Here is a 213,902-nt window from a genome sequence, read left to right on the forward strand (position 1 = left end):
TCTGGTCCCTGGGGTCCTCCAGGCCCCTCTGAGTGTGTGGGCGGCTTTCTCCTACCCTGCTTCTATGACTCAACCTTTACAACAAAGCGTTTTCACTGACATGTTGGGGAACTGGTCAGCCTCCAGAACAGCAAGAACAGTAGATAGAAGAAACCACTTACTGAGCACTTACTCTGTGCCAGGCACAGTGCCCATACCTGGATTATTAATCTCACAGCCAGCTGTCAAGGTAGCAACTATAAGTGTTCCCATTTTACAAATGAGGAAACCAAGGCACAGAGGTTGAGACACTTACCCCTCCCCCACACCCACCGCTATCAAGCATGGGGCAGATCAGAACCCAGCCCCTGGGCTCTAGGGTCTGCTTCTCACCCTTCTGGTCAGCCTTGGAGGGAAGGGTTGCTGCAGCTGCTCCTTAACCTCCCCAGGCACCCCCAGCCTGTGCAGGAGGGGGACTGCCAGAACCACCAGGGCTCCTCCTGCTTCAGGAGCAGGTTCCCTCCCCTGCATCCCACTGTCCTCCTTCAACATGCAGACCTCATTCTCTGGCCTGAGAGAGAAGACAGGCCCAGGCTAGATCCCATCCACATCCCCACCTCCACAAACAACCTCTTCCCTTTCACTGAAAAGATGGGCAGACAGAGATGGGACATTTCCATGGAAAACTGCAGCTGTGGCCCCCAAACCTGTGTTCTTGGGCTGGGGTCTGGGTTGGGTCCCAGTCCTCCCCCCAGTTCACCCAACAGGTTATCTTGGACAAGTCAGTTCTCCCCGTGCCCCAGTGTTCTTGTTGGTAAAGTGAACTCAATTACAGTCCCACCTTTTGAAGCTGTTTGGAGGTCAAAATAAGATATTCCATATAGGGTTGCTATGAGTCCGAATCGACTCAACGGTACTGGGTTTGGTTTTGTTTGGTATGATGATCTGAAACAAAATCCCTGGTGTGTGGAACCTAGAAAGTGCCCCATGACTGGCGTGGTTGCTAGAGGGAGGGAGGACCCAATTATTTTGAGGGTTAGATCCATCCCGGGCTGTGACACAGGAAGGAATGGGTAGGGCCCTGTCCTCTGGGAGCAGGTTGTTTAGGCAGGCACAGGGAGGAAGACTCTGGGGGATTACTCAGAAGAGTGCCTTTTAAGTGGGGTCTTAAAGGATTAAAAGGAGCCTGCCAGGTTGAGAATGAAGAGGACGTTTGTTCAAGGCATATGAGATACAGAGATGGAGAAGATCACAGGTTGTGGGTTAGGCAAAAAAGAAAAAAAAAAAAAAAGACCACCTGGAGTAGTCTGAGGGTTGGGGGAGCATGACCAGAGAGGAGGCTGGAGGTGGTCAGGGCCTTAACCTTCCCCCACCAGGGCTATGAGTGTGAGGAAGGGCTGGATCTTTATCTTGGAGGCCTTGGGGAACCACTATCCACCTCAGCCAGGGTATGATATGGTCAGGCTTGTGGTTTCGGAGCATCTATTTGGCTGCAGCTGAGAAATGGGTTGGTGGGGAGAAGCTAGGGGTGGGAGAGGACAGGAAGGGGTGTGGGGCAGATTTGAGAGCTGTGTTAGGACAGCCACAGTCCTCAGGAAAGGAGACACTGAGGGCCTCGCAGAGCAGCTCTCCTGCTTTACCCCACAGGTGCTGGACAGGCCCTCTTCCTTCTCCTGCGGGGAGCTGGGGCATAGTGTGTTTCCTTTGTCACTGCCGCCCCACCCTTGGAGGAGGGAGGGAGGAGGCAGAGCCGAGAGGGGGAGCAGGAAAGCCCTCACCAGAGTCTCCAGAGGGGTTCCAGATTAAGGCCCACTCAGCGAGGACACTCCAGAATCCCTCGCCCCTCACCCCCCGGAGCAGCCTGGGCTCCCTCTTCCCTCTCTATCCCTCTCTGCGCCTTCGGGGAGCACAACAAGTGCCTCGGGGGTGGGGCCACCGTGGAGTTAGTTATAGCTGGCCCAACTGGGTGCGAACACCTGCCTCTAGCCTCCGGTGTTCTGGATTAGGAAGGGTCTGATTCCGCCCGCACCCAGACGCAGCGGAGCCAGCTCCAGGACCGCCTGGCTGGGCGGCCACGGACGTTGGGGCTGGCCGCTGTTCGCGTTGCTGTTGCTATTGCTGGATGCGCTCACCGGCGCCTGGTACAAGCACGTGGCGAGTCCTCGCTACCACACGGTGGGCCGCGCTGCCGGCCTGCTGTTGGGGCTGCGCCGCTCACCGTACCTGTGGGGCCCCGCGCCTGGGACACCCTCATCTCGGGGGCCACGGGCCTGGGGGCGCCCCCCCAGGGGCCTTCTGCCGGGGACGCTCTCCTGCGGCTGACCTCGGGGGAGCAGGAGGTGCAGGAGGCACGCGGGATGGCCGGGTCAGGGCTTCCCGTCCGTGAGCCTCGGAGTCGCCGCGCCCCAGAACCGGAGCCGCGGCGGGGCCCTCACTCCTGGACCTCAGCGGCACTTGCTTAGGTACATAGAGGAGAGGGAGGGGCTGGGGCCCGGGACGTCAGCGGGCGAGGGGTCTCGGTGGTCTGAACCTGGAGCGCACGTCCGCGCGCCCGCGGAGCCCCCTCAACCTTTCCAGCGCCGACACGGAGAAAATGCAACCCGGCGCATTTCTACCCTTCCACCCTGGGGGCGAGGCAGCAGAGGGTGCTCAGCCCCCTCCCCAGGGCCCTCCGCTGTTCTTTCTAGAGCCTTCGGAGAGACGCCCCTCGCCCAGCCACTGTCGGGGCAGCGAGCGGCCTTCGCTGGTCCCCGCCTAGTCCCGGGGCCACCCTGAAAGCAGCTCCTGCCCGCAGCGCTCCCACGCCTAACCCCGGAGGAGTCGATGCGGCTGCTAGAGCGCGCAGCTGTGCCCAGCGCAGTCGTCTCGTCAATAAACCCCGCCTGGTTTCCGCGCCCCTGCGTGTGACCATTTTTCTCCGCGCTGTGAACTTTGTCATCTAGGTCTGGGGCAGAAGCAGCCGCTCCCACGCCCTGGCAAATGTCAGAAGCCCCTTCTCTGGCTGCAGGAAGCCCCAACCACCCAGCGGCCGAGATCCACATATCCTGAGGGGGGGCAAGGGAGGGGCAGGGACGAGGCCGGAAACTGGGCTCCTTCTTCTGCCAGTGCTGCTTCCTGTTCAGGGGTTGGGGTCCCCAGGCCAGGTGCCAGGGTATCCGGGGGAGAGGTGGCCCCACGTGGAGAGGAGCAAGACAGACCCTGGGCCCTACTGCCATCCACTGAGGTGTACCGGAGGAGAAGGTGGGAACTCATACCGCTGAGCCGGACCCCCTCACCCACAGCTCCCAGCTGCCTTACAGCTCCGACCTCAAGCCCAGGCAGCCCAACCAGACTTTCCTGCTCTCTCCTGCGTTCATTTCATAGCTGGCTCTCTATGCCTCCCCTCCACTCCCCGCGACCCGCTCTCCTCATTCACTATGGTTTCCTCCTTCGCGACCCCTCCCCCCCGGTTCTTATATCCTCCTGAATTGTCTCCTCCCCCCACAGGGTTTCAGCTCCAGCCTGCCTCAAGCGTCTGGGCCCCTCCCCCCCTCCCTCTTTAACCGTCTTAAATCTGGCTTCTGACTCCACCCAACTGTCCTGGACCTCGAACTGCCCGGGTCACGGTGCCCAGATTTCAGGGGGCATTGAGGTACTCCAGCCTAGAGAGGTTGGTGCCAGGTGCAGGGGGGGCAGAGCGGATTAGGGGCCAGGCAGAGGTCCCTTTGTGCCCCATGACACCCCATATGGCCCTGAAGCCCAACTAGTCTTAGGGAGCCGGTCTCACCCCAATTTCCAGCCCTAGGACGGGACCCAGGACAGCCCTTGGACGGTGCAATCCCGCCCAGAGCCGAAAGGTGGCGCTGCGCGGTTGCTGTTCCCGGAGACGGCGGTGGGAGGGGCTAGGGGCGGGGCCAGAGCGGGTGGGCGAGGCAGGGCTACCCAGGCCACCTTGGCCGCTGGTCCCCTCTACCCTAGCGCCGCTTCTGCCTCTTTTCTGACCCTCCTCTCTGTTTGGTCCTTGCTGCATCTCCCTTTCTCTCTCTCGTCTCTGTTAATACCATCGCGTTGGCCCCGCCTGCTCCAATTTCGGGCTCTAAAAAGTGCCCCAGGGCCCGGGGTAGTCTGATGAAGGAGGCCCTAAACAAGGCTTGGTTATTCTACTGGGGCCATTAGTTCCCATCGGGGCGGCAGCGCCCTTGGGGAAGCTCTGGGGCATTTATTGGGGCGTCAAACTAATGGCTCCGCTCTCCAGCCAGGGCCCCCAACCCTCTTCAGGCAGTGACCAGGCCTCTGCCCACCCCGCAGCCACACCCGAGTCCCCACCCGGGCCTCAGGCTCCGCTCCATTGCTGGGCGGGCAGTTGCAAAAGGGATGTAGGTTCAATGCTCAGAGGAAAGTTCCCTGCCCCAGGATTGGAGGGCCTACGGTCCAGCACTGGGGCAGACTTCACTGCAGGTGGATCCTCCCAAAGCCCAGAGGAGGGAAGGGACAGAAACATGTGACAGCTTGGGCATGCAGGTGGCAGGGTGGTGTGGGTGGATGGCCAACAACAAGGTCTCTGACCGCCTCTCACCTGACCGTCTTTCTGCCTGCTGCTGGCCTGGGGGGCTAGGCCACACTCTCTCACAGCCAGCAAAGTAGAGCCCACTTTCTGCAGGATCCCTGCCCTATGGCCAGATGGCGCTGACCCAGGGTCTCCCAGCCCTCTCCCTTGCCCCATGCCCTGCAACCCCAAAGAGCTGCGGCCCCTCAGCACCTGAGTTCATACCGTTCCCTTTGTTGCCACCACAGTGGACCACTGTGCCTAGGGACAGCCCCGGAGCAAGGCTGGGGGGGCAGCCTGGGGAGGGGTGGCCCACGAGAGCCACTGGGCCACCTTTCCTCATCTTTGCTACTGGGGAACCTCCCAGCTTACTCATCTCTCCTGCACTTATTCCTGCTTAAAAAAAAACAAAAACGAAAAACATTGCCATCGAATCAATTCCGACTCATAGGTTTCCAAGGCTGTAAATCTTTATGGAAGCAGACTGCCACTTCTTTCTCCTGAGGAGCAGCTGGTGGGTTCGGGCACTGACCTTTTGGATAGCAGCTGAGCGCTTAACCACTGCACCACCAGGGCTCCTCTTATTCATGCTAAAAAAAAAAAACAAAAACAAACCTGTTGCTGTGGAGTCTACACCCCTTGAAATTCTTACCCTGGTTCCTCTCTTGCTGGAGGAGCCCACCACCTTTGTTCTCCACTGCCTTTGTTACTCTGATGTTGCATTTGTTACTCCCATTTGTTACTGGGTTACTTTCCTGAGTACTTTCGCAGCTTCTTTTTTCTTTGGAGCCACCTTTGCTAAGCTAGGACTTCAGTGTTCCTTTGATACTTCCTGGGTTCCTAGCCCTCTGCTGTGACCACATGCTCCTAGTTACTGTTGTGTCCAAACTCTCCTCGCTGTTCCATCCTCTGTCTTGGCGGGTGTGTGTGTAGGGTGTGGGGGGGGGTGGGGAACAGCTGAGTACTGGGCTGCAGAAGGCCAGGGAGGGCCTCAAGTCTGGGCTATGAGAGTGTGCTCCACAGAGGGGGGTTCCCCAAGCCCCCAACCCAGTGGATTAGGTGCCCCTATCTTCCCCAGCCCCTGGCTTGGGGTCCCCCAACCATCCACCTCCCCTGCCACCACTGTGGCTCTGCAGCTACAACCTGGCAAGTCCTGGGGGTCCTGGTTGCACAGGTATGGCATATGGCAGGCCTGCACCCAGCTGCACAGCCTCCCAGGGAAGCAGTGCCAGTGAGGCTGGGCACAGAGAGGATGAGTCACAGGCAAGGTGAGGAGACACAGCCTCTGGAGAGGCAGACAGTGGCCAGCCAGGTCTGAGCCTCTAGTAGCATTAGCTGGAACTGCAGAGGAGGCGTGAGGGAGCAACTATGCAGCCTAAGTGGCTTTTAGGGGCAACAGCTGGGGTGTGGGCACCCAGGGGGTCTTGGCCCAGGATGCTGCTCAGGGGTAGGCCCTGTGCTCAGGCAGGGCCTGGAGAGCCAAGGCCGAGGGCACTGGAAGGAGGCGAGGGAGTTGCTAGGATCAGGCTGAGTCTACTACGGCTGCCCCCATGGGGAACTGGCTGGGCTGGATGTGCCTGACCCCCAGGAACCAGGTATGTGCAGGGGTCAGCAGGGATGGGGAGAGACAGGCCCGGGGGGCAGAGGGTCAGCCTGGGACTCAGCTGTCTTCCTGCCTTGGAGGCTGCAAAAGGGCCCCACAGTAGAGTGTGAACTCTGGAACATCACAACCCTAGACCCAAGCTGGTCTGGGTTTCCTGACCAGTAAAATGGCCCAGCTCCTAGGGTTGTTACAGGTAAGATGCACACAGCATCTGGTCCCCAGAGAGGCAGAACAGAAGCATAAGTGATTCTCTATAATGTTTATTGTCTGTCTGGGGGAAGTGGGGCTGGGAGGGAGGCCCGCAGGGGCCAGTTCAATGTGGAACAGCCCCTGTGCACACTGACCGCAGCTGTGTCTGAAGCACAGTGCATCCCAGGCAGGAAGAGGGTGGCACAAGACCTCTCCATGGTGTTACCCCCCCCCCCCACCTTTTCCTAGCCAGCAACTGCAAAGACATGGTCCAGGCCTGGGGCCCCTGAGATGACACCAGTGAGGGACCCCAGCAGAGGGAGGGGTCAGGGAAGGGGGTTGTTTAATTGACACACAGCACAGATAGTACACTTCCTGGGAGGGTCAGGAGTGCCCCATCCCCTGACTAGTAGGTGTGGGGAGGGCCACAGCCATGCAGCTTTTTGAGCCCCTCTGTTGGCCTCCTGGCCCACCCTGGGCTGCAGGGGGAGCAGCTCTGGGTGAGAGAAAGGTTCAGAGACAGGAGGAGCAGGCAGCAGGGCAAGTGCTGGGGGAGAGGGTGGTGGAGACGGGAAAGCCCTTGTTTTTACCCATCGGCCCCTGTGTGGGGTCCCTGGGCCTGGGGACCGACCCTCTCTATACCCACTTCACCCACTGGAGAGCCTGCTTTGGTGCCATGCGTGCAGTACCCATTGCCATCGAGTCGATTCCAACTCAAAGCAACCCTATAGGACAGAGTAGAACTACCTCATAGAGTTTCCAAGGAGCCTGGTGCAGTTGAACTGCTGACCTTTTGGTTAGCAAGCATAGCGCTCAACCACTATGCCACAGTAGGTACTCAATAAATGATCCAGGAATAGGAGGCACTGGCGCCGAGGAGGCTGCCCAGATTGAGGCTGAGACAGTGGGAGCCTCCGAGGTCTCCCGACCCGGCAGCCCTGCCTCTCGGTCAGCGGGGACTTCGGTCGGGGGGCGGGGGCCGACGGCAGAGGGGCGGGGACGGGGCGGGCGAGGGGCGGTACCGCAGCCTGAGTCCGAGCCGGAGTCCGAGGCAACTGGAGCGAAGCAGGGCCGCCGCCGAGATCGCCGGTCCCCGCAGCCGCCTCCTCCGCGCCGCCCCCCGCGTCCCGCATTGTGGGCGGCGGGCAGTGAGCCGAGCCCCGCGTCCCAGCGCCCTCCGCCATGGCTGGGCCCGCGCCGCTGCGGCCGCGCTTGTGCCGCCTAGTGCGCGGCGAGCTGGGCTACGGCTTCCACCTGCACGGCGAGAAGGGCCGCCGCGGGCAGTTCGTGCGGCGCGTGGAGCCCGGCTCTCCAGCCGAGGCGGCCGCGCTGCGCGCCGGGGACCGCCTGATCGAGGTCAACGGCGTCAACGTGGAAGGCGAGACGCACCACCAGGTGGGTTTCCCCTGCCGGGCCCCCTTCCCGGCGCGCCCCTGCCCCGCAAGGCCGGGGCTTGGGGCCCGGAGGGGGTCGCGCAGGCCTGCAGGGCCCGGTGGTGGTGGGGGGGAGATATGGGGACGCGCCACGGAGGCAGCGCCCGCCTCCTTCCCAGCCACCCACCGAGGAAGCTTGTCCTGCACCGTGGGGTTGGGGGGGGGCATCCTGGCAGGCAGGGGCCCGCACTGCGGCTCCAGCTGCTCTGGAGGCTCATTTTGGCCTCAGCGCCCACGATGCAGGGATGGTGCACCTTGGGGGGGTTTGTGAGTGCCCGAAAGTAGAGACCCTGGGTGTTCTTCTATGAATGTGTGTACATACGGTTGGGTGTGTGTGTGACTGTGCAGGGCCCTGTGGGGTCACCCGTGTGTGCACACATCTGCCTGTGTGTGTACCTGGTGGGGGGGGGTCACGGTAAGGGCTAGTGGGTATATGAATACACCTGTGTGTGCCTGTATCGTTGTGTATATCTATGTGCATGTGTGTGTACCCAGCTCTGTGTATGTGTGTGTACATTCTGCACATTTGGGTGTGTGTGTGACCTGGGCTTTGAGTGTATGAACTGGTCTGAATATGCGTGTGTGTGTGTATAAGTATGTATGTGTGTGCACTCGGTTGTGTCTGTATGTGTGTTCAAGTCTACATCTGGGTGTATGTGAGCTGGGCTGTGTGTGTCTGTGCGCATACAAGTCTGTATCTGGGGGTGTGTCTGAGCTGGGCTGTGGGTGTGAGCTGGGCTGAGTGTGTCTGTGTACATACAAGTTTACTTCTGGGTGTTTGTGAGCTGGCCAGCCCCTGGGCCCAGAGACAAACAAGTGGGTTCTTGGCTGGGCCAGGAGCTGAACTGCTTCTACCTCAGGGCCCTTTTCTGTCCATCTGTCTGCTGTCCTGACTTCCAGCCAGAGTGTCAAATGGATAAGGCTGTTTGCTGAAGGAGGGTGGGCATCAGAGGCTGGAGGGTTTGGCCTGACAAGCTGGAGGGCAGGGTAGCTAGCAGAGCTGGTGGCTGGCCTCTGTTTACCAGCTGCCACCACCCTCACCCCAAGACTGCCAGCTTATCGCAGGCCTTCCAGGGTGCTAATCTCTAAGAACACCCCCCACAGAACGAGGGACCCTTCCAACTGCCCTCCGAGGCGCAGGAGTGGGGGAGGTGCTGTGATGGTTCCCCTTTTACAGATGAAGAGACTGATGCTTGCAGGTGTGGGTGTCTCGTCCAGGTCACACAGGGAGCAGCAGGGTCTTGGGGTACCAGCAGCTCTCTAGATCATGGGGAGAAAGGAGGGAGAAGATGGGCCTGGGCCAGACCCTCCTATCTGTTGACAACATTGCCCAGCAGCTGAGGGAGAGGCCCTCCACCCTCCCCAGGACATGTGGCCTGGGTGGGGTTGTGGCCCCATTTTGTAGTGGACACTGGGCCTTCCCCCTGTGGCCACACCCTGGCGTACACACCCCATGCTGCCCACATGCCCCAGGCTCGTACACAGGCATGCACACAGGCCCACACTCAGCCGCAACACCACACCTGGCCCACAGGTGGATCTGCCTCTCCCTGCATCCACCTGCCGGGGCTGATCTCTGACCAGACACCATGTGTGCGGTGTCTGAGCCTCGCCCAGGTGGGAGTGGGGACCTTGTCACCTCTCTGCAGCCTTCAAGAACAGATCCAAGTTCTTGGTTTGGAGGTGAACAGAGACCTAGAGGCAGGCAGAGACTTAGATGCCCACTTTCCACAGCCAAGAAAGACAGAAATGGGCACAGATGCACCCAGACAGGGGCCCAGGAGACACCTTTTCCTCTCTCCTATCCAAACTGTGAGACAGACCCCAAGACAGATGATCGCACGCATGTGAACACACACACATGCACGTGTACATGCACACATATACAGATGTGCACCAGCTCTCACCCCCAGACTGACTCATGCAGCTGGCTGCCCCCTGCAGCCTCCTCCTGCTAGGACCCTGCGGCCCTTGCAGCCTGGGCCAAGGTGCTGGGAGTCCTGGAAGAAGAAGGGAGGGCACTGCTAGAGCTGGGGGTGGGGGGTGGGGCCACGGGCCTCTAGGTCCAGCCACCCACCCCCTCTGGCCCAGCCAGCCCTGGGTGGTCTTGCCGTCCATGTGTGGCCCCAGGGTGTTGACTGCTGACCTAGTCCCACCATCCACCTGTCCCAGGTGGTACAGAGGATCAAGGCCGTGGAGGGGCAGACGCAGCTGCTGGTGGTGGACAAGGAGACGGATGAGGAGCTGCGCCGGCGGCAGCTTACCTGCACGGAGGAGATGGCCCAGCAGGGGCTGCCACCCACCCACGACCCCTGGGAGCCGAAGCAAGACTGGGTGGCCGCAGGCAATCTGGGCTCCGAGGCTGGCGGGAAGGTATGGTGGGCTCTGCCCACAGGATTTGCCTTGGCCTCTTGTCTGCACCTCTGCTTCTGGTCACGCCTGAGGCCTCCTCCTGGGGCTTTTCAGCCTCTCAGGGCCCCTGGCTTCTTCTCCTGGTGATCTCCGTGTTGGCCACTCAGGCCCACTCTTCCTGCCCTCTGCCTGTGTTCTAAACTGGGTGAGGTCGGGGCAGCATGGCCCCTGTGTCACTGTCCCCCTGTATCACTGTCCCTTGTCTCCCTGTGTTTGCTTACTCAGAACCACCTGGCCCAGGGAGGGGTCACAATGACACCCCCCCCAGCCTGTGGCTGGGAACCCTGGGAAGAGTAGCTGGGACCTTCCGGGACTGAGTGTGCTCAGTTCTGTGTCTGTAACGAGTGCCTGTCTCTCTGTCTATGGCTCTGTCTGTGGAGTCTGCATGTGCTGTGAAGGCCTTGGAGGGGCCTGGACCCCTCCCCGCCCCAGAGCAGTGCTGTGGCTGGGGGTAGCTGAGGAGACGTTCCAAGCTGGGGGCTCAGTGTGGGGACCTGCAGAGGCTGGGGTCAGGGGTTGGAGTCAAGTCAGCTGCATGTGCGCTGGCTCCCTCTGTCCTGTACAGTCTTGCTGCCGCCCATGCTGCCAGGGCTTGGTGGGGCCTGGCAGGAAACTTCTAAGGTGAGCCCACCCCTGCCTCCTAAATAAAAGGTCAGGGGCTGGACTGGTTGGGAGGGCCCAGGGCCCCCAACTGTTGTTTCTTGGGTCCCCTGCAGGGTAGCATTCCCCTTCTCCCTGTTCCCCCCTAGGCCAGGAGCCCTGGAAAAGAATGGGGGGGTATTCAAAGCCTGGGAGGCCCCACCTGGCCATGCACCCACCTGGGCATGCACCTGGTGGCCAGGAGGAAGCACTGAGGCTGTCCTTCTGCCTACCTGGAAGCTCAGATATCATCATTTCTCACGCCTCCCTTTTTAAACAGAACCCTTTAGGGGATTCAGGCACGGGGGTTTCCCAGATACCGCTTTGAGAACCACTGGTCTGGGGGCGGTGGAGGTGTCCCATCTGAAGCTCCAGGGGATCTGGAGTTGGCCGGATGCACAGGGGACCTCGATGTCCCATCTTTCCTGTAATGTCTCATATACACAGTAACAGGTGGTAGGGGAGGCCTTTAATGTGCAGTGCCTTTGAGCGGGCCCTGGGGGGCCTGGCTCAGAGGGAAACGGCATTCCTGTGTGAGGCTGGCCTGGGCATGGAGCACTTGGGATGAGATTTGGAGCTGGAGGGTAGGAGGGTGGTCAGGGCCCGGTGTCAGCCCAGGAGCCCAGACTTCGTCATGAGCGGGGATGTTAGGATCAGATTTGGGATTTCAGAAGGAGCCCTGAGGCAGTGGGGCTGGGATCATAGGAAGCAGGCTGGTCCTGGTGTCCTTCCTCCCAGCTGAGGGTTGGAGCCTCCCTTTCCCCCAGGAGGAAGCTCCCCCTTCAAGACATTTGTCCATTGATTTAGAGAAATGACTGGGTTCACCTTCCTGTGGAAAAATTCTCTCTTAGGCCTAATCTGCAGGGTGGAGTGGCCCAGCACCTCTTCCTTGGGTGGAGCTTTCCCCTCCCCGCTATTTCAGGCTCTGGGGGCTGCAGGAAGTGCAGGAGGGGGCTTCCTCTGGGTGTATTTTTAGAGGAACAAAGGGAGGTGCTACTGGCAGGTGGAGGGTGCCTTTGTTGATGGGGCTCCCTGGGAGCAGAGACCCAGGCACCTGCTCCTATCCCTGCCCCGCCGGATTTGAGCACACAGCACTGTCGGGCTCATTTCACTCCTGCAATTGCAGTCGGGTTCATGTGCCTGGCTGGTGCAGCCCTAGCTGCCAAGGAGCCTAGGGGGCAGTGCTCCTGAGGCACATGTGCTGAGGGGCATCAGTGGCAGGAGAGCAAGAGAGCTCTGTGTGTGGCTTAGGTGAGTGACAGAGGGGGCCGTCCTTGGGTGCTCTGTGGGCCTCTCTCACCCTCCGAGAGACTCAGTTTCCTTCTGTCACTGGACTGCGGGAGGTGGGGCCTGGGAGGACATGGCTGAGGCAGGCCGCTCCCCCCAGGGGCCGTGAGAGCCTTGTTATTGGTGACTCAGCTGGCTGTGGGTGGCTGGAGCTGCATTGCAGCTGATGCTGACAGTGATGACAAGGGACAGCCCCCGAACAGAGATGGGGCTGCTAGTGGTGTCAGGGGCATGCGTGGGTGGCACCTGACCCTGGGCTCCCCCCAACCCCAGCCCATCTCCCCATCTGAGTTCTGGAGGCCCTGGGGGCTGAGAGTCAGTGTGGGGTGACAGTCATGTGGGACATGCATAGTACAGGGTCCTTGGAGTTCCCTCCCCCTGCCCTGGTTGGCCCAGGATGAGCTGGCGACCAGGGTCCTCGCTGCACCACCCCACCTGACCCACTTGGGCCCCCTAGAGTGCAGAATGTGGGGCTCCCCAAGGCCAAAGCAGACTGTCTTCTGTCCGGGTAGGGGTCCCCTCCCTGGCCTCCCTGTTCCCCAGTCCTGGGTCCTGGGAGTAGGGCTGGGCCTCCAGTGGCTTCCTTCCTTCCTTTCTTGGGACGGAAACCAGCTGGGCGGGGGTTGCGAGACTGGAGCCTGAGCGGGGCGGGGGGCTCTGTTACCACCCTGCTTCCCAAGGTGACTCAGCCCCAGGCCCCCACCCATCCCCAGGGACCCTGGGACACAGGTAGATAAGGGGGTGGCAGCCTGGGGTAGCCGGAGACACCTGCTGTCACTCCTGTCTCACAGCCATGGCCCTCTCCAGGGTTACCATGCTGCCTGCCCCGGCCCCAGGAGCCCCTCCGTGGAGCCTGCCTCAGGGGCTCATGCAGGTCAGGAGGGGTCAGGGTGGAATGGGACAGACCCAGCAGCCTGCTCAGCCGTGCCCCCAGGGTAGGGAGAGGGGACTCCATGCACCCTGGTGCAAGCCAGCTGAACCATGAGAAACAATGGGCCTTTTTTCTGCCAGGCTGGTGTGTTTCCTCTGAGGGGGCCCAGCCTGGTTCCTAGGCACCCCCATCCCAGCCTCTTTGTCCGGTTACAGGCATGGCTGGGAGGCCAGGCTTGCCTAGCTCTGGGGCCAGTAGCTGGTAGCCGTGGGAGCTGAGGGCCTGGCTGCAAGCAGCAGGAAGTGAGCTGAGCCAGGGCCCAGTGAGGAATGTCAGCAATGCACCCAGTACGCTTCGGCCCCCTCCTGCCTGCCCGCCCGCCACCGCTCACTGGGCCTACCCTGCCCTTCCTGGCAGGCCACCACACAGCCAGCCCTCCCACCCACCACTGCAGCCCTCCACTTGAGGGTCTAGGGCCAAGTTTGGAGCCCCTTGAATGTACTCCTAATGGGAGGAATTTTAGCCAGACTTTAGGAGAAATTTCCTGGCTTGTATGCAGGTGGGTTTAGTTTTTTTTTTTAATGGAGAGAGGGGTTGAGGGAGGGGGATGGCCAGGATGGCCTTGAGATCCTGGATGTGACCCTAGCATGACCAGGTGGCCCCAGGGACCCTGGAATCTACTGGGGGACTTGAGGCAGCACTGATGGGCAGTGGCCTTATGGCTCTAGATGACCCCCCCAAATCCTGTTTCCTGTTTGGGGGCCTCAGCACTGGAGGCCAGGGCCAAGGGCATGGGAAGAGGCTGGGGGCACATGGGTGGGGTGCATGAGTGTCTGTATAGTGTGTTTGTGCGCTGTGTTCTGATGTCTGTGTCACTGGCTATGAGACGTGCTTCTGCAACCCCAGCCTGTGTCCACATGCTGGGCACTGTCTCTCCACGTTTCCACATGGAGACTCCTGACTCCTGTCTGTCCTTTCTGTCTCCCTTGAGGACAGCTCTCCCCAGCCACCCTTATTTGCACTGCTCCCATGGTGTGTACTCGAGAGGCATCTCCATGGGGTGGTATCTGTCCCCACCTCAAAGCTGCAACCTATACCTCGTGGTGTATCTGGGAGTGGAGCTAAATCAGTGCATCAGGGTCCAGATATCTTGGGGATCTTGTGCCCCCCAATTTAGCCCATGTTTCCCAGCCGAGCTCCCTGGGGGGCCAAAAGCAGTGGCCTGGTCCCTGCGCCCTGGAGTTCCTGCTGTTGTGGGGCTGGATGGGTGGTCATGCAGGGGTGCTCAGGGTTAGCAGGAAACTTCCAGAGGAGGGGTTTGGCTAGATTTGGGGGTCAGGGAAGGGGTCCTGGAGGTGGGGCCCATGTTGGACAGGAAGAGCATCTTCCAGATGGATGGGAAGGAGGGCCCAGAGTGCAGGCCCCTTTGTCCCAAGCTGGGCACCTCCCACTGGCGGGAGGCTCCAGGGGTCTCAGCAGGTGCAGGGTTTGGAAAGAGTCCGCAGTCCTGGTGATGGTCAGGAAAGGGGTGGCCTGGGCTCCAGGGGCGCTGGTGTCTGAGGCCTAGAGACCTTCCCTGAGGCTTGAGGGGCCCCAGTGTGACCCTCAGCCCCAGCCAGGCCTGCGGCCCCCCAGCAACACTCAGGGAGGCTCCCTGGTGGGGTGAGGGTGGAAGGAAGGGAGGGTCCCCATAAGCACGCCCTGCCCGGCATGCTCTCACCTCCACATACCTCAAGGCCCCAGTGCTCCCAGGAAACTCGAGCTGTCTGCTGCCTGCCAGCCCCAGCTGCCGGCCATGTTTAATTGAGCACGGTGGCGGCTGGCCACTCAGCACAGCGGTCACTGCTGTGGCCTGGCTGGTGGGGGTCCTCAGGCTTGGCCCTGCCTGCATGGTCCCCTGCCCCAGAGCCCTACTGCAGGATGCCAGAGGTAAATCGAGTGAGGCCGAAAGGGCAGACCCAGGTCTGTGGCCCCACTCTGGTCCAGGTCCCCCTACCTGTTCATCCCTTTCTTTCCTGGCACTGGTAGGGGTGGGGTTGGCTCTAGCTGCTGTTGGAATGTGAAAGCAAACACAGCCCCACGGAGGCCCTGGGGAGAGAAAACACAACTTCTGGGCCTAGGAACCACCCAGCTGGGAGCTCATGTGAGGACACAGGCTGCTGGCCTAGGCGGACAGCTATCAGGGACCTGGAGTGGCCGCTTACCTGGCTTGGATTCTCCCCACGACTGAGCTTGGCCCTGTCCTTGAACATGTGTGAGGGGAACAGTCCTATTCTATGGCATTTCTGGACTTAGGAACTGAGGCTGTGCCCAAAACCAACAGCCTCAAGGGCCTGGGTGGGGGCAATGTCTTGTCACTGAGAGCTGGGCCCATAGTTTGGGTTGGGGCAGCAGCTTCCTGGGGGTGAGTATGGGGGGCTGGAGCTAGAGACCAGGGGGCCCATGCTGACCCTGGGTCTCATGGCGACCGCAGGATGTGAACAGTCCCCTTAGGGAGCTGCGCCCGCGGCTCTGCCACCTGAGGAAGGGCCCCCAGGGCTATGGGTTCAACCTGCATAGTGACAAGTCCCGGCCCGGCCAGTACATCCGCTCTGTGGACCCAGGCTCGCCGGCCGCCCACTCTGGCCTCTGCGCCCAGGACCGGCTCATCGAGGTACTCTGTCTCCTGTGGCTTCAGGGGACTTGTTGCCCCCATGTCTGTGCCCCATATGTGTCTTTACCTGCATGTGCCCATATGTGTCAGTGTCAAGGCCCTCATGTCTGTTGGGTATCAAGATCCCTGATGTGTGTCCATGCCTGTGTGTCCCCATCTGTGTTCATGTCCCTGTGTGTGTCTGTGCCTGTGTTTCTTCAGTATCAAAGCTCTATGTGTCGGTGTCAAGGCCCCTCATATGCGCGTCTCCGTCTGTGTCCATGTCCCTGTGTGTTTCCTTGTGTCAGTGTCACGATCCACCATGCATGTCCAGGCCTGGATCCTTGTGAGGAGGGAGTGCAGGGGAACATGAGCTGGTGACAGCTTTGGTGAATATTTTATGCCACAGCTGGCCGGGCAGCATGGGGGGCTGCGGGGCTGCCCTGGGCAGTGCTGATGCTGTGCTGGTGGCAGGTGAATGGGCAGAATGTAGAGCAGCTGCGTCATGCGGAGGTCGTGGCCAGCATCAAGGCACATAAGGATGAGGCCTGGCTTCTCGTGGTGGACCTCGAGACTGACAAGCACTTCAAGCGACTGCGGGTCACGCCTACCGAGGAGCATGTGCAAGGTGGGCATGGCAGGGGGGCTGGGACATGGCTGGGGGGGCCGAGTGGCACTAACACATTGTCCCCTGCAGGTCTGCTGCCATCCTCCATCTCCAACGGGACTAGCCCTGCCCAGGTGAGAGGACAGGCCCCAGCAGGTCCCAGGGACACCCTGGGGACCCCAGACCTGACGAGGCCCCCTGGAGAGCCCTGCCCAGGGGGCGGGCACGACTGAGTAGGTGTGGGTGTGAGGTGCCAAATCTGGCCTGTCAATCCTTGCTTTGATGCCCTCGGGACCACAGCCTGGGCCAGTGCCCACACCCAGCCACACTGGGCCCCACAGCCACAGCCAAGCTGTCCCTACTGCCAGATACTAGGAGTCACCCTCAGGTTGCCCTTCTGGGGAAGCCTGCCAGACTTGTCCACCACTGATGCTGGGGTGCTGCCCCTGCCGGGCACTGAGAGGAGTGGAGTTTCCAGGCTCCACCACCTGGAGGAATGAATGCAGCTCCTGTATGTATGTGTGCACGCGTGTTTGTGTGTGCACCAGCAGCTCCCTGGTGGGGCTCCTGAAGCCTCCGCTTGCCCTTGGTTTCCCAGTTCAATGGTGGCTCAGTGTGCTCCTCTCGAAGTGACCTGCCAGGCTTGGACAAGGATGTGGAGGTAAGTGGGTCCTGCCCACCCCCACTGCTGTCCTCACACACTGAGCCAGAGGCCGTGGGGATGGATGTCTGTGCTGATGCCAGCCTGGGCAGGGGGGCCACCACCTCCAGGAAGCCCTCCTGGGCTCTCAGCCCCACCAATGGGGGAGGTGAGATGGCCCTGACTTTTCGTGCAGGGCTCACCCTGCCCCCCTGCCTACACTGCCCTCAGGATGGCAGCACCTGGAAGCGAGACCCCTTCCAGGAGAGTGGCCTCCACCTGAGCCCCACAGCAGCTGAGGCCAAGGAGAAGGCACGGGCCATGCGGGTCAATAAGCAGGCGCCGCAGATGGACTGGAACCGGAAGCGGGAGATCTTCAGCAACTTTTAAGTCCTGCCCGTGCACTGGCCCAGCCTCCTCCCCGCACGGACCTTGGGGCTTCCAGGCCAGCCCTGCAGTCCCTGAATCTCAGTTGAGTGGAGGGGCACCCCTACCCCAGATGCCATGGTGGTTCTACCACCACTGAGAAACCAGCCAGTGAGTCCCTGTCCCACCCGCCTGCCTGGGTGCTGGGGCTGTTGTTGCAGCAAGATGGAGAGAGACCCAGAGAGACAGGGAGGGGGAGGGGGGAGGACAAGGAGTGAGAAGAAGAGAGACACAGCCAAAGGGACCGGTGGCAGCTGGTGCCATGCGGCCAGGGCCTTGCTGCTTTGCCCCAGGCCTGCTGATTTAAAGGAATTTGTTTTTGCTTTTCTTCCAAAAAAGATCTCCAGCTCTACACATGTTTCCACTTAATACCAGAGGCCCCTCCCCATCCCCTCTGGGACTCTCTCTCTCTAAATAGTCACAATAAAACAAGGCTTTCTCTGTAAACCGTTTCCTCCCCAGCCCCTCTTCAGCAGCAGGAGAGTCACAGGCACTTCTGAGGGCAGAGGATGGTCCTCAAACCATGTCTTCCTCTGGTAGGCTCTGGGGAGGCCGCTGGGGCTGTGGGTCCGAGGATGGAGGCCCTGTGCCCCATGGAGAGTAGCTTCTGGACAGGCCCCTTGCCCTGTGCGTGGCCCCTGGCCTGGGAGTCTGGCCCAGAAAGGCCCCTGTGCCTGCCCAGTGCCCGTCGTGGCAGGGCACTGCGGCACCTTTGTCTTTTCCTGCTATGCTCCCCACCAGTGACCAACCCACGACCAATATTGCTGTCTGCCTCATAAGCCATAGTGCATGTGCACAGCAGGGGAATAAACAGGCCTTGCCTTGAACCCACCCCTTGTCTTTTCTGAGCCCTTGGTTGGGGGCAGGGGTGGGAGCAGCCAGGTTGCTCCAGGGGCCCCGAGGTGGGGGCTGTGGTCAGGGCGGGCAGCCCTCTCCTTTTGCGTCCACCTGGTTGGTCTAAGGCCGGTTCCCATTCCCACTCCCCACTCCTCCTGTCCAGTTGGAAGCTAACCACACCTGGGCCCTGCACCACTCTGCCCCATCTGGCTCACTCTAGTGTCCTTGCTTCCCCTGGGGAGCCTCTGGGCCACTGGAACCCCTAGGGGCTACCCCTGCCCCCTGTGGCCTGCCACCTCCTGCAGGGACACGTAGGCCAGGCCTTGTGCTGGCAGTGCCTAGCTGGTGTCCTTTTGCCACCAGGCTAGGTGGATGTGTAAACATAAGGTGGGGCTCCTGGCAGAGGCAGGCTCCAGTGCACAAGTTCAGGAGTGGGTGGTGTCTGGGCTTGCAGCCTCTGGGGGCCCACAGAATGAGGGGGTGGGGTGAGTGTCAGTGTCCCAGCCAGCCTGTGAGGCAGCGCCAGGGAAGGCTTCCCAGCAGCTGGCTGCAGCTGCTTTTACAACTTCCTCCTTCCTCCCCCAGTGCACAGCTGAGGTTGTCACATCCCGATCCAGTCTCCTGGGCAACCCATTCCAGACACACAGGAGCACAGCACACGTGTATTTGTGACACACACTTCTGTGCATGCGTGGCTCACACATGGTACACCAACACATGTAAGTGCATACACAGCTCATACATGCATACAGGTACACGCACAGGCATGCATACACAGCTCACACCCGTGTACACAGCTTGCTCACACGCACCCAAATCCATACACAGACATGCATGCACAATTCACATACACACATATGCATACACAGCTCACGTATACAGATGCCTGCAGATACACGTACATAGATGCACACACAGCTCATATATACATACACAGATGCACACAGCTTAGACACGCGTACACAGACTCATGCAAACACAGATGCATGCACAGTTCACACATGCACAGACACACTCTCAGACACATGTACAGACACGTACTGCCAGCTGCCCCACCCCTCGCCCCCCAGGGTAGAAACCAGCCAGACCCTAGCAAATACTCCAAGACTTTATTAAACAGACTCCTGCTCTCAAGCAAAGGCATGTAACACACACACATGGCCAGAGGTGGCATTCCCGCCCACCTGGCCAAGTCCCCCGCACTTCAGAGGCCCCGGGCAGCAGGGCACAGCACCTGATTGAGGCAGTTCTGGCAGCGTGGGTGGAGGGGCAGGCAGATCTGCTGGCCGAAGCCCACCAGCAGTGTGTTGATCTCGCCCCATAGCTCCCTGTGGGGTCAGAGTTGGGGTCAGCATCAAGTGGGGCAGGCCCTGACCTCTGCCCCCTGCCCTGGCCCACAGTGACACACCTGGGCAGCCACTCCTCCAGGGCGGCGCGGGTCTGCTCCGGGGCCTTTGTCTGCTTCTTGGTCCACCTGAGCCGGTTGGCAATTCTATGTACGTGTGTGTCCACAGCTGTGTGGAGATGGGCAGGGCAGGCAAGCAAGGGCCAGCTCCACCCACCACACCTGTCTTGCCCCATGAGGGGCTGAACCCTCTGCCCCCTCAGCCCCTACTGTCCTCTCTGCGCCCTCGGCCTGTGCCATCCCTTCTGTCCATGCTGTCCTCTGCCCCCTCAGCCTGTGCCGTCCCATCTATGCTGTCCCCTCTGCCCAGGCCACTCCTTCCTTCAGGTCGTGGCGTAAGCACTCCCCACGGACGTTGCCTGTTCTCCGTGGACGCCCCAGCCAGTGTTTCCTTACAGCCCCAGTTCTCTCCTGGCCACTGATCACTGCCAGGGACATGTAGCAGATGGGGACCTGTTTCCTGAGCATCTGGGGCCTGCAGTGCGTACCCAGGTTATCTGCTGTAGAGGGGTGTCTGGGTCCCCACTTGGCCTGGGGAGGGGAGGTGTTCTCCGGATGGCAACAAAGCCGCACTCCCAAGGGGCCACGCAGGGAGCAGGGCTGTATAGGCCTGGCAGCAGCCATGTGGTCTGCCCGGCCTCCTCCCCTGAGGAACTGCTGACCTACCGCTGCCAGGCAGGGTCAGAGCCAGAACCACCCTACCCTGTGTTTGGGTCCAGCCATTATCCCAAGGAACCTGGAGGTCTCGACTCTTACCGACCTGTGCCCACGAGGCTGGTGCCAACTGGGGGGGGGGGGGCGTGTTCCTGCTCTGGACTCCCCTCAACCAGCAGGAACAGCTAACTAGGGTCATGTACTCACTGGGTGCCAGACCCCATGCTGGAGCCTTACTGCCTCATGAAGTGTCCATGCAGTGTTTATAGACGTGGATGCTGAGGCCCAGCATCACTGCTGGGAAGTGGGGGGTCTGACTCCTGCACCTGGCCTCAGCTCCCTGGAACAAGTCCTGGCCCGGGACAGCCTTGCCTGCTGCACTCTACCCCATCTCCTGAGGCCCCACCAGGGCCAGGCACTGGCCATGGGAACCAGGCCCAGGTGACAGCGGCTCAGCCCACTGGTCCACGATGAGGTCACTGCCCACCAGCCAGCACCTGCCACTGAAGCTGTCAGGGACAGTGTAGGCAGTGTGGCCACCTCGGCTGTTGCCCCTCCTCCTGTTGCTGGCCATGCCAGTCCAGCTTGGGTGCCCACTCACTAAGGTCCTTCTCCATGGCCTTGGCTACCCCAGCTAGCTGAAATCCTGGCCCCCGCCACCCCTGCCTCCTTGTTTAAAACGCTAAGGAAAAAGTGAGCCTCTCACACCAGCTCCCTTCCCCTGCTGCAAATAGCCCAGAAAAGGTGCTGCCCTCCCCACACAGAGGGGGCCCCCGGGGTATGGACGAGCATGCAGGCTAAGGGTCGAGCATGCAGGCTAAGGGTCGTGTCCCTGGGCCACAGGCAGTTCTCTGCTCTGTGACGTGAAGGTGACAACTCTGCCAGGAGGCCTAGGCAGGGGCCCCCTCACGTCCTGTGAGCTGCATTGCTTGAGCTTGGTGGGCCGGCTGGAGGGGAAGCTCCCCACATCAGTGTAGTCGATGAGGGTAACTTTCACGTGTCGCCCCTTGGCCCAAGTGCAGTGGAGTCCAGTGTCCTGCTCAAGGCCACCCAGTTGGGAAGGGGCAGAGTTAGGATTGGCTCTGGGACGCCAGGGCTTTGGTCTCCTTATGAGGGCTCCTTTCGGGGAACCCCTAGGGTCTCCCTGCGGGAGGCTGGCCCACAGACCCAGCCAGAGAGGGTGGAATTTAAACACTCCTGACTGCCATGCCCTCGCCCACTACCGGCAAGGACCCCTGCCTGTACAGACCTTCTGACCACAAAGCAAACAAGGATAGTGCCCAGATAAGCTCAAGTGCCTGCTGAGAGGCCGGTAGGTGGGTACAGAGGGGTACAGGGAGAACTCTATCCACCTCCCGCTGGGCTCCAGTATACAGGGGTGCTGCCCCCCAACCACCCGTGTCACTGGGCAGCCAACAGACTACAACTAAAGCCCTTGGCTCCTGGCTGCCCGCCCCCTGACAGACAGGGCAAAGGAGGGGCTAAGGCAATGCTGCCTCGGCCTCCAAGGCTTGCTGAGCCACAGAATAATTGGGGGCTCCCACCCCCTTGGCCAGGGTCCCACAGAAGTATGAGGGTGGCTGGCTGGGCCCTGCTCCTGGGTGGGCAAAGGTCTGCCTTCACCAGAGGTCATGGGGCCTCTGCTGCCAGGAAGTTTCCCCCCAGGCCCAGGTAAAGAATTCCAGGGAGGGCCAGTGGGGCTCCTTCAGCATGCCCTGGCCCCCTCCTCTGTCCAGCCTGCACCCCCACGCCACTCAGTCTGCCCTCACCTTTTGCTCCCGGCCCTCCCTCCTGCCTCATGGCTTTGCAAACGCTGTTCCTCTTGCCTGGGATGCATTTCCTTCTCATGCATGGTCAACTCCTCACCCTGCAGCTTGCAGCCGCCCTGTCCTCTCCTCAAGAAGGGCCTCCCAGGTCAGGCCTGCCAGTGCCCACATACCCCCCGCTGCTCTCCCCACCTACAGCACAGATCCTGAGTCTGTCCCTGGGGGCTCCCTCTGAGACCAGCACACAGTAGGTGCTCAGCAGACGTGAACTCTGGCTGTTAGAATGATGTTTGGATGATGGAGGCCTAGCTCAGCACTGGGAGCCCGTTTTTGGCCCTTTGAGCTGAGTCATGGGTCTCAAGAACATGGGACTCCAAGAGTAGTCAGCAGGCCAGGAGCAGCTCCTACCTCCCTCCCTGGGGGTGTATGCCACTCACCAATGCCTGACACAGTGCCCCAGGCCGTGGCCATAGCCAAGTGTGCCATTTTGGGCCCAACACCTGGCAGGGCCACCAGCTCTGCCACAGAAGAGGGGATGTCTCCGCCATAGCGCTGCTGCAGAATGGCACTAGTCTGCTTGATGAACTTCACCTTGCTCTGCAAGATGAGGACGTCAGTCATGGAGTGGGAAGTGTAGCCCAACATGGTGGACGAAGCTACCTATCACCTGTCTAGGGCACCTGTGGGAACACACCAAGGGCAGCAAGGAGGCTGCCCAGGGTGGGCCTGAATCCCTGCCTCCTACCCACCTGGGCCATCCTGCCCACCATTCTGCCCAGTGGCCAGGCCAGCAGCCCCAGGGGCCTATCTCCACAGCACATGGGCCTACAGGAAGAAGGTTGGACCTGGGGCTCCCCCACTAACTGCCAGGCCCGCTGGGCAGTTCCCATCCTGTACCAAGCCTTACGTCTATTTAAAACCCATCTAATAAGTGGCAGCCCATGCCAGTGCCAAAGGGAAGCAGCTCCACCTGCTAAGCTGCCTTCAGCCGACCCACCCACCCACCATCCCATGCCCTGCTGGGTGTTGGGAGAAGCCATGCTGGGGCTCCTAGAGGGTGCACGGCTTCCGGGGGGGAGGGGGGGTGACACACTCCAGGGAGCCTTGGAGTAAACAAAGGGAAAATGGGGCGGGCAGCCAGTGCAGAAGGGTAAGGGCTGGGCAGGGTGGAGGAGGAAGGAAGGGGGTGCAAACAGGAAAGGCCAAGGAGCTCCCAGCCAGTCCCCGCAATCTGGTCAGCACAGTGGGGGTGGGGGCTGTAGCAGGAGAGATGCCCGACCCCAGCCTCTTGTATCCCTAGCTGCAGCCAGGCTGTGCCCCCTGCTGTTGCCCCAGGCTGGGCTCACCCTCCAGAAGCCTACGGGGTGGATGAGTGTGCCCAGCATGCTGTCGTCTGTCCGCAGGATGCTGTCCACCGTCAGGCCCCACACCCGTAGCCGCTGCATGGCTCCTGCTGTCACTTGGTCCTTGGTCTGGCTGGATAGCATCAGCGAGACCAGCACTTGGTACCTCTGCACCTGCTTGTAGAGAGCCAGGGTCAGGGGGTCGGCAGGCCCTGCCTAGTCCTTCACCCACCTGTACTTGTTACGCTGGGTAGGGTACGGGGCATCTGCCTCCTGCCCACTGGGGCCTGGCTAGGGCCTGTTTTGACGCCTGTAAATATGGGGACGCTAACAGTATCTGCCTCACAGAATCACTGTGTGACTTAAGCGAGTTATCAGGGTGCTTAGAATCGTACCTGACATACCACCAGCACTTCATGGCCACTGGCTGCTATCGTTAACACCACTGCTTTGGGAAAGATCATCACACTCGTTTCACAGACAAGCAAACTGAAGTTTGTCCCTAATATGCCCAAGTCACCCACCAGCAGAGCTGGGATTAGAACCTAGGTTCATGTGAGGACCCCAGGCTCCGGGCCAGTGCAGCTCAGCAAGCATTCAAGAGTGCCCTGATGTGCCGGCCCTGTGCCTGGCCAAAAGGAGAGCAGGAGGTTCTGAACCACAGACACCCCAACCTGCTGGGTGGCTTCAAATGAAGCAGGTGATCCTGCCCAGTGCTCTAGGTGTGCCTGCAGGTAGGGTGCCACCAAGAGCTGCTGCGTCTCAGGCTGGGCCCTGCCAGAGGCCTGACAGGTAGCATGCCTCTGGTTGGGAGAAGGGTCACTGAGCAGGCGGGGCCCCTGCCCACCTTTGGGGGTGCGCTGGGGTCATAACAGTGTTCAGCACCCAGCTGGTCCACAGGCGCGTCCCTCCTGCTCCTCATGGTTCGGATGTTCGCCAGCTGCTGCCGCCAATCCTGAGGCTCCCAGCACTGTGCCTGGAGTGGATCGGCCTCCTTGCCTTCCTCACCATTCCCATCCGCAGCCTCGTAGGCCACACACAGTCTCTGTGCCTTTCGCTGGCGCTTCATGGGACGGTGGCTTTGACTTCCTTCTGAAAAAAGCGCTCCATGGTCTCTTCAGCCAGGGCCACAGATGGGCACGGGGTGTGGTGCTGCCCTACCTGCTGTCTCTCCTTCCCTCATTTATTCACTCACTGCTGCTACCCACTACGCACAGAGAACACCTCATCCTTGGGCTTGCCAGCCTTCCTTATGGTGCTGCCCACCAGACCAAATCCACACAGCATGTGAGGACCCTAGTAACAGCCTCCATCATGGTGGCCCCGATCTGCTAGACTGCATCATACGGGACTTTCTAAGACCCAGACAGGACTATGTTGCTGCCCTGTTGAAAACTCCTTATGGGCTTCGTTATGTACTCTGTATGATGAAGTCCACACGCCATCCTGGTCCAAGCTCTGGCCAACCTTGCTGTCATTACCTGCTGTCCCCTCTGCCCCAGTTCCTCCTACCATGCTTCTGTCCCAGTAGATCTCTTTACTTCCACTACCACTGGGAAATCCCATTGAGGCCAATCATACCCAAGTCCTAGCTCAACAAGTGCACAGTTTCCATTGCCTAGAATCACTCTTGGGATACTTAGTGCCAGTACTAACTTCTATCAAATTGATTCTGACTCATGGTGACCTCATGTGTGTTGGAGTATAGCTGTGCTCCATAAGGTTTTCGGTGGCTGATTTTTTTCCCCTTTAGAAGTAGACCACCAGGTCTTTCTTCCAAAGTGCTTCCGGGTGTACTGGAACCTCCAATCTTTTGGTTAGCAACCTATCCCTAACTTTTAATTGCTTGTATGCTGTGGCACCGCCCCCTTTCCTGTTTTGTTTCTAGCTGGAAGGACTTCGGAAATCCTGGTGGTGTAGTGGTTAAGTGCTAGGCTGGTAACCAAAATGTCGGCAGTGCGAATCTACCAGGTACCCCTTGGAAACCCTACGGGCAGTTCTACTCCGTCCTATAGGGTCCCTATGAGTCGGAATCGACTCGACCGCAACAGGTTTTTTTTTTTTTTTTTTCTGGGAAGGGCTTCTGGGGTGTTGTCAGCAATGGCCTCTGAGAAGGAAGTAGCACAAGGTGGGGCTGCCCCACAGACAGCCTGGCTCAGGTCAGCCTATCTCAGGGCACGTTGGTGAGACAGAGAACTTTCTTGCTCAGGGCAAGGGTCGGGGAAGCGGGGCGCCCAGAACCCAGTACCTGCGCACCCCTTCCTTGTGTCCTCGGAACATGGCGCACGGCGGGCCGCAGGGCCACTCTTGGGCCTGCGAGCTCGCTCGCTGCTGCCGGGCACCGGCCCACGTGGCTCGGAGCTCTTGGCGGCGGCCTGGGACCCCAGCCTGCAGCCCCCAAATCCTGCACGCCCCTTCCTCCGCCTCTTTTCCCGTGCCCTGGCCCGGGTGCCGCGCTACCTGCAGCCGCCTCTCCCTTCCGGAGCGGCGTGGCCTCCTCCTTGTCGCCGCGCGGCCCGGCGCCCTGAACGCAGCGGGGCCTGCGGGTCACCATCCTCAAGTCCACCGCCTTCATGTCGGCCTCCTGCGGACTACACATCCCGGCGGCCCCCGCGGCCTGCCACGTGACCCAGCACGCGCCCAGCCTTTTCTCCAGAGGGGTGTTCGTAACTACGACTCTCAGCAAGGACTGCGGCTGCCCTCGGCGCAGCATTGTTACCGGAAGTGCTGGCCGCGCTTCCGGCGGCGACTCCGGATCGGGGGTGTGAGCGCTTGTCACGGCTTGCGGGCGCGGCGCGGGGTGAGTGGCTCGGGGCGCCCTGACCGCTGACGTCGCCCTGGACGGTGGGGTGGTCTGGCCCCAACGGGGAGCCTGGGAGCCGGCCGCGCCCGGCCTGCTCAGCGCCGAGGCGGCGGGGGCAGCCGGGGGAGGCGGACCCCGGCGTATTCGGCGCCGTGCCCGCCTCAGCCAGACTCCGGAGCTGCAAGTGCTCCTTGGTTTTAACGCATGGCGGGTACGAGGGGGGTCCCCGCTGCAGGTGTCCCCTCGACAGCTCTTCCTTCATCTAGGGGTGAAGAGATGACAAATGTTAGGGCTCTCTGGACCCCACGGTGGCCGCCCCCCCCCACACCACTCTGTGACTCTATGCACATAGCCGGGGGTGCGGCTCCGAGCTGCTCGCTAGCCAGGCCTGGCATTTCCACCGCTAATTTCTGGTCGTGGTTGGGTCCCCCCAGTCCCCATGGGAGGGTAGGTCATGCCTACCTGAGACCTGCGGTTCTGGCGACTGGGCTCAGTGGGGCGGGTGGCCGAACAGGTTCTCACATCTCTGCCTGTTTTCCTGCACAGAGGCCCCCCCCCGCCGCGCTTCCCTGCCCACCATGGCCAAGCCCACAAGCAAAGATTCAGGCTTGAAGGAGAAGTTCAAGATTCTCCTGGGCCTGGGAACACCAAGGCCACATCCCAGGTCTGCAGAGGGCAGACAGACGGAGTTTATCATCACAGCAGAAATCCTGAGAGTGAGTTTATTGCCTGCGCCTTCTCTCTTAGCCTAATAGCGGGTGCACGGAAGGCTGTTTTTGGTCTGTCACCAGGTACTGTATGAGGTGGGTAGCTGGTGACCCTCTGTACAGGGCTGTGGTCCCCAGCACTGTGGATACTTAAACACCCTTCCTTTGGAGACTCAAGGAAGTCAGGATCTTGGTGACTTGGTCCAGCACGCTAGATTAGTATTCAGATGTTGAGGTAAAGATACCCATTTGACTGGACAAGGCCCGAATGGCATTGTTTGCCCAGGTGGTTAAGGAGGTTCTGTTTTTTTTGTGTGTTTGGCATCTCTCTCATGTGCCTGTCACCATGCTTTGCCCATAAATATATGTTGAACTTTTGTATTTCTAAAGTTTTCCATTTCCCAATGCACATCCACTGGTGAGTGAATATACAAAATGGGGTATGTATGTATGTGCAATGGAGTATTACTCAGCCATAAAGAAAGATGAAGTCCTGATGTGTGCTACAACACACATGAACCTTAAAAACATGATGCTGAGTGAAAGAAGCCAGACACAAAATATCATGTATTGTGTGATTCCACTTATACAAGATGCCTGAAATGGATAAATCCATAGGAGTAGGGAGTAGGTTAACAGTTGCCAAGGGCTGGGGGGCGGGGTGTAGGGAGTGACTGCTTGATGGGTAAGGGGTTTCTTTTTGGGGTGATGAAAATATTTTGGAATTAGATGGCGGTGATGGGTGCAGAACCTTGTGAATATAATCAGTGCCATTGAGTCATATGCTTTAAAATGATTAATGTGGCGAGTTTTATGTCATGTGAATTTTATCTCCAAAAAATTTGCACCTTAAACTGAACCTATTCCTTGAGCTCACCTTTTAGCTAAAGGAGGGATTGACTCATAAAATAAAGACTGTCACCTGTGGGGAATGAACATCTTTAAAATATCACCTGTGTGAGACCAAATGGTCAATATTTACTGTAAAGCAAAGGTGGGAAGATAAGGGGGCAGGGAAACTAGAGTACTGGAAATGGTACAGCCAGAACAAAATGAATGAGACTGATGACACGTAAGCAATGTCACTGAATAATTTGTGTACAAGTTATTACACGTAAGCCTAATTTGCTGTGTAAATTTTCACATTAAACACAATAAAAAGCTAAAAAAAAGAAAAACAAATTGCCCATTTTCACTCCCCCAAGGTTAAGTAGTAAGCTCTTTGGTGACCCCTGATTTCAGAAAGATGTGCTGTGTGTCTCCAGTCTTGGAAAATACAGTGGGGTTTTTAAGGTGGTTTGTGATAAGCAGTTAAGGAGATCTGTTGCCTGAGTGCAGGCGTATTTTCTTCTCTCATCCCTCTGTAGGAACTGAGTGTCGAGTGTGGTCTGAACAATCGCATCCGGGTCATAGGGCAGATCTGTGAAGTAGCAAAAACTAAGAAGTTTGAGGAGGTAGGTTTGTCCCAGTTGGGCTACTTGAGAGAATGCATGAGGGCTGTTTAAAAGCCTGAGCTTGTTCTTCCTGGCATGACTGTTGACACTGTTAACTTTGCTAATGATAGGTACTGTTTTCAAGAAATTCAGCCTTCATCTTAGTGATGGGGAAGCTTCTGGGAATGTCTTGAGCACTACTGGTCATTTGTGGTGGCAGAAAGCCAAGGGATTTAGGATTCTCTAGCAGATCCCAGAAAGGGCTTGTAGCAGCTTACAAAAAAGAACACTTACTTGTTATCCTGTATCACAAATTGGAGCAGGGGAAAATAAGGGAACATCGGGAAAGAGAATGGTTTCAGAGAGAATGATTCAGGGCACACCAGCTTTGTTGCTTTTTTGGGAGTGATTACTGGTTGGTGGTATCGAGCAGTCTCATAGATGTAGCCATGTTTATTTCAGCCAGATAGTTCCACGCTATCCTGATGTCCAGCGAATAGAGGTGTGAAGCTGTCATTTTGGGAGTACAGTAGTTGCTGAGAAGTCCCTGGGTGATGCAGACAGTTAATGTGCTCAGCTGCTGATCAAAAGGTTGGTGGTTTCAATCCACCCTGAGGCACCTTGGAAGAAAGACCTGGTGATCTATTTCTGGAAAATCAGCCATCGAGAACCCAGTGGAGCACAGTTCTACTCTGATACCTACAGGATCACCATGGTGTTGACTCGATGGCAGCTGGTTTTTGAGAACTGCTATCAGAGCACTTTGGGGCTCTGCCTGAGCCCTGCCCAGCATTTCCGTGAGAGACTTGGGAAGAGGCGTGGATGTCTCACCTAGCAGATTCAGGTGGCATAAAGCTAAGGGCAAGAGCAACCACTGCGTTGTAGCAGTTCAAATGAAACAGGCAGTCTGTGCCTCACCAAGGATAAATGTAAAAAATCAGCATTTCCTTACAGAAAGTTACCTGCACAGGCGTATAAAAGGGGAGCTGTGGCCTAGTTCCCGTCCTGTGAAAACACTGCAGGCCTAGGAGGCTGGTGTTGTCCTCAGTTGTCGTGTCTGTTGCAGCTGCAAAAGGCCAGTGTAGGCTTAGGCAGCACTGCTAGGAGTTCTGTGAACAGGACAAGGAGGGTGAGGGTGCCAGTGTATCCTGAGCTGGTCAGACACATCCAGACAGCCACGGCCTCTTTAGTTCTGGTAAGAGGATCAAGCCCACAAAAGGGTGAGTGGTCCAGAAACCCTGGTTGTAGGAAGTGGGGGTGGTTAACTTGGAGAAGGGAAGGTGACACTAGTGTGAGTGTAAATTCTTGTAGGACTAGACTGATCCTGGGTAGCTTTAGGGAGCAGGACCGGGCACCCCCATGGTCTGGGTGTGCGTGAGCCGGAAGGAGGCAGATTCCAGAATCACCCGCGGAGTTGTTCCTTAGCAGGTAGAGGTGGGGCAGGTGTGTGATGCCGCTTGGCCTGTGACTGGTGTGTTGAAGCCAAGCCAAGCCACGTAATAGGGTTTCTGGGCCAGGCTGCAGGCCAGGGAACCCCTGAGGCTTTTCTGGTTCTGAGATGCCACCCAGAGCCCTTCTCTACCAGCATCTGAGCAAGCTCTCAGTGGGGACTCCCTGCCTGTCTCTGGGGAACACCAGAAGGCAGCTTCCATGGCATCCTCCTTCCCCAGCCCGTGGTTTGGTGAGGGTTCACGAGACCCACTTGGAGCTGTTCCTCTCGTCAGGCCTCGTGTCATAATGGCTTTAGGAGACCCACTCGATGTGGGCTTTAGAGGGATTGAGTTCTAAGTCAGAAGGCCCCGTCATGCTGTCTTTTGCTGATTGTCTCTTCCCCTAATTCCCATCCTATTTTCGCTGGTGGTAGCATGCCGTGGAAGCACTGTGGAAAGCTGTCGCGGACTTGCTGCAGCCAGACCGGCCACCAGAGGCACGACATGCAGTGCTGGCCCTGCTCAAGGCCATCGTGCAGGGCCAGGTAAGGGAGAGGTCTCCTGGGCCCAGATCAGGATGGGGTAGTGGGTGGTGTCAGGCTGCCTGGTGACTGCTTCTGCTGTACCGCGTGTGGGCTCTGGGCTTTGGGAGGGCCAAGGGATGGGACTGAAATGTTACAAGGGGTTCAACTGAGGGATGGGACTGAGGGGCTAGAGGGGGATCTGGAGCTGGACCACCTCACTGGGCATCTGTGGGGCCCTGGGCAAGTCTTTGCAGCCCTCTAGGCCCTCACCTGGAAGATGGGGATGGGAGTCATATCTTTTGTCTCTGGGATGTTTTGAGGGTTAAAAGAGGCAGTTCACAGAACCCTTAGGATGGTGATTGGCTTGGTGAGCCGTCATGATGACCTGGCTCTCCTCGTCCCCTTTACTCCCTGTGCTCCCACCACACCAGTCCCTGCCATTTCCTGAGTACTGAGAGTTCCCTCCCACTTGCCTGTCTGGGAGCCTCCCTCCCTTCTTGGGCAATTCTCTCTCCTCCTCCCTGTCTCAGCTACTAATCAAGGCCCCATCCCCTCTCACTGCGCCTGCCATGGGGCTTCGGCTTGGTTAGACCTTGTCAGTAGTATTTGAGCAAAACGTGTCTGTCCCTGGTTGTGGGCCTTGGGAGGGCAGGCACTGCACTGCCGGTTGCTACAAGCCCACCATTATGCCCAGACCCAGAGCCACTGTAGATGCTGCATACATGTTTGCTGACTGCTGACCAGTGCAATGGGTCCCAGGCTCAGCCCCCCCATTCTGACTCCTCACCCACAGCAAGTTCCATGCGTGGCAGGAGGGCCCCAAGTTGGAGTCTTGGCACCCATGGCACACTTTGTACTTCTTAGCAGCCTCTTGGGAAGCCCAGGGTCTATGAGATCCCGGCAGGGCTCTGCTGACCCTATGGTTTTATCTTCAGGGTGACCGCCTGGGTGTGCTCCGTGCCCTCTTCTTCAAGGTCATAAAGGATTACCCTTCGAACAAAGACTTGCACGAAAGGCTGGAAGTGTTCAAGGCCCTGACGGACAATGGGAGACACATAACCTACTTGGAAGAAGAGCTGGGTGGGTGCCATGCTGGGTGTGAGGTTTCCTTGGCCACTGTGATCTTATTTAATCTGGGATGCTGCCTGGGAAGGAGGCTGAGCACTGGGCAGGGTACTGCAGTTCAAGCATAAGTGCAGAGGACACCGCACCACGTGGCTCTGCTCGCAGGCTCACCTAGGTTGGGCTGTAACGGGAATCGAATCTCCTGGGGGCTTGTTAAAAATGTAGACACCTGGGCCTCGCTCCAGGCCCACGGACTTGAAATCCCTGGGGAGGGCACCTAGGAATGTACATAGTAAGCAGGCAGGAGAGCTAAGCGCTGTGGTTGGGAGAGGCTGCTGCTGGCCTGGTTGTCAAGGTCAGATGTCCTGCCCAGAGGGCCCCCAGGATGTGTGTTCCTCATCCCTCCTTGCCCCATGCTTGTTTTCATTGCCATTCTTCCACTTCCCAACTCACCTCAGCCTACCTTCCTCCCTGTCACACTGATGGTGTCAGGTCTCGGTTAGTTCTGAGATTTAACGCCATCTTGGGGAGAAGAGGAGGGAGGAAGAAGTCAGTCTGCCTTGGGCTTTGCTGCTCTGTTGCCCAGAAATGGCCTCTAGCTTGGCCCACCTCCAGGCAGGTCCAGGCATGGAGCACTCTCAGGTGTCCTGGCGAAGGCTGTTGGCTGGGAGCCAAGTGTGCACTTGCATCTCCTTCTAGAAACTCTCAGGGTGGGGTCCAGGGATCTGCCTTCTAGACATGTGCCCTGGGTGACTGTCATGCCCACCTACGTCGGGGTCATAGCTCCTCTGTAGAGCACACAGTGCTGCTACCATCCTGGCTCAGGGTCTCCTCCATGCGGTCCCCAGCCCAGGTCTCTCGGGCCTGGTTTGTGGTCTTCCCAGGTGCCTGATGGGTGGGACTCCCAAGGTTATCAGAATTAGGACATGCTTTGTTGGGCAGGAAGGTGAGGAGGAGGGCAGGTCCCGCTACCATGCCGACCACTGTCCTCCTCTTCTCTCCCAGCTGAGTTTGTCCTGCAGTGGATGGATGTGGGCTTATCCTCAGAATTCCTGCTGGTGCTTGTGAACCTGGTCAAGTTCAACAGCTGTTACCTTGATGAATACATCGCATCCATGGTTCAGTAAGATACAGACCTAAATGCTGCAGCTGTGATAGTAGTCGGTCCCACTGTCTTGGGTCTTAGGTTCCGCTTTACAGGTGAACAAAGTTGTTGAATCATCAAATAAGTGGACAAGCTGGAAGTGGAGATAGCCACCCTTATTTAAGTTGATGCTTTGAGGCTTGACCTTGTGGTGTTTCTTTTTTTAAAACAAACTTATTATTATTTGCTTTTTTGTTGTAGCTGTTGTCATTTTTTAAAAAAAACTGAGTGTAATTCCTGAAGGTTAGGGCTTTGTCTTGTTCATGCTAAACACCCAGTGCTGAAAATGGGCTGGTACAGCAGTGCTGGCTTCCAGATACTTGCAGGGTGAGGGGACCCTAAGGAAGAGCGAGCCCCTCATGTGATTGATTTTATAGCATAACCAAGAGTAAAACAGGGTAACCCTGCCTCCTGGGTATGCCCTCTGAGGTCACCTTGTTATTTCCTTCCACAGCATGATCTGTCTGTTGTGCATCCGGACCTCGTCCTCCGTGGACATAGAGGTCAGTAGCTACCTCTTCAGGGGATGGTTCCTTTCAGTCTCATTCTGGGGAGGCCAGGTCCTGTCGCAGTTGAGAACTGGGGCTCTGAGGTCCCGCCCTGCCTGGCCACGCACTGCCATGTGACCTGGGTGAGCCTCAGAAGCCTCACCTGGAAGTAAGGATGCTGGGGTAATCTCCATCGTGGGGTCACGATCAAGAGCAGTGACATTTAGGGGCCACCAAGTTCTCTTTCAGAGTGTTGGAAAAACTTAGAAGTAGATGCTTTTGATGGTTGTACAACATGGTGAATGTAGTAATAAACGTTGCTGAATTGTACACGTAAAAAGTGTCGAATCGGTTGATGTTTTGTTATACTTTTACTACAACTGAAAAAGAAAAAGATGTATGATGTAGTGTTTGCTGCCCACAGGGCCTGGGGTGTAGTCAGTGACCCCAGGTGCTCACCCGTGGGGTTCCAAGGGAGGCTGCTGTGGCAGTGGGGATGGGTGACAGTCACAGACTAGGTAGGGGAGGTGGGCAGGAGGCCTGGGGTGCTGCCTCCCTTTGGGCAGCAGCACTGACTTCTCCTGTCTGTCAGGTGTCCCTGCAGGTGCTGGATGCCGTGGTCTGCTACAACTGCCTGCCTGCCGCGAGCCTGCCCCTATTCATTGTCACATTGTGCCGCACCGTCAACGTCAAGGAGCTCTGCGAGCCCTGCTGGAAGGTGGGACTTTGCGAAGCTGTTGTCCTGGAAAGTTCTTCCCCAGGATGAGGTTATAGGCCTGGCACACAGACGGGACAAGGGCTGTCTTGTCTTCAGTGAATGGCTGTCTGATTCTCGGGATGGCCAAACAACGGCTTATTGAAGGGAAACTGGTGGCATTTTCCCAGTCAGTTGAGCCGAGGTCAGGATTTTGGTGGCTCTTGGGAGCTCTGCTGCCTCTGTGTTTGGGAGGAGCGTGGCAGCTGGAGTCAGTGGCGTGCGAGGCTGGTGGAGGGGCTGGAGTTTGGGGCCTTGTGGTGCATATCTGCCAATCCCAGTGATGGTGCATTCTGTGTCCCAGCTGATGCGTAACCTCCTGGGAACCCACCTGGGCCACAGTGCCATCTACAACATGTGCCGCATCATGGAGGACAGGTGAGAGTGGGCGGGGGCTCGGCTAGCTGCCCTGGAACGTTCCAGAGGAAGCATGATTATGCTGGCTTCTCCTTACCATGTACTGACCTGGGGGTTTCCTGTTCCTTTTGGGGGGCTATTCTAGAAGCTCTCACTAGAAGGAGAGTATTTCTATCTTTTGCTCATGATTTCCTCTTATCTCCTCTGCTTGTCGGTCAGAGTGGAGCCCCAAAACTGAACTGCCTCAGCCCTCATTCTGTTACATAGACCAGACTGAGGTTTTAGGTTCAACATCCCCTTGTCCTCACCCCCTACAGCCAAACCATCACCAGTCCCATTGGTCTGTCTCTGAGAGACTGCTCAGATGTGCCCGCTCCAGGCTCTCCACCCACACCCTGTGTCTCGCTGGTCTCCTGCGCCCCCTCCTGGCCTCCTGAAGTCCATTCCTCCATGTGGCAGCTGAGCCAGCTTGCCGAAGCACAAGCCCAACTGTGTCATCCTTTGCTTAAAAACACAGCAACTCTCAGCGCCCCAGGATAAAAACGAGGAACAAGGCCCTGGTGGTGTGTCCTGACCTCAATTACCAGTTCTGCGGCGCTCCACTCTCCCCTGGGTCCCCTCATCCTTTGGCACGTATCGTTTTCTTCTTGCAGGAGAGTTCCTCCTCCCCACTGGTGCTGAGTTACTCTTACCTCTGTGTGCCCTGAGTTCTCAGCGTGGTCAGCTGTTCCCTGACCTACCCCAGGAGGTTTGCTCTTGGATCCTGCGGCTCTCTTTCTTGGCCATAAGTAATTTCTTTCCTTTTTATAACAGCTCTTTTGAGATAAAATCTACATACCATACACTTCACCGATTTAAAACATGCAGCTCAGTGGCTGTTAGTGCATTCACAGTGTGCAGCCATCTCACAATCAGTCTTAGAGCATTTTCATCACCTTGGAAGAAACCCCAGACTCTTTATCAGTCAGGCTCCATTTCCCAAAACCCCCCAGCTCTAGGCAACCAATAATCTGCTTTTTGTCTGTATGGATTTGCCTGTTCTGGACATTTCAGATGAATGGAATCGTACAGCATATGGACCTTTGTGTCACCTTATTTCACTCAGCATTATTTTTTCAAGGTTTGTTCACATCATAGTATGTATCGGGACTTCGTTCCTTTTTATGGCTGAGAAATATTCCATGGTATGGATGGACCACGTTTTGTTTATTCATTCATCCGTTGATGAACTCCTGGGTTGTTTGTTACCATGTATCTTAATTTCATTATTTTTCTAAAATTCGTACATTGTTACAATTATTGCTTTATACTTTACACCTATATTTTTTTGCTGGCGGCAAATGGTTTTTGTTAGAAGTTTTTTTTTATCTCGTTCTTATTTAAATTTTGGTTTTTTTTAATTTATTTTTTAATTTTTATTGTGGTTTAAGTGAAAGTTACAAATCAAGTCAGTTTCTCATACAAAAACTCATGTACACCTTGCTATATACTCCTAGTTGCTCTCCCCCTAATGAGACAGCACACTCCTTCCCTCCACTCTTTTTTTGTGTCCATTTGGTCAGCTTCTGACCCCCTCTGCCCTCTCATCTCCCCTCCAGACAAGAGCTGCCCACATAGTCTCAAGTGTCTACTTGATCCAAGAAGCTACCTCCTCTTACCAGTATCGTTTTCTGTTCCTTATTTAATTTTTTTTTTTTAACTTCGATTTTGTAGAGCAGTTTTAGAGTATAGAAAAATTGAGGAAGAAATATAAAGAGCTCCCTCCCATGTACCCCTTCCTTCTCTGTAGTTTCTCCTTTTATTACAACATCTTGGGAGTTACTGGTGATGCAGATGGTTAGTGTGCTTGGCTGCTAACCAAGTCCATCCAGGGGCAGCTCAGAAGAAAGGCCTGGTGATGTAGTTCTCAAGAATTACCCACAGAAAAAACCCTAAGGAGCATGGGTCTACCCTGACATGTCTGGTACTGGTATTGCGTTGGTGTGGTACGTTTGCTACAACTGATGAACCAGTACCACCAGTACGTTATTTATTAACTGAAGTGTGTAGTTCGCTCAGAGTTTGTTCTTTGTGTTGTGCAGTCCTCTGGGCTCTGACAAATGCACAATGTCATGTGTCCCACATTACGTTATCCTGCAGAACAGTTTCACTGCCCTAAAGATGCACTGTGCACCACCTGTTCATCCTGAGCCCTTGGCAACCACTGATCTTTCACTGTCTCTGTTTTTTTTCCTTTCCCAGAATGTTCTATAGTTGGAGTCACATAGTGTGTAGCTTTTTCAGACTGGCTTCTTTCACCTAACAGTGTGCATCTAAGGTTCCTCCGTGGCTTGATGGCTCACTTCTTGTAATGGCCGAATAATCCTCCATTGTGTAGGTGGACCACAGTTCATTTAAATTTTCACCTGACCAAGGACATCCTGGTTGCCTCCAACTTTTGGCAGTTCTGAATAGAGTTGCCGTAAACATTTGTGTGCAGGACTTACCTGCAATTTGATATGCTGTCGAATTCTGTTGGCTAGAATTTTGTTGAGAGTTTTTGCATCTGTATTTATGAGGGATATTGGTCTGTAGTTTTCTTGTGGTGTCTTTGCCTGTGTTTGGTATCAGGGTTATGCTGGCTCCATAGAATGAATTTGGCAGTATTCTTTCCTTTTCTCCTTACTGGAATGGTTTGAATAGAATTGGTGTCAACTCTTCTCTGAATGTTTCGTAGAACTTACCTATAATTTGAGGTAGAAGTTTTATGTTTACTCATGTGATTCTTTGACTTGGTCTGGAAGGTAAGTTTCCTGAGGTCAGGGCCCTTCTCTTTTCTCCACCTCGTAGAGTGTCTCCTGTGGCCTGTGGCACAGGATGTGGCCAAGGAGGATCAGTCGTTGAGTGAACAGACGAGTCACCTAGTTGCCACTTGTGTTGCAGGGGTTCATCTTTCCTGCCCAGTCCCCTTCCACAGCTCTGCTCATAATGAGCTCTGCTCACAATATGAGCTCTGTTCATAAATGTAAGGACACCAGGGGGGCTGCCAGGTGCCCCTCAGCCCCTTCTCATGCTGCTCACTTCCTGTCTCGCCTGGGGTGCTTTCAGAGCCTATATGGAGGATGCCCCGCTGCTGAGAGGAGCTGTGTTCTTTGTCGGCATGGCGCTGTGGGGGGCCCACCGACTCTACTCCCTCAAGAACTCCCCTACATCTGTGCTGCCGTCGTTTTATGAGGTAACATGGTTTCTGTGATGCCAGTGCCGGTGAGAACGAGCTCACCGTCATTGCCCCACATGCCCGGAGGAGACCGATCAGGCAGCTGTACTTCAGGATTCTCCACTGGCTGTGAGATTTAGTGCTGTCAGAGGCTTTATTCTCAAACAAGCATCCATATTTTATAACTTTCATCTCCTGCAAATTAGCATTAGAATTCTCCAAATTCCCTCTGGGGGAGTGATCATCTCATTTTCTCCCTCAATGCTGGTAAAAAGCTCCAGCTCCCTTATGTTCTGTGGTTCTCAGAACACCTTCGAATGTCCTTGATTATGGTGGCACCCTTAGAGCATTTTACAGTGAAGAGAGCTGCTGGAACATGTTGTCTTAATTGGGGAGGGGGCTAGACCCTCCTGACTGCTGCTGGGATCTCACTTCGTGGGGTAGTGGAGAGCGTGGTCCCAGTGCATTGCTTGTCTTGGAACTTTGGGTTCCCTTCTGCCAGTGTGTTGGGACTAAGATGTTAAAGGTGATGGGTGTGGCTGAGTCAGGCCCTGTGGGGCAGGCAGGCTTCAGGCCCTTTCTGGACCCTGACACTACTAGGATAGCATAGAAAATGCCTTTCTGGCTCCTCAGATAACTCTGTGAGCCCTGAAATGTGCATGCTGAGAGTACCCTTTTGAACCCCAGGGTGACTTGTGGAGGGTTCCCTGGGGGTGAGTGTGTGGTGGCTGATCCCTGTGTGCTCTGGGGCTTGTGTTCCAGGCCATGACCTGCCCCAATGAGGTGGTGTCCTACGAAATCGTCCTCTCTATCACCAGACTCATCAAGAAGTACAGGAAGGAGCTGCAGGCTGTGACGTGGGACATCCTGCTGAGCATCATCGAACGTCTGCTCCAGCAGCTCCTGGTGAGCAGGCAGGGAGGCTGGGCCAGATGTACAGCAGGCCTGGTGAGCAGGCAGGGAAGCTGGGCCAGGATGGATCTCACATACAGGAGGCCCAGTGAGCGGGCAGGGAAGCTGGGCTGGGGTGGATCTCATGTACAGCAGGCCTGGTAAGTGGGCAGGGAGGCCAGACCAGGGCGGAGCTCACATACAGCAGGCTCAGATGACTCTTCTCTGGGGTTATATGGGGGTGAGGGGTGTGCTGTCCCAGCCATGTGCAGTGGGAACCACCCAGGGAACTGCCACCAGCACCTACCTGGATCTGGGATGTTCTGTGGTGTCAGCTGCTTGTCCACTGAAGACAGCGGAGCTTCCCAAGCCTGGTTTGTTACTTGGGACCCATGTAAGAGCATGTCAGGGAGCTGGGAGCTGGGCTTGTGGCTGCCCTACCTCCAATTGCTCGGTGGAGATTGACGGAGCTCTGGGTTATCCAGGCTTATGAACAGGCCCTGGAGTTGGTTCCCAGGTTATTCAGAGTGCCAGCCATGGTTTTGCCTTTACTGAGGACAGTGCCAAGTCTGTTGGCCACAGAATGAGGAGGATGACTGTCTGCATGCATGTGCCATGCAGGGCTGTGGAGTGCCAAGGCGGCATTTGCCTGGGCTCTGCCTTGGGCCTTCCCCTAAAGGAGTGGGGAGGGCAGTGTGCAGGTGGCCAGGCCAATGAAAGGAAGGACTGGACCTCAGCAGGGCCTGAGCTCTAGTCCCTTGGGCGGGTACTAGGCTAGACCACGTCACTAACTGTGTGCACTGGCCGGCTGGCCTGGTGGTGCTGAGGCCTGGAGGGGCAGGGGTCTGAAGGCCACGCTAAGGGCTTCAAGAAGATGCCTGAGCAGGAAGCATGAGAGTACTTGTGGTGTGGCAGCTTCAGCCCCCACCTGTGCTCCCTTTTGGGCCCGGTGGCTTGAGCACAGCCAGGATCCTGGGGGCAGGGGTGGGCAGGGACGGCTTGGCTGTCTGTGTGCCCCAGTGTGGCAGAGTACATGCCCCTGCCCAGCAGAGGATCTGAGGGGATATGTGTGTGTGTGTGTGTGTGTGGATGCAGCACCCTTCCAGCCAAGGTCTCAGGGCAGGGTTCTTGAAGGGAATCAGTGTCATTCATGGCTCACTCCCCCTGTATGGCAGACCCTCGAGAGTCAGGAGCTCAGAGCCATCGTGCATGACCTGCTGACGACGGTGGAGGAGCTGTGTGACCAGAATGAGTTCCACGGCTCACAGGAGAGATACTTTGAGCTCATTGAGCGATGCGCCGACCAGAGACCTGTGAGAGCCGTCCTGGGGCGGGGGCCTTCAGTGGTAATGGCCTAACTAGCTGGGGGAGCCCTGCCCATGCAGGTCTGAAAAAGCGTGTAGAGCGTTTGATATCAAAGGTGTAGGCTTTGCGTTGTGGTGGGGTTGTCTGCCTGGGAGCCAGCGGGCAGCGTGTGCATGGGCTTGCGAAGAACTTGGCACCAGCCTCACCATCTGCTTCCTCCCACTTGTGTGGAGGCAGGTGCCAGCGGACCATGTGGGCTTTGCTGTTGCGGGGACTTGTTGCTCAGTACATCTGCACCCCAGGCCCTGGCAGGCCTTTTGCCAGAACCTCTCTGCCTGCTACCAGGGTTTCTGTGTGGTCTTTGATGATTTTCCTTGCTGTAGTAGAGCCTTCGTTGTCATGTGCAGACTCCCCACCTGAGCCATGGGAGGCTGCTGTCACTCAGCAAGCGCTGTCCCTGAGTTGGTGGTGTGGGGGCACGTGCATGAGAAACCTTTAGATAGGTGGAGCATGCCATCACACTGGGCTTTTCTTCTCCAATAGGAGTCCTCCCTCTTGAACCTGATATCCTACAGGGCACAGTCCATCCACCCAGCCAAGGATGACTGGATCCACAACCTGCAGCAGTTAATGGAGAGGTTCTTCAGGTAGTGGTGCGGCACTACCCACCCGGCTCTGGGTCCTGCCCCGAGGCCTGGCTCTCACCACGCCATCACCTGGGGCTCTCCTTTTTGACTCTGGGAAGTGCCAGTTCTCCTGGGGCAGGAAAGGCTCATTTGCCAGCAGGACGGCGTCCTCCAGTGAGGCGATGGGGTGTGCCTCTCCCTGTGTGGGTTGTCTGGGAAGATGGGGTGGGTCTGCAGGCCAGTGAGTTGGGCCTGTGTGCCTGGGTCATGCAGGGAATCCCCTCCCGTGGAAGCTGGGCCTGATGGAGGCTGTGGGTGGGGCACTGCCCATTAGGTCTGTCCTCGCCCCAGGAACGAGTCCCGCAGTGCTGTGCGCATCAAGGTGCTGGACATCCTGTCCTTTGTGCTGCTTATCAACCGGCAGTTCTATGAGGTATGTGCCAGAGGAGCCTGGCGCTCCGGGTGCTGAGGGCGGGTGCCTCAAGGCCTTAAAGACGGCACGGAAACTGCCTGCCCCAGGAAGATGGCTCACCTCACTCTGCCTTGTGCCACAGGAGGAGCTGATCAACTCAGTGGTCATCTCCCAACTCTCCCACATTCCAGAAGACAGAGACCCACAGGTCCGCAAGCTGGCCACCCAGTTGCTGGTGGACCTGGCGGAAGGCTGCCACACCCACCACTTCAATAATCTTCTGGACATCATTGAGAAAGTGAGAGCCGCTTGGACTGGGGTGGCTGGGTGCTGAGGGACCCCCTCCCGTGGCACGGACACTCTCTGTGTCCCAAGAGATAGGCAGGCTGTAGCGTGCGCTCTGCAGACTGACCTGTGGCCACCTCCAACCTGCTCCCTTCCACCAGAGTTGGGTGTGGGAGACTAACAGGGGCTGCTGCTGCTCAGCCCAGCATGCTGGCCAGGGCCCTTGGAAGCTGGTGTCGAGGCCGCTGCTCAGAAGCTGGGCTTGAGCCCTGGGGCGGGGGCCATTGTCCTCAGTGCACAGCAAGTTCCTGCTTTAGTTTTGAAACACCTTGCAGCTTCTGATGGCCCCTCAGGTACACAGAGTGCACCTCTCCTTTTGAGAAACACAAAGTAGTCTGGGTGATGGCCTGCCAGCTACTGTTGCAGGAGCTGGGGCCAAAAACCAGATCTTCTCTTCAAAGGTGATTGCTCGCTCCCTGTTCCCTCCTCCTGAGCTAGAAGAAAGAGATGTGCCTGCGTACTCGGCCTCCTTGGAGGATGTGAAGACTGCGGTCCTGGGGCTCCTGGTCATCCTTCAGGTGGGCTCTGCTGGGAGGGATGGCAGCTGGCTGCTATCTGCATCTTGTTAGAGTTGTGTGTCCTGGAAGACCCAGGCTGTCCCCAAGGGCTTGAAGGGCGTGGTGGTTACAAGCAGGGGTCTCGGTGTGACCCTGACTCCCTAGTCATGGAATGACCACGTGAGTCCCCGCACAGACTGGCTCAGTACATGCCTACTGCCGTGGGGACTGGGGAATGTGACCTGGGCACTAGAGTCTGTCTTCTGGGCGGGCCTGGCCTGCCTCGCCATGACTGTGTGCATGCTTTCTCTGCAGACCAAGCTCTACACTTTGCCTGCCAGCCATGCAGCACGGGTATACGAGATGCTTGTCCACCACATCCAGCTGCACTACAAGCACATGTACACCTTGCCCATTGCCAGCAGCATCCGGCTTCAGGTGAGGTTGTGCTGTGGACGCCAAGTGGTCCTGGTAGAGCCAGGCCTGGCCACTGGTCGAGACTCCCTGGGAGACCCTCAAGGCTGAGGAGGGTGACAGGTGGCCCTTGTGAGGCCTGCAGCAGACCATACCTAATCAGAGCCAACGCAGCCCTGCCTCCCCAGAACCCTCGCCTGTGGCCTATACACTGCCACTGCCCATCAGTGGGCATTCTGCAAGGCCTGGGATGGAGCAGAGAAGAAGAACACCCACTGAGAGATGGCACAAGGGCCCTGGTGCCCATGGCACTGTAGCTTTGGTCACTCTTGGCAGTCAGGGTGTGGGCATGGACGTGGGAGGGACCAGCTGGTACAAGTCCCTCAGCCGCCCTTGCCTGCCCAGCCTCCAGTGCTTATGCTCCTCGGTGTGGTCGTGGTCCTTGGGGATGGATGCGCAGTCACTCCCAGACAGTCTTGCTCTAGGGCCGAGTGAGTGACCATCTCAGTGGAGGAAGTGACCGTGCCCAAGCAGAGCTCAGCTCTCGCCTTTGGCAGTGTGGGGAGTGCAGGCTTTTCGTGATGTGGGCGGACCAGGACCTGTGCTCCAGGAGGAGCACCTCAGCTTTCTGTGGGCTCTGAGGGAGAGGGTGCCGAGGGGGTCTGCAGCCAGGCCTGAGCTTGGGCTCAGGCCTCCCTGCTCACCTCCCAGGACAAAGCCTGGCAGTGGGGTGGAGGAGGTTGGTGACTGGATTGCAGGAGGCGGGAGCAGCTTTTCCCGAGGGCAGCTGGCGTGTGAACACCCAGGCCGAGGGATCAAAGATGCCCTTCGCCCCCAGGGCTATGCATCCTGCTTTGTCGAGATTTTGCCCCTCTGCTCTCTACAGGCCTTTGACTTCCTGCTGCTGCTCCGGGCAGATGCACTACACCGCCTGGGCCTGCCTAACAAGGATGGTGCTGTACGGTTCAGCTCCTACTGCCTCTGTGACCACATGTGAGTGTGGTGGGCCATGCCTTCGTGCCAGCATGGCTCCTGTTTCTCCAACTTGAGGGGCACAGGTGGCCCTTGAGCATGCAGGGGGAGTTGAGGCTCTCGCCCTGGGCGGGCATGTCTAAGAGGGGGCCCCAGGAGGGATCCTGGTGGGTGCCTGCCTGTGCCAATCTTATTGGGAGGTGTGGATGGCCGTCAAGAGCTGGGAGAGATGGTGTCTGTTCTTGCCTGGCAGAGCAGGTGCTTTAGCCTCTGCTGTTTCTCTCACCTGCTTCCACAGGGAGCCAGAGCACGGCTTGGAGAAGAAGGCCAGTGGCCCCGTCTCGCCTCCCACGGGGCCTACCGTCCCAGCACCTGCAGGCCCCACTGTGCGGCTTGGCTATCTGCCCTACTCCTTGCTCTTCCAAGTCCTGCTGCAGTGTCTGAAGCAGGTGAGACAAGCTGGTCTCCCTGCGCTCTCGTGAGCCCAGAGCCCTGTTAGGTCAGTCTGAGCAGTGGTGGATATGCCCGGTTCTTGGCCCAGACCTGCTCCTAGCAGTCGTATGTACCATTGCCTTGAGGAGGCCCCACAGTCCCGCGCAGCTCTGATTGAGCATTGAGCACCTGGTGTATGCAGGGCACCATGCCTGCTACGTCCTGGTGTGGAACTGAGAAGCTGTTCCTGCTTCCATGAGATGGTTCTGGTACCAAAAACAAGGCGTATAGACAGATAACTGTGATTCTAGATTAAGTTGGCCCGTGAGGAGGGCACAGGTAGTTGCGTTGGCTGAAAAGTGGCTGTGGCCTCATATGGCTGGGCTCCTGGAAAGGTTTTTTGAGGGACAGGTAAGGCCATCTTGCAAGGCAGGGAAGGTTCCGGAGGCAGGTGTGAGCAAAGCCTGGATGTGGGCTAGGTACGGTACCATAAAACTGGCAGTATCACTGGGGCTGAGTTGTGGAGCCTGAGAATTGAGACCTGTTCCCCAGGGGGGTGAGCAGGAAGAAGCAGTTGGACCTACTCTAGGGCAGGGCTGGGCCACCTGGGTACAAGGTGGGTGGAGAGGGTGTGCAGTGCGTGGTGCAATGGGTGGTGCAATGGATGGAGGCACGGCTGAAGGGCCCTTTCTGCAGCCCCAGGGTGGGCCAAGCATGAGGATGCAGGGTGGGCAGGAGGTGGGGCCACCAGGAGTAGGTGGGCATTGGTCCTGGGGGCTGTAGGCAACAGCCGTGAGTGTCTAGGGCCTTGTGTCCCTGGAGGTCTGAGGACATGCCACTGACTTCGCTTACAGGTAGAGTTTGGGTCTAGAGGCTTACTGGCGACGTTTGGGTTGGTGCTGTGATCTGTGGCCGTAGGGCAGCTCTGGTCCCTAGCAGCATCTGGGATCGTGATGGCTGAGGGATTACATGCTGCTTTCCGACTTCGTCGTGGCTTTTTTCTGTACGTTTTCATTGTTACAGAAAACATTGATCTGGTGCTTTGTGCAGGCATCTGTCGGGGGAGACAGTGAGGGGACTGCCTTTCTCTGGTGGGACCCCTCGAACATAGCCCTGTGGGAACGTGGCCCTGGGTCATCACTGTGAGAATGGAGGGAGGGAGCGAGGAGCGTGGAAGCTCCCTGTCAGGGCAGGAAGGGGAGGTGGCAGCCCCTCTTGGGCCTCTTGCTCAGCCTGGCATCCGGAGAGCAACTGCCCATTCTCTAGGAGCAGCACCCAATGCTGCAGGGACAGAGGGCTGAGGTGCTACCAGTCCCTCGTGCTGAGAACAGGACGAGGGTCCTGAGGCCTCTCAAGTCAACTCTGAAATGCTGTGCCTGCTGTCTCTAGGGTCCCAGAGACCCTGCCCACCCCACCAGCCCCTCCCCCCAACTGACCTGGGTTCAGAAGGCCCTGCCCTCCCACCCCTACCCCCAAGCAACCTGCATTCAGAGCCCTTTACCACTGACCCTCTAGGAGACGGACTGGAAGGTGCTGAAGCTGGTACTCAGCAAGCTGCCGGAGTCCCTGCGCTACAAGGTCCTCATCTTCACATCCCCCTGCAGCGTCGACCAGCTGTCCTCTGCCCTCTGCTCCATGGTAGTGCGGCTGCCTCAGTCTGGGCCCACCTTCTCGTCACTCACGTCAAGGGCTGGGGTGGGGCCCACAACTCAGCATCTGTTTCTCCACAAGACAGCCAGTCCTTGGGAGGATCTGTTGAACGGGCCCAGGCTGTGTGTCTTTTTCAGGGACAAAACCCTTGTCTGGATTGGTCTTGTATTGGGTCTGGGCAGCTGCCAATGGGTCAAAAATGCACCAGGTGCCATCCACCCACCCCAGCTCATGGGCAGGTCACAGAGTGTCAAGTCCAGGATTCAAGTTTGGTTGCTGAGTGTGACTGTTTCTTGTCACCTCTCTTTGTACCTGGGACTTCTGTGATCCCTCCTCACACCTGGTGGGAGACACTCCCCTTTGTCCGCAAAGGCAGGAAGGGACCTATGGCCAATAGAGGAACTCCAGACCCTCAACTCCTTCTCTTGTGGGCCCCCCCCCGGCACCCTTGGGCCAGGCCTTCTGACATCTGGGGCTCTGCGTTTAGCTTTCAGGTCCCAAGACCCTGGAACGACTCCGAGGCACACCAGAGGGCTTCTCTAGAACCGACTTACACTTGGCAGTGGTTCCAGTGTTGACAGCACTGATCTCTTACCATAACTACCTGGACAAAACCAAACAGGTATGAAATGGGAGCAGAGAGGTGAGTTTTATGGAACCTGGAATTTGGGAGTTTGATCCCCTGGACACTGGCTTGAGCCAAATGGGCTTGGCATTTTCTTTGTAAACTGGGTTGCCGCTAGGCTGGGTTGATGGTGAGCTGGCTTCGCTTTCCAACATGGCCACTGGGCTTTGCTGGCCAGCCTGGCCCTAGACTGCAGCAGCTGAATCTGCTTGGAGCTCTTGAGAAGATTCTCTTCAGGGGGTCTGGGCTTTCATGAGGTGCTTGAATGTCTCCACCACCCCCACCCCAACTAGTGGGGCATCTCTTTTCTTTCTGAGACCCTTGCCCAGCTTGTTCCTACCACAGTGTTAGGACAGATGGTTGTGCTAGTCAGCAGACCTAGGTCTGTTTGGAGACGCAAGGTGGGTGAGTGGGGTGGCTCTGGACCCTACCTGGCTCTCCTGCCTCTGCTGGCTGCTGCAGGTATCCTTCTTGTGATGCTGGGTGCAGGGTACTGCTCTGAGCGGAAATGGAACTTGTAGCAAGGTTGAGTAGCCAGTGCCAGGCCACGCCCCAGCACGTAGCAGAGCTTAGGCTCAGCCTCGGTCTGTCTGACTGTCTGGAAGGTACACTACCCCTTGTTCAAGTTCAGCTCCAGCTAGAGTCCCCAGCCCCCCCAGTTTGTATGTGCCCCAGCTCTTCTTGGGTGACTGTTGGGTTCAGGAAGTTGCCTGTTTCTCACTGGCCATGACCCAGAGGAGAGCTGGCTGTGCTGGGCTGAAGGCTCCCTGGGGCTCTTGAGGCCCCAGGTGTTTGTGGGGGACCCACTGCAGGAAAGGGGAGGAAAGAGAGAGAGTTTTTTCCTGGGCCGTGGCCCGAACTGTCTCTTATCTACTGTTGGGGCCCAGTGTGCCTATCATCACAGGAGGATACTGCCCAGGGTTGGCGTGTGGCTCTGTTGCCTCATTACCTCCAGGTGCAGTAGGAGTGAGGCACAGACAAGGCCCACGGGGGAGGCACCTGGCACAGCAGGATGGCTGTGCCTGCAGGGGCTGTGCTTTTCCCCAAATGGGCAGGGCCAGGGTGCAGGGGCCTGCATGGCAGGCGGGACCTGAGGTGCCTGTCCTCCTCCAGCGCGAGATGGTGTACTGCTTGGAGCAAGGCCTCATCTACCGCTGTGCCAGCCAATGTGTGGTGGCCCTGGCTGTGTGCAGTGTGGAGATGCCTGACGTCATCATCAAGGCACTGCCCGTACTGATTGTAAAGCTCACGCACATCTCGGCCACAGCCAGCATGGCCATCCCGCTGCTCGAGTTCCTGTCGAGTAAGTGTGTGTGTGCGAGCAAGCATGTGAATGTATATGGGTGTGTATGTGCATGTGTACGCATACATGCATATACATGCTTGTGTGCGTGAGTGCTTTTGAATGCAGATGCATGTATGCACACCTGTGAGTGCATGTGTGTGTGGATGTGTGTGCATGTGCACAAGTATGTACATATGTGGTAGACTCTTAAGTGTGGGGCTGGGCTAGCTGCTCACATCAGGGCGCTGCCCCCAACTAAGCTGTGCTGACTTCTTGACCATGTGTGGCGACCACTGTCTGGCTGTACACAGGTGGAGGTCCTGGGACACACTGCCCCACCATCTCAGGGCCTTTGCACCTCCACTGGCCTTGCCTGGGGTGCGCCTCTCGTCTTCCTTCCTCTCAGCACCCCTTGCTCTCGCCCCACCACACTCTGTTCTGTCTCCTCCATGGCTGTAAGGGCTCTGCTGATGCACCTGTTTTTGTCTAACCCCCTCAGATGTGACCAGCTGCTCAGGGAGTCTGTTCACCCCTCATTCCTAGCCCCTAGTGCAAGGTCCACGACTCACAGGCCCATAGCTATTGCACAACGGGAGGGGCAGACAGCACTGGAGACCTTGTAAAAGTTCAGAGAGGGAACGGCTGCAGTTTTGCAGGCCTCGTACGGTGTTTGCCCCATGTTCTTCTGTGTTTTGTTTACAAGCATTTAAAGGTGGCTACACCCAATCTTAGCTCCTGGGCTCCACAGACACAGGCCATGAGCCACATTCAGCCCAGCGCTGTTGTTTGGAACAGAGCCAAGGTCAAGGGTTGTGAGCTCCATTCAGGTGGGCTCGCAGCCTTTACTCCTTCGCAGCATCCACCCTCCTGGGTTGGAGCAGCTTTGGGGGTGCCGGCGGCCATGGTGCCTCCTTCTGGGCTGCCTGGTTACCCCTGATTGCTGTCTCTGCTGGTGCTTAGCTCTGGCCCGGCTGCCGCATCTCTACAGGAACTTTGCTGCCGAGCAGTACGCCAGCGTTTTCGCCATTTCACTGCCCTACACCAACCCATCCAAGTGAGTGCTGCCTGTGTCCCTGAGGGTCCGCCCCCAGGCTCCACCCCCTGCCCCAGGCTCCACCTCTCTCTGCCAAGCCCAGCCCTCATGGGTGCTCACCGGGGCCTCTGGTTCTGACAGCCTGCGGTGAGCTCCTCTGGCTTGTGTCCTGGGCTCTTGACAGGTGTTTTCCCAGGGGACAGGGTGGATGTCCATAATTTCTCCTTCTGTCTCCTCTCAGATTCAATCAGTATATTGTGTGCCTGGCCCACCACGTGATAGCCATGTGGTTCATTCGGTGCCGCCTGCCCTTCCGGAAAGATTTTGTTCCGTATATCACTAAGGTAGGCCAACGCTCCTCTTGGGGCCAAGGACCAGGGAGGTTTGCATCCTTCCTGAGGGCAGGACCTGCATGGCTGCAACTGTCAGCAGCTGGAACAGGGTGATGGCAGGGGGAGAGGTAGGGCATCGTGTGGGGTCTGCTTGTGGAGCAGGGGGTACAGAACACACCTGGGCAGGGCTGCCAGGTAGAGAGAAAGGAGCACGCAGGTACCTCAAGGCCAGTTCAGGTCTGTGTCACCCCGCCAGGGCCTTCGCTCCAATGTCCTCCTGTCTTTTGATGACACCCCCGAGAAGGACAGCTTCAGGGCACGGAGCACCAGTCTCAACGAGAGGCCCAAAAGGTTCGGGGCCTGCCTCGGGTGTGCCAGTGTTGGGTGGGTTGGGCAGGACTGCACTGTGAGCCAGGGAGGGGTGCACTTGGGCAGGTGAGCTGGTCACCTCTCCAGGCCAGCGTGTGGGACTGGTGTGTGTGGTACAAGGGCCGCCTTCTCTAAGCAGATGTGGGCTGAGGTGGGCTGTTCCAGATGCTGAGACACCTGGGGTTTTGTAAGGCAGGACAGGGGCACCACAGGCATTTGAGCTCACCACTGCCTCTTGCCACACTGGCCCAGTGGGGCTGTGGCACTATGGAGCCTGAGCCCTTGGGGCTGCTGCAGACCTAGCCCCTTGTGCCTGGGTGTGGATACTGGGGGTTGGGGTTGGAGCTAGGGTTTGGATCCAACTGCAGTGAGCAAGCTCGGGCTGCATCATGGCAGCTGGGGCTTCTGAGAAGCCAAATGCCTCTGCTTGGATGAGGGCCCACAGAACCCCCTGACCCTTGGTCTCTGTAGTTAGCTCACCCCTGGCCAGGGTGGCCCTCTTCTTTCAGAGCCTGCCCCACCAGCTCCACCAGAGTCCGCTCTCCTTCACCTTCCTGGTTGCTTTTGCCATGTCTGAGAGAGTTGTGCTGGGCCTGTGTGTTCCTGTGTGTGTTCCATTGAGCAGCTGCCCCCTCCCATGCCCTCTCTTCCACCCAAGCTTCTTTGGCTCTCCATAGATTGGAATGAGGCATTTTTCAGAAGGACCCGGTTAGCAGGGCCTAAACTCAAAAGCTGTTTCCCCAAGCCCCTGGCAGCTGAGGCCAGGGGCATCAGGCTTGGTAGCTACTGGCTAGAGCCTTGTACCTGGGTTTCTTGGGCCTCAGGCCCAGAACTGGCTCTTCTCCCAACAACTGTCAGCCCTGCTGGCTGGGGACCTGAGGGCCTGTGCACGGAGGCCCAGAGCTAGGCCTGGTTACGCAGCCTGGAACCTGCTGTGTGGGTGACCTCCCAGGTGTAACTGGCACCAATGTCTTTGTTTTGGCATCATACCTGAAGCCTCACTATTCATGTGACGTATTTCATGCGTTTTATTTTCTGTTTCTTTCCCTGCGCTCTGTCCCTCTGGCGTGGTATTTTGTTGCTCCCACCCATGGGACCTTTTCATCCGACCCTGTGGCCTGTGACCTTCCCTCCTCACTCCTTCAATGGCTTGCCCTCCCCTCCCTGGGAGTGGGCTCTCTGGGGCGTGGTGCTTCCTTTCTCATTGGTAGTTTAAAGATAGCCAGGCCCCCCAAACAAGACTTGAGTAATTCTCCACTCGTGAAAGAATGCAAGGAGAGCTGTGCATCCGAGGCCTTCCAGTGCCACAGCATCAGTGTGTCTGAACAGGTGGTCTGCAGGTAGTGGTGCTCAGGCAGGCGGGGGGCACGGACCACAGCTTGGCCCCATGATGTGCGGCCCGGCAGGCACACCCAGGTGGTGATGCATGGGGCTGCTTGCATGACTTCCATCGCCTGCCCATGCCTCCCCTGGCCAGAGCTAGAGGGTGGCCTGAGTCAGCCCCTGGGCTGCTCCTGCTGGGCCCTACCCCCAGCCAAGGGAGCTTGGCAGCAAGGGGTGAAAAGGTTGCATTCTGTCCCCAAACCTGGTAAGAACACAGGTGGCTACGCAGCCTGCCTGCCTGCTTCCTTGAGCGCCAGGACGGGGGATGGCTGCTCTGGGGAAGCCGGGCCTACCCTGAAGGCAGGAGCTTCTGCAGAGCAGCACAAGGCTGCACAGAGCATGGGCACACTTTACTGGGTTTAGGCCTTCAAGTGTTCTCTAGGGTGGACTTCCTTCCTGAGCTTCTTTCTAGAAATGCTTGCTTTCTGTTGTACTAGAAAGGAAACAAAGGTCTTAGGTATGGGGCAGTGGACATGGGGCCAGCCTGTGAGCCCATCCCCCTCGAGAGGGTGGGCCTGCTCGTGTCTGAGCAGGTGTGGGCTGTGAGCACCATGTTGTGTGCTGACCAGGAACAGAGCTCTGGAGCTGCCTGCCTGGAGGTGTCTCAGCTGGCCCAGGTGCACCAAGCAGGGACCTGCCCTTCATCTGGAAGCCTGTGATCTTGATCCCCTCACCAGCACGTGGCTTGGGCTCCAGCCCCATGCTGGCCTCTGCTGAGTGGACTTGGCAGTTCATGGGGAGTGGGGGTGGTCAGTGAGGCCCCCTTCTCAGCTGTTTTTCAGCAAATTCTTTATCACGAGCAAAACCTGGTAAAGGACTATAAAATTTGTGTGAGTTGGGCCTGCTGGTTTCCTCCTGGCCACCAGGATGGGTGTCAGATAGGCTGGCCGCAGGTAGAGCTCACAGATGAGTTTGGAGTGCATCCCACATGTGAAGCCCAAACCTGGCGCGCCCCTCCCAGGGAGGTGGCGCCTCTCCCGATGGGTGGCATCATGGCCCCAGCTCTGAGGGCAGAATGCAGTCTTGGTTGGTGTCTCCGGGTCTCACTGTCTGCGTGACTGAACCTCTCTACCATGAAGGTGTGCCTGACTCTGCCCATGTGCTTCTCTGTGGGCCACCCCCAACTCTCCTGACTCCTAAGCCTTTCCTCTCATGGCAAGTAGCCTGGGTCCCTCCCAGGAGGTGCCCCTTGGGGACAGTGTGGTTCACGCCATGGGCAGAGCCTTGGCCACTGTGCCCTGTGGCCAGGTGTGGGCATGGCCCAGCCCCTGGACACATGCATGTGTTGAGCTTTAGCCCCAGGTGATAGGCGGTGAGGCCTAGCCCTTGGGGCTCTGACCCTGGCCCGTGGCCTCCTTCTTAGTAGGATCCAGACCTCCTTCACCAGTGCCAGCTTGGGTTCTGCAGACGAAAACTCGATGGCCCAGGCAGACGACAACCTGAAAAATCTCCACCTGGAGCTCACCGAGACGTGCCTGGACATGATGGCCAGATACGTGTTCTCCAACTTCACAGCTGTCCCCAAGAGGTGCAAGCCTGTGCTTGGGCTGGGGCGGGAGGTGTTGGCAGCATGGCACTCCTGGCTTACTATTCTTGGCCTGCACTTTGCCATGCAGCTGCGGGTCCTTCCCCTTGCACGTCAGGCCTCCACTTCTGAGGCTTGGCTCTGTTCAGGGTGTGGCCATGTGGCCTGTTGTCACCAGCCTTCAGGAGCCACTCCTTATGCTTGCAGGTCTCCCGTGGGAGAATTCCTCCTGGCTGGAGGCAGGACCAAAACCTGGCTGGTGGGGAACAAGCTGGTTACCGTAACGACGAGTGTGGGAACTGGCACACGGTCGCTGCTGGGCCTAGACCCAGGCGAGCTGCAGGGTGGCTCAGAGCTTAGGTGACTGTGACCCCCACCCCCTCGGCCTCTGCCGTGGCTGGCCCAAAGACCACAGGGGGGACCTCATTTACCTGTGGGGCACTTCTATCCTCAGCTCCAGCCCTGGTGTACACGTGAGGCAGACGAAAGAGGCGCCAGCCAAGCTGGAGTCCCAGGCTGGGGTACAGGTGTGCCGCAGGGCCCGGGACCGGGTCCGCTCCATGTCAGGTAGGCCCTCTGCGCCCTGCTGGCCCTGCTTGTGCCATCCCCGTGCTCTGCAAGGCCCCTTGGAGCCGTGGTCTGGGAGGGACAGCATCAGGCTGGACCCACATCCTGACATACCCACCCCAGGGGCTGCTGTAGGGCAGGCGGGGCCCTTCCTGTGGCCCTGAGTGCACCTGAGGCCCACGTGGTCAGAGGCCCTACTGCCTGCCTTGGCTGTCTGGGAGGCTGCCCTCAGGGCCCTGGGAGGAACAGCTGGCTCTGCGTGGTGGCTTCCATGGTGCGGGTGGTTACCAGCTCTTTGGCCTTTCCCTCTCCAGGTGGCCATGGCCTGCGCGTGGGAGCCCTGGACACTCTAGCCTCCTACTTCCCTGGAGGCCCTATTTGTCCAGGGCCGCAGACCATGCCGGTCGTGAAGCCTCAGAAAGCCTCAGCGAGCACCCAGATGCCAGTGCCAAAGGAAAAGACAAACCTGGCTGCCTACGTGCCCCTCCTGACCCAGGGCTGGGCTGAGATCCTGGTCCGGAGGCCCACAGGTATGGAGGGTGGGCCTCACCCTGGGCCCAGTGAGACGGGGCACTTGGGAGGCGATGAATCCGTCCCCACAGACGTGAGGTCAGGGAGAACCTGGTGCAAAGTGAGCAGAAGGAAAGACCCTGAGGCCTAGACCTGTGCTGCCTTGGGGAGAGTGTGGATGGAGCCGTGAGAGGAGGGGGAGGGGTGCTGGCCTTGTAGACACCTCAGTGTCCACAGCTGTGGGGGGCTGGAGGGGTGGCCAGGAGGGGATCTGCACCCACGTTTCAGCTCAGGACGCTGTTCCTGCGGGGAGTGGGCAGGAGGGAGGCAGGAGACCTGATGAGAAGGCCTGGGGGCAGGAGGAGGAGAGCAAGGTCAGGTTGGTGCATTCTGGATGCTGGGGGTACAGGGAGGGCCACCAAGTTGTGGCTGCCAGCTGTGCCTGCCTTCCCCTTTGGGGAGGAGTCTGGTCTCACCTGGCCTTGCTGGGGAGCAGACCTGGGGCGGTAGGGCCACTGTGAACCAGGCCTCAGTGCTCATCGCTGAGAAGGGGTGATGCTGAGAGGTGCCGCTGGGCCTTGGCCAGGTCCTGGGGTACTTCGAGGTGGGGTGTACCTGGTCCTGGTCCTGGCTTCCCCCGCCCTGCTCTTTGTGGTTTCTGTGGTTGAAGCCGAGCAGCCCAGGCTGCCACCAGACAAGGGCTGTTCTGGGAGCTGCTTGCTGAGGGGAGGGATGCTGGTTAGAAGCACTGCTGTCCGGCTGCTGGGCCCCAAGCCTGAGGGGTGCTGCCCACCCTCCCTGCAGGGAACACCAGTTGGTTGATGAGCCTGGAGAATCCACTAAGCCCTTTCTCTTCGGACATCAACAATATGCCACTGCAGGAGTTGTCCAATGCTCTCATGGCCGCTGAGCGCTTCAAGGAGCACCGTGACACGGCCCTGTACAAGTCATTGTCGGTGCCAGTGGCCAGCGCCTCCAAGCCCTCCCTCCTGCCCCGCTCCAACACAGGTGAGCACGGCTGGCCAGTACTCTGCCCAGTGGCTGGCGTTGCCTGCTGGCTGGCAGCTCGTCCCCTCGACTGTGGGGCTACACCCAGATCTCCACATGACCTTAGGGTCCTTATGCCCCTCTCGGCACTGCCAGCCTCAGGCACTGGAGGCTGCTGGAGCATGCAGCCTGGGCCTGCTCGCCTCCTGCTCCCGTGGCCACAGATGCAGACAGAACTGAGGGGTGGCAGACTCAACTGACGTGTGCTAGGCCTTTCAGAAGGAAGGCTAGGCCCTGTGTGCGTCATGTTCAGCCCCCAGGCCTGGCGCTGCTGGCCTCCCTCTCTCCTCTGCAGGGCTTGGGCCTCTGCAGGGCTAGTGGTGGCTGTCCTCTTTGCTCGACCTGCGCTAGTCTGTCTTTCCTATGATGTGGCAGCTCATGTGGTTTCCCTTGCAGTGGCCTCTTTCTCCTCCCTGAGCCAGTCCAGTTGCCAAGGAAAGCTGCACAGGAGCGTTTCCTGGGCAGGTACTTGCGCAGCTCAGGGGAGTGGTGTTGGCTGCAGAGGCCCTCTGCCCCTAGATGCTGTTTTCATCGCCCCCCACCTAGTCACCCTCCATGGGCCCCACGGAGCTACCCTTGCCACCCACCCTCAAGGAGCAGAGCCCTGACTCGCATGAGGACGTCTGTGTAGACACTACCTGCTTTGCCGGCAGGACCCTGGCCTCGTGCCTGAGCTGTGCTTCCAAGCTGTGCATGCCCCTCCTGCCTTTCTCCAGGCTGAGGCACAGGGGCCGCGAGTGTCCCTGGTGACATCAGCCACTGAGCCGCAGAGGCCAGCTGGCAGCAGCTGTTTGGGGTTCTCTGACCCTGGGGCTCTGCTGGCCTGACCTCACTTTGCGTGGTCTGATTGGCTTTGTAGACTAGCAGATGGGGCTGTGTCTTCTTCCCTGCCATGTGGCCTAGGGCCCTGTAGATTGGCCTCTGCCCGCTGCCCCCAGGTATGGCAGAGCAGTGTGCAGACGGGTCCTAGGGGCAGCTAGCGGACTGCGTGTGCACGTGAGGGTGCACAGGGCTGTGCCAGCTCTCTGCTGCTTTTTGTGCTCACCAGCACCCTGACACTGGCATAGGAGGTGCTGCCCCGGCTTCCGCGCCCTCTCCAGTGTGGCTGGCCATGGGTTTGGCTTGGATTTGGAGCAAGCCTCGCTTACGTAGTGTGCCTTTGTGTGCAAGGATGGCTCAGGTGTCAGCCTTTTCCTTAGGGCTGAGGTTGGGGAAGCAGCCTGGGCCTGTTTCCTGGGCCTGCTTCGGATAGGGCTGCACCGGTGGGGGAAGGCCACCCTGCCTGCCCTGCAGGAGGAGCAGAGGATACTGGAGGGACACAGTCAGCACTTGGCTGCCTAGACGGTGGGCCTTGGGAGGTGCCCTATGTCCAGGCTCACGCTGCAGCCCCCGTGAGGAGTCCTTTCCCTTTGGCTTCACGGGTGGGACAGCTTAGACACAGGACAGGGGAGGCTCTGGGTAGGCCCTGCAGGGGCCACATCCCCACTGGTAGGGAAAAGGCTGGTGCCTGAGACCAAGTGCGCTTGCTGCAGGCCGTCGGCACCCATAGCCACCTGTCCTCCTAGACTCCCCGGGGGTTCTGGAGGAAGGATGTGCAGGTGAGATGAACTTGTCCACTGAGCTTCCTGAGCTTGAGGACTTCAAGGCAGCCTCAGGTTCAGACAGGCGCTCCCAGCGTACCGATGCTTACAGTAGGGTGAGTGTGGTGGCACCTTGGGGACTGAGTCTGAGGCTCAGTGCTGGGTGGCTGTGCAGCCCTGGGCTGGGGAACAGGTGGGCTCAAGGGTGTGTTCTGACCAGGATTCTCTCTGGTCGGCCCCTCTGCAGTCATCTTCGATCTCCAGCCAAGAGGAGAAGCAGCTGTGTGCAGAGGAGCTGGCTGCCAGGGGAATCCCCATTGAGCAGGTGGTGTCCTCCAGGGGTGGCCAGCCCTGTGTGGACCTCTCCTTTCAGCCCTCGCAGCCTCTAAGCAAATCCAGCTCCTCACCCGAACTGCAGACCTTGCAGGACATCTTTGGGGACGCTGGGGACAAGGCCGATGGAGGCTGGCTGAGCCCTGAGGCCAAGGCCCGGTGGCAGTCGGGGACCCTGGATGGGGAGTGTGCTGCCTGGCTGGCTCCAGGTGAGGAGGGCCGGGCCCATGCCCCAGCCCAGCACGAGGGCTCACTGCCCTGCAGCTCCCCACGCTCCCCACACGGCCTGCGGCCCCGAGGCTACACCATTTCCGACCCAGTCCAGTTGCGCAGGGGCAAGACAGTGGAGAGAGACACCTCCAACAGCCGAGCTGCTGCCTCCAACGCGGAGAAGGTGCCAGGCATCAACCCCAGGTGGGCTAGGGCTCCTGGACACCCTCCCTGAGAGGCCTGTGGCCTCTTGCCCTTCGGCTGCCCATTTGTGGGTGGGGTAGGGGGTGAGGGCCTCGTGCCCTGCAATAGACTCCTTCTTTGGACATAGTGTTGGGCCGTCGTCCTGAGCCCAGTGTCACATCTCTCCCCCTGGCAGCTTTGTGTTCCTGCAGCTCTACCACTCGCCCTTCTTTGGGGACGAGTCCAACAAGCCAATTCTGTTACCCAACGAGGTGGGTGCCCACTCCAGTCCCTTAGACCCTGTGGGGCTGGGGGCACCTGGTAGATGGGGCGTGTTGGGGGCAAGGGCACCCGTCTCTGGGCTCATGCGGGGCTTTGTGTGGCTACAGTCCTTCGAGCGCTCGGTGCAGCTCCTTGACCAGATCCCTTCGTATGACACACACAAGATCGCTGTTTTGTACGTGGGAGAGGGCCAGGTGAGGCTTCAGCAGGCAGGGGTCAGCTGCTGGCTTCCCTGCCAGGGGAGGGTGGTCTGGGCCCTGCACTTTCCAGAGAGCTGAGCATTGGTTCCCTGACAGATGCTTATTGGGCACTGCGCTAGGCACTGTTCCAAGGACACAGAAGTGGGTGGCTGTACCCCTGTGGGACCTGGTAGAGAAGGCTGAGGCCTATGGGGGAGAAGGTACCAGGCGGAGGAGACTGGAGTGCTGGGTGGGAGGGTGCTAGTTGCCTAGGGGACCTGAGTCAGGTGACATTGGAGTAGAGGTGTGCAGGAAGTGAGGCAGGTGAGCAGTGTCCCTATGAATGGCCAGCACAAAGGCCCTGGGGTGCTTAAGGGCAGCCATGGGGCTGAGCTTGGGGTGGGGTTGACAGTAGGCAGCCTTGCTGGGCACTGCATGCTGAGGGCAGGAGGCCTGGGGTGGCTCAGAGCTGCAGCTGTGGTATGGAGAATGGAGAAAGGACTACTGGGTGGGGCCTGTGGAGGGCCTGTGACTACCTAGACCTGGAGCAGCTCCATGGTGCAAGGCAGAGTTGGAGCTGACAGGATTTGCCTACTGACTGTGTCTGGAGAGTGGGAGAAAGGGCAAGTTGGGATGATACCGCATATTTGGCAGGGGAGTTGCTATGCACTGAGTCAGAAGATGGCCAAGGCAGAGTGCTCCTATGTCACCCCCAATGATGACAGGCCCTCCAGCCCCTAGAACTGTCCTGGGGTGGGAGGCTGCTGGTCAGAGGCCCGACCCTGGGTGCCACCATTCTTCTCCCATCTCCTCACAGAGCAACAGTGAGCTCGCCATCCTCTCCAACGAGCACGGCTCCTACAGGTATACAGAATTCCTGACGGGCCTGGGCAAGCTCATTGAGCTCAAGGACTGCCAGCCTGACAAGGTGTACCTGGGTGGCTTGGATGTGGGCGGCGAGGACGGCCAGTTCACCTACTGCTGGCATGATGACATCATGCAAGGTGGGGACTGTGGCGCCCCCTTCCAGGAGGCTCCTAGGAGTGCCGGGCCCGGGCTGCCAGACTGGGTGGTGAGCTTGTGGTGGGCTGGTGTCTCTGCCTTTGCAAGCCTCCGGAAGGGGAGCTGCGCCACTGGCTGGGCAACAAACCCTGGCTTCCCTGGGACTGCTTGGGTGGGCACCCCTCAAGGATCCTCCTCCAGCCTGCCTCGTTCCTGTAGCAGTCTTTCACATCGCCACCCTGATGCCCACCAAGGATGGGGACAAGCACCGCTGTGACAAGAAGCGCCACCTGGGCAATGACTTTGTGTCCATTGTCTACAACGACTCTGGCGAGGACTTCAGGCTGGGCACCATCAAGGTACAGGACATGGGGCTCCACCAGGTTACCACAGGGCTGGCAGGGCTCCAACTCTAGTGAGAGACCCAGGCGGGGCCCCTCTAAGATAGGGGCAGTGACAGCCCTGTCTCTGGGAGAGTTCCTCAGCCAAGCAGGGTGACAGGGACACAAGTCCCAGAGCTGCCAAGGGCTGACCTCACGGAGAGAAGGGAGTACTGGATTAGCACAGGGTCAAATGAACTTGGATGGATGCTGGGGGTCGTCAGCGTGTGAAGGGCCACTGGTGGGGGCTGAAGTCCTGTAAACCAAGCGGAGAGGTGACAGCCTCCAGCACCTGCTGACCCAGCACCTTCCTGAGCCAAGTGGGGCTGTGGCACCTTACGGGCCTGGCTAAGCTCCCTCCCGCCAGCAGGGCCAGTTCAACTTCGTGCATGTGATTATCACTCCTCTGGACTATGAGTGCAACCTGGTCTCACTCCAGTGCCGGAAAGGTGAGCTTGGCCAGGCTGGGCGGGCAGGGGGGCCCCCGGGCTGAGTGCTGACCAAGTTCTGTGTCTTCCCAGACATGGAGGGCCTGGTGGACACCAGTATGGCCAAGATCGTGTCTGACTGTAACCTGCCCTTCGTGGCCCGCCAGATGGCCTTGCATGCCAACGTGAGTTATGTGCCACTCCTGGGGTCCCACACCATGGTGGTGGGCAGGTGGGCTCAGTGGCCTTTCTGCTTCTGCCCACTTAGATGGCCTCCCAGGTCCACCACAGCCGCTCTAACCCCACTGACATCTACCCTTCCAAGTGGATTGCCCGGCTCCGCCACATCAAGCGGCTACGTCACCGGGTAGGGGGAGGGCATGTGGGGTGGGGCAGGGGTGCGGCAGGGGTGCAGGGGAGGGTGTGTGGGGCCTTTGAGCCCGTGGCCTGCTGGTTTTCTGGAGCAGGTGGTACCTACCTGGTCAGCGCTGTTAACAGCGTCCCAGGCCGCAGGTGCCCGTGCCATCTGGGCTTCTGTCAACTCTCCTGTCCCCAGATCCGGGAGGAAGCCAATTACCTGAACCCTAGCCTGCCTCTGGTGCAGATGCATCCTCCGGCCAACACCAAGGCCCCTGCAGAGGCCACACCCACCTATGAAACCGGCCAGAGAAAGCGCCTCATCTCCTCAGTAGACGACTTCACAGAATTTGTGTGATGCTAGGTTGTGGGTGGATGCCTGGTCCTGTCAGGGCTGATGAGATACCTCCCTCCCGTCCCACCCTGGGCACCTTGTGGCCACTTCAGCCTCCCACCCCCTACATGGCCCAGTTTCTTCTCCTGGGCAAATGAAATAAAGGGGCCATGCAGCCCACGGCTGTCACTGTGCCCAGACACACAGGTAGCAGTCAGCCAACTTATTTATTTGACTTTGTCTGTTTTGTTGGGGGACGGGGGTCAAGGCTGTAGCTGCAGCCGTGCCCACAGAGGTGGCACGAGGTTCTGGCACAGGCGTAGCAGCTCCGAGGAGGGGCCCCACACGTGTTTTCATGTGCACTGTCAGGTTTACTCCCCGGAAGCCAGCCCGGGGCGGCCCTTTCCCTCTCACAGACCCTCCCACCACAGCTTCGTCCTCCTTTGGGCCACACTAAAGCCAGCAGGCCTGGGTTGCGACCTTCCTTGTGTACTCGTACCAGTGAGGGGACAAGGTCGCTGTGATGGAGCAGCTGTCCCCCTCCAGCCAACGTCCCAGCATCTGGCCAGACTCGGATCCTAGAAACAGCGTCGCGTCCCTGGTGCCCGGCTACACCTGTCGAGGTCAGCCCTGCATGGGCAGGTACCGAGGAGGGAGACAGCGCTGCGATCGGCTCCCACTGCAACGTGGGCAACCATGGGCCTCAGCCCGAGTGAGATACCGACATACAAAAATACACATTTACCCCGTATAAATTACTGACGGCAGACAGGGAGGTGGGGGCAAGCGCGCAGCGGGGTAGGAGGGCAATAACTTAGGGGAGGAGAATGGGGTGCAGGGGAGCCATCGCTGGGCATAGCCCGCTGCACCTGTACCTGAGGACTGGGAGTAAGTTAGCGCCCAGAGGCTGAGCACTCACTCGGTCCAATACTGCTATGTCCTCCCGCAGTGTGGGGAGGGGACCCTGGTCCTGGCTGGCTATGCAGCCACGTTAAAGTGCTGACACCCACAGACAGACGGGCTCTAGCATCTCTGTGTGGGACCTGCATGCAGAGGTTTTTGTCTGGCCTGGAGCCTCGAAGCAGAAGTTAATACTGAGCGGTGTCCTCCATGGCCCTCGGCAGGCTGGCCCCGCTAAGTGCTGCTGGGTCGCACCTTGTTCTTGGCCCGCAGGGACGCTCTGCTGGGGCCTGTGGCCAAGCCAATGCCCCGGCTGGCCCGGGCAAGGCGGCTAGGCAGAGCTGGCTGGGGACCAGGGGGAGGTGGGGTGGGGGGCATGTTGCCCCTACAGCCATGTAGGCCCTGCAGCCGCCGCTCCAGCTGGTACACTTCCTCAGTGGCCTGATTGAGTCGGTCAAACTGGGCCAGAAGGGCCTCGAAGACCACGTGCAGGCGGGAGGGCTCAGGCTCCCCCCGCAGCCCTGGCCGGACCAGGCCTATGTCCAGCTGGCTGGAGGAGGTGGAGGGGCGTGAGGCGTCTGAGCCCGTGCTGGGTGGGGGTGCATCGGGGGATGACTTGGAGTCCCTGGATGAGCGCGAGGGCAGCGGCTCCATGCCCTCGAAACGGACTTTGTGGCGGAACTGGGGGCGGCACAGGGGCTCGGTCAGTCCGGCTGCACCCTGGGCTCCCTGGGGCCCAGGGTGCGTCCCTCTCCCCCCCCCTGGGCCGTACCCACCTCCTTGACCTTGCTGAAGCCCAACCAGAGGCGCAGGCGGCGCAGGAACAGCTCCACCATCTCGTAGTCCTGCGGCTCCCAAGCTGGCCGGTAGAGCTCACCATGCAGGGCGTGGTAGTGCCAGCGCAGGAGAATGGCACCCAGCCGCAGGGCGCCCCACAGACGCAGCATCCAGAGCCCTGTGCACAGCAGCAGGGACAGGCGCCAAGGCTCGGCTGGGCACAGGGCGACGCCTCCCATGTTGGGACACAGCACCAGGAGGGCCCGGGTAGCGCTGCGCAGTGAGTCCACACCAGAGGAGACCAGCTGCAAGGAAGGTGCAAGTGAAGGCTGGTCTGCTACACCACCTGCCACCCCCCAGGCAGCACCTAGCACCCACCAGGACAGCCAGCTGGGTGTAGGCCATGGCGAGCACCACCAGGGTCACGGCTGTACCCACGAGCTCTGGCAGGGCCCGACACAGCGTCTTGCCAAAAACCGACCACTGGCGCACGAAGCGCAGCTGCTGTGCAGCCTGCAGGCAGGTAGACAGTCAGTCTGTGGTGTGGGTGGGCAAGCGCTGCCCCCATTCCCACCCATCTCACCTTGACCAGGAGCATGAAGAGCAGCAACGCGGCAAGGCCACGGGCCACGGTGCTCAGCTGTGCCACCTGCTCGAAGCTGATAAAGTGGCGCAAGCGGCCACCCACAAAGCGGGCCCACTGGCGGTCAGCAGCACCCAGTTGGGCCAGGCGTACGAGTGCTGCGGCTGCCGCCAGCACAGCCAGCAACCCTCGCACCCAGGCCCCGGGCCTCGCCACACGCCCACACCCTTCTCTCTTCCAGGCCCAGGTCTCAGCCGCCAGGAAGTGCAGTGCAAACAGCAGGAGGCTCACCTGCAGGTGGACAGATGTGGGCTCAGCATGGCCACAGAGAGACCGGGGCGGGGAGGGGAAGGGTCTTTCCTGAGGGTCAGGGCCTCCAGGACAGGGCAGGGCTCACCGAGGTGAGCAGCTGCAGGGATAGGCCAGTGCTGAGGCGCTGCAGGGTGAAGGGACGGATGCTGAGGGCAGCCACCGCCTGTCCAGTCACAGGGAACTCAAGGCGCAGTGTGACAGCGGCGTGCAGCCCCACCGCTGGGCTGTAGCGTGTGAGCTCCACAAACACAGCGCGGCTCCTGCAGGAGGGATAGGAGAGGGGGCTCACAAGAGAGGAGACCCTGGACAGAGGCTGCATTCCCATGAGTGGGTGAACTGGTGGTGCAGAGGTGGGGGGAGAGGGACCTGGTGGTGGGCAGGGAGCTAATCCTGGAGGTGAAGGGGAGGATGGAGGACACGGGTGGACCTGGGGCACAGTGGACAAGAGATGGATGGATTTGAGTCTGTAGGGGTGGGGATGGGGGCCATGATCCCAAGTATGTGTGAGTGGAGAGGCCTGTGTGAGTGCTGGAGACAGCCCCACCTGTTGTCCACCCAGCGGTGCTGCTGCAGGAAATTCAGCTGTGCACGGCTTTCCTCCAGGCTTAGCCCCAGCTCCTGCACGTAGCCCCCGCTGTCATACACGGCGCAGGCACCCCAGTGCCAGACTCTGGTGGGCAGGGTCAGTGTTGGAATCATACTCCTGGGGCACTCCTCCCCCTCGAAGGGACGGGGCCTCACTGCACTGCTTACCCCAACAGATCAGGCGCTGAGTAGGCCCATGTTGCGGAGCTGTTGCGGGCAGCATGCTCCCAGCCAACGCTGTAGTCACTGGTGCTGAAGCCTCCTGTGGCTGAGCGGGAGTAGGCACATGGACAGGGTTCACCAGATGCCTGGGCGGCGCCCTGCTCACCCACAAGCTCCCATAACCTATCTGGCAGCCAATCAGGTGATATCATTCTCTCGACCTTATAGGCAAGGAAACTGTGGCCGAGGGCGGGCCAAGGTCACAGGCTAGGTAGGGGGCAAAGCTGAGTTAAAGCCCAGAAAATGTCCTCTGTGGGTGGGTGCTGGGTGCCCACCCTGCTCACCTTCCTGTAGGCGCACCTGCCGCAGCCGCGGGGGCCCCAGCTCTGGGCTGGACTGATTCCCGTGGACGTAGGGGAGCAGCACGCGGGACATCCACAGCCAGAACTCGTCTGACCTGCCAGGACCAAACAGACAGCGCTCTGACCCGCAGCTCCCAGGCCCAGCCAGGTTCAGAGGTCTCATGCGCAGAAGGTGGGTGCCACTGCTGGAGGGGATGAGGTCCACTGGCTCCTCCCTTGGCCCTGACAGATGGGCCAGATTGGTCTCTGGGGGGCTGCATCCTGGGCCTCCACCACTCAGTGCAAGCAGCCACCACCCCGTCCTGACAACCAGAAATGTCTCCAGACACTCCCCAGTGTCCCCTGGGGCAGAGCTGCTGGGCTGAGAGCTTGGGACCACTCTGAGGCAGGCTGAGGTGGGCAGGGCCTTGTACCGAGTGATGGCCAGGAAGGCCCGGCTGTCCAGCTCCTGCTTGATGGCACTCTGCAGGCGGTAGGCGTGGCCATGGCACGAGGCGTCCCCATAGGTGGCCAGCAGCGTCACCAGAAGAAAAAGCATGTACACCAGGAGGTTCTGGGGAGACAGAGGCCCATCTTCTGCCCACAGGGACCTGTGGTGCCCCCAGACCCACCCAGCCACTCCACTGTAACAGGGAAGGTCCTCCTGGGATGCCTGGCAGCAGACTGCCCACGGCCAGGGTCCTGGTGCTAAGGAGGACAACACTGACACCCAGTGCCTCCATCTGGGGGCAGATGTGCCCAAGGGCTGGCAAGCTCAGTGGGGCACAAGCAGGGGCTGGGCAGTGTGATGGGGGGACCTGGTGTAGCCAGGACCCCAGACACCCACTGAAGAGCCCTCCATGGTCAGAAAAGGGGAACATGGAGTTTCCAAGAAAGGGGACCAACAGGTGGCTGTGGACATGGGGTAGTCGCTGGCAGGGAGGCAGGGGTGGGGGAGACGTGGGGGGGCGCCAGCGGGGAGGCAGGGGGTGGGTGGCAGCAGCCAGCTCACCCGCAGCACCCTGTGCAGCCTCTTGACCTTGCGGGCCTCCTCCTTGGCCAGGAAGAGTGCGAAGCCGTGTGGGGGCCGGACACGGGGCACACGCTCGCTCACGGGCGTCACGGCTGGGCTCTCCACCAGTGTGTCGTCCTCATCGGGGTGCAGCCGCTTGGCCACCAGTGAGAAGTACAGGGCCTCCAACAGGACCTGGGGGGGCTGGCATCAGGGGGAGGCCGGCGCAGGGGGGCATCGGAAGGTCGGTGGGGGGAGACTTTGCGGGGGGACCAGTGCAGGCGGTACGTAGGAGGCTCAGTGCGGGGGTACATGGCGGGGAGCACTGGAGGGCTGGTGTAGGGGGAACTCAGGAGGGGCCAGTGAGGGGTGTCAGAGGGCTGGCATGGGGGGCCGAGGCCCCCAGCCCCCTCACCTTGAGTGGTTCCCAGCCCAGGAACGAGGCAAGGAGACTGGAGCTGCTGGACAGCAGCCACATGACGCTGATGCTGGAGGGGAAGCCAGTGCCGACCCAACCCGAAAGGCCCACAGACAGTGCCACCAGGAGCAGGCTGAGCCCATGGGCCAGGCGGGAGCACCAGGCTGGCAGCAGGCGCTTCCGCGGACCCTCCACCAGCCCTGGGAGGGAGAGACAACCTGTGACTAGTGGCCAGAGCCAGGGGCTGTGCAGGGGCATCGTGACCCAAGGGCATACCTGTGTGGCAGAGCTTCGCTGAGGAGGGCTCATCCCAGCCCAGGCCCAGGGTGGGTGGCCCTTTCTCCCCGAGCCTGTGTAGCATCAGTGCCTCAGTCCTCTCCCCAGGAGTGCTGGACCTGAGCACAGGGGGCCGTGACTGCTACGCCCTTGGTGGGGGGGGGGGGACCGTCACCACCACCCACTCCCTCCTGGGACCCAGGGAGGGCAGGCTTTACCCCAGACCAGGGGGGATGTTGGGCTGGGAGTGCAGGACATGCAGCCACCTGGTGGCTTCAAGAAAGCCATGTCCATTTCTGCTTCTCTCCCTGCTCACTTCCTGCTTGTGCCAGCTGCTACGTCCTGCATCTGTGACTCGCTCACGCCCTTCTCCTGCCTGGCCACCCCTTGGGCCCTTGTCCCAGTAGATGGGCAGCCACTGCCTCTCACTGCCCAGCTGCAGTGCCCCGCCTACACCCCCAGCAGCCAGGGCACCGTCCACATGCTATGTCTAGAACCTTCCATGCCTCACCCCTTGCCCTGCCCCCACATACACACATTCTCTACAAGTGCATCGTGCTCCATGCAGTTCTGTACTGAGATTAAAGTAACTTTTGTGCATCTCTCAGACTCCAACAGTATGCAGGGTTCTGGGGGACTCAGAGAGCTGCTCAGGACCAGCTGTCATGGGGCCAGGGCATCTTTGCAACCCTTTGTGCTACCCTGACCATCCCGATTCCAGAGCTGCTACACTGGAGAGGAGGAGGAACTGCAGGAGTGAGAGGAAATGAGGGTGAGAAAGGAGGAAAAGAATTGACAACAGGAGAGGAAGGGGAAGGGGAAACACAGGACCACGACATGCCACGGAGGAAGTTCTTGCAGGGCATCACTGCCAGCGCCTGGAGAGAGCAGCCCAAGCCCATCCACGTGCCCACCTGGGCTGAGTGTCTCCTGGTCAGTAAGAGGTTCTACACTGAGACAGGAGCAGAGAGAGAGAGTACGAGATGCATGTGAGGGACTCACGGTGTTCTCTTGAAATGGACTTTCCTATTATAAAAGTAATGGACTTAATTTATTATAAAATTAGTAAATATTATTTACCGGGGAGTGATGGTTCAAGTGTAGAATTCTTGCCTTCCCTGCAGGAGACCCAGGTTCGATTCCCAGCCAGTGGACCTCATGTGTAACCACCCCCATCGTTTGTCAGTGGAGGCCTTCATGTTGCTAGGATGCTGAACAGGTTTCAGCACAGCTTCCAGAGTAAGACTAGGGGGAATGGCCTGGTGATCTAAAAATCAGCCAGTGAAAACCGTACAGATCATAATGGTCTGGTCTGCAACCTATCCTGGGATGGACTGAGCAGCATTTCATTCCATTGTGCATGGAGCCGCCATGAGTTGGGAGCCAACTTGACACCACAGTTGCCAAGAGGATGCTGCAGAAGTGAGGCTGGGTCATAAAAGGCCATGCGGCGTCTCCCTTGTTCTCTTGGGTCACTCAGTCTAGGGAACACCGGGCACCATGTTGTAAGGACACTGAAGCAGCACTGTGGAGAGGCCACATGGGGAGGAACTAAGGGCTCCCACCATCTGATTGTTGAATTTGGGGGTGCTCTGTTATGCAGCAATAGATAACCAGAGTCCTGGTGGGCAGCAACATGATCTTACATCAGGGAACAGGCTCTCTCTGGTGTAGGCAGAGAATATAGAGGAGGAACAGAGCTGAGAGAACCCAAGGGCCCTGAAATAATCTAGGCCAGGGATGATTTGTGGTTGGAAGGTACACAAGTGCAGGAGGACTGAGTAGTTTTAGAAGGAGTGAACGGATTTGTGGGGTGCTTGCATGAGGAATGATACAAAAAGAGAAGAGTCAAGAAGGAACCGAAGTACCCTCATCCACTGCTGGTGGGTACAGTCATGGTGGAAAAACAAAAACAGTTTGGTGGTTCCTCAAAAACTTGAACAGAGAACTACCCAGTGACCCAGCAATCCCAATCCTAGGTATATACCCAGAAGAAGAGAAGGCAGAAATGCAAACAGAAACCATACACCAATGTTCACTGCAACGCTTTTCACAAGAGCCAAAAGGTGGGAACAACTAAAATATCCATTGGCAGATGATGGATGAAAAACATGTAGTCTACGCATGCACGTGACAGAATACTACTCAGCCATAAAGATAAAGAGAAGGGGTGTCCTGAAGCATGCCACAGCATGGAAAGACCTTATAAGATTCTAGCCACGCGCCCCATGGGCCCACTGCTCCCTGAAGGGCAGAAGTCCGTGGGGACAGTCCCCAGGACACCCATGAGGCCGGTGCTCCCCTTCCCCAGATGAGGGGCCAGAGGATGAGAGAGGCCATGACCCGGCCTGGCTACCACACAAGACAGAATGGGGAGAGCCAGGCCGAAGCAGGGCTTGCTGCGCATGATGACACCAGGAGCCCCCACCCTCCTTCCCCTACCCCCGGCCTCCGGGGGCCAGGCACTCACATGCTGGTGAGCAGATCCGTGTCCACCCGGGTGTCCTGGGTGGGGACCAGGCTGCTGGCCCCTTCAGCCAGAATCTGGCGGATCAAGTCTTCATCTGGAGGGGCAGTCAGGGTGGGTCGGCCTCAGAGGGGAGCCCACCAGTGCAACCCCACCCCACCTCCTCCACCCCACTCACCTGAAGCCGAGAAGTATTTGGCGGGTGAGGAGGGGCTGACCAGGGAAAGGCCGTCCTCCTCCAGGCCCAACGTGCGCCCTGGCAGTCCCCGAGCTAGCCGCTGCAGGGTGCTGCCCATGATTGATGGGTCACTGAGCAGGTCTGGCCAGCTGAATGAGCCCTCACTGGATGGCCAGCACACCAGGCTACAGGGGAAATGCATCAGTGAGGGGGCCCAGGGCATAGGCCTGCATGCGCACAGACCCAGGTCCATCATGGACAGATGTGCATTCTGGGACCGTGTGTGATGAGACCCAAGACCCAGCCACCACTGGACAGGTCCACGCGGCCCAGACCCTGCAGCCTACAGCAAGGCACATGTTTTCACTGGGGGCCCACCTTTTAGAATCATCCAGAAATAAGTCATTTCTCATTTGTTCAGCAAAGACCTATTGAGAAATACAGAGAGGGCCTCAGACTCTGGCTGCGCAGAGGCAGCAGGACCCGCCCAGCCTGGGGCTCCCTGGGCCCCAGTCAAGCCATCACCTCAGCACGGAGCCCAGAAAAGGTGAGGAAGGAGCTGTCCAACACAGACGAGTCTAGGTAGCTGTTGATGTCCAACACCTGCTGCCCAGCAGGGGTGGGGCTCGGGCCACTGGCCACCTGCAGGGAAAGGAGGTAGGTCTGGGAGGCCGGAGAAGTAACCAAACGAATTTTCTGGAAGGATAGGCATGCTCTTTATTTGCACTGCCCAATACAGTAGCCACTAGCCACATGTGGATACTGAACATTCAAAATGTAGCTAGTGCAACCAAAAACCAAACCCATTGCCGTAGAATCGATTCTGACTCATAGCGATGCTATAGGACAGAGTAGAACTGCCCTATAGGGTTTCTAAGGAGTGGCTGGTGGATTCGAACTGCCAACTTTTGGTTAGCAGCCAAGCTCTTAACCACTGTGCCACCAGGGCTCCTGTGCAACCAAGGAACTGAATTTTTCATTCTACTTAATTTAACACAAATAGCCACATGTGCACTCCAGTATGTGCTGTGATGCCTGCCTGGGGTTAACCCACTTGGTTGTGGTGTATGAGCCTTCCTATATGTTGCTGGATTTGGATGCTAGTTTTTGTTAAGGATTTTTGCGTCTGTATTTTTTTTTTTATTCATAAGCGGCATTGGTCTGTAGTTTCCCTTTTCTTGTGATACCTTTGTCTGGTTTTGGTATCAGGGTAATGCTGGCCTCGTAGAGTGAGTTAGGAAGTGTTCCCTCCTCTTCCATTTTAGGGAAAAATTTGTGAAGGTCTGGTGTTAACTTTTCTTTAAATGTTTGGTAGAATTAAGCGGTGAAGCCACCTCAGCCTGGGTTTACTTGTGGGGTGCTGAATTACTGGTGCAATCTCCATACTTGTTACAGTACTGCTCAGGTGATCTATTTCTTCTGAGTCAGTTCTGTTATGTATCTTTCCAGGAACTTGTCCATTTCTCCTTAGTTTTCTAATTTGTTGGCATACAGTTGCTCACCGTAATCCCTTACAATCTTTTTTGTTTCTATAAGGCTAGTAGCGATGCCTCTTTCGTTGCCAGTTTTAGGAACTTGCTTCTTCCCTGTTTTTCTCTTTGTCTGTCTAGCTAAAGGTTTGTCGCTTTTGTCGCTCTTTTCAAAGAAAGAGCTTTTGGCTCCCTGACTGTGTGGCTCTGTCCTAGATGGTACAGCCCTGACACCACTCCGTCCATGACTCACAGCCCCAGCTCACCTGGCTCCGGGACATCCGGAAGAGAAACAGGATGACCAGGTAGACAGGGTAGACAACCACACTGGACACCAGGCCAATGGCAACCGTGTCAACACTCAGTGGTATCAGACTGGACATGAATTGCGTGCTGGGGGAGGCGAGAGGGGAGAGGAGAGAGTGGGCACCATGTGAGGCGGGGGCGGGGGAGGCAAGAGGAGAGAGGAGAGAATGGGCACTGTGTGAGGCAGGGGGCAGGAGAGAGCCGGGCAGGGGAAGCCTTGCCCACCCTGGAGGCACCCACCTGTGGGCAGCATCTCCCATGACCCTGTACCACACTGTGTTGGCACCCAGGAAGAGGCAGAGCAGGAGGATGCAGCAGGTGGCCCGCTGAACACGAGTGAAACGGCTGCGTGGTGGCCGGTCCCACAGTGAGAGCCAGATGTGCTTGTCGAAGAAGCCGCGCTGTAGCTCGGCCACAAGGAGGCGCCGGAACCGCTGCAGGGCCGCATCGCCTGGGGGCAGGAAGGGCTGCAGGAGGCCATGCAGAGCGCCCACCCCCACCCAGCCTGGGCAGGCAGGAGGGGGAGCCCTACTTGCCGCCAGCACCTCCTTCTCCACCAGGCCCCCATTGGCCTCCGTCTCCACCGACAGCCAGTCATTGACCAGGAAGAAGGTGCTGCGGGCACTCTGCAGATCCCTGACGATGACATGCTGTAGGAACCAGGCAGGGCTAAGCCCTGCGGGGGTAGGCAGGGGTAGTTAGGGCTGGGGCTCAGCCCTGTGGGCGGGGAGGTGGGGACAGGGGGACCAGGGTGCAGGGTGGTGGGGCCAAGCGGCATAGTGCCCCAACCTTTGTTGTCATGCCACACACGGATCTTCCACAGGCTGCCCAGGCTGTGTGGTGTGGCAATCTGGAAGATGTCCAAGCTGTTGCGGTGGAAGGCCCCATCCCCATCCAGGTGCCGGTGGCCGCTGTGGCTGTCTGCCCCGAACAGCATGATGCCCACGTGTGCTGTGGTGCCTGGATGGTGGGCAGGAGGGGACAGGCTCTGGGCTTGCTGCCCCCACACAGGGGACCCAAGGCACATTGCTTCATCTATCAAACTTCAGTCAGTCAACAAGCACAGGCAGCTCTTGCTCTCATGGCTCCGATACACACGCTAGTTATGCAAATGCCAGCCCAATAACACGACTGAAATCCCAGCACCACAGTTTGCTAACTGTAACTGTGCAGAGTACAAACTTGGCTGTCCACTCTTCAGTCTACTAATCGCAATGCAAGTAACAGACAAGTACCGTGGTCAGTGACCAAACACCTTACTCCTTTGAGAGTCTGTTGTGATTGGTCACCATGCACTCCCCTCCTCCTCATGCAGAGACAGCCTCCTCGTCTCCCCAGACAAACCCACTGGGCATCTCAGACAGGTCATCATGAGAGGAACTGACTAATGGGGATGAAAGTGCAGCAAAAAATGAGAAGTAGCAATGCAGAAGAGCAACCCAGATGAAACATGAGTGGAGCTTAGAGAAGAAATCGCTGCCCTCAGGGACTCTGCTGCTATCCGAGACCCTAGATATGCAGCCAGAGGAACCTAGCAAAGGGGGCTCACCCACATGAAATGGAAAGTGGCATGACAGAAAGGATGGATGTCCCAGGGAAAACGACACTGGCAAAGAACTTCCTTCACCTTAAAGAACTCTCCGAGACATTTTGCAGCACAGCAAGTGCAACAGATATAAACTTAGGAAAGAACATGATGGTTCACCAGGCCCAGAAGAGAGGCTGCTCCTTGTCAGGAGTCACACGAGGAGAAGACAGCAAGCTCTGTTCAAACTTTTCTCACACTCCACAAAATGCTTCCAGCATTCAAAGTTAGCATACTAAATAAACATTTGTACCTGAACTGTCTTCACTAGTAATAGACTAAGAGTTCTGAATGCTTTGAAAGTAATTTTTAAAGGTCACAGGTCACCCTAATTCCCTGTTGGTTAGCAGGCTTACTCTGCTTGATTTTGCCCTTTAAAGTCAGTCTCTTGGCCCTGCCAGCTGCAGACAGTGAGGCACCTGCAGTCACCGAGGCCACCTCTGAGCTCGGCGCCGTCTGTTCCCAGGAGCAGCAACAGCATGTACATTGTGAGGGCTTATGCTGTAACGTTGTTATAAGGACTAACACGCTAATAGTTATCACAAGTGTTTGGCATGTTTCACATCACATCTCATCTTCATCAATGTCACCGTCATCGTCATCATTGGGACAACAGGTGACAACCGCCCCTCACCTGAGCCTCGGCCCCAGCCGGTCTTGACCAGGATCTCATACTTGAAACGGCCACCCTTCCCGCAGAACGGGATAACACGGACCCGGTGCATGTCCAGCTGGTCCAGCTTCCGCAGGACCGCAACCATGACAGCGTAGGTCACTAGACACACGGCACACGTCAGCAAGACAACATAGTTCATGCCCGCAGCCGGCTCCTGAGGGGGGTGTAGAGCATCAGGCCAGACTCGCCCAGGCCCCCCACCCTGTGCAGGAGCCTGGGAGCACAGTGGGTGCCACTCACGGGGAAGACGAAGTTGACACGGCTGGGGGGCACAAGGAGGCTGGCACCAAAGGCGGTGAGGTGGCGGGTTAGGCAGACAGCCTGGCTGGGCGAGGTCTCCTCCAGAGCGACAATGCCCTCCGTACGCCACGCCATATCCTCCTCGCTGAAGTACTGGCACAGCGACGTGTATAGGCCCACAGATACCTCCAGTGCCGACCAGCGGAAGTGGCTGGTCAGGTTCAGGTGGAAACTCCCGCCTGGCTCTCTGGTCCTGGGAGGGTGGGAAGTGTCATGGCTGGATCCTGCCGGGCCCACTCACAGCACCACTCACAGCCCTCTAACAGCAGCATGCGCCCCGCGCCCATCTCCATGTCATGCCCACGGGCAGCCACACATCCCAGATCCTGGCTCACCCTGGGGCGATGAAGAAGGTGTAGGGCCTGTGGTCCTCGCCTGCTAGTGCTTGCAGATTGATCCGTCGGCTGGCCGAGCAGTTGTACTCGTTGGGCCAGGCCACCATGTGCAGATACACAGCCAGGTAGGGTTCGGGCTCCTCCAACAGGTAGCTCTCTAGGGGTGGACAATGGCGTTGGAGGCCCACCTGGAAACTGCCTGGGGGTTCCTGAGCCGTTCCCGCCACGCAGCTCCAGGTCTGGGCAGAGGCTGCAGGAGCCCACCTGCCTCTGACTGTCCCTACTTCCTAGGGGGCCCCCACCCCACTCTCCTGGCCCTCACTGCATGCCTCACCCTACACTCACCGTCAAGCACTGTGAACGTGAGCTGCAGGTGCAGCCCAGCCGCAGGGTTGCTGCTCTCCAGGGCAACCTCAGCACGGACTGAGGACTGAGGTGAGACAATGGCAGTGGCAGCGGCGGGCACGCTGTGGCCTGGGCCAGCTGGGCTGGTGTTGCTGGGCACCATGACAGTGATGGCACGCTCAGAGGCCAGCTGCTCAATGGGGATCTGGGCACCGGCCTGCGTCTGGAAGGCCATGGAGGCCACCTTGGTGGACACGGTATAGTTGCTGATGTAGCCAAAGGGGAAGGGGTTGGAGTCGACGAGGAATATGAGCTGTACCACATCACTGCGGCCGGCCAGCACCCCACTGAAGGCGGCGGGGATAAAGAAGTGGCAGCCAGGGCCTGCGGTGTGGCCTGTGCACAGCAGACTCAGCGGGTCCGAACGCTTGCCCTGGGCCACAATCTCTTCACCAGCTAGTGTCAGGGGCTCCTCGTTGAGCACGCGGGAGCGCATGAGGATACACATGAGCGCTGAGGACAGGTTGTAAGCCCGGGAGGCCACCAGCAGTGAGGGCCGTGCTGCCCCCAGTGCACCTGGCTCCCCTGGTGCTGGGCTCTGCACGTCCACACTGGCCAGGTGGATGAGGTCACCTGCAGAGACCCCGTGGAGATGGGGACGTAAAGAGGGAACTGAGAAGGGAGGGAGGCAGGGGGAAAGGCTGCGGGATAAATGGGTAGAGGGGAGGCTCGGGCAGGCCTTGGGGTCCCTGGAGGGCACTGGGGCAGGAGATGGGGTGTGCACCTGTGATGTTGAGGATGCTGTCAGCGATGGCAGTGGGTGTCTCGGTGCCCTCAGTGGTCTCGGCCTGCAGGACATGCATCATGGCCTCCAACTTGTGCAGCGTCTTCTTCAAGCAGGGCTGGCACACCAGCTCCCTGCTGGACACCTGTCGGGAGGCAGCGCTCATACCCTGTACCCTCGCTTCCCTCCCGGCCACCCTGGCTGTGGAGAGGTCACCCGAGGTGTGCCCTGGGCAGTCTCGCTCTGCTGGGTGCCCCCCAGGGCTCCCACCACCGTAGTTAACGACAGGCTCTTCCAGGGCCAGAAGACTGTGCCCTGCCCTCGCCCACCCTGGTCTGTCAAAGGACTAGGAGTAGGCTGGACACCGAGGCGGAGGCTCTGATGGAATCTGAACTTGGCCCCTGGGCCTGGCTGGGGCACTCCTCGCTCCTCTCACCCCAAGGATTTTGTTCAGCCTCACAGCCTGTGCTGACCCCCAGGGACAGTACCCCACTCCAATACCACCTAGGGCCTGGGCTGCCTGCTGAGCGTTGTGACAGGTGCACCTGTGGGTCCTGGTCGGCCCCTCAGGCCTGCTAAAGACAGCAAGAGAGCTGGGCTGGGGCCGGACAGGGGACATGGGGGTACCGTGCACTGGGCCAATGCAGCTGCAATCTGCTGGATGTCATCCACAGTGTCAATTCGAAGAGACACCAAGGTCTCTGTGATGTTCCTGCGCACCTGAGCACGCAACTGCCGCTCGTGGGTGGGCTCTGCCGCAGCCTCCGGGGTCTGTTCGTACTGCGGGATTAGAGGCGGGTGGAGAAGAGCTGTCAGCATGTACTCGGCCACTCTGAGTCACCTTCCCTACCTGGAGGACCAGGGCTATTTCTTCAAAAGCAAATCGGATGCCTCTGGTGCCCTTTGCCAGTGTCACGGGGAGCCCACTGCGGGGGTCACCCTGCATGTGTTGGCTGCCAACAGCAGAACTGTGATCCCAGTGACAACACTGGGGTTCCCCTCTGCCAGGAGCCAGGGGGCAGCTCTGTGGCAGGCTCTCCTATCAGGAGGCCCCCCGCCCTGTTCCCTCTGTTCAGTGAAGACCTGGCCTGCCGCGCTGACCTCGTTGAGCACGGTGACGAGGGCAAGTGAGTACTCAATGACGTGCTGGGGGTCAGCTTGCCGCAGCAGCCCATGCAGCTTGCTCTCCGTCAGGCTGTGCAGCCAGCGTGTGAGGCTCATGGGGCTGCCCGGGGGCTCGGGGGGCATGATGGCCAGGGACCTGCGTGGAGGTTGTGGTCAGCATGGGGGCGCCAGTCCCTGCCGCACTGCTGGCCACAAGAGCTCACCTGTTGAGGGCGACTACGGCAGCGCCCAGCTGGTCCTGCACAAGCACAGCCAGGCCCACGGTGAAGCGTGGCGGGAAGCCAGGCGGCAGCACCGCCCCATAGGCTGGCAGGCTACCCTTGTAGACACAGAACTCTTCGCAGTGGCCTTGGCGACAGCGTCGTAGCCACAGAGCGTACAACAGAGGGGCACCTGCATCCTCTGCGTCATGCCAACCTGTAGGCCACAGTGTCACCAGGGGGCCCCTGTGGCATCCCTGAAACATTGCCGATCCCCCCGCCCGCCCCCGCACTCACCCACACACTCGAACTGCACCTTGGTGGTAAGCGCGTGCACACCATCCAGTGGGAAGAGGTGGCAAGAGCCACCCAGCGGCGGCCGGTTGGGGGACAGGCGGATGGAGGCACAGCCCTCCTCCTCGCCTGAGCGGCCCAGCACAGTAAGTGTGAAGGTGTAGCCTTCCCCGTCGCGCAGCACACCACGCCGCACCACTAGTCGCATGCCTGCACTGCCCGTTGATGTGGTGGTCTCATCCAGTACCAGCGTCTGGTTGCTGAAGGTGCGTGCCGCCCAGCGCTGGGGAAGGGGCCAGAGGAGGGGTGGTCAGCATGGTGATGAGACAGGGCAGTGAGGGGAACAGGGACATCACGAAGGACAGGGCATTGTCAGCACAGGGATGGGGCAGGGGCACAGTGAATGGATGGCCGCTCACCCCCTGCTTGGAGCCATGGCTGCAGTTGAGGCAGCGGCCCTCCAGGTACAGGTGGGAGCTGCGGCTCACTTCGTACACAGCCTGTGCCTTGCAGGACACACACTCCAGGGACACAATGGGTACCCGCCCACTCCGGATCAGCACCTGGGAGGGACAGTGAGGACACCGATACCACCCCTGGTCCTGGAAGCGGCCCTGTCAGGTGGGTGGTCCTGAGCCCATGAAGGGCAGGCCTCTGCCTGGAACATGCTGCATCCCTGCCAGGAATACCCAGCCCCTTGACTCTGCTCAGACTCCACGCTCCTCAGGGCCTTGTTGACGCCCTGAGCATCCCGTCAGCCCCAGCCAAGGGCTCCTGGTTTGTATCTCCACGTCTAGACGGTGGCGAAGTCTAAGGGGACTCCGTAGGAGCAGAGCCCCAGCAGGCTCATTTTCTGCAGCCTCTGGTGCCACCAACAGGGTATACGCCTTCTCTCAAGGGCAGACAAATGCCTGTGGTCACCTGTCCAAGGCCCTGATCCTCCTGGTCTGTGGGCCATCGGGAGAGGGGAGGGGAGGGTACCAACATGAAGGGGAGCTGGTCTCTGGCCCCACTTAGGGACCAGGAAAGCTGCATTCTGGGGACAGTGGCTGCTTCAGGGCTGGGTGGGATGAGACTCTTTGCACTGCCAGGGCACATGGTGGGATTTTCACGACCCCCGGGTGATACAGCTCCTGTGTGACCTGGTGCAGGACTGTGTCCTGCTCTGAGAATGCACCACTGCCAGCAGGAAAGTCTTTTGACAAAGTCATGTTAACAGCAGCCATCATTTAAGAGGCCCGAGCCTCCAAAAGTCTAAATATGGAAGGCCCTTAAAAGGGGTAGGCTTCAGACAAGCGACCCACTGTCACCCCTGGGCCCGACCTCCGAGAGCGCCACACCCTCCATATCCAGCCAGCACCCACCGTTTGGTTGGTCACTTCCTCCTTCCGGCCAGCCTTCCACACAGTCAGGTCGAAGGTGTACTCCACACCGGCCTCCAGCCGCTCGTGGGGGATGGTGACCACCGGGCTCCCGCGGGGTCCAAAGTTCAGCACACAGCCACCAGCCTCACTCTGCAGCCCAGAAAACACGAGGGAGGGAGTGAGAATCCTGACTACCTGCTCCAGGAACAGCCTGGGGACCCTCCCACCTCCTGCTGGGGCTGGGACCCCGGGCCGGCCCCCAGGGACCTGGGGGGCGGCAGCACAAGCCCAGTGGAAGTTGAGCTGCGTCTGGTCACCGTCCTCCAGGTTGGGATCATAGGATTGGCTCCCGTCCAGCACCAGGTCCCGCGTGTCTGACCACACGCGGTATGAGCCGCCCTCGATGATGGGCACCAGGCGCTCAGGGACCACTGTAACGTTAGCCTGGATGCTGCGTGCAAGTGGCGTATCCCCAAATGACACCATGAACACAAAACAGTAGTGGCCCACAGGCAGCGCCAGCCGGGGCACCACCAGCTGCGGCCGGCTCACATCTACACCAGGCAGTGCCAGGCGGGTGGCGTGCCCAGGCCGCCGGCAGCTGGTGGCACGGTACACCTCCCAGCGGTACTCAGTCTGGTAGGTGACACAGCCACGCAGGTCGACGTGAGCCTCCAGGTAATTGCGCTGGGAGCGGCGCATCAACACCTGTGGGGGCAGGGCCACGTCCACTTCAGGTTCCTCGCAGGCCAGCACATGCACTGTCACCGCAGCCTGTGCCACAAAGAAGCTGACCAGGTTGGACGCGTTCACCTGTACACGGTAGTCCCCGGGCTGCAGGTAGATGTGGGTAGCCCAGGGCTCTGCTGTTGCCTGCACTGGGGCCCCATCCCCGAAGTCCCAGTGGAAGACCACACGCCGTGGGCTGGGACTGGTGGAGGCTTCAAAGCGGGCTGAGCGGTTGCTGAAGCAGTGGCCACTGCGCAGGACCACGTGCTGGATGACATCCTGCACCTCGAGCCACCGTGTGAGGTTGATGCCGCCCAGCTCATTGAAGGCACGCACCTGGACCTCAAGCAGCCCTGCAGCCACAGGTGTGTAGGTGACGTCGCGGCCTGACAGAATAACCAGTGAGTCGCCTTGCACCTTCTGCAGTGAGAAGTACCAGGCATACTGGACGCGGGAGCCACGCTGCACACGGGCTGTGAAGTTCTGCTCGGCACCAGTGAGTACACCTGGTGCGCAACAGTGAGGCATCCACAGCCCACCCACAGCCTCCAGCACGGCCACGTGCACCTGCGCCTGCACCCGGCTCACATGGTTCTCAGCCTGCACACTCACCACGTAGTCCCCAGCGTGTGGGAAGCTGCGTGAGAAGTGTGGTCCGGTAAGCAGCTCAGGGTCAGCCCCACCCACCTGCAGTCGCAGTACTACACCCAAGCCAGCAGCCAGCAGCACCTGGAAGTCCACTGACTGCCCGGGCTCCACCACCTTGCTGCTGGCCCACAGCACCAGGCCCGCCACTGGCTCCTCCACTGTGAGGTTGTGCGTGGCCACTGCCCAGCTGACCGCATTGGAGGCATTGAGTTGGACAGAGAAGGTGCCAGCCTCAGGGAAGACCACGGCCACGTGCTGGCCCTGCAGCCTGTGTCCCCCTGGCACTGCCCAACTCCAGCTCACGTTGGTGCCAGCAGCCAGCTGGCCGCAGAAAGGTACACTGGAGCCAGCCACCACAAAACTGCAGTCTGGCTCACCAGCCCGGATGCCGAGGCCTGCAACAGGCACCTGCACTGCCACCCTGACGGTGGCAATGACTGCACCCAGCGCGTTCTCAGCCACGACTCTGACCAGGTGCAGACCAGGGCTGGTGAAGGCGTGGGTAGTGGCCGGCCCCAAGGTCACCCAGCGCAGCCCCCCCTCCAGGCCCCAGGTGAACGTGACACCACTGCCACCTGTGAGTTCGGCAGCCAGGGTGATGCTCTCATTGATGGCAGCCGGGTTGGGGATGGCAGCCACAGTCAGCACCCCCACAGGATTCACAAAGTGCAGGGTGCAGTTGGCCATGGCACTGCCCAGCATGTTGGTGGCCCGCAGCTGGACATGGTAGGTGCCAGGCTCAAGCACAGTCAGTGAAAAGACCCTGCCAGTGGCAGCCAGTATGGGGCCCCCGTCCCGCTGGGCGGTCCAGCTGTAGGAGATATTGGTGCCATCCCGGACCGTGGCCTGGAGCTGCAATGTGTGGTTGGTGGGGAAGCAGCCAGCACCACCCACCACCTGCAGCCCTTCAATGTGCTGCAGCACATAGACGAAGATGCTGTCCTGCACAGCACCCACCGCATTCTCGGCCGTGACGATGATGTTGAAGGTGCCCACCGAGCGGAAGGTGTAGGAGATGGTGGAGCCCCCAGGGATGGGGGTGCAGCGGTCACAAAGTACCCAGGAGTAGCGCGCATCACTGCCCGCTTCCAACGTGGTGCTGAAGCTGACGCTGCCATTGAGGGGCACCACTGTACGGCTGGCATTGACACGGAGCCCCTGCACCCTCTGCACCACCGTCACATTCAGCCAGGCCTCGCCAAGGCTTACCTCATTCCAGCCAGCCACCCTAACGGTGAAGGTGCCCGCACAGTTGTAGGCATGGGTGACAGCGGAGCCCTCGAGTTGCCCACCATCCCCCAGCTCCCAGAGGTATCTAGCAGGGCTGCCACGGCCTGCGACACCAAATAGGTAGGGCTGCTGTGCCTCCAGCACGTGTGAGCCATTGACCCTGATGCCTGTGAGCACCACAGGCTCCTGCACCTCCACCACTGCCGAGTCGTTGCCAGCTGAGACGTTGTTGGACACCGTGACTGTCGCCAGGTAGGAGCCAGCCTCCTGGTAAGTATGGGCAGCCTCGGGGCCCCCAAGGCGGGTGGCAGCATCCTCAGTGCCCCAGTCCCAGACATAACGGTAGGGGAAGGAGGGCCAGGTGTGCGCCTCCAGCCGGGCCACATCCCCGAGCTGCACGAACTGCCTCTCAGGCCACAGCGTGACGTTGCCAAGCTCGGGCTCCACACAAATGCTCGTGAAGTAGTGCGCCTTGTTGGTGCGGCTTGACAGCACCAGGGCCAGCGGAAAGGTGCCAGTGCCTGTGAAATTGTGTGTAACCACCGGGCTCCCATAGACGGTGGCATTTGGTGAGCCGTCCCCGAAAGTCCATTCAAAGACATAGTGGGTGGGGTCCCCGGTGACATGGGCTGCCAGCAGGGCATCAGGCTGTGCAGGGATGCAGCCCACGGGTTCAATGTGCAGCACCTCCAGGAGGAAGACATGCATAGGCAGGCTTTGTGCCAGGCGGCCAGCAGGGCTGGCTGCTGTCACGGTCACGGTGCAGTTCTGCGCCTGCAGGTACACGTGCTCCACGGTGGACTTGGGCCCTGACAGGACCGTGCCGTCGCCCATGTCAAAGATCCAGGTGATGTTGTCGCCTGCCTCCAGCACGGCACTGACCTGCATGAGCGCGCCCTGCTCCACAGCCGGGCCAAGGCGCACACTCAGGCCACGGGGCTCCTCGAGGACGTGGATGTTGGCCTGCGCTGCCACGTGGCTCACTGCATTGTCAGCCTCCAGGCGGACACGGTACACGCCCCTCGCAGCATACGTGTGGTTGATGGCTGGTTCCCTCTGTGGTCCGATGGGGTAGCTGTCCCCAAAGTCCCATGTGTACAGGACGCCCCCAGGCAAGGGCGAGGGCAGCGGGAAGAAGGTGACGGGCCGGCCGACCACCAGGACACAGGTGCTCATCCCCACAGCCAGGGTGGGCAGGGCAGTGCGCACATGGATGGGCATCTGCTGTGTCAGGTTCTCAAAGGCATTGGACACAAGCAGGGTTAAGTTGTAATCACCTGTAGGGACAGCCCATGGGGCGGTGGTGAGGGGCCGCCTCCCCTACCTGCTGGGAGGACAGCCTGTGGGGTGGTGGTAAGGGGCTGCCTCCCCCACCGACCATACAGCAGGGAGTGGGGGCAGCCCCGGTTGGGGGACAGCAGCCCCACCCTCACCTGGGGTGGCGTAGGTGTGCGTGGCATTGTGCTCCACCAGCACCTGGGCCACCGTGGGCTCCAGGACCGGGAAGGACTCATTGTATGGAGGCTTGAACTGGCCGAGCGCCTGCTCTCCATCCCCGAAGGTCCACCTGGCAGAGCGCAGGTGGTGGTCGGCAGGTGGAGGCCACTGGACCTCAGCCACAGCCTGTCCCAGCTCACCCTCCTCAGCGCCTCCATGGCCTCCCTGGCCCTGCCCACTTACAGGAAGGCCACCTCGACAGCTGAGTCTACCAGCACGCCAGCTGTCAGCGCCAACGTGGCATTCTGGGGCAGCACAGCTGGCACCGCTGACACTCGAAGCCCCCGCATCCGGTTCATGCGGTCCACGGTGACGTTGTAGTTGACGGTGACGTTGCTCACGTGGTTGGAGGCTGTCAGCTGCAGGGACAGGCATCATTGAGTGCCAACCCTCAGCGGCAGAGAGGACAGCTAGGGCGCCTAGCTGCACCCCCACACACTGCCCCCCAGCCACCACGGGGTCCCCAGGAGCAGAGCTGAAGCAGAACTGGAGGCAGACACAAGGCCCCCAATGACCACACACCCCCACCCACCGAAAGCTTGAATATGGCAGCGCTCTGGTAGATGACGTTAAAGACAACATTGTGGAAGGTCAGCGACTGCTTGTCATCGATAGTCCACCGGAAAACCACGTCTGAGCCGGCCTCCACCGAGGGGCTATACCTCTGCAGGCAGAGCACCGGAGGGCCAGGTCAGAGGACCAAGCCGGAGTCTGCACAAGATCAACGCCCACCCAGCCCACACCGCCACCCAGACACCATGATGACACGAAGAAGGGAGGCCACAGGCTGGGCCTTATCTTGAGCCTTAGCTTGCAGCCTCCAGCAGCAGCCTTAGTGACGCCCCTGACCTCTCTGTGCCTCGGTTTCCCCACCTGTAAAATAGGCTTAGAACCAGTGAGTCAACCTGTCAGATTCTTTCCAGACCTCCTGCTGTCGTTTGGGAAGTGAGGGCCTCACACAACTAGTGTGGATGCCCACATGGGTCACCTAGTGGGCTGGACGTGATCACACAGGGCAAGTTCCAGGGGGCTCGGGGTAGGCCCTGGGAGTGGGTCAGGGGAGGTTCCAGGGGCTTGGGGGAGGCCCTGTGTGGGGGTCAGGGAGGTCCGGGGCCCTGCACCCCGACTTACCACCAGAACACCCTGCAGCACACGGGACTCGGGGCTGGGTGTGGCGCGGAGGCCACGCACAGGCTCTTCAGCCATCACACGCAGGCTGAGGCGGGCTTGGCTAACACTGTTTTCGGCTACGACCTCCACAATATGCTCGCCTTCACAAAGCCCAGGTAGCACCAGCACCGAGAACAGCATGCTGTTGGCCTCATGGGGGCACCCAGGTGCCAGGGCATCCAGCACAGCGGGGCAGGCAGGCTCGAAGGATGCGCTAGCATTGCCCCCACGCCAGTGGGCCATGGCTGTGGTGTTGGCACCAGCGTCCACCGCAAGTACCAAGGCTGAGCGGTTGGTGGGCACGTAGAGGCGGCCATCAAGGGCGGCAGGGTGGACAACGCGCAGCCCAGCCACAGGGGAGGCCACAGAGAAGCTGCAGGACAGGTTGTGTGTGGACACACCGTTGCTCACTGTGGCCTGGACCTTGTAGTGCCCAGGATGTCGAAGCCCAGGTTTGGGGCTCAGACCCAGCAGGGGGGTAAGACGCTCTGTGGCCCCAAGCAGCCGCAGTGCACAGGCAGGGCCAACTGGGGCCTCCTCCAGCTGGGTGGGCAGGTGGGTCAGCCATTCTGAGGCATTGGCCAAGAGGTAGGGGGCCTCGGGGGCAGGGGGGCCTTGGGCAGGGGGACAGTGCAGGAAGGTGCCTGGGCCAGCGTCATGCTGCAGGGCCAAGAGGTCACCGGGGAGCAGGGGCGTGTCCTGGTCTTGGAAGGCGATCTGTGGAGAGAAGGCGGGGCTGCAGTGTGTCCTCACTGGGCTGCTGGGTGGGCGGGGCCGTGGAGGGAACACCAGCTGAGGGGTGCCAATCTTGGGTTTCAGCACTTGATAGTCACCCCTACACTCAAACACACATCACGGGGCCCCTCCTGTGTGACCAGGTGTTCTGCACCGTGTGTGGACAGAATGGCCACAAACAGACATGCACAAGCTCTGAGAGGAGCCACAGGGGAGATGCGCGGAGAGAGGACGTGGGTCAGATAGGTGCTTCCCTGGGTAGGAAGGGCCCTCCAAGGGACACTCCGGCCAAGACTTGAAGGGAGAAGCCAGAACACAGAGAGGGGAAGAGGGTCCCCTGAGGTGGCCAAGCACATGCAAAGGCCGTGGGGCAGCACTTTTGTGCTGGGGACATGCAAGGTAGCTGGCACCTTGCGGGTACTGCCAAGGCCAGGGGTACACAGCATGGACACGGGGCCCAGTGGGCTGAGAGGGAGATGGGGGCTGATGGAGGGAAGTGACGGGGACAACGGGAGGGGGATGACTGGGGAGATGGGGCCAAGGGGGAAGATAGGGGCTGAGGAGAAAGGCATGGATTTTATCTGCTTGGTGGGGAGACCCTGGGCCTGGGGAGCTGAGGGGAGGTAGGGGTATGCAGGCTGGGACACACACCAAGTACCACAGCGGGCGGGGACACACACCAAGTACCGCAGGAGAACACACACTGAATACCACGGGGGTACACACACCAAGTACTGCGGGGGGGGGGACACACTGAATACCACAGGGGACACACACACACTGAGTACTGCAGGGGGGATACACACCAAATACTGCAGGGGACACATACGCTGAGTACCATGGGGACACAGACACTGAATACAGTGAGGGGGGGGAACGACCAAGTACCAAGTACTGCAGGGAGAGGACACCGAGTACCACTGGGGAGACACAGACTGAGCACCCCGAGTATCATGCGGGGGGACACACACCCAGTACTGTGTGGGAGGCCCTGCAGGCACAGACAGGAGAAACTCCTTCCACAGCACATAGGCAGCCCCAGAGAGCCTGAGCCCTGGCCAGGACCCACTGACGCAGGCCCGAGGGTGCCTGGGCGTGTCCAGCGGTATGCAGATGTTGGCCACAGGGCACCAGCTTCCCTCTGGCATGCACGAGGGAGCTGGCACAGTGCCGTTGTCCAGGGACCTGCTCTTGGGCTCGCTGCTATTTTCGGGAGCCCCTACAAGAAGGAAGGGGGTGCCAGGGCCCCAGCTCACTAACAGGCCACAGTCTAGAGTGCCAAGTACATCCCAACAAGCCTAGCCCTCATGACACCAGCACACCATGAGTGCCTCCTTGTGATAGCTGCCCGACTCCCTCACCTGTCCTGCCCACCCCCACACCGACCCCAACCCTGTGCCCACCACCCGCTGGATACCAGTTAGGGGCTAAGGGAAGACATGAGAGGAGCACCCCAGGCCCACGGTTTCCACCTGTGCTGCCTGCGGGCCGGAACACCTGCAGCCGCAGCTGGGCAGGCCGCTCGAGCGCCTGGGTCCCAAACTCAGCTGCAGTCAGAAAGGCCTCATGCCTCAGGCTGAGACCAGGGAACACCATTACCTGTGGGCGGGGGGGGGGGGTACACTCAGCTTAAAGACCCTGGTACCTATCTACCCCACCCAGACCCCAGGGCCTGCTGCTGCGAGGGAAGGAAAGTGACCCTGAGGAAGGACAGGGCAGTAGAGCCGGCTGTGCTCTGCCTTCCAAACCCTCTGGACTCCCCAGAGTGTCCACACTGGGCTTGTTTGGCTTCAGTTAGGCCCCGAGAGAACAGCCCGGGGGTTGGCCTACCTCCACAGGCTCCTGAGGGGCTGCGAGGGCCTCCTGCTGCACCAGGGGACTCAAGGGTCCCTGCAGGTCCCCAATAGGCGCTCCCATGAGGACATTCTCCGCATCCCACACGGGGCCTGGGGGTGGAGTGTGCAGTGAAGGTAGGTGTCCAGGCAAGGCAGCGTGGGCCTTGCCCGTGCTGGATCTGTACCACCCGCAATGGCCGTCATGGGCTCAGTGAGCGTCTAGGAGTGAGGGCAGGATGGGGTTGGGGCAGTGGGATGGTGGGGCAGAATCGCGGCTGGGATCAGGGTCAGCAGAGCGGGGTGGGGTGGCTGTCTAGGCCCTGGGGTAGCCCCAGCACCCCCTCATGCATACCCCCGGGCTGCAGCTCGCAGACGTAGCTGTGTGGTGCCGAGCACAGGTCTGTGTTGCACTGGCCAGCGGGCCCGAGCCGCACACAGTGCTCAGCTGTGGCGGGGTGCGGCTCCCCAGGCAGCCAGTTCTGGCAGCTCTCCAGGCTGAAGGCCTCACCACGTGGGGCACTGCCCGCCTCCACCTCAGCCCCCTCCATGGCCGAGAAGCCAATCCACACATCCAGGCTCCTGTGGGCAGATGGGCGGTAGGCAGGGGCACCCAGGTCCATGATGGTGCCCCCTGTCCTCCTGCCCTTTGGTTGCATGCATCCACAGGAGGCCTGGCAGGTGCACCCCGTCACCATCCCCCATTCCAGATGGGGACCTGGAGAGCAACTGGAGAGCAAAACCTGCAAACCCAACTCAACCACCACGCCCATGAGGCCAGGAGGCCAAGCCAAGGGCTCCTCGTGGGAGTTCACGTCAGAGCAGACCACAGGCCCCAAACCAGGGGTCCCCAGACCCACCACTCACCCTGCGGGGGCTCCTGGGTCCAACCTTGGGGACCAAGACAGCCTCACATCAGCCCCTGAGTAGGCTGCCCACCACAGTTCTGCCAGCTTGGAAGCCCCTCCAAGAGGCCAAGCTTGAGGACAAGTGCAGGGGCAGGTGCAGGTGTAGGTGTAGGTGAAGGTGTGACCACAGGTGTAGATGTAGACTATAGACACAGATGCAAGTGCATGGGCAGGGGTAGGGGCAGCGGGTGTACACACTGAGTGTGGGGTGGTGGTCAGAGCCAGCTTGGGGGAGGAAACACCCAGCTCCAGCGCAAGGACAGCACCTGGTCACGTGGGAGATGAGGAAGCGCTGGACGGCAGGGCTGTCCACCATGGCGAGGGCAGCCCCAGCCCAGGCCCGGCACTGCTCCTGTGCCTGCACCCAGGCCGCCTTCTCTGCCACAAGGCGGTAGCAGTGCCCGTTGCCAGGGAAGATCTCCGTGTCCGAGGGGCAGAGGGGGTGAACCACTGGGGTCACAAGCAGAGAACGGGACATAAGCATGTGGCACTGGCTGGGGAGCCCTCACCTGGGGTGAGGAGACTGCCTGATCTCCCGGCAAAGTGGGGGTTACACGGGGTTCTGGAGGGCCTGGCGGAGGGAGAGACAGCAGGAGAGGAAGGGGTTCCCAGGGTCTGAGCTGGGAGGGTCCTGGGGGTCCAGGAGGGGAAAGAGACTGGGTATGCCCTAAGGTCCAGTGTGTAGGGGAGGCAGGGGTTCTGGAGGCCCAGCGGGTTGTGGGGGTGCCCACACCTCGGGCTGGCTCCTCATCCAGGGCTATGATGCTGTAGGTGGCTGCAAGGCTTGTACCGCCCCGATTTCGGACGCTGAGTTGGAGGCTCTGGTTGCTGCGCACGGGGGATGGGCACAGGAGCTGCAGGGCAGCAGGGGCTGCCTCCACCCACACCTCAGTGGCCAGCTGGGCTGAGGCGGCCCCAAGGGCCAACCGGGCAGTCACCCAATAGCGCCCAGGCAGCAGATAGCGGTGCGTGGCGGCTGCCCCAGTGATATCCACCTTGGGGGAGCCATCGCCGAAGTCCCAGCAAGTGGAGTCAATGGGCAGGGGGGCAGTGACACGGAAGGCTGCTTGGTGACCAGTGGCCAGGGCCCCAAGGGGCCCCTCCAGAGCGGCCCCTGGGGTGGCAGGAAAGACATGGGGGAGCACGGTGGGGCCCCCACAAGTGAGGGGCAGCAGGGCGCCAGAACAGAGGGGCAGGCAGGCTGCAGAGGCGTTGGAGGGCTGGGCCGCCCCGCACAGACACAGGCCCTGCTCAGAGAGCCCTGCAAGGGCCTGGCCCGCTGTGAAGCAGAAGGCACCACAGGCCTCAGGAGCCAGCGGGCCTTCATGGGCCACCGAGAAGACCACCAGAGCCACAGTACCCGAGCTGTTGTCAGGGAGGCAGGCAACATACTCCTCACCTGGAGGGGTAGGCAGGGCCGGGGACTGGGCTTGTGACACCCCAAACCACAACCCCCACCACCTCCTGCCCATGCTGCAACCTCTGCTGCCTCTGAGCCAGGCCTGCCAGTCCTGGATCCCAGATCAGACCCTTCCCGGCAGGGCTGTTTCAGGCCGGGGCATGGCGGGGACTTCTCTCACTTCAGCACCCCAACCCAGATCTCCCCTGACGCACTCCTGTCACTTTCACAACCCCCACCCCCAGTTTATTCTCCATCTGTAACTCTACCACACACATCTGTCCCTGGGTCCATACCTGCAAACCCAAACCGGGACCTTGAGGGGCACACTGCACCTGTCTAGTCACTGCCTGGCCCCAGGTCCTGCCTCAGCTGCCCACTCACACTCACCACAGCTGCTGTCCAGGAAGGGGACACTGAGCAGGGGCCGACCAGTGAGGGGGCCTGGCCCGGCACACATGGGCCCCTCAAGCTGCCCCAGGCGCACCCCCTGTGCCTCTGCCCAGCGCGGCAGCCAGGCCAGGCCACAGTCACACTCGAGCGGATTCCCGCTCAGGTCTCTGCAGAGGGGGGCAGTGCTGCACTCAGGGACGCTGGGGGCTGCACCAGGCCTGGGAACCCCCTGGCAGGATGCTGCCTCCCCTCACCCACAGTCCTGGAGGAGGATCCCAGCAGGCAGGCCCCCACCCAGGGTCCAGTCTCAAATTTGGTGGGGGGGTACGGAGACTGAGCAGGTGGGTGGGGGAGAACCAAGCACATCGACAACCACCACCTAACCCCAGACTCACACATCACTTAGGTTAAGTAAATTAGCAAATGTTCCTTCTTCTAACGTAGAAATCTTGTTGTTGCTTATGTCCCTGGAAGGAAGGGGGGATCAAGCAGGTCAGATGGAAGCCCCCAGAACCACGATGGGGCTGGAGCCACCCCTGCTCACCCCCATCTGTGGTCCCATCACCACCGGGGGTACTCACAGCTCCGTCAGTGCTGAGAGGTTCGCCAGGAGCCCCGTGTCCAGCGCCCGGAGGAGGTTGTGGGAGACGTCTCTGGGGAGCAAGGTAGCCGTGGTCAGCACTGGGGCAGAGCTATTCTGGGCCTCCCCAAGAACACTGTGCCCCGAGCTGCAGCCCCCACCCTGAGCTCCCCAACCTGGGGCCAGGAGGGGCCCATCCTGAGGGAGGACCCAAATGATGGCTCATCTGGGGAAACCGAGGCAGGAGAGGGCTGGGACCCCTCAGCATTCTGCACCCCATCGCACAGATAGCCACATGGGAGACTCGTCAGCTCCTTGGCACCTGGATGGGCATGGCCCCAGTCCAGCAGGGTAGTCCCACCAGGACTCTCCCCATGGAGCCCTGATGGTTCCGAGGGCACCAGGCAGCCTGAGGTCTCTGGGGCCGGGGGCCATACGTGCAGGAAGCCTGCCAGGCCCCACAGTGGCCAGGGCCTGGCATACACAGCCGTCCACACACAGGCCCACCCAGCCCTCACTGTTCCTGAGATGCAGGAGCAAAAGGAATAAACAGGAGGGCCCCGCTGGATAAACCTAGCATGGCAGTGGTGGGGTCCCATGTTAAACCCCAGTTAGATCAACAAGATAATTTGGAGGTTCATCTGGAAGCTTAAGGGAGCAAAAATGGACCAGAAACGTTTCTAAAGGAATTTACAGTATTTTAAACTGAGCTACAAGTGTTGGGGAGGTGGACTGACCAGTAGAAGAGAAGGACCCTCCAGAAACACACTCTGACCCCACAGGAGCCGCATAACGTGGACAGGACAGGTGTGTGATGGCGCATAGCTCCAGGCCCCAGAGTTAGTCAGACATCAATAAACGTTTAAGACCAGAGATGACAATAAAACCAAAAAGCACTAAAAATATAAGAGAATTTATACTTGCACACGTTCCTATCCCCGAGATGGGGAGGGTTACAATACAATAGTGTCTAACTAAGAGCAGAAACAAAGTATCAAAGACTAATAGTCCTACAGATTCAACTCCTTGAAAACCTGTAACTTCTACCCAAAATACCAAAAATAAAATGAGAAACTACAAATTGCAAAAAGTACTAGCAACTGAGAAACAGATTAAGGGTCAACAATATCCTACACACTGCTCCAAAACGAAAAGACCATGCTTATTTAAAAAAAAAAAAAAAAAGGCTAGCAACAAAAACGAGCAATTAACAGAAGAAATATGGTCATGGTCAAACACACACACACATACATAGAAATATAAAAATATAAATAGTCAATCGAAGACATAAGTACCAGTAAAAACAGCACCGGGACAGCACTTGTTAGCTGCCAAAGCTGCGAAGGTTTTAAAAGCCTTAACACTGGTGAGCCGGTGTTACTGCTGCTCTTACAATCTGGCACCAGTATTGAAACCCTTTCAAATGTGCACATTCCACCCCCAGAAGATTTATTCCGAAAGAAAAAATTGTGTGAATAAACATGTATATACTAGGATGCCCATCCCAAAACCATAAAAGGAAAAAACACAAAAACGCACGTCAAAAAACCTGGCTGTTCTACTGACTTGGCTGTTCCTCCTCCATGCAGACGTGGAAAACGCAGCTTACGCAGCCCAGTGCAGGGAAACAGAAACAAGGAGCTGTACTCCTGCCCTTAAGTAACACTTGTTTCCTCTACTTTCTGATTTTTCTGGGATTAGCACACATTTTGACTAAAGAGGGCAGGCAGGTGGTAGAGCTGTCCCCGCACTGGTTCCTCGTGGCCCCGCACTCTGCTGCTGCCCTCTTTCCTTTCCCTCCGGCCTCTAAGCACCCAGAAAACACTGGTGTTCAAGGTCACCCACTCTAGGGCATCTCAGCCCCATGTATTCCTGAGCCCCAGCGGGGACACACGGACCCGTGGACATCCACCCCCCTCGCCCCTCAAACTCCACACTAGACTCTTGGGCAGGCTCAGGGAGCCCATGCCCAGAGCACTGGCTCCAGGAACTCCGGGAGCAAGCAGATCTTTGGGGTCTCCTGGAAGGGTTACTCCTGCACCCCATCCCAGCTGAACCTGCCGGGGTGCACAGATGTCCAGCTCCTCCACCCCTTCCCCATACACTGAGACAAAGATACACAGTCTCCCCAGCAGGACCCTTCCCCTCTGCGCCCAACGACAGGTAGACCCCCAGCCGAGCAGATGCGTCCACACTATCCCCGGAGGGCAGCATTTCCCCAGCACCCAGCCTGATTTCCCACCTTTGGTCAATCAGAATGCCCTGTAGTACAACGCTATGAAAAACTTCAGTCAGGCCCAAGTAGGGGTTTCCCAGTGACTAAAACAATGGAGCCCTGGTGGCGCAGTGGTTAAGAGCTTGGCTGCTAACCAAAAGGTCAGCAGTTCAAATCCACCAGCCACTCCTTGGAAACCCTATAGGGGCAGTTCTACTCTGTCCTATAGGATCCTTATTGAGTCGGAATTGACTTGATGGCAACGGATTTGGTTTTTTTGTTTAAAGTGACAATGACCGTGGAAACTGCCTTTGAGGAAAAACGAGGCTTCGGGGCCTGGAAGAAGAATCAGGCTGCAGAGAAGCCAGTTGCCTTGGTGGGTCAGCCATAGGAGTTCCAGGTCCAGAGGAGGGGTAAGAGACAAGAGACAGGAGGACAGCCAGGTACAGGGTCCACCTGGCAACACCCCCCCCCACACCCTGCACCTGCTCTGTGTGGGCACAGGAGCACCAGGTGCCAGGGCAGAGGTCCCCAGCACAGGCTCTGAGAGACCAAGAGAGAAGAAAAAAACCTCTCTAAGATGCTTTCCACATTCCATTTTCTGGAAAACTCATCACGAGCAACAGCCACTGAGCGTCTACAGGTACCTGTGAACCAGGACTGGGTCCTGGTCACGCCTCAGTGCACTGGCCGCTGGCCGGAGCCCACACCAGTTTGTCAGGCCTCTCTGACCCCAGGGCTCCAGGCCACCCCCGACCGGATGGTTTCACCCTAAAGTCTAGCCCCACTGTGAGGCCTGGCAGCCCCCACCAAGGCACTTCCCTGACACACCCAGAGGCCTGACCACAGCCCTGGCACAGAAACAGCCACAGAGTGCCTGGGGCCTGCCATCCTAGCATTCACAGGCTGAGCAGTGGACCAGGACCGCAGGATGGACGTAGAGGCTGCACCACGTGCCAGAGCTCAGCCTGAGACTCCAGCCTGCCCCAGGGGTGGGGACATCTACACGGGACAGGCCAGGGGTAATGGCGTCCACTGGGGGACAAGAGGAAGGTGCCTGGGAGAACACAAGAGACAGGGAATGCTGGAGGGGGCCACAGCGGTCAGCTGCAGGGAGACACTGGGGGGTTCTCGCCAATCCCATAGCCTACAGCTCCCAGGCCCACAGTGCCCCTTTCCCCATCTCCATCTGCTTCTGCCATTGCTGCTCTGGGGAGTGCCAAGACCTGGCCAGGAGGCCATGGGCCAGCCATCCTCCAGGTGACATCATCAAAGCCTGCTGTCCCGCTCCCACAGGTAGGAGGCCCCATGTCCTGCAGAGCCCAGGACAGGGGCACAGCCATCCCTGAAGTGCCTGGGCCAAGCAAGGCCATCCTCTGGACCAGTGACAAGTCTACCAGCTGAACCCTCTGAGGCCTCTCCAAGGCCTGAGCCAGTAACTTTCAGGGACCCCACAGCCTGAGCTGGAGGGGAAGCAGGCCAGCTCAGGGTGGGGGTAACCTGTGGATGCACTTGCTAGAGAATAGGCATCTGGTGACAGCTGGACACACACTGCCATACCCGGCCACCCCCACCCCACCCTGGGCACTCCTGCCCGTCCCAGGCACCCCTACCTCTCCCTGTGAACCTCTGCCTCACATGTCCCCCCACCCCTCCCCAGGCACCCCCACCCATCCCCGGGCATCCCCCCCAACCTATGTACCCTCACCCCACCCCAGGAACCCCTGCTCCACCTGTACCCCCACCCCACCTCAGGAACCCCCACTCCTCCCCAGGTACCCCCGCCCCACCTGAGCACCCCTTTTACCTGGGCACCACACAAGCAGGGTACTGCCTGCCATGCCCAGGTATTAATCTCATGCTCCAAGGGCACCCATGGGGAGCACCCAAGGGCAGGGCATGCCACACAGGGCTCATGCTGGCTCTGCCCCCTGCTCTTCATCTTCCTTCCCAAATCCCTTTCCGCCACTGGTCCAAGACAGGGACAACACAGTGCCCCACTAGTCACCAGGGAGCCCAGTCTGCTCCTCTCTGGGGGCCCCAACTTCCCCTGCCTTCCAGATTGATGTTCCCATGGGGAAAAGACATCTCAAGTCCCTGAGCCCACCACCACCAGGCTACGGCACCCTTCTCCCCAAGGAGGTGTAACCAGGGCTCATGTCCCTCGTGTGCACCCCCCATTCACTGACCTCAATCTTCCCACTCCAAGCAGGAAGGAGGGGAGGGCCCCCAAGCCTACCCCATCAGGTGGGCAACGGCTCTTCCTGCAAGCCCACACAGGGCGCTGGCCTGTGTCCCAACAGCCACTCAAACCCTAGGTCGGGCAGAGTGGCACGAGAGAAGCGAGGCCCCCAAGGGTAGTCTCGGGGTATTGGCTTTTGCCCCCAGCTGGCTCTACTTGGCAGGGGGTGATGGGACAGTGGCTGATGGGAGCCTGGGGCATGTACCGGGGAAGGGCACATCAGGGGATACACAGTTGGGAAGGGGCCACGTGTTGGGGATGCATGGTGTCGGGGCGTGCATGTGTGTCAGGGGACACATGTTAGGGTACGCAGAGCTGGAGGCAGGGTCAGCCCATACAGGCCAGCGGGCATTGACTGAGCCCAGGTGGCTCCAAAGACCGTCCCCATTGCAGAGTCCTGGACCCTGAGCAGCCTCAGTTTCCTCCTCTCCCAGCAGAGCCCCTGAAGAAACGTCGGCACATTCCAGACGTGTGTGGTCAGCGGCGCGGGCGGGTGCCAGCCCTGGCCTTACTCTGCATCCCCACCCCAGCGCTGGCCGCCACACCGGAAACAGACTGGGAGGCCGGGCTGTGGAGGCCCCAGCCTGCCGAATGTTATGTAACCAGCTCCTCTGGAGCCAGTCGTGCCTCCCCACTCTGGCAGGACAGGACAGCTGCCTCCTCCCTCTGGCAGGGGAAGGCATGGCTCCCACACAAGGCTCAGGGCTCCACATTGCCCCAGACCAGGCTGGAGACTGCATCCTCAGTCTCCCAGCTGGGGGTGGGCCAGCCTGTCTTCTCCCTGAAGGGCCCACAGACCCAAGCAACAGGGATGAGTCCCCTTCAGAGCAAGGCCCAGGAAAGGCAAGCAAGGCTACAGTGTCTATCTCTGGGCCCCTCAGAGCAGGGCGACCTGGGCAGAAGGACACAGCCCAGCCTCCCCAGATCTCACCCAGCCCAACACTCAGCTCTGCCTGCTGTTCCATTCCTGACCTGAGGCCACTGGAGCATGGGGTGCACAGGGGTGCCAGTGGCAGATGACAGTGCATTGGAGTGTACAGGAGTGTGCAGGGAAACATGGGGATGCATGGGGTGCACAGGAGTACACGGGGGCACACTGATAGGGTGCACAGGGGCACAAGGGGGTACACAGGGGTATATAGGCATACACGGGGGGTGCATGGGGTGTGCAGGTATACATGGAGGTGCATGAGGTATACAGGGGTCCAAAGGGGTGCACTGGGTGTACAGGGGTTCACAGGCATGCATGAGGTATACAGGGATGCATGGGGGTGCATGGGGTGTGCAGGGGTACCAGGGGTGCATGGAGTCTACAAGGGTACACAGGGAGTACAGGGTGGATAAGGGTACGTGGGGTGGATGTGGGTGAACAGAAGTACACGGGAAGCTCAGAGATGGATGGGTTACATGATGTGCATGGAGTGGGTCGGTGAACAAACGGTAGACGGGTATGCTGTGTGCACGGGATCCACGGGGTGGGTGGGGTGGCACATGGGGGGTATACATGGGTGCACCGGTGGGATTTCAACATGCCTCCAGCCTCCGGCATGTGAATCACCCCTTTCCCTGCCAAGGGGCTGGGCAGGCTCTGAGCCCAGCCACCAGCAGGATCCAGTTGGAATCCAATAAGTTCATTTTCTTTTCATTCCCTTTGCTTTTCATTCTTTCTATTTATGGCAAGCGAGGCTGGCTTTCCAGTTCCAGAAATGATCATGTTTAAATTAATTAATTCAAGTTTAAGAGCAAGTCAATTTGAAGACAAACATGAGAGTGTGCTACCCAGAAGAGCTGAGGCCCAGGGGAGCCCACTCCCCCTCAGCCCCCCAGAGGGAAGTTGGGGAGCAGGGGGTCCCAGCAGCAAGGATGCTGCATAGCCTATCAGTGGGCAGGCAGTGGAGGAGGGCCCCCCAGTCCCAGGGCATCAGGACGGAGTCGAGCCCTCATTTTTGTGGCATCACCAGGGTTCCATCCATCCTCACAGAGCCCCCCCATAGGCACCAAGGCGCCCCACAGGGCTTCTGCACCCTCCAATTGAGCTGGCACAGAGGAGCTACTGGGGGGTGTGGTGTGATGTCACCTACCCAGGGCCCCTGGAGACCCACTCACTGGCAGGGACAGGGAGGGGAGACAGGCCTTGGACTTGAAGGTCAGAGCTGAGGGGGAATCCACACAGTGACCACTCCCCAAGTGATGATGGGGATGCAAAGACACCAAGCCAGGCAGCTAAGGGGTTTGTGAAGGCCCCATCCAGGAGAGCCCTTTCCCAGGGCTGCAGCCCCCATCCACCTACAGTGGGGACCTGGGCCCCTCCAGGGCAAGGGTAGGAAGAGGACCAGCACCCACACAGGGCACTGACTCCGTGCCAGGCTCCTCTGGACCCCTTGATCACTTGCACTGCACTGCCCCTCACAGGCCCCGAGGGTGGGGCTAACTGTCCCCACCCTACAGATGGGAACGCAGAGGCTCGGGGCTGTGTGCCTCCCCCCCAAGCTCTTCAGCAGGGACCGGGTCTCCTGGCTCCGCACCTATTCCCTGACCTGCACTAGTGCCTCCCAGAAGTCTGCACAGCACCGCTCCAAGCCCCGTCCATCCCAGAGGGGACTGGGCGTGACTCCCTGCTCTTGCGCAGTCACCTCCACAGCGAGTGAGGCCAGCAGGCACGCACTGACTGTCGGGCATGTCCTGGGGTGGGGGCCAGCCGATTCTAGTCTGGGGGCTCAGGGACTCCACCTAGCTCCCCAGGCTCAGCCCCTGCACCTCCCCTGGGACAGAGCTCCAAGGTGCCTTTGGGTGAGGGGTGGCTAAAGTCAGGACCCCAACCTCGCAGACCCTGCTGCCTCTCTCTCCCTGGCGTCCAGGAACGAAAGGCCTCTCAGCAAGCCAGCTGCCAAGCCTTCTAGAGGAACGAGGCGTTCCGGAAAGAGGACGTGAGCCGCATTTTCCAGCTACCTCTCATTCCGCAGAGATGGCCACTCTCACCCACCACACGCAGCTACCCTAGGCCAGCTGGAGATGCATGGGGAAGCAGAATCTTTTCATTCCCAAGGTAGGCAAGCAGGGCCATCTGGACTCCCACTGCTGGCACTGGCCACTGCAGAGTGTTCCAGAAAGGGAAATGTGTGTCACCATCCAAAATGGCTCCCTCAGTTGAAACCAAATCCAGCATGGTCTCCCTCTGGAGCCAGGGTCTCCACTTCCCCCACCCCACTTGGCAGAGGCACTCCAGGGTGGGGGAGTGGAGGTAGCTGCAGAATCACCATCCTGAGGGAGCCTGAGGAGGGCCCCGCAGGGCCAGACCCCGTGTGGCAGCCACAGCCAAGGAGCTGCCCCAAAACGGCGGCCAGCAGCTAACCCAAGAGCAGAGCCAAAGCCCAGCAGCCGGGAAGGAGGGGCAGGCTCCAGCAGAAACCTGGGAGGAGATGCCTCAGACTGGGCCTCTGGAAGGGAAATCGAAGGACTTGACTATGAGAACCAGGAGAAGGAAACCAAGTCACGCAGGTGAGGCACAACCTAAACTGAAAACTCTCCCCCATGCGTCCCCCAGTGCTTGTTGAGGCCAGCAGGTCCCTCCTCATGCTGTCAGGGACAGGTGCAACATCGTGGCACTGTTTATGTGTCTTAAAGTCACCGAGTCTGACTATGTCAGAAAACACACAAGCAAAAACCCAGATCAAACACTAAAGGGAAAGTGCCCGGCCTTGGGAAACCAACAGCGCCCCCGCCCCCCATGGCCCTGCTTGAAGGTACATCCGAGGCCACGGGGGAAGGAGGCAGAAGGCTTCCAGAAAGCCGGGCCTCCCTGTGCTGGGTTTTGAGGGTTCCTTTCTGAGGAACCAACACACTGTTTTCCATGTGGCTGCTCCAGTTTCCAGTCACCCCAGCAGTAGACGAGGGTTCCAAGTTCTCCACAACCTCGCCGACATTTGTTACTGCCCATTTTTTTGCTCACAGCCCTCCTAACAGGTGGGAAGTAGCATCTCATTGTGGTCTTGAGTTTGTCTTACTGTGGGGGCTTGCAGGTTACACAATGATGGAAGCTCTGCTGCCAATATTTCAAATACTAACAGGGTCACCCATCGTATTTCAGTAGAGCTTCCAAACTGAGACAGATGAGGAAGGAAGGCCTGGTCATCTACTTCTGAAAATCAGCAACTGAAAACCCTATAGATCGTGACAGAATACTGTCCAATACAGTGCTAGAAAATGAGCCCCTTGGTTGGAAAGTGAAGGAGTCCTGTTGGCACAATGGTTAAGCACTCAGCTGCTAACCAAAAGGTTGGCAATTAGAACCCACACAGAGGCTCCATGAGAGAAAGGCCAGGTGATCTGCTCCTGTAAAGATTACAACCTAGCAAACACTATGGGACAGTTGTGCTCTGTCACATGAGGGCGCTATGAGCCCCACCGCCACCTGGACCACTTACCCTCAGCTCCCAGGAGACTCCTGAACAGGTTCTGAGTCTCAGCTTAAACACTGCCTGTGCTGGGTCCCTGCTGGCCAGCCCCTCCAAAGTGCCCTTCCCTGTCATCTGGGTCTGTGTCCTCAGATCCATGGGTGTGGTGGTTTAATACAGCCACCCCCATGACAACGGAGCTCCAGAGGGGCCAGACCTGGGACCAGCTGGGGCCTCCCCGACATCCGACACAGGATATGCTGTGGGGCTGAGTGGTAGCCTCAGGTCCCAGGACCCAGGGATGGGAAACAGGGGCTTGGGCTTCCTCTTCTGCCCACTGGCCCCCACAGAAGCTAAGCACAAAGCAGCTGCAGTCTAACATGTCACGCACACACCAAGCCCAGGAGTCTGCTCGGGCAAACCTTCCCTCGGATCACATCCCCACGCACAGACGGTACCCTGGGACCTCTCCCATCCTCCCCCACACGCTCCATTTAGGAGCACAGGCGGGAAAGGGCAAGGCCTCGGGGGCTCTCAGCCAACACAGACCCTGTTGTTGTTGTTTGGGTGTTGTCAAGTCAATTCTGACTCGGGGCGACCCCAAGCGACATAGCAGAACTGCCCCATGGGGTTTCCAAGGCTGCAATTTTTATGGGAGAATATTGCCTGTTGTTTTCTCCCTTAGAGTGGCTGGTGGGTTTGAACTGCCAACCTTTCAGGTAGCAGCTGAGTGCTTAACTGCTGCACCACCAGGGCTCCCTAACAGAGTCCCCAAGGCTCCAATATTTTAAACTGGTGAGCCAAGGAGCTGCTCAATCTCTGCTAGCAAACAGGACGAGGCCCAGGCAAGCCCCCGGCCATCACACGAGATGTGGCCTTCCAAAAGCCACCCAATTTGAAGCTGATCAACAGCCACACCAAGGGGGGTACAGCCCAGAACTTTCCTCAGCGAAGGACGGTCCCATTTCTGTGCTGTCCAGTACAGCGGCCACCAGTAACATGTGGACACTGAGTTGACACGTGGCTCATCACATGGCACAACTCTGGATCCGTCTACCAGTTTACAGGATATACAGAGGACAGAGGGACACCTCCAAGGGCACCACAGAGACAACAGCCCAGAGAACACGATCAGAAATCCAAACGCTATAGGAGCAAACTGCATGAGAAAGTGAGAAGGGCCAGGGAGGCCCAGCAGTTACCAGAGACCTGAAAGACATCAATAATTGCACTGTGTGGACCTCATTTGGGTCCTGATAAAAACTATTTTGAAAAATGAGGCAAATGTCCCTGGGTGGCACAAATGGTTTAGGTTGGTGGTTCGAACATACTCAGTGGCACCACAGAAGAAACATGCCTGGCAATCTACTTCTGCAAAGATTACATCCAAGAAAATCCTGTGGGGCAGTTCTACTCAGTCACACATGGGATCTCTTGAGTCAGAAAAACAAAATAACCAATAAAAATATGGCAAAAGGAAATCTGAACACACTGCACATGTAACACGTTAGGGACCACTGTCATAGGTGTAGCCCTGGTGCTGCAAATACCGTGTGACATTACAGAGGTGTGAGACAGGGTGCCTGTGATTTGGAGCAATGGATGCAGGATTAGATGAGCTTAGCTTAGCACCTCTTCTGCCCATTTGTACATGTGCTCAAATTCTGCACAAGTATAAAGCTGGGGGGCAGCGATATTTTGTCAAACAATGTCATTTTTTTCAAACCACCACCTCCCAGCAGCATCATTTAACCCAAAAAAGGCTGGGTGGTTGTGGTCTCAGGGCCCCGGCTGGTTCCACATGCTAAGGTCTGGTAGCCTGGAGTATACTGCGGGCCAGCTGTGGGCCTCCTGCAGGGTCAGGATGCCACTGTCCTGTGGCACCCCAGGCTGGCCAAGTAGCCTCAAATGGAGACATCCAGGACTGAGCCCTCCAGGTGGCTGTTGGGGTCACCCAGAAGGCAGGGCTCAGGGGCTCCTAAGCATACTGCCCGACTGGGAGGCACAGCAGTGCTCCTGACCTCTTCCTGAAGAAGGGGGTTTGCAGGGTGACGGGCACAAGGGTGGTGGCCTGGGAGACCAGTGGGGACCTTAACGCCTGCACCCAATGGCACGAGTTTCTCGTGCATTCCTCACCCCCTGCCCTCTGGAAACCTCCCTGAGGCAACCTGCAGTGTAATCCACTCAACACTGTCAAGTCTCCGACACTTCACCTTGCAGGGTCCCACGAAGCCCTTCCTCTAAAACCCAGGACCAGGGGCATAAGGGGGCTCACGCAAGCCACCACGAGGCCTGAGACTCAGCCCTCGCTGCAGGCCCCACCGGCCCCAGAGCCAGCTCTGCGCCAAGCGCTGGGAAGCAGCAGCTTCCAGCCCAGCAGAGAGACATGGTGGGAGAGGGCCAACCTCAACCTAAGTGTCGAGAACCAGGGGTGGGGCTGTTTATCTCCACAAAGACAGCCCATCTCCACAGAGACAGAGGACAGCAAACGCTCCAGCGGTTAGCGTGGTGACCCGGGGCCCTGGCTGCCCTGAGAGCCTACTTCCCTCCCACCCCAGAGCCCAGGACCCCCAGCAGTTCAAGGAAAGCACCCACCCCTATCCCAACACCTGCCCACCCACACTGGGGCAGCCCCAAGCCCCAAGCTCCTCTCAACACTGACCATCGGGATCCCCTATTTAAAGAGTGGCCACACACTAGAGTCATGTGGAGAACAGGTTACAATACCTGACACCTGGCTGATGGGACCTGGGGACATTAGGCTCCCAGGGCATTCCAGCCTGTGGCCAGGGAGCTGCTCAGAGCCTGGAGGTGCTTCTCGCTGCCTAGGGGCAATGGTCTGCAATTCCGTCCCCTGCCCCCTTTTCAATCCAACTCTGCATTCTATGCACCTCACAGGCACGAAGCCAGCCTTGTGCAGGGGTTGGGGGGCCAGAAGTGATAACGCCAGGCTCTAGGGTCTGACCCCAGACTCCCACCCCAACTCGGCCACTTACTGGCTGTGACACCCTGGGCAAAGTGCACCACCTCTCTGAGACTGTTCTTATCTGTAAAATGTGGGTGGTAACTGCACCTATGCCTTGGAAGATTATAAGGAGGAAGCAGCAGCAACAGTAACAAGTGCTGGGCTCAGGGCCCGCCCAGCTCGCAGCCATGAGCTTGATCAACACTGTTTGTCACCACGACTTCCAAAATGCAGACCTAACCATGTCTCTCCATCATTTTAAACCTGTCATGGCAAACCCCCTACCCATTGTGGCCAGGATAATGTTCTCCAGCTGGGCACCCTGAGCCCCTTCATGATCCCACCCTGCCCCCTACCTCCTCACACGGGAGGTGCACCCTAATATGTCCACTACCTGTCCAGCCGCAGGCCTTTTCCTCCCTTGAACTGGACCCTACCTCTTTCTCCTCTACAGGCATCAAGCCAATTCTTACACGTCCTTGCCCAGCCTCCTCCTCCGGAAAGCCTTCCCTGCTGCCCTAAGTCGGGGTCCCCACTTCACAGTTGCCTCCCCCGGGCTCACAGGTCCTGGGTATTCCTGTCCTCAGGCCACATTCCAATTAATCCCTAATTAGCGTTCCATGTTTGTCTCCCGCGGCGGCGGCCTCCTGCTCCCGCCCACGCCCACATCCCATACCGCAGCTGGTGTTTGTGGTGCCGCCGGGAGGGGGTTCCGTCCCCGGGGCCAGGCCTCGAACTGGGTGCGGCCGCGACCCAACGTTCCCTGATGTAGTCGGCCGACAACACTGCTCTGGAGCTTCGCCCTGAGGGAGGCCAGGCCCGCGCTCCAGTTTCCTTTCCCGAGGCCGGGAACACGCCCACGCCCTGAGAGCCCGCCAGGCATCTCCTCCCGCGCCCAGCGAGCGGCCTCGTTCCCGGTACCCCGAGTGCCCGGTCCCCGGCCGGTCACGGCAATGCTCGGGCCCAGGCCCCACGTCGTCCGGCACCATGGCAACCGCCCCCGCCGGTACTCACAGCGCGGTGGCTTCGGTGGGGATGCGCAGGGCGGGCCCGAGCGTCTGCAGCCCGCGGCCCGAGCAGTTGACGCGGCAGGCAGCGCCGGGCGCCGGGCCGCAGAGGCAGGGGGGCGCGCACGGCCCGCAACCACGCCCGGGGCCCCCCGCCAGCGCCCCGAGCCACAGGCCCAGGCCCAGGGCGAGCGCAAGACGGGCGGGCGGAATCATCAGGGCACTGCACGCATGGCCGCCGCCCGGGCCAGGGAGGCCGCGGCTCAGGCGGGACCGCCAGCCGGCATGAGCGCGGCGGATCGGCGGCGGCCGGCCTGGCTGTTGGGACAGCGGCGGCGTTCGGCCAGGCAGCGATTGGGATCCGCCGCCCGCTCGCTCGCTCGCGCTGCACTGCGGGCCGCCGCGCTGCTCCTCCTCCGGCAGCGCGGGCGGGGTGGGGGCGGGGCGCCAAGCCTCCACCCCCTGCGCTACAGTGCGTGCGTGCCGCTGCGCAGCTCCTTCTCCCGGCGGCCTGAGCGGGCGGCCTGGGCGGGGCGTTCGGAGGGCGGGGCGCCATCACGTTCCACCTGTGCTGCACCGCGTGCTGCCCCGGTGCTCCGCCTACTAGCGATGAGAGGCGAGGCGTGTCTAGGTCCCGCCCCACGCTGGGACTGCCCAGGGAGGGGTTGATAGGGGCTCCAGAGGGTCGGAGCTCCCTCAGGCTCCGTCCTTTCCACTGCAGTGCCGTCCCCAACGCGGGCTCCTCCCATCTTGGGCAGGGCGAGGGGGGAGGGGGGAATAGAATGTGGGCGGGGTGTCGGAGGCTCCGCCCTTCGCCCGGCCGGATCGGCCTCCTCCTCCCGTGGCGCGGGCTCCGCCCCCTCGCCGTAGCGTCTGTCGCGGGGCGGGGTGACCCCGCCCTTCCCCCTTTGGTTCTCCTTCTCCGCGTCCGGTCCATTTCCGCGCACTGTGGTTAGCGCCCCATGCTCTGCAGGCTTGACAATCACGGAAGTGAAACATAGCAATAAGAACCTATGTTTTCTGGCCCCTAGAGTCTCTGTCCGTCTCCATCAACGCCGTGTCCAAGCGCCTAGCACACAGTAAGCGCTCAATAAATACGTAAAGAGGAGCTCCGGCACAGCGCTGGAAAGGTGGGCTGTTTGTCCCGGCTGTCGCGAACGAGGACAGGGACGACCGAGAGGCGAGGTCACGCACAGGTGGAACTCACCTGGTGCGGCGGCCTGCTGAACGGGTGTTAGGAGGCCGCGTCTGCGCGCAGTTCTGCTACGACCTTCTCCATCCCGTGGCCTTTTCACCGGGGCTTTTGTTTCTCTGGGTACACGTGTAGGAGTTAATTAGGAAATAGCACATGTGATGGAAGGAATTCAAGCCGTACAACATGGGTGTATGACAACATTATGCTGAGTGAAAGAAGCCCGTCACGAAGAAACCACATAGTGAATGGGTCTGTTGCTGATGACCTGGACCCAGTGTGTGCTGAGTGGAGGGGGTGGTAGACAGGCAGATGCCAGGGGATGAGTGAGAAGGCGTGGACGTGGCATCTGGCTCATGTCCGGAGTAAGCAAATCCGTAGAGACAGAAAGTAGGTTTGTGGTTGCCAGGGCTGGGGAAGGGGGGATGGGGGTGCTACTGCTCATGGCTGTGGGTTTCTTTTTGTGTTGATAAAAATTATCCAGAACTAGATAGTGGTGATGGTTGTACAACCTTGTGAATATGCTAAGAACCACTGTACACTTTTTAAAAGGATGAGTTTTATGGTATGTGAATTATATCTCAATAAAAAATAAATAACTTTTTAATGAATTCAAGCCAAAGTTGTTTTTTTTTTTAATTGTACTTTGGATGAAGGTTTACAGAACAAAGTAGCTTCTCATTAAACAGTACACATACTGTTTTATGATATTGGTTAACAACTGCATGATATGTCAACACTCTCCCTTCTCGACCTTGGGCTCCCCATTACCAGTCAAGCCAAAGTTTTTAAAGAAAAAACTGGACAATGCCCCTTCTCCCCATTATGTCAACTCAGAGTTTATTGTGGGGTCTCCTTATTTGCGTGTCTGCTGTGCAATCACGGGTGGGCTCCTTCTGCCAAACTTGTCCCCGCAGTGCCATAGGCCCTGCTAAGGACTTGGGCTTCTTCCCCAGCATGGTGACCGCATTGACATCAAGTCCTGCCTGGCCACTGCCCCTTGTTGGCTCCCTAAGGCCTCCACCAGGCTACCCACCAGCCTTTTTTGTTCCCTGGGACCTGCCTCATGTCCCCAGGCCACTTTCTGGAAGCCTGTCTCCTCTGCATGGCCCTGCTGTTGGGCCATGACCATTGGGCCTGAGTAGACACCTGGCCTAAGCTGGCTGATTGAGTCCTTCTCCCAAGAGCCTGGATGGAGGCTGAGTCAGCACTCTGAGGGGGCCAGACTCCTATGCAAGGGCCCTGGTTCCCACTGCTCCCAAGGCCCAGGACATGTCTACCCAACAAGGAGGCTTCTGGACTTCCTTCCCAGGACCTGCTCTCTCTGAGGTGTAAACTACCCAGGAAACTTCAACCACACTACAGATTCTGGACCCACTTCCCACTGCCATTTGCTGGGAGAGATGTGCCCAGATGGACCACTGTGGGCACATCGAGGCCCTGCTATTCACTTGGGCCTGAAGCAGCATCTCCTCGCCTCTCTTTTCCCATCTGTGTAATGGGCACAAACATACCTACATTTTAGAGCTGGGAGAGGATCTAAAACCCGCAGGACACCCAGCCCAGCCCATGGGCCCCTGGCACAGCGGAGGTCAAGGATGAACAGAGTATAGGTAGCCACCACCTCTTCCAGGTCTAGGAGCAGATACAGGCTATCCAGCCAACAGCCCAGGTGGGGGTCCAGGATCCCCAGCTGTAACCCATGCTCGAGGCTTGACCCCCCCAACCCACACACAACTTGCTGTCTCCAACTCAGAGCTTCCTGAAGCAATTCCCTACCAGGTAGTAGGAAGGACTTAAGTTAGACATATGGAAGAACTTCCATCCTAATGGAGGAAATTGTAAAGCCTGCAAACCTTTTTAACCACAAGAACCTTTTGATGCAGAATTGCAGAAGGAATGTTTGGGCACCAAGTTTGGGAATGAGGGCATGGGTGGAGGTGAGTAGGAAGCTAGGATCTAGGTGAGGGATGATAATGGGGCAGGGGGAAGTGGGAGGGCCGACTGGGGAAGGGGCATCAGGACTGGATGTGAGGACTCAGGGAGGGAGGAGTCTCTGGGTTGGTGCCAGGATGGCGGAGGGGCTGTTGCTGGGTGGGGATGCCCTGAGCAGGAGGGAAGAGGGAAAGGTGAGGAGTGGGTTCTGAGCATGTGGTGCCCTGGGCCACCCGAGAAGATTCCACAGTTCAGCTGGAGGTGGGGACCTGAAGTTGTGTGTGGGGTGGGACGAGCTCCTTTGGGGCGGGGGAAGCCCCCAGAAGCAGGGAACCCCAACCAAGAGGTGAGGAGGAGAGAGACCTCGGGAGGAGTCTGAGCAAGGGGGCCAGAGAAGTAACGGAAACCGGGTCACAATGTGTGGAAGTTGAGGGAGAAGCTTCAGGGGAGAGGTTAATAAGGGCCTGCGCTGCAGAAACAGGGCAGGAGCCAGGTATGAAGCTGATGTCGACCCCGCTCCACCCTCCCTCACCACACAGGCCCACACATACCCCCCCCTGAGGCTTCCAGAACTCTCTATAGTCTCCCACTGCCTAACCTTGCCCTATGTTGTTCCTTTGCTTAGAATGATTTTCCCTTCCACCCCATGCATACTTATGCTTCCAAACTCAGCTGAGGTACCTCCTCCTCCAGGAAGCCTCCCCAGCTCCCACCTTATGTGCCACTTCAATCACACACCCATTCAGGGGACACACTTATGGAGCATCTACTGTAGGCAGAGTATTTACTCCCCACTGTCCCTTGTCCCTGACACTTCATCTGCCTCTTGCTGGAGGCATGGTGTTTGCTGATGACCTGGACCAAGTGTGTGTTAAGTGGAATGGTTAGTAGACAGCCAGATGCCAGGGAGTGAGCGAGGAGGTGTGGACATGGCATCTGACCTACTCTTTCTAGAAGCCTGGCTATAAAAGGAGACAGAGAAGCAGGGGACAAGAGAGAGACATAGAGTGGAAGCCAAGGTGTTTTCTTAATTTGAAAGAGACTTGAACAGGTTTCCAGACTAAGGGAAGTGTACCAGCAAAAAGGGAGAAGCAAAGGAGAGAGCAAGGAGTGGGAGGGTTGTAGTGAGAGTTTCTTGAGAAACAGGAGGGAGGAAAGGGACCCACATGCTTCATTTCCCCATCCATTCATTCACTGCCATATCCCATTCAGTCTTCAGGACTCTAGAAGGTGGGTACTGTTATTATTCCCTGTGTTTAATCAAGGTAATTGAAGCACAGAGAGGTTAAGAAAGTTGTCAGGCCACACAGCGGTTGAGTAGCAGGGCTGGAATTTGATTCCAAACCCAAGTTTTTCATTCCAGTCAAATCACAAACCAGTAAGAGTCAAGGACTCACAATGAGGGAAGATATACCAACATGAAACAGTAGTGCAAAATGAGCAAAACAGATTAATCTAGCGTGATTGTTTAAAGCTGGTAGTGGAGTGAAGTGCAATTGTTTGGAAAGGATTTTGGAAACAGGAAAAAAAAAGAAAATAATTATCTGGAAATGAAACTGTAGATTATTTCAACAAAACCTGTGGTGAGACAGAGAAAATAAAATGTGCCAAAAATCTTGTTTGGTTCAAGGAAGGGAGTGTTGGAGCAGCGCTTAGTTCTTGATGAAATATGAAGGCTTTTATTAACTGTTAATGATAACTATTAGCGTAAAAAAGAAAGAAGAAAATTAGAAGTGAAAGAAGAAACAAGAAAACCTGATCAGTCCAGGTAAGGATTTTAAAAAGGAAACAATGAATCGCTTGGTATGTCAATTAGAACACATAAAATGAAATGGTAGGAGTAAGACCAACCATGGGAGTAGTAATAGTAAATGTAAATAAGTTAAATTCCCCTGTAAAAGGACAAGGATTCTCATATTGAAAAGGAACACTAGACCCAGAAATTGCTGTTTACCAGGACACAGCTAAAATAAATAACCCCCAAAAGGCTGAGAATAGAGAAATACACAGAGAAGGTAAAGGTGGCAGTATTACTACCAGGAAAGTAGAATTTGAAGACAAATGGTATTTTTACACTGATAAAAGGTAAAAACTATGTAGAAGAAATATTATGAACCTTTGTGTTCTCAAAAGTAGAACATCAACACACAAAGCTAAACTGTTAGACATACACAAAGATTTGAACGAAACCAAAATCGTTATGGTGTATTTTACTACATCTTCCTCTGAATTTCGTAAATCAAGTAGGCAATTTTTTTTTTTTAACTGAGAAAGATAAGAGAATTTCAATAACAGTTTTATACAACAGTGTTTTGGCAAGGTCAAAGGAAATAGATCAGAACTGGCCTTTGTCAACACTGCCCCCTACAGGTTGTCCTGGGTTTTTCACCCGTCCACCTCCACACACCCTGAATCCAACCCAAAGCTGGCTGTACCACAACTGTCCTTTCCCAGGGCCTGAGGAAAAGGCTGGACATCCTGACAATTATAGAGAGACCCAAATAGTTGAAAAGTTAATGTGATTAAGTATATAAAGGTTATAATTCTTTAAAAATATGTTAAAAGCATTTTTCAGTGTTATATATTTATATGTATATATATTTACATGTATACAGATAGTTCCCGACTTATGATGTGTTCAGTTACTTAGGAACCGCACTTAAGATCCTCGTTTTGTTTTTTTTTTTACATCTTATCGTTAGTAATACGTACATGCAATGTTGTAGTGCATAGTTTGCTGATGTTATCATTCTCGTGCCAACCCTCAAAGACAAATAAAAATAGGGTTTATAAAGATACTGATAATAAAAGGCAATAATAATGAAAACATAAAAAAAAAGGTATTCCACTTATGTCAGAATCGACTTACCACGGAGTCGTGGGAATTGAACCGTGTCGTAAGTCAGAGACTACCTATATTGTTGTTGTTACGTGCCCCTGAGTCAATTTCAACTCATAGTGACCCCATGTGACAGAGTAGAACTGCCCCCTAGGGTTTCCTAGGCTGTAATCTTTACAGAAGGAGATCACTGGGTGGGTTTGAACTGCCAACCTTTCAATTAGCAGCCAAGTACTTACTTTTGCACCACCAGGGTTCCATAGATATAGAGATACACAGCTTTGAGTTAAATCTCAATTAATTCCGCAAAGTAGAAATTTGATGACTGCGTTCTTTGATCACAGTGCAAGACAACTAGAAATTAATAACAAAAAGTTTTTGTTTTTTTTTTAATTTAACCACCAAAGCACAAGGAAATTTTTGGGAAGGATATATATGTTCGTTATCTTAATCATGGTGACAGTTTCATGGGTGTGTACATATGTAAGTCAAAACTTATCAAGTTGTTTGTACACTTTAAATATGTGCAGTTATTGTGTGTCAATTAGACCTCAATAAAGCTGTTTTTAAGAAATCTAACCGCTTATAGTGACAAAAAGCAGGTCAGTGGTAGCCAGGGGCTGGAGCTGAGAGGGGGGTTGCTGCAAAGGGACAAGAGGGCGCTTTTGGGGGTGATAAAAATGTTCTATATCATGATGTGGTGATGGTTGTGTTACCAGAATAAGGTTCTTGCCTCTCACTGGTCAAGAATGAGCAGGTAAGGCACATAGTTTTCCACATGAGCAAAGCTTTATTGAAGAGGCTTGCAAGCGGAGACGAGGAGGGCCTAGAGCAAAGTATACCCGTATCTCACAGAACAAAAGACAGGCCTGAGTTTTTAAAAGTTCTTGGGCAAGAAAAGTTTCACGTTTACTCATAGGTACAGGCAGGGATATGTTAACTAATGTGCACGTGCAACAGCTTTCCAAGATGGCTCCTGTCCCGGAGGCCTCTGGAATTCGTAGCAGGACTTATTATGGGGTGTCACATCTGTGCGGTCTCCCACTCCCCGGGTTCCATTCCCCAGCTGGGGCTGTAGCCCCTCACTGCCCCTGGTGGAAGGTTACACAGCGGTCACAGGTGGACGTTCTATGCCTGTCCCTGGGCCTGGCCTTCTCCAGCGGCTTCTGAAAAAAAAAAAAGGCAACTTTAAAGAAGTTTGCAGGCTATTTTTAGATACCCTGCCCCACTGTTCTGGGGAATGGCTTTGTTTCTGTGCCCTGGCCCATTTCTTGTTACTTTGTTTGCAGATTTTGGGGCCCCTCTGTTCTCTGTCTTACTAAGTCTCTAGATTCCACACTCAACCCCCTATTATCTCTCTGATAGTATAGTCTATTTCTCTTTGACTTGTTTCTCCCCTAACCACAGCAGTCTGTTCACTATTTCTCAAACAGGCACCCTCCAATCTCAGGGTCTTTCCTCCCTGTCTTAGTTACATGACTACATACTTATCAAAACTCACTAAATTTCATTCCTAAAATTGGTGAACATTACTGCACGTAAATTGTACCTCAACAAAGCTGATTTATAAAATCCAATCATTTGGATGTTTAAACACCCTCTTTTAAATACATCTTGGGCCAAAAAAATTAAAATTGGATTATATAAAAATGTATAACACTGAGTATACATCATAGTAAATCTGTATCATTCAGTCAAAACTATATATACAGAAAGAAACAAAGCACATTAGTAGCTTTTACTATTAAGCATAAAAACCCAAAAGTACGTAAGGGAAGCATTCATTTCAGCATTCTAAAAAAACAACTACTATAAAATAAGCCAAAATAAAGTAGAAGGAAGAAAATAAGAGAGCTAAAAGCACAAATTGGTTATTTTTAAAGTTTTTAAAAGAGTAGAATTGATTAACAAAATCGATAACTTTTTAATATATAAGGCTATTAAGATGAAAAACAGACAAACTCTGGCAAGTGCGACCAAAAGAGAGAAAGAGAAACTAAAATGCAGAGCAGTAAGATTAAGAATTAATGGCTTTTTCCACAGAAATTTTAAAAAGTTTCAAATTAAGACAGAAAATTATGAGTCACCGTTTGCCTATGTTTTTGAAAACTATGTGAGATGTTATATCGTATGACAATACAACTATGAAACCTGACTCAAGAAATGGAAACCCCAAATAAAACAATAACAAAGGAAAAAAGTTGAAAGAGTCATGCCAGGAGAAGACAGCTTAATCCAGATCATTTTATGGACAAATTCCATAAAATGTGGAAAGAGCAGATAATTGTGATTTTTATCTACACTCTGAGAGAGCACAGGAAAAAAAAGCAAAATATTTAAAGAAATTTTATATACCTAGAATAATCTTGATACTTAAACTAGACAGAAATAACACGCAAAAAAGAAATCCATTGTTCAATGACTTTGAGGTCTTTCTCAGCCACAGAAACCTTGTTTCAAATAAAATCTTTCACAAAATTCCAAAATACAAAACCCAGAGGTGCTGGGATCAGTTGAGTAACAGCCTGTAGAACTACCCAGGTTCTGATCCTTGGAACATCTGAATACTAACTTTATATGGCAAAAGGGATTTAGCAGTAATAAACTAGGGATCTTGAGATGGGGAGATTATCCTGAATTATCTGGGTGGGCCCTAAATGTAATCACAAATGTCCTTATGAGATGGAGGCAGTAGGAGATTTGATGACAGAAGAGGAAAAGGCAGTGTAATTGTGGAAGCAGACACTGGAGTGATGCAGACCGCCAGAAGCTGGAAGCAACAAGGAACAGCTTCTCCCCTGGACCCTCCAGAAGGAACCAGCCCTACCAACACCTTGGTTTTAGTCTCATAAGACTCATTTGAAACACCTGTCCTCCATACTGTAAGATAATAAGTGTGTGTTGTTTTAAGCCATAATGTTTGCAGCAATTTGTTACAGCAGCCATGGAAATTAACACAGGTGTCATTGCCAAACCTAATAGTGGCTTTCCCTGAAGAAAGAGATCAGGTATGGAGGGCAACTTTTATTCTTGTCTTTACCTTCTGCATTGAAGAAATGCTCAAGATGATCACATATTATTTTTATAATTAAGTGAAAAAGACAATGCAAGTTCAGCAGCACCTGGCCCAGTCTTCTGCAGTCATTCTCAGAGAGTGTCATAGTTACACTGGTGTCTGTTTTACGGACCTACACTGATGCATATACCTACCATAAACTCACTCAGATGCCTGGAGTGCATGGAGTTAGGAGCAGCTGGAGGTGCCCTGCCCACTCCCAGAGGCCTGACCTACATCAGGCCCAGCTCAGGGTAGAGGCCTCTGCCTGGTCCAGCTCTGCGGCTACCAAGAGCACCCCTTGGGCCTCCCTAGCCTGACTCTCCTCTACCAACCTCCTCACTCTGCCTCCTCCAACAGCCAATGGGTGTCTTCTCAGGAGCTGGAAGCCAGCACTGCTAAAAGCAGGTCCCCAGCAGTCTGGGAATGAGGCTGCTGCCATAACAACCTCAGAGACAGGACTTGGGGATTAGCTCACCTTCCTTTGCAGCATGAGCACCTCTGCACCTTCCCCATCCTTGTGAACAATGGCGCTGCTGTGGGCAGTGATGACAGACAGTAGTCACATCTGCGGGGAAATGGCCCTTGGTCCCAACCCTCCCATGGGACGGCCTTTCCCTTCTCCAGGCAGGGATGGGCATCCAACATGGCCTGGTATCACCTGCTAAGCAGAGCCTCAGTGGGACATAGGTGAGTGGGCTGCAGGTGGGGTGTGTCATCTCAGAAGCCCCTGTGTACCTGGGCACCTGGGCCAGAGTACCTATGGTGTCACCCGCTTCCTGGGGTGCCTCAGTCCACCTCTTCTGGGTGGAAATCTCATTCAGCACTGCAGCAGTTTCTCCTCTGACGTCTCCATGGCAACGTTCACAGGGATCTCATAGAACATAAGGTGTTTGAGCTGTAAGGGACCTCGAGATCAGCTCCTGTGCCCCCTCGATTCACGGAGGGGGAAGCAGGCCCAGAGAGCGTTCACCACATGTGCAGGGTCACACAGCAAGCCAGGGACACCACTGGGGCACCGTCCCCATTGGGGTCCCTTTCTCTGAAATCTATAGAATTACTTCTTGGGAGGGGCTCTGGGGCCCAAGCTTTGGGGGCATGGCCACGCCCACCTTGCTGAAGGACACCTGGAACCCAGCCCAGCTCTCTCCTACTGGGCCACAGAGTTCTCGCCCTCTGTACTTGGTGCAGCACTGACCTGGGGGAGGAAGAGTGTGGTAGGATGGGGTCCGGTCCTCAGGAAGCTCACAGAGACCAACGCAGCCCAGTGAGGTCAGTCGGGACCACAGAGAGCAAATATGAGTGTCTAGGGAACAAGAAGTCGGGGTGGGCAGAATCAAGGAAGGCTGTCTGGACAAGGGGGCTCTGAGCAGGTCCTGGAAGGCTGAAGAAGACTCATTCCCTTCTGAGCCCCTTTCCCAGCACATGAGATGTACAGGGAAGAGTGCGAGGTGAAGCTGGAGGGCTGGGGAAATGGGGGCCCAGGGAGATTGCCTCAGGGCATTAGTCCCAGAGGGTCCTCATGGCTGGGGATTCATGGTGACCATCACTCCAGGCCCCAGCAGTCAGACATCCAGGAGGACCAGTCAGAGGGCAGAGTGCACAAGTTGGAGGCCACAGCCATGAGGGGAGCACAGGGCCTGGGCCATCAGAGGGAAAGGGGGTGAAGGTCTAGGAGAAAGCCTCAGGGAGGCTGGAACAGGCCTGTGGTCACTCTGTCCCTTGTTGTAATATGAGCACTTGTCGATCTTGCTCCTGCCCAGCAGAGCCAGCCCTGGCCAGAGAGATTGAGGCTTTAGGCACCCTCCTTGGGGGGATGGGGCAGGGGGAGCACGGTTCTCATGCCTCACCTCTTCTCAGCCTCAGGCTCAACTGGACTCCGGACCCTGCCTCAGGGACCTGCCCTGTGGACTCTGGCTTTTCCTTCACCTTCAGGTCTGGAGGCTCCTTCTGCCCTTATCATCTCTCCCCTGGGTTATGGCAAGCTTCTTCAAACTCATCTCCCTGTTCACAGTCTCCAGCATCCCTCCACTCCCTGTAACACCGTGCCTCTCTCTGTTGCAGTGGCTTCCTACTTCCTTCTGGACAATTTTCAGGCTCCTAGGTATGAAATTCAAATTTCCCTTACAATCTAGCCCCCTTCTACCCTCCCAACCTGATGACCTCCACACACTTTGGCCTCTTCAGCTCAATTACTCACCTACTAGAACTCAGACCCTTCCCATATTTTCTCCCTCCACATGGCAAACTTCTCTGCCTCCTCTCCTGTTGAACTCCTGCTCAACCTTTATACCCCAGTGCAAATGTGTCCGCCTCCCCAAAGCATTGCTCTCACAGCTTGATCACACTGCTCTTGCTCTCACTGCAGGTTGAGGACCATTCTGCCTCAAGTCCTTGTTAGCAACAACACATCCTCCTGAAGTGGGGTCTGTTCTAATTTATATTCCTCTTGTCAATTTAATAATTGTTTATTGAGGCCTGGAGTCAGCTGCCAGGAACATGGCAGTGACCAAGACAAACTGGTTCCTGTACCCAGAGGATGAGACAGATGGCAAATAGAAGAGCCAAGAGGCAAGATGATCGAAGATTGGGAGGACTGCTGGAAGGCGAGAGAAGGGGTGCTGTGAGGCAGGGGCCCAAATCTCTCCATTTGCAAGAGAAACCAGAGAGCTGGATTTTGACATAAACACTCCTAAATGTAAAGGTGGAAAGGACCAGCCTTTCTCCTCTGCTGCTCAGCTCCTCACCCCTCCTGGCCAGCCACTCTCTCTGGCCTGCCTGCCTACCTCTCTGTTCCTGGTCATCCCTATCAGATGCCCTACCTGCAGCCCCCAGGGACTCCAGAGACCCCAGAATTCTCCACAGGCCCCATGCCCACAAGCGGTGCAGGCAGCAGCTAGCAGGACGGGGGTGCCAACTTTCTGGGACCCTGAGGCTAGGGGAAATCAGTTGCTCGGGCCCCTAGGTGAGACCTTGGGCCAGCCACCCTGAGGTTGGCCTCATGGGAGTAGGACACCTGGAGTCCCCAGGGCAAGCCGTGGGGGCCCAATACCCCCAAATCAGGCCTCACTGCACACATCTGGGAGGGCCTGCAAGGGGTGGGGCCAGAGGTACAGGGCAGGGAAAGGGGGCCTGGGGGCCCTGAGAGGGCTTCTCTGGGCTTGGTCTGGCCCTGACAGGTAGTTGAGGGGTGGGACTCTAGGGGACCACTGGGCCAACCCTACCAGGGGACTGTTTATGCTCTTGGGAGCCAGAGTTGCTGGGCTCAAATCTTGGCTCTGCCACTTCCTCCCTGGTGACCTTGGACAGCTCTCCTTGCCTCTCTGGGCCTCAATTTCTCGTCTGTACAAGGGGGACAACAACAGCACCCACCTCTCAGGGTCCATTTGAAGATGATGTGTGCTGGGCACCTGATAGTCTCAGTGGAGCCAGGCCTCCCTCAGTATGTCACTCTTGCAGGCAATGTCCCTCCATCCGTGTTTTCTCAGACCTCTGATCCCAAGAGGCAGCTGATTGTTTGGGCCAGTGGGAGGGCTAAGCCTCTGGAGGGCCAGGATCTGGTGACAGCTGTCACATCTTGGGGCTAGCCGGGGGTGCAGCAAGCAGAGCCCTTCCTAGGCCCCCCAGGCCTGGGCAAGGCATTGAGGAGCTCCATGCCAGGATTCGCTGACTACTGCCACCTCCTCAAAGCTGGGGCATCTCGGGTGGGGGCCCTGAGACAGCCCCAGCAGACAGGGTGGGAGAGGTGTTAGCCCTGGAGAAGGGTAATCAGGGGCCAGGTGAGTTCTGGAGAAGCAGCACTTGGTCCAGAAATAGCTGGCCTGGTAAGGAGAGGGGCCAGTCACAGCATGTGGGGAAGGGGTCCAGCCTCCTTCGGCCTCCAGACCTCTCAACGCTCAGTCCCATGGGAGGGGACAATCCTAGGGCCTGCTGCTGGCTGTGACCCCTGACTTCCCTTTTCCCGGGGATCCAGAGGCTGTGGGGGAGAGTGTACAGCGGTGTCATCTCTCCCTGTCAGGTAGCCAGCTGTCAGCTGAGCCCCAGGCGCTGGGCATTTGTTTGCCAAGCCCACTGGAGTGCTGGATGCTCCAGGACCGCTTGCCTTGAGCATGAAAGGGTCGGGGTAGTAGGTCAGGCGGCCCCTCTGGCTGGAGAAATGACAGAATCCCAGAGTGCCCACCCATCCAGGCCCACTGCCCCAGCGCCCCCACTTCAGGACCCCTCTTGGCGCCAGCCCCAGAAGCGGTCCAGTGTGAATCACTGGGCAGGGGCGGCGCACAGCACACTGAGGGGCAGCAGGGTCCCAGGGTGCTCACCTTACCCAGGCTCACTGCCCCAGCACATTGGCAAGACCCGGGGGCGGCCACAGAGCTGTCCCTGGGCCTGGGGTGCTGGGCTGGGGCAAGCGGACAGCGCATACCTGGGCAGTGCCCCGGCCCCGCCCCCGGCCCCGCCCCCGCCCCCGGAGACAGACTCCTTTGCGTGTCCCCGCCCCCCGCTTGGCCATTGGCAGCGGCAGCTTGAGGCCTGGCCTGAGTGGCTGCTCAGCCTGTCGGGCGCGGGGAGGGGGGGAGGGGGCGGGGGCAGGGCCCGGGTGCCCCGGGCCCCGTTCCGCTCCGAGCTGGCTTTGCCGTTGCCGGCGGCTGGACTGCCCAGGCGCGGCTGCAGCAGCGTGAGCACCCAGAGCATGCCGGTATGTCCAGGAAGAAGACCTCCAGGAGCAAGGGGGCCCGTGCTCACGCCGCCTCCGCCCGCCGCCTCCGCGCTGCCCTCGGCCAACGGGCCCCGGCTGCACGCCCGGCGACCGAGCGCCCCGGCTCCTAGGCGCCGCCCAGCTGGCCCCAGCAGCCCGGCCGGCCCTCACTCGACAGCGGCGGCAACTTCTACTGACATCGCCTTCAAAGTGAGCCAGCCCCCCTCCCCGCCCCGGGCCAGCGCAGCAGGTGGCACCTGGCCTGAGCCAGGGGGAAGGGGGCCCAGGAGGGGCACAGGGCCGCGTGGCACCCTGCAGCTAGCTGGTCCAGCTGGCCCGGTGCATCGCAGTCACACAGCTGTCGGCCCGGGATTATGGTACCCAACAGGTGGCAAGTCCTGCTGCCCCCCAGCTGGCAGGGCTGGACCTAGGGTCCCGCGAGGGGCCAGAACCTGGTAGGTCCCTATTCCCTGCGCTTAATACCCCCTGCCCCCACCCGGGCTGTGGTCTTCCTTTTTTGAGGGGGGGGTACTAAGAAGAGGTTTACCAGCTTGGTGGGGAGCATGGGCGGCCACCCTCAGGCCAAGGGCAGGAGCTGTGTGAATCGTGGGAAGAAAGGGGCAGGACTTTGGGGTATGGAGCCATTGGCTGCAGGCTGGGGGTGGGAGGAGGGGGAGGGCCAGGCTGCTTCTCCTTGGTCTCTTGATGGGTGACCTGGGGCTTCCTTGCCCACAAATCTGGCCAGGACCCTAGGTCAGTTAGCAAATTCCTTATGAGCCTTGCTGGGATTTGAAGAAGACACCAGCAGGATGCTTCCATAAACCTCTTAGGAGGTCCCCAGCTGCCACCCCCGTTGCCTCTGCTCCCCACTAGGCCCCGAATACTCCCTTCCCAAGCTCCTGGGCTGCCCTGACCCCTCCCAGATTAAGCCTGGTATCTGAGCCTGTGGGGTGGGGGTAGGTACAGCCCTGGTGGAGGCAGCTATCTCACCCCACTGACTGGGAAGGAGAGAGGGGACAAGGCCTTCCAGAGGCGGAAGCTGGGGTTCCATGCTGGTGGGGGCCATAGGCTGCCTTAACTCCCCCAGGCCCTGTGGGACCTGCCAGCCTGGGCTTTGCGCCTCCTTCCTCCATCCCTACCCCTTGCCTACAGCCCCCAGGCCAGGCTAGCTCAGGGCACACCTGACACCCCCTCTGGATGCTTCAGTGGCCAGATTCCTGCACCCCAGGCCTGATATCCTGCCCTCTCCCACTGCCCTAGGTGATGCTGGTGGGAGACTCGGGCGTGGGGAAGACCTGCCTGCTGGTGCACTTCAAGGACAGGGTCTTCCTGGCTGGGATCTTCATCGCCACCGTGGGCATCAACTTCCGGGTGAGTGGGGTTACTGACTGGGGGTCTGTTCACCCAGCCTCCCTCCCTTCAGGTGCCCTGGTTCTCTGTTTCCCCACAGTACCAAGCTTCTGGGTCAGGCATGTCTTCCAGTGACTGAAATGAGATGTACCCCTGGCACCACCCTTAGGGTTCTCCACTCTGCCTTTAGGGGTGGGAACTGGTGCCCCTAAGGCTGGCCAGTCAAGGCCCAGCACAGAGAAACCCTGGGACTGCAGGGGATACCCTGGCTGCTGCCCAGGTCCCATGGGAAAGGTGGCTGTAGTGCTTGCCAGCACCACCCCCAGAGCTGGGGTGGGCATTCCCTAGAGACTGGGGGCTGTGTCCCCAGACCTTGCTTGGGGCAGATGTCCCTGCCCTTGGGGAGGAGGATCAGGTTCCCACCTAGCTCCCCTCCACTGTCAGAGACCCCCTTAGCCCCACCAACCTGCAGGCTGTCTCCTAGGCTTTTCTAGGGGTGCCCATAGGCTCTCGGCTCCCTGAGGCACCTCCAGCAGCCTGTGGGGTCAGCAAGGAAGGATAGGGCCAGGGCCTCAGACCTGGAGGTTCCGGAAGCAGAGCCCGCACCTCTGCGCACCAGTTTGAATTCTGAGTGCCAAGGTGTTGGTGTGTTCTCAGCAAAACTTGGATTTGCATTTTTCACCCTTTAGTTAGACCCAGTTAGCAGGAGGCTAGGCAGAAGGCCCATCTGGGGACAGAAAAGAGGCTAACTCCAGCCTGGGAGTCAGGTCCCCTCAAGTCCTCCAGAAGGCTGTCAGCATTGAGGTACCAGAGGAGGTCGTTTATTCAGGCTGGGGTGGGATCCTTTTCCTGTTCTGGCCCCCTCCTCACCCTCCTCTTTGTTCTGGGTCCGGCCAGGCAGCTAGGGATGTGAGGCCGTTGGGTTCACACCACTGCCCCAGGTACCAGAGAAGGCGGGGTGTCCTCCCCAGCCTAGCAGATGGCTGCACCCAGTTCCCTGGAGACACAGGAGCACCTTGAGAGAAGGAGCTGAGGGAGTGGGGTAGGCAGGCGTGAGCCAGCCAAGGGGCCTGGGCTTGTGGTGAGGGCCCCTCCTGCACCACCCCACACCAGCAGATGGAACCTGGGGCCTGTGCCTACTCCTATCCTGGGAGGACCAGGCTGGGGACCACATCAGCCAGCAAACGTGGAATGAGCACCAACTGTGGACTAGGCACCATTCAGGGCTCCAGGGTTACTGCAGTGGGCAAGACAGACGCAGGCTTGCCCTCGGGAGCCCAAGGTCCAGAGGGGAGAGGGTTTTTCTTCATCTAATTGTGATGAAATGTATATAACAAAACATTTGCCATTTCATCCATTTTTACACATACAATTCAGTGACATAATTATGTTCACCATGTTGTGTAGCCATTGCCATGATCCGTTTCTGGTTTTTCCATCCACTAAGAGACTCAGTATCCGTTAAGCAATCCTGCCCCTCTTTTCTCCTCCTGCCCCTGTAACCCCTGGTAAGTTTTAGGGGGAGAGGCCCTCACTGGGGCATGAGGTCCCCACTACTCTGTTCGTTCATATGACCCTGGTACAGTCCCCCAGTGGGTACCCTGGCATCCCCATTTGCAGATGAGGAAACTGAGATGAGGCATTAGTCGTGTGCCTGGGGTCACAGTGTGGGTGACTTCAAGTAAGCCATTACATGTGTGCTTGGAGCAGCACAACCTGTGCAGAGCATGAGAAGAGGGGCCAGGCAGGGGCAAGCTGGGGTGGCAGGGCCCTGTGGCCACAGGGAGCGGGCTGCTTTTGGCTGCGGGTTGAGGCTGGATGGGCAAGTGGGCCCAGGAGAGGAAGTGCTGGGGGCTTGAGAGGTACTGTGGGGGTGGGGGCAAGGGGTTGGCTGGAAGAGCAACAGGACTGAGTGAAGAACAGTTGGGGGGGTTATATTCCAGGTCTCGGGGTGGGCTGAACCTTGGAGTACGGGGCCATCCTGGTGGTAGAGGGGCCTGGCATCTTCACGTGTTGGGGCACCTGGACCAGCTCACCCAGGGGTGAGGGGGAATGTCGAGGAGAGCTGGGGGACCCAAGGATCCCTCAGGTGAAAGAGGCCAAAGAGGCCATGGAAACTGCAGGCAGGGGGAGGGGGACTAGGAGGCAGGTGTAGGGGCAGAGCCAACTCCTGAGGTGGAGGTGGGGGAAAATTCAGGATCTAGCAAGGGTCATGCCCTCCATGCCCCCCGCGTCAGGGGCCTGGTAGGTCCTGGAAGGTGGGGACCCGTTAACTCAGTCTCCCCATCTGGGCAGCAGGGCTGGGCTGTCCTGGCCTGGCACTGCCCCCCCATCCCACTCTTGGGAGCCCCTGGCCAGATGATGGCGCTGGCCCAGCCACTGCCTGGGACAGGGTGGTTGGCTGGTCCCTGGCAGGAGCTGGGTGGTTCCGTTTCAGAACAAAGTTCTGGATGTGGATGGCATGAAGGTGAAGCTCCAGGTGAGAGGTGATGGGGGGGGGGGGAGTTGGGGGCAGGGGACACTGGGAGGGGCTGGGCCGCCTGACCCGCTGGGACACAGCTGGCCAGGAGCAGTTCCGCAGCCTACTATGGAGATGCTTATGGTGAGTGCGGGGCCTCAGGTCCCCAGGAAGGCGGGCTGTGTTCTGCTGGTGCCCTAGCTCCCTTGGCTCCTGCTGAGGTAGTACCCAGGTGCCAAGTGGGTAGGAAGTAGCTGGTGTATAGCTGGTGTGCTAGTGTGATGTCACCATCACCCTGTGACTGGGGGTGTGTGGGTGATGAGGGTGTGGGTGACAGGTGCCCATCTGCCCCCACCACTCCAAGGCCTCCTTTGACAACATCCCAGTCAATGCTTCTTTCCTGGCAGGGGGCCTGGTAACAGGCCCTGGTGGGACCTCCTGACTCCACCCCACCCCCTGGACCACACCAGGGAAGGGGTCATATGGCAGAGATCCCAGAGGGTTGAGGACCTGCCGAAGGGGGGTGGCGACAGCCCCCTAGTGGTGATCTGAATGCAGGGGTCAGGGTTGAGAGAAGGGCCTTAGTGGGTCAGGTTGACATTCCAGCTACCTGTAAACTAGGTGCCTCAGCATGGCAGCTGTGCCTTGTCAGCAAGAGCCCTACCGGTGCCTAGAGGGTGTGGTCCTGGGGTTTACAGATCCTGGATCCCACCTCCCACTGCGTCCTGGCCTGGGCCTCCAATGTCCCTGGTCCCCGCAGGCCTGGCTGAGCGAGATCCAGGAGCATGCCCAGCATGACACCGTACTCATGCTGCTGGGCAACAAGGTGGGCCCAGCCTGTCCTTCCTGCAGGAGGGCAAGGGTGATGGGTGGGCAGCTGTCACAAAAGCCCCATGTGCCCAAGCCAGGTGGACTCTACCCAGGAGCATGAGGTGAAGGGGGAGGACGGGGAGAAGCTGGCCAAGGTGAGCAGGGGGCAGGGGTGGCAGGAGGGTGGTCCTGTGGCTGCGGGGACAGGGTCCTAGCTGTCCCTCCAGGCCAAGGCCCAGCTGGCACAGCTGTTTGCAGGAGTACAGACTGCCCTTCATGGAGACCAGTGTGAAGACAGGCCTCAACGTGGACCTAGCCTTCACGGCCATAGCAAAGTTAAGTCCCCATCCCAGGCCAGCTGCCTGAGACACCCTGGTCGGGGTCTCCAGACCACCCTGCTCAGGGTCACCCATCCCACAGGGAGTTGAAGCAGCACTCCATGATGGCCCCCAGTGAGGCCCACTTCTGGCTGCACGACTATGTTAAGAGGGAGGGCCGTGGGGGCTCCTGCTGCAGACCCTGACCTGGTTGGGCACAGGCTGCCAGTGGTCATCCCAAGGACTCAGGCTGAGCCTGGCCCCTTCCATGCCTCACTGGCAATCTTGTGCCCCAGTCCCAGTAAACTAGCTTCAGGGAGGCAGCAGGTACGCAGCCCTTGCCTCTAGGCCAGCATGGTAGAGGTGGTCCTGTGTCCGAGCCCGACTGCCCAGTGCTCTGCTGCCCCCTGCTGGACACCAGGCCAAGGTGTACAGTGCCTAACGGCCTACAGAAGCCTTGACTGGAGCCATGTACACTACCCGGCCAGAAAAGGCTCCATCACTGACTCCTTTGTGCATTGCGTCCCAGGGCCGCCAGCTGCTCCTGCCCCACCTGCTAGGTCTGGTTAAGCATCCTATATAGGGTCTTCTTCCTGTCACCTTGGAGACTCCCAGTCTTTGTAATACAGGGAATATAATTTAGGCATTCACGAGCGTCAGGTAGACTTGGGACGGGAGTGACTGCCCTGCATGTCGTGAGGGGTTCCGTCCCTGAGACCTCCCTCAGCAAGGCCAGAAAGGGGTGGGTTACAATGGGGCAGAGCTGGGACAAGGATCATGTTTCACCTTGCACTAAAATCGTGGAGTCTTAGAGATTGCAAACCTTTGTTCCCAGTCCTAGTTAATAAAATCGTGCTTTCTGGAATGCCTCCACCTCGTCTGTTAACAACCAGGCTTCAAAGGGCACTCCGTGGTCTGCTAGTGAGAGCTCAAGACCCACTCCATGCAACAGCACAAAGCCCAATCTTTCTTAGCATTGTAGCCAAAAAACGGAGAAGGCAGCACCAAGAGACGCCAAGAAATACCACCTTGATGTCTCTGCCCCAACCCTTCCCAACTTCCATCCAAGATGAGCAGTCCTCAGGGCGGCACGTGGCAGGCGAATAAGAAGAGCTAACACAGCATCAGTTAACCACCTCTACTTTATTACTAAGTATCTCGGACACACAGACGGCCACCTTACCACCAGGCCCTGCTGCCCGCTGGGCTCAAGAAGTTGACTTTGGCTCAGGGTCTGCAGCCGGTTCCACGATGGCCCTGAAAACCAGATAGCGCCGAGATATAAACAGTAGCCCCCTCCACCGTTTGGGGCAAGTGGTTTCACTCCCAATCCTCCTCCCCATCAAGGTCACGCACCCTGAAGCCTCAGTCTTGCAAAATAATCAGACTGCACGTACAGTGTTCATACGAGGTGTCAGAAATTAAAGCAATTCATCACAGGCTCGGAGCTGCGTCTGGGGAAAAGGCCCGGCCCGGGCTTACCCGGACGGAGATGTGGGTCTGGAAATTCGGACTCCCGCGAAGGAAAACCTTGGGATCCGCTAGGACCCATGTGCAGCTCAGGTGGAGGCTTAATCCAGAGCTAAGCCAGCTTGCAGGGTTCGAGAAACTCCCTCAGCCCCGACAGCTACGCGTAAGTATCGTGCTCACACGCAACCGGAAAGAACGCGGATGCACGAGGCTCAAGCCTTTATAGAAACTGTCCCACTTCTGTGATTGAACAATCCTAACGGAAGTATCTGCCCTACTCGTACCTGATAGGCTATGCTCTCTACCCGATTCTGAAGCTGCCAATCCCGCCCCGCGGAGTCTGGGCCGCCGGAAGTCGTAGTTTCTGAAGCGACGAGAGTCAGGCCGCTGCCCGGGCCCCCAGAGCCCGGGAACTACAAGTCCCGGCGGGCGCGGCGCGTGGGTACTTCCGGCTCGCGCGTCCGGTCGGTTTCCCGGCCCGCGGCCGAAGGGGCACGATGGAGCCGGCGGGCCGTGCTAGTGCTCCCCGGTGGCAGGGGGCGGGTGAGTGTCCGCGCGGCGTTCAGGACCCGGGGATCGCGCCTGGGGGGCGCGCGCTGGGGGTGGGGAGCGGATGCGTAGGGGTACGGGCGAGGGGGGTCTCGCCGGGGGGGGGGCGGGGCTGAGCCGGGCCGGGGTCTCTGTGTCAGTCCATTTGCCTGTCAGCTTGTTCTTCACTGACTCCATCCCTTCAATCTCTTGTTTTTTACTCATTCCTTCTACATTTATTAATTGCCGCCTAGGTGCCAGGCACTGTTCTAGGCGCCTGGGAGACTGCGGAGGAACAGGACCCGAATTTTCATCTGCTCGTTTTAGAGTGCAGGGTTTCTCTCCCTCGGAGCTGTTGACAGCTCGGGCTGGATCGTTCTTTGTGTTAGGTACTGTCCTGCGCATTGTAAAATGTTGAGCAGCGTCCCTGGTCTCCACCCACTAGATGCTAGTAGCACCCCACCCCCAGCTGTGACAACCAAAAATGTCCCCACACGCCGCCAAGTGTCCTGGAGAAGTGTAGTTATACAGATTAAGATAATGAGGAATTGCTGTAGTTGCTACGAAAGAAAGAAATGGAGTGCTGAGAAAGAGAGTTGAGGCCCCTGAGAGGCCTTTTGACCAGGGAACAGTTAGCTAAAGACCCAGCTGGGGAAGGACCAAGTCCTGGGAAATTGCCCGGAAGAGCATTCCGAGGAGAGCAGCCAGATGTGCAAAGGCCCTGAGTGAGAAAGGCTTGGCCAGGGCGTACTCTCACAGAGCACTGCAAAGTGATGAGAAAAGTCAGTGAGGCAGGGCCAGCCCACAGGGTGTGGATGGGGATCTTATTGTGTGTACCTAACCAGCTGCTGTGGAGTCAGTTCCAACTCATGGCAACACCATGTGTGTCAGAGTAGACCTGTGCTCCACTGGGTTTCCAATGGCTGATTTTTCGGAAACAGGCCTTTCTTTTGGGGCACCTCTGGGTAGGCTGGAATCTCCAGCCTTTTGGTTAGCAGCTAAGCACATTAACTGTTTGTACCACCCAGACTCCATTGTGAATACAAGAGGAAGCTATTGGGGTGATGGGGTTGGATCTTCGTCTAGTAAAGAGGCTTCTGGTTGTGTGTGAAGGGTGGACTGCGGTGCTGGGTGGGGTGTCAGGGGAGCAGTGATGAGGCTGGGTCTCCAGAGGAGCGGGGTGGGGGGCGGGTGTCCAGTAGACCTCACTGGGATGTGGCTGCCTGGGCCTGATGGTTTTGAATTACGCCAGGGCTGTCATCTGGGGCCGAGTCTGGATGTTGGGGCTGAGCTGGGCTTCAGGGGTGGGTCCTACTGGATCCCACTCTGCCCCCGGGGTGGGGCTCCACCTTACTCTGCTGCCTCCCCTTCTTATAGCTCTGTGCTGCTCAGCGTGGCTGCCACCCTTCTCCCATCCCTGAGACCCCTCCCCATGTACCACGCCAAACCCTCTCCTTAGAGTTGCCCACCTCCTGGCCTTTGCCAAGTGCCAAGCATGTAGCCACGCTCTTGCTAGTTCCTTGTCTTTGGGCCTCTCCCCTCCTGGACCTCTTCCCTGAGGGTCTGTGTGTTGGGCACTGGCTCTGCTGTAAATCTGCTTCACTGCTGTGGGCTTTCAGGTTTCTCCACAGAAACCCTGGGTCCAGGGTCCCTACATCCAGTAGCCTCTCTCTCCAGGCCAGACCCTTCCTTTGATAGGAGCAGGAGTGTGGGCAGCCTGGCTGGGAGTAAGCACCCCAACCTGTGGAGTTGCTTCCTGGTTCCTACCATGGCTGTGTATGAAGATCTTTCTGGAGATGAATGGCAACAATAAGGTCTTAAGCATCCATTTGGGTGAAGATAGGAACCCATGGAAAAGTGTCTTTGTTGTATTGAACGGGAATTCCTGTGCTCCTGACTCTGCTGGCTCCCCAGGCTCCTGCCTTTTCTAGGGCTGGACTCACTCTTAGCCACCCACATCCCCATGTCGAGCACAGGGCCTGGCACACTCAGCGTGTATACTTGTTGTGGACCTTGGAGAGCAGGCTGGAGGAAGGATGAGCCATTTAGAAAGTGGGAAGAAGAGATGATGGAAGGTGGTGGGGTTGGAGTTGGTTGACAGGTCCCGGCAGCAGGATGTGGTGACTCGTGCTCTCTGGTTCAATTTGGCTTACATGCATGGGGAGCACCTTGGTTTGCCGGGGGCAGCAGAGGAGTCAGAAGGAGTAGGGCTTTGGCACTAGTTGGACTTGGGCTTAGCTGCGGCACGACCTCTCGCTGGCTGTGTAGTCAGTAGGCCAGCCACCCAGCCTCTCTGAGCCTCCACCTTCAGCTCTCAGAGAGCAACTGCCGTGTGGAGCCTTCACTCCTAACTCGTATGTCATCTCTCACGGTTCCACCTATTTTCTGAGTGGGATATCTGAGGCCCAGGCAGGCAGTCAGCTTGCCTAAAGCCACATAGCTCCTCAGCTGAGGTGGGGTTTGAACCCAGGTTTGCCTGGGTCCAGCACCTGCACTCTTTACCACTTTGCTGGGCCATCTGTGATGGACACCTTGAGAGCCTGCATTGGAGTACCAGCACGTACCCAGCCCAAAGATGTATTGCAGGGCATATCCTGCTCTGATCCCGGATTCCTCCTAGCCAGGCCTTGCTGGCGGGAGGGGGCTGACTGACCCCTCAGCTCTCACGGATTTTTCCCTGTGAGCCGGCCCCCAGGGCAGAAGAGGTAGGGTTGTTCCTCAACATACTCAGGGGGCAGACAAGGAGGGAAATTGGGCCATGGGCTGGTGCTGATGTCCAAGCGCAGACTTCAAGCAGCAGGAAGAGGCTGGGGCTGGCTGGACACCTGGGGGAGGGTGAGTTGAACCAGTCCCAGGATCACCTAAGGGAGGGCACCCCAGGAGCCTGGTGGAGACCCAGGACTTCAGGTGTCCTGGGTGCTGGGAGGAGGTGATAAGGCTGCTGCATGGCTCAAGTGGGGTTGGGGTGGTAGATGTCTTCTGAGTCCCCATTGCACCTTCAGACCCAGTTCAGGAGTGGGGATCCACGCAGGCTCCACGGGGAAGCGCGAAGGGAATTGCACCAAGACAGGAGCTGGGGGAGCTGCTGAGACAGTGACCCCAGGTGGCTTGTAAGGCACAGTCATTAGGCACTTAGGCCTTGAATGCTGGAGAAACCCAGACTTGCTTCCTTTAGTTGGGAGACCCGCTTCCATAGCCTGCGAGAGGCTGCCCAGTTCTGCCCTTTCCACTACCCCCACTGCCCCCCACAGCCAGGGGCCAGGCAGGCTGAGCCAAGGGAGGGTGCAGGCAGGCGGACTGCCCCTGGAGTGGCCCCAGCAGCCAGTTACGGAGACTGGAAGACAAGTACCCGATCAGGATCTGATCAGGTCCTTCCTCCAGGAAGCCCTCCAAACTTTCCGCAGACTAGCCAGGTCCCCGGGAGAAAGGACGGGGAGATGATACCTGAATGCTGAGGGGCAGGTGAGGAAGAGGCAGGCATTCCTGTTGTGGGTGGTGGGGTTAAAGCTGGGTGAGCCATAGATGCTGGAGAGGCTCAGACCCATGGGGAGACCTGGGCAGGAGAGGATGGGTCGCAGGGGTGCTGGAGTGGGGGAGATCCCTGGGAAGAGGGCTGGTTAGGAGGCTATGCAGGTCCCCAGACTGCAGAGTTCCGGTTGTAGTGTAGTGGAAAGGGAAGGGGGCCCTGATATCACACCCTGCATGTTCGAGATGGAAAAACCGTGCTAAGAGGACATCAGGGAACTGCCAGGGGAGTATGTGGCTTTGCTATGGGAACCAGGCCCATTTCTATAGGATTTGGTGGCCCAGCATAGACTTTGGCCTTGGAGACCCGAGCCAGGGGCTGACCCAGGGTTGGGCAGCCTGGGTCCCCCAGGCAGCTCTGAAGTGCTGGCCACCCACAGGGCTGGACTTCTTACACCCTCGAGCTCCTCCCTGGGGTGGCGGCTGCCAGAACAGATGGGCTGATGGGACTCCCAGTGTAGGCTGCTCCTCCCTGCCTCAGCACTGCTGCTCAGGGGATTCCCCTTGCCCACCCACGTGACGCTGCCAGAGTTGTTTCCTAGGGCTGGGCTTGACCTCTGCAGGAAGCTGTGTCCAAAGACCCCCTTCGCCCCCCACTTCACCGGGATGGGCTGGGCTGACCACTCACACTGCTGCCATCCATAGTGCCTAAGTGGGCAGGACCCCACCATGCCTGATCCATACCCCTCAGGGTGCATCCAGCATCCCTGAGGTGGGGTTGGGAGTGGTCCCAGGGAGCCATCCTCACCCTCCCCGCACAGATCATGGGGTGAGGCTCCTATGGAGGGGCACTCCCGGGCTGTTCAGAGGAGGGCAAGTGGTGGGGAGGCATTACATGTATGTGGAAGACTTCTGCTTCCTAAATGGCTGCAGTGAGCTCCCTGGCACCTGGGAATCCCTTGGTCCTTGACCCCAGACTCAGGTGTGAAGAGTGTGGGTAGCCCTCCCCTGGCCCTGCTCAGGGCTCAGCCTTTCCCGGGTGGGGACAGCAGGAGGAGAGACCACCCTGTATGCCACCACTGGCCTGCCCTACCTTGCCCTGGGCCACACAGCACCCTTGGTCACACCTCTCAACTGACAGGCTGTAGCAGGAGTAACAACAGCCTGTTTCCTCCGGGAGCCAGGGTGTTTTTCTTCTTTAAAGGGCAGACTCCCTGGCTTCCAGGCCACCCCACTAGGTTTCAGGGCCCCTCGGGACTTTGGAGGGAGGGCCAAGAAGGGCTGACAGGGAAGCCCTTTCTAAGCCCTGCCTTGCTACCTTGGCCCATTTGGAGGAGGGCATGAACCCTGTGGAAGCTGCTTCCCCCAGCACTGGAGGGAGGGCGTGTAGACAGGACCAGGCCACAGGGGGGTGAGGACCCAAGAATTTCTGTTCTGGGTTGGCAACATTCAGCTGCCCAAGTGCCTCAGGTCGACTGGGGGTACAGAAGAGGCCAGAGCTGTGGGGACCTGGGCCAGCCTCCTCTTTCCCGGGTATGACCTGCAGGATTACCTGGCCCGAGGAGAACGGGAGAGACAGGTATTGTAAGACCAACCCCATGGGATCAGGCGGGAGCCCCTAGGCATCTTGCTAAATCCAGATTCAGATTCTGGAGATGTGGTTAGCACGGGGCAAGTCAGGTGGAGGGCAGAGAGGGGCGTGGCCAAACACTGGGAACCCCCATGGCGTCAGGATGTGTGTTGGCCAGGCCAGCTGTCATTGGCCCCAGGACCTTCTGGGCATTTTGCATGTGGCTGCGTGCCTTTCTGTTTACCTAATCTCTAAGCATGGCCCAGCTGCAGCTGGCCATAGGTGCTTGCAGATGGAACACTGGGTGTTGGACCACTGGGGCTGGTGGGCTAGCCAGATTCCCTGGGAGGTACCTACTGGCCCGGCCTACCACCACCCCAGCTGGCACTTCGTCCCTGGAAGTGCGCCATGGAGGGAGCAGGTGGATTTATAGAATCCAGGTCGGTGTCTAGGGCGGCCTCCCTGTGACCCCACCTCTCTTCCCAGTGGGCACCCCACAGGCCAGACAGGAGCCAGCTGTGGACTTCCCAAAAAGGATGGGCCCACCTGGGCCAACTGCTGATTGGGCAGGGCCTCCAAAGTCCAGGTTCTGGTGCCTCGCCCCACCCAGGGCAGCCTCACCCCAGTGGCCCGGGACCCTGAACCTCCCGCTGAGGCTGGAGACTGCTGCTGCCACTGCTGCCCAGGGCCACTTCATAGCCCGGCCACTGTTGCCCGTCAGCCTTAGCGCCCTCTTCCGAGCCCTGCTGCAGGCCCGCTGCTGGCCCTTACCCACTCCTGAGAGCTTGTTTGAGGATACATGGGCCAAGCCCTCCAGTCCCAGTGCCTGGCCCTTGTCTGAACCTGTCGCCTCTCCGAGCCAAGGTGCTGACTGTGTGGGGGGTGTTGTGGGCTGTGCTGTGTACCAGGGATGCTGCAGGGGGCAACAGAGGGAGGCACTGGGCTCAAGCTCGCGGGACCCCATCTCATCAAACCTGCAGGGCTGTCAGAGCATGGGGGCTGGGTGCCTTGAGGCAGCACCAGCTGCAGGGCTGAGAAAAAAGCCACCCCATAATTGGGGAAGGGTTCCTGAGAGATGCTCGTTGAGGCCCGAGTCTCAAGGCTGAGCAGACTCATGGCAGGCTGTGGGCAGACCACATGGGAGCAGGTGCCAGAGGCACTCAAGTGCTTGAGACGGCCGCTCAGTGAAGAGACGCTGCTTGGTGGTTGTGGGTTACAGGGCCACCCTGAAGGCATGTGTGGGGTGAGCATCACCAGAGGGGCAAGTCAGGATGGCCTGATGGAGAAGGTGCCAGAATTGCCAGGTGTGTGCCTGGCCTCCTTTCCTGTCCAGGCAGAGGATAAGTCTTGCTTGGCTTCTGGGGGCAGAGGACGAGCCTTGGTGCAGGCTGGGGGCTTGTTTGCTGTCCTGCATTCTTAGTACTGAGCCTTACCCTGCGGCGGGCTGCTCCTGGCCACCTGCCCCCAACCCGAAAAGCAGGCCACATCGAGTGGGCTTCCATGCCTGCCACCTCCCCTCCCCCAGGATGCAAGAACCCTAGGAGAGTTACTGACCTTGGTTTCAGTATTGAGCAGGCCAAGGGGGTCTCCAACCCCAGGGAGATTAGCCTGTGTGCAGCATCGTGGAGGTGCTACAAGGGGTCGCCAGATGTGAACGAGTGTGGCCCAAGTGGCCATGATCCTGGGACCCTAACCCAGCCAACTCAGCAGGAGACTAATGAGATGCAGCCTTGCAGGCTTCTGGTAGTAGGAGGGCCTGGGAGGGACCACAGCCCATCAGGGCTGAAGCCCCTACAAGGCATGCGGCTGTGCTGGAGCCCCATACTCAGAGTACTGTGCCTACTGGGCCCCCCTCCTCCCCTGCAGATGTACCAGGCCTGGTCAACACTGGGCCCCACACTCCCTCTAACCCCTCTCTTTTGGGGCTGTGGCTCAGGAGAGGTGCGTTCCACTTTCTGCACCTACAGGGTCTCCCATGGCCAGTGTCCCCTGCCTGATCCTGGGGCTGTGGGGGCAGGACACTCTCATCGTGCCATGGTGCTTTCGTGCTTGGCCCAGCACAGTGATCACCCATTGAGGCCTGGCCCTGGCCCCAGGGATATCTGACTCGAGGGAGGGATGGGCCTGAAAGTGACTGGCTATGACTCAGGGTGGAGGAGCAGGCATGCAGGGGCAGTTCCCTCACCTTTGGGGTGGAGCAAGGCAGGCTCTTCAGATGATGAAGGCTCGAAGGATAGAAACTGGTGCCATCCACCCACGTGGGGCTCCTCCCTTCCTCGGCTGTGAACACCTGGGTGGAAGGGACGTAGGGAACTTTGCCTGCCATGGACATACCCTCATTGGCATTGGTGGTGTGAAGAGTCCCAAGTGTGCCTGCCACAGAAGCCCCAGTGCTGATCTCCTTGTCTGCTCCCCTGCAGAGGACTCAACCTGCAGACCCTAGATGCCACCTAGAGCATGAGCTTGGACAAGAACACCTACTAAAACCACTTCTCTGGGGAACCTGCCAGCCTTCCTGCCCCAAACATTGCCACCAGGGTAAGGCATCCCTGGAGTAAGAGTCTGTTCCTCTGTGCACCCCCGCCATGTATCCAGGGACCCCCAGCAGGCTGTGCTCACACTGCAGATCTTCCAGGGGGGCCCTCCCTGCCTAGGAAGGCGAGCGGGGCCTGCTATATGTGTGTGTTGTGTTGTGGTGTGTCCACCCACACATGGTGGTCAGTGTGTAAACATGTGGTGCATGTCCACGTGTGCATGTCTGTGTTGTAGGGGTGTCCAGCTACATGCACACACGGTGCATCCGTGTGTAAGCGCATGGTGTATGTGCGTGTCTGTGTTGCAGGTCTGTCCATGCCTATACACATGTGGTACATCAGTGTGCAAGCATGTGGTACATGTCCATATGTGTGTATCTGTGTCATGGGCATGTCTGTATCTATACATGCATGGTACATTAGTGTGCAATCGTGTGGTGCACGTCCATATGTCCATATGTGCATGTCTGTGTTGTGGGCCTGTCTGTGTCTATGTGTTATGTTAGGGGGCGTGTGATGCATGTCCACACGTGTGTCTGTGTCGTGGGCCTGTCCATGTCCATATATATATTGTACGTTAGCGTGTAAGTGCGTGGTGCATGTTCACGTGTGTGTTTGTGTCATGGGTCTGTGTCCATAACACGTACATTTTTGTGCACGCATATGGCGCATGTCCACGTGTGTGTGTCATGGGTCTGTGTCCATACACATGTGGTACATTAGTGTGTTAAGTGTGTGGTGCTTGTAACATGTGCATATCTATGTTGTTAGAGTGTCCAGGTACATGCACACGTGGTGCATCCATGTGTAAACATGTGGTGCATGTGCACATGGGTGCATCTCTGTTGTGGGTATGTCTGCTTCCACACACGATACCTTAGTGTGTAAGTATATGGTGCGGGCACACTCGTGTCTATACTCTCCTGGGCCAAGACCATGTCCCTGCTCTTTCTGCAGACCAGGATGGAAACAACCTTCGGGCCTGCCTTTTCAGCCGTCACCACCGTCACGAAAGGTGAGCCTCTGAGGGCCTGGCCGATTCTGGGCACAGGGTCTGCTTCCTCCTCCCTGGCCATATGCTGAGGGTGTTTCCTGGCTGGTGGGAGCTCGCACCCTCTGTTCCCTGCTGGTCTCAGCCCTGGCCAGGTGGGGGTCAGGCCATCTAGCACCCTCTCCACAGCTCCTGCAGCTGTGTGCTCGCTTCTCTTCCCACCTGGCATCCCCTGCCCCTCCAGCATCTGTGGAGTTCTGTTCCCGAGTGTGGTCCAATGGCCTGGGACTGGCACTTCAGGAAGGTCACAGGAAATGGCTGCCAAGGGCACTGCCCCCTCCCAGAAGGTGCACAGGAGTGTGGTCTTCCTGGCAGAGCCCCGGGGGGCCCAGGGTGCAAGTTTGTTCTGCTTTTTTGGCACCTCGCCCCTGGGAGGAGGATAGGAAATGCTAATTAGCTTTTTAATTGCTTTTCCGTGGTTTTCTCTGGATACGCATGGCCATGGGGTTGTGGGCTGCCTGGCACACCTGTGCTCACACAGGCCCTCTGCTGGGTGACCTCCTTAGTGGCTCTGAAAGTGTCCTTTTCTTCCTCAAGTGTCTTTTCTGAGTTATTATGGACATGAACATTACTCCTAGTCTCACCACCCTAGCAGTTGTTCTCCGGTTTCTCATCTTCACCTGTGGAAACCTCATAGCACCCTGTCTTGGCAGCTGGGAGCTCCCAGGGCAGCAGCCAGTCCAGATAGTGATGCAGGCCTGCCGCACCCTCGTTCAGCCCAGGGCCCCCTCAGTGGGGGTGGAGCAGAGCTGGGAGACGAGGCCCAGACAGGTGCCTCACCAGTCCCACTCATCATAGAAGGGGAATCTGAGGCCTTGCCACAAGGCAGCAAGAGAACCCTGGATCTTGAACCCAGGCCTGGAGGCTAGTCATGATCCCTGAGCCTAGCTAGGGCTGAGCCATGGTGGCCGCTCGAGGGCCTCTGGCTGAGGGGGTGAGATGGCCACCAGCAGGTACCTCGGGAGATTTCCTGAGCCTGAGGCTGCGGTCTGTGAGGGTGGCTTTATCCATGCCCCTTGTGGACTGTTGAGCCTCATGTCTGTCTAGCCCTGCCCACTGGCACCAGCGAGCTGTGATGTGGAGGCAGGGGAGGGAGCGAAGTGCCTGCGGCTGATTTATGGGAGGAGAGCCTGGCCCGGGACCCCCAGATGCAGTTCTGGCCCAGCCACACACGGTTTGAGGGCCTGAGGCTCTGTGCCTCAGTCTCCTTCTCTGTAAATGGGGCTGCCAGGGTTGCTGTACAGGTTAAGTGAATCGACGTCCCTCTCCTGCCAAGTGACCCTTGGTGCAACCATTTGGGCATTGGCTGGGTGCAGAGCTGGCCCTGGGTCAGGCTGGGACAAAGGGAATCCCACCAGAGGCTCGGGAGAGAAGGGCCTTCCCCCACCTGCCTGGGCCACGCTGTGGGCTCTGGTTTGACCATGGGAGGCAGCTGAGCCTTCCGCCATTGGCTCTAGGGAGGGCTGAGAGCAGGAAACGACTGGGTGGGCTAGGGGTGCTTGCTGGGGCAGGGGCCAGGTCCCTCTGTTACCACCTGGCAGCAGAGTCTCCAGTGGCCCCTGAGCCCAGCCCCAGCTATGCGGCCCCCTCAGACCCAGAAAGGCAGCTCGTGGGGGTGGGCAAGGAGCATTTCTGGAGAGCCCCCATTCGATGCCCAGGCTCTGCCCCCGGCCTGGCAGACCCCTGGGGTAGCCTAGCGCCTGCAGTGCCAGTCAAGCCCCTCTGTGGCCTGTGTTCATGGTAGTCCTGGCCCCTCATTTCTTGCAGCCGACGGTACTAGCACGTACAAACAGCACCGCAGAACACCTTCCTCTTCTAGCACGCTTGCCTACTCCCCACGCGATGAGGAGGACAGCATGGTAGGTCCCTGTGCCCCTACCCTATCCCCCGGGCTTCCCCAGGAGCAGCCTGAGGCTAAGGTCTGCAAGCAGAAGGGGCTGATGAGGTGAGGGGAAGAAAGGGCATTGGCAGAGGGAACAGCACCTACAAGTGTCTTGAGGCTTGAGTGCACAGGCAGTCCAGGTCGGGAAGGAGGCCCTGATGGGCCCCAGCTGCCCTAGGCCACAGAGGCGGGGGCAGCCACAGGGCTGGAGGCAGCCTCAGGGCAGCCAGGCAGGGGGCAGCGCCTGCAGGCCCAGATAAGGTGTGCCTGCTTCATCTTAAGCGGAGCAGGAGCACCAGACACCTGATCAGAAGGATTAAATCAGATCTTGGCCCATCATTCTGCCACCAGCTGGAGGCAGGAGGCCTCAGGAGTCCTCACAAGAGGAAGGGTGGGTGACCCAAGCTGTGAGGTCAACAGAGGCAAGGACCTGTGAGCCTGTGCTGACCACAGGAAGCCCAGAACATTGCCTGGGGCTGTATGACCTGAAGAGGGGAGGCAGGCAGAGGTGGGCTGGCTGCTGGTGCGTGAGCCCTGCCAGGCTGGTCACTGGGTGATGGGCCAACTGGCGCCGGACCAGGGCCCTAGGCTGGGGCACTAGCTGGCCAGGGGTAGGGGTATGGGCAGGGGCAGGCTGGGGGCCCTCTGTGGTGGCCACGCCTCCTCTTTTGCATTGATTCCTCTACACTGGACTTTATTCACCAGGCTTGGCAGCCTGCTGACAGATTCCACTGGCTCTCTAGCTCCTCCAGCCTCTCTTCACCCTGGGCTACTGGGCCTTTTTGTTTTTTGTTTCACAGGAGAAACTTATTTTAAGTTAACAAACATACTGTGTGCCAGGCACTGCAGTGGGCTCTAAAGGTACAAAGTCTAGGTGTTCTGGGCCCCTGCCTGCCTCAGTCTCCACGACCTCTGACCTGTCCTGTGAACTGAGTGTCCACATAGGGCAAGGTGGACCTAAGGTGGCATAATCAGCACCATGAGGGCCTGAGGCAGCCACCATACTTGCCCAGGGGTACCGTGTCTGCTGGCTGGGGCCCTGCAGGCTAGGGTTGTTCCTGACCACCAGCTCAGGCCTGCCTGGCCCTCAGCCCCTTGGCTTTGCAGGCAGTGACCCCGAGAGCAGCCAGTGCTGGGTAGGTGGGCATCATGAGTGGAGCTATGCACCCCCAAGCTCGGCTACCCCGGGAAGCTGTAGTCACTTTCAGTGGTCTCTCTCTATGCCATGAGTCTCCAAACACCAGGGAGAACAGGCCACTTGGCATGCAGGGGGGCACTGCCTTGGCCAGGAGGCCCATGTCTGGGCCCAGGGGTACACAAGGTCCTGCACTCCCTGCTTGCGGAAACCAGGGACAGCACTGTGGCCCGGGCCTCTGCAGCCATTGCGCTTCCTACCAGGGCTGGGGGGTGTTCCAGCAGCCTCCATACCCTAGGAGGGCCCCGCCAGCTGGGCAACTAGGCCAGAGCAGCGGCAGCTCCCTGCAGCTAGGCTTAAGGGTAAAAGGCCAGGCTTGGGAGGTGTGGCAGCATGCCAGGTATGGATGGCTGGGGTGCCTGTGCATTACTCTTCTGAAGGATTGGGGCTCTTGGAATGCGGGGCTGCAGGGAGCAGTGGCGCTTGCAGGAGCTCTTCTAGCAGTTTCCATGCCCGGTTGGGAGGGTAGGGGCAGCGTCCCCACCAGGGTCAGAGCTTGGCAGGGCCTTTTCTTTGGGAGTGCAGGCAGAGCTACTGCCTGGCCCTTGCCCCTGCTTTCAGGGATGCTGGCGTGGGGTCGCTGAATCTGTCCCTACCTTCCTTGCATCCCTGGACAGAGTGGCCAGGAGGGGGCATTGACCCTGTGACACCAGAGCCCATGCCCCTTCCCAGCCCGCTCACTCCACTGATTGAGGCCACAGCGGCCAGGATTGGCTGGTGGGGGTGCCCTCTCCGCAGTGCATTCCCTGACAGGAAGCAGGAAGCAGCCCCAGCGTGTCCTCCTCATAGAACTGAATACCAGGAAGTTTCTACATTTACACAAAGAAAGGTGGCCGGGTGGCAGAACAGTGAGCGTCAGGGCTGGTGACTGATGGGCGGGGGCTCCGCGCCCACACCGCTCCCGCATGCCTTGGCCCATCTGGGTACTCGGGGTCCCTTTGTGAACACCCGCTACCACGGGGGTGGCTCTGCCGTCGAGTGTCTACAGGGACTGGCCTCACCCCGCCTCCCGGGGCTGGGGGTGCCGGCCCACGGGAAGGCCCCCCTGACAGGCCCATGCTGGCCTCTCGTGTGCTGCAGCCGCCCATTAGCACTCCGCGCCGCTCTGACTCAGCCATCTCTGTACGCTCACTGCACTCTGAGTCCAGCATGTCTTTACGATCCACGTTCTCACTGCCAGAGGAGGAGGAGGAGCCGGTACGTGGGGAGGGCCCTCAGTGGGGGCAGGGGTGGGTGCGGTGCCAGCAGGCTTTGAGGGGCATCCCTATGTGCCAGGCAGCAGGGCACCAGCCAGGGGGAGTACAGACTGGGGGGAGTGTGGGGCCCTTTCTGTTCTCAATCTAGGTAGGGGGAGGTGGGGCCCACTCTGTTCTCCCACTGGCCGCAGTGCCTTGCTTGACGCTGCTCTGGGCCGCAAAACCTCCTATTCTCTACCCCTCCCGGTCTCCCTCATGCTCAGGGCTCGCCCCAAGTGGTGAGGCGCCCCGCCCTGAGAGAGCAGCCTCCTCCCCTGATGGGGTCCGCGCCTGTGTCTCACCCTCCCTCCTGTGGGGTTGCAGGAGCCGCTGGTGTTTGCAGAGCAGCCATCAGTGAAGCTGTGCTGCCAGCTGTGCTGCTGCGTGTTCAAAGACCCCGTGATCACCACATGCGGGGTGAGGGGAGCAGGATGCCATGATCACCCTGTGGGGTGAGGGGGGCAAGACCCCATGCTCATCAGGTGCTGGGTAGAGTCAGGGGCGGACCTGTGATCACGTGCAGGATGGGGCTGGGGGCAGACTCCATGATCACTCTGTGCAGGGTGGGGATAGGGGTGGACCCTGTCATCACCACGTGGGGGGTGAAGAAGGCAAGACCTGTGATCACTCTATGTGGGGTGAGGTGGGGCAGGGCAGGACTGTGATCACCACGTGTGGGGTGGGGCTGCTGGCATAGCTTGGCTGGGGCGCAGGTGGGGCAGGAGGTCCTGGATGCAGAGTCCTGCTCAAGCCTCCGTTTTTTGTCCAACAGCACACCTTTTGTAGAAGATGCGCTCTCAAGTCAGGTAGGCTCCTTCCGTAGACCCCAGTCTGGGCCCCATCACCAGCTAGGGAGGGGCCCTTCAGGAAGTTCACGGCCAGGCCCATACCTGTGTGCCCATGGCTGCCACGCAGTAGCTGGCAGCTTCTCAGGCACACACGAGTGTCTAGGCATGCTGGACTCTGCTGGTGTGGAGATGACGCTGCTGGGCATGGCCCCCGGGCAGATGCTGGGGCCGGAGCTCGGGGCCTAAATGAGCTCCCAGGGACTTCCAGGCTCAGGACCTTCCCCAGGTGCAGGACAGGGCCTCGTGAGGTCAGCTTAAGCCTGCTAAGTTCTGGTCCTGGCTGCCCCTCAGTGGGCTTTGTGCTCAGTCCCGAGACAGTCCTGGGGGGAGTGGAGAGGCCCCTGTGCCACCTAACCCCTCGATTGTGCTCGGGCTTGACATGCCTCCACGCCTGGGTGCTGGGGCCTCAGGGGAGGCACCCGATGAAGAGCTCGTGCACACCTAGGTAGGGGAGCATGTTTCAGACCTGACCACCTCCAACCTCAGAAGGATTCGGTTTCCCATGAGTTCCAGCCTGGCCCCAGTGTCAGGGGAGGCATGACTAGGCAGGCTGTGGGTCAGCTGCCCTTCCCCATGCAGAGAAATGCCCTGTGGACAGTGCCAAGCTGACGGTGGTGGTGAACAACATTGCCGTGGCCGAGCAGGTTGGGGAGCTCTTTATCCACTGCAAACATGGCTGCCAGGCAGCGGGCAGCGGGAAGCCCAGCGCCTTCGAGGTGGACCCCCGAGGCTGCCCCTTCACCATCAAGCTCAGTGCCCGGAAGTGAGTGTGCCTCCCAGGGTGGCTGGGGTCCCCAGCCCACTCTCCTAGGGGCTCACCCTCCCCCTCGTATCTCCTGCCCACAGGGACCATGAAGGCAACTGTGACTACCGGCCCGTGCGGTGCCCCAATAACCCTAGCTGCCCACCTCTTCTCAAGATGAACCTGGAGGCCCATCTCAAGGAGTGCGAGCACATCAAATGTCCCCACTCCAAGTACGGGTGAGTGGCGGGGGTGGGTGCGGGTGGCAGCTGGCAGGGCCCGCCTGGGGGTGGGTGGAGGACCTGGCCAGCACTCGTGGTCACTTCTTCAGCGAGCCTTGATTGAGAGCTGAAATTGTGCCACACGCCAGGGAGACAGCCAGGGTCCCAGGGACACAGACCTTAGCTGGGAGCCACAGCGATGACTGTGTAATTACAAATTCAGGTACAGGTGACATCAAGGAGCAATTCAGCCCCTTAGGAGCATAGAGAGGGACTGGGCCGATTGGGGAAGTGCGGTGGTTAGGGGAGTCCTGCTCGGAGAACTAAGGCGCTCGTGGGAGGATTCTGGGCAAAGAAGGCCAAGGGAGTTTCAGCAGCTAGACCAGCTTGGGCAAAGGCCTTGTGGTCAGAGGGACAGCTGGAGTAGAGAACAGAGGGGAGTAGGGCTCTCCAGGGCCTGGAGGCTTGTGAGGAGTACGGGTTTCGTTTTGAGAGTACAGTAACCCTGGGAGCTCCAAGCACGGGTGAAGCCCTGGATTTCACCTGCAAAGTAGCCTGTTGGCTCCCAAGAGTGAGTGGGGAGGGTGGGTGGGTGTGGCGGCACGGAGGGCGGCATCGAGGCAAGAGATGAAGGGGGCCGGGCTGGGGGTAGTGACGCAGACATGGGACAGCTAGAGAGAGACTCTGGGAAGGGGAGGCCAGTGGCAGCGGTCCAGGGCAGGTGGGCAGGACAGCTGTCCTGTATCCCAGGTGCACATTCATCGGGAACCAGGACACATATGAGACACACCTGGAGACGTGCCGCTTTGAGGGCCTGAAGGAATTTCTGCAGCAGACAGATGACCGCTTCCATGAGATGCAGGTGGCTCTGGCCCAGAAGGACCAGGAGATTGCCTTCCTGCGCTCCATGCTGGGCAAGCTCTCTGAAAAGATTGACCAGCTGGAGAAGAGCCTGGAGCTCAAGTTTGGTGAGGCCTGGCCCTGGGGCGGGGGCTTAGGGGTAACCCCTGCCTTTGGCCCTGGTGACACTGCTCCCTTCCTGCCGCCCAGATGTCCTGGATGAGAACCAGAGCAAGCTCAGTGAAGACCTTATGGAGTTCCGGCGCGATGCCTCCATGTTGAACGTGAGCTGCTGCATGGCCCACTGCTCAGGATTGGGGTTGGGGGGCTGCTGTGGAGGCTGTGACAGCCCTGCCCACGCACCCCACTCTTGATTTTGCAGGACGAGCTGTCCCACATCAATGCACGGCTGAACATGGGCATCCTGGGATGTGAGTATGTGGCTCCTGCCACCCCCTTCCACATCCACCTCCACAGTTCTTCACCCTGATCTTGGGCCCCTATGGTTCCTCACCCTGCCCCTCTACCCCCACAGCTCCTTGACCTGCCCCAGGGTCCCCTGCAACTCCTCACCCCACCCCAGGCCCCCCACGCCTCCTCACCCCACCTTCTCTCTGTAGCCTACGACCCTCAGCAGATCTTCAAATGCAAGGGGACCTTTGTGGGGCATCAGGGTCCTGTCTGGTGTCTCTGCGTCTACTCCACGGGTGACTTGCTTTTCAGTGGGTCTTCAGACAAGACCATCAAGGTGGGTGGGGTGGCCTGAGGGGTGGACCTGCCTGCCAGCCTCCACCAGCGCCCTGAATGTCCCGTTTTTCTCTTTGCTACTTGTGCCCCTGACATGGCTGACCGCTGGGCACCTAACCCTGGTCTCTGCAGGTGTGGGATACATGTACCACTTACAAGTGCCAGAAGACTCTGGAGGGCCACGACGGCATTGTGCTGGCGCTCTGCATCCAAGGGTGAGCACAGTGTGGCCCTTCATGTGGTGTGTGGAGCCAGGGCAGGACCCTGTGACCATGAGTCATGCCTGCATAGCCGATCCTCCTGTGGGTCGCTGTGCAGCGCTGGGCCTGGGGGGCTCTGGTTGGGCCTGCTTCTTTATCTGTACCCTGTCCTCAGAGCTGAGCCACTTGTAGAGCCTGGAAGGCTGTGGAGCCCTCCCAAAGCCAGCACAGAGGCGGGGCCTTGGTGTGCCAGTGGGTGCAGGCGGGAGCTTAGCTGCCACCAGCCTGTAGCAGGAACCTTGGGCACAACTCTGGAGGCAGGGATCCCAGAGGAGCCACTTCCCTGCCCCTGGGGGGTCCCCTCTTGTTCTGCTGTCACGAGGCTTTGTGTGTATCAACATAAGTATGAGCATGTGTGAGAAGATGTGTAAGTACAAGTAGGTATGTGTGTGAGAATGTGAGTGTGTATGTGTGAGCATGTGTATGAGAGTGAGCATGTGAGTGTGAGTGCCAATGCAAGCGTGTGTATGAGCATGGGTGTGTGAGCATGGGTGACGGTGTTTATGTGAGCATGGGTGTGAGTGAGCATGGGTGAGGGCATGTGTGTGAGATCATGTGTGAAAATGAGCATGTTGAGTGTGAGCGTGTGTGTGTATTAGCATGGGTGAGTGTGTGAGCATTTGCAAGAGCGTGTGCAGGAGTGTGAGTGTGTGTGAGAGAGCACAATTGAGCAAGATGCCCACTTACGGGTGGCAGCAGCTCAACTGCCAGCACCAGCTTGGCGGATTTATTCAGTGCTAACGGGCGGGTAATTACCTCACAGCTCAACTGTCAGCTGCTTTCCAGGCAGGCACCAGGGGCTTGGCCACCATTTCCAAGGTCCTGGCATTGAGGCTGAAAATTGGAGATTGAGGAAAGCAGCAGTGGCCTTGGCCCAAGCTGCCAGTGCCTGGTGGCCCTGGCCAGGGTGGTGTCAGCTGGGACGACAGCCCTGACATGGTGGGTTTGCTTCCCCAGGTGCAAGCTATACAGCGGCTCTGCAGACTGCACCATCATCGTGAGTGGGCAGGTGGGCGGGCAGGCAGGTGGCAGGGGTGGGCAGGCTGGCACACGACTCTCACTGCTCAGGACCTGGTTCAGGCTGTTGGTGCCCTGAGGCTCCTGCGCTCCCCCCAGGTGTGGGACATCCAGAACCTGCAGAAGGTGAACACGATCCGGGCCCACGACAACCCAGTGTGCACGCTGGTCTCCTCACACAACATGCTCTTCAGCGGCTCCCTGAAGGCCATCAAGGTGTGGGGAAGGGGCTTGCACATGTGGGTCCTGGAGCACCAGGACCTCTGTCCTGCACTCACCGCTGGTCCTACAGGTCTGGGACATCGTGGGCACCGAGCTGAAGTTAAAGAAAGAACTCACAGGCCTGAACCACTGGGTGCGGGCCCTGGTGGCCGCCCAGAGCTACCTATACAGCGGCTCCTACCAGACAATCAAGGTGCGCCATCCCTGCTGGCAGGGCCTTGTCTTCTGCTTGCACTTCCAAGGTAGCTCCTGGGGCTCCTATCTGCTCTTGGGGCCGGGGATCCCCTGCCCCGCCCCCAGCAGACAGGGTGAACAGGCCTGGCTATGTGGGTGGTTGGGGTATCCAGAGCCCTGCAGACCCTTGGGGAGTGCCTGGCACGGGAGGTGGCCCAGCAGCCTGCACTCGCCCATAGATCTGGGACATTCGGACCCTGGACTGCATCCACGTGCTTCAGACATCAGGCGGCAGTGTCTACTCAATTGCTGTGACGAGCCACCACATTGTCTGCGGCACCTATGAAAACCTCATCCATGTAAGGCCAGCGGCAGGGCCTGGCTTGGGGCCCTGCTCTGCCCTGTTAGTGTTCCTCACCTACCTGGGCTCACCCCTTCCCAGGTGTGGGACATCGAATCCAAGGAGCAGGTACGGACCCTGACGGGCCACGTGGGCACTGTGTACGCCCTGGCGGTCATCTCAACGCCAGACCAGACCAAAGTCTTCAGTGCATCGTATGACCGGTCCCTCAGGGTATGTGCCAGCCTGGGGTGATAGCAGGCACAAGGGGTGGGGCACTTGATCGCCACGTAGCCTCGTGTTTCATGTGCCCTCAGGTTTGGAGCATGGACAACATGATCTGCACCCAGACTCTGCTGCGGCACCAGGGCAGCGTGACTGCGCTGGCCGTGTCCCGGGGCCGGCTCTTCTCAGGTGCTGTGGATAGCACCGTGAAGGTCAGTGCCCCACGGAGTGGCCCAGGGCAGGCAGCAGAGAAGGGCGGCATGGGCCGCAGGTGCACCTGACACAGAGCCCTGTCTTTGCAGGTGTGGACCTGCTAATGAAGAGCTTGGGCTGGGCCTCAGCATCCTCTGGGCCTGTCAGAGCCAGCTGGCTGCACAGGTAGCCTTGGGGCTCTTGCTGCCTGTGGGGCCCGGGGGGCAGGCTGGCAGTACCTTCCCAGCGCTCGCTCAGTGGCGTCCTCACGGCTGTCAGGACAACACCCAGCACCCTCCCCTGGGTGCCAGGTACGACACTCAGCCGGCCCAGCCTGGTCCTTCCCTGAGATGGACTGCAGGCCTTTTTATTCACATTTTCTACTGTTTTTAGACTGTACATACATTTGATTACTTCCAGGTGGAAATAAACTCTGCACAGACTGTGGCTGTGAGTGGGAGCAGGTCCTTGGGGCGGGGGGCTGTGTGCGAAGACTCAAGGAGATGCTGCTGGAGGATGTCTGTGGACAGCCACTAGAGGGGAGGGGCATGAAAGGGTTCCTTTTTCACATCTCAAGGAGTTCACTTTTGACACCGCATAGGGGAGGGCACAAAGGAGTTCCTCCTGACCCCAGGACAAGGCTTACCATCCACCTTGGGGGCAGGGTTCCAGGCCCGGCCTCCACTCTCTACAGCACTTCCTCCCCTAAAAAGTAGACCAGGCAGGTCCGTTTTCTGCTGTTTTATTGATAGCTGACAACAGCCCCCTGCCCGGGCCCCTCCCCTTCTGCTAGAGAGGAGCCTGAGGGAAGGCCAGGCTGGTGGTCATGGCACCGACTCCTGGGGAGTGCCATGTGAAACAGCTGGAAGGGGCCCTGTGCCTGATGCCACCTAAGCCCCCCCCTCCACTTGGCCTGTGTCACCATCACTGGCTGGCTTTCAGCGTTTTTCCTTTTTTTTTTTTTTTAAGAAATGTCAAAGTTGTTCCCAACACAAATGGATCAGCAAACACAGTAGAGAAGACCAGTCAGTACTTGTTAAGGGGGAAGAGAGTAGCGGGGTTGGAGGGGAAGAGAGAGGGGGTGAGAACACCACAGGACACAGCCTCGGACCATGCGGCCGTCGGAACTGGAGTGGGGACTGGGCTGGCTGCTTGTGCAGGGCCAGCACGGGGTCCTAGGGGCAGGCATGCACGCACATGCGCCACAGGCAGCTGCATGCACGCCTCTGCGCCCTTGCCGCGGTCACGCGCCCACTTACATCCACCCACACACACCCCAGCCACACCCCCAGGGCTCGGCCATGCCCAGCAGGAGGTGGGAGCCCCGCCCCCATCTTCCTTGGGTCTGGAAGGGGACGCGGCCCATCAGCGAGCAAGGCACATCCTTCGAGTTCTTCAGACGCAGAGAAGTGAGGAGAGGGGAGCAGAGAAGTGAGGAGAGGGGAGCAGAGAGGCCCTGGCAGAGCACCGACCCCCTCCCTGGCCCCAGCTCCCTGTTTGTGCTACAGAGCCAAGGGCCTTGCTTCTCCTGACTGGAGGGAGGGAAGGACGGACAGAGGGCCTGGGTCTCTAACAGCGTCTGCCTCGAGCTAGACTCCGTGGTCCTTTCAGTCGGTAAGTGGTTTTCTATAGAACCAATATTCTTTAAATATATATTTGTTCAAGTTATACCTTTTTGTTTCTCTGGGGAAATCTGCTTCAGCTTATTCCCAATAAATTAATACTCTCCATAGCTTATATTCTGGGGAGGGTGCAGTGGGGTGGGAGCCCCACGAGCCCCAGCCTCGGTCCCCTGCCCCTTGTGCTGAAATGGACCGGCTGGCTGAGGCCCCTGATCGGCAGTTCTGTGCTGGGCATAGGCCTGTGCTCTGCCACGGAGTGGGAGGGGACTCCAGTGGTGCCCCCTCCTCTCCTCCCGGGGCAGGACTGGCGGCCCAGCAGGTATTGCACGGGGAGCAGCAGGCGCGCCGGGCGCCGCGGCGTCAGGCGGAGCCCTAGGAGTCCCTGCCAGGCGCCCCGGGCAGAGGGCAGGAGTTGTGCTTGTGCAGGGGCTGCGAAGAGGCCTGCCCCCGCATCAGCCCGCAGCCGCCCGGTCCAGTGCTCGTCCTGAGGTAAACATCAGTGTGCGGTGCCAGAGTCCGGGCGGCGCGGGCCGGCCCGACGCGCCAGCGGCCGGTTACTCCAGCATGGCGTCCAGCTGGTCAGCCAGGTCGTCGAACATGCTGCCAATGTCATCCAGGATGCTGCCAGTGCTCTTGTCCTCGGCGGCCGAGGGGCTGGGGGCAGCCGCAAGGGAGTGAGCGAACAGGGCCCGGGGAAGGCCGCGTCCTCGCCCAGCTAGTCTCGGCCAGATCCGCGAGTGGGGCTGAACAGGGCCGGGGGCAGATCCCGCCCATGGGCCCCGCCCCCTGCGCACAACCACGCCCTCTCCAGGCCCCGCCCCCCGCTGGCCCTAGAAGGTAAGCGCTGCTGGGCCGGACTAGACCACGCCCAGGTTCCACCCCGGTATGACCCCGCCAATGGTCTGTACTAGGCCCCAACCCCTGTTCCAGATCCCGCCCCTGGGCCGTTCACAGCCAATTCCGGCAGTGAGGGGGCGGGGTCGAGCGCAGACTCCGCCTCTGGCCCCGCCCCCACCCCGCGCCTGTAGTGCCTACCGCGGGCCCTGGCTGTCTTCCTGCCGTATCTTTTCCTCCACCGCTTGCAGCGCGGCAGCCAGGCAGGCGCTCGTCTGCTCCAGCTTCTGCCGGGCGCTGTCCCCCGGCGAGGCGCGGTCGGGCGCGGCTGGGGCTCCCGCAGTGGTGGCGGCGGCGGCGCGCGGCGGCTTTGCGGGCACGTGCAGCGCGGACGAGCCGGGGGACGGGGGCCTGACACCGACTGGGAGCGGCATGCCAGCCGACTTGGCAAGGGCGGCGGGCGACTGACGCGCCGGCGAGGGCGCGGGCGACGGTGTAGCGGTGCCCGACGGCAGCCCTGCGGCGGCCTTGGCCGGCTTGGGCGCCGTGGGCGGTGGCAGCGGCTTGGGCGACACGGGCGGCGGCGTCCCGTGGGTGCGCTTCACCTCTGCGGAGAGGACTGCGCTGGCAACGGGGCGGGGACCTGGGGCCCTGGACCGCAGCCGTCGGACTGTTCCTATGGTCAGGCTCCTACCGCCCCCACCCTCCCTTGCCGCCAGGGGGCGCTCTTCCACGTGCAAATGCTCGGGCCACAGCTTCCCAAGCGCTGGGGGTCTTGGCTAAACCCTGCCGCGGGCGCTCCTCTCGCCAGCCTTCCTTCCCACCTAGCTCCCCCTTCAGGTGGGGCCTGCTGCGGTCACACTGGCCCCTCGGTTGCTTCAGTGCCACAGGACCTTTGCATCCTTGGCCCCTCTCCCTTCGCCCTCACAGGGGTAACTCTTCAACCATGTCAGAGCTCTCCCTGGCCCCTCCAGCATCTTGCACCTGTCCTCCCTCCACAGGCGCCATTCATGGGTTTTTTTCTGCAGGACTGTGTCCCCTCGCTCCCAGCCTGGGCCGGCACAGAGTTGTTCCATCAGTGGATGAATCAATGTCCCCAGCCCACCCCCACCCAGGCTTCCCAAATCCCATAAGAGGTGTGAAAGAGACGCGGGGGTCCTGCTCTTTGGCTCTCCACACCTACCTGGGCTGCCGGGGCCTGGGAGTGGCACCTTCTTGGATGCTGGCGTGGGTGAGCCCTGCACCTTGGGTACGGGCTGAGCCAGGACTGGCTTGGGAGAGACAGGCGGCTTGGCCGGCTTCCGCACATCACTGTCAGGCAGGGGCAGTGGAGGCAGGTGCTCCAGGTCAGTGGGCAGTGACTCGGCGGGCGGGGGCACCAGTGGCAGCTCAGGGGGTATGCCCTGCTCTGAGACTGGCCGGCGGTGCAGGGTGCCCATGCCATTCTGGTACACGGACAGTGATGAGGGTGGCTCAAACCCTGCTGCCCGCTCCTTGGCTTTGGGCCGGCGCTTGACAGTGTCAGACTCTGTCAGGATGAACTTGATGTTTTCCTGCTGGCTCTGCTTGGCCCGGATGCGCCTCTTGAGAGTGGCACTGGCCTCCACCCTGGCCAGGGGTGGGCCCTCGCCACTGCCCTCGCCCTTGGCTGGGCCTCGGGACCGCTGTCGGGCAGTGCCATCCTCAGTAAAGGGGCTGTGTTGTTCTGCAAGCCCCACGGGCTCTCCAGGCCCCCGGCGGGCAGTGGCTAGAAGTCCAGTGACGGGCCCGCTGAGTGTGCGGCGTCGGTTTACCACCTCCCCATCAGGCCCAATGGCCTCCTTGTGTTTCACAGAGGCTAGCACTGTGGCCACCCGGCCTGGCTCGGGGCTGGCAGGGCAGGGTATGGGGTAGCCCTCAGGGGGCCTGCGGGCAGCCCGGCTGCCGCCCCCAATGGACGACAGCTCCAGCATGGCTGCAATGCTCTTCACGCTGCCTGCGCTGCCTGTGTCCACACTGCTGGCCAGGTCACTGGCCCTCTGGCGCTGTGCCCAGACCCCCAGCCCACTGTCCTCGGGCCCAGCCCCCTCTGTCTCGGTATCTGGCCCTTGCTCATCAGTTGGGTTGGCACTGGCCATGGCAGAGCTGGAGCGCTTAGGTGGGGGCGGCGGGGGCCCCTTCTTGCGGGGCCGCACAGCAAAGGACTGGCTGCGGTTGACATTCTTGTCAGTGCCACCGGGCACCCGCACAGAGTGGCTGCGGCCCACTCGCCGTTGGACTGTGGCATAGGGCCCTGCACCAACTGGTACCAGCAGCTCATCCCGCTCCGGCTCACTGTCAGATGCAGCGTATCGGTTCAGGCTGTGGGCACGTTTCTTCGGCCGCCCCGGCTCACCGTCAGCCTCAGGGGGCAGGCACAGCCTGGGCACAGGCCCTGGGGCCACAGGGGCTGCCTCTCCTTCCATAGGCTGGGGCAGCACATAGGCGAAGCCACGGTGGGTGGGTGACTGGGGCAGCGAGCGAGGTGACATGGGCCGCTCCGCTGGTGGCAGCAGCTGTGGGGTGGGTTTCACCTTGGCCGTGGCCAGGGTAGGACCATGAGGCCCCCCCAGAGCCTGGGGGGAGCCCAGCTGGGCTTTGGTGGGTGTCTGGGGAGGCGTGAAGTGGCTGGTGCCCTGTGGGAGGACCTGCCGTGGCTTACCGGGCACTAGGGGCACACTGGCTCGCTTGACGCTGTGGCCATGGCGGCTGGGCCGGACCTCCTTGGGTGGGGTGCTCGGGGCCCGCCCCTCATCCAACAGGTACTCTTGGCTCCGTGACATGGGGCTGCCTGGCTCCAGGGGCCCATCACCCAGCAGCTCCTGGGAGCTACTCATGTGGCGTGCCCGCCCACCCAGAGTGGGCTCCTGCCGCAGGCTGCCCCTTGGGGTGGGTGGTAACTGGTTGCAGGTCTTCTCGGAGGCCCCAGCACCCTCAGCCGGGCCGGTCATGGCCACCTGCAGCTCCCCACTGAGTTCGCTGTCCTGGAAGGTGGTCATCTTCGGAGACTGGCAGTCGGCAGGTGTGGGCTCGGGCGGGGGCGGTGACTCGATGGCCACCACTTCAAGCGATTGGGGTGTCTTCTTGCGCAGGGGACCTCCTTCATACTTGGCATACTCTGCCTTCTGCAGCTCCGCTAGCTTCCTCACCGCCAGCATCAGCTTCTTCTGGTGTCCTACATGGGGCATGGCATGGCTCAGGCTGGGGGGAGCCGGCAAGGACCGGGGGCGGGCAGGGCAAGCTCTCACCCAGTTTGGTGATGCCAATCTCTTGCAGGTCTTCCCAGGTGATGTCGGTGATGAAGTCGATGTTCTCATAGCCATTGTCCACCAGCACCTTGTAGTACTGAGCCAGGCCGATCATGGACAGCCACACGGCCAGGTTAGCCTGGGGGCAGGCGACACAGGGCAGCCCGGGCCTGCTGCCCACACCCTACCCGCCTACTCCCAGCTGTCCCGGGGAGGGAACACCAGGCCAGCTGGCAGACAGAAGGACAAATGGATAGGCCAGCTGTGTCAGCAACAGAGACAGTGTAGGCAGAGTATGGCCACCACTTAGGCACAGAACAGGAGCCCCAGGCCAGCTCTTCAGGGCACGTGTGAGTACACACAGACACACACATGGAGGGCATGACCCCTCCTCAGACGCCCACCCTCCAGGGCTAGGGGGAAGAAATCACTTCCTCACTTGCCCCCCAGCCCCAGGGGCGGCTCCCTGTGTCAACTCACCCACAGATCACAGATGCAGACACGTCATAGCCACATTGGATGTGTGCATGCGTACACACACACTTCACCCACATGTGTGCATCCATGTGTATATGCACTGCACACACATATGCACACATGCACATGCATGGCACACTCAGCCACATAAGGGCATCGACACCCCTTCTGCATCTCACTCATGCCCCACCTGTGTCTCTTGTGCACACGCTCATGTGTCGCCACCTGCTTTGGGCACGCACTGCCAGCCACATCACATGCAAATACTCATAATGAGCTTCACCCAGAAACACCTGATTGCTTCCTGAACAGAGCCCATGCTCCCCGCTAGCCCCACTCACACACCAACAGGCGGCACAATTGTCACCCTCTGGGTGCACTGACGTGCACAGAACAAGGGGACCCTGTGAGGCTGGGAGGCCCTCAAGCTGCTGACAGGGGAGGGGGGCAGGGCAGGTGGATGAGCACGTGGGTGGGTGCAGACCCTCCAGACAGCAGTCCAGGGCCACCTGCTCTCAGCCCAGAACCTGTACCCACAGGCTGGCTGTCTCCAGGCATTGCTGGAAGTGGGCATCAGCTGTCCGCGCAGCTGGTGTGGGCACCGAACAGGTGTGTGCAAGCAACCAACTAGGATGCCCTGAGTATAGTTATTGGATGTGTGCCATCTCACGACGCACGCACACACTGGGTACGCACTCACCGTGTCCCTGGGTGTGTGAGCACACCCAGCAGCATGTGCCCTGGGTGATGCCAGGTGCGTGTGTGATGTGCCCGTGTGGCTGGCTGAGCTGGGGGGATCTTAGTAGGGGTGGAGAGAGGATACTTCTGGCTTCTGGCGCCCTTCCCTGAGACTCTCTGTCACCCTGGCCCCTGCCCCAGGGAGGCTGGCCCCAGTGCCCGTGACAGATGGACAGACAGGTAGGAGGCTATCCAGGCAGCTCACTGCTGACAGGGCCATCCTCCACTCTCTTCTCCCCTGAGCTGGAGCTAGCCTGTCTGTCTGCCTGTCCTGGGCCCGGGCACCAGGAGGTGGGGGGCCTTACAGGTTTGTGTTCGGGCAGCCAGTCAGGGATGCTCAGGCCGCTGATCTCTGCCGTGATCTTCTTTCGATGGCCTGGTTTGGTGACACCGATAGCTGTGAGGTCCTGAGCAGGGAGAGGCCTATTAGCACGAGGCCGGGGCCCGTCTCAGGGAGGCAGCCAGCAGCTAGCTGGGGCGGCTCACCTCAGGGGTCATGCGGCTGATGGTGGGCAGGTCATAGCCAGCACTGATGAAGTTGGGCACGTAGAGTTGCAGCTGGAATGTGGCCAGCCACTGGCTGACCGCCTCGGCGCTCTGGAAGACACAAGGGCACCCGCTGCAGGACTGGCCCATCTGCCCACCTGGCATGCACCCCGCCATGCGGTGCCCCCGTCCCGCAGCGCCAGGTCAGCCGTCTGTGGTTCCTCTGCGCCAGGCTCCGGTCAGCTGTCCTGGCGCCACCTTCCTTGGGCATCTTCGGGCCCCACAGTCATCCTTCATCATCTCCACCGGACACTTGGGCTGCTGTCCCTGTCACAGGCCCCCTGACCATCCCCCATCTCTGCACCAGGGATGCCCAGCAGCCCCTGACAGGACATTACCCCCTTTCAGGGAGGCAGTCAGTATGGACCCATCTGAGGGCACACTGGGTGGGGTTCCAGGCACAGAGTGCTGCTCTGCATCCCCACGGCCAGAGGCTTTGGGCACAGGGTGTGGCTCTGCCCCCATGGGCAGGGGCCTCAGGCACAGGGTGTGCGTCTACGCCCACAGGCAGGGGCCTCGGGCATGGCTATGGCTCTGTGCCCCATGGGGCTGGGGCTCCTCGCCTTCCTTCGATACCCAGGAGAACTCAGCCAGCAGCTCACCCCTCAACCAGCACACACGCACACACACACAACCCACTTTACCCTCGCACACACTTTATCATCTTGCACACCTTCCATGCCCACAAGCACGTGCATGCCCAGCCCATGGTTACATACACACTTGTGCCAGCCCTTAGTCTCACTGTTCTACACACACAGCCACTCCTGCTTCCTTTATGCCTGTCACGCTCCCTCCATGTGGTCTGCACACACACGCTTCACCTGCATACACTGGTGCACACACACGCTGGCTCTCACGTACAGCCTACAGCGTACACAATACCTATACACGCGTGCATGTGCACACACAACGCACACAGACTGACAAACAGAGGATGGGGTCTGGCCCACCAAGGCTGCCCTGCCGCCGTCAGAGCTGCCAACCTCAGCCCCCAGCACCTGCCCTGCCTAAGCCCACCGTGTGAGCCAGGCCTCAGCCCTATACCTTGCCCTCACTAGCTGGCTCCAGCTTCTTGGGTGGCTGATCCACGTAGACCTGCCCAGCGTGCACCATTGGAGGCTGGGCCTGGGCAGCACCTGCAGACCAGAGTGGTGGTCAGGGCTTGAGCTGCTCAGGGCCCCCTGCCAGGGCAGCAGGTGCAGGCATGCTCTTACCTGTGGAAATTTCCAGAGGCTTGACCAGACTGTCCCCAGGGCTGGACTCAGAGACAGACTTCTGGGAGAGCACTGTCGCCAGGAGCTACAACCCAGAAAGGCCACTCACCTGTGCTGCTCTTGGCTTGGCCGCCCTGATGTCCACCCCACCCCACCTACCTTGACCCCTTCGGAGCCTGCATGCAGGACGTGGCCCCCGCTACCCCGGCCACCAGGCACACTGCTCAAGCTGCTGCTGCGGTCCCCACCTGCCGGCATGAGGCAGCATCAGACCGCATAGCACCCCCCAGCCCCAGGTGGTACCTGGTGGGAGGACCAACATCCCAGCCTTCCCTGGCCCCGGTCTACCTGCAAAAGGCTTCCTCAGCACCCAGATCTCCTCTGGAGGCGCAGAGGGCCCTGATGAGCTGCCTCCCAGGGGTGGGCTTGGCTCAGGGCCTGCTCGGGAACCTGCTGGCCAAACACAGGCTCCCTGAGGCCTAGCCTGGGCAGCACAGGGGCCAGTACACACGCTCTGGGTCAGCCACCCAATGCACACAGACGCTCAGATATACACACAGACACACTCACATACACAGACACACTCACATACAAACACACAGACACACATATACATACAGACACAAATTACTCTCACATACACACAGACACAGATACACAGACACATTCTCACATAGAAACACAAAGAGATACATACTCACATATGTGTATACATCATATATATATATAGATTCTCAAATACACACAGTCACTTACGTATACCCCAAGACACACACAGACAAATACAAATACACATACACACACACTCTCACAGACACACTCCCACAGACACATGCACAAACACATATCACACACGCACTTGCTTCTCTCTGGCCCCCTGAGAGCCCCGCCCTGTCCCCCCACCATCCGGGTGGCACTTGCCAGCTCTCTTGACAATGGCCTCGCCCAGGGAGGACGGGAAGTAGCCAACACGGTCATTGCCTGTCCTGTTGTCGTGGACACAGCCTTTCCACCGGCCATCAGGGTGCTGCTCAAGGACCTGGCCACAGGGTGTGGAGCTTGGCTTGGGAGCTCCCTCCAGGTTGGGGGAAGGCAGCCTGGGCCTGCTTTCTCTGAGCTTTCTGCACACTGCCCCTATCCCCGACTGCAGTGGGAGGCATTCTGGGTGAACACGGCCCAGCCCCTTGCGCCGCCCCTCAGCCCTGGACCCTCACCGTGATGATGTCCCCGGCCTTCACATTCAAGCTGGTCAAGTCGTAGTTGTTGCAGTAATCCTTGGTCGCCCGGACCTGCAGGGCCGCCGAGGCCTCTGAGGACACAGGAGGCCATGCCCTAGTCCTGCAGGTCTGCTCACCCAGGCCCCCTGCCCAGCCCCTCATCCCCTTCCCCAGCCCACCTCGCAGCAGCTGCTTGATCTCCTTGCTGGCCTGCGACGTGGTGAACTGGTGCACGATGTCCAGCGCTGTCTGGCTGTAAGTGTTCCGCACCTGAGCATTGATCCCACTCTGTGGGTGTAGAGTGAGGCCATCAGAACACCCCCCTCCTGCACTATACAACCCAGCCCAGCACCCTCAGCCTTAGCTCCTGCCCAGCCTCAGCACACCCACCTGGCCCTAGCACCTCCAGCCTCTGCCCCCCCCAGCTCCAACCTGGCCCCAGCCCCAATCCTCCCAGTTCCCATGTCTCCACAAGGCCCCTATACCCCTAGTCTCAGCCCCTGCTCAGCCCGAGCCCCTGCCTGACCCCAGCACCCCTAGCCTCAGCCCCCACGGCCCCACCTGGCCCCCCAGCCCCCAGCTTACGTCAAGCAGCAGCCTGACCACTTCGGTCTTCCCACAAAGCGCAGCCTCATGCAGGGCTGTGCCGGACTTGGTCTGGCGGTTAATGTCGATGCCGGCTTGGAGGAGGAGTCTGGGGGGGAGAGGCGGGCAAGACAGTGGGCAGGGCCCTGCACCAGGAGCCCGCTGCCCCAGCTAGGCCCTAATTCCTTGGGGATGGGCAGCCAGCCCTGCCCAGTCTCCCCGGGGATACTTGTGGGAGGGCCCAGCCCAGCTAACACCCACAGCTGTTGTCTTGTCTGATCACAGCCTTGGCCATCCTGTGATGCCCACTTTGTGGATGGGGAAACTGAGGCTCAAAGAGGTTAAGTGTCTTCTGCAAGGTCATGCAGTATGGCTATCTGGCTGTAAAGGCCACTCCCTGGCCAGCTCCCAGGCAGTCTCCCCCCTCCAGCCCCAGCAGCTTGCAGCTCACCCTTTACGTGGGCAGCTACAGGCCTGACCATGTCCCCATAGCTCCCCGCTGACCTGTCTCTCCTGCCCCAGGCAGAAGGAGAACCCATCAGCCCAGGATGCCACTGAGTCCCAGGCTCTGGAGGCTGGGACCCCTTCCCACATGACTATACCTGATGATGTCGATGTGGCCGTTCTTGGCTGCCAGGTGCAGGGGACTAGTGCCATTGGGGTCGGTGGTGTCTCCCGGCCGGGGCTCCAGCAGCGCAGCACACATGTTGCTACTTAGGAGCAGCTGGACCACCTTGAAGGAGGTAGCAGGGTAGGGGACACTGGCGTGGGGCATGGGTCTCAGGGGCCTGTCCCTGCCCCCACCCCCACACCAGGTAAGGAGGTCAGATCAGATGGAGTAGTGAGTGGGGAGCTGAGCCAGCCCCTCCCGCTCAGCTCCAGGAGAGACTTACCCCAACACGGCCGAACTCACAGGCCAGGTCCAGGGGAGTCTTCCCCGAGTTGTCCACGAGGCAGGGATTGGACTGGTGCTGGAGCAGCATCTCAGACTGCAAGGGGCCCACCAGCACCTGTCAGGACATGCCGGCCGAGGGTGCCCTCCAGGCCACACTGCCCTCCCTGCCCACAGCCCGGCCCTCACCACGTCATAGTGCCCATGCTGAGCCGCCAGGTGCAGGGGGATGTGGCCCTCGTCTGATGGAACATTCACTGCTGAGCCGGCCTTCAGCACCAGCTTCATGGGCTCCTTTCGGCCCTGCCAGGCCGCATAGTGCAGTGGCCGCATGCCTGGGGGCAGTAGGGGCTGTGGGAGCTGACCTGGCTCCTGATCCTGAGCCCAGGACACTGATCCCGTGAGGACCTGCCCTGACCCAGACAGAGACCCTGAGCTGTACCACAACCAAGGGGCTGTCCAGGCCTCAGGGATCTACCCCCGACCCTCGTCGTGAACACTGGACCATCCAGGGGACCCCCACCATCTCTGACCTGGACCATCCAGACCTCCAAGGACCCTCACCACTGACCTGGATCTTGGACTCCAGACCATCCAGGCCTTGGGAGACCCCACCCTGGACCCTGGACCATCCAGGCCTTGGGGGGCCCCACCCCTGACCCGGGGCACTACCTGCCCCTGTCCCTGTCCCTGGCTCCAGCCCGCACTACCTTTATTATCCTTGATGTCCACAGCAGCCTGGGCCTCTAGCAGCAAGGAGATCAGCTCGGTGTTGCCATTCAGGGCCGCGTGGTGCAGGGCCGAGAAGCTGGGATGAGTGGTGAACACATATGGGAGAAGCCTGGGCATCCCCGGCTCCCCAGGAGCCCAGTCCCCATGCAAGACTGGTGTCCCCAGCTAAAAACTCACCCATCTGGGTCCTGGAAGTTCACATTGATCTTTTTGGTGGAGCCCAGGAGTTCTGGGGGTGGAAAGGGGGCCCAGTGAGGGGAGGCTTGGCCCAGCCCTTGCTGAGGCCTACCTGGCTCCCAGCCTCTCTGGGCCAGCAGCCTGAGAGCAGGGAAGGGTGCTGCTGGCCCCTGGTGGGCTCACAGCCATAAACATTCACTCACTCACTCACTGTGCCCTATGCTAGGCTCCAGCACAACTCTGCGGGGCTGCTTTCCCGCTGCACTGCAAGGTCAGGAGGGCCATGGTGCTGAGCCCCCACTGACACTGCCTGGGGACAGGAGGCATAGCTGGGCACCACACAGTGCACACGTGTGCACATGTACCCCTCCCTCCCTGGGACACTGGCGGAGCACCCTGCAGCGGTGGGAGGAAAGAGTGGCCCAATCTGTCTCTCAGAAGGACCCAGATGGGGCCAGGGGCAGCCCAGGGAGGCTGGAACACCAGAGATGGGGTCTCACTTGGAGGAGACGGCAGTCCATGGGGCAGCCTCCGCCACTCCTAGGCCGAGGCCAGTGCAGACCAGCGCACCCTGCCCAAGCCAGGAAGGGCCAGGGCCTGCAGGGCAGAAAGGGGCACAGGTAGGGTGCCCAGTGCCCCTGAGTGACCAAACACGACTCCCTTGCCCACCAGGCCACACACAGCCCACCTGAAGCCAGAGGGGCCTGATGCCCTCCCTCTGGACCTGTCTTCTCCTGGGACCCCTGTCCTGGCCCCCACCAGCCACCTAACAGAGAAGGGGAGCCTCCCGCACCCCCCTACCCATGGACTCTAGTCCAACAGGACCCTGGCCAAGCTCCTGCCTGCCCAGACCATGGTTACATAACCCATTTGTGGGTCAGACGCTCCGTGAGGGAGGGGGCTCTCGGGACAGAAGCCCCTTTGTCCAGGCCCAGAATGGGGTTGGGGGAGGGCCAAAGGGCAGGGGGAGCCAAGAGAGTGGAGCCACAGAGAACCCCGAGCTCTGGGTCCGCAGCAGCCCCTGGACGCAGGGATGGGTCCCCAGTAGCTGATGAAGCCAGACGGACCTGGGTTTGAATCCCAGCCCAGACTCCTTGTCACTCACTTGGCCTGACCCTGGCCACTGGCCTCCTCCCTAAGCTTGAGACGTGGGGCGGGGCGGGGGAGGGGGCGGTGGCTGGCAGAGCTGGCCTCGCAGATGAGCATGCATTAGCAGACATGAAGTACGGGGACTGGCAGGAAGTCAGGGCCTGGTAATTGGCAACTACTAATATTAGCTATACAGGAATCCCATCCCTACCCTCTGGAGCGAGCGAGGGGTTTCTCCTGCAGGTGCAGAGGGAAGGCTCCAAGAAAAGAGGCCCTCCTGGCCTCCCCTGCATCCTCCCCCACAGCTCAGACACCTCTGCCGGCGCCACGGTCTATCACCCTCCCCTTGACAGGCCACTCAGCCAAAACTCTGGAGCCTCACCGGGCACTTTGTTGCACCACTTCTATCTTCTCCATCAGTAAATCCTGTTGGCTCTGCCTTCAAGATACACACAGAACACGCTCGGCACTCAACCGCTTCTCATGCTGGCACCACCACCACCCTGGTCCAAGCCTCCTGTCACTGGCATCCCTGCTTCCACCCTGCCACTGTCCATCTGTCCTCCACACCCACCACAGTCAGGAGGGGCCCTCTTCACCCACGACATGCACCATCCTCCAGCCACTCCAGCCTCAGCGTTCCTCCGATACACCAGCCACTGCTTCCCCTGGGCCTTTGCACATGCAGTGTATATGTGTAGGGGGGCTCTTCTTCTCCCAGTTAGCCTGTTACTCCCCGTCTCTCAACCTTTAGGTCTTTGTTCAAATGTCTCCTCAGTGATGCTTCCCCAGCCTCCCTGTCTAAAACAGCAATCTTCTTCCCATTCTGCTTCTGTTCTATTCTCACTAGCCTCATCACCACTTGCTGCATCATGTTATTTTCCTGATCTGTCTTGTTTATTGTCCATCTCCATCACTAAATGGAAAGCTCCAGCTTTCATCTGTTTTGTTCACTGCCATGTCCTCAGTGCCTAACACAGTGCCTGGTGCATAGGAGGTCCTCAGTAAATTGTTGGCTGACCTATAGCCTTGTCCCATGTGCTCTGTCCAGCTGTTGGGGCCAACTCCATGGGCATGCAACCTGCAAACCTTCTCAGAAGGGCCCCGCACCTGGTTGAATGCCCTGCTGTCACCATCTTGAAATTTTTAATAAATAATTTCTATGCAAGGAGCCCCGTACTCGTTTCATGCTGTTGCCTCCCCCTCAGTACCCCCCCCCCAAGTCATGCTCATCCCCACCTTTGCTGAGGCCTTTGCTCAAGACATTCTCCTCTCTGGAACATTTCACCTTACTCTAATGTTTTTTGGTCCCCCACACTTCTTAGTTCCAGTATAGCCAGTTCTCAGCATCCCAGGCCAGGAGCTTGTCTCCCCTCCTCGCACACACAGACACACACAGCCAGGGCCTCTCAGGCAGCTGCTGAGCCAGGTGTGCTGAATGGAACCCACAGCCAGGCCCACCTGCTCACCTGGCCACACCTGTAGACTCCCCAGCCAGGGACTGAAATTTCAGAGGAAATGGAGGCCAGGCCCAGGAAGTGACCCAGATACAGGTGTCTGGGGGGGGGGTCTTCATCACGAAGGTGACCACCCCTCACATGGGGGTGGGCACCCTGCTAAGGTCATCTCACCCCTCTCCCTGCCTGTGGTTTCGTCAGAGAGGAAAAGAGCTGGAATTGGATGGAGGGGAGCTGGAAGACTAGGGGCACCCCAGGAAGGTCCCCAGCTGCAGCTGAGTAAAGCTGAGCAGAGGACACAGAGGACAGCTTGAAGGAGGCTGGGGAGGTGTTGGCAAATGGGGATCAAACTGGAGGTCCAACAAGCGCTTCTCATGGGAGCCCCTTCCTCTTTCCACAAGATCCCTAAGACCTACTATTCTGCATCATACCAGTTCATGTGCTGTGTATGATGGCGCAGTGGTTAAGAGCTCAGTGGCTAGCCGAATAGGTCAGCAGTTTGAACCCACCAGCTGCTCCATGGGAGGAGGATGTGGCAGTCGGATTCCAAGATCACAGTCTTGGAAATCCTGTGGGGCAGTTCTACTCTGTCCTGTAGGTTCACTATAGTGGGAATCGGGTTTACCAGCTAATACACCCATGTCGCCCCAGCCCTCTGACCACTCCCCCTGTGACCATCCCCCATTTTGTAGTAGGGCCACACTCCAGGCTGCAGAGGCCCTGGGATACCAGGCTAGCCACTCTTCTGCTTTGTACCACTTTCCTCTGCCCAGGTGCCCTTCCAAGCCCAGAAGCCAGTCACAAGCCACACCCACAGGGCCTCACCTGTCCCTGCCTAGGGCCCCACCTCAGAGTGGCCAAACCCTGTGGCCTCCAGCAGAGCAAAGACTCCCACCCCCCAGAGTAGGCAGGGCCTGGCGGCCTCCTCCTGCTCCCCCCAGGCCAGGAGTGTGGGGTTGGGTGCTCAAAGGAGCGGGCCAAGGAATGTGGCAGCGGCCCCTGGCCGGAATGCTCAGAGCATTCCTCCGGGGCATCTAGCATGACACTGGGAAGGGGCAGTTGCACCCAGGGGACAAGGCAGGGTCCCTGTCCCCAGTGGGGGGCTAGCCCTTGCCCGTCATTCCCCTCCAGAGCGGGCTGTCCTCCCCCAAGGGCACCAAAGCATGCCTGTGCGTGTGTAAGGGGAGACACCCTTTCAGGTGGATGACAGAGCCTGGGAGCGCCACGGGGCAAGGGGGTGGAGGGAAGATGCCATGCAGGGGCAAAGGGGCCCCACCCCCAGGGATCTCGGTGACACCTCTGGTGCCAGGGGAGGCCTAGAGGGAACTGCTGTCTACCCCCAACCCCATGGCCCAAACTCCAGCTGTACTCTGCTGAATCAAAACACATCTTACTCCAAAGCAGGCCAGGGTTGCCATGGCAACAAAGCGAATTCATGGAGGGATTTCTCTGATTTATGATGCCTGCCCCTGTGAGTCAGAAAGTATAGATCCGGGGGCCAGAGCTGGCAGGGGCACGGGTGGAGAGACAGGTAGAGATCCAGATGGAGGCCAAGGAGAGCAAGCTCCCCACTGTCACTGGTGAGGATCCTTCAGTGGGCCAGAGTCGGGGGAGGAAGAAACCCCAAAGCTGACCTGGGCTGCTGAAGGGGCAGAGCAGAGCCCACAACTGCTGAGCGGTCACTAGGTGCTGGGCTTCAGGAATCCATCACAGAATTTTTCCACCCACACTTCGAGACAGGGATCACAAACCACCCCATACTACAGATAAGGAAACTGAGGCCAGAGAGCCCAAGGTGTTGTGCCCAAGGCTGTGTGGCCACTAGGTGGAAGCTGTTACCTTGCCTTCACCGCCCAATCCCTCCACCAGCTTTCCCGGCCAGAGGCTGCCTCTGCAGGGACCCCTTGGTTCCTGGGCTGGTCCAAGGCTGTGGAGAAGTCAGGGCCAACCAAGGAGCCTGTGCATGTGTTGCATTGGGCAGAGCTGGCCAGGCTAGGGCTGCCTGGGGTCTCCTCCTGGGGTTCCAAGACCTCCCCAACACCTTGCAGGAGCCAGACCCAGTTCTCAGCATCCCCCTGGAGCAGGGAGAGGGCCCTCGGCTTACACAGTCATGGGGTGTGTGGGATGGGGAAGGGAGGGTGCCCCAGACCCCAGTCTGTTCTGCAGGGCCCTGCCCACTGCACAGGTGCCCTGACACACTGACACGGTCATACGTGCGCAGCCGCACACGCGCCTTCTACACGCCCATCCATCCATCTCCTGCCCCCAGGGAGTTCTGAGCTGAGCCAGGATGAGTACAGGGATAGGGTGCCAAGCTCCCGGCCCTTCCCTGGGGCCCCCACGGCGCACGCTCGATGGGAACGCCTGCCAAAAGGGCTGCTCTCTCCCTCAGGCCCCCTTCCCAGCAGGGACGCCGCAGAGGCTGGGGGACTGCCGGCCCTGCCCCAGCGGTGGGCACAGCTTTCCTCCCCCAGCCGCCCCTGCCTGCAGCCAGCTTGCCCGCACTGGGCGACCTTGGCCTCGGCCTCCCCATCTGCAAATGGCCCTGGGTCAGCCATGCCTCAGCAGCCACACCCCCAGCATGGTTCTGCACCCCTCCCCCCCCCGCCCGCAAAGTGTGTTTTTAAACAAGGGAGGGAGGGGCCTGCTGGGGCTATCACCCCGAGGTCGCCCCTCACCGCAAGGGCTCCCTCCCTCTCTTCAGGGTGTGGGGGGGCCTCACCTTGCCCTTTAAAGTCCCCAGTCGAGCCCTCCCACTGCCAGCCTAAAGCCCAGGGAGGGAGGGGGCGGCGATGCGAGGAGGTGGGTGCCACCAGGGGCCCCAGAGCCTGGTGTCCGCGGGCTCCTGGTGCCGCTCTCCTCCAGGCTGCGCCCGGCCAGTCCCGGGCCCTGCGCCCTACACTCACTGGCTTTGCCCGGCCGCGGCCTCTGCAGCAGCCGCTGTGCGGTGCCCACGTCCTCCGCCTTCACCGCCTGCACCAGCTCCTGCTCCTTCCCCATGGCGCGGCCGGGCCGCAGCGACGCGGCTGGCTGAGCGCTCGGCGCGGTCAGCGGCGGCGGCCCCGCGGCCCCGGCCGCATCCTCAGCCTCCCGCCGCCCCTGGGCGTCCTCCGCGGGCGCGGGCGCGGGCGCGCGTCACGGGCGGGGGGCGGCCCGCGCTGGCGACGGCGCGACGGGCGCGGACGGGGACGCGGCGCCACCTCCCGGACGCCGGGGTCCGGCGCTCGGGCCGCTGACCTCCGGGCGCCCGCGCCAGCTGCTCCAGGCTCCGCCCCAGCCGACTCTGCTCGGTCGCCCCCTCCCCACGTGCGCACGGGGCCCGTCTCTGCGGACCCTGGGCCACCGCCACTGCCAAGGCTCAGGACGGCGGGTGCCGCGGACTGGAGCGTAGACCAAAGCGGCGGCAGCGAGAGGCTGAGCTGGGAGAGGCTTCCAGAGGCTGCGGGATCCGGAGGGAGGCACTCTGGGGCTGCGGGCTGCGTGCGAGCGGGGATCCGGGCACCTGCCACCGAGCTTCCCGCTGGAGGCCGTCAGACTTTTCTGGCCCGTGGTTCCTGTGGGAGGTGTTGAGGGATTATGAAGAGGAATCTCCCAATAATGAATTCGGTGTCAGGGAACCCGCACCCCCCACAGCACCTCTTCCCTGCATCTTCCGCTCCTCCTCACAAGCAACCCCGGCACAGCCCCCACCCAGTACCGACTGATTAGAGCCCCAGACCCAGACAGGGCTCAAATACCCAACCCCAGCATCAGTCTAACAGGGGCTCAACCCCCCAACCCCCACTATCAAGTGGAGCTCAATCCCCCCATTCCACAACCAATCCAGGATAAACTCCTCATCCCCAGCACCAACTAGGGTACAAGCCCTTGTGCAGCCCAGTCCAGCACCAACTGGGGCTCAACCCCTCCACATCCGGCACCAGCCAGGGCTCAAACCTCCATCCCAGCATTGACCCGACTGTGGCACAGCCCCCCTGCCCCTCCCCCCTGTGCCCAGCACCAACTGGGGCTCAACCACTCACCCTCAGCACCAACTAGGGTGCAGCCTGGCCCAGCACTGGGCCCAAGCCTGCTCAGACTCCAGCCTCCAACCACAGACTGGCAGACCCAGTAGGACAGCTCCTCTTGACAGAAGCTGACAACTCCCAACCCATACTAGGGCATCACCCTTCTGACCTCTGCCCTTGCCCTGGCCCAGCTCAGGCCCTCACCTTGTCATGCTGCAGCCTTCTAGGGACAGGCCGGTCCCGGGCTATGTCCTGGCTCAGCCTTGGTTTCCTCATTTGCAGGGTGGGCAGATCATCACCCAACCAGGCAAGGCTGTTTGGAGAATTCGGTGGGGGGCCACACATAGGATAGCTCCCCCAGCCCCAACCATCAGGCAGGTTCAGGAGGAGGGTGGCCAGAGGATGGGGAAGGGGAAGCAGCAGGGATGGGGTCCCCTGATCATGCAGCTGGCATTTCCCTGTTGGGTCTCCCGTGAGGTGTCAGCATAGAGCCTAGAGCCCCCGCACATGCTGAGCTCCCAGAGGGGTCCCAAAATGCAAGGCCCCTTCCCCCCACCCTTTATGGTGGCCATCTTATAGACCAGATTTATTGTCCCCATTTTACAGATGAAGAAACTGAGGCTCAGAGAAGTTAAATGACTCACCTGAGGTCATGGCCTGTGGACTTGTCCCTGTTCTGCCTCTTACCGATTTTGTGACAACGAGCTGGCCGCTTTGTTTTTCTCAGTTTCTGTTTCCCATCTGTGAAACGGGGATGAGAATGGTACCTCTTCTTAGGTTGTGTGAGGACTAGTTGTGCTACTTGCCACGAAGCACATGGCAGCAGGGCTCAGTGAGTGCTCAAACTTGGCTGCTGAGGGTATGGAGGGAGCTATTCTTGGGTCTCTCTACTTGGGCAACAACTATTTTATTCATCATTGTACCTGCCGTGCCTAGCAGTGTGCCTGGCACACAGGAAACACTAAACAAAATAAGACAGCTATCGTCATTACAAGTATGATGCTGGTTGGGGCTGGTTAAGGTAAACCACCAGGTCCTCACCTAATGTTTGTGGGGACTGGGAGATGGAGACCAACATACCCAATGTCTGAATATTTAAATGTTATAAGTCATTCTAGTAACCTGTTAAATGAAATATGTTCCAGCCTTGACAAATAAAACCCTGAAAGGCCAAGTTCAAGTTCAGGATTCTTGGATTTCTGAGTGAAGAACCGACCCCTCCCTGTAGCAGCCACAGTCCTGTTCCCTGCCTAGCCCCAGCAACATCTGCACCCCACAAACAGGCACCCCTTGGTCACCCCCACACCTCAAGGTGGGCCCCCTATTGTGCAGTCTGCCTTCAGGAGGCCAGACCCAGGAAAAGCACTGCACAGACTCTCAGAGTGGACTCGGGGCCTTTGGGCAGGAAATTCTGGGGTCCTGGGTACCCCAAGTATAGGATCGAGGTGAGATCCTGCCTAGGCCCAGAGACTCCTCACCTTGTGGGGAAGAGCATGGCAGGAGAGTCAGGGAGCCTGAGTTCTACCAAGACCAGCCCAGTAACCTTGAATAAGTTCCTGATGCTCAGCTGCCTCATCTATAAAACGGGCCAGCAGCTCTGCCTGCCTCCCAGGGCTGATAGGAGGGTTTGCAGGTAAACAGAGATGTGTGCCAGTGTGGGGTCCCCCAGGTTGGTGAGAGGGCGGTGCAGAGGGCAGTTGCTCCAGCTTGGGGAGGAGGACGCAGAGGCATGGGGCTCGGCAGCTCTCCAGGAAGGCAGCCTCCGAGGATGGTCCTGGAGGAGGGGCCACTGAGCCAGCAGAATTGCTGAGGCTCAGCCCAGAGTGGAGCTGGAGGCAACTACTGCAGCCCAGGCTGGCCACCTTCCCAGATGCCTGGGCAGTGGCTGCACTGCCTGCTTCTGCCCACTGCTGTGCGCCTGCTCCACAGCCCCTGTGCCCTCCCAGCCCCTCAAAGCCCTAGGCCCTTCCTGTGAAATGGGGACGATGAGTGAGTCCTCCCCCTGGGCTGCTGAGAGCATGCAGTATGTGTTAGTGGCAATTATTTCTGTCATTTTTATGGGTGGCAGCCAGGTAAAGCACTGAGGTGGTGCTGGTTGTTAGTTGACATTCAGTTGATTCCAACTCCTGGAGAACCCATGTGTGCAGAGTGAAACTGTGCTCCATAGAGTTTTCAAGACTGTGACCTTTCAGAGCAGACCACTAGGCCTATCTCCCGAGGTATCTCTGGGTGTGTTTGAACCACCAATCTTCTGGTTAAGCTGAGCGCTTAACCAGTTGCACCACCTAGAGTTACCATAAACAAAAAAAACTTGCTGCCGTCAAGTTAATTCCAACTCATAGCAACCTTATAGGACAGGTAGAACTGCCCCATAGAGTTTCCAAGGTTGTAATCTTTATGGAAGCAGATTGACACATTTATCCCATGGAGCAGCTGGTGGGTTCAAACTGCCAACCTTTTGGTTAGAAGCCAAGCTCTTTAACTACTGTGCCACCAGGGCTCCTTGGAGTTATCATAAAAAAAAAAAAAAAAACATTGCCGTCGAGTTGATTCTGACTCATAGCAACCCTACAGGACAGAGTAGAACTGCCCCACAGGGTTTCCAAGGAGCGGCTGGTGGAGTCAAACTGCCAATTAGCAGCCAATCGTTTAACCACTGCACCACCAGAGCTCTCGGTGAAATGCCCAGAATAGGCAATTCCATAGGGACATGCATAAATTAGTGGTTGCCAGGGACTCAGGGAAGGGGAAATGAGCACAGGGTTTCCTTTTGGGGTGATTCAAAATGTTCTGAAACTAGATAGACTGGACAGCTGTACAACATTGTGCATGTACTAAATGCCAGGACTTGTGCATTTCACAGAGGTTCCTTTTACATGATGTTATTTTACCTCCAGCACAATGCCAACACAGGACAAGCACCCAGAGTACTAAGACAGGTGCTGAAAGCCAGGAGTTGGGCAGGTAAAGAAGGCAGAGGGAAGGTTCAAGAGGAGGGCATGGGAGTTCAGATGCTTGCTCACTCTTGCTGGAGCAAGCCCCTGGGGAGGACAGATGGGAAGATGCTGAGGTCGGCAGGGACCATCCTGCCAGGCCGAGTGAGTGACAGGCCCAGGGATTTGGAGGGCAACAGGGGAATCCCTGCAGGCTGCTACCAGGGGTATGATAGGGCCTGACTTAGGTTTTTAGAAGCTCACTCTGCATGCAGAGGACAGGCTAGAGGGGGCAGACAGGGGTGCGAGGCCAGCTCTGAGGCTGTTCCAGGCTTGGGGTGATGGCATGGGCTAGAGAGTGTGCAGTGGAGATAAACGAACAGAGTGGTGTGTAGGAGGCAAAATCAGGAACTGAAGCGACGTGAAGGGTGAGGGAGAGGAAGCTTCCACGTCATACCTACCTGTAGTGCATGGGAGGGAATGGCACCCAGAGGGGGAGTGTGGGGGCAGGACAGGATGAGCCGTCTTGGTGTGGAAGGTGGAGGTGTCCGAGGGGTATTTGAGTGACAATGCCTATCACGGGCAGGTGTGCCTTGCAGGTCTGAGGTACTGGAAGCCACCTGAGCTGGAGATGGGTGTTACTTGACACCTTGCCACTTGGTGACTTTCAAAAATTACTTGAGAGGCCTTGGAGCAGGGGTGGTATTGGAAGCCCTGGAGTCGATGAGAGCCCCAATGACACGGTGGTATGCAGAAAAGATTTTGGGGGGTACCAGCCTTAGGAGAAAGAAAGAGACTAAGGAGGGAGGGCAGCAAGAGGAGGAGGAACCTCCAGAGTACCTGGTTAAGGAGCAGGAGATGGGAGCTTTTTGGCAGCGAGGCTGTCCACCATGTGTCCGAAAATGAAGGTATGGAAGGAAAGTAGCCACTGGATTTGGTAAAGTGAAATTGACAGTGACCTCATGAGCATTTTCACTGGAGAGCTGGGGGGAAAGCCAATTTGCAGAGGGTGGAGGGGCGAGTAGGAGGTGATGAATGGGAGCTATCAAGGCAGTGAGGAGGGCAGGTTGAAGAAGGAGAGGGTGTGGGGGTTGTTTTACAGTGTTTAAAGGAGTACTGCGGGCACAATGGTTAAGAGCTCTGCTGCTAACCGAGCTGGTGATCTGCTTCCAAAGCCACAAAAACCCTATGGGACACAGTTCTACTCTGCACAAATGTGGTTGCCACGAACTGCTGGTTCAAACCCCCCAGTGGCTCCGTGAGAGAAAAGACCTAGCGATCTGCTTCCGTAAAGATTCCAAAATTCATTGCTGTCAAGTTGATTCTGACTCAACCACTGAGCCACCAGGGCTCCCCATAAAGCTTACAGCCTGGGAAACCCTATGGGGCATTTTTACTCTGTCATGTGGGGTCCCCGTGAATTGCAATGACTTGAAGGCGCATAACAACAACGAAGGCTGAGAGGAAAGAAGGAGGGGAAAGGTACAGGAAGGAAAGTTCCCAGGGCTGCAGGAAGGAGGGCTGGCACCCAGTGCCTGGGTGGACAGGTGGGGGGCTCGGCCTTGTGCCTGGAGGAAAGAAGGGGAGGGCAAAGCTGTGTTTGGACATGTGGTTGGAAGAACCTGGGGGAAAGCCTGTCGCAAGGACTCTGTTTTCTGTGAAGGAGGGTGAGACCACTTTCATGGATTGGGGAGGACTGGGTTGGACAAAGAGGAGGCATGAAGGTTCCAGCTTTGAAGGAGTCCCTGAGCTGAGTGCCTCCCCCTAGGGCCAGGCTGGGGCTGGACAGGTAGGAAAGGGCCAGGGTAGGGTTGCAAAAAGAACCCCAAACCAAACCAGCTGCCATAGAGTAGATTGTGACTCCTGGCAACCCCATTTGTGCAGAGTAGAACTCTGTTCCACAGGGTTTTCATGGCTTTGGAACATTGCCAGGCCTTTCTTTCAAGGCGCTTCTGGGTGGATTAAAACTGCCAACCTTTTGGTTAGTAGCCAGGCACTTCACTCTTCCACTCAGGGACCTGAGTCGCAAGATATAGCAAAATTATGAAGAAAATACAAAATGCCCACTTTACATTTGAATTTCATATAAGTAATTAATTTTTTTTTAGTATAAGCATGTCCTATGCAACATTTGGAAACCCTGGTGGCATAGTGGTTAAGAGCTTGGCTGTTAACCGAAAGGTAGGCAGTTAGAATTCACCAGGCTCTCCCTGGAAACCATATGGGTGGGACAGTTCTACTCTGTCCTATAGAAATCGACTCGATGACAATGAGTTCGTTTTTTCGGTTTATGCAATATTTGGGATACACTTACTAAAAAATTATTCTTTGCTTACCTGAAATCCAAATTTAACTGTGCGCCCTATAATTTTTCTGGCAACCCTAGCCTCGGCTGAGGGTTCTGTGAGTAGGGGCAGATAATGGGGACGACGCGATCCTGCCTCGGGGCCCAAGCCTGGAAAACAGGCAACCTTTTCAGAGGGCTGGAGTTCCCGAGTAGGAAGAGGTTGGGGTCTCCGCGGTACTAAGGAAGAGGTTGAGGCCCCCCACGCTGCCACTTTGGTTTCGTCCCACTCCCCCCCAACCCGTTACGCCCCATGGTCTCGCCCTAAAGGCCCATCGATAACTCTACGCTCGGCCTCGATCGACTCGCTCTGGCTCCTCTCGTCGTCCTGAGCCCCGGCTGAGCGCAGAGCCGCGTGTAAGGTACGGACGCCGCGAGACAAGGGCCGGGAAGTGGCCGCTGGGTGGCCAGGAGACCGCGGCCGGGAGAAGCCGGCCCAGTAGGACCGAGCCGGGGCAGCCGGCGGAGCACGGGGGAGGTCGGAGAACCAGCGAGATAGCGCCCCCTCCCATCAGGTCCCGCCGCCGTCCTGCTGCGCGTGCGCAGCCGCAGCGCTTAGCTCTCCTTTCCGGCGGGCCAGCGGCTCTGCGCAGGCGCGGCTCGACCCTGCGGCAGAGCTGGCGCCCCGGGCGTGATTGCCCCCTGCAGGTCGCGCGTGGGGAGACATACCCGCAGGGCACGTGGGGCGGGGAGCCGAGCGCGTGACCTGGAGCCTCGGACCTGTCTCGCCGCTGCCGCACATGTTCCCTAGCCCCTCTGGACCTCGGTTTCTCCATCTCTAAAATTGGAATGATGGTATCTATCTCGAAATACCGCGTGAGCAGTAATCTCTGTAATAGCCATTAACGCGGAGTGGATTCTGAATCACAGCGACCCTGTAGGACAAGGTAGAACTGTCGCACAGGGTTTCCAAGGCTGTAAATCTTTACGGAATCAGACTGCCATATCCTTCTGAGGAGCGGCTGTTGGGCTCCAACAGCCAGCCTTTCGTTTAGCAGCTGAGCGCTTTAACCACTGCGTCACCAGAGCGCCTTAATCTATTTAATAAAAAAAAAAAAAAATTTAATACACAGAGGGTATTCCCTAAATCCTACATACCGTCTCTTCCCAGATGCTTTGACCACACCGTTCAGCTGTCGGGCCCTGTGCAGGGGCCTTCCTCTTTCCAGCAGCCTCACCATGAACGTCTCCCCAGGCACGGTGGGCAGTGACCCGGTCATCTTGGCCACCGCTGGCTATGACCACACTGTGCGGTTCTGGCAGGCCCACAGTGGGATCTGCACTCGCACGGTGCAGCACCAGGACTCTGTATCCTCCACCTTGGGGCACGGGAACCCCCGGGCAAAGGGGGCAGAGGCCTGGGTTGGGTGGGAGTGGTCAGTCCAGATGGCGGTGGTCTCCAGGGCCACTGGCTGCCCGCCCATCATGCTCCTTAACATGGCCAGCAGGTGAATGCGCTCGAGATCACACCAGACCGCAGCATGATTGCAGCTGCAGGTACTGAGGACCCTCGACCCCTGACTCCTGACCTCCACTGGCTTGACCTGGGCATAGCCAAGCTTAAGTTCTGCCTATGCCCCTAGGTTACCAGCACATCCGCATGTATGATCTCAACTCCAATAACCCCAACCCCATCATCAGCTACGATGGTGTCAATAAGAACATTACATCTGTGGGTTTCCACGAGGATGGCCGCTGGATGTACACAGGAGGAGAGGACTGTACTGCCAGGATCTGGGACCTCAGGTGGGGTGCTGGGTGGGGGCCTGTGTGCACAGGCCGAGGACCAAGGTGCCATACTGTCTTAGGTCAGCTTCCCTCCAAGCAGAGGCTGAGGTAGTGTGTTTGGTGGAGGGTGTTTATTGAGAGAAACTAGGAAAATAAGATGGGGCAGGGATGAAGCAAGACAAAGATGTAAGGCTAGTCTCACCCTGACCCCCGGGGAGCTCTGAAGAGGAAATTGCATCAAAGAGCTAGTGCTTTTTGAAGGCCTTTTATACCCTAGGGGAGGCGGCTTCCATCTGTAGAAAAAATCTATCACTATCAAGTAGATCCTGACTAACAGCAATCCTATGGGACAGCAGAACTGTCCCATAGGGTTTCCACGGCTGTAATCCTCATAGAAGCAGACTGCCACATTTCTCTTCTGCGGAGAGGCTAGGGGCTCAAACTGCTGAGCTTTGGGTTAGCAGCAGAGCTTAACCACTGCACCAGCAGGCTGCTACTCTTCAACAGAGGATCTAGGTAAATCAGCTAGGTAAAAGGCATCTGGGTAGAGTGCCAACACCACCAGTCCTGCACTTCCCAGGTCCCGGAACCTGCAGTGCCAGCGGATTTTCCAGGTAAACGCACCCATCAACTGTGTGTGCCTACACCCCAACCAGGTAAGGGGGCCTCGTGGAGCTGGGCACCTTGGGGCTCAGGAGAATGGGGGTCCTGGCCTGCCTTACTTCCACTGTACCCCAGGCAGAGCTCATCGTGGGGGATCAGAGTGGGGCCATCCACATCTGGGACTTGAAAACAGACCACAATGAACAGCTGATTCCAGAGCCCGAAGTCTCCATCATGTCCACCCACATCGACCCTGATGCCAGCTACATGGCAGCTGTCAACAGCACTGTGAGTCCCAGCGTGGAGGGTGTGGAGGCCAGCTTGGCAGCCCTGGCCCTGACCTGCCATGGCTGAGCCCCTTCCTTCCCTCCACAACCCTGCTTTCCCTCCCTGGCTCCAACACCACCCCGCCTGCAAAGCCAGTGCTACTTCGCTGCCCTCATCTCCCACCCGGCAGGCCCATCAGTTCTGTCTCCAGAGTCTCTCTCTGTCCACTTCCTTTCTCTCTGTCACCTCCTGGTTCATATCACCCTTGTCTCCCAGGGCCTCCTGCAGTCCCTTGGCTCTCTTCTCCCAAGGCTGCCAGGAGCCTGATGGTACCTCTCCCTGCCTGAACCATGATGCCTACCTCCTGACCCTGGTCTGCAGGCCGCTGTGGTTTGGCCCTACCCCCCTCCAGCCTCACTTCCTCCCTTTGGCATCGCTTGTCCTTCCGTGTCCCCAGGCTTCTTTGTTAGCTCTTGCCCATGCTGCTCCCTGACCTGGACACTCTCTCCTGTCCCACTATTCACAATTGGCAACATCCTCCAAGACAACTTCCCTGTGTCTTTGGCCAGTGTGGCCCTTGGTTGGATCCAGGCCTCCCTTGTGCTCTGGACACACAGGCTCCCTCTGACTGCTCTCCTGCCCTGTAGGGAAACTGCTACGTCTGGAACCTCACAGGGGGCATTGGTGAGGAGGTGACGCAGCTCATCCCCAAAACCAAGATCCCGGCGCACACCCGCTACGCTCTGCAGTGCCGCTTCAGCCCCGATTCCACGTGTGTGCAGGCCTGGTGGGGGGACCTGCCTCCCAGCAAGGGCTCAATGGGTTGGGTAGGCCTGCCTGGTGGACTGCAAGGGGGTGCCAGGCGGAGTGGCTGCAGGGTGACCGTCCCCTCTCACTCCCACCCCCAGGCTCCTCGCCACCTGCTCAGCTGACCAGACGTGCAAGATCTGGAGGACGTCCAACTTTTCCCTGATGACGGAGCTGAGCATCAAGAGCAGCAACCCTGGGGAATCATCCCGCGGTTGGATGTGGGGCTGTGCCTTCTCAGGAGATTCCCAGTACATCGTCACTGGTGAGCATGTCTGCCTGCCTGCCTCCCCATCCCCAGCCCACCCTGCTCTGGCCTCTCGCTGGGCCCAGGTAGGGCTCTGCCCTGACCCACTGCCCACTCCCACCCTGCAGCATCCTCTGATAACCTGGCACGGCTCTGGTGTGTGGAGACCGGGGAGATCAAGAGAGAGTATGGTGGCCACCAGAAAGCCGTCGTCTGCTTGGCGTTCAATGACAGTGTGCTGGGCTAGCCTGCACCCTTCTCGATATGCATCTGGGCAGCTGGACTGCTGGAGGCCCTGGAAGAGTGGCCCCCATGGGCTAGCGTTCACTGGCCCAGGCTCATGGTCTTCTGGGCTTTCCTGGCCCCCCTTGGCCAGCTTTGACTCACCAAGCTGGTCTGCCTTGGGCTATCTCAGTGCACAATTGCTCATGTAGACATAATGGGGTTGGGGGACCTGGCTCAGGCCAGGCTGCAGGTGGCAGCTGGGCTAGCCTGCAGTCCCCACAGAAATTCCAGGCCCACCCTGGCCTAGAGCCGCCTAGGGCTATCTGAGGCTGGTGCCCACCCTCAGCCAGTGCTCCGTCCCCCTCCCTGCCTTCGTTTGGAGTCCTGAGGCCACAGAGAACACCACCACAGCCAGATGAAGCATTTATTAGTCCCAGCTGGCAGCTGCCCTGTGTGGTGCTGGTGGCAGGGCTAGCAGGGATGGGGCCAGATGGGGCCAGCCTGGGGCTCAGTCGGGGAGGTAATAAAAGCAGATTGACATGCAGATGTTGTTCGGAAAGCAGATATCCATACAGAGGTAGATCAACCGCTGCTGTGGGGTCCCTGAGAGGAGGACCTCCATCAGTCCCCAAAGGGCCCATCCCTCTCTGCGCCTCCCACACTGTGGAGGCCTCGCCATGGCGCCCTCCAGGTCTGGTCCTGCCCCAACTCACCCCCGGTGCGACGGGCCCAGTAGATGGGCTTCTGCCCACAAAGGTGCTGCACTGCAGCCCCCACCTGGGCAGGGTCCACCTCGCGCCTCCCCAGCACAGCCAGCAGCTCCTGGGCGTGGCCAGTGTCCTCGCTGGGGCTGTGGGACCCTGGGGCCTACAGAGAAGACTCTGGTAGGCCATGGGGAGAGGGTGGGATCAGGCGTTCCCAGCTGCTCCTGGCAAGGTGGGGCAGAGGCACCCAGGTGTCCCTGGTTCAATGCCCACTCCAGCCTCCCACCATTGGCCCAGCCCTGACTCCTGTCAGCAGCCCCAGCCAGGGGAAGATAAAGCCTTCTGTTCCCCTGAAACCAGAGCCCTGGCAGCCGTATAGCCTGAGTTGCACACAGGACCCTTTGTCTGAGCCCCTGCCCTGGCCCAGCCTGCATGGGGCCACTCACCCTCGAGGTGTTCACCAGCAGCCGCAGGGTCTCCTGGTCCTGAGGCTCCATGGAGTGCAGGAAGCAGGCCCTGTGCCCTGGGGGCCGGTAACAGACGCAACCCTGGGGAGGCAGGCCAGTTTGAACAGTACTACCCCGACGTTGTGTAGGCCCCCACACCTCACTGGCTTCCAACCCACTCACGCTCTGCCCGTCGAACAGCACCACCCAGCTTTGGTTGCTCCAAGGAGGGGTCACGGTGACAGTGGCTATGTTCCGGGCCACATTCACCAGGGTGGTTTGGTTGGCCTGGGGTGCCCGGTGGCTTGGGAGGCTCAGGTGGAGCATCTGCAGCAGTGGCTGAGAGGGGGTCCGGGCTGAGCTAGCAGCTGGGTAGCCCCTCTGGCCCTCCCTGCCCCAGCTTAGGATTTCTGACATCACCTGAGTGTCTCCTTCTCCCCATTCTCCTGCCATCTCCACAGGAGGCCTGGGATACATAGATCTCCAGTCCTCTCTCACTGTCCTTGTCTCTGTCCAGGTACTGGCCCGGCGTGGGGGGCGCTCACCTTAGGAGGGCCGTGAGCAAAGCCAAGAATCCCCCCTGCCATGGCCCCAGCAGTGGCCACCGCCAGCAGCAGCAGCAGGCCTGGAGCTCTCCAGCCCCCAGGGCAGGGCTTGCTCTTCACCTGGGGACACAGAGTCATAGCAGAGCAGAGACGGAGCGGGATTCCTCGGCAGGTGGTGTGGGAAGTGGGCATACCTCTGCCCTGCCCAGGCCTCCCATGGGTCCTGATCCCAGGAGAGGGAACTTGGGTGGGGGCACTCACCCCAACAGGCCCAGGGCGCTCCACATGGCAGCTCCCCTGCTCCATGCTGCTAGACCCTGCTAACAATGTGCAGATTGTCTGTAGGCCCCTCAAGGAGTCAGCCAGGGAAACCCCAGGGCACCTGTGAGCTAAACAGCCCTTCCCCTCCCCTCTGACCCCACTGCTCCTCCCCAACACAGCTATCTGGTAACCAGATCAGGGCCAGGGCAGCCCCCTCCCCTAGCTGGGAAGCTTGTCACCATGCCTGGCTCTTGGACACCTGGCATGTGCAGCTGGAGTGCGCGTGGACCTGGAGAGTGTACTATCTGCAAAGTCGGGGAAAACAACCGCCAGCTCGTGAAGTCTGGCTGAGGGCACATCCAGCTTTCTGGAACTGTCTCTAGTCTCTTGTTACCTGCAGACTCCCAGTGCCTGACAGGGGGCCTGGCACCCAGAGAGCCCGCAGATAAATGCCTGCGCAGTCAAGGACTGTGTGTGGACTGCACCTGCCTCTGTCTCACTACACATCCTCCAGCCGCTTGCCAGCCCCCAACCCATCAACACTGGATGGGGCTTGGATGGGCAGTACGTTGGCCGGGTCCTGGGCAGACACTGAACCTGCCCTTGCCAGTTGGTGCCACAGTCAGCATCGGTGTCCCGCTTGCCCTGCCCAGCTCTCCAGCTGGCTCCCAGTTTGTGTCCAACAGCCATGGCCTGTGCTGCCCACAGAACGGGTCAGTGGCCACATGGGCACCACTGCACCAGCTCAGCAGGCATGCCTGCCGAGTACCCGGGCCCTTTCCTGCTCTGGTTTTCTCTCCTGTCTCGTTTTCCTTATTCTTCCAAACTGCCTGTCTGGAACGCCCCTGAACAGGTAGAGCCTGAGGACTCAGTGTTCCAACTTTGGAACTGGAACTCCCCAACAGCTTTCTACTTCTAGGCCTCCCCACCTCCCAAGCTGGGGCAGCTGCACCTTGGTGTAGGACCTGCTGCCCAGGCCAGAAGCGATACTTGAGAAAAGACCACCAACAGCCGGGGAGCAGGTGCGAGGGTTTAATACGTATTCAGGTTCACACAGTGCAGTGGACCTAAAGGCGAGGATGTGTGCAGGGCTCCCAGCTGCTGGCTGCCGAACCTGCTGCATGCTCCTGGTGTGGATGACTGGCACTCTCGACAGGACTGCTCAATGTCCAGACCCACTTGGAACCTCTGGGTTCCTTTTGGAGCAGAGCAGTTGGCTGAGCAGCCCACAATGGAGTCCACAACCCAGATGTGGGGGGAGCTGGGGACTCGGGACATCTTTTATTGCTCTGAGAACTCTGAGTGAGCGAGTGAAGAGGGCTGTGGCCCTGGGGACTGGGGATGGACATGCTGGGTGCAGTGCAATGCATCAGGAAGAAGTCAGCCAAAAGGAACAGCTTCCCAGGCTCTGCCCTACAAGGCTGCCAGAGTGGTTGCTTCTCGGCCGTCCCCACAGGTTAGCAGAACCAGGAAACAGGACAGGCCAGGGCCCCCTGCTACAGGAAGCGCAGGCTAGCTAGGGACCTGGCCTTTCCTCCCACTGGCCACAGACAAGGGAATCCAGGGTTAAATGACGTGGCCTCGTGGGCCACAGGTACCTAATCCCCCACCCAGCAGAGAACACTTAAGGACAAGAGAAGATGAGATGCTTTCCGAAAGGACTTCCTGTTCTTAGAGATAGCCCTTCCCCCACCCAGAGGGTGCCCTGGGTGGCATGCATTCCTTGGCTACCACATGCCTACAGCTGTGCTGCTTGCTGCAGGCACTGAGACTCATCCAGTGGGACTGTCCCCTAAGAGAGCACAGCTATAATCAACACATCTCAAATTCCATTCAATCATGTAACAACAGTGTTCAAGAGTTTCTTAAAAACGTGACTTTTGGTACCAGTACTACCCTGGGTTCCCTGAACAGCAGCCTGGAGTTCACCAGCAGCCACAACGCCCTCTTAGCTGCTGAGCCCAGAACAAGTCACCTGGATTTAAATGCACATTTGAGATGGCTGAGGGTCAGCGGGGCTGAATTTACAGAACCATGCAACTGTGTATGAGCAGCGGCAGCCCTGGGTATCTGAAATGGAACAGACAATTGTGACATCAGAGTGGTTTTCAAGGAGGTGGGGAGGGTGGCAAGGGCAGCACCCTGCACCCCAAGGACAGGGAGACACCACAGGAATAGCCCTTCTCCACTCCCACCCTGCAGGTGAGGAGCAGCCACCGCCTCTGCCAGGAAGACCACCGGAAGGAGGCCCAGGTTTGGTTTGTAGAAATTATAGCAGTAACAATCATCAGTCCCTCCTCCAGGATGCTCTGCAAGGGGCTTGATCCCTGAATGAGTGTTTCAACAAAATACATCACACCTCAGTCCCACCAGCAGGCCCCAAAGTTCCCGGGATCCTGGGCAGATGCTGAACCTGAGGCCCAGGACCCCCACAGTGCCCTTCAATTTTAAAAAGTGCATCTTAAAATAGAACCATCTGTAAACAAAGTCACCCCCAGGTCCACTTACAAGGTTAACAACTAACACTATTGCTTAAGTTGCAGCACGTTCCTGGAAGCCCTCGAGCAGGGTGGAGGCCTAAACCCCATCTAGTAACCTGGGTAACTGATTTTTCTTTTTCTTTATTCTGGAGATTAAAGACACGAAATCTTTAACCTTGAAGGGCGGGCAACAGGTCGGCTACGCTGTCAACATAGTAGTCAGGGACCATTTTCTTCTTAGACATGCAGTCACTCTCCTGGTTATTCTTGACATCCTCCAGCGTGGAGACCCCGGTGAGGGTCAGGATGGTCTTCAGGCCACAGGTGACGCCCAGAAGGATGTCTGTGTCCAGCCGGTCTCCCACCATGACGGTGCGCTCCGGGTTGATGCCGTACTCCTGGGACACGCAGTCGAAGATGAAGCGGCTGGGCTTACCTATGATGTCCGCCTGACGCTGGGAGGCCATCTCCACGGCGCGGACAAGGCAGCCGGTACCTGCGGGGCCGAGAGAGGGGGAAAGGGAGCACCCGGGGTCAGAGGAGGGGAAGGGGGCCAAGGGCCGCCCTTCACCCTCCGCCGCCCCCGGGGCGCACGGACCCGCAATGTAGCGGCCGTTCTCAAGCGGGAGCCGGTTGTCCATGTTAGTGCCCACAAGCAGACAGCCGGGCTGCTGCAGGTAGCGCACGGCCTGGGTGAGCTTCATGTAGCTGAAGTGCGGGTCGAAGCCCACCACCACGGCGCGCACGTCGGGCTCTAGCGGCGCGGCAAGCCAGTCGCAGGGGCCGTCGCCCTGGAGCTGCGCGGGCCCCACGCCCACGCTGGCGACGCCCACGGCCTCCAGCTCGGCCGCCAGAGCCGGGCTGCCCAGCACGTAGGCCTTGGGCGCGGGCAAGCCAGCCAAGCGCTGGCGCAGGTACAGCGCGGTGCAGTAGGCCGTGCCGAAGACCTCGAGGCCAGCGCCCGGCCCTGCCGGACCGCCGAAGCCCAAGCGCTGCAGCTTCTCCGCGTAGGCTGAGCGGGTCTTGCTGCTGTTGTTGGTGATGAAGCCCAGGCGCTTTCCGCGGGCCCGCAGCGCCGTCAGGGCCTCAGGCGCGCCGGGCACGGCCGCCTCGCCGCGCCACAGAACGCCGTCGCAGTCGAACAGTAGCGTGTCCACGTCTGCCAGCAGCACCTGGGCCCGCTCGGCGCTCAGCCGTACGCAGCGGGTGTCGTCGCCGCCGGCCTCTGCCTTCGCCATGGCCGCCCGCCGCCCGCAGCCACCGGCAGCTGCCGCTACTACCACCCGCCGCTCCTCGCAGCCGCCCGCCGTGGCGCCTGCCCCGCCCGCGACGTGCTCATTGGCTCCGTTCCTCGTGCGCGCCGCCCATTGGACGCCGTCTGCGCCAATCCAGGGCCTTCTCCCGCGGGCTGCGGGAGTCCTGGGCCAATCGTCGCGGACCGGGGCGGGGAGGCGGGTGGCCATTGGCTGCCGGACGCGGGTCGCGTCAGTGATTGGTTGGAAGGCCGCCAACCGGCTTTCGGAGTGACGTATCACTGCGGAAGCACGCGGAAGAGCCGGAGAGCCGGCGCAGGGCGGAAGGCAGGTTCCCATTGGCAGCGCGTGGTCAGCCTAGGTGACGGAGACCCGAGTGGAGTGACCCTGAGCCAGGCCGGCCGCCTATTGGCTGGAGTCGCTGGCGGCCTCGCTTGCTGGGCTCTCCGCAGGAGGGCGCTGGGGAGGGGCCGCCGTCCCCCTGGGGCGGAGTCACGTCTGCGTCTCGCCCTGCGCACGGTCGGGCCCCGATGGGAGCGCGTGAGCCCTAGCCGTCCTTACCCTTGCAGTCCTCTGCAGAAAGATTTTCCCTTTCCTTACCCAGTGATTGTACTAAACCAGCAGTTACCAGACAGTGTGATTAGGGCCTAAAAGAAGGGCGTTGCCTAGCAGATAAAAAGCAAAACCAAACCGTTGCCATCGAGTAGATTTCGATTCATAGCCACCCTATAGGACAGAGTAGATCTGCCCCAAGGCTGTAATTTTTACAAGGAGCAGATCGTCATGTCTTTTCTCCCACAGAGCGATTGGCTGGTTCAAACCGCCAACCTTTGGGTTAGCAGCCTAGGGCTTAACCACTGTGCCACCAGGATTCTTTCCACCTAGCATGTAAAACTAAAAAAAAACCAAACCCATTGTCGTCAAGTCGATTCCGGCTCATAGCAACACCATGTGACAGAGTACAACTGCCCCACAGGGTTTCCAAGACTGTAAATCTTTACAGAAGCTGACTGCCACATCTTTGTCCAATGGAGCAACTAATCGGTTTGAACTGCCAACCTTTCAGTTAGCAGCCGAGTGCTTAACCACTGTTTTGTGAAATCCATCCTATTCTCTCTCTCTTTTTAAATTGCCATTTGGTCCATTGTAAGAATATGCCCCAGATTATTTGTTCTCCCATTGATGAGCATTTGGGTTGTTTACAGTTTGGGGCTATTGTGAATACAGCTTCTATGAATATGCTCCTTTTTATGCACTCATGTGGACATACGCACTTGTTTATCTTGGATATATATTTAGGAGTGGAATTGCTGGGTGTACGTTTATCATAGTTATTACTTTTGATGTCAATAATGGGCCCCAATTTCCTGAGGGATTACTTTGTGCCAGGTGATCCAGGCCCCCACCTGCTAGTCTGTAAAATGCCTACTTCTCTCTAGGGTTCCAGCTCTCTACAAAGTCTTCCCTGGAGTCCTTCCCCCTGCCCCATGCCCACCCCAAAACCACCAGGCAAAGCCAGGGACTCCAGTTCCCTCAGGGACCTGTCTGTGCAGTGGCCCATTTCTGTGGTCCTCCTACTGGCACGGAAACTGCTGGAGGACCACAGCCCACAGGGTGGGACCCGAAAGTGTTCCCACAGGAAGGACCCGCCACCCAGGAGGAAAGCACTTTCCTCCCTGCATCTGTCCACTCAATTTTGGTGGTTGAGCTGACTGGGAATAACGGGATTTGACAAACAATCACAAACACTGTTTTCACCACCCAGCAACACCCAGTTTATTTGGTACACCCTGCTGAATGGGAGACGCTGACCTTGTCCAGCCATAGGCCAGCTTGGGAAATAATTGCCCAATGGCCTTGATTTATTGGACCTTTACTAAGCGCCCAGAAATGAGCTTTGCTCTGCACCCCCTTATCTTGTCAAAATCACAGGCAAGCCCTGAGTAGTAGGGACTATTACCAGTTACCAGTTCCTGGCAAGTTGATCCCAACTCATGGGGATGCCATGTACAGGGTCCCTCCAGTCCCATTTCTTTCAGAAATGCTTTCTGTCTCTCCCTCTGCTTAAAACCCTGCAGTGGTGACAACTTGCCTGCAGAATGCAGCCCCGTCCTTACCTAGTCTGACACCTGATGACCTGATCTGCCTTCTCACAGTCCAGCTCCCCCCAGGTCAAAGGTCCTTATCCCCCAGCCGGGCAGCGCCAGCATGAAGACAACCTCCCTTGCTCTTCCCAGGACAGAACTGCCCATTCCTTCTGAGGGACAGGCTGCTCTTCTCCGACTGGTGTACTCTGCTCAGCCTTCCCTGGAGACTGGCTTTGCAGAAGGGGTTGGGGTCTGATGCACCTGAGTCCCTGGCTTCTGGCATCAGGCTGGCCCACTGAGAATACCTGAGTCAGGAGAGCACACCCTGTGGGTTCCCAGCACACACGTGGCTCTGGACACACCTGGGTTAGAGTCTTGGTTCTGCCCCTTGGACACATGTCTGATCTGTGCCTCAGTTTCTTTATCTTTAAAATCGAGGTGATTGGTATCTTAAAAAAGATAATCTTGTAAATACTAATCAATTACCTTAAAAAGAATAAAAGGAACTTGTAGTACACTTTCATCTAAAACAATTTAAAAAAGGAACTTGTACATGAATGTTCTTAGCAGCACTATTCACAATAGCCCAAGTGTCCATCCACAGACAGTAAAGATTATGCAGTAAGCAAGGTACTCTTACCCACGGACTTAATTGTTCTTACTTAATCTGTAGTGCACAATTTTGCCTGATTTTCATCACTGAATGTGAAATTGTCCACTACAGATTGTTAGGTGCCATCAAGTCAGTTCCAACTCATAGTGACCCCATGTACAACAGAAAGAAATACCGCTCAGTCCTGTGCCATCCTCACAATCATTTCTGTGCTTCAGCCCATCTTACTAGCCACTGTGTCACTCTGTCCCATTGAGGCTCTTCCTCTCTTTTACTGACTCTCTACCAAGCGTGATGTTCTTCTCCAAGGACTGGTCCCTACTGATAACATGTCTGAAGTACATGAGAGGAAGTCTTGCCATCCTCACTTCTAAGGAGCATTCTGGCTGTACTTCTTCCAAGACAGATTTGTTTATTCTTCTGGTAGTCCACGGTATATTCAATATTCTTCACCAACACCATAATTCAAAGGCATCAGTTCTTCTTCAGTCTTATTCATTGTTTAGCTTTTCCATGCATATGAGATGATTGAAAATACCATGGCTTGGGTCAGGTGCACCTTAGTCCTCAAGGTGACATCTTTGCTTTTTAACACTTTAAAGAGGTCTTTCACAGCCGATTTGCCCAGTGCAACATGTTTTCAGACTTCCTGACTGTTGTTTCCATGGGTGTTGATTATGGCTCCAAGTAAAATGAAATCTTTGACAGCTTCGATCTTTTCTCCATTTATAATGATGTTGTTTACTGGTCTAGTCATGAGGATTTTTGTTTTATGTTGAGGTGTGACCCATACTGAAGGGTGTAATCTTTGATCTTCATCAGTAAGTGCTTCAAGTCCTCTTCACTTTCAGCAAACAAGTTGTGCACTACAGATTAGAAATACAATTAAGCCCATGCTTACCTTGCTTACTGTAAACCTGTTGCATACCATATTTACTGGTTAATCCGTCATCATGAATGGATAAACACATTGTGGCCCATCCACACCACAGAACATTATTTGGCCATAAAAAAGGAATAAAGTTTTGATGCATGCTACAACATGGATGAACCTTGAAAAAATTATGCTAAGTGAAAGAAGCCAGACACAAAGGACCACATATTTTATGATTCCATTTATATGAAATGTCCAGAGCAGGCAAATCCAGACAGACAGAAGGCAGATTGGTGATTGCCAGTGGCTGGGGTATGTGTATGGGAATGGGAACTGACTGCTTAATGGGTAAAGGATTTCCTTTTGGGGTGATGAAGCTATTGTGGAACTCCATAATGGCTGCACAACATTGCAATGGAGTTCCACAATAGTTTTATGGTATGTGCATTTTATCACACAAAAAGCAATACATATAAAAGAATAAAAGGACTTCGCAAAATTCAAAAGAGTAGTTGGGAAACGGGGCTGAGAGTTTATGTTAATGGCGGAGGAACAGGTTGGAAAAAGAGAGTGAGAATGGTTGCACAACTTGAAGAATGTAATCAATGTCACTGAACTGTAAATATAAAAACTGTGGAATTGATGTATGTTCTGTTGTGTATATTCTCAACAACAACGAAAAAAAAAAAGGCTGTGCAACACAACCCCAAGTTTCTCCAGGCCGGGTCCCCAAGCTGGTCCCTTACAGCTCACACCCGAGCCCGCTGCTCTTTGGGTCACTCCTAGTCCTCCCAGGCTCGGCCCCTCCGCCAGCCAGTCGGCTCCGCCCTAACCACGCCCCTTCCAGCACGCCCCGCCCCTGCCCGTCTCTGCGAACCTGGCCCGCCTCTACGGCTCTAGGCCCCACCTCCCCTCAAACTCCGCCCCACAGCCTGGCCATCAATCTCACACCGGCCCCACCCCACCCTTGTTTCGTCCTTCCCTCACGTTCTTCTCCGCGCGGCTCGTTGTTATGACGACACGGTCGTAAATCCGCCATCTTCCTGCAGCGCGTTGCGACATGGAGGGCCCGATGGCAGTGCGGGTGACGGCCGCTCATACGGCAGAAGCCCGGGCCGAAGCCGGGCGGGAAGCGGGCGGGGGTGGGGTTGTGGCGGCTGCGGCGGCCTTGGCTCCTGGCGGCTTCCTCGGCCTCCCGGCGCCTTTCAGCGAGGAAGGTAACGGGGCCCGGCACAGCCGGGCGCGGCCGGGGTGGCGGCGGCTCAACCTGGGCTCGCGGAGGCCCCGATGGCTGGGCTGGCGGGCGCGACTAGACCCTCCCAGACCAGGAGTCCTCACGGACTTCACGGGCCCCGCAAAACTCCACGAGCCCCGCACGTTTCTTCAGACACCCACAAGCCACTTCTGCAGGGCGCCCCTCAGTGGACTCCCGTGCCTGCTCACAGATCCTCAACAACTGCCCAGGCTCGGGGCGCTCGCCGTGTGGACCTTTGCAACCCACTCCCCGCGCGGGGTCGGCCCTGCCCCCTTCGGGACCTCGGCCAGCACCCCTCGGCTTCCTTGTGCTGAGCAGGGTCCCCTCCCACTGTACCTGAAGGACCGCTGGGGTCCGGGGTGGAGCTGAAGGGAGGAGGAGCCCTGGGTCTCTCCAGGGTCACGGCTGCGGGTTGGCCCGTGGGGAGGTAGCAGAGCCCCTGCTGGAGCGCCATGCACATAGCCAGCTTTTGCCTCTGTCCCAGACCTGCCACTTCATAGGTCTTTGATCCTGGGCAGGTGACCACACCTGTCCGAGTCCCTGTTTCCTCTTACAAAATGAGGCTGCTGCTGCTAATTGTGCCAAAGACGTATTTTCCGTTTATTGTTTTATCTTCAAGCCAGTCTTGAGTATTGGGTATTATTATTATTATTATTTTATGGGTGAGGAAAACTGAGGTTCAGAGATGTGAAAGTGACTGCATCAGGTCACCCAAGCTAAAAAGTAGCCAGGACTGGATTGGGTGCTAGGACTGGGTCACTCTGCAGCCCGCTCCGTTAGCTTCTGGGTTCTGCGACTTCATAGGACCGTGGTGAGGATTAGAATAGAGCATGCAGGTAAAGCTCTGAGAACAGTGCTGGGGACCCAGCCAGGGCTCAGTCCCAGGGTGGTAGCTTTTAGAGACCAAGCTTGGATCTCCGTCTCTGAGCTTGTCCCATGAGATTGTAGATTGGATAGACAGGAAGGGAGCTGGCTAGTGATATTGGGGGTGGCCTTTGTCTCCACAGAGAACTTTTTTTTTTTTCTGGCTACTTATTTCAGCTTGCAGAGTGGCAGTACCACTGGGGGCAAGCCAACCTGGGGAGAGGTTCTTTTGGAGGTTTTGCCCTGCCCTGTGGTGGCCTTGTCTGAATGTAAACTGGCCTGGGTGTGCTTCCTCCCGTGGTAGGGGCACCTTCAACAGGAACATCCTGGTGTCGAGTCAGACTCCTGGAATTGGAAGCTAAGAGGGCAGTGGGTGCCTCCACACTTGGTTTGTGACTTTGAGCCACCTGCAGGAGACCTCCTTCTGCCAGGCAGCCCTTTGTGGCCGAGCTGTGGTTTGGCCCTTTGCTCAGTCATTAATTCAACAAATCCCACCTGGGTTCTTAAAAGGTGTTAGGCCCTGGCTTTAACCTTGCTGTGGTAGTGAACAGGAGGTGGCATAACTGGCTGACATCTATGGAAGCAAAAGGGGCATCTCCCTGTCCCGCCATGCAGACAGCAGGGTGTCTGGAGTCAACTGCAGGGTCAGGGCCTGGCTGTGCTCATACTAGCTGGGGAACCCTGAATCTCAAATCATTTTTCTAGAATGGGAATGAGTATCTTCACTTCCCCAAGGTGCCACCAGGGTTTGCTGAGGTCCCTGTGAGGTGCCAGACACATGGGGAGGACATTGAGAGGGTAGTCTCTCTCACAGGACCTGGGGCAGACACTGGGTGACCTGATGGTGGGGGGCTCAGGTAGGATGGCATGGGGGCACTCTGCAGAGCCCCACCTTTAATGTCTTTGCCTGATACTACATTCACCGCAAGTCAGGGGGAGAAAAGAGTGGTCACTCCGCCCCCCTGTCCACCTCTGCTGGGCATGCCCAGTGCTGTGGGCATCAGTCCCTGAGTTCCTGTTGTTCCCTGAGCACAGGGGTTGGGTCGGGCCCATTTTACAGATGAGGTGATGATACTGAAGCCCCAGGGCACGCAGTAGTCTTAAATCCTGTCCTCCCTCATCACCAAACTGGCTTGGGTCAATCCCCAACTCTGTCTCTGAGCTTGTCCCCTCATCTCTGAAGTGAGAGGTTTGGGCCTGACAGCCTCAGTGGATTCCTATAGTCTAAGGGGGTAGCCAGGGGCCCCGCTGCTGGGGACACAGGCTGCCTCTACTGACCCTGAGGATGGAACTGGCACTCTGCCCCCTCCCCCCTACGTGTGTTCTCAGCAGCTCTGATAGGGCCAGGGAAGGGACCTCTGGGTCTGTGGCCATCCACGAGTGGGTTTGGCCTGGGGTTGGAGGGGCAATGGTGGGACCTGGTTGGCAGGCCCTCTCCCCTGGGGCCTCGCTGACGGCCGCCCTTTGCAGATGAGGACGATGTGCACAGGTGTGGCCGCTGTCTGGCCGAGTTCACCACCTTGGAGGATTTCGTCCAACATAAGATCCAGAAGGCCTGCCAGCGGGCCCCTCAGGACACCCTGCCTACCACCCCTGCTGCTCCCGAGCTTCTGGGCCAGGAGGTGAGCACCCTACCCGCTGCCACCACTTCGAGGTCTCATGAGAGTGCACCGCACCCTCTCTGGGTACACCTGGTGGCAGGGGAAGGAAGCGTGCCAGGCAGACCTGTACAGCTGATTCCTTGTTGACATGTGGGTAGACAGGTGGCCTGGCATCTGGCCAGATGAGGGGCTCTGGGCTCTGCCACCCACAGTAGCTGGGCTGGGCTGTGCCCTGAGGCCTCCTGGCTGACCTGGTGGCCTGGCCTTCTTGGCAGCCTCCAGCCCCAGCCTGAACAGCCGGATCCTGGGGTCATGCCCTTCTTGGAGCCTGAGGGCCTCCTCTGACTCCAGGGTATCATGGTGGCTTGTCTCCTGCCCAGTACACCTAGTTCTTGGCAATCCCATCAATGAAGCAGGGTCCTGGGGACCCCGCCACCCCATAAACGTGGTTGGCTTTGCTGAGCCCTTATGATGTGCTTGGGGTTAAGTTACACAACACTTCTATGGGAGGGAACACACCTTAGCCTCATTATTCAGAGTGGGCAAGGAGCTCAGAGAGAGGACAGTGGCCTCCGGCCCCTGGCAGAGGTGTGACACAGATGACATTTGACCCCGGGTTGTCTCGCTCCAACCCTGTGCTCTTCACCTCCTCCCTTCTAGAGGTGCCCCCTCCTCTGGAAAGCCTCCAGCCCTTCACCCTTGCTCTGAGTCCTTGGTGGAGGCTGGAGGTGGAGGTACAGGTACAGCCTTATCCTTGCACAACAAGTGAGCCTCACCCAGAGCTGCTGGTCAAGTCCTCCTCAAGGCCTCCCTGTGGGTGTTAGGGGGATGGGGCTGACCCTCGGTTGAGGGGCCAGGTTGGAGTCAGGCTCAGGGATGTGGACGGAAGCCTAAACTCATGGGCTGACTCCGCAGCCGAGTGCTAAAGGGGCCACCTCATCTCTGGGGCTCTGGAGCCCGACAGTGAGTCTGTTCTGCCCCACTCCTGTCACAGGTGGTCCAGGCACCAGCCCCAGAGGAGCCCATCACCGTGGCCCACATCATGGTGGAGGCGGCCTCTCTGGCGGCAGACCTCGGCCACACATCCAACCTTGTGGGTAAGTGAGACCATGAGTGGCTTTCTCAAGGCTGAGGTTCGCTGACCCGATGGCCGTCCTGGAGGACAGGCCTCTACCACTGAGCCTTTGCTCTCCTGAGGGCCAGCCTGCCAGGAGGGGGCTGGTGCCTCGTGTGAGCCTTCCTGGGGACAGCCCTTGGACGAGGGGTAAGACTTGGGTAAAGTGGCTTCTCACAGCGTCCATGTGGCCCAGTGGCAGTCGGGCCCAGCCAGGCACCAGGGCACCTCAACTTCATGGGCAATCATGAGCTGGCAGCACTTCTGCTGCTCGTCCCCAGCCTGTCTGCCTTGGTCCTCCCGGCATTGCCCCCACTCTCTGCCACTCCCTTGGTTTCTGTTTCTCTGCCTCCTGGCCAGCCCCCACCTGGACTCTGCCGAGCACACCCCTTACCCTTGGTAGGTGGCTCTGGAGGGCTGGTGCAGACCTAGAGGGTACCAGCGGTGGGAAGGGACAGCGCCACCCTCTTCTCCAGCCCAGCCAGACTCTGGCTGGTCTTGGCCTTCATCTGCCCTGCACTCCTTCTCAACTCTGGCGTGGGGAGATCATTCCTGCCTTGACTCTCCCAGGTTTTTATGAACATGTAATGCTAGGTCAGGTCTCTTTGATGGCTTATTTTGTCATACTTTAAATGAAGTGCCATGTTGATTGCTGTGGTAGAGGGGGTGTCATGAGAGAGCTGCAAGGGTCAGACTCTCGTTAACAGGAGACCAGGTTAGGGGTGTGCAGGGGAGACATTTCAAAGGCAGTGGGGCCTGGGAGGTGGAGGGAGCGAGGCTATCTCTGAGGAGGTGTGAGTGGCCAGGCCTGGGGCCAGGTGTGAAGATGCCAGTGGGACATGGTTTGGTCCTATGCGGCAGGAAGTTGGGAGGGGATGGTTGCTCCTTGGGGTGCCTGCTGGGCAGGGGCCTGGGCAGGTGGATGAGTGGGCAGCTGGGCAGGAAGTGGGTTTGGGCAACAGGCAGAACTTGGCCTTGGGAAGCCCTTGGAAAGGCTGTGGCAGGAAAAGAGGGGAGGAGACTGGAGGAGGCCGGCCTCAGGGAGGTGGCCGGCCTCAGGGAGGTGGCTGGACACGTGTCGTCATCCCCATGCTGTCCTTCTCCGACATTTCCTGCAGCAGAAGACATTCATGTGTTGTCACTCAGGGAAGGAATGTTGTTGTGGCGGGGGTGGGGGCATGCTGCAGTCCTGATGTGGCCCTCTGGTTCTGGGCGGGTGGTGTCACTTGGGAAAATGAGTCTATGGTCCAGGCAGCATCACTGGCTCCTGACCTCTGGTCACCTGGGCCCTTCCCACCACCCTGATCGGCAGCCGCTCCAGGTGCTCCCCTTGGCTCCAGGGGCTCCTCCCAAGGTGCCCATGGGATTTTTCCCCCTCGCAGACCTCTCAGATGCCCTAGATGTGCCTCTTGGGCACGCCAGTTAGATTTACACAGAGAAAGACGAAACCAGAGTCCTGCACTGCCACCCTGGCCTCCAGTGTGGGGCAGGGTGTGCCTGGCTCAGCCCTTGCTGGTGAGGGGCTGTGGGGGCTGTGTGTGGATGCCTGGAGTGGTTGGGTACCGTCTGCAGGCCTGCCTGCCTTTTACTGGGAACAGACCATGTCTTCTGGCCGCATGGGCAGCCCCATCCTCCCTTCCTTGCCCCTTCTGCCTACTCTGCCACAACCCCACTCTGGCCGCAACCAGCCAGAGGCTTCTGTCCTTGGTGAGAGATGGCTCTGGGACAGAGGGAAGATGCGGGACTTGGAGGTGTTGGTCCTGTCTCCTCAGTGTGCCAGGCAGGACTCAGGCAAGAGATGCCCTTAATTGTTTCTGAGCCACGGCGCCATCATTCTTTTCCGAGAGAATGGCTTGTCAAAACCAGATGCTAGCGATGGGGAGGTTTCGAAAAGTGGCTTCACAGCTGTTTCCATTCCGTCACTCTCACGAGCAGACTGCGAAGTGTGTTTACAGCTCAGCTTTGCACGTTGTTGTGTTTCCACAACACCCATCAGAAGTGCCAAAGCCGAGCTTCTGTTTCCAAGCTTCGTCCAGGTGTGTGGCAGTGTTGGCACTCCCAGGAGGCGGCTGGCGAGCCCTCCGAAGCAACTTCTACATTGAAGGGAGCCTGGCAGTGGGCCAGGCAGGGCCGTGATGGGCTGCCTTGATCACTGTCCCAGAGCACCCAGCACTCCCTCTGTCAGCCAAGCAAACATCTAGCCCTTGCTCCTCAGTGCCCTTGGTGTGGGATGTAGGGCATCTGTTCTCATGATGGGTGTTCCCCCCTGGACACATCTAGGGGGCCTGGGGCTGTTCTGGCAGCTCTGGCCTTCCAAGTGACCTGGGGGTGAGCGGTTGCCTGGCTGCCTCTCAGGGTGTCTGTGGTGAGTCTCCCCAGTGCTGCCTGGGTCTGGGCTTGGCCCAGGGCAGTGGGTTCCACAGTGGGGCTGGGTGGGTCCGGACAGCTCAACAGCTGCCAGCAGCCTCCCAGGCACCCTGTGGAGGCGGCAGAGTCTGCTGGGGTCCCCGTGTTCAGGTGGAAGGTGACAGGCACCCCACCTCTTCTCAGGCAGCGGGCACATCAAAGAGGTCATAGTGGCAGCTGAGGCCGAGCGGGGGGACGGCGAGGTGGCCGAGGCCCCAGGCAGGCCCAGCAACCAGGGCCTGGGGCTTGCTGGGGAGGGGGAGCCGGCCCAGGTACAGCTGCTGGTGAACAAGGAGGGCCGCTACGTGTGCATGCTGTGCCGCAAGACCTTCAAGACGGTGAGCCTGGGGTGGGGCCTGGGGGGTGGCCCCCCTCCAACCGGAGGTGCCCTGAGCCGCGCTGCCCGTCCCCCCACAGGGCAGCATCCTCAAGGCCCACATGGTCACCCACAGCAGCCGCAAGGACCACGAGTGCAAGCTGTGTGGGGCCTCCTTCCGGACCAAGGGCTCGCTTATCCGGCACCACCGGCGGCACACGGGTGAGCGGCAAGCAGGGCCCGTGCCTTGTGTGCCCTGATGAGGTAGGCCCCTGTCTGTCAGGTACAGCCTCTCCCGCCCCAGTGCTGACCCCATTCTCCCCACAGATGAACGCCCCTATAAGTGTGCCAAGTGTGGGAAGAGCTTCCGGGAGTCGGGTGCGCTGACCCGCCACCTGAAGTCTCTCACCCCATGCACGGAAAAAATCCGCTTCAGCGTGAACAAGGATGTGGCCGGTGGCAAGGAGGACGGGCCTGCAGGTCAGTGGGGCCCGCACTCCCTGGGGGCAGCCCTTCCTGGGCCTGGCTGCAGCTGGGGCTGTTCAGGTCCAGGGCTTCTTCAAGGCCTCACTTGGCTGTGCCTTTAAGGGTCAGGTGGTGCCAGTGCGGGGACGGTTGCATCGTCCTCAGTGACAGGTGAGCCCATGGAGACATCACCCGTGATTCACCTGGTGACAGATGCTAAGGGTACCGTCATCCACGAAGTCCACGTGCAGATGCAGGAGCTGCCCCTGGGCATGAGGGCTCTGGGCCCGGAGGTAAGCCTGAGGGGCGGGGCGGGGGTGACAGCTCTAGGCCTGGAGGTAGGGGCTGGGGAGGGTCACAGCCCTGGGCCTGGAGGTAGGGGCTGGAGGTTGAGAGCCCTGAGCCCTGAGGTGGGGGCTGGGGCGTGACAGCTCTGGGCCCAGAGCTGGGGGCTGGGGGGGTGATAGCCCTTGGCCTGGGGGTGGGGGCTGGGGTCTGAAGGCTCGAAGTGAGCCCAAGGCCCCGGTCCACCAGGGCCTGGTGTGTGTCTGCTCTGAGGCGGGTGGCTTGGGTGCAGTACACAGGGCTACCTGGTCAGCCTGCCTCCCTCTGCCTTGCCCACAGCCCCCTGACCCCGAGGAGCTGCTCTGTACTGGCGAGGGTGGCCATGAGAACCTGCTGCACCAGGCTATGCAGAACTCTGGCATCGTTCTTGAGCGGGTAGTAGGGGAGGAGGGGGCCGCCCTGGAGCCAGCCCCTTCTGCCGAGTCCAGTCTCCAGGCCCTGGGAGACAGTCCCCCAGAGCTGCCGCTGCTGGCTGTGGAGCAAGTGGAGACAGTAGGTGCTGCGCTGCAGGTGTGCTCCTTTCGGGCCAGCCCGGGCGCCTTATCCCTCCCGTGGTTACCAGCCTTGCCGTGACTTTGTCCATTTATCCATTTACCTACCATCTATGATGAAGTGTTTGAGGGTGGGGCCGTGGGTCTTGCTGTCCTCGGTACTGCTGGGTCCAGCCCGGGGCCTACCCAGGGTGGTGTGGAGGTGACCTGTGGTCCCCCAGCAGGTGGTCAGTGAGGCTGCAGGCATGCCCAGGGCCCACCCGTGCCCTCAGTGCAGCGAGACCTTCCCCACAGCAGCCACGCTGGAAGCCCACAAGCGGGGCCATGCAGGTGGGTGGTAGGAGGGCAGTGGGTAGCCAGGGGGGTCCGTGGGCAGTGGATTTAGGGTCGTCTGTGGGCAGTGAGTGATCAGGATGCCGTTGCCATGTGCATCCCCAGGACCGCGGCCGTTTGCGTGTGCACAGTGCGGCAAGGCCTTCCCTAAGGCCTACCTGCTCAAGAAGCACCAGGAGGTGCATGTGCATGAACGGCGCTTTCGCTGTGGGGACTGCGGGAAGCTCTATAAGACCATCGCCCACGTGCGCGGCCACCGGCGCGTCCACTCAGACGAGCGGCCCTACCCCTGTCCCGAGTGTGGCAAGTGCTACAAGACCAAGGTGGGCCCTCTGGCTGCAGAACCTAGTGCCTGTACCATCTCTCCTGACCCTGGGCCCCTGCCCCTGCCCTCCCACCCCCAGCCTCCACCTTCACCTGGGCCCTCACCCTGGGCCACCCCAGGTCCCTCCACAGGCGGGTGGGAAAAGCCGAAGCAGGCTGGCACTGACAGCTGGTCTTCGCAGAATGCTCAGCAGGTGCACTTCCGGACACACCGGGAGGAGAAGCCACATGTGTGCCAGTTTTGCAGCCGTGGCTTCCGAGAGAAGGGTTCGCTGGTACGGCACGTGAGGCATCACACAGGCGAGAAGCCCTTTAAGTGCTACCGCTGTGGCCGTGGCTTTGCTGAGCATGGCACACTCAACCGGCACCTTCGCACCAAAGGTCTGTGTTGGGGCGGGTGTGTGTGGGGGGGCCAGCGAGGAAGGGGGCGGGGACAGAGCCAGCTGGGCCCTGACTGTGCTTCCCCCATCCGGCAGGGGGCTGCCTGCTGGAGGTGGAGGAGGTGCTGGTGTCTGAGAACCCCGCAGCCACAGCCACTGTTCTGACCGAGGACCCGCACACCGTCTTGGTGGAGTTCTCATCAATGGTGGCAGACACCCAGGAATACATCATTGAGGTGAGGGTGGGGCAGGTGGGACAGGTGGAGCCGGGGCTGAGTTCAGGGGCAGCCAACACTGATCTCTGCCCCTCTGCCCAGGCCACTGCGGATGACGCAGAGACGAGCGAAGCCACGGAGATCATTGAGGGCACCCAGACAGAGGTGAGGGGCGGACAGAGGGTGAGGAGGGGCACCCGCTCCCTGGTGGGGCCCTGGGCTGAATTCCTACCGTGTGCCCGCCTGTCCACAGGTGGACAGCCACATCATGAAGGTGGTGCAGCAGATTGTACACCAGGCTGGCGCTGGGCACCAGATCATTGTACAGAACATGACCATGGATCGGCAGGCTGGGGTGGGCACCGAGGCTGCTGCTGACACCATCACCATCGCCACCCCTGAGAGCCTGACTGAGCAGGTGGCCATGACGCTGGCCTCGGCCATCAGTGAGGGCACCATGCTGACGGCCCGTGCAGGCGCCCAGGGTGCTGAGCAGGCCACTGTGACCATGGTGGCATCAGAAGACATCGAGATCCTGGAGCACGCGGGCGAGCTGGTCATCGCCTCACCAGAGGGCCAGATCGAGGTGCAGACGGTCATCGTGTAGCAGGGCTGCCGCCAGGGCAGGGCCTAGGTGCAGAGGAGACGGCACGGCGAGGATGTGGGGGTGTAAATAGTTTTTGTTGCTTTACAATAAAACATGAAAAACCCACAGCTTGTGATGTTGAGGCAGTGGTGGCCCCGGGGTGTCAGCCACTGCCCTTGCAGGTTCCCCACCTGCCACGCCAGCTCTCCCAGAACCAGTCAGCAACCTCACAAGCTGGCTGCCCGCCCAGGACTCCGGTGGGGCTGGCAGTTGTGCGTAGGTATGCTGGCATCCTGACAAGCATCCTCCCACCTGCTCTGCCCTACAAAGAGCTCTCGAGGCCTCCCAAGGTGGGTAGAAGGGGTGCTGCTCCCCGGGCTGCGGTGGGGCTGGGCCTGATCCCGGATCTGCAGAACCTGCAGGGTGGCCAGAGCCAGCCTTGGAGAGAGAGCTCCGCTCTGCTTTCCACCTGAGGTATGGATGGAGTAGGAGGAGCAGCTGTAAGGAGGGGGCCAGGAACGGGGCTGGCCTCTCCTGATTGTTCCACCTTACCCAGCTCAAGGAGGCAGATTCTAGGGGACCTAATTTCTAGGGGTTAGGGTTAGGTTCGGTTGGTGGACTTGGCTGATCCTTCTCCCTGATTTCTGACACAGCCCTTGGGGGCTGGCAGGGACTTCCGCATCCCCATCCTCAAACAGGCATGACTCAGATCTTTTGACTCCCTGCCCTCCTGGCCTCCGTGAAAATAGGAACCTGGAGCCCTGGTGCCCAGCTCCACCGAGGGGGTGGGACCTAGCAGCCTGGCCCCTCCTTGGGCCAGGGCATCAAATAGCCGCCCGGGCCCTGCGCCAGAGCTACTGTGGGACCCGAGCCCGCGCGATTGTCCACTGCTACAGGCTGCCCTCAGCTTTGTTCCGGACCCTAGTCAGATCCGGATCCTGACCCTTTGGCACAGCCCCATTTACGCCCTGGGTGAGTGTCGGGCTGGGCGGAGCCGGGGTGGGTGGGAACGGGGTCCCTCTGTTCAGGTCTCAGTTTCCCTGCAGAGTGGGAGGACGGCCATGGGCCGAGAGCGCAGCGCATCGTCCTGGAGAGCCAGCGAGAGTGCAGGTGGAAGACGAGCCTCTGCGCAGTCCAGGATCGGAGCGGCAGGCTCGGCCCGGTCCCCGAGTTCTCCGCGCCGGGCAGGAGTGTGGGTCGCTGTATCCCTCTGCTGTTGCGCTCACCGGGCCTGTCGGCTCCTTCCAGTCCCCCCGCTCCGCGCCATGGGCGGGCCCTGGGCCCTGCTGGCTGCACTCTGGGCATTTGGGGCCGCCGCCGGGGCCGCGGAGCTGCGCATTGGAGCCTTCAATATCCAAAGCTTCGGCGACACAAAAGTGTCGGACCCGGCCTGCATCATAGTCATCGCGCAGGTGAGGCCTGGGACCTGGGGCGGGGCGAGGGGCGGGGTCGCAGCCGATTCCACAGGGAAGAGCATAGTGGGCCCTTCAGACAAACCCGCCCTGCTGGCCCCTCCCCCAGATCCTGGCTGGCTATGACATCACGCTGGTGCAGGAGGTTCGAGACCCGGACTTGAGCGCCGTGTCTGCACTCATGGAGCAGATAAACAGGTGTGCTGGGCGGGGCCCCGCATTGCGATCCCCTGGTCGGGACCCGGGGCGTCAGCCCGGTGTCTTGACCCCGGGTCTGGCCCGGGCCTCCGCAGAGTGTCCAAGCACAACTACAACTTCGTGAGCAGCGAGCCCCTGGGTCGTGACCAGTACAAAGAAATGTACTTGTTCGTGTACAGGTGAGGGGGCGGGGCAGCGGGGAGGGAGCGCGTGGGGCCAAATGAGACCACCCCAGTGCGCCTACCGTCCTGTGCCCTAGGGACGACAAGGTGTCTGTCGTGGATACGTACCACTACCCAGATCTGGAGGACGCCTTCAACCGTGAGCCTTTCGTGGTCAAATTCTCAGCCCCCAGCTCAGGTGAGGATGACCCCGCCCCTTCCCGCAAGCTCCTCTCCTCCCTGCCGGCCCCGCCCCTCCTGGCAGACCCCGCCCCGGCCTCTGACCGCCCATCCATCGCTCCCTGCAGCAGCCAAGGAGTTCGTGCTGGTCCCACTACACGCCGCGCCGCACCACGCCGTGGTGGAGATCGACGCTCTTTACGACGTGTACCTGGACGTGATCGACAAGTGGGGCACAGATGTAAGCTCCCACCTCCACCCAACCAATCTGGGGTCCCAGGCAGGCGCATCCTGAGGGCCTGGGCAGTGGAGATAGGGATTTCCACGGCCCCTCGGGCGACCCTGATAGGCTCTGCGCGCTGGCAGGACATCCTGTTCCTGGGCGACTTCAATGCCGACTGCAGTTACGTGCGGGCGCAGGACTGGGCCGCCATCCGTCTGCGCAGCAGCGAGGTCTTCAAGTGGCTCATCCCAGACAGTGCCGACACCACGGTGGGCAACACAGACTGTGCCTACGATCGCATTGTGGTCTGCGGCGTACACCTGCGCAGGAGTCTGAAGCCGCAGTCGGCCGCTGTGCACGACTTCCAGGAAGAGTTCGGCCTGGACCAGGCTCAGGCAAGTGCTGGGGAGCTGGGGCGGGGCGCCCAGTCCTGGGGTTGTGGTGCTCCGCGGGCACAGGCAGGCCAGGACAGCTCCCTGCACCCAGGGCCGGTCTGACCAGTGTCCAGCCTCAGCTTCTCTGCGGAGGGTTTGGTCTCGGTGCCTGGGGCATGCCTGCCTACTCCAAGGTTTACAGAAAATGCCCCTGAGGTTCAGTCCCAGCTGAGGAGAACATTCTGGGGAGGTGGGCTTTGGGCTGCCAAGTCTCTGCATCTCCCTTACTACTTGGGGGCCCACCAGCAAGCAGGGTGTCTATGGGTGGCCTGCTTGCTCAAAAGGCCCTTCCCTGAAAATGCAGTGGTGGGGGTGGGGATGCTGCCCCGCCAGGCCCCTGAGGCTCTCCCCATCCCGCCTTTCCATCCAGGCTCTCGCCGTCAGTGACCACTTCCCTGTGGAGGTGACCCTCAAGTCCAGCTGACAGCCCAAGGCCTGTCCAGAGGACTGCAGACTCCAGCCATCTGGGACAGCCCCCTGGGAGCTCTTTCAGGGTGGCCAGCTACCCCCCAGCAAGACCACGGGGCAGGGCCAGCCAGGCCTGGGTGTTAGCACCTACCATCCACAGCCTGGACAAGCGGCCACGGACACGTTACGGGACACTCAGATCCTCTGTTTCCCCGTTTGTAAAATGAGACGTGATGCCTACCTCATAGGACTATAAATAGTGAGGAATCCTCACACAGGGCCCAGTGCGCATGCTCAATAAATGCCACTCTCAGCCAGGTGCAAACAGGTCGCTCCCAGCCTCCATGTCCTTTCTTAGGACTCAGCCTTTCTGAGCTTGTGGTTCAGCCTGGCAGACAAGTGGGTCTGTGGTCCCAGCCCCCTTAGGGGACAGGGACAGCCTGGTCTGCCTATTTTATGTCCTGCTGAGAACAGCCACCCCCAGACCATGCTGGGTCCAGATGGCAGCCTGTCTGGAGTGCCCTCCTGGTTCTTTCTTTGTGCAAACTGTAACTGCCTCCAAGACCCTGTACTGGGTGGGGTGGGCAGGTGGGTGGGCTCAGTGCTCAGTCACTGGGCCTGTCTCAGGCAACTTTCCCTTTCAAGGGCCCTGCCCTGCCCAGTACCGAAGGGGTAGGCCACAGAGGCTGCCACCATTCCCCCAGCTGACTGACTGCCCTGGGGCGTTTGGGGAGCCAGGTGCAGGAGGGTGGCCTTGGTCCCTGCGTAAATCTCTCACACTTCAGTGGGATACAGAAGGTGTGTTCCTGGTTTTTGAAGTGTCTCATCTTTGGTAACCAAAGAATCGTTTCAGAAACAGGATTTGGGGACTGGCTTGAATCGTATGGGAGAAAAAGTATTTGTTTCAAGGGTTGGACAAGTTCTTTCTTACAAAGCCTTTCTAGAATAAGACCTTGAATGGTCGGCATAGAACCCCTTCCAACAAGAGATGCTTCTCATCCCCTCTGTGTCCCTAAATTTCCCTGGGTCCCTGTGGATGTGCTTCATGCAAATGAACGAAAGCGGTAGCCAGGAGCTTTGGGTGGGGGCCACCTGGCCTCCCACACCAGCAAGCAGACAGCCCGGAGGGCGGGGAGGGGTGTCCTGAGAACTTTATTCACGATTCTACTTCGCAGGAAGAGCACTCAGGGCCCCCGCCTGCCCCTCATGATTCCCAGGTTGGGGCGTCACAGCCAGGTTGGGACGTCACCATCCTCCACCACCCTGCCAGGCAGAAAAAGCACTTGTGTGGGTGGTGAAGGCCTCAGGACACTGGGTGGCAGAGACCAAGGTCTTCCAGGAAGATCACCAAAACAAACAGAAGTACCTTTTACATGGAAAAATACCTTGTTTAAAGCCCCCTGGAGCCAGAGGGCCCGTGGAGGGGTGCCTCTGGCTAAGACCCCACTGAGGCAGCCCTGACCTTAACCTTTCTTTTGTCTGAGCTTCTGTAGGTATGTCTACATGGCCTTCTGGATGGAGTCTCGGGAGGTGAAGACGAAGAACTGGATGTCAGCATCTCTGCTTCACCAGGTGGTCCACGGTCAGCTTCCACATCATGCTCTTGGTCAGCTGCTGAGCATGATCTACAGATAATGGGGCTGCGTGAAAACCTGCTTCCAGGGGCAGCAGCCTCATGCTGGACCTTGCCAAGAGTGTACATGCAAACTCAGGCAGAAAATTCAGAAAATACAGATCAAGAGGAGACAATGAAAACCATCTGTCTCCAGTGGCCCACTGATTGTTTTTGTAAACAGAGAGGATGCTACTGTAAAAAGTGCCTTTTGAACCTATTATTTTCACTCAGCTGTATTACCCAGAATATTCTCCCTGTCATGAAATGCACTTTGACAACATAGTTAGTAGGTGCCTGGTGTTCCGCCATTTGTCTGTACCAGGAGTCAGCAGACCTGCCTCTGCCTGGTTTTGTACAGCCTGCAATGGCTTTTCCATTTTTAAATGGTTGAGAAAAAAATTAAAATCATAATACTTTGTCACATATGGTAATTATATGAAATTCAAATTTCAGTGTCCAAGTTTTATCAGCACACGGCCTAGCCTATCTATTTACATACTTTCGAGCTACAATGGACAGAGACCATACGGCACCCCAAAGTCAAAATTCTACCTGGCTTTTTGAAGAAAAAGTCTGCTGATCCCTGGAGTATGTCTTAATTTACTTAACCAGCTCTGTCTCTGTAAACAGACGAGCAGCTATTTCCACCACCACTAGCTGCCATGAAGTCCACTCCAACTCGTGGGTCAGAGTAGAACTGTGCTCTGTAGGGTTTCCAATGGCTGATTTTTCAGCAGTAGATTGCTGGGCCTTTCTTCCTAGTCTGGAGGCTCCAGTGAAACCTGTTCAGCATCATTGCATGATAGCAACATGCAAGCCTCCACTGACAGATGGGTGGTGACTGCGCATAAGGGGCACTGGCCTGGAATCAAACTCAGGTCTCCCGAATATAAGGTGATAATTCTACCACTGAACCACTCCTGCCCTGCCCCCAACCAGTTGCAGTTGAGTTGACTTGACTCATGGCAACCCCACATGTGTTAAGAGTAGAACTGTGCTCCATACGGTTTTCACTGGCTGATTTTTCAGAAGTAGATCACCAAGCCTTTCTTCTGAGACACCTCTGGGTGAACTTGAACCTCCAACCTTTTGGTTAGTAGTAAAACATTTAACTGTTTACACCACCCAGGGGCTCCACAGTCATTCCCAGCCCTCTGCTGTTATGAGCAGTCCCGGCCATTCACAGTTAAGTTTTCGCATGAGGACTTCCTGGTCTCCCCAGGCAGTTGAGGTGGGGAGGGGAGGAGGGGCTCCCTCTCCCATCAGTGCCCCAGGCCCTCCCCTGTGTGCTTCACCTGGGATGGCCATCCACTGGGCCATGACAGACAGGGCTGTGCTCTGCACCTGCTCCTTGGGTACCACCTGGTCCACTATGCCCACCTGGAGTGCCTCAGTGGGCAGAAAGAGCATCCCCAGCTGCAGGGTGCACTCCGCGGAGCGGTGCCTGAAGGTGTTCACCAGTGTGTCCTTGAACCTGGAGGGCAGATACCACTGGCGTAGGACCCCAGATTAGGCTCATTGCCTGGGGACAAGCCCGTGGTCCCACTGCCCAGGTCTTACCAGAAAGGGGCGACGATGCCCACCAGGGTCTCTTTCAGCCCGATGGTATATTTGGGGTTGTCGGCCATGACTCGGTAGTCACAGGTCAGGGGGATCAGGCACTCTCCTGTGGGGTAGGCTCCCTGCAGGGGAAGGCGAGACCACTGGGCTCTGGGGTGCAGCTACTCCCAACCCTGCTCGAGGTGGGGTTGCCGGGGTGCCCAGCACTGGCCGTGGTGGCGTGAGCCCTTGGCTGCCCCAGGGGGCTGTACTCATACTGTCTTGAGTATGGAGGGCTGCCAGCTGCAGGGCCAGAAAACTATGCTTCTTGTAACCCCTACACTAGGGAAGCAATCACTTCCACTCTGGAGCTTCGGTCCAGATACTAAAGAGCTGGGGGAGCACTTCAAGTTCTGCCCCATGTGGCCACAGCTGTACCTGTGGCCAGCCCCTCCGGAGGTCCTGGGACCCCAAGCTTGCCTTGTGTCCTTGTCTCCTGCACCCGTTGCTCCAGCCTGAGACTGTAAGTCAGTGTCGGTGGCTCCTTGTCTCCAGGCCCCTGCGTTCTGTCTGTGCCACAGGCCCTGAGTCTCCCTAACTCTCTTATAATCCCTCCCCTCCTCCCAGATATCCTTGCATCCTGCGGGGGTCACCCTAGCCTCCAGTCCCTGGGCCTCCCCTCCCCAAGGAAGGCCACAGAGATGTTTCCAAGACATGGGCCCCCTCCTTCCCACGGTGCCCTCTGCCCGGCCAGCCTTGCCCCTTCCCCAGGAGCCAGTCACCCCTCAGGCAGCCCGCTTTCACCACGCCATGCTGGTCTATCATGGCAAGTTTGCCCGTTAGGGTTTCCCTGACTGCCCGCTTCCCTTTGTGGGCAGGCCGAGCCCCCCAAACACTCAAGTTGATGGCAGCCACCAGCACCTTGTTGGACTGGTAGAGCCGCAGCCACAGCTCCTGCACGGCCTTCCAGTACTCGGCGTAGTGGGCTGGGTTCTGGCCACACATTTCCATCAGGTCCAGGCTGGTGGCGAAGATGCCGGGCCTTTCCTTTGGACGTGGGCATGATTTGCCCTCAAATGGCCAGGCGAGCTGCAGGCCCTGTGCCAGTGGGAGATGGTGCTGTGGGATACGGTGTGGAAGGAGGGGCTGACTGTGCCCTGGGCCATGTACAGGTGTGACCACAGCCTGGAGAAGGGCCAGGAAGGCATGTGTGCTCTGCAGGTGACCCAGTCCCAACATGGCTACGGCGGGGGGGGGGGGCAAAACTAGGATGGAAAAGCTGCCTGCAGGTGGGGACTGAGGGCACTGGTCAGGTATGCAGAGTTCTGGGCATCTGGCCAGGGCACAGACTGGGGGAAATGGCCCCCGGGCAGTCACATGGGAAAGCCCAGTAAGGGTTCCTCATCGCAACTGCTGGTGTTAGTGGGCGGGGTGGGGGCTTGGAGCCCTGCAGGCCCTCTAGGGAACAGTCTGCCGGCTGCACAGGCTTGGGCTGGGGCCCCACAATGTGTCTGCCTGGATGGAGAACAGCCTCCCGGCGGGGCTGCCTGACTGTCCACCCGTGCGGACAGCAGACCCTGGTGCAGACAGCCTCTGCTTGTGGACATGGACTAAGTGATGGATTTACACTTTGGGGATTTTGGGGCATGGGGTGACCTATGGACACTAGGTGCACATACAGATGTGATGACAATGCCACGGATGGCCTTATTGTTCTCCAGCTTCTCCAGGCTGATGACCAGCTCCATCAGCATCCCCAGGCTGAGGCTGTTCACAGGAGGATTCTTGAATTTCAAAACAGCGACCCCTAACCAGAAAGTGAACATGAGAGGCCACATTCAGCAGTGGGAAAGTGCCACTGTCAGCACTGCCATGGGGAGGGGAGCCACACAGCCAAGGGAGCCGCACGGCCACGGGGGACCACATGGCTGAGTTTTCTTTTTTAAAAACTGAGGTGAATTCACATAATATCAAATTAACCATTTTAAAGTGAACAATTCAATGGCATTTGGTGCATTTACAATGTCTTATAGCCACCACTCTGCTCTAGTTCCAAATTTTTCACCACTCTAAAAGGAGACCCAGTGCCCATTAAGTAGCCACTCACCACTTCCCCTTCCCCAGACCCCGGCAACCACCACTCTGCTTTTTGTCTCTACAGATTTACCAACTCTGAACATTTCATGTACATTAAATCACGCAATTTGTCCTTTTGTGTCTGCCTTATTTCACTGGGCGTAATGTTTTCAAGTTTCATCCATGTGGTAGCATGAGTCAGAACTTCATTTTCCTTTTATAGCTGACTAAATATCCTGTTGTGTGAATATACTACATCTGGTTCCATTCCAGTGAACAAAATGTTTTAAAACAAACAAGAACAAGGTGATCATATATTAATTCCAAATAAGATCCCAAAGGTTCCACTGGTCCCCCACCCACTTTAAAAGTGTTGTCTTAAATTGCATGGGTGTCTGGGTGTCTGCTAAGCTGTCCATTTAAACTGGCCAAAGGGAAAGCCATGTCATCAAAATATCTTGGTTACCCTCTGCGGACCTTCTACTCCAGGGCTCAGCAAGCATTTTCTGTAAAGGGCCAGGGAGTAAATATTTTCAGCTCTGCAGGTTATAAGATCGCTGTCACAACTACTCACTCAGCTCTGCTGCTGTGGTGCTAAAGCAGTAACAGATGATGTGTCAGTGAATAGGCATGACTGTATGCCAATAAAACTTTATTTACAAAAATAAGATGTGGGCCAGATTTGCCCACCCCTCTGGCGCAGCGGTTAAAGTACTTGGCTGCTAACTGACAGGTCAGTGGTTTGAACTCACCAGCTGCTCCTTGGGAGAAAGAGGTAGCAGTCTCCTTCTGTAAGGATTATAGCCTTGGAAACCCTATGGGGCAGTTCTACTGTCCTATAGGGTCTCCGTTAGCTGGAATTCAGTCAATGGCAATGTGAGGGGGAATCAGCTCAATGACAGTGGGTTTTTGGTTCTACAGTTTTGAATTTTTCTTTTTTTAAAAGGAGAAGGTAGACAGGTGCCTGTTGGTAAATGCTATCTCTGAACCGAACATACTAAGAGTGAAGGAAACATCCGGAACTCTTTTCAACTCCACAGGGCCTGGCAGCCTTCGGCAGAGAGGAGTCCAGAAGGTTTTCTCTTCACCCCATGGAGCAGGGTGGTGCGTACAGTCCAATACGCTTTTGTTGAGACAGGAAAGGATAAAAATGAACTTGGATCAGAAAAGGACATATTCTTTCTCCTCTGTATTCTGCTCAAGGTATTTCTTCCCCACATAGTTTGAGAACCACAGTGTAAAGAGGGAAAAGCCTGGAGAGGACAAGGCCACTGAGTACAAAACACAAAAACCCTAAGAGGCTGCAACCTGTCTCTGGGGACTGTGGAGTCGGCTCCCGACTCATGGGGACCCCACACACAGTGGAATGAAATGCTGCTTTGTCCTGTGCCATCCCCATGATCAGTCACAGATTAGACCGTTGTAATTCATAGGGTTTTCATGGGCTCATTTTCAAAAGGAGATAACCAGGCCTTCCTTCCTAATCTATCTTAGTCTGGAAGCTTCACTGAAACCTGTTCAGCATCAGAGCAACACACAAACCTCCACAGACAGAGAAGTTTTCATTAAAATTAAAATCAAACCTATAGCCTGATTTGATGTCAGCCCTGTCATTCCACTCTGGGCAAAGACCAAGCATCTCTTTGTCCTCTGCCCCATGGGGTGAGGACACCTGTGGAGGGCCAGCAAAGGTTGTGTCCCCCAAATCTGGGGTCTGACCTCTTCTGAAAGGATGGTTAGCAGAGTTTGCTGTCGTTGTTTTACATCATCACCAGCTTATTGTGCTGTTTCATGTTGTACTTCATCAAAGTGCTCAATTCCTCTCTGCTGGTCTTTTTTCTCAGGCAGCATGTCCTCTGTCATTGTGGGAGAAGGAAGTGGCCTCAGCTTCTTCGCTTGAGGGTTGAATAAAGACAAGTTTTTGGACTCTGCTGTGACAAACATCTAAGGACCAGAAGTGTAAGAAGAACCTCTAATGGGGACAGCTTGGGGTGCTCTGGAACACACTTGTCTAAGGATAAAACAGTAAAAGCCAATTGCCATGGAGTAGATTTCAACTCATGGAGACCCCACGTGTGTCAGAGTAGAAGTGTGCTCCATAGGGTTTTTAGTAGCTGATTTCTCAGAAGTAGATTGCCAGGCCTTTCTTCTGAGGCACCTCTGGGTGGACATGGGCCTCCAACCTTTTGGTTAGTAGCGAGTGCATTAACCATTTGCACTACCCAGTGACTCCCGTTTAAGGACAGAAGTTCTTACAAGCTCCTCTGGGTCCATCATTCACTCTGCCACCAGCAGAGAGTGCCCCCAAGTGGCCGGCACAGGACCTGGTGCTGGGGAGGCTGGGAAAACAGCACAGATGGGGCCAGCCCTCAGGGACACAGCAGTTGCTGGCTCTGGTCACCTGTTCTGGCCTCCTGACCCAAGGGGAGAAGCCAAAGGCTTCATAAACACCATCGTTTATGTAAGAAGCATGCCTCTGATGACCTCGGAAGTCTCTGGGTGGTCAATGCAAACAATGCCCCAGGAACAGAACAGAGTCTCGAAGGCCAACAGACTCTTTTGGAACCTATGACTTATAAAGAAGAGGCCATTATTAACTACCTAGACATATATTTTTTTTTTCTTTAGACATATACAGTTATGTGTAAGAAACGAACAATTAAAACTTCCAGAAATGAGATCCCCTAAGTTGGTTCAGAAGGTGTTATGGATTGAACAGTGTCCCCCAAAATACGTGTGTCAGTTTGGCTAGGCCATGATTCCCAGTGTGGTGTGACTGTCCACCATTTTGTCATCTGATGTGATTCTCCTATGTGTTGTAAATCCTACCTCTATGATGTTGATGGGATGGGATTAGTGGCAGTTATGTTAATGAGGCAGGACTCAATCTCTTTTGAGATATAAAAGGGAAAAGTGAACAGAGAGACATGGGGACCTCATACCACCAAGAAAGCAGTGCTGGGAGCAGAGATCATCCTTTGGACCTGGGCTTCCTGCAGGGAGAAGCTCCTAGACCAAGGGAAGATTGATGATAAGGACCTTCCTCCAGGGCCGAAAGAGAGAGGCCTTGCCTTGGAGCTGGCACCCTGAATTTGGACTTCTAGCCTATTAGACTGTGTGAGAATTTGTTTGTTAAAGCCATCCATTTGAGGTATTTCTGCTATAGCAGCACTAGACGACAAAGACAGAGGGGAAGTTTCAGAAATACACCCTGAAGTCTGGTGGACACTGTGCCTTTATTATTCTGGGCAAAGAGGAGCCTCCTGGGGCAGGATTCCAGAAATCATTGGAGGAAAGGTAAAGAGGCCAACGATCAATATGAGTCAACTCAAAGGAATCTGGATGAGCGTGAATACCATGAGGTAAGTGGCTGTGTCCCTGGCACACACTGGGCACTAAACAGCTGCTTCATGAATGGAGTATCGAGCTGAATCTAAAATCAGCTTAACTATGGCACTCTGATAAACACTTTTAAGGCACTTCATTCACTGTTATCATCCCCGCCTCGAGATGTTCTAGGATGCTAACTGGATCTTAGTATTTCCATTTCACAACATAAGGTTTTTCTCAGGGAATAGGGACAGAACTACCCTAAGGAACACAGTTCTACTCTGTAGGGTGGGGAAGGGGATGTTAGAGGACGGCTGAGGCTGCAGCCCTGTGTACAGAGGATGGTGACCCCCACCATCCTACAGCAGGGTCCCAATCTTGAAAGGCTGAGACCCCAGTGCTGGGAGGCCTGGGGAAGCACCTCCCACGCCTCCTCACCACAGCTCTGGAGTCCTCCTGGGAGGGGAAAGCAGTTTATCTTGAACCATCCAGCTTCAAGACTTAAGAGTTCGAAGATCTCTTCTGAGGAGGCCAGGAGGTTAAGAGAGCTTCCTCCTCTGTGGCCCCTGCCTCCAACTGATCAAACACCCTGGGCTCTGTGCCAGGTGGGAGTCAGAAAATTGAAAGCATTTTATTCCAAAATATGTCCAATTATTTATTTTCAATTTAATAATCTAAAGGTTCCCATCCCCAAATTTTAAAAACAAAAATCTTTTTATCTTCATAATGAATTGGGAAACAAACCATGCAAACAGTTATCACACCTAGTGTGATAACCATTAAGTCTACATGCAACGGAAACTAAAACCGAGCTCTGGGTCTGGAACCTGATGAGTTTTACCGCCGGGGCAGGCCGCGTGGCCTTGTCGAATTTTACCTTTACCCTCCTTGGCCCATGAACAGGCAGGAAGCCGGCACCGTGCCACCTGCTGGTATCGCCCCAAACCAACCTCCGAAACCCGGAGCGCTTACCGCCTTACCTGCCAGCGGGCCTGCCTCCGCCAGCACCCGGTGGCTCATGGCGCGCGGCGCGCCCGCCCCGCCGCCTGTGGTAGCCCTTCGGGTAGCCCTTCCGAGCGTCGCTCCCCGGAGTCGGACCCCTGCGGACGGCATGCGTCCCGTTAGCCCCCAGACCCCGCCCCTTACCCCCCGGGGCCTCCCGGCACGCTGACCCTGGCCCCTCTTCCATCCCTCCCAAGCTGCTTCCGGCCTCCCGTGCCCCCGCCCCACCGCTCACGCACTGTGCCCACTGACCCCGGCGCCCCGGCTCCGGCGACCACACACCCGGGAGGAGCAGAGCGCGCACACAGGCCGCCAGCGCCATCTTCACCGGGCGGCTTGGGGTCGCCGGCAGACTGAGGCCTCGCCTCCCGCCGGGCCTGGAACCGCCCCACACCGCCCCGCCCCGGTGCCACCCGGGTGATGGGCCCTTGTCCCCGCGGCCCTGGGTCCCATGCGGGCTGAGCAGGAGGGTCAGCCGGTGTAGGTCCCGCCAGGATGGGACGATCCAGGTGTGGGTCCTGGCCCCATCACGCGGGAAGCGTCAGGGCTGGCTTTCAGACCGCTGCTGCCCACCCGACCGCCAGCCAACAATCAAAATCAGGAAGCTAGGACAAAGTGCGGGGCTGCGGGATGGTCATCCGAGTATAAGTCACCAAGTGCGGGGCCAGGGATGATCGCTGAATATAAATTGTGGAAGTCACGGAATTTTCCAGAGCCCCAGGAATGCGAGCCCATAGTGGTGGAGAGGGACTTTGGGGATGGACAAGCACGTATTAGAGGTGATTACTGAGCCTTCTTGAGCAATCCCACTACCTGCAGGGGGATGCCGCCCCGGACACCAGTCAGGGCTGTTATGTGACTCTGATATGAAGCCCAAACACAGGGGCTCGGTAACACTGTGGGTCCAGGAAAATGTCTGCTCCTAACAGTGGCACAACCTTTCTCTTTCTTGAAGGGTTGCAACTGTTTTGAGGTGGAAAATGTTTTCCACAGCTGCCTACCTAATGACGTTCAGGTTTCTGTGGAGTTAGGGTTCTACGTTCCTGGGAATATAAAGGTAGCAAGAACACCTCAGATGTGTCTGCCCACAAGAAGCAACCCAGCATTCCAGGTACACTTAAAAACCACATATCCTGAAGCTTGCATTTTTGGGGATGTGACTTTGGCCTTCACTTAGGCATGATAAACACTTTTTTTATATCCCTCCCAATAGAAGCTAAAAAATGGACAGGAAGGAGGCAGTGAAACCACCAATATCTGCTCTGCATTCTAATCCTAGGTTTATTCAATACAATCCTCTCATTCTACACAATAAGGTACAAACACATCATGTAAAATGCTACAAAGTTACAAAACTCAAAACAAATTTTATAGTACTGACTGTACAACAGAAGCCAGAAAAGCAATGTACGCTTTGCCGAGTTAACCTGCAAAACCACCATGAGTGACGGCTGTGGGGCAGCTCTGGGTGACCTGCAGAGCTGGCTCTTGGCTTGTTCACTAAATTCAGAGAGAGAGGGGAGACACGGGTGCGTGGGGTCTGAGCACATGTAGAAAACAACCATTTGCACTAATGAACAGGGAGAGGGTTCCGCTGGACTGCTGTGACCAAGAGGTGAGGGGACCTGGGCACAGGGATGGAAGCTCCTTCTCTTTCTCGAAGGGTTACAGACTGGTCCCAGGCCATTTGGTACCAGCTGGGCAGCACTGCGTGTCCCTGCAGGCTTTGCTGCTGAACCAACTCTCTTGGGAACTGGAAACTGGTGGGCCTTCTGGCTGGAAAACCAGAGGGTGTCTTTACAGGCACCACCCCAAACCACCAACTCATCTGCTGCCAGACACAGAGGAAATGTCCTAACTGCTGCCTAAGAAGCCTTCCCCTCCGCCGCCCCGAAACGAGGGATTCCCTTTCCTGCTCATCCTCTCTGGCTAGAAAAGTGACAGCACTTGGTTGGACGGGACATAAGTTACAGGGGGCGAGGAGCTTCTGCTGCCCTGCTCTATCGGGATGAGTTGGAGCTGGAGCGGCTCCGGTGGCGGCGGCGGCCAGGGGACCGGGACCGCCGACGCACAGGGGACCTGCGTCGTGGAGAGCGGGACCTGTAGAGGGGAGGAGACAGTGTGTCAGACACCAAGGAACAAAATGCCTGGCAATGCTCTGCATCTGGACCCCAGGGCTCAAGTCGGCTTCTCTCAGGAATTCTGTATGGCTTTAAATTTATACATGTTTGAAGGACTGACGTGGAGCCCTTGGGAAGGGAGATGAATGCTGTCAAGACTAACAGCATCTCAAGTTTCCCTCTTCTCGAGGGTGCAGAGAACATAGCTCAACCACAAGCAAGGGAAGGCCAAACTCTGGCCCCTGCCGAGGGGAATCAGCCTCCCCGCTACTGCTTTGACCAAAGCTGCCTCCTCCCCAGCCCCCTCTGGATCCATCCCAGCTGGAAGGGAAAGGGGGCCTGGATCTGGTGGCACCAGATCCAGAAGTCTCTTGAGAACACCACATAAAGGTGTACCCCCAGGACCTCACCTTCTGCTATCCACTGCCTTCCTCCCCTCTTTCAGAAGTGTAACAAACTTGATGAGCCTCAAAAGGCCACGGTAACCCTGCTGTCCCCATGCACCCCACAAAGTACCAGAATAAAAAATAGGGGAGGCTAAATAGAGGGCCCAACCTCACACTCAGCACCCCGTGAGACTCAAAGACCAACTTACCGTCTTCTCATTCGTGGGGGTGACCGGCGCCACATGGGGGGCGGTGGCAGCATTCTCCTGGGAGGGCTGAATCGCCTGGGGGGTGGCCTAGGCCAGGGTGCCAGCACAGCTGTGGCAGTGATCTCCTGGCCGTCGATTTGTCCTGTGGAGAAAGGACCAAGCCATAATATAATTAACATAAAGTACTTCGTGATAGTGAAGAAAAAGACACGAGCGCAGCCAGGCAGGAAGGGACATCACGGGGGCAGTGGTGGGGAGAGGAGAACCTTGAGACTGCAGTTCAGGGCACTGTGCAGAGCCCAGGCACAGTCCCTATGTCCCCCAAAGGGGTGCAAGGGCTCTTCTGCCCCTAGTAAAAGTACTGGCAGGAGACCCAAGCACGAACACACTAAAAAATCTTCACTTAAGGAATCATAACCTAAGGTGGCCCCTGGCCCACTGCCACAAATGACCCAAATCACAGATTTTATGGCATTGATTATGCAGAAACAGAGACAACATGATCTTCTGCCCGATCACTGGGAAGGCCCTGCCCCCATGCCTCCTCCTGGAGAGTGTGCCCGTTTCCTCCATGGTGCATAGCACATTCAGGGCACACACACAAAGCCTGCCAGAATCTTAAGAAACTTTGGTATATTTTAATCCCCCCACACCAGGACTTATCCAAGTCTCTCAAGTTTTCAGCAACTGCCCAGACCATCAAATACGACGTGACTGCCAGTCTCTGAGCAGAAGGCACAATTCACAGGGCCACGGAGCTGGTACTTGCACAGAGTGATGGACCACACTTTACACTGAACTCCTCAGTCCTTCAGATGGATTTCAATAAATTTAAATCAACGGAGCTGGCTACCATGAAAGGAAATGCCCTAATACCTAAACTCTACCGGGGCTCAAAGGCAATCATACAACAAACTGCTTTGCTCTTTACCAAGTTCCTAACAGGGCCTTGGCGGAGTCCAAAGCCAAACGGCCCTGGGTGTTGTCCTCATCCTAGCTGCCTACATGACAGCAACAGGGTGCTGAGCAAAGACAAACGCCACATTCCTTAAAATGCTGACCTGAAGACAAAATGAAAACTGGCCACCCAGAACCACTTACAAGCGTTCAAATGCTGTGAAAACCACTCTACCCAATACAAAGGGCTATAAGTATTACAAACAGTTAAAAGATAAAAGCTTTGGAGAAAAGTGAAATTTCAGTAAACTGGTCACTCAGTAAAACAGTCCTAAAAATGCTAAAATGTTAACAGAGTAGAAGATGACTCAAAAAAGATTAAAGGAAACATGACTGCGTAAAAACCCAAACCTTTCGTTCATTACATTCATAAAAACATACTCTAAAATCATCATTTGCTTCTTAAGCTCTTAACAGATTGAAAATTCCTTAAAATGCTAATATATGCGTATCTGAATTTTTTTTCAAGAGTAATGTTCCAAAAACATGTTTTGGGTAACCATACACCCACTAAGTAAGAATTAAGCTCCTCAAAGAGCTCCAGGGAGGTGCTGACGTGCAGCCAGGCTGAAAACCAGCTCGAAAGGTCCCCACGTGGAGCAGCTGGCCAGTCCCTGGCGCAGGACAGAGGGGAGGCCTGAAGGGTGTTGGAGGTCACCCACCTCCATCCATGTGTTTCAGTGCCTTCTCGGCCTCGTCTGGATTCTCAAACTCCACATAGGCATAGCCTTTGGACAGATGGGGGTGCATCCTCTCCACGGGCATGTCAATCATTTTTATTTTCCCATAGGTGGAGAAGATCTCCATGATGTGGTCCTGGAGGGAAAGAAGAGTCACTGGAATGCTCTCCCACCACTGGTGGCCTTAGGAATCAGAAGTCTCCTGGAACAACTGAAACCTTGGTGGAGCACAAACAGTTCCTCATGAGGATAGCCACTGGCATTTTGGGGTATGTCTTCTAGATACCTGTACAATTTTCCACTAAAAGGACTTGCTATAACTTATTTAATTGCTGATCTTATGGGAATCACGGGCTGCCATGTCAGTCCCCCAAAAATGGCATTCTCAGTTCACCCTCAGGCATGGCTGATTCCCCACACATTTCAATTCAAAGATGTCACAGAACAGATGTGCACCCACCTATCGGGTGGGTGCACGGTTTCTCACCTTGGTCACATTCCTAGTAAGTCTCCCAATGTGCACTTTGGTGGGTTTAGGGGAAGGACTCCGCCTCTTCCGTTCCTTTTCATCTCTTTTGGGTGGTTTGGATCTAATGGGGGAAGAACACCCAGAAACAATTTGTCAAGTGAAAATATACTGGATTTCTTTTCAGCAGGGATGCTAACTGCTAGTATCAGCTTTTTTATAAGAAGCTTCCCCTGCCAGTTCACGTGTATCACCTGTCTCAGAAATCCTAGGAAAACAGAAAGACTTCCTTCCTGTCTACTTTTATGATAATCACAGTAGGTCTATAACACCCCTGTGCATGTATGAGCTACCAAGAATGTGTGTGTCAGCCGAGCAGTGGTGTAAGGGTGCTCACTTGGAGCGGGAACGCCGCCTGTTGTCATGTCTGCGCCGGGAAGGGCTGGGGGAGCCAGAAGAGCTGCTGGAGCTGGAGCTGCGGGACGTGCTAGAGCTGCCTGAGCGGCTGGATGCTGAGGACGAGCTGGAGCCACTGCTGGAGCCTGTGCTGGTGCTGGAGCCCGAGCTGGATGTGGAGCTGGAGCGAGACCTGGAGGCAAGAGGGGTTGTTATGGGTGGCCAGTGTGGGAGGCACCCCCCATCCCCAGACCCTCCTCCATGAGTCTACCACACCTCCCGAGAGGGGGACACCAGTACGCTCTGAATCCCCAGCCTCCTCTCTCCCCATGAAAGAGGAAACATGCACACCCAGGACAAAGGATTCGGCAGGGGTGGAAAGCCTCCTTCCTCCTTCATGCTGAGCTGGTGACAGGATAAGAGCAAGCTGGATTCTACCGACAGAGAAGCCTTTCCTGTTGTGAGGCCAAAGAGGAGGCTGGCAGAAGTTCAGAGCCACCAGCTTAGATCAGGAAGGTGGCTGCTGATGGACTAGGATGAACGATAAGCTCTAGGCCAGAACAATCCAACCATGACTTTGAATGAAATGCACTTTCAAAGAAAAACAGACCCCCAATTTCATATTCCTTAATATCTCCAAAAAAGAAAAAACCCAAACACCATCTCCTACATATGACCAGAGCAAAGCTCAAATCAGTCTGCCACCCCCAGGGGTCTGTGCGTCACACTCAGGTGTGGGGTATTTGGGGACAAGAGCCACAAAGCCCTCAATGCCTAGGCCAACTTGCCCCACCTGGTGCTGCTGCTACCACTGGACGCACTGCGCCTCTTTCGAATTTTATCCCTGCCACGGTCCTTCTCACTCGACTCCTTGGTGCCCCCTTTATCTTTAGAGCGGTCCTTGGACTTCTCATCAGAGCGGTCTTTGCGCTTGGTAGGAGAAGGAGCCCTGGATGGTGAGGAAGAGTGTGAGAATGCACATCTCTTTGACCATACCCTGAAACAATAGCACAACCCGAGAGGGGATCCAGAGGGGCTAGAGATCTTGGGTAATCCCAGAGCAAGGTGATTCACGGCTCAGGACACACACATTTTCAATTGTCCCCTTCCTCAGGGTCCCTAGTAGTGTGTACCCCCACAGTAGCACTAGAAAAATCTGGCAGGATTACCTAGTGCTGGACTTTTTATTATTTTCTTTGACTCCTAGCAAGCTCTTCTTTTTCACTCCTGATAAATCCATTCTCCCCTTCTGAGGTGTTCAAAGCAGCAATGGCGGCCTCACTTATCTGAACTCTCACTTCTAACTCGATTCTGAGAAACGATCCCTAATCGATTGCAATTTACGCCAAAGAGCAGCCTAATAACAAGATAAAAGGATTTAGAGTGAACGGATTGGCAAGGCAACAAATCTACTTTGCAGTAAAAGGCTGAGCATATGAGAAGGCGGCAAGGAAACACAGTAAGTAATGGTGCCCACACAGCAAGAAATACACGGGGACAGCGACCATCTCCTCATGAGGAGTCTCTGTCCTCACAAGAGGCTCAAGTAGAATTGTAACCTCACCTCGTGTTTTTTTTTAAGAAAATGGGGGTGGAGGTGGTAGCTGTCATTGTCACTCTGTAGGTTGTACAACACCAGCTTTTCACTCATAAGCTCGATGATAAACCCCCTACAGGTCCTTAAAAACATTACAGCGCATTTGCATGCAGAACAGAGAAAAACATTCAAGTGTGGCTCTCCTTATAAGATTAGAGCTCTTGTTTTATTGTTCTAGTTTCTTTTTAGAACTAGAAGCAAAAACTGTTCCACAAGTGACTTGTACCAGCCTCAGAACATTTATTACCCAAACAGATAGATAATACGTTTCATTACGAATACTAAAAATGCAGTAAGAGAATACTTTAAAAAGTAGTCCTTGCAATTACTGACCTTTACGTAATGATATGCATGTCAATTTAGGCAGAAGTGTACTGAAACCTGCAATTTACTTTGAAATGCAAGAAAACCTAGGGGCGTGGTTATCCAAGTATTCACTGTACAATTCATTGTACAATTTCTGCATGTTTGAAATTTTTTAAATGTTGGGGAAAAACTTAGATATTGCAATTGAATGAGATACTGCATACATTTCATACAGTATATGCTTAACAAATGGTAACTAATGAACACTACCCCAAAACAAAGTACTGATTAGCTATATGCCCTTATTTCCTGGGGACTGCTGCCTCTAATAGTTCCAGTGAGGTTTTGGACAATTTGCTGCAAGCGGGCACAAAGATCTCAGGATAACAGTCCCAACTTCTGCCTTACCTTTCTCAACCCCCTGTAAGTAAGTCTGGACACAGCACACCACCCCGACCCTGTGCCCACATGTGTAGGAGTGTCCCTACCAGGGATGCTACAAGAACAAGTGCTCTGACCCAAGAAAGAAAGCACCTGGCTTTGGAGTCAAATAAGAGTAAAGAGAACTCCTCCTTCTGTAGATTCTTGCTGTAGAATCTTAAAAAAAAATTTTGCTTTAAAATGATAAGGTACCAGAGACACCCAGCAGGCACGTTAGTGCTGCTGGACAAGCAGTGAGTACAATTCAGTCTGGACTCAGCCTGCCTGGGTTTGATTTGAGGCTTTGCTGCGTGATTTTGGATAAGTCACTTAACCTTTCTGAGCCTCAATATCTGCAATATGGTGAGTTACAGTGCCCATCTCAAAGAATTATAAAGGGCATTCATGGAATTAATCCACAACAAAACTTGGCATTAATTGTCCAGTCTCAATAAATGTTTTGTTGCTGTGTGCAGTTTAGTTGATTCTGACTCATAGAGACCCTATAGGACAGAATAAAACTACCCTATAGGGTTTCCTAGGCTGAAATCTTTACAGGAGCATATTGCCAGGCCTCTTCTCCCTTGGAGCAGCTGGTGGGTTCAAACTGCCAACCTTTTGGTTAGCAGCCAAGTGCTTAACCATTGTGCCACCAAGGCTCCTCAATACATGTTAGCTATTATTATAAGAATGGGCTGTTTCTCCACATCTGGAGGCTCTCTTCCTAGATATATTCTTGTCTCCAAAGTCACACGTAACTCCTGAACGCTCAACAGGGGTCCCTGGAAAGCCCACTTTAGGACCATACTGCAGCGCTGTCCCAAGCATAATGCAATTTTTTCTAGTGGACACATTTAAAAAAAAAAAAAAATTAACAGATAAAATTAACTTCTGGTAATGCATCTTATTTCGAAAACTATACAGGCAGTCCCTGGGTTATAAACATCTGACTTACATATTACATTACGAACCAAGCCTTGTAAAGCCTAGTACTGTAAATTAAAAACCACGGTATATTAAAAATTCTATGTACAATGGTTCATAATAACAAACAGGCACTACTCTGCGACGTGCATCAAAACATCATTATTATTCCTATATTATATTAAAGATATTTTAGTGTATCTGGAAGTATTTCTTTCACGTTTTTTATACAAAAAGGTACACTATATACTTTGACTGACATTAGATACGAACTGTACCTGTTCTGACTTACATACAAACTGACTCAAAGACAGACTTAGGAACAGAACTTGTTTGTAATCCGGGGACTGCCTGTATTACCTTTTCAACATTAATCAATAGGAAAAAAATATTAAGAAAATATTTTACATTCTTTCAGACTTTAAATTCGGACTAGTTACATTTTCAAGTGCTCAAGAGCCACATGGGGCCAGTGGTTATTGTATTGGACATTGCAATGCATCATGTAGGTCACACATGCAGATTCCTGCGCCCACACCCAGTTTTAACAATCTTGAGAGCACAGTCCCAGTCTTCGAAGCGCACTGTGTAAAAACAAGCACCATCGTTTATTCTTTCTTTTGCATTTTTGAGTTTTTTTTTCTCTTCTCATGGTGACCCCATGTGACAGAGTAGAACTACCCCACAGGATTTTAAAAATTTTTTCAGTGCGCTTTAGGTGAAAATTTCCAGCTCAAATTAACCTCTCATTCAAAAATTTATACACATACTGTTTTGTGATATTGGTCGCAACCCCTCGTTTATTCTTAAGCACTCTAAAAATCAAGAACCACAGACTGAGCGAACGCTTTGCTGGGTATGGCTGAGTGCTAGAAAGCAAAGGTTGAGGTTCTCTGTTCACACGAGTTCAGGTAACAGGCCCAGGACCTCGGTCACCTCCCCCGTCCTCCGGAAAGGTGCGCGTCCAACAGCCAGGGAGAGGAGAGAACAAATTAGTAATGTCTTGAGCAGAGGCGAGGGCGTTTCAGCTCAAATCTTCAGAGCACCGTTTCCCATTTAAAGATACATTTTAGGAACAGTTCATGCTAGAAACAATAGAGACAGAAGCAGCCTGTTCTACGTCTCTCCTCTGATGACCTTAACCTTTCCGTCGCCTCCCGCCTCCCTTCCGGGATAACCCGCCAAACTGAGTTCTGTGGCAGGGGAGCTGGGCCGTCTCAGTGCCCGCGCCTCGCACCGAGAACAGCGCAAAGAGCTCGGTTAACGCTCACAGAGAGAGGGTAGGGAAGTTGTGGATAAATGACCCTGAGGGACGGTCACTCGGCCTTTCAAAGGAGCCCACAAAGCCGCTCCGCTCCCACCAGCCCCAGCCGCCGGCCTCGCCGACCCCCGGCCGCGTTCCCGTCGAGTCTGGGCCGTAGGCGCTCCCAGGGCAGGGCCCACGAACAAAGGCCGCATTCCGGCTTCTCAGGTCCTGTTGCCCTTCCAACCCCGGCGGCCCCGACCACTTCCGGGCCGCGGCCTCGGCACCTCCCACTCCGCCCGCTCCGGCCCACTATTTCTCCTCAAAGCCCGCGCCGCCAGGCCGCGGCCATCATCGCGGGTTGAGGAGCGGCGCAGCTCTCCACGATGTGTCCCGCTGGGCCTGGCGGGAGGCCCATGAAGCTTGGATGGGGTCGGATTCAGCCAACTTACATCTTCCAGCCGACGCCACCGCCTCAAGCTCTCCTCAGCCGCCGAGGCTGGCGCCGCTCTGTCGTCAGGGTTAAGGAGCGGGAAGGCGCCGTCCTAGGGCGCACAGCGATGACGCAAGAATACTGCAGCCAATGGGCGCGGGCGGACGTCGTGTTAAAGGGCCACGGCCGTTTGTGGGAAGGGCCGCGGGGGCGCTACTTCGTTTTCCGTCCTGGATGGGTCTCCTGCGCGGTCCAGGGCTAGTTGCGCACCTTTTCTGCAGCGGGTAGGTAAGCGGCTGGCTGGGGCCTGGAAGGCTAGGCCGCGGGGCACACTTTAGAGCCGGCGTGGGAGGAGTTAACGCAACCGAGTCCCCGCCCCCCGGTGCGCCTGCGCGGTGGGCCGGGTGCGCCGAGCGCGGGGGACCGCGGGGGTCGAAGGCGGGGGTGGCTGGGGGTCCTAGAGGGGCGCGGCCAGCCAGCCATGGGGGCATGCAGGCCGGAGGCGGCGGGAAGGGGTGGGCCTGTACGGAGCGTGGGTTCTTGCGATCCAAGAGTCGTGGTTCTGTGGGTGACCGTGTAGCTGCGGGCCGGAGCGCGAGGCAGGTGGGCGGTGCAGCCAGAAATGCGGAGGATTCTCAAGTTGATGGAAGGGGATGGGGCTTCGAGGAGGTGGCCTGAGTGGAAGGGCGAACCCAGCACGTGAAACAAGCTGCCAGGGCGCCAGGCACGTTTTCGGAAGAAGGGAGGGGAGGCAGAGACAAGGATAGAGGGAGAGTGTTGGACCCCAGCCCGGGCCGGAGGCTCTGGAGTTTGAAAACCCGGCGCCGAGAGGGCGAGGACCGCCGGAGTTGTGTACCCCTCGGTGTCTCCAGTGCCCCTTTCTGTGCCTGACAGTTGTTTCTCCATAATTATTCATGGAAGGAGCGAAGGTGGGCTCAGCCTGAGGTGACCATTGTCTGACAGGTTTGGTGGCAACAAGGAAGAGAGCAGGAGACAAATGCAAGCCGATTATGTTGGAGGAAGGAGCCAAGATGACTTGGTAACATTAGGTGGGGGGCGGGGAAGGACAGGAAAGAGTCCAGGGTGAGGCTTGGTGACCCCGGATAGATGGACGGATGGATGGTATGGACGTGGTTTGCAAGTCATTGCTTTGTCCTGTGATTTTTCCAGCCAGTGGATGGTGATACCCCTTCCCGCAGTCCTTCTAGCCCCATCCAGGATGTTGAGTGCAGCTTTAACACATCACCCCTAGCCACAGGGCGTCTGAGGAGTTGGAAGACAAACGATAGCCAGAGTGGAGTCAGCCCCACTGGGGGTGGGATGGGTGCTAGATTTGGTGTGGGACAGTTGGAACGAGTTAATCTCTGCGTCGACGGATGTCACAGCGCATTCCCTGCCGTGGCCAACTTGAAGGTCCTTGGAACAGAGTGGGTATGCCTGGGGGATGGGGTGGGCTTGGTGGTCCCGGCAGGCAGCAGTGTGTTGGTCTGTGAGGAGGCAGTGGCAGAAAGGACTCTGCAAACCTGAAGCTACCCATTAACGCCTGTGGGAAGATTCTGGAACCCAGAGCCTGTGCTCAGGGTTGCACTGACCTGCTAGCTGGGGTCAGCGTGGCCATACGACCCCAGCATGGCGAGAGGAGGGTGGAGGACAGAGTACAGCTGGGCGGACAGTGCCCCTTCTCATCTTTAAAAAAATTATCTAAAGTCAATTACTTTGGCATGCATATAAAATTTAACACATTTTGTATTAAACTTAAAAGCATGTTTATCTAGACACATGGATTTGAGTTTGTTTCTAAATGTCACTGCTTTTTGTTATAAAACATGCAATTTTGGCTGTTGAGCTTTAGAAAGTGAACATCCTGGTTTTTGCCATTTTGAGGAACAGCAAGAGTGTGTTTGGAAAGAAAGAAAATTCTAGAACCCTGTCCCCTGGGAGTCCTGGCTCTCCTCCTCCAGTCTCTGTTGCCAACCTGCTGATGCCATGGGAGCCCTTGGGGGACCTGGGCAAGGGGGGTGATCTTTGGCCCTGGTATGATGGAAGGGGGAAACCCTGGTGTCGTAGTGGTTAAGTGCTACAGCTGCTGCCCAAAGGGTTGGCAGTTCAGATCCACCAGGTGCTCCTTGGAAACTCTATGGGGCAGTTCTATCCTGTCTTATAGGGTCGCTGCAGGGTCAGAATGAGTCGGAATCCACTCGGTGGCATTGGGTGGGTTTATGATGGAAGGGTGGGGCAGGGCAGGGCTTGCACGAACAAGGCATTTGGCAGCCACCCTGGCCCTAGAGCTCTGTGCCACAAGCCACCTTCGGGCTTGGACCAGTGTCCTGGGGAAGGTCATGAAGGGGGCCTTCCCAGGGCAGGGTCACCTATCGCAATTTGGGGCAGCCCTGAGTTTGAGTACGTGCTCATGTCAAAGAATGCCCTGCCCGCAATGCCCGCATCCTCTGTGGCCCAGTGACCTCTCATAGTTCACCCTCAGGCTGTTGGTCTGGACCTTGCTGGCCTACATACACACCTGGCCTTCCCTGTCAGTCAACATGGAGCTTCTCTCACCGGGGAGGCACCTGCTGGGCAGCGGTGGGGCCTGGGCAGCTCTGTGTGTTGAGGAAGGAAGGCAGGGCCTCTGCTCCCTGGGCCGGAGCCCCCAGCTTCAGCCCCCTCCTCCTGCCCGAAGCCAATGCCCTGTGAGTGTGTCAGGTGAGGATGGGGGCTTCCAGCTGGACCCAGCCCTCTCTCCGGGCAGATCTGTGGCTGACCTGAGGGAAGGGAAGGGGCCGCAGGAGCCCCCAGGCTCCTGGGTGACCCAGCATGGAGGGTCAGGGGCCACCTGCACCAGGGTTCTGGGAGTAGGGCTCCTGCCTGGAGGGTGAGGATGCCCCAGGGCTGCTGGCAGGCCTCATTATGGGGGGCAGGCTGAGCAGCTGAAAGCCAACTTCAGTGTGGGATGAACACCTCAGATTCCCTCTAGGGACCCTTTCAGGGCACCCCCAGGAGCTGTAGTCCTTGCATGGGTGGGGGGGGGTGGAGCCCAGGCTGCATGCACAGGGACCTCCCCAGGGAGTAGCTGTCTGCAGGGAGGAAAGCACCCTGGCTTTCACCCTCACAGAGCCATGGGGTCCAAATTGTGCTGGTCCCCAAGGTAGACTGAATAGCTGGGGCAGCAATGCCCTTAGGTGGAGCCCCCACCAACCTGCGGGCTCTAGAGCTGAGACCTTAGGGACCTTGGGTCTCTGGCCCTGGCAATGTCAGGTTTGGCTGCTACTGTGCCTTTGGTCTAACCTTGCCTGGAGCTGTGCCTCAGAGCGGATGGGGGGGAACCCCGTTATGGATTGAATTACGTCCCCCCCAAATTGTATCACCTTGGGTAGGCTATGATTCCCAGTATTCTGTGGTTGTCCTACATTTTGTGATTGTAATTTTATGTTAGAGAAGATTAGGGTGGGATTGTAACACCCTTCCAGGTCACATTCCTGATCCAGTGTAAAGGGAGTTTCCCTGGGGTGTGGCCTACACCACCTTTTCTCTCTCCAGAGCTGAAAGCGAAGCAAGCAGAGAGTTGGGGACCTCATAACACCAAAAAAGCAGTGCCATGAGCAGAGAGCATCCTTTGAACCCAAGATTCCTGCACTTAGATGCTTCCAGACCCCAGTAAGACTGAGCACAGGAAGAAGGACCTTCCTCCACAGCTGACAGAGAGAGCCTTCCCTTGGAGGTGACGCCCCAAATTCGGACTTCTAGCCTCCTATACTGTGAGAAAATAAATTTCTCTTTGTTGAAGCCATTCACTTGTGGTATTTCTGTTATAGCAGCACTAGATGACTAAGACACCTCCCTTGGTCGACAATATCACCTCACCTCTGTGTTCAAGGTCCTGAGCAAGCCAAGTGGGGGAGGGGTGGAAAAGGAGGCTGTGGGCTGGCTGCTGCCTCTACCCAGACCCCAGATGCCACCCTTGGATCTGCTTGCTGGGACTCTTGGCTCCCCTGAATCCTGGATTAAGGATTGGGTTTGGTATTCGCCCCGTAGGAAACCAGTGTGTTTGTTTTGCTTTTCTGAGTCTCTGCATCCAGCACAGGCACTTGGTGGGGGAAGTGCCCTTCTGCTGATCTGTGGGGATTCGTGGGCTTCCTGGGCGGCACACGTGCGGGCCACTTCCACAAGGAAGCCAGAGTTCCCTCTATGCTCAGGGCAGACTGTGGGTTGTGTCCTGGTGCCCTGGGGTTTTTTGGGGGTACCCAGCCACAGTGCAGCCTGAGTCCTGCCCTCTGTACCCCCACTTCCTGCCCGTTGGACTGGAGACGACTTTGAGGGTGGAGCTGGGTAGTCACTGAGGACCTTAAAGTTCAGAGAACAGCCTGGACTGCCTTCCCGGACCTCCTCCATCTGGTTTTATCTGAACCACTGGCAGACCGCCTCCAGATTGTACCACCACAG

The 213,902-nt window shown here is 58.0% G+C and overlaps 14 protein-coding genes and 1 non-coding gene across 48 annotated transcripts; 7 read left to right on the forward strand and 8 right to left on the reverse strand.

Annotated features, from left to right (window-relative positions):
* Positions 1–7,371: 7,371 nt before the first annotated feature.
* NHERF2 (NHERF family PDZ scaffold protein 2) lies at positions 7,372–17,345 on the forward strand. Of its 7 annotated transcripts, none has more exons than XM_003417772.4 (7): positions 7,372–7,691; positions 9,902–10,102; positions 15,412–15,591; positions 16,045–16,198; positions 16,268–16,311; positions 16,776–16,838; positions 17,049–17,345. In XM_003417772.4, exons 1-7 carry the CDS (start codon positions 7,479–7,481, stop codon positions 17,205–17,207), a joined length of 1,014 nt encoding a protein of 337 aa, XP_003417820.1. In that variant the 5' UTR covers positions 7,372–7,478; the 3' UTR covers positions 17,208–17,345. The 7 variants fall into 7 exon arrangements, with proteins under 7 accessions (XP_003417820.1, XP_064151446.1, XP_064151451.1 ...); XM_064295381.1 differs by lacking the exons at positions 7,372–7,691; positions 9,902–10,102 and adding exons at positions 12,042–12,796; positions 12,875–13,497; XM_064295379.1 differs by lacking the exons at positions 7,372–7,691; positions 9,902–10,102 and adding exons at positions 12,042–12,796; positions 12,875–12,941.
* Positions 17,346–19,172: 1,827 nt separating this feature from the next.
* Positions 19,173–25,976, reverse strand: NTHL1 (nth like DNA glycosylase 1). Of its 2 annotated transcripts, none has more exons than XM_064295375.1 (6): positions 25,709–25,976; positions 24,096–24,337; positions 23,252–23,422; positions 22,343–22,502; positions 19,489–19,594; positions 19,173–19,408 (listed from the first exon to the last, which is right to left on the reverse strand). In XM_064295375.1, exons 1-6 carry the CDS (start codon positions 25,959–25,961, stop codon positions 19,285–19,287), a joined length of 1,056 nt encoding a protein of 351 aa, XP_064151445.1. In that variant the 5' UTR covers positions 25,962–25,976; the 3' UTR covers positions 19,173–19,284. The 2 variants fall into 2 exon arrangements, with proteins under 2 accessions (XP_064151445.1, XP_003417819.2); XM_003417771.4 differs by having other exon boundaries at positions 24,096–24,340.
* Positions 25,977–26,221: 245 nt separating this feature from the next.
* On the forward strand, positions 26,222–58,852 carry TSC2 (TSC complex subunit 2). 5 transcript variants are annotated; one of them, XM_064295374.1, is made up of 40 exons: positions 26,222–26,767; positions 28,126–28,212; positions 30,056–30,166; positions 31,081–31,225; positions 32,216–32,333; positions 32,809–32,857; positions 33,435–33,560; positions 33,901–33,974; positions 37,041–37,167; positions 37,912–38,055; positions 39,216–39,353; positions 39,889–39,992; positions 40,323–40,404; positions 40,526–40,681; positions 41,130–41,246; positions 41,541–41,663; positions 42,526–42,632; positions 42,910–43,060; positions 44,559–44,681; positions 45,181–45,315; positions 46,432–46,621; positions 47,564–47,657; positions 47,878–47,980; positions 48,225–48,319; positions 49,549–49,677; positions 51,084–51,248; positions 51,453–51,605; positions 51,700–51,812; positions 52,127–52,342; positions 53,127–53,330; positions 54,935–55,065; positions 55,197–55,696; positions 55,872–55,947; positions 56,065–56,151; positions 56,954–57,140; positions 57,358–57,497; positions 57,889–57,967; positions 58,040–58,131; positions 58,215–58,313; positions 58,503–58,852. In XM_064295374.1, exons 1-40 carry the CDS (start codon positions 26,630–26,632, stop codon positions 58,659–58,661), a joined length of 5,367 nt encoding a protein of 1,788 aa, XP_064151444.1. In that variant the 5' UTR covers positions 26,222–26,629; the 3' UTR covers positions 58,662–58,852. The 5 variants fall into 5 exon arrangements, with proteins under 5 accessions (XP_064151444.1, XP_023413291.1, XP_010595719.1 ...); XM_023557523.2 differs by lacking the exon at positions 49,549–49,677 and having other exon boundaries at positions 26,224–26,767; positions 57,361–57,497; XM_010597417.3 differs by lacking the exon at positions 49,549–49,677 and having other exon boundaries at positions 26,224–26,767; positions 51,087–51,248.
* Positions 58,846–99,727, reverse strand: PKD1 (polycystin 1, transient receptor potential channel interacting). Of its 7 annotated transcripts, none has more exons than XM_064295369.1 (46): positions 99,383–99,727; positions 86,554–86,625; positions 86,368–86,439; positions 85,970–86,139; positions 84,914–85,579; positions 84,447–84,630; positions 83,628–83,854; positions 83,271–83,386; positions 82,913–83,039; positions 82,412–82,659; positions 80,667–81,422; positions 80,068–80,199; positions 79,719–79,894; positions 79,472–79,605; positions 75,699–79,315; positions 75,432–75,581; positions 74,487–74,630; positions 74,071–74,350; positions 73,777–73,990; positions 73,550–73,709; positions 73,076–73,228; positions 72,449–72,593; positions 71,665–72,297; positions 71,320–71,476; positions 70,925–71,177; positions 70,643–70,838; positions 69,213–69,383; positions 68,956–69,099; positions 68,664–68,874; positions 68,384–68,510; positions 67,174–67,290; positions 67,027–67,076; positions 66,649–66,833; positions 66,474–66,567; positions 64,004–64,122; positions 63,725–63,927; positions 63,337–63,504; positions 62,732–62,871; positions 62,301–62,413; positions 61,963–62,062; positions 61,754–61,879; positions 61,295–61,469; positions 60,898–61,188; positions 60,693–60,827; positions 60,314–60,619; positions 58,846–60,218 (listed from the first exon to the last, which is right to left on the reverse strand). In XM_064295369.1, exons 1-46 carry the CDS (start codon positions 99,589–99,591, stop codon positions 59,772–59,774), a joined length of 12,813 nt encoding a protein of 4,270 aa, XP_064151439.1. In that variant the 5' UTR covers positions 99,592–99,727; the 3' UTR covers positions 58,846–59,771. The 7 variants fall into 7 exon arrangements, 6 of the variants coding, with proteins under 6 accessions (XP_064151439.1, XP_010595717.2, XP_064151440.1 ...); XM_010597415.3 differs by having other exon boundaries at positions 63,310–63,504; XM_064295370.1 differs by lacking the exon at positions 74,487–74,630 and having other exon boundaries at positions 63,310–63,504.
* A 13,356-nt stretch (positions 99,728–113,083) lies between these two features.
* On the forward strand, positions 113,084–117,979 carry RAB26 (RAB26, member RAS oncogene family). The gene is given in 4 exon segments (XM_064294782.1): positions 113,084–113,089; positions 113,221–113,283; positions 113,285–113,299; positions 114,350–117,979. Coding segments are annotated over 4 exon segments (309 nt in total). The 3' UTR covers positions 114,575–117,979.
* Positions 117,980–119,384: 1,405 nt separating this feature from the next.
* LOC111752723 (small nucleolar RNA SNORD60) lies at positions 119,385–119,467 on the reverse strand. The gene has a single exon (XR_002787621.1). It is a non-coding gene; the product is annotated as a small nucleolar RNA SNORD60 (small nucleolar RNA).
* A 453-nt stretch (positions 119,468–119,920) lies between these two features.
* TRAF7 (TNF receptor associated factor 7) lies at positions 119,921–139,229 on the forward strand. 2 transcript variants are annotated; one of them, XM_023557520.2, is made up of 21 exons: positions 119,921–120,037; positions 127,478–127,595; positions 128,549–128,606; positions 130,410–130,501; positions 132,800–132,916; positions 133,279–133,371; positions 133,727–133,760; positions 134,382–134,565; positions 134,649–134,783; positions 135,516–135,733; positions 135,816–135,889; positions 135,988–136,036; positions 136,226–136,353; positions 136,485–136,567; positions 137,570–137,609; positions 137,693–137,845; positions 137,922–138,044; positions 138,265–138,384; positions 138,468–138,599; positions 138,683–138,802; positions 138,893–139,229. In XM_023557520.2, the coding sequence occupies exons 3-21, from the start codon at positions 128,555–128,557 to the stop codon at positions 138,905–138,907; spliced, it is 1,962 nt and encodes a 653-aa protein (XP_023413288.1). In that variant the 5' UTR covers positions 119,921–120,037; positions 127,478–127,595; positions 128,549–128,554; the 3' UTR covers positions 138,908–139,229. The 2 variants fall into 2 exon arrangements, with proteins under 2 accessions (XP_023413288.1, XP_023413289.1); XM_023557521.2 differs by having other exon boundaries at positions 134,649–134,777.
* On the reverse strand, positions 139,223–156,631 carry CASKIN1 (CASK interacting protein 1). The gene is made up of 20 exons (XM_023557522.2): positions 156,538–156,631; positions 151,086–151,137; positions 150,887–150,984; positions 150,366–150,511; positions 150,178–150,273; positions 149,887–150,017; positions 149,285–149,393; positions 148,879–148,987; positions 148,697–148,791; positions 148,404–148,521; positions 147,831–147,932; positions 147,642–147,730; positions 147,483–147,567; positions 147,313–147,404; positions 146,206–146,316; positions 146,025–146,126; positions 144,505–144,643; positions 142,422–144,431; positions 141,440–141,845; positions 139,223–141,058 (listed from the first exon to the last, which is right to left on the reverse strand). Exons 1-20 carry the CDS (start codon positions 156,629–156,631, stop codon positions 140,959–140,961), a joined length of 4,284 nt encoding a protein of 1,427 aa, XP_023413290.2. The 3' UTR covers positions 139,223–140,958.
* A 6,543-nt stretch (positions 156,632–163,174) lies between these two features.
* Positions 163,175–167,336, forward strand: MLST8 (MTOR associated protein, LST8 homolog). Of its 3 annotated transcripts, none has more exons than XM_010597409.3 (9): positions 163,175–163,277; positions 164,027–164,223; positions 164,361–164,412; positions 164,499–164,661; positions 165,224–165,299; positions 165,382–165,534; positions 166,161–166,285; positions 166,422–166,585; positions 166,696–167,336. In XM_010597409.3, exons 2-9 carry the CDS (start codon positions 164,095–164,097, stop codon positions 166,812–166,814), a joined length of 981 nt encoding a protein of 326 aa, XP_010595711.1. In that variant the 5' UTR covers positions 163,175–163,277; positions 164,027–164,094; the 3' UTR covers positions 166,815–167,336. The 3 variants fall into 3 exon arrangements, with proteins under 3 accessions (XP_010595711.1, XP_010595712.1, XP_010595713.1); XM_010597410.3 differs by lacking the exon at positions 163,175–163,277 and adding an exon at positions 163,594–163,710; XM_010597411.3 differs by lacking the exon at positions 163,175–163,277 and adding an exon at positions 163,595–163,802.
* Positions 166,951–169,450, reverse strand: BRICD5 (BRICHOS domain containing 5). Of its 3 annotated transcripts, XM_023557519.2 has the most exons (5): positions 168,488–169,450; positions 168,126–168,281; positions 167,943–168,044; positions 167,506–167,659; positions 167,283–167,395 (listed from the first exon to the last, which is right to left on the reverse strand). In XM_023557519.2, exons 1-5 carry the CDS (start codon positions 168,791–168,793, stop codon positions 167,301–167,303), a joined length of 813 nt encoding a protein of 270 aa, XP_023413287.1. In that variant the 5' UTR covers positions 168,794–169,450; the 3' UTR covers positions 167,283–167,300. The 3 variants fall into 3 exon arrangements, with proteins under 3 accessions (XP_064151453.1, XP_064151452.1, XP_023413287.1); XM_064295383.1 differs by lacking the exon at positions 168,488–169,450 and having other exon boundaries at positions 166,951–167,395; positions 167,506–168,044; positions 168,126–168,423; XM_064295382.1 differs by lacking the exon at positions 168,488–169,450 and having other exon boundaries at positions 166,951–167,395; positions 167,506–168,423.
* A 111-nt stretch (positions 169,451–169,561) lies between these two features.
* Positions 169,562–172,498, reverse strand: PGP (phosphoglycolate phosphatase). 3 transcript variants are annotated; one of them, XM_023557516.2, is made up of 3 exons: positions 171,827–172,495; positions 171,404–171,724; positions 169,562–170,818 (listed from the first exon to the last, which is right to left on the reverse strand). In XM_023557516.2, the coding sequence occupies exons 1-3, from the start codon at positions 172,464–172,466 to the stop codon at positions 170,730–170,732; spliced, it is 1,050 nt and encodes a 349-aa protein (XP_023413284.1). In that variant the 5' UTR covers positions 172,467–172,495; the 3' UTR covers positions 169,562–170,729. The 3 variants fall into 3 exon arrangements, with proteins under 3 accessions (XP_023413284.1, XP_023413283.1, XP_003417814.1); XM_023557515.2 differs by having other exon boundaries at positions 171,404–172,498; XM_003417766.3 differs by having other exon boundaries at positions 169,562–171,724; positions 171,827–172,493.
* Positions 172,499–177,100: 4,602 nt separating this feature from the next.
* E4F1 (E4F transcription factor 1) lies at positions 177,101–186,872 on the forward strand. Of its 4 annotated transcripts, none has more exons than XM_023557511.2 (14): positions 177,101–177,272; positions 179,645–179,796; positions 180,770–180,872; positions 183,440–183,633; positions 183,713–183,833; positions 183,939–184,091; positions 184,200–184,369; positions 184,701–184,931; positions 185,134–185,242; positions 185,351–185,568; positions 185,752–185,950; positions 186,046–186,185; positions 186,267–186,329; positions 186,418–186,872. In XM_023557511.2, the coding sequence occupies exons 1-14, from the start codon at positions 177,116–177,118 to the stop codon at positions 186,769–186,771; spliced, it is 2,364 nt and encodes a 787-aa protein (XP_023413279.1). In that variant the 5' UTR covers positions 177,101–177,115; the 3' UTR covers positions 186,772–186,872. The 4 variants fall into 4 exon arrangements, with proteins under 4 accessions (XP_023413279.1, XP_010595706.1, XP_003417813.1 ...); XM_010597404.3 differs by having other exon boundaries at positions 185,137–185,242; XM_003417765.4 differs by having other exon boundaries at positions 184,701–184,913.
* A 120-nt stretch (positions 186,873–186,992) lies between these two features.
* Positions 186,993–192,367, forward strand: DNASE1L2 (deoxyribonuclease 1 like 2). Of its 4 annotated transcripts, none has more exons than XM_064295385.1 (8): positions 186,993–187,100; positions 187,797–188,162; positions 188,272–188,360; positions 188,456–188,539; positions 188,620–188,720; positions 188,830–188,942; positions 189,068–189,319; positions 189,729–192,332. In XM_064295385.1, the coding sequence occupies exons 2-8, from the start codon at positions 187,812–187,814 to the stop codon at positions 189,780–189,782; spliced, it is 1,044 nt and encodes a 347-aa protein (XP_064151455.1). In that variant the 5' UTR covers positions 186,993–187,100; positions 187,797–187,811; the 3' UTR covers positions 189,783–192,332. The 4 variants fall into 4 exon arrangements, 3 of the variants coding, with proteins under 3 accessions (XP_064151455.1, XP_064151456.1, XP_010595705.1); XR_010323593.1 differs by having other exon boundaries at positions 186,997–187,722; positions 189,051–189,319; positions 189,729–192,367; XM_064295386.1 differs by having other exon boundaries at positions 186,997–187,722; positions 189,122–189,319; positions 189,729–192,365.
* ECI1 (enoyl-CoA delta isomerase 1) lies at positions 191,230–199,394 on the reverse strand. Its single transcript, XM_023557514.2, is given in 6 exon segments — positions 191,230–191,332; positions 191,334–191,391; positions 192,677–192,855; positions 192,942–193,063; positions 193,815–193,967; positions 194,600–199,394. Coding segments are annotated over 6 exon segments (774 nt in total). The 5' UTR covers positions 194,759–199,394.
* Positions 199,395–200,584: 1,190 nt separating this feature from the next.
* RNPS1 (RNA binding protein with serine rich domain 1) lies at positions 200,585–209,595 on the reverse strand. 4 transcript variants are annotated; one of them, XM_003417763.4, is made up of 8 exons: positions 209,485–209,595; positions 205,712–205,899; positions 205,336–205,491; positions 204,544–204,735; positions 204,168–204,270; positions 203,663–203,816; positions 202,044–202,185; positions 200,585–201,428 (listed from the first exon to the last, which is right to left on the reverse strand). In XM_003417763.4, exons 2-8 carry the CDS (start codon positions 205,780–205,782, stop codon positions 201,329–201,331), a joined length of 918 nt encoding a protein of 305 aa, XP_003417811.1. In that variant the 5' UTR covers positions 205,783–205,899; positions 209,485–209,595; the 3' UTR covers positions 200,585–201,328. The 4 variants fall into 4 exon arrangements, with proteins under 4 accessions (XP_003417811.1, XP_010595703.1, XP_064151468.1 ...); XM_010597401.3 differs by lacking the exon at positions 205,712–205,899; XM_064295398.1 differs by lacking the exon at positions 205,336–205,491.
* Positions 209,596–213,902: the final 4,307 nt, after the last annotated feature.

Source organism: Loxodonta africana, chromosome 12 (genome assembly GCF_030014295.1).
Source record: "Loxodonta africana isolate mLoxAfr1 chromosome 12, mLoxAfr1.hap2, whole genome shotgun sequence".
NCBI classification, from domain to species: Eukaryota; Metazoa; Chordata; class Mammalia; order Proboscidea; family Elephantidae; genus Loxodonta; species Loxodonta africana.

Bases quoted from the DNA above. Each gene is read 5' to 3' on its own strand.
- NHERF2 (XM_003417772.4), top strand. From the start codon at position 7,479: ATGGCTGGGCCCGCGCCGCTGCGGCCGCGCTTGTGCCGCCTAGTGCGC. The intron at 16,199-16,267 runs GTGGGCATGGCA...TGTCCCCTGCAG, and splicing joins TACCGAGGAGCATGTGCAAG to GTCTGCTGCCATCCTCCATC. The intron at 16,312-16,775 runs GTGAGAGGACAG...TTGGTTTCCCAG, and splicing joins ACGGGACTAGCCCTGCCCAG to TTCAATGGTGGCTCAGTGTG.
- NTHL1 (XM_003417771.4), bottom strand. From the start codon at position 25,961: ATGCTGCGCCGAGGGCAGCCGCAGTCCTTGCTGAGAGTCGTAGTTACG. The intron at 23,423-24,095 runs GTGGGCAGGGGC...CTCTACAAGCAG, and splicing joins ACCCCAGCGCACCCCCAAAG to GTGCAGAGGTACCAAGTGCT. The intron at 22,503-23,251 runs GTGAGCCCAGCC...CTCATCTTGCAG, and splicing joins ACCCCGTAGGCTTCTGGAGG to AGCAAGGTGAAGTTCATCAA.
- DNASE1L2 (XM_064295385.1), top strand. From the start codon at position 187,812: ATGGGCCGAGAGCGCAGCGCATCGTCCTGGAGAGCCAGCGAGAGTGCA. The intron at 188,540-188,619 runs GTGAGGGGGCGG...CCTGTGCCCTAG, and splicing joins ATGTACTTGTTCGTGTACAG to GGACGACAAGGTGTCTGTCG. The intron at 188,721-188,829 runs GTGAGGATGACC...CGCTCCCTGCAG, and splicing joins ATTCTCAGCCCCCAGCTCAG to CAGCCAAGGAGTTCGTGCTG.
- CASKIN1 (XM_023557522.2), bottom strand. From the start codon at position 156,631: ATGGGGAAGGAGCAGGAGCTGGTGCAGGCGGTGAAGGCGGAGGACGTG. The intron at 147,731-147,830 runs GTAGACCGGGGC...TCATGCCGGCAG, and splicing joins GCTGAGGAAGCCTTTTGCAG to GTGGGGACCGCAGCAGCAGC. The intron at 141,846-142,421 runs GTAGGTGTGGAG...TCCTCTCCGCAG, and splicing joins CCCAGGCCCCGGCAGCCCAG to AGGTGAAGCGCACCCACGGG.
- PGP (XM_023557515.2), bottom strand. From the start codon at position 172,466: ATGGCGAAGGCAGAGGCCGGCGGCGACGACACCCGCTGCGTACGGCTG. The intron at 170,819-171,403 runs GTTAAAGATTTC...GTTCCATTTCAG, and splicing joins CCTGTTGCCCGCCCTTCAAG to ATACCCAGGGCTGCCGCTGC.
- TSC2 (XM_064295374.1), top strand. From the start codon at position 26,630: ATGGCCAAGCCCACAAGCAAAGATTCAGGCTTGAAGGAGAAGTTCAAG. The intron at 40,682-41,129 runs GTGAGAGCCGCT...TTCTCTTCAAAG, and splicing joins TTCTGGACATCATTGAGAAA to GTGATTGCTCGCTCCCTGTT. The intron at 57,498-57,888 runs GTACAGGACATG...TCCCGCCAGCAG, and splicing joins TCAGGCTGGGCACCATCAAG to GGCCAGTTCAACTTCGTGCA.
- RNPS1 (XM_003417763.4), bottom strand. From the start codon at position 205,782: ATGGATTTATCAGGAGTGAAAAAGAAGAGCTTGCTAGGAGTCAAAGAA. The intron at 205,492-205,711 runs GTAATCCTGCCA...CTCACCATCCAG, and splicing joins AATAAAAAGTCCAGCACTAG to GGCTCCTTCTCCTACCAAGC. The intron at 203,817-204,167 runs GTGAGAAACCGT...CTTTCCCTCCAG, and splicing joins TTACTAGGAATGTGACCAAG to GACCACATCATGGAGATCTT.
- TRAF7 (XM_023557520.2), top strand. From the start codon at position 128,555: ATGGAAACAACCTTCGGGCCTGCCTTTTCAGCCGTCACCACCGTCACG. The intron at 130,502-132,799 runs GTAGGTCCCTGT...CGTGTGCTGCAG, and splicing joins GCGATGAGGAGGACAGCATG to CCGCCCATTAGCACTCCGCG. The intron at 137,846-137,921 runs GTGTGGGGAAGG...CTGGTCCTACAG, and splicing joins GCTCCCTGAAGGCCATCAAG to GTCTGGGACATCGTGGGCAC.
- MLST8 (XM_010597409.3), top strand. From the start codon at position 164,095: ATGAACGTCTCCCCAGGCACGGTGGGCAGTGACCCGGTCATCTTGGCC. The intron at 165,535-166,160 runs GTGAGTCCCAGC...CCTGCCCTGTAG, and splicing joins TGGCAGCTGTCAACAGCACT to GGAAACTGCTACGTCTGGAA. The intron at 166,586-166,695 runs GTGAGCATGTCT...CCCACCCTGCAG, and splicing joins TTCCCAGTACATCGTCACTG to CATCCTCTGATAACCTGGCA.
- E4F1 (XM_023557511.2), top strand. From the start codon at position 177,116: ATGGAGGGCCCGATGGCAGTGCGGGTGACGGCCGCTCATACGGCAGAA. The intron at 183,834-183,938 runs GTGAGCGGCAAG...TTCTCCCCACAG, and splicing joins GCACCACCGGCGGCACACGG to ATGAACGCCCCTATAAGTGT. The intron at 185,951-186,045 runs GTCTGTGTTGGG...CCCATCCGGCAG, and splicing joins CCGGCACCTTCGCACCAAAG to GGGGCTGCCTGCTGGAGGTG.
- BRICD5 (XM_064295382.1), bottom strand. From the start codon at position 168,419: ATGTATCCCAGGCCTCCTGTGGAGATGGCAGGAGAATGGGGAGAAGGA. The intron at 167,396-167,505 runs GTGAGTTGGGGC...TCCTCCTCTCAG, and splicing joins CTGGGCCCGTCGCACCGGGG to GGACCCCACAGCAGCGGTTG.
- PKD1 (XM_010597415.3), bottom strand. From the start codon at position 99,591: ATGATTCCGCCCGCCCGTCTTGCGCTCGCCCTGGGCCTGGGCCTGTGG. The intron at 74,351-74,486 runs GTGAGCGGCCAT...CCCCTTCCCCAG, and splicing joins GCCATGGCTCCAAGCAGGGG to CGCTGGGCGGCACGCACCTT. The intron at 60,620-60,692 runs GTGGGTGCTAGG...CCTTCCTTGCAG, and splicing joins ACACCCAGCTGGCTGTCCTG to CTGGTCTCCTCTGGTGTGGA.